The sequence below is a fragment of the Myripristis murdjan genome, chromosome 18 (genome assembly GCF_902150065.1).
Source record: "Myripristis murdjan chromosome 18, fMyrMur1.1, whole genome shotgun sequence".
Taxonomy (NCBI): domain Eukaryota; kingdom Metazoa; phylum Chordata; class Actinopteri; order Holocentriformes; family Holocentridae; genus Myripristis; species Myripristis murdjan.
This window is the reverse complement of record NC_043997.1, coordinates 13033454-13315542: the sequence shown is the minus strand read 5'-3', so window position 1 is coordinate 13315542 and position 282089 is coordinate 13033454. Positions and strand designations below refer to the sequence as shown.

The window sequence follows — 282089 nt, the reverse complement described above, 5'->3', positions numbered from 1 at the left end:
GTTGAATTCAGTTCCGTTTTTACATTCGGTTCATTTCAATTCAGTTTATCAGTTCAGTTCAATTCAACTGAAATCATGTCAACTTCAGCTAAACCCCCTTCAGTTCTGTGTTGTGCAGTCAGGAGCATATCGTTGTGAACAGGGTTTACAATAAACACACATTACCACGTTGTATGCATGCAGATAAGAAGAAGTCAACAGGCAGATGCAACAGTGCAATTACACCTCGTCGGTTTTCATGAAGGCATTTTTCACATTTCGGAGAGGCTGCCTCATTACGTGATCTCATTACAGCGGGGATAACTGTGTCGCTGGCTCTTGCGCTCACATCATTCATATCGCTTAAAATTGTGTTTTATATGACAAGGAGGAATAATGTGACATTGCATATTCACAAAACCATTTTTATCCACAAACACACTGTGTCTGCTAGAGGCACACACACACTCTAAGTATGGATGTGACAAGTGTCTTCAGTTAAAATACATACTCTGTAAAGATGCTTATTTTCTATTTCAATGCTGGTAAGTGTTTCTTCTCCAATCCCTTGACCAGCGATGCTGTCCGTCGTCAATTCAAAATGTCGGTGGTCGGTTTATTTCCACTCTGATTGCTTGATGCACTGATGAATGAATTACACTCAAAATATGAGTGTAGGGATGTCGAACGTCATTCTGTAACCATAACTGTACAAAAGCTTACAAAATTATTGACAGGACATCATGATATGCATATTAATAACATGATATCAATATTTCATTTATAAAATATCATGGTTATCATCACAGTACCACTAACTGCAACATAACATAAAGATAACATAACATTGCATAACAAAAAGTAACGTAATGTAGCAAAATGTAACGTAGTGTAGCATAGCATTACAAAACATAACATCACAGAAAGTTGTATGTTACAGTGTGAAATGACATGACATGATACAATGTAACCTAAGAAGACGTGACACAATGACATGACATAAGGACGGCAGGCACCGTACAGTGGGCGCACACAAAAGAAGGGGTGGAATCGAGCAAAGTCAAAGTAAAGTAAAATACATTTGAGAAGAGTGAAGCACAAGCATCTCATAGCTGAACTTTAATCCAGAATTTGAATAAAATTATCTGGTTATTTTCAGCCCTGGTTCTCCGTGGGGTACCTGATCCGATCCGCCGTACCGAAGCAGCGAGGGGAGACAGACGTCACTATGCAGAGTGCGCAGGGAATCCAGAAGCCACAAGTACAAGTTGGTTTTCCCTCTCTCTTGTCTTCTCCCCGTCTCCCTGCAGCCAAACCACTCTATCTGATACTTCAGCCTCTGTCCAAATGATTCATTCAACCATCCACCCACTAAAGAAACACTGAAACAAAGAGCGAACGCAACATAAAACAGCCTATACTTTTCCAACCGCACGCGAGCAAGCGCGCCGTCACACACACACACAGGGCTAGCACGAACCTGCACACATGCACACACACACACACATAGGCGAGTAAAAGATACATGCACCAAACTTAGAAAGGCACATATTTACTCATCCGCATACATATCAATTGCACACACACACACACACATATACACAAATACACACATGCACAGACGCACCAAATTGCACATGACCATATCCCATCATTCCATCTCCGTCTACACACTTTTCCTGCTCCAGAGCCCAAAGGCAACACCGTTGCTGCCGCCACAGGTCCAGGCCCGGTTCCAAACCTGACCTGAGATGACATCATACCTCTCTCGCCCTCCCCCCTCCCTCCCTCCGCTCTGCACCCATCCCTCTCAAACAAAGGGCTGCGTTCCAACACGAACCATCCAGCCCTCTGCTTAATGACAGGGTAGAGCTAAGTGATGCCAGGGGGGCAGGAGAGCTGGAGGTACTTTGGTCTGGGATGCTGCCCATCCAGGATTCCACACTGAAACATGTGGTTTGTTCTCCCTCTGAATGGAACAGGAGCGGAGCGACGGATGGACGGACGGATGAGGGAGAGGAGGGAGCAGGGAGAGGGAGACCACAAAGTAAGCTCGTAGCCCAAAGGGAGGGATCATTTGTAGCTCAGGTGGGATATTATTCTGCTTTCATCTTGGCGTGGCTTTCTTTTGTGGATGGCATTCAATGGCAGAAGCATACCCCTTGGACAGAATACACGGATGAGGTTTACGCAATGCAACTCAACCTTTTTTTTTTTTTTTTTTGCAAATTTCCTACTGACATCAGTGCATATGGGTGCCATTTAATCCTGCGGTGAGGTTTAGGGTTATGCACATGACAAGACCAATGGTTTATTTTTGACCCTGTGTTGCACACACGACTGACATGAATGGAGTGGAGGAAATAATGAAGTTCATGAGCAACTGCTGAAAAAGAATCTCGGCTTTCAAAGGCTTTTGAAACTATTCAAAAGGACACAGTAATATAAACGCTAGAATCGTGATTCAAATTCCTGCCCTGGGCCCTGCTGTCAGACTTTAAACCTTTACCATGGAACGTTTAGATAACACACACGAAAATAAATTCTCTGTAGGTTCGATGTATAAGTTCACACAATTATGATTAAACCTTTGAACTTCGACTTTCCCTTTAAGTGACATGAAAGTAAAAACAAAAAAAAATCCATGTTGTTTGGCAATATTACATCCATCTTCTGCATCTGCAATACTTCACTGAAGTTACATCACACTAATACACAGAGTGAAATATTCAAACCCACTATTGGCATTGTTGTATGGCTGCAGCATTACATCAAACAGAAAATATCTAGATGTCACATGTATCGCTTTACACACATTTCCCTGTAATTCAGCCGGACATGTTTGGTATCTCCGGAAACCTTTGGGATCTCCACTAGAATTTGAAATAAAGTTCTGTGGGTTTGAGCAAAACTCGGCCGTGCGGCATCGACAAAACCACCGGCGGCTGCAGCAGCAGAGTCGAAGAACTTGAGCCTATCACCCGCTGATACAACTTGGTTGAAAATTTTTTTGCTGAGCCGCTGTCTGTGGTGACATTCCTGACCTTTGGTGACATGTTGTTTCACAGCAAACACACGTCACAATTTCTACTGGGACAGTATAATTACAATTACTTCATAGCTACTTATCTTGTCCGACGATTTCATGATTTTTTTTTTTTTTTCCCTCTGTTTTTCTTTGCACGAGAAGACTGGCGTTCATCTCCCGAGCAGCGTTTACTGCCAGAAGAGGGAGACAAACCACACAGACCTGGAAAGTTCCGCACCGCAGGTTTTAATAATGAGCGAATCTGACAGGCAATGAGGTGAAAGATGCCATTTGCACTAATGCTTTAACTTATGAACAATTTAAAAGGATTAATTGAAACAAGTCAGCTTACGCTTGATAAAGTGTCCAGCAAATCTACTATTCGGAGACTTTATTTTCTTTATTTTTGCCAGCGCCTAAAAGAGTTCCAGCTGCACACAAGACATCATACTCTCACTGGATGACTTACAGCCCCATTAGACTGTCCAACAGGACTTAAAAAAAAAAAAAAAAAAAAGTAAAAAAAAAAAAGAGTTTGTTCCAAGATACAAGAGACAGAGAGACAGAATGGATGAATTCCTAAAGGATTTTCCTCCTTACGAGCTTTAAGAACGTTTTGACCAAAGGATGGTAAATGCATCGAGCAGACAGAAGCCCAGACAGGAACACAGATTACCAGCCTTGCTAATCACCCGGTCGATCCGCTCGTGTCAAATCTGCACATGCACTCAGCGCGGTCCTGGGGCTCGGCTTGATATTGGCCACATGTGAGCCCGCCTGCCTGGTGCTGCTGTAAACCTGTCATTGTTCTGGGTCAGCTCCCTGAGGATGTCCTTAAAACCCACCACACACACACACACACACACACACACACTATACAGCAGGATTCCTCCTCCTCCTCCTCCTCCTCCGTGGTGGGGAGCAGGCCAAGAGCGGACAGCCTGTGTTCCGTCAAGGCGTCCAAAATTCCATGACTTTCCCAGAATTCCCAGCCGGAGCCAAGTCATATATTCTGTTGTCATCCGCAAAAAGGCTCTAATGAAAACCCACGAGGAACACAGAGGCAGAGCGCGCCCCGTGCACCCACACACACCATTTATACTACAGTGAAAATATACACCGAAATGTGACTCATCACGCGCCACCGTGAAAGCTACGCGTCCATTAGAGCCGTTTCATTCTATGCAGCTGGTGGCATGCAATAGGATATAGGTTTGACTTATTGAATTAGGCCGCTCTGCGCGTTAAACCACTAATAACAGGATACAGTTCATCTAGCTCCGTGAAAATAGGGGAATATTTCGAGTGTTTTCAACGTCGTGAGCGGTGCTACGCCGGGTCCAACTTAAACAAGACACTCGGCAAGACACATTAGATCATAATATTATACATTTTTTATTCCCCTCCGTTGCGTTACGTGCTGTTAAAAATCTGTGTTAAATTAAATACGCTCCGTATTGTTCGCTACAAATATAATTTTTAAATGCTGTCTGGGGGTTTCAAACTGTTTGTTTTTATACAGTCCCCGAGACCAAGGGGGAATAAAGCCCCGTGCCAGGAAATATGAATGAAAATTGGCCAAAGGGGCATAAAAGCTGTTTAAAAGAGCTTTCCATGGTTTTTAATGCGAGGGACGGCTTTGATAGGCCACAGACTTATTTTCACAAATGAAAGTGTCAAGTATTAAGGTGCCTTATAAATCACTTCCCCCTTTCTGCTCCCCTCCTTTCTTACCCTTTCGGAGAGGTTTTGAAGAACAGCATGATTGCTTACAGCTCTGGCCCTCTTTGTCAGTATCGCTGCCTAAATCAACACTAACCCCGCTGTTTTAGTGCATATGAAAGTTTTAAGATTATAATGGGACTGTAAAACGGAACTCTGCTATATAATGTGATTGACGGCGGAGCGGTGCACATACTCAGACGGAGATGCCGTAATGGTGTGTGTTTAGGATGGGTAACAGCAATGTTTCAGTCAGGAGGGACGGTGCTGTGAGTGTGAGTGTGCGTCCGTGTGTGTGTGTGTGTGTGCGTGTGATGAACTGTGCTAATCAAACCATTCTGGGTTAAAAACCACTGTGGGTTTTTTCTCGGTCCTCTGGTTCCATAGAATGTGGAACATCATGTCGAAAGAGGAAAGATGGCCTGCTTGAGGTCTGTCCATAACAGAGATTTTCCTCTCCACTGAGAGGAGGAATGATTGAGGCAATTAGTGTTTTTCTTTTCAGCCTTAAACTCCAGCTAATCGCCCAAATATTTCCTCTGCATATCCATATGTGGACGTGAGCCACGTGACAGACTCCTGGCCCTCTCTAAGACACATTTGAGAACTCCCTGTTCACTTCATTCAGAGGTGTTGCTTAATCACATCCATTGGCTGCCTGAGGAGCCTTGAAGAAACAAGGCCCCGTTGAGTTTAGTCATAAACATAACCTTAATGACATTTAAACAGTCTCCCCTCACTGGGCTAAATCTTGCCTCCACTCCATTTACTGAAGAGCTGTAACGACTGAAATTGAGAAAATGGGGGCTGGTTTGAACTTAAAAAAAAAAAAGAGAGAGAGAGAGAGAGAGAGAGAGAGAGAGAGAGAGAGAGAGAAACAAAAGAATAAGAATGTAAGAATAATGTAATTTATCAATGATCAACCATTAACAATTTTAATTATTGCAGCTTTAATGTAGCCTTGTGGGTTATAAACCTCTTATCCGACATCTATATCACCTTATGGCTCCATAGCATATTTCTCTGAGTGCTGAATGGGATTTCACATTAGAGTCTCTGTTGCAGGTTTTCAAAGATAGTCAGCTTTTACCTGTACACATATCTCTCTATCTTTTTTAAAGTCAGTGCAGTTGGCTGCTGCCATGTTGCTAAGGGGCGAACTAAAGCTGAACACGCACAGCGATCTGGAGTCGGTGTTGCCAACTTGGCGACTTGGCGCGTTTTCAGACCCCCTTGGCGACGATAATCCTCAAAAGCAACTGGAGACAAACCAAGCGACTTTCTCTGATCTTTAGGAGAATATCTGTGTTCACTCACTAATTCAATTTAGTGACGACACACAATGGTCCGTTCCACACTTCACGCTCTTACCGCGCCATTGAGAGTCCAGTCTAATGGGAGGAGACCACCATGACTCCCCTTCACCAGTCCCACGGCTCCTGTATGTGTCAATCTCACTGGGATGGCTGCAGTCCAGATGATCACTCACACTGCCAGAGCTGCAGAGGTGTAAATGAATAGCCCATGCACAATATAACACTGATTATAACCAGTTCCAAATGTTGATTTTGTTTGTTCTTTATCCTGTTTTTATGCTATATATATATATATATTTGTTAATCATGCGGTCTGGTATGCAGATTAGATAAATGATAGATAGACTTCTAGCGACTTTTGGGACAGCCAACAGTGATAATCATGTCTAGATGGTAACCCTAGATTTGCGAAACTGTAGCACACCCTTACCTTAACCATAACTCTAAACTTAACCTTAACCTTGACCTTTGCCCCAACCGCGTTCGTGAGAGTTTGAACCTACAATTAAACATGCAGAATTTATTATGTTACTTATGAGAGTTATGTTTATTGTGATTATGTCCCGCGTAGTGTTGTATCGCTTCCTGCCTTCCACATTTCCCATAAGCAACAATTAAGTCTTTAAATCGTGTCTTTGAACGTGAACTCTAGGTTACTGAAACGAGACAGCGCCCGCAGGCTGAAAATAGTTCTTACATGAGTGAGCAATGTCGAGTCCTACCTTGAAACTTGCTTTTCCATTTGTCTGAACGGGTGAGGAAAGGGGATCGTGGGTTATTGTTTAAGGAATATTCCACGACATTTAGGGAAAAACCAACTTGTACTTGTGGCTTCCCACGACAAGGAGGTCTTTCCTGGGAAAAGTCCTCAGGTGCACAGGAAAGGATTCATTTTAGGTTTCTAGTGGTAGTAACAATGGCTCCTTGATGGCCATCTTTGATGAACAAAGGGAACAACACCAGTCACAGAAACTCAAATTCAAGGCAAAAAGATGACTTAGCCTTAACTTAACACGCTGTTTGATTGCCAAGTGACCTCAGGGAAGCGCAGTGCAAAAACACCACAGCAATGACTGCTAAGAAGCAAGCCGAAATCTTGCCAAAATAAAAAAAATAAATAAATAAAAAGAAGAAGAATCTTGCGGATTACCACAATAAAAACTGTTGTTCAAAGTAATTCGAAATTAGATCAGTGCTAGTAGCGAGCTCAGTTGAAGCAAGCTGGGAGGACACACACAGCAGAACACACATGATTACACGCATGTAGACAAGGCTGGGTGGCCCGGTGGTTAGAAAGAGCATCCTGTAACTGAAAGTTCACAAGTTTAATTCCTGCAACAGTCATGAAACGTCCTTGAGCAAGACACCATTCCTCTAACTGCTCATTCATTATGAGTCGCTCTGGATTGGAGCACCAGCCAAACGCCTCAACAAATGGGAAGAAAGCCCACAAAAACTCTCTCTTCCTTCCAGCTCATTAAAAAAAATCGTCTCTATATGAGGCTAAAACCGGGGAGAAAAAGAGAGCGGACGAGCCATCATTGCATCATCCGCTCTTCACCATTGGTCGTCCGAGCACACAGTTTCAATTATGAACTTTACTGACACAAACAAAACAACCCGCCACAGAGCACAACTGCCATGCCTTCACGACCGGGCAGCAGAGATGCAACCTAAAACAAACCATAATTATCTATTTGTGGTCCTGCTTGGGGCAAATTTGAGCAGAACACAAAGGCACACACACGACGCTCGGAGTTCCAGTAAGTTCCACAACCGCAGTTTAGTCTCCGGGGGATACTGGGTTCCTCTCCGCTGAACCTAGATGCTCCTCTTTCTTTCCTGAATGACACACACACACTGGATGTAACACTAGCTCGCTCCGCTCCAGACCACACTGTCACTGGGGCAGTTTGCCTCACTCGCCTGCTGGGAGGCTGGCCGGTGCCTTTTTTCCTAGACATTGCTTCAGACTTATACTATCTGTTTCCACAGCCGTTAGCCTGCTAACCCAAGAATGCGGACAGCACTCCAGTACATTGTTTACAAGGCTAAGGACCGTATTGGAGACGTGAAATGTAGACCCTGCTTAACTGTTTTGTGGAGGAAAACTGATCATCTGTGTGTGTGTGAGAGTTTCTTTCAAAGCAACCGTCTGTAAGATTCTTGTTTTTTGTTGATTTTGGCGAAACCTTTGGTGATAACCAGTCACCGCTTTGGCTTACGCACTTGAAAAAGATATATTACACACTGTAATAATAAAAACACTTTATGTAGATTGTAGCTTCTTGTGTTTCACGAAGCATTTTATAATTATTCCAAGCAAACCACTGTTGTTTCTTCTGTAACAGTGGCATGCACCACCTCCTGCGTAGGAAGGGAAAAAAGGGAATCGGTCATGAACCGGCTTCAGGTTGAGCCACGTGTGTTGGGCTTTAGTATCGATACCGGTGCAGGAGTTCACCTGTTTCACAGTTTTAGGCCACGGTTTTGGTTTGAAAAAAAAAAACAGTGCCGTCTCCGAATTCAGATTCTTTCTTTTTTAATTTAAACATATTGTTCTGTAAAGGCTGTGCAACGTAGCAACGGAGGGCTTTAGTATGCGGCTCATGGAAAAGGCAGTTATTAGGCCGAACATTATCATTAATCAAAAGCAGGATTGAATTTTCTACCAAAGAGGGGTCAGGGGAGGAAAGAGGTGCAGCTCGGGCCAAAATGAATGAGAGGTGATGTTCTCAGTGAGCTGCTGCACAAAGTAGACCTCAAGTATGAAGCTAATGGCAGCTCTTCATTCTGTGGGCAAAATTCTGTTACTTGATATAAATACCATAACATGCAGTGTTATAGACATACCGTGCATTGTTAATAGGAAAAGCAAATACTAAAACTTTTTGAAGGCTGATGGGTCATTGCATCCCGTCATTTTGCACCCGTGGCGTACATGGTGCAGAAGACTTTTGAACCTAAACTCTTAATAACTCGGACATGTAAACACCCAGGCGTCCATCAAATCATACCCAGATGTTAAAAAACATGTTCTTTAAAAGATAAACAAACGACGCTCTGAGTTAAACGGTGCAAAATTGCAGAGATCCTACTTGCCTAAACATATAAACCTCTGGCAGAAGAAAAAATGTGTTCACTAATTTGCATCATGCTCAAAAAAGAAAAACAAAACAAACAAAAAACCTTCACACCTAATAACACTGATGAACCAAGGATGCAGAGTCATGTTTTTTCAGTTTTGGAGAGTAGCAAAAAGGACATTAAAATCTGATATTCCCTTAAATTTCCTCTTCAGTGACTTCAGTGTTGGAAAAAAAAAAAAAAACATTTGTTCCATTTTGTAGGAAAATGTCACAGCATTTCTTCTGTATCTGCTGGTTGCAACGCACCATTGAAGCAACATCATGTTTGTATTGAGAGAAATATTCAAACCCCAGATGCAATTGTTTTATGGCTGCACCATTACATCAAATAGAAAATATCCAGATGTCTTTTCCGGAACATATTTGGCATCTTCGGAAACCTTGGGATCACCACTGTAGAATTAAAAATGAAGTTTTTGTGGGTTTGAGGAAAGCTCAGCCGCGCAGCGATGACAAATTCAACAATGGCACCGACAAGGCAAGAGGTTTACATGATAAAAGCACCAGATTAGGAAATTGTTTTTATTTACCCCAGTCGATTTTCTGACAACGGGCCAGTCAAGGAGGAGCAGAGAAAAACCTCCTACTTTGACTCCCTATCTTCACACATAATTGTTTTTAACCTGAATTTACCCAGTGTGGTGTAGTGAGCACATATGCTCTTTTTCAGCAATGCTTTGCTGCACTGACTCCAGTTTTCTGTCTTCTATTACTGGTGTGTCATGACGGGGCTCCTGGAACTCTTCAAACTTCCTGTTTGTTTGTTTGCCGTCTCGTTATTTTCTGTATCCTCCCCTTCACTTTCTCCACACTTGACATAGTTTGAGCTACAGGGTTTTGCTCATATTTTACATCCCGTCCTGCCCCTTCTCCAAAGGCTCTGTGCTGTTTCTCCAACCCCATGGCCTGTCTGTCAACCCTTGTTCCCATGGCAATTAGTTAGAAAACCTCGGCCAATTATCTGCCTCTGTTGAACACACACGCCTTACAAACCGCTCAGAACGAAGACCTTGCCGCCGCTCTCCCAAACCTCCTCAATAGACGGGAGAGATTTGTGTGATGGGTTAATGGCGGGGTGGTAAAAGTGCGGCGGAGGCGACAATGTCGAGTTCATGTTGGTTTATAGTGGGCTGTGACCTTATTCAAAGCTTTATAATGAAGGGTGTCTATCTACATATCCAGCTCAATGAGACTCGGGCTGCATAAAGAGGAGGCGACAACATAAGACCATTAAAGCATGGTGCAAACTCGAAAGACAGATGTAGGGAGCGACAACGGGGTTTGACACGGAGTTTCAATGGGTCACAGCACAGCAAGGGAGGCCTGGAAGCTGAGGGCCATGCTGCACTACCTGTTGCACACACTGCCAAGCAAAGAAGCAGGGGATTGAGTGTCTTTCTATTCTACTTGTAGGTGACGCGTCCCCTCAAGAATGTGCTTCTCTTCCTCTCCGTTTGCTTCAATTTCCCCTCCGGTTGCTTTCTTCACTCACACAGTCGAGGACTGTCGCTTGAGGAATCTGGAAAACACCAGCGGGGAATGAGAGGAATTTCTGCTTTTCGTTTTTCCCTCAACCACCCCCTCACCCCCTTGCGCTCTTTACTTTGGACGCCTCTGCGCACAGCCAGGCTCTTGAGTTTTCTCTTGTTTCTGAATGCGGCCCAACAATAACAACCTCTCATAAACAATGGGGCTTGGTGATTGGGGGGTTGAGAGGGAGAGTGGCTGTTGCTGGCCTGAGCAGTTGGAGTTTTGCTGGCAAGTCGGCCTCACGAACGATCCTCAAAGTCCGAAAGTACAGGCTGCATTGAGGACTATGAAAGATTTAAGGGCAGCTTTGAAAATGCACCATCTCTGCTGGAACATAAACACATGCTTTAGTTCTTTCTTGCTCTATCATTCCTCCGAAAGGACTTTGGTGGACCAAACTCTGAAAGGGGATGCTGGTCAATGTCAGGAAACCACAAAAGTACAGGGAAAAAATGGCAGTTTTGGAATTCTCTGCTTTTACAGCACCAGTGGACTTGTAAAAAAAAAAAAAAAAAAAAAAAAAAGTCTGGATCACATCGACTGGGATTTCGAACAAGAAGACCATGGAGCTCTGTCCCATATTTTAAGCCTATGGGCAAATCGCTGCCAGAGTCATATGCCATTTCAAAGGCTGACCAAAAGTTAAACTCTGCCTCTGAGAGGCAATTGATAATAAAGAATGATGTGTCCAGGAAAAAACTCTGCCTCCTTTTTTTCCATTTTGGAATATGATACACTAAATTTTTGGACACTTTCCTCATCTGTCAAACAATTTTCATGACCCTCAAACCAAGTGAATCAAAATAAATTGTCAGAAGAGATTGCTTTGAATAGAATGGATAAACGAACCACTGTAATTTTTTTTTAAAAAAATAATCTCCTAAAGGCTACATTCCAGAGGAAGCTTTTGGAAATACAAGGTTTTTCCAAAACATCAAAGATGCACACACAAAGTTTTACTCAGTCCAATGCCTTTTGTGCCAACAGAAAGGTATAGAGTGCCCCCTTGTGGCCACAATAGGAGATGCCGCCCACATCACCAGCTCACAAACAAGTGTTGTACTAAATGTTCAAACTCTGAAGGCACATTTGGACGGAGGGTGAGCTGGGGCAGATACCATATTTTCACAAGGCCTGTGTTTTCAATTACAATTCATAATTTTGTCTCATGTCTGCTCCTCTTTGCATCCCACGCTTTCTGTCTCTCTTTATGACGTCCAATAAAGCAGAAACGGCATGAAAAAAATCCATTTCAAGAGGCCAGCTTTAGTGCTAAGGTTTTAAAATTTTATTCATAGGATAAACAGAACACCATAACAGCAAACAACCAAAACCGCACACATTCTGGAGAGCATTCACTCACACACACACACACACATCAAGCAAATAGGAGTTTTCCACTCATAGCCATCCAGCAGCATCACTTTCTGCAATCGTCTAAGATGTCAGAGGCCATCATTTGCTTGTAGGCTTGTACGGATCTGACCATATCTTCACACCTTTAGCCAAGAAGAAGAGGAAAAAGAGAAGAAACCATGAAAGTACAAAAGAGCAAGAATGAGAGGAGTGTCAAAACTGCCCTGAAACTGTGAACCACACCCATCTGGCTCTTTACGACAGTCACTTACAAACCCTATCTGAGAAAAACAAAAACATTCTTCCATCTTAATTCATTTCCTTCAATTTCCCTCCTATTCTGACGCCACGTTGGTGCACAAAGTGTGACGAGAGCGTCTTACCCACTGGTTGCACGTCTGCTTGGTTGATTCCTGCTCGATTTATCTTCTGGATTTGTTCTAAAAGAAAGGGAGAGAGAGGAGAAAAGCATAGTGAGTGAAAGCTTTTTATGGCCAACATCTGGGTCACAAACCAGATTTTTACATCAGTCTTTGCAGTCCCCTTTGCGGCCCACTGCCAGTGACCCCTAACCAGGGATACGGGAGGAGTTTATCCATCACTTGCACCCTGATTAAATTTCCATATTTGTGCTGGCCACAAGTCAGCTGGGCCTCAGGGGGACGGGGACATGAGTGTGAGAGGACAAACTGCAAAGGCACGGCTCTGTAAATGGATTTCCCTGACATCACTCCATCTATCTGTTTGTCTGTAACTCATCTTTGGAGAGACCTGGTGAAAACCCATGGCTGTCTGCTTGGCTTTATACCTGAATAGCTGCTCTGCTAGTTCAATTTGAGCTTTTTTAAGCATTTATACAACATTAATACATTGTTAGACATTGTTAGAGTAATAATAAATACGGGTTACTTTAAAGTATGTAGCCTGAAACTGGTTAAGTAATTGTCTCTCTTGTCAAATAAATGAGGTTACGTTAAAGAAATACAGCCTAGCGTTAAATACTAATGTTTATGCCTTGTTCGCTATGTTTCATTCTACATATTGAGTTTTATTAATCTGTACGGCACATTATCCAGGTTATAGTTGCTTGAAATTACATTGTAAACACGGGTTGCGTAAGTGAAACTGAAATTAAAAAGCTGTGACTTACTGTACTCCTCTGTGTGTGTGAGCGGGTGGAAGAAAATGGGGTAAAATGCGGCGGCCACGGCTGTGATAAACCCCCCAAATATCAGCGTTATTTTCATGTTTTTGGACATTTTTGGTCTACATTAGCGGACTCGCTTTCACCTCCAGACGAGCAGCCGTGTGTTTGGAAACGTTTCCGGGGGTAAATGTCACCAAACGTGGAAAAATGCAAGTTCAAAATAAGCAGCGTTCAGAGTTGTTGAAAACACTGGGGGCTGTTGAGGAAGCGCCCGGCTAATTATGTCCTCTCTGAGACGCCGTACTGAACTCACAGACAGTCACATGCTACAGCACAACAATAATAAGGAAGTGTGTCCAATTCATATGTTTAAACTCCATGTTCATGTGCGGGGTAAAAATGACAGGATTAGAGTTTTTAGCATTTTTTCTTTGTTGTTTTGGTCTCTCACACGCAACGACAAATGAAAAAAAGCCGATCCAAGCCTTCGTCATTCCCCACAGCCACATGGATGTTGGCTGGGTGTACACTATTCAGGTAACTAGTTTGTTCAACTACTTGGATGTAAGAGGAAGTTTCCATGATCATCTCTCTGACATGATTTTGAAGGTGTTTAACGTGATTAAATCACATATAGAAGCTTCTTATTTGCACCACTTACTTGTAATAGATCTGATACATCCATTAATATTTACTATATAGCATTTACCAAGAATAGGTTGCATTATCTGTTATAGTACTGATGACTGATTTTTGTAGCCCTTGACAAAACCACAGCTATCCCCTGCACTGTTCAAGGTCAGTTTTATTTTGAGCCTGTTTCAGTCTCAAATGGCTTTAGGGGCCCAATTTTAGTAGAAAACTAAACAACACCCCATAACCTGAACCCTGGTAGTGGGCAAGAAAACAAACAAACTTCCAAAAAGTGATGATCAATATGCCATTTCTACAGGAGAGCATGCATGCTTATGCGGCCAACGTGTACAGCAGTGTGACGGAGGAGCTGTCCAAGGCCAAGCAGCGCAGGTTCATCGCCGTGGAGCAGGAGTTCTTCCGGCTGTGGTGGGACACGGTGGCCACGGACCGCCAGAGGAAGCAGGTGAGAACACAGCAACGATAGTAGACTAGATAAAATATACCTACGAAACATTAAAAAACCTTTGCACACCCCTTAAAGAGTCGTAAAAACTAAAATATGCTAAAATATGTCTAGAGAATATCCATAACCTTTCACTTTTGAACCTTTCCATAGACTGTGTGTATAATGAAATGTGTGTTTCTTGTCCCTAGGTGCGGCAGCTGGTGAAAGAGGGTCGACTTGAGTTCATAATCGGGGGCCAGGTGATGCACGATGAGGCTGTGACTGATCTTGATGATGAGATATTGCAAATGACAGGTAGTGAGACACACTTTTTGCCTTGCAGCCATCTCTTTCAGGCATAAGGCGTAGGCTGTAGTAACCCAGAATTTCCCTCCCACTCCCTTTTGTGCCACCTTTGCCCTTGTCCTTGCCCTTGCTCAACCAGAGGGCCATGGTTTCCTCTACGAGACGTTCGGGGTGCGCCCGCAGTTCTCGTGGCACGTGGACCCGTTTGGAGCCTCGGCCACGACGCCTGTCCTCTTTGCTCTGGCGGGATTCAACGCCCACCTCATCTCCCGCATCGACTATGACCTTAAAGACGCCATGCAGAAGAACAAGGTATCAGTTTTGGGACCAGACATAATCTCTTTTGATATTATTTTGATGAAAACGCCCTTTGATCACAGAAAGGAGCTGCCATTATCGTGCACTCAGTATTTCAGTGGTATTTGATAGTAAATAATCTGTGTTTCTGGTGCAGAAATTGCAGTTTGTATGGAGAGGTTCTCCCTCCCTGAAGGAGCAGCAGGAGATTTTCACTCACACGATGGACCAGTTTAGCTACTGCACCCCGTCCCACCTGCCTTTCTCTAACAGGTAGCCTCCTAGTCCAGCAAGCTCTGCTTTATTTCAGCCTTGTATTGGCTCATGCAGCAGTCTTTATTAACATGATGAATCACTATGATATGAATTTTGAGTACTTAGCATTCTACTGAAGAAAGGCAGCCTAATATTATTCTGCACAACCTCTTCAGACTTCAAGAAAATTCAGTTTCACCATAAATAACTCAGACTTTGCCTACCTATCAGTATCAGACAAGAGTGGTTGACGCTTTATAATATTGAAATAAGTGAGCTTTGAGTCAAAGTTATTTAGAAAAAACTGCATTATTGCATAGATAATCTGGATCGTGAACAAAAAGAGAATGTATTGATCTTCTGTCTCAGCTCCGGTTTCTATTGGAATGGAGTTGCCCTGTTCCCCAACCCGCCTAAAGATGGAGTGTACCCCAACATGAGCTTGCCTGTCACTAAGGACACAGTACATAAGTATGCAGAAACCATGGTGGGGAACATCAAGCAGAGGGCAGCGTGGTTCAGGACGAACCACGTGCTCTGGCCATGGGTAAGTCCGTTGAAAACTTCAACCTTTTATTGTACGCCAAATCTTTGAGATTTTCTCCAAGGTGCATAAGTCCTGTTGAAATCAAAGTAGGGCGATTTACATCTATGACTGAATGCCCTTGTTAAGATTATCAAAATGATACTACTGTACAGACTGCAAGATGATTTTTGATGTTTTATGCCACCGCATAGTACCAACCTCTGCTGTTGTTGTATATCAGGGCTGTGACAAACAGTTCTACAACTCATCAGTGCAGTTCAACAACATGGACCCCTTGATGAAGTACATCAACCAGAACAGCAAAGAGTTTGGAGTGACTGTCCAGTATGCCACTCTCAGTGAATACTTTCAGGCCATCCACCAGTCAGATCTTGTCTGGGAGGTTAGAGAGAATGACGATTTTCTACCCTATTCCACTGGTGAGGACCTGCATCCTAACACATAACATGAAGGAGCAATCAATACGCAGATATAAATAACAAATAATATGCAGAACTTGAAAATGGCTCAGTTTTCTTTTTTTCTATCAGTATCATTTCATGCTTCAAAGGTTTATGGTCGGAGCCTGATGTTTTTATAGTACCATATTCAGTAGTTCAAAATTTATAGGGAGGCATGACAGAAATATCTTTCTCCTGAGAAAAATTACTAGGCATAATGAGATGGAGGAAAGAAGAAGACAAAGCCAAAACATTTGTGTTTTAGTACAGTCTGTAATAAACGGGGGAAAAAAAAGAATTATTCCTGTCAACATCATCCACTGTGGCTAATATGTTCTACTTCCCAGAGCCGTACCAGGCATGGACAGGCTTTTATGCCTCAAGAAATGTCCTGAAAGGGGTGGCACGACAGGCCAGCTCTCAGCTGCATGCAGCGGAAACCCTTTTTGCCCGGTACCGGGTCAGCTTCCCTGACGGCCCCGTGGCTAAAGACTGGGCCTTGGACAAACTCCGGGCGCTCCGCTGGGCTGTCTCAGAGGTGATTTGTCAAAATCAAAATACTTGAGCCCTCTGTTGGAAGGGCATTCCTTGAACAGAGGCAAATGCTTTATGTGTCATGGTCAGGTTGATACAGCCAAGGAAAGTAAAGCAGGTTCTATTTTTAATTCAGTAATTTTATGCCTATGATATTTATGTTTTTAATATCTGTCATATATGATGTACTTGACTTTCAAACATGTGTTTAAGATTAATACAAATTGGAGGATTGTAAGGTTCTCAGGGCTGCACTCCACCCAGACAGAACCTTGTAATTCCAAGCTCACTGAATGTTATTTACTGGCGTGTGTTTTTTAGGTCCAGCACCACGATGGCATCACTGGCACCGAGTCTCCCAAGGTGGCAGACATGTACCTCCAACATCTCATCCAGGCCATGATGGGGGTGCAGGAGGTCCTGGCTGCCCTCTTTCTGCTGCCCCATGACCTTGGCATGCCCAGCATCCTTGGCACACACCACCATAGAAAAGGTGGTATCATCTTGTTGGAGGATTTTTGCTTAACATTAATTGGCTAGTAGTAGAAATTATAATGAATGTGCACGAAAGGCTATAAATTAGCTGGTAAGATAATTATTAAGTAAACTTGCCACAGTGTTGGCTTGATCCTAAGGCCACTGCAGGACTTTAACCACGGCTACATCGCATCGGCTGTATCTGGATGAGTCATCAAGGGCTTTGCTCAGATGTTTTGGTCGCCATAATGGAGATCAAATCAAATTAACTGGTCATTAATCTCCTCCCGCAGGTGCTCATGAGGCTTTGGAGCAACATGTCATCGTCTACAACCCTCTAGCATGGAACATCACCACCTTCATCAACGTCACGGTAACCTTCCCCATGGCAACTGTCTTCGATGACGACGGACAGCCTGTTCCTGCACAGGTTGGGTTTTTTTTTTTTTTTCTTTGACTGTGACTTTGAATGCAATGTATTCTCACAGCATCAGTTTTATTTGTCAACAAGGAATTACATAGCTTGAATTCTTGAATTGTAAGAGAGTAATAGAGTTCCTTCTTCAGTAAGAATACTAGATATGAAATATTTTACATTTTGTAATTTTGTTTAACAGTGACGAAGATTTAACAGTGACTTTTGTATTCAGTTATTCAGTCTTATCTTTGTGGTACAATGAGAAACAAGCTTTGTTACTCCTCCAGTAGTTCCTAAATTATTGATTTGATTTCTTTATTCATCAAAAATGTCCGCATTAAATCAAGAGAATATCTCCCTCTGTTCAAAACAGATTCAGAGGTCAGCAGAGTCCAACGTGACCTATGACCTTTTCATCGTTGTGGACCTGGGCGGTCTTCAACATCGGGAGTACCTGATCAAGTTCTCAGAGAAGCCGTGCTCTGGGAAAGCCAAGTGTGGCTCGACCTATGTAGCCGAAGGGGTCGTGTTCGAAAGACGAAATGTCAAGGACTGGTCCAAAACAGGCAGGAGGCTCCTGCCCGTTCTGAATGAATGTTACAAGCTCATGTTTGATCAGGATACCAATCTGCTACACAGCATCACTGACCGGTAAGATTTCAAGATCACCGTTCACTCAAAACTTCCTCTACCACTTCAGCCCATTGAAAGCAACGTGCACCATCCATCTGTTGTCCCTTTGGTCACATCATGATGTTGTGCGATCTTTTTACCTCTTACCTTTTTGTCCTTGGTAGTTTCGAAAAAAGGAGACTGAGGATGAGCCAGGATTTCTGGGAGTACCAGGCTAATGGAGATGCAAAAGCAGGTCCTATCTCAGATAACTACATGTTCACTGCCAACGGTTCAGCCTTGAGGGCCTACAAAGCCGTGGAAATGGAGATCGTCCCCGGCAAGATTGTGTCAGAGATCCGACAGTACTTCTACAGGTAGGAGGAAGCAAGGCATTTGTTTACACTCCTCCATTCTCAGCTTCTAGTTACAATTTTCCGTGCTCCATCTTCTAGAGAAGAGGGCGATGAGGACTACGCTTTCTCGATCACCACCCGTGTCCCAGAGGGCTTCGGGAGCAGACTGCTGTGTCGCAGGCTGGAGCAGTCGTACTCGCTGGGCCCCCTCCTTGTCAACACAGAGGTCGTCCTCAGGACCAACACCACCCTGAAGAACAACAGGACCCTGTACACTGACGACAATGGCTACCAGATGATGAAGAGAACCTACAGGAAGTTCACTAATAACACTTTAGCAAGGGTGAGGCCATGGAAAAATGGATCTCCCGGGATTTTCATCTGCAAGGGATTAAACTCTTAAGTTAGTCTGAAAGGCCCTGCACATAAAGAAAGCCAGCTGTCTGTGCATTAGGCTTGGGCAGATATCCAATAATACCAAATATTGTTATATTTATGGCCACAGAGTATATGATATTTTCTACATTACTGAATACTGCACTTCGTCAATGGACCACTGCCCAAAGTTAGTGGATCATAGCCAGACCAGTGAATGGCTGTGCTAGACAAGTCTTTAGTATAGCACAAAGTTATTTTGATGTCATTATTTTGAAATATAATGGGAGGTTCAGTTCAGTATTGGTATCAATGAGTGCTGTTCTGAAATGCCCTTTTGCGACAAACAATCCATTATCATTAGTTTTTTTCTTAATGTTGAAAATTGCAATATTTTGACAGGATTTTTGTCAGGTGTTATATTTTTGATATTGCTCAAACCAACTGTGCATAAACACAGATACAGGATATATGTGGGAAGACACCGACATGACAGGTTGACTTAAATAGTGCTATATGGTGCCTGTCGTATGAATTTTGCAGAACTACTTCCCCATGATTCGGGCAGCCTACATCGAGGATGACCTCAGCAGATTGGTGCTCCTCAGTGACAGAGCCCACGGCGTGTCCAGCCAGGCCAACGGGCAAGTAGAGGTAGGCAACACACACAGACACACACACACAAAAAAACCCCCACTTTCTTCCAGTCTTGTTTACTCACACACAGAAACATGTGAGCACGTTTTTGTTCGTTTCATCCAGGTGATGCTCCACCGGCGTCTTTGGAACAACCTGCCCTGGAACCTCGGCTACAACCTGACCCTCAACGACAGCTCGGTTGTCCGGCCGACCCTGTGGATGCTGCTCGGCTCTATCGACGCCACCGCCCAGCTCTACCAGAGGGAGGCGGTACAGCTGCAGCACAGACCCGTGGTCATGCCCATAGACCAGCCTCGTGAGTGCTCGCCACAGAGCAGTCATTGTTCGGCAGCATGGCATTAAAAACTGTACTGGTCCACTTTTTAAAGAGTGACACACCTGCCAAACTAACACTGGCAATAATGTAAGAAAAGAGTCACATAAACTTTGTTTTGGATCAGAGCTGTGTGACCTATAGATGCTGAGAAGATCTGAGTAATCTGATACTTTGTTGGTCAGTGGGGACAAATGAGTCCCTGGTTCTTCTCAGCATTCATGTACCCTTTTTCCACCAAGGACAGTGCTGGAGCTGGTGCCAAACTGCAAACCCTTCTGAGCATTTGGACCGCCGGCAGAGGAAATTGGCTTGGCATCCAATTTTGCTGCCACCATAAACTTATGTATAAACTTTCCGGTCTGGAACCAGGGGCGTAGTGACGTAGGAGTCTGTAAGGCATGGTAATGTCTCAGTGTTTACACTAGTTGAGCCACCATATTAAAAAAAAAAAAAAAAAAAAAAACTACCATCAGCAAGAAGGGGTCAGGGGTCCGTCAAAGATACTAACACTTTACTGGCAATACGGAGCATTACAGAAATCCAGGGCAAAATGGAAAGCTCATGAAGGAAATCAAAGGTGTAGGTGGAAATTACAGGTGAGCTTGAGGAAGCCAATGTTGTCCGAAGTACAGACCAAAATAAACTAGCAAACACCTGTATTTGAAATCCTGACATCATCGTTTGGTTCTCAGGACGGTGGAAGCGTAGGCTGGTTCTTAGCGGACCCGAGCTAAACCTCAGCGGCGTGCCAGTGGAAAAGGGTGGTGCTGACCCATGAGAACAGTCGAGAATAGCGTTGGATTTCCTCAGGACACTCCTCTTTTAAAGTTTCAGTTATTTGACCAAGCTCCCCAGGCTGTCGCACACTGAAACCACTGTCTGTCTTTCTGTCTGTGGTCGTTCTAGAGAGGAGCTGGCTAAAGAAGGAGCCCAGGGGAAGTTCTCCTGTGCAGCCGGTGGTCCTGCCCCCCAACCTCCACCTGCTCAGCCTCAGCATCCCGGGATGGAACTACAGCTCCAAACACAGCCTTCACCTCAGCCACTTAGACTCAGGTCAGACACAGTCCTGTCCATCCGCCAGTAGTAGATATACAGCGGCTTGTGTAATTGTTTATAGGAAACCCACAGCAAAAATATGGCCTCCATTTATCTGATTTGATTCCTCATGTCCAGGTAAAGATTTGAGGTCTGAGCCGGACTTTGACCGGGTCCTGCTGAGAATCATGCATCTCTTCGAGGAAGGGGAACACCCTGATCTAGCGAAGCCGGTGACCGTAAACCTGAAGGTAATGCACATGCACACATGATACCATGAATGCACACGCTTATTATTCCCCACATTGGAATGACATCACGCTGAAAGAGGAAGTGCTTGTGTTACCAGAAATTCCGAACGCAATCTCAGTTTCACAAGTTACGCTTTTATTTATAAAATTAAACATGAACTGGTCAGTGCCATTTGTTGTCTTTTTCAATGGTCACTTCCCGTGTTAACAGGAAGCCCTGCGGGGCATAGGGGAAGTGAGAGCGCTGGAGGAGCGTTCTCTCACAGGGACCTGGGACATCGACAGTCTCCAGAGGTGGAAGTGGAAGACTGCAGAGACCAAGGAAACACGTGAGAGAGAGAGAATCACTATGAAAACTGAATTGTCTGCCATTTGTCAAGTCAAGTTAAACCCTTTTGTCCTCTTAAGAGCGACTGATTGTGCAGCTCAAGTGAACATAGAACTCAAACACAAATAGTAGGAGTGTTTCACAACAATACCAAAGACACCGAGACGACGGTCCAGCACATCTGGTGGTGTGCCATCAGTGGTTTTTGACGACAAGAGGACCGAACCAATAAAGACTGATCAATTCCCAGAGTTCCCACTGGCCAGGGAACTTTGAAAAGTCTATCCCAGACAGAGAAAGTCAGGAAATTCAATACATTCTTAGGACAAGCCATGGAATATCATGGATTTTTTTCAGCCTCAATTACAAAAAAAGTCATTCAGTGTAATGTTTGTTTTCCATCATGTTTATGTTATATTTATTTCCCTGGTGGAAGAAAAGGATGATAAACTTTAATAAGATCCTCTGAAGTGGGTCATGGAAATTTCACTTTGTCATCATGGAAAGTCATGGAAATGTCAGGGAATTTTACATTTTACATAGAGTGGGAGCCCTGACTTCTGTTAATGTGGAACTCTAGTTAGATTTTACTGTTTAAGAATATTTTTTAAAGTAAAAGTGAACTGTAATTATTATTTTAACACTATTGATTCATAGTCAACCCTTGGAGTAAAATCACAAAACAAAACAAACCCCCCCCTCTATATAGACTACATGAAAATAATGTTATGATTATGATTGTATATGTGGTAAGAGGACACCCACGGCTGACCTGGCTGTTCATCAGCTCATGTACACGGGGGTTATGAAATTGTTCTGCTAAAGTGAAACACTGCTTTAAGTAACAGATGTACTGATAGCTGTACCCCTCATTTAAAATTATGTTTTTTGTAAGTCTATTTTTTTAATTCCCTCTCAGAGAGTAAACGCTGCTGTCGCTGTGGAGATGAAGCCTTCAATGTGACCGTCTCGCCCAAAGAGATCAAGACCTTCTTCGTTCACTTCAGCCCCGCCAACCTGTAGGCTGCTCTGCTGCCTTCTGTCTTCTGTGAAGATCACCAAACCCTCCATGTGATATGGAGAGGCACTCATGATTTGTGACACTGCTAATGTATGTTTTTGCACTGCAAGATGATTTATTATGAGGCATCACTAAATAAAAAGTGAATTTGTCAGTTTTGTGGACATGTCTGTTTTAAAAAGCATGTGGTCTCCAACAGCCTCTACAACAAACAGAAAATATCTGTATCCCTCTCTCCTTTGCCTTAATGTAAAAAAAAAAAAAAAAAAAAAAAAAACTTTTTTAATTCAAGTTTAATTCAAATGTGTATTAAATCTACATGCTAATGGATAAATTTTGAAGGATGAAATGGATCTTGAGCTCATAGCTGTTTCTCATTTTCATGGACAGACCAACACCAGAGTAAAGTTTGTTTGACACTGGAACAGGAAGGCTTTCTGCAACAAGTTGTGAATGAAACATGTTGATTTTGATAAAGAAAATATATATATTTTGTTAATTCTGAAAGTGTCAGCCAAAAATTCCCTCAGATCTGTCACATCTATCCCCACATTTATAGAACTGATTCTTGCACATTGTCTGTGTTCACATTCAGTTTTCAGGCTAGAAATGTGAATTCATGGCAGGAAACATCACGCTTTCAGTCCATCAGTTTTTGTTTGAGATTGCAAGTCTAACCACTCTGTGTTAGCCATGAAATCCATGAAATCCATTCTGATACACTGTAAAACCTTCTAAAACCCAGAAATATTCTTTTAATCACAAAGTAACAATTACAGAACATACTTTTTTACCTCAGTTTTTAAGAGTAATTTGTACAGCACTGAGGATGGATGTCTGCACAGCAAATGAGCTCGGTCTGGCCACATCAGCATACAGCTGAAACTAGAATGTGTTTTGCCACATTAATAAAAAATTTAAAAGATGAAAGTATTAATCTTCCTAAGTGGAAGGCAAGGATTGTCTAAAAACATATACACTCTGTGGCCACTATCAGGTCCACCTGCACAATCTAATGCAATACAGTCCAACTGTTGTGCCATATTTACTTTTCTGCTGCCTATAATGCTCAGGTTTTCTTTTTGTCACAGTAACAGAGGTGATCATTCAGTTCTATGTTTGGCATTGAGCTCATAGTGCTGCTATTGTACTGGACTGCATTTTATTGAGAGGTGTTTCCAATATTCTGTCACCCCTCATATATATAAATAGGGAGGACAAAAAAATAGAAACACCTCTCAATATAATGTAGTCCAGTACAAGACCTCTGCAAACTACAACCTCAGTAATAAACACAGAATTAAATTTACACATTCACAAAACCAAACCAAACATCATAAACTTTCTTAAAAGGTAAAATTCATGTCAGAGCTGTTGCACTGAACTGCATTAGATCTTGATGTCGATGTTATTACAGTTTTATTGGGGCTTTTTTCTGTTGTTTTGCGTCTTCACTGTCACCTATAACATGATTTCTTCCCAGCTATTTTCCCGATCTTACTGGAGCAGCCGCCCAACACGACAGACAGCAAAAGATGGCTTCACACCACAGCACAGATACAAGAGCGATGATAGGAGGCGTGGCCACTAGGGGGCGGTAGAGAGCCTCTGCAGCGCCTCTGCAGCAACATCAAACCAACTTCACGCCGAGCAAAGCCTCAGCCAGGCAAGACAACACCCGAGGAGAGCAGCCCTGGCTCTGCAGACTGACACCTTTGTCAGTGGCAAAGTGGGATTTGGAGCCTCAACAATCCCTTACGGCCGCAGCAGCTATTTAACAAAAAGGGAAAGAAAAAAAAGAGTCGTAAGAGTAAAGTGGAAAACCGAGGCTTTTCGCGTTCGCACTGTTGCAATAACATGAGCACGTCATGCCCGCCTGTGAAGTAGACGGCGTTGTCTGCAAATTTTGTACAAGATGAGCAGTGTCAGTGTAAGTCCTGAGCAAATCTCTTCATCTCTTTCATCAGCATCTACCTGTTACTCGGAAATCAGACTGTGTGGGGGGGAAAAAATTACTGATGCATGCCTATTGTCATGTTATAATCTCAGAACAACATGCCTCAGGTCTCTACATTGTCCTAATTTTTTTTTTTTTGCATCCCTTGTTTAATTCACAGCATGCATGTTGAATTCATTATCGGTATGGCTGCAAGGATGCTGAGGAGAGGCGTTGCATGTGTTGCTAGGATACTAGACTGGGCGGGGGCTGATGGGTTGTGCAGACATGAGAGCCTTAAGGTGCTGGAGGAATTTGGGTCAGGCCTATAAGGCATTTATCCTACAAGAGGGGCTTATTTTTTTTTAGTGCTGATATCCAGGTTTCATGCCACTCTCATCAATAAATTAGATCTCTCTCTCTCTCTCTCTCTCTCTCTCTCTCTCTCTCTCTCTCAATAGAGGCGAGAGAGGGAGCAAAGGAGGAAGCTGCAGCACTTTCTGACTGACCTGGCTCTGCTGGGATCATTGCAGGTTGGTCCTATGAGCAGACAAATCTGTGTGCATGGAAGCAACAAACACCGAGTCGACGTGGTGAAACTCACCCCTCTCCGCCTCTTGTTTGTTTTGTAGGGTTTTAAATACTTCCAGCCTTGGCTTCGAGGGAAAGAGGAGCTGCTGCTCACTGTCGTTAACGAGGACTTGGTCAGTTGCTTGTGGAGAGAAAAGAAAAATATCATGCATCTAAAAAAAGGTCAAAATTAAATGTTAGGAATATGGTGCTTTGTTTCACTCAGAATGGGATTCGGGATGTAACAATAGGCTTTTTTTTCCAGGCCTATATTGATACCCATCTATCTATGGGTGCAAAAAGGTTAAGATTTTCACACAGGCCTGTCTTCAAGTATTTATTTTAAGCAAAACAGTATGTTAGTGTCATTGTGCTGCTAATTTTACAGTTGTGCATGACCCACTCCTGTTCCAGTGCATTTAGAAAGTATTCAGACCCCCTTCACTTTTTCAGTTTTGTTATGTTGCAGCCTGATGCTACAATCATTTAAATGCATTTTTCTCTCATAAATCTACACTCAGTACCCTATAATGACAAAGTGAAAACAGAATTGTTGAAATTTTTGTAAATTTCCAATTTTGTAAAGATAAAACTGAAATATCACACTGACGTAAGTATTCAGACCCTTTACTCAGCACTTAGTTGAAGCCCCTTTTGCAGCAATTACAGCCTCTAGTCTTTTTGGGTATGATGCAACAAGCTGTGCACACCTGGATTGGGGGATTTTCTGCCATTTTTCTTTTCAAATCCTCTCATGGATGGTGACTGTCAGTGGACAGTCATTTTCAGGTCTCTGCAGAGATGTTGGATAGGGTTCACGTCAGGGCTCTGGCTGGGCCACTCGAGGACATTCACAGAGTTGTCCCTAAGCCACTCCTGTGTTGTCTTGGCTGTGTGCTCAGGGTCATTGTCATGTTGGAAGGTGAACTTTTTGGCCCAGTCTGAGATCTGGCTCGGTTTTTGCTCCGATATGCATTGTCAGCTGTGAGGCCTTCTATAGAGAGGTGTGTACCTTTCCAAATTATGTCCAATCCATTTAATTTACCACAGGTGGACTCTAGTCAAGGTGTAGAAACATCTCAGCAACCATCAAGAGAAATGGGAGGCACCTGAGCTAAATTTCACGTGTTGTTGCAAAGGGTTTGAAATCTTATCTCAGTGTGATATTTCAGTTTCAGTAAAATTCTGTTTTCACTTTGTCATTATAGAGTACTGATTGTAGATTAATGAGAGAAAAAATGAATTTAAACAATTGTAGCATCAGGCTGCAAAATAAAATTCATAAAAGTGAAAAAAGTGAAGGGGATCTGAATACTTTATGAACGCACCCTATATTGCTTTGTAAAGCGGCCAGTACTGAGGGTCTGCTGATATATCCCTACTTTTAATTAGAGAATGACTGAAGTATACCTTAGAGGTATAAAGTGAATATAAAGTGAATATAAAACACTTCAAAACTGCAGCAAAAGGAAATAGACAAACTCCACAGAAACGGTGTCACAGAAAACAATTAGATTTAATGGCTTGCTTTCCATGTAGACATCAAAAATGATTTTGTTGATTATTGATATCTAACCTTATTTACAGACAATTCTTTTGACATAAAGAAGAAGAATATTTTCATCTTTTAAATTTCCTTTTGTCAGTGTGCAAAACACATTAAAGTATGTATGCAAAAATGTATGTTCTGTAATTGTTATTTTTTTAATTTAAAAAACAAAAAACAAAAGCATAAAACAAGAAGTCCACAGATTCTTTTGAGGCCAAACACTATGAGAGAGACTTAGTTTCTGCATGAAGTGTACAAGAAATACAAATTTAATCATCTTCATTGCTGCTTTCACTTCATACTCTGTTTCTCTGTCTATCTTACTCTCTTACTCTCTTTCCTGGTCTGTATGTTTTCTCATGTATTTTCCCCCGTGGTGCATCAACGACTGCAACACTGACCGCCTCACCCTCCCTGTCCCCCACCTCTGCTGCAGGGTTGGCGCTCCCCGGGCTTCGCTGTGTCCAGAGCGTCCTCGTACTCGTCCACCAGCAGCTGTAACAGCAGCGATGTGTCTCCCAGCAGCAGCTCTCCCAGCCTGGCCAGCGGCACCAGCTCTCCTCTGCCTGGGGAGCCACCGGGGCCACGAGGCTCGCATACGCACACACACACCAAGACTGGCAGGTGACACTACTTTGTGTGTGTGTGCATGCATTTCTATGTGTGTGTGTGTGTGTGTGCACTTGGACTCGCACATGCCCACTGAATGCAGTCATTTGTTTATGCACATGATGGTGTTGATCTTAGGAAATGAATGTCTGCATGACATGAAATTACTCATGTTGTAGTTTGAAGGCTTGTTTACACCAAACGTATTAGACCTCTGGAGTTTTTGCACCTTGAGTTTGGTTCCTTTGGCGCAAGTGATGCCGCTCAAACTTGGCCGCGTCCCAAGTAGCCACACCAGGAGCACCTGAAAATGCAAGCTCTTGGTTCTGTCCTCCTGCAGAGCTGTGATGCGGTTTGTTTGGAATGAGAACCAGCCTAACCAGCTACAGGAAACAGCGCCCAAAATGTGGGGGTTTTAAAGGGTATTAGGAGACGCTGAACATAATAAAATCAACTTAGGGCAACTGCAGTCTGGGTTCATGCACATCTGGGCCAAAACTCAGCTACATAGGATTTAAAAGTGGTAGTTTGGTGGTCTGTGTCTCTGACTACATCATCTGATAGAGGACACAAAGCATAGAGCAGGAGCTTGTACATATTAACTTCTGTGGTGCATATGCTTGATTTTAACATGTTTTTGCATTGCACATCTAGTGTATTTTTAGTTAATTGTGCTGAACTATTTATTATTCCGCTCACAAGGCACGCTAACTCATGCTCCAGTGCTGTCATAAACTTATTTTCCTGTTCTTTAATTAGGATAAATCCAGTCCTTCGGTATATAGAATATCAGCCAGAGGGGTGGCTGGAAGCTAGTTGAACTTGTGACCTGAAAATCATAGGTTTGCATACGCTATCCGGCTTCAGAAATCATCACAGAGGAAGCATACAACACATGCTCTCTCCTCTTTTAAACATATGTTGCCGATGGGCCCTTGAGCAAAGCACTGAACAGCTCCCATTTGTGAGTGTGTGCATGTAAGCCTCCCTGTCCCTGTAACAACTCCCCCAGGCCGTTCCTGTAAGTTAAGAATGTGTTCTTGGCAAACTTGCTCGGTTAAATAAGGTTTAAAAAAACACAGGCTAATGACTTACGCTTATACAGAGCAGAAAAATAAACACAGGTACAGGCACGGGGACTGTACGCACATGCAGATATTTGCCGAGTAAAACACACACAACTGGTTGACCGCTTTCTGTGTCTACAGGGGCCCTAGTAGTGAGGAGCATCTCCTCCCAGCATCCCCCAGTGAAAGAGAGATAGCAGTGCCTGTAAGTGCTTTCCAATCCCATTTATCTTAATTTTCTAAGTGGAAAACTGTATCCAACTACCAGCTAACGTTTGCAGTTCACTTTCATTTAAAGTGCCTAACACTAACACACTAATACAGCTGGAGAGCAGGAGTCCAAAGCCTGGCAATGACAATCTTAATGCTAAGGTCTACTCTAAAAAAAAAAAAAAAAAAAAAAGACAACAACCACTGTCCCACTTTCAGCTGCAGACTATTCAAATTTGAAAATAAACTTCCTCATTCGCTTGCATTGCTTTGGCTTTGTCCCCCAACAGGAAGTGAATTGCACTCTGTTTTTATTGGCCGGCTACGCCAAGTACGGCCGTCCCTACGCCTGGATACGTTCCAATCACGAGCGCCTGGTCAATATCGGAGGCACCGATTCGATGGTTAAGGACACGCCCATGAAGCTCAAGTCCATCACAGACTGGCAAACGCAAGGTATGGAAACAATGTGCGGAATCCAAACAGGACACAGTTACTGCTTCACTGAGGTCTTGCCGACAGATTCAGTAATTACACTATTTTCCACGAGCTAAATCCAATGCAGATGTCTCTTGCCTGAATTTACCCTTATTTGAGACTACTGTTGCGTCTGGATTCAGTTTAGCACTCATACAGTGTCAACAAAGGACACACGCTATTCATTTGAGGCACAGGATTTAGTATATTCTGCTTTGGGTCTGCAAAAGAGGATTTAAAAAAAATAAAATGTCATTCTGTTTTGCTCTGGCTTTGTTTCCTCAAAGGAGTCCGTGTGTGGGACATTGTCAGCGAGCTTGTGTGCCTGTGCACCATTCCCTCTCCCTCCAACCCCTTCGCCCTGGACATGCGTTACGTCAAAAACCTTCCCCTGCCTGAGCGCTTCCTCGTCACGGGAGCTCTCCTGAACTTCCTGGAGATGTATGTGGTTTACGGCAACCGAGACGAGCTGCACTATGAAAAAGGTGCGCTATTCAGCTCATTAAATTGTTGTCTTCATGTCACAGACCCCGACTTAGATGCAGCCTATAAACCACAGTATCAGTCAGTGGATGAATGCAAGGTTAATATTATATGAGCCAGCAGGTGATGCTATTGAGCTACAAAGGAATCAGATCTACAGTCTTTGCCTCTGTGCCCCCCTTCCTCTCTCTTGCATTTGAATTGCAGGTTCTTTTATGTGAGTGCCTTTTGATGGTTTTTCAGTGTCCTCTTTGTCATTTCAGTGGTAGAGGAGGTGAAGCCTCTGAGGCGCCTCCATGCCCAGTCGCTGCTGGAGCTACAGAGGCTCAGAGGGAGCACCACACCGAGCAGCGATCCCACAATGCAGCACTCTCCCGGAGCAGAGTGACCCGCCGACGGCCCTCGGCGGCGGACGTCCTCCTGTGCTCTTCATCAACACGACATGGTGTCAGTGCTCTCTTCTCACTTATTAAAAACTGCCAGTCGACAAGATCCGTTACGTAACACAGATTCAAATACGTGTGTGTTGGAGGGACTGCCTGGAATCTGATAAACGGCTGTTATGTGATTGTGATTTTGGTTTGTTTGCATTTTTATGTTGTGTTCCACGGTTTTATAACACTGAATAACATCATTATTGTGCGCATATGTGACATGTTTTGATTTGCGTCAGCACAGCATCTAAAGCAAGTGGCGGTGGGTGGAAGGTAACAGTCACATGTATCGAGACTGCTGAAATGTGAAAACAGTTTGAACTGCCCTGGGAAACGAGTCACATGACTTTGAGATTAAAAATCCCAGGACCTCTCTGAATTTCTTGACCTGCCACCCTAAACCCTTCCGTCTCTTTCTCTTACTCACAAACACACACACACACACTGAGGAATTCTGTTTTCTTCAGGCCAAATATAACCTTTTATAAATGAGTGTCGATTCTTGGAAATGGCCTCATCATGCATCTCATTCGACATGTGCTTTATCCAAGTTGCACAAGACCCCTGGCTTGGTATTTGTCTTCTCAAAAAGCTGTATGAGATATGCAGAATGCAACATGTAGAGACACTTAAAAACACCCATATACACAAGAAAAATGTATAAAAAGTTTATTAATTCATAATACATATTTAAATATGTACACAACGACATAAAACAGTACATGGATAATAAAATAAGTTTTAAAGCAGGCACCTTAACCCTTTGCTGAGAATGGGGGCTTGTGCCATTTGTAGTTTGAGATACATCACGAGTACACGATTTTAAAATGAACTTTAAAAACAAATTAAAAAAAAACCCAGTGACACATCAGTCAAGAAAAGCAGGCACCTTTCCTGTAAAACAAGGTGACAGTCCTAGCTTGGTTTTGGCCAGAAATAGTAAAGCAGCAAGGAGAGGTGGATGGCAGCCTGCGGGTGTACCACTAATCCTTTAGTCTCTCTTTGTAACATTTGTAAACCTCAGACATCATTCGCTATCATGAGACCGTGTTATGCAATGCGGTCACGTATAATGTACTTGAAGAATTGGGGCACTTTCTATAGCGTTGGTAATGTGACCTTGTTAGGGGCTCCGAGACTGGAGCACATGGCAGCATTTATTAGCGAGGTAAAGTGTTAGAGGAAGTGATTTTATGTGTGTGTGTGTGTGTGTGTGTGTGAGTGAGAGGGAGAATACAGGCATGTGTGTGCCGGCACACGCTAATAATCCTAAACATGCAAAGTCCAAGTCAAAAGGGATGAATTGGGGCTTTAAGAAGATTCTAGATCTCAGATTTCCCCCAATCAGAATGCAGGTGCATGGCCGAACATTCCAAACAGAGGCTCCACATGGGAACACAGTGTTCCCAGTGTTCCAGCGCTCACACACACGCACGACATGCCTGAGCGATTTTCCATATAAATGCAAATATTTTATCACTTTGGCCATCACTCAGAGGACTGGTTTTTCACAGGATGCTCCCGTAGCTCCAGTTTATGAGGGAAGATTTAGTCCACCCTGCCAGTTCCATCAGGGTCTGGGTATGAATGACGCAGGGCCTGCCGGGCCTATCGAAAAATTCATGGACGCCGGTGAACTCCTAACACGTAGTAATAAAGATAAAACTCATGATTCAAGATTTTGTATGAACTGTTTAACTGTGATGGAACGTTTGACAAAATATCTAGGAAACTAAAGATGGAAAACAATGAGGTGATTAAGAAAGTGCTCAAAAAGAAGTAACGTTAACACTGCATTCAGCTGCATTTCTGTGCATCGGGAACTAAAGCTGTTCAAGCTCAAACAAAACACAAAGCGATATCTTTGCCTTCGTAAGACATGCCAAAAAGAACACCAGCCATTTTCCGTGAATCTTGAAATATTTGTGAGTTTGGCCAAGACAAGTATCTGGCACGATTTAGGTTAAATTCAAAAACAGCTTTATCCATCTAATTAAAAAAAATGTAGTACACAAGAACAGAAAGGTGCTTACTAGTGCCACAGGGTTTAAAAAAAAAAAAAAAAAAAACTAAAATACGTGACTCTTCATAAATGTCAATTACAATATGCTTTCAAAAACAGCTGTCTCACTGTCTATCCAGTTCTGGCTGTGGCCGGTTAATCATTTTGACAACGGCTGTGGTTCTTGATGGTATCATGGTTGGTTTCCAAGTCACTTGTCTATTTCAAAAGACCGAACTCTTGGTGGCCTGGAGTATTAAGCAGACTCTTCCATGAAAACAGGCCATCCATTATGGCTTTGGAAATGAACCAGTCCCGCCTTCAAACAGTGTGTGCAGCCACTCAAGTCTGCTCATAGCTGTTGACAAGTGAACAATGGCGGCTGTCAACAGCAGCTTGTGCTATCAGCCACATGCATTGTGTGCTACCCTCGCAAAACTCAACAGATAACGTCGCGTCTTTAAAGAATCTCAAGCCCACAGAAGTCAGTGATTACGGAAACGTATGTCCAAACATGGAATCTCGCCCTCCCCCGTTTCATCCGTCTGTCCTTCCCTCTTGTAATCCGTCAGTGCTGTGATCCTTGAGGTTCTCGTCAGGTGTATGCGGTCCCTTGTTTGAAGGGTTGGTGCGGGGGCTCAATTCCAGCTGTCGGAAGCAGATCCTCTTCTGGTGATGGCCCTGAGGGGGCTACGGGACATCGAGCCCCTCTTCTTCCAGCGAACTGGAAAAGCAAGCAAAAACATTGAGTTAAAGGCGTTATCTTGGCTTGTCTCTAAATCACCACTCAAAGGCAGGTGCAAACAAAAAAAAGTGTTTGCTGGAACACAAATGTTAATCATTAACATTTTAACAACTCCCACTGAATTTCCCACCTTACAAGTCTCTCGTTTCTACCCAAGTCAACAATACAGCTACCAGCCTCAGTGGTTGAACTGTATCAACTTGAGCGTCAGTGGTACCTTTGCCCCACAACTCAAAAACTATAATTTGATTTCAATTCAAGCACCTCAGGAGAAGTGAACAGAGGTAAAGAGTGAATGAGGATTAGCTAGATGGTTCTATAACCTGGATTATTCAAGGCTGTCCTGGATCTAGAACCATTTGTCTTCAGCCACATCTACCAAGCTGTCTCACCTTTTCCCAGACTGGCAGGCAGCGTGCAGCTCTTTGCTGTTGAAGGCGAGTTGGTCGACTCCTCTGCCCACTTCCCCTTCATGTCGGGTGGGTTGAGGGTTGCTGATCCGTCTTGCCAGTCACTCAGCGCCCTCTGGAAGGAATGAGCCAGGCAAGCCGTCATGTCTCGTGCCCGCTCTGCCCGGCTGCACCAGAAAACCCGGCACTGCAGCTGCTGCCCGTGATGTTTGCAGATGTACAGAAAGACGTTGGGTCGGTTGGCATCGGCGGCACAGTACGCAATGTCCTGCAGGTATGTCTTGGTGAGCTGCCGACCCGTACTCAGTTCCTTGACCTCAACATACCTCGGGCGCACCACCAGAGCATGATCTTTACTCAGCTTCTTCCCCTTAGCGGCTCCCTCCAGTAAGCGCACGATAGCGTCCTGGGCTTGCTCTCGATCCAGAGAGAAGATTTTCTCTGTGCCCAGGTAGTGGACCTTGAAGAGCGGGTCACCATGGGATAATGACTCGGTGCGGTCGCGGCGGAAGCGGCGACGTAGCGCAGCAGGAGAGTTTTTAAGGGTCTGCATGAGGTGGAAGGTGCTGAGAGACATGGTGTGTCTCAGGCTGGACTTTTGGACGGTTTTGGAGGACGGGCTGGAAGCAGCTGAGGTGCAGTTGAAGATGGCCGATTGGTCCTTTTCAGGCTTTCTCCCACTCTTCCACGTTTCTTCCACAGATGGAGCGTTGCTGCATCCACTGTTCTTATCTGAAACAGAACAGATGAAAGCAACGTCAGCAGATGTATTTCAAACGAGCACAAATATCTGAGCGGGTCTGACGCCTTTCAGCTTTGCTGAAAGTTGAATAAGATAAAATGAAGGGTAAATCTTTTTTTTTTTTTTTTTAACATTAAAAGTACCCATGTTAACCTTGGATATTCAGTAATCCTGTCATGAAATACGTTTGATTTGTGCAATCTAAGGCATTCAAGGCCATGCACCCCAAGTCTCCCTTGAGATGTGCGAGAGTTGCGTCAGCACACTGTGTACCACAGTGAAGAGGAACAAAGGCCACCAAGCAGGCAAATGAGGATCAGTTACAAAAGTGACGCATTCACTGAGAATATTCATTTACCACAGACACCAGCCATTAAATATTTACAGTTAGGCTTGGCTTGTGCTTTGTCTTTACTGAAATGAACTCTTAAATATACAGACATGCAACCATGATACACTGGCAGCATGCCAAAAAAAAAAAAAAATGTTATTAAAAGTTACTAGTTGTGACGAACATGCAAGGGACAGGTCTTTAAACTCAACTCTGTGCCCATGATTACCATAACTAACACAGATGCCACAGTGAACTCAGAAGCAGACATTGCTTTGGACACCAACTTATTCAGGCTGTTTCCCAAAGCCCGACACACAATTCCTCTGCCCTGCCGAGTTGCAATGGAGGTGAGATGCTTTTAGGACGTCCCGCACCATACTGCTATTCATTAGAGGAAAACTGAGAAAAACTCTAAATGCCTAAGACCTTGAGGACCATCTTAAGTCTATGAGAGAGAAAGCCAGGGATATGGTTTAAGTGCATTCCATACATAAAGGCCTGTGTGACCTTGCTAACTACAGTAAGGTCTTATGCAACCACCACATCTGGCCTCCCATTGTCCTTCATCCTACAAAACCAGAGGACTCTCCAACGGTACACCGCCTGCGCCCTATTGTGTTTCACTTTATTTTTTCCCCTTTCTCTTTTCTTTGCCATTCTTTCAACATCCTACGTCCCTCTCAGAAGTGAGCTGGACAGAGAACCGCCGACTGTTCCAAGGTGGTGGCCATTGTTAGTCGAGCCCCCTGCGCAGGAAACAGCTTTGCTCTCTCCGCCAAATATTTCTCCCCAAAACAATGGCATGCTTTGGTGAGTGTGTCACATCACTGACCTGGAGCATAGACTGACCCAGGGCATGCATACATGTTGCATGTGTGGCCTGAACATGCACAAGCACACATATTCACACAGCAGCTTTCACCTGACACTCAACACAACTTTCTCCTAGACAAACACACACACCTAAAGCTCTGCAACCAAAGGCTCCATTACAGGGTTTACTACCATTAGGTACAAGGTCAAGTAATCATCCAACAAACTGGCCTTTTACCTTACCAGACATTTTAACAAGCAGAGAGGCCACATCAGAAGGTATAGAGCCTTTTTAAGTGACCTGAATCAACATGAGTGTGGTTTTCACTGGTGCAAAGAGCAGTTGTTCTGTCAAACCCTGCTTGCAAGAAGGAGCATAGGAATATTAATGCTTAGATATAACTTCAAAGTAGCAAAGCCAGCTGCAAACCTATTGAAACCCATTGGAAATACATATTCTGGAAAAAAAAATGCTGAACAATGGAGAAGCTATTCATTCCAATCTCGATTAAAAAAATGACATTAATGTGACTTTCATGAAATAGCACATAGGCTACTGCACATACCTCATAGACTGGGATTAACACCTTAAAGTATCCATGCTGAGATTAAACATGTATCTTCTATCTACAACCAAGCAGCTTTTGATTCAATGAAATGTCAATTTTTTAAATTGGCTCCCCACTATTTTCTTGTGCCAACATACAAGAGGACTTTTAGCAAATTTAAAAGTTGAGATTTTCTTGAAATCAAGTGCTGCTCAGTGGATCAGCTTTGTGCCGACTTCACCAGCAGTGTTCAGTGATTCATAAAACCCTTTCAGTCCTGTTGTGCGTCATATGTGCTTTCAACAACACGCACGGCAACATTAAATTGACGGATTTCTGAATGGAGCGTTGCGCCGGAGAGTGGCACGCGTCTGCGCTACAGCTCCATGTCTAACACTCACAAATGTCCTTTAAATTTCCTCAGTGGATATCCAGAGAATGCAACGATGAAAGGAATGGATCAAAACTCTTCTGATTTTAAGTTGCCTCTGTTCATTAAGTCCAAATCAGTGATTCTCTAGAACTTGGCAAATCTAAGTTAGTCTTACCTAGCCACAGTTTCATGCAAACGGTGTCCTCTTGCGCCTCACATGAACCGGAGAGCCCAATGATCTTTCCTCGGACAATGGGCAGGTGGAGGTCGACTACCATGCGGGCCGACGGTGCACGCCAAAGCTGCTGATCATCAATAAACACTTGGAAATAAAAATCAGTCAAGCGCGCCGCTGCTCTCTCAGCACAGTTTCTCCTGATGGATAAAAAAAATATATTAAACTCTCCCTCTCCGATGAATGAGAAGTTAAAGTGAAGACTTGAACGCAGCTCTAGCGCTCCCGCTCTGCTCGGCGTGTGTGACTCTCATGGACTGAAGCTCTGTGACTCACCGCGCCGGGAACAACGCTTTTCAACAGCGTGCGCGCGCGTCCGGTGTTGTCGTGGACGCGTATGTGCGTCTGAGAGGTGAGCACGTTGGAGTGAGTAAGATAAGGCCCAGAGGAGTGTGTGTGTGTGTGTGTGTGTGTGTGTGTGTGTGTGAGGGGCGTTAGAAGTAGGACTGATTTACAAGGAAAAGGGGGAATTCATGGTGATGTGGAAATGGATGGAGTGAAGGCCAAACAATAAATTCAACTGAATCACCTTTACAAAACAGTTTAACCGTTTTAGCCTGGCATAACTCCCTTTGGGGCTACTCATATCATAACAATTAACATCAACCTAATGCCAAATATGAAAAATAAGTGTCTCTTTCAAAGCAATGAAAGAGAATTCATTTTTTATTATAATTTTTTTTATTTACCAGGGAAACAATATATTCTAAGTGTGATACCTGTACATTTGCAGTGTCCACCAACACACAGAGACGCACTTAATAAATAAAGATAGTTAATTATTCACCCTTATAGACATACTTTAGATATTAGATATATTTTAGTTTCCCTTACATCAAAAATCCCTTGGGATTTTGTTAAACTGATTGATTGATTGCTGTATATCTTTACCTTAGCATTTATGTTGGAATGTGAAAATGCATGAACTGTATTTGTAAGATCCCCTTTGAGCTGCATCATTCTTTAGCCCCCTGACTTTGTGCTCCTTCGGTTCTGCATTCAATCCCTGAACTCCCCGAACATCTGAAACCCACTACCTCTCATTAGCATCACATTGCGTCACGACCTAATGAGGCTCATTGGAACCGCTCGTTCAGATCTGCTCCAAGTGTTTATTTTGGGGGCATTTGAACAGTGGCAGAGGAAAACCCTAAACGGTACCATGTGTGTATGTGTGTGTGTGTGTGTGGATGGGTGTGCCTGACATGGGGAAACAGTAGGGCCCCTGTTTCTCCTGGGTTTGGCCCAACAGCAGTTATGTTCTGGACGTCACACCCGCCTCAGTACCTAGCAGGACACACTGGAACTATTCTTGGGCACCAATGACATAATGGATCATCTCGGCTGCCCGCCCTCCCTATCTAACTTTTCTTGTCCCACATGCAACATGCAGGCAACGAGAACATCCAAACTATGACGTAAACTGAGGCGTTTCTGCTGCGAGCGATCGAGTAATGTTGCATGACGGGCATTTAGCTGATGCTGCAACAAAGTAGCGCTCAGAGAGCTCCTCGCTCGACTGCCAACTTTACGCACAGCCATTAGTAAAGAGTGCAAGGGTCAAAGCCGCAGCGCCCAGACAGTAGACATAGCAAATATTCGTGCTGCCCTGTGAATATTTATCTACAGCAGAGAAGTGCTAGGTAAAGAAATAGGAGCTCGGATGAAACACGTACACACAGACAGCTATGGGTGATTTATTCTGCATATCTAGGCCAATTTTCTGGCCTGATGGTGTGTGTTTTTATCATAAACGCAGCATAAAAATGTGCAACGGTGTGAAAGCTGCAGCAGCAAACAGCAGGTTTTGGTGTCAGCCCCGCAGAGTTAAAGAGACAGCGCCTTTTCTCAGCAATCACACAGCGGAGACGTTCATCACAGAAGAGGAAGACATACATGTTAGTCTCACAAGACCAGATTCCAGTGAAGCCTAATTGCATGTTTTCTTGTGAGTGAGGGGTGTGGTGACAATCACAGTCACACCTCAGTGTTCTTGTACCAGGTGCTTAGCTGCTCAGTCAAACGGCCCATGCAGCCACCTTTGACCGAAACCAAACGGTTGATACCCGTTCTGGGAATCGTAAGAAATGACTAACTCAAGTAGAGGCAGATGAGACAGGAGGAGCGAAAGTGGGTAAATTCCAGCACTTCATCAAAAAGTAACTCCTGGAATGCACGGAGCATCACGAAGCGACGATACCCAACAGTGTGAGAGTGGAGGGAGTTTTCCTTTAACAGGACAACAGCAGGATTAAGTGTGAAGTAGGGAGGGGAGGGGGAGGGCCATGGGATTTCGGTTATTATGGGAAAGTAGGTGAGAGAACGACATGAAGAGTTTCTTGATGTGTCGAGCTTTCAGTTCATATTTTCAGAGGGAAGTAGCTATGAACCTGAATGAGGTGGCAAGGTCGCACCAACATCGGGGAACCAGGAAATCTCGGAGAAACCTCGACCTGGCAGAACAATAGCAAGGTCAACATTGAGTCTACAGGGTGGTGGCCTCTGTTTTGGTTTCATAATTTAGGCCACAACCTCATGGTCTTAAATAAGAGCAGATGAGTGGACAAGTTGTAACAAAGTGTTTGAAGACACACCACATCACAAATGGGACAAAAATTAGAAATTTCATAAGTGCGCTGAAGCCGTACAAGCCTCCAACCGCTCATGTTACAAGTGTTTTATGACCTGCGGGTTCCCTTTTGTGTTCAAAGTGTTGTAAATTAAATGTCATCTGTATTTTACCGACGAGAATCCAGTGAGAGTTGGCAACCGTGAAAGCGACATTCCAGTTTGCTATCTCCAGCTGCTATTGATGGCGAAAAAAGAACATGTCAGCACAATCTGTTCCTGGCACGAAAACGGATTATAAAACAAACCACTGTCAACTTTTACCATCATTCGATAAGCATCGGAACTATCAGCTATCATTCCTATTGAAATGAATTTGCGTGTCAGATTGAGTGAGGTGATGTGTTTTTTTTGTTTTTTTTTTCAGGAATGAGGAAATAACTTGAAGTAACTGAGCTCAAACTGTTTACCACCAACAAAATGCCATTCCACATACACGCAGACATAAGCGCTCTGTTGGTGTAGAGTTATTATAGATCCCTGTTGTTTTTTTGTTCGGATGATTGGTTGATTCTTTCCTTTCTTTCTCCTTTGTTAAAGGTATCTGCATCATTTAAGCCATAAGAGCACCAAACTTTGCAGATAAGTCAGAAATCTCACCCACAGGCAACAGAGAGCAGAGCACCTGGGCCAGAGAGTGGCCCTAAGATAAGATAAGATATATACATTTCATTACATAACTTCTGAAACTTAAGTGGTGGCAACAAAATTATTCTTTTCCTCATCCAATCACATCCATATTTGTAAAAAAAAAAAAAAAAAAAAAGAAAAAAAAAAAAGTATTGTATATTTACCAAAACATTTTTTAATTGCTCCTCCTTCAATTTCGGTTCAAATTTCATAGAGATCGTACCTGGATCTGACCTGTATCCAAGTGCATTGTGTGTCATCACTAGGGGGCGCTATGAATGTGAAAAGTTAATGTTGCGTAAACTGTATCATGGATTTGTATGAAATTCAATATACATGATCGAGGTTCATGTTTCAGTTGATGCATAATATTTTCTTCTTTTTTTATTAAAGTGTGGCTTGTTGCGACAATTCTTTATATTTCACACTCCAAACTAAAAAAAAAAAAAAACATTAAAATGACACCATAGGTCCTCAAAAGCTGAAATTCAGCACATCCACTGCAGTGTAAGAAAAGTCAACATTTTTCAAAATATGCAATATCAATAAACACCTATATCTCCAGAAGTCCAGTTGGATCGAACTTCATCAAAGTATTTGACAACTGCTGATAGAAATACAATCAGCAGAATGTCGTGTGATTGCTTTTCTGCATTTCATCACCAACATTTTGACGGTGGTAAACGTTTTAAGATTAAACCAACAAAAATACCTGGCACATGCTGTCATTGGCCCAAGATGTAAGAAGGAGGGTGGGAAACGACGCCTTTCTAGTGGTGCATTCAGTATGTCACCTTTTATGGGGATATTAACATCCGAAGTTTGAATCCCCCCCCAATATGGCTGTTTATATAGGTGGCATGTTTTCAACCTTTTCTGAAGGTCATATTAAGCCTGTTGTGCTTGGACCCCATGAATTGTTGTTTGCAGTTATATTAATACTTGATTGATGCGTTTTATCAATCAACATCTCGCCATCCAAATTTGAATGTGTGTCTATGGACATGACAGCATTACCTGAAAGAGTCACCGGTGATACGACATGCCTGTGCAATGCAATGAGACAATCACTGAAGAAAATCCTCATTCACACCATAAATGGGCCTGTCACTCTGGGTGACTTTTTGGCTGCTTCCGCCTCGTCATCTCATTAACCCCATAACCTCATCGCTGTGTGTCACTTGAGCTTTTTTTGTTTTTGTTGTTGACTTGAAAAACACACACCCCCATGTGTTCTTGTGGAAGATTTTCTTGAAAGGGGAAGTTAGCATGGGTCTCAGTGAAGGAAAAACAGGAATGGTAAGTTCAAGATCTTGGTGGATCGCCACTCCCTGTGCCGTTCTCGCATATTTACTGCAGTGGAAAAAAACGTTGGAGGAGGAGTTCTTTGGTTCACCTACAGTACGATAAACACCAGTGTCAATCAGCAGACCATCTCAGCACATGTGTTATATCACAGAAAACAATAATAACTCATCTGGAGATTTTCTCAGTCAGTGGGACACAAACCCCAGGCCTACGTGGGATGGCTGTGAGTTAGGATTGATCATCGGTGACAAATGTGTGACATAACCCCGGTGTCCGAGTCATGACCTCCAGTGTGGTAGCCTGTGAATAATCCAGGATGCACATATTGATCGACGCTCTGCATATCACAAACCAAACACAGCACGCAAACAGGACCTGGTCCAAACACAATATGCAATGCAAAAACTAATTTAGTCTCTTATTCAGTCTTGAAATCTTATCTTACTGTAATCACTGTCAAAAAAAAGAAGAAAAAAAATAAAGAAGAAGAAGTCACCAGTGGGATGAGATAATCTCACATGATTCTGATGCAGTTTCACTTCTTTCAGAAATTTTTTCTTGTGTTGAAACAAGGCAGAAAGAGGCAGGTCAACCCACTAGTATCAAGAAAATGAGACTTATTTGAAGAAAATTCTAGAAATAGGTTGATTTGAATAGGAAACTAATAGGATTATCTTATCCCACTGCCATTTTGTCACTTGTCACAAGATTTTAACACTGAATATGAAACAAAATGACTTGTTGGAGAATTTTTTGCAGTGTGCGCCTTGCAGTCATTTTTTTTTCACTTGATTAAATAGGACATGAGTTACAGAGTGAGTGTTAATCCCACCCCTTATTTGAAAACCTAATTCTGAGCGGTTTCATCCCAGATAAACGACGCAGTGACACTTTCAGAGAAAGCCATCAGATTAACCATCCAAGCACTCCCAGTCAACACCTTACCCAACAAGTACAACAGGCCTCCTGAGTCTCAAGAAATCTCACAAAGGAAAAGGCTCATTTTACTCAGAACAAAAGGGGAGTGAGTAGGCCTGCATTGTGTTCAGTAGCCTAAGAGTTCAGTTTTCCTGTTAATGGGCAAAATTCAAAGGAAACAAAACTAGGGAAGTAACAAGAAAGAGACGGACACAAGCCTCTTAAGCGTGAGCAGTCTTTCCTTGACATGTTTGGGAACGCTTCCTGAATGGGATCAAGTGTGGATGCCAACAGGGATCAATATTCAGGGAAATCTGTACTGCCCATTTCCCACCTCAAGACCTGGTAGCATTTCAGGGGAAATGCCGGCAAGGCTGTGCTGTGAATGAAAACAGTAAAATTTCAGGGAAGGGGGTTTAGACGGGTACGTCAGTCTGACGAAAGATGCTTTGACGTGGAGATAGCGAACCAGTCACGAGGCTCCACCGGCGACACGTTTCAATCAGTAACTTTAGCTGCCGTCGTTTTTGCACAGGGGGTTTCCTAACTCAGTGAAATGACCTGGAAGTGTCTAAGTAGCAGCCATGATAAGAGGTGGTTGAATCCTCTACTGTTAAGGAAAAGTGCTTCAGTACTTCCTCTCCTATCTCCTGTGGCGCAGGATACACTGGACCATCATTACGAAAGGAAAGGAGATAATAGCATCCACCAGTTCCTTACAGCAGCAACATTTACAGGGATGCACCGTTTGGCCATTCACATTTAAAAGTGCTGGTTCTGAAGTGATTATGTGCATAGACTTATAACCATCATAATCCGAATATGAACCATAACTCAGAGGTTTGGCCTTCAAAATGAAGATGATATGTGCAGTAGTAGATATGTGCAGTAGTAGATTTGTAAGCCTAGTACGTTACACCTATCTTGCAGGAATCTAACAATTATTTTCCTACAATCATACCAATTGGGATTCATGATGATAAATATGAGCGGATGGGAGGATGAGCGTAGGCAACGGTTCTTAATGAGACAACCAGCAGCCTGTATTTCTTTTTTATTTCAGTTCCAACCGTGGTAATGAGGTAATATTTTTCACTGTGCTGTCTGCGTTTATGTAGCCCCCACGAAACAACACGGTAAGGAACGCATGGGGTTTTATCTAAGTATCTAAGATGAGCTTTTTGTTGTCCATTTTTGGAACAGCGTCGTTTCATCGCAGCAGACCCACATTAATAATATCAGCCATCGCATACTTACGTTTATTACATATCTGAGAGTAAATGAAGTCAGATTCTCTTTGCACCATGGTTGTCCTTATGAATTCTCCCTCACATCTTTCCTTGACCTCCATTTTCCATCAACGTTAAGGAAAAATGGTTAAGAAAAGATATAGGACGTCATTTTTTTGATGACTCGACCACAGGCTTTGTTAACGGTTGCCTACCCTTACAGGTGATTTGATAACTGCAATACAAGTTCTTTTTTTTTTTTTTGTTTGGTTTTTTTTTGAGAAATAAGGAATAAGGCACCTCCCTCTCAGTCCATGCACAGGAAGAAATTGCCAGGGCAGCTGTCTGGAAATGTCAGAGATGCTGCAATGTACGAGAAAATAACAGGAATTATATGCGAGTGCTTCATACTGAGGCAGAAGAGCCAGAGAGGTAGCGGGAACTCTGTGCGAAGAAGCTAAAGAGTCGAGTCTGCAGGCTTTGACGGCTTGACAGCAGCCATGATATATTGCGTATCCACCCTCCAAAGCCCACTTAATCTCACACACACACCCCGGCTCTTTGGCTGTGCTCCGAGCTTTGATGCCTTGTTACTGTAAGCTCTAAGGGAGAGGCGATTTCCTCAGGATGTTGCTTGCCTACAGTATGTACTCCCTGCTCGTCTGTGTTTGGAGTTCAGCAGCTCCGTGTGCATATTCCATGTCAGGATCCTCGGCTGCTTTTGCAAACTATGGAAATGCAGCGATATGTTGAGCAGTGAGGTGTGATATACAGCCCCCGGGTTGTTTACCGCTCGCTGTAGGTTAACACTGCAGGGTGTTGGCTGGGTAAACACAGGGGAAGAAGCCGGTAATAAATAAGTTCTCGCATTCCTGTTTAAAGGTGAATCATCACCATATACAGTAAATGCATAGGACTAGAAGCAATAAAAATGTCAATGCACAATGTTTCCAGGCACAAATAGCACCCTTTGACTGGAACGCTGGAATGAAACACTCTAAAAGTGAAAACACACCTCACAGTAAGCGTTTAATAAGATTAAACCAAAGACAAATGACTTCACAAAATGAAGGCGCATCTCTGGTTTTATCTCAACTTTTGTTTTCATTTAAGGTGTAAAATCAGGTTTTTATATTGTAAATGGCCTTTCTGGGATAATTCAGGAATAATATTACAGAATGTATGAAATTAAGGGAAAACCAAAGGGGGATTAATAATCCTGGATTTACTGTTTCACAAATCAAATAAGGGACTCACTAAGATTACATGAAGGGAACATTTTAGGTACGATTTTATAGCATCCTGGTATTAGTTCAAACTATTTAAATCCATGCACAAAACACCAATTTTTTTCAGGGTCCAATTAAGAATATTTTAAGGCGTTAAAATAAATGCATCCTGTTTCCTAGTGAAAGGTAAACTATGCAAAATTTGCGGAGGGTTGACTAAAGTGATGACCGTTTAGACTCATTTAACAAAAAATGTGAACTAAACATGAACTCAGTGAACTCGTAGAACAATGAAAATATAATTCACGTGCTTATTAAAGGGTGTTCACCTCGCAATCGACCTGCGTTTTTGCATACTGCACATTTAAATTTAAATTTTTCACGTTAAACAAAGAAGAGGCAGCTGCTCTTCTTCCGGGAGGCTGATAATTATTATGTTTTTTTCCATGTCTCTGCATCAGGCAGTACTAATCGGCGTGCTTAGCTGTGCACAAACATCCAAGACAGGCCTGAAGTTTGCACAGCAGTCACGGGGCTAAAAGGATTACTAACTTTCAAGCAACTCAAAAGTAATCCTTGTTGACAATAGCAACAGGATGATACGCAAGACGCTATTATCTGTAAACATGGCTGACCTCAGGATTGGCTCGCCTTTGGGGCTAAAATCGTGAAAGGTAACCTGTCTGTGCTTGAGTGTCAGCCCGAGGTTAAACAGGGAAGTTGCCGGGTTTATGGAAGTGTCATTCCCTGCCAATGAGAAATATGAGGCCGATAAGCCGAATGTGCAGCCAACACTTCTTTGTTTGGGTTGTGTGTGTGTGTGTGTGTGTGTGTGTGTGCGCTGGGCGATTAATTTACCCCAAATTGACAGCAAAAAGGGATGTTTGCTCATGGCTTACAGACAATGAACCAGGAGAATTTATTGTACCTCTTCCAAGGACATTTCAATGGAATCGGGCCAGTAATAAGACACTTATTGCTTTTCTTTACAGGAAAATGAGGTGGCTATTTATTTTACCTTACCGACAATGTGCCCTCCTGTGTTATTGTTTAGTTTTCTAGTGAATGTCCCTGTCGGCCAGAGTCCCCTTGTGAGCAAGTGGCCGAACCACCTGACCTTTCTGGATCACATGACTCACATGCCTGCCTCAGGGAAGCTCCAAGAGCAGGCAGACTGGGGAAAAAAAAAAAAAAAAAAACATCTGTCAGGCTGACTGGCTGCAACGGTTTTTACACAGAGCGGCTGCTGATGCCCTAATAAGGAATGTTAATGGGGCTGAGTTGGCGGTGAGGAGGAGAGAGAATGACATGGTGTCTGCTCTTTCCCTACATGATGGTTGCATCAGCCCACTGATGAGATAATTTCCTCTTTTTTTTTTGTTGGTGACACCAGGCATATATGTAACTGGGTGATGATGTTTTGGTTTAAGTTTTAAGAAGCACAGGCCAGACGGGAGGAAACGTTTGTCTGGGGAAATTCCCTCACTCATTATTTGTCTCCTTTTTCTTGTATTGCACACAATTGCAAAGGGACATTATGAGCCCCTCAAAGTAAGATGTCCTGTGGTGGGTATGGCTTTTTAATATTTTACAAGCAGAGATTTCAAGCAAGAGAGGCAGAGAGAGAGAGACTGAGAAGGGAAGGCACTCCAGATCCTGTGTGCCATGAGACAAGAGGATCTGTAAAAAATAACTGTGGCCTCCAAGAGTCAAAGACTGAAATTCATTCTCTGTTTCGGTGCCCCGAGTATATTGATACTCATAATAATTCATAAATCCCAATTTGAATCATTATTTCCCAACTTCTGCCTCCTCTCAGGTCCTGAGAAATCCTACATCTTAAGAGAACCGGAAAAATGTAGGCTATGACAATTTCCCAAAAACTTCATTGTTTCCACTCCACTGTATATGTCATTTAATCTCATTGTTTCATTACATCAAATACTAACTGTGCCATTACGATTCATAATATGTCTTTCAATTTCTGCTATCATTTAACTTGTCCTTAAGATGAGTGGAAAACATGGCAATATTTGATAGCAAATGGCATCATGCTAATAAAGCTTATTGAATTGAATTGAATTGACTGGAGAGAGCGAGAGAGTGAGAGAGAGAGAGTTAAATTATGTAACCACCTAGAATAATGAATATAAATGGGACTTTAATAGATTCTGCTGTGACCACTGTGTCCCCTGAGTCCACCTACTCATGATAAGCAGAACAGAGAGCGTCTAGCCGTTTGAATAGCCGCCTTATCACAATGCTTTCCCTGCAGTGGGCTGGGATTTGTCATTCTGTTTTTCTATAAAAATACATTGACATGGTACAGTGGCCCATTATGGCCTGTGCTTGTCCTAAAATGGAATGTAAGGAAGTTGAAGAGGGACATTTTTGTCAGTGACACCTCTCTTGTTTTGACTGTATTTCGGTCGCCTCCATCGCCCCCCTGCTTTAACTTTGTCAGGTATTTAGAGAGTGATAAATGTGGTGATGACTGCATTGTTGTGGAAATGCACCCCAGCTGAGGGACCAATCAGAAACTAGACTAAACAGGAAGAGGCGGTGACTTCCTGTGCGGGCCTGGAGGGCCTCCGATACGTGTCCACAACCCCAGTGTCCTCAAGCAGTTTTCTCAATCACACAGTGAGAGAAAGCACATCTGTAGAAACATGGGAATTCACAACCACAGAAGAAAATTCTTATTTCTCAAGATAACATTGAGCAATTTGAACTTGATGTATGAACTTGAGCAAAGCGAGGGAGCTGTGATTTTTTTGATTGAGTCATCAAGTGATAAAACCATTTCCCCACACTTCTTCTTCTTACAGATGACCAGACATGTGAAAAATGTTGGCAGCACACATTTACGAAACCCCACAACTGTTCATATTATACCTTAGATGTTTTATTGCTTATTTTTATACTCAAGTTATTTGCTTACATTCCACAGTATTTTTTTTCCCCTGCTGAATCCTATTATTTTTGGTGCAGCAAATCCTAATTTCATGATCTACAAAGTTTTATCTTGTCATTTTACATATTTTCTTGTTCATACTTGCTCAGTAAAATAAAGGTTATTAGGGTGTCAAACAAACACAGAGCTGTCAGTGTCAGTCTCCCATTCATTATCAGAGCAGCTCTGGCCCTCATGCTTTGGTTTTACTCGTCTCTGGACTTTCAGATTCACCGCCGAGCACTGAAGTGACGCTAAACCCATTTAAAACATGAATTTTTCCACCGAGATGTGAGAGGTCCTTAAGGTCAATAACTGCAATAAAAGGAGTGTTAGGAGCTTTGTTTTCTACAGTAAAGCATTCCAGCAGGGCTCAGCGGCTTTAGCTCCCCTTGTAGGGTAACGACGCCGTCTGGACGCTGGCAAGACCGAGCAACTGTCCGGCGAAGTGAAAACATCCCACTTGTTTGAACTGAAATAGCTGCAGCTCCTACTAGCCCTGCGACAATGTCAGCAAATGTTTTCATAGCTAACATTGCTGTAAAGCTCACTTGATAAGACCTCAGCCCTCATGTCTCCTGATATAACGTCAGATTGGTGAAATAATCCTGGGTAAAATGGTGACGATCAATCAAACGAAGGCGGGAGGAATAAAAACAGAGGTCGTGTTCTGATTGGATCACACGACTCTTAATGTGCGAAAGAGGCTTTTAATCCCCAGCAACACTGCTCTTTCACTCACAGTGAATCAACCAACAGGCCCCTCTCTCTGCTTCAGATTCTGGCGGTTTCATGATGTTTGCTTACACCCAGTGGTGACAATAAAAAAAAAATCTTTCGATGAGAGGTTGCATGTTTTAGTTTCCTATCCCTTGAAGGGAACGTATTCAATGACCCGAAGGAGCCAGGCATGAGTGTTTACCTTTCTGTTCCAATGCCAGTACAATTAAAACCACAGCATACCAGGTTTTCTTTAACGAAGCACACAGAACTTGGCTGTGGATGTGTTTTCCAAACCGACTTTCCAAACTTGTTCCTCTTTTTTTTTTTTTTTTTCAATTTTAATTTCTTCAGAAGTGTGAATAATGACGGTGTTATGTAACAAGCGGCCTGTTCATTAGAGCTGAAGTGGCATAACCTTGGGGCACGATTTTAGTTTATTTGGAGAAGCTTCATAACGCTGCTGTTATCATTTTTACATGGTACCTGAAAGATTTTCACTTCTTTCCTTTCATTTGGGAAAAATACTACATTATGTTCATGTCGTAATGTAAAAAAAAACAGCCTTTGTATGGGCCTCAAAAGTTTTATTTTCATACCAGAAATGATTTTATAACAGTAGGCCAAAGTGTCACGTTTTACAAACAGTGGCTGTATGAATGTAGCTATCCAGGCCAGAGGGAGGTTTGTCTCTTTGTCTCTTACTCCCACTTGACTTACTAATATTGCTGACAATGTTTCTGTCTCCAGCCGCCTGTGAGTCTTCAAGTGCGTCTGTAAAAGCTGTCAAGGGTCTTTTGCGCGCGTCATCTGCGCTGCCGGAGAGGCTGCTGATGAAAACGGTGGCAAGATCTGCTTCTCGGCTTGCGTCGAATGAAAGGCACCATTAGTCAGTCTTAAAGAGCCACACCAACCTCGCTGGCTGCACACAGGAGCTATTAATAGGCACATAGGTTGCCTTATGTTTCAGGGGAAAAGCAGCCTGTGAAGCCTTCGCAGTCAGCCTAGAAAAATCCCCCTACCCTGTTCATTTCCTCCCCACCCTCCTCTCTGCAGAAGCCCGGTACTGTGATAAATCTCCCACAAATTTATTTTTAGCCCCAGCCAGCAACAGTCTCCTTTTTAGAGTGCCAGAATAACAGTCCTGTGTGACTTGTGTAAAGATTAAACAGATGAAAAAAACAAAAACAAAAGGCACAACTGCAAATATGTCACTCATTAGTGATTTTCGAACACTTGGACCACAGCTAAGAGAGTGTAGGTTAAAATTTGTACACTGACAATTCAGACAGTGCAAATATTTCACGGTTGAATCATTCACTGATCATTGGCGCAAAAACAGCTTTCACACAGATGACTAAAGCAGCTGAGACTTTGTGTAGTCTGGCCTCGCTGAAAATTATTAGCACTTCTCGTAAAGCAAATTACCACGGGGAGAAGATTAACATAATGTCGTTATTCAGCGGCCTTGTGAATAGATAGGATGACGGTCATATGGCTGAGGAGCACTTCAAAGAGCATTGTTGCATCATTAAAAAAAAAATAAAAAGACCTTTGATATAGTGTGACTCCATTACCTTGCGATGACGGCAGCTACTGTTAGGCTATAATTAACTGTATTACACATCTAAGGGAAAGTTATGAGTGGATTGTAAATTTTTTTAAAGGTTTTGTTTTCTGTGAGCCGAGTCCAGCTTCATGATGTGGGTGCCTCGCTGTGTGTTTACATGTGCCACAACACAGTTTGTAGTTAAAACTGATTTTTCAGAGCAGATTTAGTTAGACGATATCTTCAAGGATGGTTAGTCTGGCGTCTTCTGGTGTCAAGTTATGAGCTACATTTTAAGTTAGTGGGCTACAGTTTCTCAAAATTGGCGCTTGTTACATCGATGGGAACACTGGCACCTTAAATGAATGATAGTGATGCCATAGATTTGTGCTCTAGTTTGACAATCAAAGGATCTGACAAATCAAAAAGCGGCCTTTTATTTTAGCATCACATGAGGCTCCATCTGTATGATCCAAGATTTGGGTGTCAGAGTTGGTCAGTGTAATAAGATGCAGCTTGTTTTACTCTTATTCGACTAGATACAGTTCAAGGGGTCAAATCAAAGGAAAAAAAATCTCAACACAGAACAACTTCATATTGTCAGAGTTTAGTGACATTATTCACAAACCAGGTTGACAAAAACACCCATTTAATGAGACATTTTAGCCGACTATCCCTTTAAAATTTGAGCCTGAATAGAGAGATGTTTGCACATTTACCGAACAAAAAGTTGTTAAAAAAAAAAAAGGGATTAAAAGGAGATGTATTCCATATGCCGGTGTTAAATTATGGAACAATGCTAATACAAATTTGTGAATGAGTAACTTTTGGTTGGTTCACTTTTGGTTGTCAAAAAGCGTGAATGATTTTTATTTATCATTATTTTTTTTATTTCTATATATAAGCATTATGCCTCTGCCTGTGCCTTCTCAGTCATTTCTTCATCACATCACAGTCATCACTATCAAATACTTTGTTTACTGTATACTGTCCAGACTGTTTATACTCATTGCATCATAGGTTATATATCATATAATATCATATATATTGGTTATGCTTACTGTATAATGTGTGATGACTGAATCAAAGTACTTCTACAGCCACTAACCTGTAGTCATACGTCCATTCCTTCTTCATAAACTATGTGAATGTGCTTTACAGAGAAGGTTTGACTCGTTAACTGATTGATTGAATGATTATTGTTTGATTGGGAGGTGGATTGGTTTTGACTGTGCTGTGCATCGTGTGTCTCAGCAGCCTCTTTCTCTCCTCCTCTGACTTGGGGACTGGCTGTTATGGCTGTGTGAACTCGTGTGTGTAAATTCATGAGATCATTCTTATTTCTGGCCCTGAGGTTCACAGTTTCTTGACATGCCCACACCGTGCGTCAGCACACGCTATTTTTAGGACATATAATCGTTTGAAGGCTGACGACTTGTGTGAAATTCAGCCGTTTTAATGATTTCAGATACTGAGGGACTTTATTAGAGTATAAAGCTGACATTATTAAAGTTAATGAAATACACCTCCCACCCACCAACCACATACACCCACTCACCCACACACACACACCCGCTCACCCACACACACACACCCGTGCATACACGCACACATGCATGCATGCAAACACACACACACACACACACACACACACACACACACACACACACACACACACACACACACACACACACTCAGGAATCCTCAGTGTGTGTTTTGACGTGGCACAGGGGCATATCACTTGATTACCCTCTACTGGTGAACAAGGAACTGCAACACAGGCTTCCAGCTGTGCTCAGGTGGCATTTTTAGCAGAGCGAGTACAGAGCTCTGGAAAAAGGTTAAAATGTCTCTGGTTGGTGGCGCTCCGGTAGCTCACCTGGTACCGCGGGTACAGCAGTCCATGTTGGAATCCGGCTCAGGTCCATTTCTGCCCGGCATCCCGTCTCTCTCCCCTGCCCGTCCCGTCTCTACTGTCACTATCAAATAAAGCAGAAATGCCAAAAAAGCCTTTTGTTGTCACTGTGTTTTATTACATTATTATTCTGCCTGACAAAACCTGCAGTTCTCTTTCAAGACAGCAGATGGCGCAGTGATCAGGTGTATCCTCACAGAAAGTAATTTATTTCACAGATTTCCAGGCCCACTATTACTATTATCATTACTGCTTATGGTAATTTTTTATAGTTACTATTATCATTAATAATAATATTGATAGTAGCAAAAAAAATATGATTGGACAAAAAAACAAAACAAAACAAACAAAAAAAACTGATACGTAGCCTAAAGTCAGTGGTGTAATACACAAATGTACACTGATTTGTTAGTAAAATACCGCCTCCTTGTGGTGAAAATCAAACATTGCTAGTAGAAGCAGGGCCAGGCAAGCACAGCACAGTGCCCAGTTTAGTTTAGTTCACATTTCCCATTATTTTGCAATGCAGTTTTGTTGTTGTTGTTGTTTGATTTTCCTATTTAAATCATTTAAATCATTTAATCATATCATCATTTTTAAAATACAAACTTGTGGTGTAAAACCTAGCTCCAAACTGTTCCAGCTATTGGATAAATGAATAAATAAATAATTTTCTGAGGAAAATTTGTGTGTGCTTGCATCAGCTTGAGGTAGCTGAAGCTGAATGTAATAGTAGAAGGGTTCAAATACTTGAAGTAGCATGAAATGTAGTAGCAGCAGTTCAAAGTGAGTATTTAAGTGGAATCTAACTAGAGTAAAAAAGTAAAAAACAAACAAACAAAAAAAAAAAACCCTGACTCTTTCAAAAAGGGTCTAATGGAAATAGCATTTTAGAGGAATGAGTTTTTAAAAGACAGACAGAGAGGCAGCAGACAGAGAGGCATCTCTTCAGGGAGTGTGTGTTGTGTGTTTGTGTGCGTGTGTTACATTTTGGGGACCTTTTCCAGTATAAATACCGACCTTTTGGGACCAGCGGCCCCCATCAGGGCTGCTGACACGGGGGGAACTCCAGGTCAGCAGTCCTGGGTCACAGGGGGGCCCCAAGGTGCCCTCAATCCTTTAAATAATCTACTGGGGAGGGGAGTTAAAAGGTAGAGGAGTGATTAGGAGACCTATAGGAAGTTTTCACAGCAGCTGTTTTGAAGTGAAATGGCAGGTAATCACAGGTGTTACTACTGACAATTACGGCTCTGCTGCTCGTGTCAAAATGGCTGCTGTGAAAAAGAATCGAGGGCTCACGAGACATTTCTGTCTCCCTGCCAGGAGTCAGATGCTCCTGACAGAAATGGAGTTTCAATAAGAGCACAGGATCTCTCTCTCTCTCTCTCTCTCTCTCTCACACACACACACACACACGAAATTTCTCTCTTTCCCTGTGCGTGTTTGGTCTACTGGCTTTCCACAACAGCAGCATGTTTTCTAAACTCTCCCAAAAAAGCAACGCGTGTCTTGAATTTTTTCCATCCGTGGTTCCATTTTCACAACAACCACATTTGCTGTTAAAAACCATGAGGCTGGCTGCCGTGGTCAGGTGAGCCGGGTGTGACGGCGGCTCAATGTTAACGAGGTATCCAAACTTACTAAATGCGGTGGGAGCAAAAGTTTCAATACCCAGGGCCACTAAAACTTAAGATTGTGTATATATGTGTGTGTGTGTGTGTGAGAAAGAGAGAGAGAGACTCAGAGGAGGGCGGTGAGAGTCAATACACTACACACAAACCACTATTTGAATAAGCACACAAAGCACCAACTACACACTGGTTGCAGAAATCAAAAACCTCCTCCTCCTCCTCTTACTTCTTCACCTCCTCCTCCTCTTCCTATCCGTCCTCTTCCTCTAGTTCCCAGCCCTCTCACTCTCTTGGCCTCCATTGTTGCCCAAACCAAATGTTTACTTGTGGCCGAGTTATAGCGCTCAAGTTCTGATTTGTAAGTAAACTCATCTTCTGAAAGTGTTCTCACATGTGTCAGTGTGGAGAGGCAACTGGCAAAACAGTGTAGTAACATCAGCAAAAAGTGTGTTATTAAATTACAAAGTGAGTGTACAGCCGAGAGTGTGTGTTCGGTTTGGCACGCTTGGTGAATGCACTGGCTTACAAGTGTTAAAGCTTTCAGACACGGAGCTTCAAGAATCACTTTAGTGTTTGAAAATTCAGAATAGAAACTGTAAATTTGTGCCAATAATCTACTTCTAGGATGCTCTTTTCCTTCACCCCCCGATCCTGATGGTGTCTGCTCAAGCTCAGCACGATTCAGGATATTATGGACTGCTCTCTCACTTTCCATTTGGCCGGTATGGAAAACTTCCACAGACTTGAAATTTGCCCAAGTGAGATAATCCGCAAAAACAAAATACAAAGCCTTAATGTGGTTCTGTCAGAGTTTCTGTTATATGACGCCCAAACTGAGTGTTGCAGTCTGTGCTTCATATTATGCTTTGCTTATTGTCAATCACCTCATCTTAATTCGATTTTGATTTTTTATGCATTTAATTATTCACTTGCAATTAATTTCAACATGCAGCTATGATATATAAAACCTCCTTTGCACAACAGAACTGGCTAAGACAGCAGCATAAAATAGCATTACAGTTACATTATTGCAAAAAGTGTGCTGCAAAATTACAAAGTGAGTGTAAAGCAGAGAGCGTGCACTCAGTGTGGCACACTTGGTAAATGCATTGGCCATGCGTGTTAAAGCTTTCAGAGATGGAGCTTCAGGAGTCACTGTTGGTGTTGAAGCATTCAGAATAAAAAGTGTAATGTGTAGCTTTTTTTTTTTTTTTTTTTTTTTTTTTGGAGATGCGATTCCCGCTGTCATCACCTTCCTAGAGGGGGGCGCTCTCAGCACAGTGATCAGTCCTGAGCCAGGACACACACACACACACACAAACACACTCCCCTTCCTGCTGTTTTCCGGTGGGTCTGTATAGTCTTGCTGTCGCACGCGCTGTGCACATTAAATTCACCAGATATGGATTTCTCCATCCGCGCCGCCAACCTGGATGACTGCAAGGACATCGCACGGATGATCACGGTGAGCCGACACGTCTGCGCGTGCAGCCGTGCACGTGTGCATGACACAAGCATGAGGCATATTTAACAGCTTATTATAGTCATGGACATACGTCACCGATCACTTTGCATCGACGTGGGTTACTGTCATTGTCAGTCTATTGGAATATAATTATTTAATTAATAATGGTGTAATAGTGTTTTACGCAGAAGTGGTATTACATAAGTATCGATATGTAGCCCACCACTATGTTTCATTTTCAAAGCGGATGTGGTTAGAAAATATCAGCCACTACAATTCCCATGTATAAGGTTGAAAATAGTTTTGTGATCATAATCTGGGGAGAAATGGCAAATAATGTGTTGTTCATGTTTTCCTTTAGGAACTGGCTGAATATGAGAAAGTGTCAGACCGTGTCAAAGTCACACAGAAAGGTATGGCAGCCTGGCCCCTGCAACATTTATTTCAGTCATTCGATGAAATTGACTTTTCTTCTACCTTACTTTAAATGTTTCAATGAAATTGCAGGGGAAACTGCAAGAGGGCAGCAACCTGGCAGTTTCAAATTAAACAAATAAACAAACAAAAATGCATTACAGTATCACATTATGTTATTGGTATCAAGGAAAAACCAACAAGAGTGTGAGAGTGAGAATGTTTCTCCCTGTAGAGAACCTAACCCTAAAGACCCGTAAAGCAGTGAGCAGGAATTGGTCCTAAATTTTTTTTTTTTTTTTTTTTTTTTTTTAATAAGGGTTCAAAAGGCAACTCTGCACATATGACACAAGGACAAGGACAAACGGACAAAACACTGGAGAGCTTATCATTTTCTGTACAGAGTGTGCACGCCCTGCTGTTTTTAGACCTTTGACAAATTTTCAGATGTGACACAAGAATTTCATTTTGCAGATGGTGTAACTTCATAATAGCCATCTGAATACCGTTTATAGACAGTATAAAAACCAATTATTATCCATGACAAAGTGTTAAATATATCTGTACTGTCTACGTAATGTTTGTAGAAGTTCTACCAACGATTTCTTAAAAGTTTACAAATTATTTGGTCATCCATAACTAATATTTAATATAGTGTATAAAATTTTACAATGTGTGCAACAATAAACTGTCAATAAACATTTTACAATGTCCATTAGTAATTCTTAGCAACTGCCTAGCAACTCCCTGGCAACCATCTAGAACACCACAGCAACCCCTTACTAGCCACCCTGAACACCCTAGCAACCGCCATACCAGCCCAATACTACTACTCGAAACACCTTAGCAACCACCTATCAGCAAATCCATAGCAACCACTCACAACACTATAGCAACCGCCTAGTAACCACCCAGAACACTATAGCAGCCACCCGGCAACCACCTCAAACACTGCAACAGATACCAAGCAATGCCCTAGCAACCAGCAGGAACATCATAGCAACCACCTAGAAATACCTTAGTAGCTGTCAGGAACACCACAGCAACCGCCTAGCAATACCCTAGTCAACCACCTTGCAATACCCTAGCAACCATCAGGAACATCACAGCAACCACATAGCAACACTACAGCAACCACCTAGCAACACCCTAGTAACCATCAGGAGCACAATAGCAACCACCTAGCAACACCCTAAAAACCACCGTGAACACCCAAGCAGCCACCTTGCAACCCCAGTGCAATTATTTGAAACACCTTAGCAACCACCTAGCAACCACTCTGTATACAATAGCAACCATTTAGCAAACCACTACAAATCAAACACACCACCACCTACAATCGGCCTGGCAAAGGGAATGGCAGTTCAGCACATGGTAACATTTTCATCACTAAAGGCAAGCACATTGGAAGTATTTTTTTTTTTTTTAGAAACTTTAGCCATTTCTAGTGATAATGTGTTACTGTCCTGCTTACGTCTGTGCAGACTTGGAGCAGGATGGCTTCTCCAAGAACCCGTTCTTCCATGGAATCATCGCTGAGGTTCCTGAGCAGCACAGGACCAAAGAAGGTGAAGTAGATCTGTTTCCTAACCTCACTGACTACCACAAACTAGAGAACAACTTTATGTGTGGGTGCTGCTGTTATAGTTTTTTGACTGACAACAAAGCATGGACCTGATTCACAAAATCAGATGTTTAGTGTTTGTTAACGAGGCCTACAACAAGAAAAAAATGATATACTTGCTGTATCGTAACATTTTACAGTAAACATTTTATTGTTTATATTGGGTTAATGTGTCATGAGAATTTACACTTTAACCAAAAGGCAGTAACCAACGATCGAGCCTTTTCCCGTATTTTAAGTCGCTAATTTGAGTAAACCGTAAATATAACCACAATAATAATTGTTCCAAATTGTTTTCTAGATGGAAATACCATAATTTGTCAGGCTAAAACCAGACTCTTTGATCAGAGAGCCACAGCTAGTTGGGAGGTCTGGCTTGCTAGGTTAACTACGGGCCTCAGCTGGGGAGGCAATTATCTCCTTTTTATACTTGTTTGTTTGCTCGTTGAGAAGTTTGTAATTTAGAAACCAGGAGAAGCTGGGAAGAGATGAGACTAATTTTAAGAAAAAAAAATGCAGAAATGCACTCAAGATCCTTCTTAGAAACTGGCTCCTGAATTTTAAATATTGATTCTTCTCTGTTTGATCAGATCAGTAAAATAAAATCACTTTAGAAATTCAGTTACAACATGCGACACCCTCAAAAGAGAGACATCTACCACTGCTAAATAATTGGTAGCACAAAATGAAAACAAATTAATCTATTTTTTAAAAGATGGGCTAGTAAGGTAAGTCATTCATTGGCAGATTGTGAGCAAGTTTACATGCTGGATTGGAGAGATATTGACTGACTAGCTGATTGAATTTCTGTGCACTTTTTCAGGTCATACATACAGTATGGCAGTATGGAAAAGACTGATTATGTAACCCTGTTGCACTCAATAGTCATTCTCCTATCTCTTCTTTACAATTGGTTGGACTAGAAACTAGCAGGTTCAATAGCCCATATTTTTTCAGTTTTATGACCTAAGTGCACAGAGGCCCCTCACTTTGCCCACCACTTACATAACACGGCTGACGCAGCTCTCCACCACCGACCACAGTAATGAGAGCATTAACATTCTCTCTGCTGCCCCGCTCTGCCTTTTTATTCCATGACACAGCCCTTTTTCCATAGTCAACACCACACACTCTCCATGTGCCTCGTATATCTGGCTCTATACTGAGGTGTGTGTGTGTGTGAGTGTTTGTAAGTTGCTTTGAATTGATACCACATGAATCCCCCCCAGTGGGTCAGGCATGAACAAATTTGTTGTAAATAAAATAAAATGAAATAAAATAACAACACAGGCAAAGTTGAGGACATAGAAGCAGATATGGTTACAAAGTCTCCAACAGGGTGAAAGAACACATGTTAAACATGGCAGAAATGTCATAATATTTATGACGGGTCATAATTGGTGCACAGCAGTCATCAAAGCAGAGCAGGATGAGCAAGACTTTACAGATGAAACTAAATGGGGAGAAAGCAACTGACCCACGAAGAATATGTACAGCTAGTGCTACATATATTTACATATACAACTATATATACAGCTACACAGTTTTTACCCAATTTTCCCTCAGGGATTAATAAAGTATTTCTTGTTCTGATTTTGATCCTGATACATAAGGTCTCATCTATCGAGCACTACAGTACAGAAAAATTACTTTTTTTTTTTCAGACTGGAGAGTTTTGACTTTTGACTGCAGCCTTTCTGCTCTGTTGTGGGAAGCGTTATCAAGCAGCCTGCCTGAGTGTCTCATGAAGAGGCTGTTGCCTGCAGCAGAGCCACTGCTGGTTTCACTGGAACTGCTGGGTGCTGAATCAGATTGTATTCTGTGTGAAAGCAACAGCGCCTTAAAGCCAAAGGCCAAATTAAAAAGAACGTGCAGCTGCAACCTCAAAAAAAAGAAAAAAGAAAAAGAAAAAAAAGAAAAAAGAAAGAAAGAAAATAAAGAGAAATCAGATCTGCATTTTTAGATTGAACCTACTCAGCTTTCTTTGATTGCTTGAAAGCTGAGGGCGAATGTAGATGTTTTAATGCAAGAGTGATTTGAAAACTCAGCTGTGATACTTTCATCTACAGAGCTGCTCCTTAAATGAACCTACATTAGCTTTATGGATAGCTTGACTGCATTAGTGCATTAGATGCTGGAATGACAACCGGTCTGCAGTTTGTGAGAACCTGTCAGACTGTATTTAAATGACTGAGCTCGGCCTAATGATGATTGAGTCTGAGAGGTTTTTTGCGGTGGCATGTTTGATAATTACAGCGCTAAATCACAAGACTGTGAAACTGACTCAAGGCATCTGTCTAAAGCTGCATTTCTACAATTCCTTTCCTTTTCAGCAAAGCAAAGTTGTAAAAACAGGTGTGTTCATTGTAACCACCGAGATCAACCCATGAAACTCCAAACTGAGTGTTTGAGAGAATAACATGGAATTAAAGGAGCATTATATAGAAAAACATACATCATATTGTGATATTCTGAAGATACATTAAGTGATTCTTTTGCTGTGTAAGATGTCTCATTAGACTGTGCTGCAAAACAAAAACCTTATATAACAGCTTGCTTAGCATAATATGTTACATTTTTACATTCCATTACGTTGTGCTTTTAGATTGCGTTACACTTCGTTTTTACGTTACATTGTGTTACATTATGTTATGTTTTTACATTACGCTACATCACATAATGTTACATCATGTTACATTACATTATGTCCTTACTCTAAATAACCAAATTATAAATTATAACAAGAAAATTAACTTGTCAGTGATAAATGGCGCTTACAGTTATGCTATGTTACGATACTTTACAATATGGTTATATGTTAGAAAAAGAATCATTAGTATGCCTCATATCCCCCACATTGTGTCTGATCACTACCAGAGCTTCATGTATTGACTGGGCTGTTTTGTTTTTTCTCTTTCAGGCCATACCAAGATAGGCTATGCACTTTACTTCTACACGTACAGCTCATGGAAGGGCAGGGCTGTTTACATGGAGGACTTGTACGTGATGCCCGAGTTCAGAGGTACAGGATTAAAAAAGGATTATCTTTGACTGTGTGTGACAGAGGAGAGCATACACAAACATGGAATGCACTCTAATGCTGTTGTGGTTGCATGGTCAATATATCAAAAAGCAGACTTAAGTTTGATGGGAAAAAAATATATTCAGTACTAATAAACTATGTGTTTGAGCATGAATATCTCTAGTAATGCATGTAATCTGTATTCCAGGGAAAGGGATTGGCAAAGCACTGATGAGCAAAGTAGCACAGGTGGGTCAAGATGATCCAGCAATAGAAAAAATCTTGCTGGAGCCTCATGCTTTTAATGTTTCATGTCTGTCTTTATGCAAAGCGTTTCCTCTTCATGTGTCTTAAGACCTGTTTAACAAATTAAATATGCATAATGGATTTTATGCCTGGGTGTATGCAAATTTGTCACATCCTGTTTCATATTTTATCCTCTTCCCCCTGTTAGTTGGGCCTGGCTGCGGGCTGCAACCAGCTCGACTTCACCGTACTGGAATGGAACAAATCCTCTCTGGATTTCTACTTGAGTCAGGGCTGCTTCGACGTCACGGCCGACCTGGGCTACCACTGTATGCGCTGTGAGGGCGAGGCCCTGCAGCACCTCGCCCAGCCCTAACCCATCACAGGCGCCATGACCTCTTGACCTTGGCAGTCGTGAGGTCAGCCGCCACAAGACAGGGATAGAGCACGACTCAGCGGCCCTGTTCCAAAACTTGACAAAGGGAATCAAAAGTCAGATTTCTCAATCAGCAGGTTATTGATATGCTGGATGCTGTAATTAGCTCACTATTGTCCTCAGTTCCTCATTAGTTTGACATAATAAGAGTTAAGTGATTGGTTTAAATTGGAGGTAAAGCTACAGGTTTACATATTGGAACTGGGCCCAAGCAATACAAATCAATAGATGACAGGTACTGAGACGTGTATGTGTGTTTATTTTTTACCCTGTGACATTTGATTCACAGCACCTTTGACTGGTTTTTCTATTAAAGCGATAGGACACCTCCAGTTCTGGCCTTTTTTATGTTTAATGTGTAATTTGGAAAAGCCAAGAAGGCAGTGAGAAGACGGGTGCAGCTTTTGAGTAAAAGGGAATCGGGATTATAGCAGGGCTAATGCTTCAAAATCTCCACACCACAAACACATCATAATCAAAATAAAGTCATTTCATTCTTGTGATTGACAATGCAAAGGCGGAATTGCACAGAGAAAAAAAAATCCCCCGAAAAACATTACACAGTAAAGTCAGCTACGATGTATATATTTCATTTTATGATTGCCTTGAACATTAAATCACATCTGAAAAAGTTGGGTTTAGGGTGTCCTATCCCTTTAAGTTGCCTGTTTCTTTCACATGGTAAACATATGGCAACAGCAACCAAAGAGTCAATCTCCTGTTCCCTCAACTTCTATATTGTACTGTACAATAGTTGTGAAGCACAAAGTAGTTTTTGCACTGGATTTCTTTCTTTCTTTCTTTTTTTTTTTTAAGGTAGATGTGACTCAGTGGATTTCATTTCTTCTTTCATCTTACATCTGTGATGTGTTACTCGGTGATTTGTTACTCCAACATGAGTGGAGGTAGAACGTAGCCAGTTGGGTTGAAGCTGAAACCCCCGTCCCTGCAGCCTGGGACAAACTCTCAGAAGTGGATTAAGCCTCGAAACAGACAGAAAAGTTCCATCTGGTGGAAACTGGGAGAAAGAAAATAAAGGTAGTCTTAGTCTAGTCAGTGTGAGTGATTTAATTCTGTCTGGAGTCTTGTTGTCTTGTAAAGAGTTCCTTTTTTTGGTGTTTTCTCCAGAGATTGAATGAGAAAAGTATTAACTGTGCGTTAAGGATTATATTTTGTTTTCTCCGATGTCTTTTAAACAAATGAGAGCAACTTTGCCTTGGAAGCGTTGCCGTTTGCACTGAGGTTCATGTAGAAAAATTCACATTAGTCAGGAAATGTATCCTGTTTTTATTTTTTATCATCGGGACATGATATTGTGCAATAATCCGAAATGGCTCATGGAAGCAGAACAATCGTGTGGTGTCTGGTCCAAGTAAATATGAATTCCTGTCATCGTAATGTGACAGAGTACAAGCCCCGAAGGAATGTCCGCCCTTGTCTGCAGCTTCCCCGCAGTCGCATAACCATAAATTATGAAACATTTAACTCTGTCTCCAACATGCTTTCCCCAAGCAAAATTACAATCAAATCAAAATCTTGTGATAATACACTGGCTCTCACCCCAGATTCTAAAATAAACATCTCAGTCCTCAGTCCTGTCAGCCATGACAGTCAGTTCAACCTGAAATCATTGTAATAACTAAAACCAAACTTGTTTAAGCAACTCTACATACAATGTATTAGATAAGATTATGTTAGTAGAACATAAATCAAGCTATTATGTATTTCCAGTGTTTATTTTATTTATTTTTTTAATTATGTGTGTAAACCTGAACACAGTGTACCTATCTAAAGGCTAGCGAAGTGTACCTGTGCCATAGACAAGCATTTAGAGTTAGAGTCTTTGTTATGGCTGTCATTAAAAAGTGATCCAGTGTGTATGAGAGAAATTCATTCAATTCATTTTTCTGTTTCAGTGGTACGATGTTTCCAAAGTCCTCACTGCTGATGTGTCAGTGTGTCGTCAAATGTCTCATGCCGTCGGTGGTGTTTTCCGGATTATTCCTTTGTGACTGGCAGGGGAATGCAAATGGGCTACTCTTAGAAAGCTCTGGTTAGTTTTGTATTCTGTGTCAGATTAGTCAGGTTTTGTCAGTGAAATGGCTGAAAATACAAATTGTCACTTGCTTTCTTAATGAAACAGGGAAATATTTGATATTGTATAGCCGATCTTTGCATACTTTGGTCACATGAATAGAGCCATTTGGAGTTTTGTGTCATTTTTTGTGCCAAACAGCCCGATACATCAAACATCCAGGGTTTCATGCATTTGTATTATATTTGACTTTGATTTAGAGCCCTTAATCTCTATTAGTCCCGACATCAAAGGGCTTTACAGGCCCACAGTTTGAGTGAACAAAATGACACAGTGGCTTCATAAATGTATTTTAGACTTTCCGTTGTTGTCTCCCATTCTTGAAAACTTACTATTTGTTGCACTGTGACTTCACTGTTGACCCTCTCTGTTCACTTGTCATAGATCAGAATGAAAAATTGTGCGACTGCCCATTCTAATAAAGTAATGTGCTAAAAGTGACTCTGTGTATTTTGCCTGTGAGTGAATTTCTCATAAAATTCATACAAGAACAGACTCTTATTCAATTCATGAATGTTATTAAAGAGGAAATGTTTACTTTTCACTGCAAAGTGAGAGATTGGTCGTTTGGAAAAGTGACAGCCGCTTGTTTTAGTTGAATGTTTTAGTTGAATGAAGTTATGCTATTTTTGAAGTATGTTTAAAAAAATAACTTTAGTACTCGGTTGATTAAATAACGTCCTCAGACACCATGTCTTGTGTATTTTAGAGATATTGCATGATGAAGATCAGGTCTGATGACTTTCCAGAAAACACTTGGAAGAGTTTTGTGGTAGATCTCTTCAATTCAACTCCTCTCATTTTGCTCCTGAAGAAATGGAAAGCTTTCACATATTCACATTTTTTGCTCCAAAAATCTCCATGGAGAAACTGATGCGATTATTAGGGGTTTTGATCTGTGTACAGCAACAGGATGCTGGAACAGGTTTAATCAAAAAGGTTAAAGGGAGTTTTACAGCATTTGTGAGGAAATGCTTGTTTAATAATTAATTGTAAAACATTAACTGAGATGATTATAATCTCTGCTTTTTATTTTATTCTCTTCCTGCGCAGAGATGGATCATCGCTACTCTTGCCTGCCATGCACATTTATTGATTTGTATATTACATATATTGTGTGTAGTTAAATTATCTATGTCATTTATGTTTCGTAATATCAGGTGCCAGTCTTGCCCATCATATCCTTGTCTGTATGTGAGGACCACAATGGAAATATGCCTTTGGGTTTTTTCTTTTTTTTCTTTTTTTTTTTTTAATCCTCAGCTATTTTAATTGTAGGTTACGATGTCTTTTACTATTGTCAAATCAGTCAATCCATTCTAGACTCATAGCCATGTGTAGCCTAACATCCACCACATGAGTCTGTGGAGGGTTTATGGCATGGAGTCCCAAACGTTTTCTTAATCATGGACTCCCACACATTTGCACATTGGACCGCTGGAACTACTTTTTTTTTTTTTTTTTTTTTTTTTTTTTTTTTAGCAGAATTTGTTCTTCAAAACTTTTGGAAGATGTTTGGTTGGTGGTTATGATTTAACCCCTTGAACTCCCCTTAAGTTGCTTCAGAGTTAGATTTTTTTTCCCCCAAATTTGCTGCTTCATATAAGTACCATCACACTTACACTGAGTGAGATATTCAAACTCAAGAAGCTGCTGCTCTACGGCTGCAGCATCACATCAAATAGAAAATATCTCGATGTCTTGTGCATCATTATAGACACATTTCCGTGAAATTCAGCAGCACATATTTGGCATCTTTGGAGACACTGAGCGCTCCACTAGAATTTAAAATAAACTTCTGCAGGTTTGAATCAAGCAGCATAATGATAAACCCAGTGATGTGATTGACAGAGCTGAATAGAATTCCATGAAAGCATATGAGTATAACAGAAGGGGACAGAAACCGTGTCCATGATGTATGCTGTGTGCATTATTTGATGCGTGAAATAACAGTGCACTTTGTTGGGGACCCCTTGAACCTCAAGTACCCCTGACAGTCCCCAGACCCCACTTTGGGACGCACCTGTTTATAGTGGAGGACATCAATGGGGTTATGAAAGATAAAGGGGGCTGGTTTAGTCTTTACCCTATACAGGAGAGCCACCGTGTGGTTGCACTAGGAACTATTTAATGCGTGAATGGCATTTATTTTCAGGGCTGCTATTTGATGGAAGTGATTTGAGAAGCAGAGGAAGCCCGGTGCGCCTCATATCCTTTCTTGTGCAAACCCTCGTTGATTTTTACGGCGGATGCACGCTGGGATCAGGGATCAGACTTAACTGATGGCGCATGGAAACTTCGCCTCCAAGCGTGTGTGTGAGTGCACGATCCTGTGTGGTCTGCCAGGCGCTAATAGAGTGACCCCCAGCACGCTGTTAAAGGGAAGACAAGAGAGCTGAGTCAACGAATCAAAAGGAGAAGGATGCAACAGTTGATGTGCGCAGCTTGCACCGTGCACAGTCCTCTTGTATTTGGAGACGGCCTGCTGTCGAGGCACACGCGGAGGATGGTGGCTTTCATCTCTGCAAAGGAGGTATCGGATGTTTTGTCGTTTTAAAAAAAATCCTGCATTAATCCAGTCTCTCAGATAAAGTAAACAAAAATAGGAGTAAGTACAGCTGCCCCTGTGATAGTCAGCGGCTGGTTAGTTGTAGCCTGTCCACTTGCGCGTCTTTACCAAAATGGACTTTTGGACAGAAATGCATTTGGTGGGACTTTACGCCGTGCTGGAATGGAGTTGAAGTTGGAATTTCGGACGGTCTGCCACGGTAAATAGCAGTGCAGTCTGCAGCAACATGCATCGGATTCTGCAGAGGAGACGAGTGCGCAAGCTGCGGGTCGTCTGGGCTTTTCTGGCCCTGGTGGCTCTTTCCCTGGCCGCATGCAGCGCGCTATTTACGGCGTGGACTTGGCGACAGACGCGGGACCTGTCCCAGTCCTTTAAGATCCTGCAGGACCGCCTGGAGCAGGTTTGTACAATATGATATGATATGATATGATATCTAAACCCCCATGCTGCAACACAGCACCCCCCCTTTCCTGAATAGCATGCATTTTCTGTGTCAATATCAACAACGTTATTTACTCCCCTGCGAGTTTTACAGAGCTTGAAAGTGTTTGTTATGCAACTCCTTTGTGGCTGCGGTTACGGGAATCTTCGCGGGGGGTGTATGGAAAAATGCAATTCCACATTTCACCCGCACCCCCCCACCCCCCCTCTTCCTTTTCACCCTTGCACGTTCTTGCCTCTGTATAGCACCACTTCGACTACTTGGCACTTTAATTGCTTACCAATAAGTGCAGTCAAGTTGCGGTAGTGTTGCTTATTTTTGTGTCCACCCCCCCACCCCCTCTTTGCCCCCCCGCCAAGTTTAATTGCTTAGCTGCCAGTGGTGTTCCAATTTTATCCCAATTTACTGGAAACCCTGAGCTTCTTGGCATGTGCGCGCCTTATAACCAACTGACTCTGCACCGAAGCGTTCAGCGTAAAACACAGGCTAGGTGTAATTGCAGCAAGTGTAAGTCATTTGCAACATGCACAGCCACCTTTGATTATTAAGGTTTACATGTATGACTTGACACAGTGAGTGTTTGTAGTCTGCAACCCCATGCAAAGTGTTATTTTTCATTCTTTGCACTTGCAGCAAATGTTGAGCCCATGCACAAGATTGCATCATGAAGCACATTATTTTTCCTGCAAGAAAACAGCAGCCAAAGCAATGGAACTGCTTATCGTTTCAAGTTTGTATTCCTTAGAAATGCAGGGTGCACTCGAGTTAAGATTATGAGACAGGGTCACAGTCACACGAACACACAGGCATGCACTTGCACACAGTTTCTCTGTCATATACACACACAACAACCCCCAGATTGGACACGTGGAGTGTTGATGCTGGAGACTTTCCCAAGGGGCCCCGTTCTGTCCATTTGACCGTTTGCCAGCTCATGATGAGAGCCAGTGAGTGAACGTCTGGAAAGTGAAGAGCAACTCAAGGCCTCCATTTCCACACACAGTAGCTGTATATTTAAACATACCATCCCGAGCCACTTTTCTTCTTATTTCATATAGGCCTCCCCGGGTCGCTCAAGTGGGCCCCCGGCCAAGGATCGGAAACTTTGCTGGCTTGACAAAATTCAGCCGAAAGCTCAGAAAGGGAGTCAAGACATGTGAGGAATGCAAAGCGCTAAAATCACGCATTAGGTGTCGCAACTGATTTCTGAGGAAGTGGTTGACCTATTCTAACCCTAGCATGGCAGCAGGGGCAAGATACTGGAAAAGATGGGTCTGTTTATGTGGCTGCCTGGCTGGAAGGAAGTGTCTGTGGCAGTCTGGGGCCGGTGCCAGTTTAGAGTCATAATAAACTTAATGGTCACTTACTAATAGAGTATTTTATTTGACTTTTTTGCTCTCTCCCTCTCCCTCTCACTATGTTTATGTATCTCTCTCTCTCTCTCTCTCTCTCTCTCTCTCTCTCTCAATAGGTGAATACACAGAGGAAAGCCATTGTTCAGCTCATTTTGGAGAAGAGAGAGCTGCTGGTGGGGCAGAGGGTGAAAAGAGATGGTACTGCATTTGTGTTGTGTGTGTGTGTGTGTGTGTGTGTGTGTGTGTGTGTGTGTGTGTGTGTGTGTGTGTGTGTGTGTTTGGCACATCTGTATGCTCACAATCGCCATGAACTATATCTGCTTGACAGCAAAAGTTGGCTACAGCTGGCTTTCAACATCACTGACATATAGAATGCCTTACTCTTCCCGTCCAAATCATCTCCCATATCACAACAGACATAGTATACTTACCAATTGCACTCTGTTGTTTTTTCGGGAAGAACATTTAACACAATTGCTGGCCAGCCTTGGCCCGCATGCCACTTTGGTCAGGTCTAGCGGCCCGCAGGCACTACCCACTGCTAAAAGTTGACACAGGAAAAAGTAGGCAGCTGGATGGCTGCTTCAGAAATTACAGGCCTGACCAGAGCGGCCTCGAGCCCAGAAAACCAGCTGGCACGGGAGTGAGGCCTTGTTGCACGCTTTAGGGGAATGGAATTGATTTTTTTTTTTTTCCCAGGACACGGCTGACACAGCTATGATTTGTTGTGAAAGTGGTGTTATTTGATGACCTATCATTGCAGTATTTATAGATACTTGCTTGCGTCACCGTCACTGGATTGCTTGATTTTGAGTGCTGCTCATAGATCGGGCCGAGAGCAAAGCCTCATTGAAATCGACGTTTTTATGTTGGGGGTTCAGACGAGGAATGACAGATGTTATCCAAATTTTGCAAAAGGATCAGTTTTGTTGAGTGTGTATGTTTAGTAGCCAAAGAAATTTTGTATTAGCGTCCTCCAGGTATCAGGCAATTGATAGCCGAGTTACTCTTCCAAAACACATTACACAGTGTTCAGAAATGCTGGAATATCAGTGGAAAAACAACAAACAGCTTTCCACAGGTTGTGGAAAGTTGACCGCTTGCAGCAGGACACTGATGTTATGTCCCCCCCCACCCCCCCATTTTGACTGACAGCCTAAGTCCGAAAATCTGTTCTGCCTAAGGGCTTTATGCTCACCCACAGCAAATCCTAAATCTGCTGGGTCACCCACCTGCGAGTTATTTTAGCAGGGACTCAGTATTCCAATATGGGGGGCCCAGCGTCTGGCTGCTCTGCCTCGAAACATAATGTACATATTTCAAAGTTCATCCATACGGTATTGTGGCTATATCTCTGTTTGAAATCGCTCCCTCTAGGCCAGACAGCAAAGCTAAAATAAACCTTTGGTGAAGAAGGAGACCGCTCATTCTTCTACTCTGGCCTTTTGCTGATGGCTTTTATTTATTGTATTTATCTGAGCAGGGGCCATAGCTGTTGCTCCACTCTGTTTTTCCTGACTGGCTCGTTCTTTGCAACTCTTTTGGGTCACAGAACAGCCAAAGACCTCTCTCTGTCTCCTTTTCCGGCACTTCATTTCTCTTTTTCACATTCACTCATTCTCGCGCCGTCTCTCCCTCACTCTTTCGAGGCATCTGATGTTTTCTCATTTGCTTTCTCCCTATCCGTCTCTCTTATGCTTCATCTTTTTCTAACCCCCCCTCCACACTCGGCTCACTCCTCCCTCCCATCTTTCTTCACCCCCCCTCCCCTTTCTCTCACACACCATCTCTTTCTGTCTGCCTCTGTATTCTGTATTTTCTAGATGACTGCGACCAGCTGGCACTAAGATTAGCCCCGGCAGAAAAAAAAAAAAAAAAGTGCACGCGCTGGCTGAAAATAACAGTTTAAGGAAATATATCGAAGCACGTGAAAGGAAATCCTTCTCCATCTGCTAACCACGTTAAAACTGGTCAGGTGGAATCTGAACGGCTGCAAATTAACACTTGGTGTTATGAGAGAGATACAGATGGGAGTGATTGTTGTATTTGAAAAAAAAAAAAAAACACACAGACGTTTTCCTTTGTCATTCAAACTCATAGTCTCTCTTCCTTGTCTGCTTAAGGGGGGACGGTGCGAGGGAGGAATGGAAATGGAAGGAAAATGGCGTCTCATTTTGATAGTAAGTGGCTTGGCAGATCCCCTCATAGCCATCTTATGTAGCATCTGCTGAAGTGGTTTCAATCATATACCCATATACGATTGCAGTCATAAAATCTTAATTGACTTTCCCCTGACTCTGTCTCTCTCTCTCTGACTTTCCACCAGTAACCAAAGTCTCCTCTCAGCAAGGTAAGAGCCATATAAATGGAGGATATTAGTGATTGAAGATGATTTGTGGAACTTGGTCTCAGTCATGTCGTGGCCTGAGTCACGAGTAACTCTGTGTGTGTTTGTGTGTGTGTGTGTGTGTGTCAGTGGGAGAGGGCGGTGTGATAAAGGGCTGGGAAGAAGTGACGTTGAATATGAGTAAAGCGGTGAGGTACAACAAGGAGCAAGGCACCTTCACCGTGGAGAGAGCGGGCGTCTACTTCCTCTACTGCCAGGTACGTTTAGTCGGTTCAGAATAAACAGTCCGTCCAACTTGACCCACTGTCATCTGTACTTTCTCTTTCGTTTGGTTTTGTTTATCACATTCTCTTCCTTCCTTCCCCTCTTGTCCTTCAGTATTCAGCTGGATTCTTCTGTCCTTGGCTGTTAAAAACTTCAATTTCAATTCTCAGCCCATTCACCACAACTCACACCATCCTCATTCTCTTCATCCCTACCTATATATATGTATCCACTTTGGAAAATCAATCCATCAGTATCTGCAAGATATGATGCATGTATTCTGTGAAGGAGTTGACATTTTTTCCGCCAAAGGCCAAATTAACCACGTATGCTTTGTAAAGTAGCCTTTTTTTTTCTTCTTTTTTTTTTTATATCACTATTTTTCAAAATGCTGGACATCTAGGTTGAGGGGGGGAAAAAAACCCAACTTCAAGGTCAGCAATCAGTATTTTTAAGATAAAAGGATCCAGTCTGCCAAAGTGTCATTTTGTCAAATGAAGGCCATAGCAACCGAGGGTCCTTCAAAAGTAGCACATGTTGTTTTAATTGGTTGATTTCCAGAATGGCTTCGGTTCAACTTTGGGAAAAACAATTAGCCGAAGCCTGAAAAATACAAAGGATCCAGTATTTAAAAGTTCAGGTTCCTCGCTATTTTTAAAGCTGCACTAAGCACTTTCACACCGTTGGCAGCTCTTTATGGCACTAAGAAGAAATGACCCTTGGAAAATTGTGAACTTCGGTAACCCAGAATTCCTGTAAATCCATGGACAGATAGGAAGTGGCAGTCAGCGCCACAAGGACACACTGCACATTGGTCGTTTGAAGCGTCCCCACAGGAGGTCCGGTGAAATTCACCTCAGAGTTCCTTGATTTTCACCATAATCTGTATCATGGAGTGGTATTTCCACACATTTTCTGGTTTGAACTTCCATTCATGTGCAAAAGAAAATGGGACTTTTTGCAAGGAAGTTGATCTGAGCACCAATTCGAGATTGTTAATCATATTTTTTTTATTTAGAATTAACAACTATATCTACATTGTTCATAAATACAGTCTGTGACCCTTCCTTTTTAAGTCACAGATTTTCCAAATAGAAGATCTGCTGGTCACGGATGCCAGAAAACACTTTATATTTGGCGGTCTGTTCCTTCCATCAACGCCTCAAAATTGAAAAGGCTTTCGAGCTGAAGCTGTGATCCTTTTCGCCTGCAGCCGCTGAGGACAATAGGTGCTTTTGTGGATGCTGGCGTCTGACGCTCTCTACCTGTCAGTGTGTCAGTAAACTGCACAAAAAACACACTGATGTTTACTGGTTTGCGCCCAAGGACACCAGTGAGATGAAAGAGGCTGAGGATCTCACATTGATGAGGGGAGCGTTTGGGAAAATAGTTTGTATTGTAGTCTTAAATTTCATTTCATCACTTCCTGCGAGCAGAACACCGTCCAAACCAATCACCGGATTTCAATTTTACTAAAGTGCACGGGGCTTATGTTTGGCCCCAGTTTGGCGGGATGGGATGCTCTTCTGTGTTGCAGCTTTTGTAATTTACTCTGATACAACAGACATGTCTTTATATAAAGGTAATGCCTGGTGCAGGTTTAAAAAGTACCATAGTTTTTACACAATGTAAGAGTACATGTCATGTTTTTCTGAGAGATTGATATGCTAGTTTCAGGATGAGAGTCCTACGATACAATACAATATCATACCATAAAATACGATTAGAATATAATACGATACATTATCCAATTATAGTATGATGTGGATTTGATATGATACAATACAGTCTGATTCTAATATGATGAAACACGATATGAAACGATGTGATATGATACACTTTATTGCCCCCTTAGGGAAACTTGCCTTGGATGCAATGCTGCGTAGGCACAAAAGAACTGACACGAGGTGAGAAAACAAGCGCAGGCACATAAGAAATACTTTGTTCCCTGTCCATGTCCCCAGGTGTTGTTCAGCGAGCAGCAGTCCCAGTATGTGAAGCTGGATGTGGTGGCCCATTGCGGGCAGAAGATTCAGAAGCTGCAGTGCATGGAGGGCTACGGGACAACCCCCGCGGCGGGGCCTCACCCCTTCCATTTCCTCAAGCCCTGCCAGGTGTCCGGCCTCCTGCGGCTGGACAAAGGCACGGAGCTGCAGGCCATAACGGGCCCCTCCTTCAGACTCCACGCCCTGGGCACCTCCTCCGCCTCGCCACACGTCTTCAGCATCTTTAAAGTGAACTGAAACTCCACTGAGAGTCGGCTGCATGAGTCGGGCGTCCTCTGATCCCATCTGATCTTGTAGTGGTTGGAACCTTGGAGGATGTTTAGAGCGCACGCCAGCTCAGAGCTGACTTGTTTTTTTTTGTAGCAATGACCCGTTTCTTTTTCTATATTGTTGCCATAAATGCGATACAGCAGTCATTATATGCTGTCTGGGCATCTCATCGCGTGGCAGCCTCCGCCTGAAGACAGCAAAGACGTAGATTTTTTTGTAGACAACTCTTAGTTTTGTTGAAGTTGTAAGTGGAATGTGCTCTGGATCAGCAGTGCTGCTTTGGAATGCAACACAGACTTTGGAGTAAAACCAAGACCCGTAGTGGACCTTGATGAATGTCAGCCAAGCGAACAGATGTGAGGGAAGCTGGTCTCTAGACAAGGCCGTCGTTTATGAAAACATACTTGGATGTTCAATTTAACCTTCGTATCATTTTATAAATTGTGCTTACACTCGCTTTATAAGAATAACTACGACTGACTAAAGCTGTGCATGCACCTTCCACTTTCATTTCACCAGTGCCTCGGGAGTTTGAGAGCACGTCAACAAGCATCAGATCACTATAAGCAGCCTAGATGAATTGTCATCCATTTCATGATTATTACAATGCAGCATACTATTTGTGTGAAATACCGATCAATGAATCTAATTCTCTTTGGTTATAGATTTTTATAACTTTACCATACAGTGTGCTATGTGTGTGAAATGCGGCAGTCCTTTTTCACAATATACTGTGTATATACATATTTTAGACATGCACACATCAGGACTCAGGAGCTGGCACAGAGATGAGAACGTTTGCATGTCGGCTCGAGGTTTTGAACAACAACCCGGATGTGAATTTCTACTCATTTCTTAGATCACATTTGATCATAAGACCTTTCTATGAACAAGGCCTCACATGTTTAAACTACTTGGCTTTACTTTTGAAAAGTAGATGTAAGTAATGCAAGTTGAGCATGCAGCTTTAAAACTAGTGCCTCCTTTTCTACTACCTTTTCTACCTTTGATAGCTTTTCTGGCAACACAGTAACTACCGTTTCAAAGCCATGTATAAATTAGGAGATATTCATATTAGGAGATATTCATAGATGAGTACCAGGGAGGTTTTTCCACACATCCAAAGCGATGGAGCGAGATTTACATTTCACACATTGATATAAATTGCCAAAATAATTCTGTACTGAAGTAGTGCTTAAGCATGAGCCTTGTGCAGGATTTTCTGATTCTATGAATTATGAATTATCATGAAAATCTCCTTTCAATGTAATGGACCTATAGTACAAATCATTTGGTGATACACCAATGATTTAGCCAACAATAATGCTGTTAATGTGAAAAAGTAACAACTGGGGAATACACACAGTGTGTTTTCCTCGCCCTACAACAGAAAGAGAAGTGATGGAGGTGTTGACACAGAGTGCACCCATGGGTGTGGGTGGTCACCCTGCCATTTATTGTCAATGGAGCTGGTACAGATTACTCATCTTGATGTTTCATCATGGATTAACGTTTCGGTCATTTGGTTTGTGACTAAAGGGAAGCGTCAGAGAAACAGCGTGATGTGAATCATTAAATCAAGGATCACTTCCACATGTTGAGTTCTTATGAAGAATAATTATGGTTTCACTGTCCTCCCATGTTTGTCTGTCAGCTTGTGCCACTATGTAACCACCATAAATCGTGTCAAAGGTCATTTTTTTTATTTTTTTTATTTTGTCAAAGTCTCTCAAGACTGCAACTCACCCAAGGCTACAGTTGGTAGGAATCTTATTTCTGAGGTAAATCCTAGCGTTTCACATGGTTATAATAAAGATAACTCTTTAGTGTGTAAGTATATCACAGCTTCACATTGGGACAGGGACATATATATATATATATATATATATATATATATATATATGGAAAGTCGTTGCCTGTAGTCCAATCATTCATTCTTCTCTAACCCACAGAGAATAAATGTTGTTTAAAGTGCCGCTCTTTTGTCAACCTAGAACATTCAATAGCTACTTTTGATATATTTTAAACTCCTTTAATTTGCTCTAACTGTGTGTTCTCAATCATTTTGTAAGAGTAAAAGTCACTTGTTTTCAAATGATGGCTATCTGATTTTGGAAGTCAACCTCTTGTTTTTGTATGCTGTAATTATAAAGCCTCCTCTCATTCCATTCTCTCATATGCTGCTGCTTTCTGTAATATTCCTCGGTCCTATACAAACAGTGTGTATTTCTAGCAGCTGGTCTCAGCACTCCTACTCTTGTTTATAAGTAGTTTTTGTGGATGGACCACATTGGTTTCTTCTCGGCACTTTACTGCAGTAAATGTAGTGTTTTAATGGGAGCCAAACATTCATGTTTCATTTGAGGCTTGCAAATGGAAAATGTGGGATTGAATTGTAGACATTATATCCTGTTTGATTTCCTAATCATTTTCCTCTTCCTTTTTGTGTCTCGCTCATCCCCCCGTGTACCTCATATTTCCCTGTCAGCACCATGACACACACACACACACACACACACACACACATACATGCATACATGCCAACATACACGCACACAAGCTACCCTTTGCCCAGACACACATATAAGCAACTCTAAGCCTTACTGCGTCCCGACACGCATGCAGTCACACACACACACACACACACACACACACACACACACAAGAAACCCTTTGCCTTACTAAACCGCCCCTCAACACACACACATAGACAGGCAGCCATCTAAATTTTCACTTCCTGAATCTGAACCTGAACCGCATAGCTGAAAGCCTTTGAGGAAAAACATGCCTAGCAATCCCCCCCCCCCCCCCCCCCCCCCCCCCCCCCACACACACACACACACACACACACACACCCTGAGTCTTACACACACACTTCCCTCCCTTGATTCCTATTTTTCTAAATGTCAAGTTTATTACCACCCCAGAAAAAACCCTCCTTATTCCGCACAAAGAGGCCTGTCTGTGAAGAAGTCATGTGAAGAAGCTGTTTGTAAGATGATGATGTATGCAATGCCTGGAGTTTTCCTTAACTGACTCTTCATAAATGTTAAATAAACCGTCTTGGGTTTCTTTTGTTATTAATAGTTTTTCCAAAGAAAACAATGACTCTCCAACCAAAGACAAGAATAACTGGTGTGTCTCCATACATGGACCAGTGTTTAGTCAAGGTGTGCAGCCGCTGATGACTGAATACCTGGCAGATCAAGACGTAACATCAAATTATGATGATACAAAAGATAAAAATGTAATAACACTTGTAAACGTAGGAAGCTGATGGATAGGGTAATAAAGTCCCATTATGACATTAACTCACAATTATTACCTCATAATGGATGTAGCATGTTTGGAAATGACTATGTCAAAAATGTCAAATGTAATAATCCCAGTTCATTGTTCTCATATTTAGTTATTGCATCACAGTGGGAAACACTATTATTACATCATCGGCTAAACATTTTCCAGCTCTTGTGATGTAATAAATCACCACTTAATGTGATTTATAACATTATCAGGATTAATATTTATAATTTATTATATTTTTTAGGAGTTATTACACCATTAGTCAGCATTACATCATCAGTTCAAAATGTTAAACCTCTAATAATGTAATGTAATAAATCATGTGATTTTACTACATCAGCAATTTATAGCATTGACAAATTTAATAATTTATTGTTATAAAATACCGTAATATGTATTGAATGAATAGTTGCCTCTGAGAAATATATTTTCCACTAAATCTAATAATCTAAAGACTGAAAATTCAATTATTAAGGAATGTATTTCTTTATTAGACCTACATGAACAGGTGTTATTACTCATTTTGACAATTTTTACATTATCGGTTAAATCAGTGGCAAGGTGTCCTTGAACACACACATCAGCTAACCGGCTAAAACATTCATCTGATATTAATGTGTTAACCTTGGCAGAGAGAAGCATTCAGCAGAAACAATCAGCTTTTTAATCTAGAGGGATGGAGGTGCTCAATGGAAGAGCGCTTAAAGGGAGGTGGAGTGAGGTCAGACTTCTCTACTTTTCATGAAGCTGCAGGTTAGCACCGGGCCACTGGTAAATAATGAAGAATGTCCCGTTTTTCTTCTCTGGTGTCAATTTGGTCTTAATAAAGTGAGCTGAGCAAGCTCTGCAGCATGACTCTTCACCTTCAGTCATCATGAATCACCAGCCATGTGTGTCATCGGACTCAGAGATCCTCTGCTTCTCAAGGACTGTGTGTATGCGCGTGTGTGTGTGTGTGTGTGTGTGTGTGAGTGGGAGGGAGAGGTGTGATGAGGCCTGGGAAGAGGAGAATTTGAATCACTGCACGGCTCCCACAGCCTCCCACGAACATTTGCCGGGTTCAGAAGAGCACAGTGATCACAAAAACCAGCAACATTAAGCCACTAAAGAATATACTGTTTATATCTATCTATATCTATATCTATATCTATAGATAATACTTTCCTGCTGCCTATAATGCTCAGGTTTTCTGTTTGTCACAGTAATAGAGGTGTTCATTCAGTTCTATGTTTGGCGTTGAGCTCATATAATGGTGCTGTTGTACTGGACTGCATTTTATTGAGAGGTGTTTCCACTATTCTGTCCCCCTCATTGTATATAAATAAGAGAGGACAAAAAAGTAGAAACACCTCTCAGTATAATGTAGTTCAGTACAAGACCTTTGTCAACTACAACCTCAATAATTAACATATAATTAACTTTACACATTCTCCACAATGTCAACACAAACTGAACATTATAAACTTAAAAGGTAGAATTTATGGGGGAGCTGTTGCACTGAACTGCATGAGATTGTACAGGTGGAGCTGATAAAGTGGACACTGAGTATATACTAGATATAGATATAGATATATGTACTGTGTGGGAAAATGGCTCATCTTTAAATTCAAGCTTTAATGCTTCTCTTTACATTCATCACCCATGACTTCACCGCCACTTGACTTTTTTCTTGAGCAATGCTCATGAATCTACTGCAGTAAAACCACCCCATCTTCTATTCTCTGTGACTATTTATGCATGTATTCATCTGGTTTATTGGCTCATTTAGCAGCTATAATGCATTATTAATATATTTTCCCACGGTGTTTTGGCTTGAGGTGATAACAGAGCATACTGTGACTGATTTAGTGTTGATTTAAAAAAAAAAAAAATGTCTTTGAAATGTAGAGCCACAAATGTACATAATATAATAATATAACTGATTGTGTTTAATGTGTGATATTGCATTCATTATAAAAAAGCACAATAATTCAATTAATAATCCTATAGATGCAATTACTTACTTTAAAAAAATCCACACATTTCTATTTTCATTTCATTCAATTTTATTACAAACAAAAAAAAAAGAAAAAAAAAAAGAAAAAATAAAATAAAGAGATGCGTCATCATTGACATGTTTTCACTGCCACTCATCGTTTGATTGGCACCACTACATACACAGTGACACACGATACCCAGAAATAAACACAAAATTCTGGGGAAGAAAAAAAAAAAAAGAGGACAAAGTAAAAGTGGAAAAAAAAAAACAAAAACATAAGTGCTTGTTTTAGTAACATTTTAGCTAAGGGGTTGCAAAACTCTCGTATGAAACATAATCTGCAAAATGGACTGTCTTCTTGGTAGATGAGCGTAAAATGTCCAGGATTTATGGAATAAATGAACTCCTAGCTATCGTTTTTATGTTTGTTTGTTTGTTTTTTTTAAAAGAAAAATGCTCAGCCCTAAACTTAAAGTGGATTAATCTGACTAGCATTTACAGGTTGACATCAGGTTCTTAATTGTTTTATGACTTTACATTTGTTCAGCTATGTTTATTAAGGCGTATTTTAATGATAAAGGTTATAAAATGGACTCAATTCTACTGCTGACCTCTGACTTTCCAGACGATAATTACGTATTTTACTGGGATTAGATAGTATGCATTTTCAAGTTGCTCATAAAAGCATTTAGGGTTACATATGGCCTATTTACTATATATGTATATGTCATTTGCAAGCCCCAAATCTAAAATGTAAGCAAGAAAGTTGATGAGTTGTTTTCTCGTGTTATATCTACTTCTGAAGTTAGCTCAACTTCTTCGTTTGTTTTCTCTCGTAATCATAGGAAACATGGCAAAGAGGTGCACCGTGTGTCGCACGTGCGGCATCGTTTTTCATAGTTTCTGTTAAAAAAATGTCTCTTTTGGTAGAAGCTCTTTCTCAAATAGTAACAGCGAGGACAATTAGCAACATCAACGACAACAATACTCATAATCATAGTCGCGAGAGTAAAAACACAAGAGAGAGAGAGAGAGAACGAGAGAGAGAGAGAAAGAGAGAGAGAGAGAGAACACGTATGAGCTGTTTAAATATGCAAAGTATATCACAGAAGTCGTAGAAAGAAATAGAAACTTGGAGGAGGGAAAAAAACTGGAAAAACAGGAAAAAAGACTTGATTGGAAAAGGAGAGCGAGAGAGAGGGTGGGGGGAGGGATATCAAGTGGAGTGTTTCGGGGTGATCGATAGGCTTTAATAATAACACTGACTTGCTTATGAAAGGTTACAAACATTCATGGGAGGTTTTCCGAGAAATAGCGCCGCTGTTTTCCCGGGAACGCACGTCGTGTCGCGCCGCTCGGCTCGGCTCGGCCTCCCCAAAAAATACCTCAAAGCTCTGTACATAAACTATAACCAGCCGCTTCCGTCGCCATCGGGTGGGGGTGGAGGTGGAGGAGAGGGGGACGGGGAAGGGGCAACTACCTCATCGTGGCGGGACGAGCCCCGAATGCGCTTGGTTTCCTGCGTTGTACCATCGAAACACCAAAGGAAAGGGGCGGGAAAGCTTGAGCTGCGCTTGGAGCGTCCGCCTCCGGGTTTCAGCCTCTCGGAGGAAGAGCGTTAAAACGACCGCCGGCACGGCTTCATACCAAGAGTTTGTGTTTTCTTTCTTTCTTTCTTTCTTTCTTTCTTTCTTTCCGTGAGGACAGCATTATCGTGATCAGAGCATGCTTCAGAGGATGGACTGGAGATGGGGAGTGGCGGTGTCGAGTGGAAAACGGGTTTAACGCAGCTTCACATGCAGCTTCCTGTCGGGATCTGGGGCACTGGGGGCGGGGCGGAACAGCGGATGGGGCAAAAATGACTAAGTCATGGTCTTTAAAAGGGTCTAGAGTTGAGGTTCTGCGAGCATTTTGTGTGTGTGTGTATGTGTGTGTGTGTGTGTGTGTGTGTGCGTGTGTATGCCTGCATGTGTGAGGTTAGAAGCATTGCTAGAAGAGGAGGCCTGTGTGAGTAGGCCATTCATGAGGTGTATAGTGGTTTGAGGCAGATGAGAGAAGATTACAAGAAGTTATGCGACAATATGAACTGTGTGTGTGTGTGTGTGTGTGTGTGTGTGTGTTAATGTGCATGTGTGTGTGAGACTGTAAGTTTTGAGGAGTACCAGTCAGCAGAGCAATATTTCAGAGGAATTATTTTAGAGGGAAGGTCTAGCAGTGACATCTACAGCTGTGCGTGCGTGCGTGCGTGCGTGCGTGCATGTATGTGTGTGTGCGTGTGTGTGTGCATCAATTGGAGCGACTACAATCACTAATAGGTAAATAGACAAACTCTCAGTCAGTCAATTACAGTTTTAATACTGGATTCGGGATGAAATGATGCGGTTTAAGAGCATTTTCAGGTTCTGTACAGTGAGAAAGGTAAGAACGCGCTTTTCAGTGAACGGGTTTCTCTGCGTGTGTGTGTGTGTCTGTGTGTGTGTCTGTGTGTGCGCTAGTGTGTGTGTGAGTTTAGTCGTCGATGCAGATGACCTCTCCGCTGCGCTGCTCTCGCCGGCTCAGGAGCAGCTCGGCCTCCCGCTCCTTCTTGACAGACATGGGCGGCCCGTTGAGCACTGCAGGGGGGGGGAGAGAGAGAGAGACACACAGCAGAGTTTGGGTCAGTCCGACGTCACGAGACTGGAAAGAGGAACTCCGATTTCCCCTGAGGCAGCTACAAAGTCGGAAGAAACACTTTCTACAACTGTGTCACGTACAAATTCTGTATCTGCTGGCTGCTTCACACATCACACTTACACCGAGGGGAATACCCAAACCCAAGATCCCACTGTCACAGCAAACAGAAAATACCCCGTGCATCATTTTATACACATTTCCCTGCAATGCTGATATTTTTAAAAGCAAAGACCTACTTAATTAGCCTGGCTTTTAATTGAATTTGTTATATATTTATATATTTATTCAAGTATGTTAGCCTGTTTGCCCTCTTGGTCCATCCTTTTATTTTCATATCCTCTCTTTTAGTAATTTTTTTTTTTTTTTTTGCACTCTTAAGCATGCATTAACTTTTAATGTCCTGTTTGCACTTTGTATGTGCAGTTTTTTATTCATTTGGTTTGATTATTTTCTCCTTTTTCATACCGTGTTCATTTTATTCCCACTTTTATTTTGCTATTTTGAGTTTTATCTATTTGTTATTGGTTTTAATCCTGCCTTTGGTGTTTCCTCATTGCCAATTGACAAGATTTATGATAGCGTTTCCTCAGGATATGTTTATATTGTTTTACTGAGCAGCACATTGTGTTACATGTATTTGTATGAAAAATGCTATATAAATAAAGTCTCATTGATTGATTGATTGCTTTCAGCAGGGCATCTCTGGAAACCTTGGGATGCCACTAGAATTTAAAATACAATTCTGTGTGCACCCAGACATCCACATGCAAATTAAATAATTGTCCTTTGATTAAATGTCTTTATGTTTCCAAATGAGCACGTTTTAGGTAAAGATGTCCATGTGTAAAACCTGAAGCACACCGACTGAGTTAAAGGTGCCACATGTGGCATTTTAACATCAATAAATCATGACCACATGGTGATGAGTCATTAGTGCGGCAGTCATTACCGTAAACAAAACAAGACCACAGCCTCTGCTGTCGTCTAGACGGCAGTTTACACTGTGAGCCACGTGGCCGCAATTCACGGGAAAACTGCTGCACTTTTACAGCACAAAACAGGAAGAGGGCGCTGTTCTTCCGGTGCGAATGGAGCCTCAGTTTGCAGAGGGGTGGGGGGCAAGGAGCATCTTCTTCGGTGGAAATTATAAAAGAAAGTTTTAACTGCATTTTGGGTGCAAATTCAGGAGGTTCATCTCGCTATACAGCATGGAGACCCAGCTGTACATGGATAACATGGTAAGGAACATTTTTCTATCTTTCATAAATATCTAGACTTTGCTCATCCTGTGTGAATGTGCCGCATGAAACACAGATGTGTGTGCGTGTGTGTGGGGGTCATTTCTGAATCACATCCAGGTCCCGTGCAAACCGGGCTTCAGTCTGACCAGCAGACAAAAAAAATTAATTTGATACTGATGTGAGCAGGGAAAAGTCAGCAAATTTCGGCATCTTAGAGATTATGGAATCAGCAAATATTTGGAATTTGTACTTGGTAAGTGACATGATTCAACGATGAATCATTAGAATCAAAATCGAATCATTTTCTGTCAATCTATTAATCATTTCAGCTCTAGATGCTACCAATCACCTCAACCATGCTCTCATAACTCACAGCAATTACACCAAAGTCTCACAACTGATTTGACAATGATATATATTAGAATTATTTAAAAAAAAAAAAAAAAATCAGGAAAAAAACACATGATTTTTTTCCATTGTCTTGAATTTACTAACAAATCCATACAGGCCTCTGCTACCAAGTACTTCAATAACCTTTTTAATGAGCAAACTTGCATAATACAGTACATTACAGAATATCAATATCATATCATATTACATATACCATGTTTACAAGAATGATAAAACCCCCAGAATGCATAACTGTTGACTTGGAGGAAGTGGGGCTGGCGATGAGTATAAACACACTCACACTCACACACGCACACACTCACACACACTCAAACACCACAGCATGGTCAGACACAGACTCAGGGTTTACACAAATTCAGACACAGACACATAAACATACACACACACACACACACAGGCACACACACACAAACACGAACCTCTTTCTACGAAGCTATATTAAGGATTGGTCCTTCCCACATTTGTGTGTTATCATGAAGTTACTCAGGGGAGTGAAACTACGAGGGCAGCGCTCCTTCCAAAAACAAAGCCAGGAATAGCCGGAGACGAACAGCGCGCTTCTCTCACTCGCGCCCCGGAGAAAGATAAACTGTCATAATACCCCCGTGTAGATCAAAGCTGTGATAAGCAGCGTGGAGCGGGATTGAGGGGGGTAACGGGTGGCTTCCACTGCTCCAAGTCTGTGTGTGTGTGTGTGTGTGTGTGTGTGTGTGTGTGTGGAGAGCCAGAGAAGGGGGACCACTTATGGGAAAACTTATGGCATCTGGCCAGTGGAGGCCAAAACAGGGGATGGGGAAAGAAAGAGAAAGAAGAGAGAGAGAGAGAGAGAGAGAGAGAGAGAGGGAGACAGTAAGAGTTGGGGGGGACGGACCCAATCTGATAAGACACAGCACAAATAGAGTCGGTGAAAGAGTCGGAGAAATTTGGGGTGACGGCAAAATGAGAGAGAGAGAGAGAGAGAGAGAGAGAGAGAGAGAGAGAGAGAGAGAGAGAGAGAGAGAGAGAGAGACAGGAGGAATGAGGACACAGCACTCCCGAATGAAAAAAAAAATGGGAAAAAGGCATATAAGGTAAAGGAGCTGTGAAGATAAAATGGAAGGAGGAATGCAATCAAGCGCTCGTATTACAAGCTGATAAGTGCCTCGTTCTGTGATCTCCAAAACCATACACTTCACTCAAATTTAACACCCCCCCCCCCCCCACACACACACACACACACCGCTCGTTCTCTCCTCTGCTTCTGCAATACTTCACCTCTCCCCACCCTCCACTCCTCCTCCTCCTCCTCCTCCTCCTCTCCTGTTGCATGCACCCCGCTCCGCCTGCAGCTTTCATAGTAGCAGCGGCTATAAGAAGGAATTTCATGCAAAGTCCCGTCACGGCTCCTGACAGAAAAGCCGGTGAAAAGTCGCTGGCAGCTCTCCGCGCATTCCAGCCGTCGGAGGAAACCGGCTGACTTTGTGTGTTTTCGCAGCGCGATAAACTCTTGGCGGCTCGCGAAAACGCTCGGGTCCGTGACCGAGAGCTGTTTGTTTTCACCATTTATCAAAATCCAACATATACGGTCCCGCTTTATTTGGACTGTAAATACGCAACTTAATTTCCACTTACTGTTACAACCGAGTGTTTGCTTGACTTCAGATCAACCTGTCCAACGTAAACACTCCACTTCAGCATCAGTATCCCATCAGCTGACTTTGTATCAGCGTTATGTGGATACAACGTTGCGACAAAGCTGAATATCAACATGGGATGTTTCTTAATTAAAGGTGCATTATGTGTAATTGCCGAGGGTTGACTGAAGCGAGGACAGCTTAGCCTCAAATGACGACAAAATATGGAACAAGCAAGTAACTTTACGGTTGAATCTTCATGGTTCACTTCAGAGAGTTTCGAGTGACTGCAGGTCTGGTGTTGCTCAATTCAACTGTGATTTCTCGGTTGAAACACGCTAAAGATTACGTTGCTGACATAATCAAGTTATACATGACAGAACGGATGATAAAATAGCACCTTGGTTAAAAAAATCTATCTTACAAAGATGGCATGTCTTCTCAATATCACTCGACATTGTAGTTTTTAACCTCCTGAGACAAGACAAGATCAGTATGTTGGCATGGCAACGCATCAGTGTGGACATGAAATGACTTTTAGGTCCAAGCAGATACTGCGGTCTCTGGTGATTGGCTGGGGAAAACTGAATCCCCCTCGCCATGGAAACCGATTAGACTGGAGGCAGAGTGTCGGACTGAAGATGGAAACGGTGAGTTGACAGTTCAGTCTTGATTTCAAGAAAAAAAAAAAAAAAAAAAAAACTACATGCTTGTTAGTGATGTGTGACTCGCTTTAGCAACTCGTCCACCCACAGCCATACACTTGTGATAGTTTCAGTGAAACACACACCTGCACCTGCATGAACCTGTTGAGCTCATTTATCAGAGGCCATTCCTCTGCATGGTGCTTTATACTGTTTTTATTCTAATCTATTCAGCGTGCAACATGTCTGCCATTATTTATGACTTAGTTTTGCTGTCCCATAACCACCCAAAGCTGCTGTTTACCCACTGGACCTGGAGGTCACAGGCTCCTCTCTGTCAGCTGAGGCTACACAGTCTCACTTCAACTGATCCTTGGCAATTTTGCACTTTTAAAAATATTTATTTTAGAAAAATCAAAATTGGGTAACTAGTCTGAGGATTCAGTTTTAAGTGGGCATGAGGGTCTGGGGGAATTTAGAAAACCGAACAGTGAATATTCATTTTTTTTTTGCTCTGTAGGTGCATAAATTTTTAAGTGTGCATGGTGGGATGGAATCGCAAAAGAGCACACAAATATCAACAAATGTGTGCTATAAATACACAGTGTGAGAAAGTGAATGAGAGACGGTTTCAGCGCCAACTTGTGGCCAAAGTGTACGTTTCTATGAGGTCCACATAACGAGCGTTGAAGAGATTTTTACCATCTGCAGCAGGACCGGGCAGACCTCAAGTGCCCACACAATCCGACAACCAGCATAGCCGGCGAACATCTTTATGAGACAGAGCAACAACTGCATCCAAGATACAAAACCAACTAAACAAAAAAACGCCCTGCTCCAGTTAGTGAAAGTCAAAATATGATTGGCAAGCTGCGGCCTTAATGTGAGAGTAGCCGCTTCCAAACCACGTCTTCAACGACAAAACAAGCCTGGATGTTTTTTGCGTGAGTCAAACAATACCAAAATTTCACTGCTTGGAAGACCCGAGGAAAAGTCTTGTTTACATACGAATCAAAGTTTGAATTTTATGGCTGTAACCGGAGAGTGTATATGAGGAGACGGCTGCATGAGAGGTTAATGCAGCAGCAGTGCATAAAACCTACAACCAGGATCGGCTGCACACGCTGACCGACGAGAAGCACCACTCCATCCTGCAGAGGAATGCCATCCCATCTGGGTTAAAGTTGTTTGGACGGGGATTCGTTTTCCAGCAGGACAACGACCTTAAACCTCCACCGAGGCCGTGCCAGGCCTATCAGCGGTCCAAGGAAGAGCGAGGAGTGCTGACTCGCATGGCTCTCCTTCCACAGTCACCGGACCTGAACCCCACTCAGCGCCTTTCGGTGCAGCCAAAAAAAAAAAAAAAAAAAAAAAAAAAAAAGGTGAGATACACTAGAACATCACGAGACTCTCGGTGGGACGCCCCGGAAGGAAACTGAAGACATTCGGATTCTCAAATTCTGCAAAAACTTGAGGAATCGATGCCAAACAGACTGCAGGCGGTGAGTTCAGCAAACGATGGACACCAAATATTGAGAAAATTTGGCTTTCCGTCAACACTAACAAAACTTTATTTTTTTTAACTTACTAGAAAAAAATGTAATCTTACTTGAGGAATATAATTTTAGTTTTTTATAGATGATGAAACATTTAGTTGCCACTTTTGGCACCTGCTGTATATATCTATGAGATGTATTACAAGTTTGAAATCGATGTATCCTTCTAGTGTAACCTATGAGGAAGTATGGGTGATGGATTATGAATCTGAAATGTGAAAAAATAAGACAAAGGCAATGAAAACTATTTGAGACCAAAGTGTTGGCCCGTGTCTCTCCTATTGTAGGCCCTGTCTATTATTTAGACGTAGTGCAAGCCGCCATCTTGGCAAGTAATGTAGAATTTTTTTTTTTTTTTTTTTGGCTGCTGCACTGATCACAACAGCTCTGAGCGAGTGTATTTAGGCAAAAAACATTTCTGTTGGTGAAAGCCTCACATGTCCAAAATGCAAAAAAAAAAAAAAAAATACTGAGCGACATCCATTTGTGACTTTATCCACTTGGATTTTGGGAGAATTTCATAAGTGTCGTGCAATTTTCTCAACTCACAGGGGACCACGAAATCTTTCAAGAAAATCACCAAAACAAGAGTTAAGAGGTTTTGCCATAAAGTGATTTGCATGACTGTCCATGCAAGTAAAAGTGTGAGCATATGCACCACAGATGCTAAGTCGAAGTGTGTGTTTGAGTGTGTGTGTGTGTGTGTGTGCAGATAACCTTGAATGCACTCTACTGTTGCATGTTTGGTGAATTCATCAGGACGTGTAAGTTGATTCACGAGCCGTGTTGTGTTGCTGCATGAAACGGCAGTGCTACCACACTTAGTGTATACACATGTACACGAGATCACATTTACACACACATCGACACACACACACACACACACACACACAAGCCCTACACACTCATACACTGTCATTGCAGGCCGCGCAACTTCCCCACATTCCCTCCCTTTACATATATCAAACTTAAAGGGAAATAGCACTGCATTTCAGCTTGGAGACACAACTCGTGTGTCCTAGAAAAGCTCGGATTGTATTTGAGCGGATCATTCCAGAAACAAGGCAGAGGAGTGTCTCCGGCCTCCTTTTCTGGAATGTCACACTGATGTACAGCTCCGCTTCGAAAGCGCTGGAAAAACCATGACAGTATCCAGAGTGTTTTATTTTCTGGGGATCAGGGAACATTTTCCAGCTTGGAACCCCCTAGCGCTGCCATAATATAAAGCTGAAGTAAGAACATTAAATTTCAGAAGAAGAGGAAAAAGAAAAAAAAAAAAAAAAAAAAAAAACACACACACATCGAACGAGGCTTCAAAGTGAGCCTTCCACTTTCAGCACATCGGTGTGACATGACAAACGGCAGTTTTTGCTTCGCGAGCTTTGAGGAAGAGGAGCCTCGAGCGCTCATAAATACTGATTTTGCTATAATCGGTCATAAAAGCAGCACATGTAAATTCTTCAGTGGAGTGATATTCCCCTTTAAGTGACCCCCACAAAAAGGTGCTACAGTGAATATGCTTCGTAGTACAGTACATATCTCAACGTTAGCCCATCACATCAGCCGTTCTCACTGCTACTGATTGGTTAAGTTGAACAAAGGCAGCGTAGAACAAAAAAAAAAAAAAACAGCCCTGGTTTTCTAGAATTATGCTTCATTACACTTTGGAATGCCAGGGCAAAAGAGTCCATGGGAAGTAATATTTATATCAGACAAGCCTTTTCTTTTTCTTTCTTTCTTTCTTTCTTTCCTCTCAGCTGAAGGGAGACAATCCAAGATCGTCCCCCTTTCAGCTCGAGTTTGGACTTCAGCTGCTTGTGCTGAGCAGATAAATTAAAGTCTTTGCAGGTTTTTCAGGTTGTGTGTGAGGTCCAGAGTGTGTGTGTGTGTGTGTGTGAGGGAGAGAGAAAGAGGGAGAGCAGCAGAGAAGGAGGAGAAGGAGGAGGAGGAGGAGGAGGAGAAGGAGGAGGAGGAGCGGAGGGCTGTGGAGGAATGAGGGAGTACAGGGTCGGAGCAAGGCGACAGGCTTGTTCAGCCGGCGGGCAGATAAAGAATTGATCCGAGGGGAAATCTTTTTCGGAGACAGAAAAAGAATGTCAAGAAATTTGTCTGATGGGTAAAAGCGGGAATGAGAAGGAAAAAAAAAAATCCTCCTTCTTTGCATTTTCCTCTTTGTCAAGCCTCATATCTGAATTCTTGAAAACGTTTCCCCTTGATTGCATTAACATACTCTCTTTTCCCTCTGCTCTCCCCTGCTCTCTCTCTCTCTCTCTCAGGCCACATCCAGCCAACATCTTTCCCTCAGTAAGTCAGATTTTTGGGCCTTTTTCAGTAGCGCTCTCTCTGCTTCTCTTTGTGCTCAAGTATTTGTTTGCGCCGGGGAGGTCATCCCTCTTTTTTCTCTCTCTCTCTCTCTCTCCCTCTCTGTCCTTCCAACTCTGTCTCATTTTCTCCCCACGCATCATTAGTGTTTGATCTAAGAACTCGGGCTTTTCACCTCTCCCTCCTTTTCTTGGACCCCCCCCCGCCAACTCACTCCGGTTGATTGCTTGTTTTCATTTATGGATCAAAGTGCCGCCACCCCGCTTCGCTTTTCAAGCCTCTCCTCTCCTCCTCTCCTCTCCTCCTTCAATCCGTCCGACAAGCTTCGCCTCTACAAACGATGCCGCTCCTGCCTGCTCGGATTATGTCTCTCAGTGTCTCTCTGTCTTCTTCACATTCCAGCAGTATCTGTTTTCCGCAGAGTCCGACGTGTCCTGGGTGCTTCTCTCGCCTCGCTTCCCCCTCAGACATTCGTGTTTTTGTCGAAAACATCTTTTCCGTTCCCTTTGGCTTCGGTCTTGTCTGCTTCAGTCTCCAATCTTTCAATTGTTTTTGCATTCCAACCCTGTGTATGTTTTATTCAGCTGGTTTGTCCTCTCTCCCCTTCTTCGTTTTCCCCATCTGTCCATCCATCTCTGCTCCCCCCTCAGGGTTTCTTCGGTCGACCGTTGCGCGGCAGGTTCTCCACCGTGTTGCTGAGGCGGTACTTGACGATGATGCTGTGCACCGTGGACTTGGGCATCCTCAGCTCCTGCCCGATGGCCCCCTCTGACTTCCCGTCCTTCCACAGGTCCACCACACGCTGCCGCTGCATCACATCGTGCTCCTTGGTCTTCTGGCAGACCCCAGCAGCGGTAGGCCCTCCTGCAGCTCCCCCAGCAGCTCCCCCGGTGGCCCCAGCAGCGGCAGCGGCTTCTGTGGGGGCAGACAAGCGGCAGACTGTAGTGGAGACTCGGGGAGGGAGCAGGATAATGTGATACTTTACTGGTCCCCGTAGGGAATTCTCTTTTTGTTTGCCTCCCTCCTCCACAGGGAGGGTCAGAGTGGAGGGTCAGCTGCAGAGCAGCGCCTCTGGAGCTGGTAAGGGTTCAGTGTCCTGCTCAAAGACACTTCAGCAGGGTGGGTGCTTGCCGACATGGGGGGGTTGAACCCTCTGCGTACTCCGGTTGAAGGCCGATCTCCCTATTCACTACGCTCCTACAGGAGGAAATAGTGTCTATCATGTGGGACTCCTTTTAGTGCTGATGCTCCTTCTATGTGTAGCTCTACAGTGAAGAGGCTTCATCGGGACGGCACTTCAGAAACTGGTTTCCCTCAATGAGTCAATGTCAAGATATCACCTCTGGATATGTGTTGACTCTGTACACCGACATGTAACTGAAATATTATCGAAATCACAAAATGGCAAAGTGCAATATCCAAACTGTGTGAGCTGTAATTTTTTGATAAAGGTAAAATGTGTGACAGAATATTATAAATGAAGTCCTGTGGTGCTACAGAGATGCTCTGGCATACAGATGTTATTCTCCAGACATAAGAAGCATGTTTGTGTGGCACAGACCCCATACAGCAAAAATCACATCATCAAAATTTTAATACTTTTCTCATGAAAATGAAAATGATAATGCATCAACTAGTGTTCAAACAACAAAAACGAGGACATATCCCATCTAGATACTCAGATGCTGGACAGTTAATAACAATGAAAAGATGTAAAGTAATTTTTAATTCAGTGTGCAGACTCCCACTACTGGTAACGCAGTAGCAATATCTGTCAAACTGCTACATGATTTTTTTTTTTTAGTCATTCATTCCTACCCCAGTGGTTAAAAAAATCTTTGTTTGAACATCTAATGTATCACTCTGTCCAAGTTCATAGAGTGCAGCTTTAAGTATCTGTAGTTCAAAAGTGCCATGGCAGGCTTGTGTATTTTTGGACATGTTTTGTGTACTCAGAAGTGGGGGAGAGATGGGAGCTTGTCTCAGGAGAGGCCGTTTGATGGAGAGAGGCGAGGAGGTCACAAAATCAGAGGATCTTGTTGTTTTAACTCTGCCCATTTCTCTCTCCCTCTCTCTCTCCCTCCCCTTCGCTCCCTGGCGGAGTCTAAAAAGGTCAGCAGCCACTGCGACCCCAATCAAGACCACAAATGTGGCCCCATTTGCTGAATAGCCGTGCCCTGCCAGAGTTCAGTGTGTTCAGACTGCCTTTCGCTCAGCTGTGCTCGCAGCTCACCGCAGCGCAGCGAGGCCCCCACAACACCCACGGCGCAACACAACTTGCGCGCAAACTATTTCTGAACGCGAGCGCTCAGCCCAGCCCTCGGCCAGTTCACAAGTCGCAACACGACGTTTACACAACCGAGCTCCTCTGCGGTCTCTGTCCCTCTCAAAATACCTTGGTACAAAGTCCTCTGGTCCGAATGTTTTCTTGGCATGGCCAGATACAGACAGACTCGGCATAATGACATTTTCAGGCAAAGGCCCGAGCTCCCTAAAATGCAATGCCTTTGACAGATGTTTCGGTTTACAATTACATAAATCAAGATGTACTAAGTACGAGGCAGATGCAAGACTGAGAGAGCTGGGTGTTGTGGTTTTCAGAGCAATACCAGTGGGGAATATCAGGTTTTACCAGTTATCTCTGCCACATCTCTGCTATCTAAACGTCTCCGAACAGGAATACACATGCAGAGTGGAGAGTGTGTCTGGTGAACATATGCTGTTACCAAACTAATTATGAGAAAATAAATTCACAAACTGCCAGTGAGCTCTGACAGATTGCAGACTAGGAGAGTCGGACAGCGGGCCAAAACAAAATGGATGGATTCGAAGATTTTAATTAAAAAGCGCTTAACTTAATAAGTAATGAATGCTACAATAGGACTTCACCAGGGAAAATAAACACGCTCAAAAAAAGAAAATACCCATCCGACGGTTTTTGATAGCGCTCCAGACTGAGCCTTATTGTTGCACAATGTGTCATTACTGCTGAGCAGAGTATTGAGGTTTTGAGGTTAGACATGTTAAGAGATGAAAATGCCTTAATATAGCCCTATGGCACATTTTATGTTTGATTTTTGGTAATGTCTATTTCAGGTGTCTTACTGGCAGCCACATCAGAAAGTCTGCTGCAGATGTTTTTTTCAGATATCAGCTCCTCTCTGGGTTTTTGAGGGTTTCACAACTAGGCTGCTTAAGGAGCTTAGGTGTGTATTCTTTACTATATTAAGTCCTTAAAAACAGGGCTACTTCATAAGCTGATAGAGTCCCCTGGTGCACATATGAAAGTTGAACTTTAAGGGTTAAATTTCAAAGCACTCAGCGCTGTAATTCTGTCACCGCGCCAAAGAGCCTCTCTCTCTCTCACACACACACTATTTTGACTACAATGCATAGAAATTCTCCTGAAATATCCCCCTGATTCTGAGAGTCAGCACTCCCTCTGATAAAGCCCAAACAATCTTTTATTTTCTTGGCTGAATGTTTCCATGACAAAATGACCATATAAAGAAGGAGCTCCTCGGAGGAGATCTTTAAATGGGAACAAAATTTGGACTGGTTTTGTCCATCATCAGCACAAGTTGCCAAAGCAATCAAGCCCCAAGATTTCTAAATCGTCAGCTTGCCATGCTTGATAAAGATCAAACCCACTCGTGCGCTGTCCAGTGGGTTACCCAGAACACAGTAAACTAATAATAGTTGTTGCCTATCCATCTACAAATTGAAATATTTGCTATATTTCACTGAAAGCACTTTCTCATAGTGGCACATGCACCTCATTCTGCCTCTCTCTCTCTCTCTCTCGCTCTCTCAAACACACACACACACACAAAATTTGTTTTTCATGTCCTCACTGCACCTCACTTTGCATTCGCTGATTGCTCGCTGATAGCAGACTAGAAAAACATTTCAACCAAAATACTCTGGCCGGCCTTCCGTCCATGTTTTTTTTTTTTTTTTTTTTTTTTTTTCGGAGAGGCTGTCACTGTGAGTTGGCGCCTCGCACACTGACCTGATATGAAGGATCCGGGGGGCATCTGACTGTAGTTGGCCCCTCCCATGTGCAGGGCGCTCGGGGGGGCGGGGGTGAAGGGGGCGCCGTAGTTCTGAGGGGTGGCGTAGGGTCCCGGCGGGATGGGCTGCACGGGAGGGGGGGGAGAGAGTTGGAACGTTTGGTTGTTGTTGATTTTTTTTTTGCTCACCAGCGAGAAGACGGGATTATTATTGAAGGATTTTCATCTGAAATGTGATATTTAACCCCTCGAACTCTTACATCTCTCCCTCAGTGGCTTCATCATTATGTGAATTATTCAAATCCAAGAGGCCTTTGTTTTATGGCTGCAGCGTTACATCAAATAGAAAATATCTACATGTCCTGAGCATCATTTTTTTTTTTTTTTTTTTTTACATATTTCTCTGTCATTCAGCCGGACATGTTTGGTGTCTTTGGAAACCTTGGCATCTCCTCTACAATTTAAAAAAAAGGTTCTGTGGGTTTGAACAAAGCATGGATTGGTTATAATGAACACACTGATGGCATTGGCAGAGACGAAGAGGTTAAAATACTTAATGTAAATCAAATAAATTACAAATTAGGTTTGATTTATATAAGCCGAGTACATGTCAGCTGGCTAAGCAGTTGCAGGGAGCAAATGCACAGGTGGGTGACAAGATAATGGGAAATGTATTTACGTTGGCTTGCATCCATCCATTATTTTTCCACTGAGTGCAGCTAGCTCGAGCAGGTTTCAGCTTGTGAGCCTGGCAGTGTGTGTGTCTATGTGTGTGTGTGTGTGTGGTGTTTAAAACAGCCTGCTAACCGGGGGTGTGTGCGTCTCGGTGCCCTTGCTGGCCAGTCGGCTGAGGATGCTCCTCTCGGACATCTGCAGGCGGGCGGCGATGGGCGGCACTCGGGACAGCGTGGCCGGTAGCCGGGTCACGTCGGCCTTCATGTCGCTCAGCAGCTCCTCCAGCTGGTTCAACACTGACAGCACAACGACAACAAACACACACAACAACAGCAGCAACAACAACACTCGTTAGCCTTCGATGGACACGGGACATCCTCCGTCGCATAAAATTTCTCGGCTTTTCCCGTCTCAACTCAACTGCGACTATTAATAAGATTCTGATACTTTCATTGATTCATGCTAATAATTCTGACCTCATAGCCCTGCAGGGATCTTAAAACTTTCACTTTCACTATGAAATCCCCGAGTAAAAGTCATAGCAGGGTGGTCAGATTACCCAGGTACCATCACTTCATTCAACGCTCGGGGTCGATAAGTGCAAGAAGCAGTTTTGCCTGCGTGCATTTATTAACACTGAGAGCATGGGAAAAAAAGCCTCGACGCCGGGCTGACACAGGATCGGCGAGGTGGTTCATCTTGCGAGCTTGACTGCTCGTGAACTTCAATGGAAGTTTACTAAAAAAAAAAAAAAAAAGTTAAAAACGTCCTTCCAAGGTTAAATATTGTTGTGGCTCATGGTGAAAGTTGTACGACTGTGTACCGTGACTGTTGGAGTTGTAGATCTCTCTTTTCTTTGAAGCCGTATGAAAGCTTTATGAAATGGGCCCTAAATCGTCTCGGCTATGACCAACACTGATTTACCAATAATCTGTCAGCAAACATAAATCTTCCTTTTTTTATGGATTTTTCTTTCCCCCCCCCTTTGCTTAAAACGCAACTCTCACTCAGTTCTCACACTTAATTACTGTTTTTCCACCTTTGTATCCTGGCTTTTTATGTTCCTCATCACATCCCTGCATCCAATTAGTCACTGGTAGCTTTTCAAATTGCTGAAAATGTTTACGAGCGCTCGTTAAGTGCAAACGCGCACAAGTACAAGACAAGTACAGGATTGCACCGAGCGAGTTATCCTTTCGAAATAACAATATAAACACGGACAGACTTGCCAGGGAGCAAGTGAGGGAATGTTTGGAGCTATCACTGAACACGGTGTAAGCTTATCTGCGCGGCTTTGTGAAAAAAAAATCAACTCCTGGCACGGCGATGCGGTCTGTGCTGCAGGAAAGCCTCGGCTCGCACAAGACGTGTGAAGATGTCTATCTCTCTCTGCCTTTCTGCATGATAACGTCTTTGTGCTTCTATCAGTCTGCCAATCTCTCTCTCTCTCTCTTTTTCTGGCACAGTGTGTTTGTCTCTCTTTCACACAACCAACACACATACACGGCAGGCGTACCACAACTCGAAAAAGTGCAAATCAAAACACCAAAAATATTTCCGGAACACACTAAAGTGCCGTTTCCAAGTGCGGCTGATTATTTACCGATAAAGAAACAGACGAGGGATTAGACATGGATTATTGTTGCACGCATCGCCCCGCCAAAAAACCTGCCCACCCTCGACCCGTCCCTCACCCTTGTGCAGGACGGCGTTGGCCGGCTTGTTGCCCGCGAGCGACTCCTTGCTGAGGTGCTGGTGCGACTCGGCCAGGCACTCCACCTCGGCGAAGCGGGCGTTGAGCGCCATGGCCGGGTGGCTGGGGTCCTGCGTCATGTTCAGGTAGGCGGCCCGCCGCAGCTGCTCCTCTATCACCAGCGCCTGCTCCAACAGCTGCAGGGCACAGAGGGGGGGGCAACGTGAAGTCACCACCACTGACTTTACACTGACACTGCCGTAAGAGAGTAGATTTTGGATATCATAACACGGTGATACGGCAAAAGTGATGTCTCTTCCTGGTTTTAAAGGCTGCATTACAGTAAAGGGAGGCAATTTTCTGAACCTAATAGACTGTTGTTCTGTTATTTGCCTCTACTGTCTTGGTCATGACATCCACATCACTAATGGCTGTTTATCAAAAATCTCTATCTTATGAAAGCGCCAACAGTCCCTACATATTTGTTACAATATCAACATCAAGGTATTCGGTCAAATTCAAATTCAAGGGGTAGGATCCTATAAGTTTTTAACTTCTTCCTACTCCCTTTTGAACATATGCTGGCCAGGTAGGAAATAGCATTGAATTTATTTATTTTTTTTTTTGTACTTTTCTTCTGTTGCCCTGTTGTTGCATTGTCTGTTGTCCTTTATACAACATGTTCAAAATAATAAAAAAAAAAAATAATAATTGTGATAGTTGATTTAGTCCCTTTTGCCCTGCCCTAAATGGCAGCGAGATCCAAGTCTGGAAAAAATCAACACCGAGAAATCATGCAAAGTACGTCAATGAACTGAAAACTGGATGTTCATTTTTACAACCCCCCCTCAGGTCTGTGATCACTTTAAAAAAAAAAAGCTATTTACATCGTCCAGCTTTCTCCGGATGGAGTGATTGCTTGCTTGCTGCTGTTTAGATACAGTTTACATTTTGCTCTTAACTTCAGATGCCTCATTTCTTCTAGACAGTAAAGTGGCTATAACTTAAACCACAATTTCATTTGGACGAACTGAGCAAATCTAAATTAGGGAGGATGGGATGGGTTCGTTTCTATTTCAGCCTCATTTTGTGATTTACATTGATGAAACAGGTGTATTTTTACATGAAAGAATAAAAAAAAAGCCTTCCATGAAAGCACAAGGGGAAAAAAAAGAGTGAATGATGAAGGAGAGGAATATAATTAAATGATTAAATGAACTTCAAAGTCACAAATCAAGGCTTGCGCTCGGTTTTCTAGCCTTTCTCACATCCCCCCCCTCCTCTCGTTACAGTGCGTCTGAGAGCTGCCTCAATCAGGTCATTCTCTGCTCTATCACTCGGCCATTAGCTTCGATTATTCTGTTTCTGCTGTTTCTTAGCAATGGATCAGTGTCTGGGTTGGCACGGCAACGGCAACACAGGCATTCCTCACCGACCCGAGCTTTAAACACTGATTAAAACGAGTGTGTGTGAGTGTGACAAGCATCTCGGAGAAGGGGCACACCGTGATAGACGTCTTGCAAAAGAGGCTGCCAGGATTATAATACTGAGGGAAATTCAAGTGGAGGTATTCCTGTATTATGGTGCTGTTTTGGTGCCGTTACATGACACATATCGTATTTATTTAACAAGAGCGATAATGAAAAAGGCGAGAGGGGGAGAAAGGGAGAGATAAATGAGGATGTTGAGGGCAGGATCTGAAACATGTGAGCCTGTCAAAAACAGGATGAGTGCCATTTCAGAAGTGCAGCGGTCAGCAATACCATCCAGCCAATATGTGGGTCTTGGGGCATCTGTCATCCAACCATCATATAGGTCAGGTGATCCGAGACACAGAAAAGCTATGACATGGGATTAATTGTCTGTGCGGAGGCTCGTGTAAGGTTAAAAAATGTCAAATATATCTAAATTTATCTGGCTGTTAAAGGAATACTCCAACGTTTTGGGCAAAACACCCTATTTCCAGATTAAGACGAGGCGTCGAATACCATTTTCACCGCTGCATGTCCAGTGATTCAGTTTCAATGGGTAGAATTTCATGTTAGCTTAGCATTAAGACTTGAAGTCTATAGGAGTCATTAGCCTAGCATCAAAGTGAAAAAACAAACCTTGCAGCAACTACAAAGTTGTTTTATTTAGGCAGTGTATCATGTGTTTTGAAATATACATCTTGGAATTAAAAAAAAAAAAAAAAAAAAGGAAGTTAGAAGGTGGGACTTTAAACACTGAATACATTTACTCGCTCGTTGCACCGTTGAAGGTACAAAAAGATCCACCACAACTTAACTTCTTGTGAAATTACTTTTTTTTTCTTTGTTTTGTTTTTTTTTTAATTCCAAAATGTGTATTTCAAATACACATGATACACTGTGTAAACAAGACAGCTGCAGAGTTGCTGTTGGGGTTTATTTTTTTCACTTTGACGGAACTTGGCTAATGACTCCCATAGGCTTCAAGTGTTTATGCTAAGCTAACATGAAATGCTAACCACAGGAACCAAACCACTGGACGTACAGAGGTGAAAATGGTATCGAACATCTTGTCTCAGTTTGGGTAAGTCAGAAAAAGGGTATTTTGCCCAAAACATTGGAGTACTCCTTTAAAGTGAAGGTAACATCCGGTCCTACCTTGAAGCGTCGGGCCAGGAACTTATTCTTCATCTCCAGGAAGTTGCCCTTGTTCGCCTGCGACTTGAAAGGCTCGTTGACGATGGCGAACTGCGGGTCGTTCTGGATGTCCTGCCACCGCGCGTAGCCATGACTGCCACAGGGGTCAAGGGTCATGTCACACTTTGGTAAAGGACCTGGATCTACAGGATGAGACAGCTTCTCAACTCTGGTCCAGAATAAAGTTACAGCGAAGCTACGCGGGGCGGGGCTCGTCACATGCAGCGTTAACTGTGGTGAAGCTTCAACCCCTGAACGTCTCCTTGAACTTGCAATTGTTTTATGGCTGCAGCATTACATCAAATAGAAAATATCCAAATGTCTTGTGCATCATTTTATAGACATTTCCCTGCAATTCAACAGGATATACTTGGTTTCTTTGGAAATCTTGGGATCTCCACTAGAATTTAAATTAAAATAAAGCATCATGCATTTGTAATGATGAACCAACAAATTGGACTGGCACAGTTGAAGCGACTGACCTAAAAGATGTGAACAACTTAAGCATCAACCATCAAGAATTTCCCAGTTTGCAATCAGTAAAGCATATCTATCTATCTATCTATCTATCTATCTATCTATCTATCTACAGAATATACTTTAGCCAAACATTAATTTTTAACCAAATTTGGGTTAATAATTTGAATAGCATCCTTTGAATGCTTGGAAAAAAAGTGCTTGGTCATATTAAAATGCAAAATTGCTAGGGGTTACCATTTTGGAAACAGGTTTATGAGAGCTTTTAAAACAAGATAGCTTACTTTTATTTCAGTCAGCTAAGCAGAACCTTGGCATGAGTTCGCAAAACACTGAAAACATGACTTTCATGTGAGTATCACATAATTACAGCTCTAATTCAAATAATAGAGGGAGGAAAATGAACCAAATGACCCACTACATCAGCTTCCAGTAGACACAGTTTACTGTTTACTGAGGCCGGGCTGACTTGTTGACTTATTACACTGGGACTCGGCAGCCGAGAGAAAAATAAACACAGTGGGGTCATCGCCCGGGCAACTGCTGTCAAGGATACAGCACGATTCCCGCCAGCAGCCAGAAGTCATGTCGACGGTGCCAGATCTCGTTCATCTTTCCTGAGGAGATGGCAGCCCGCTCCTCATTCTGCCAAAGAGTGTGGAGCTCTGTGGGACGAAGCCAGCAACAAGGTGAAAATAACGTCGGCCTCAAAGCGTTTAGCTAATGGTAGAATAACAGCGAAGAAAGCAGGCCGCTCGGCCACGGGCTACTGAACAAAGTAAAGATAAGGTTGATGTTTTGTTTTTTTGGAAAAGAAAAAAAAAAAAAAAAAAACTTCCTGATCTAAAAATAGAAGTGTCTGCGATAGACATGATATTACATTTGGGAGTACATTTTATCTTTTATGAGCTGGAATGCAAATTGCTGCTTTAAGTGCAAAATATAATTGAGTGTGCAATGATGAGCTGGAATGCAAAATGCTGCTCCAAGTACAAAAAATTGGGTGTTGAAATGATTTATATTGCAGAGAATAATGCATACGCTTGCAAATATCACAATTTCAATATTACTGGATATTGGCCCTGGTATACTCAACATAATTATTGATTACTTGATTACTAATGCAATAATACACAACAAAAACTCAAAATCTTACCAAGATTATTTGTCTTATTTCAAGTCAAAAATGTCTTATTCCTAGTCAAAATATCTCATTACACTTAAAATAAGACATGATCACCTCAGAAGTAACTTGTTTTTAGACAATTGTCTCTTGTTTCAAGTGAAAATTTGCTTGTTTCATTGGCAAAATTTGTTTCTTGTTTCTAGCCAATTTTCACTTATTTCAAGTGAATTTTCACTTTTTCCACTGGCAAATTTTGCCAATGAAACAAGCAAATTTTCACTTGTTTCAAGTAAATTTTCACTTGAAACAAGTGAAAATTGTCTAAAAACAATTTACTTCTGAGGCGATCATGTCTTATTTTAAGTGTAATGAGATATTTGGACTAGAAATAAGACATTTTTGACTTGAAATAAGACAAATAATCTTGGTATGATTTTGCGTTTTTGCAGTGTAGCCCTTTGTAAGTGGTGAAATAGTGAGCAGGAAGGTATTTTCACCGGTGAAGCCTCCATCGGCGATGTTGAACATGAAGCGCGGCCGCTCGACAGGCGGCCTCCCGTTGCCCTTGGGCATCTCCTCCTTAGCTGCTTTGACCTCTTTCACGCCATCTTTTTCACCTTTGACCTCCTCTGTGAGAGAGAGGGAAACCAAGCAAAGCAAAGATAAGCACCACATCTCCACGAGGCTATTATTTCCGCAGGTGAAATGCAGGAGGAACAGAGACGTACCCTTCTTCACGTCAGTCACCTCGGGCTTGTCCTTGGCTTCGGGTGTTTCTGTTGGCGCAGGCGTCTCCTCTCGCTTCTCCTTCTCCTTCTCCTTCTCTTCTCCCGCCTTCTCTGCATCTGCAACGAGAAGCACGGCTCTCAATGGCGAGGGCTTCTCTCAAGATCATTCCACACACATGCATTTAATTTCATAAATCGCTGCTGTATATATACATAAAGAGATATAAGCAGGTGGAGCCGGGGAGGAGATGGGTTAAAGTTTGCAATATGTTTTTTTTTTTTTTTTTTTTTTTTTTTTTTTAGTTTTGTTTTTTTTACCTGGTTTCTCATCTTTGACCTGAGGAACTTGTTTCGTTGGTTGTTTGGTCTCCTCTTTGCTCTCCTCCTGGACTTTCTTGTCCTCGGCCGTGGCAGGTGGAGCGTCAGGTGCGTCCTTCTTCTCCTCCTCTTTCTGCTCGCTCTCTCCCTTGTTTTCGGGCTTTCGGCCGGGGGACGTGTCTTGCGCCGTCTCTTTTGTCGCGGAGGAAGGCTGGGGATGGCAGCGGAGTGTATTATCAGAGAGGGAACCGGAACTGGTTTCACTGCTGGAAACCTCCTGTCTTCAAAATCTTGACATTTCAGGACTAGACAGGACTAGGACTAGGATTTTTTTTTAGCCAAATATAAGGGGTGCACAATTTCTTCAACACACAGGGAAGCAATCAGTGCCAGTGGGATGTGATAATCCCACAGTTTCCAATCCGATCTGCTTTATTTTGCATTGATTCAATGTATTTACACTTGTTCCTAGAAAAAAATCCTGAAACAAGTGAAGCCGCATTAGAAACAAGTGGGATTATCTCATCGCACTGTCAGATTTTTTCACCTGTTTTAGATTTTGCAACTAAATAAAAGTCTAAATGGAGGATAAATAAAAGAGACTGATTGGCAGCTTTGGTCTGTGGAACATAACCATATTTTCTTGCTTAACGTCTGGAGAAAAAAAGCGAAGTTGGTGTCTGAGAGCCATGTCCCACCTCTTCAGGGTCTCCGGCCTTGCTGCTCTCCACCTCTTTTCCCTCATCCTTCTCTTTCTCCTTCTCTTTCTCTCTCTCCGACGGAGCCTCTCCCTCCTCCTTCTCCTTCTCCTCCTCCTTCTCTCCCTCTTTCCCGTTCTTTTCTAGCTTCTCTGCAGGAGCGGGGGTCGCTGTGCGCGCACACACACACACACACACAAACACAAACACGCACATACAAAGCTGTAGATCACACCCAGCTCTAAATGCGGTGCTGTTTACGTATAGCGCCCCCTGTTAGATCTGGAAAGGTGTGTGTGTGTGTGTTACCTGGCTTGGAGGTGCAAGGCGTGTTGTTGCAGCTGGCATCAGGGGTGGGCGTGGCCGTCTTGATGACAGGTGAGGAGGCTCTAGACGAGGATTTGTCCACGCCGACCTCAGGCTTGAGCTCTGGAAGGCTCCACCGCCCGTTGATGTGCTCAAACTCCTGGATCTGAACACATACCGCACAAAATAAACAGCTCGCACACACACACACACACACATTCACTCTCTTAATTCAACCCTATTTAATTTCACCCTCATGTGCCCCGTTGGCCTGGCAGCTCATCACACATTCCCCTCGGCACAGGCAGTACATCAGGGTGTCTGCGAGTTTCAACAAGCAGATTTAAGACTCTAAGATGATAGGATAAAATGTAAGACCCATTTCAGCACATAAATAATCTGGAGAACCTGAAGCCAATCAGAATGTCAGGGTGAAGCTGCTGTTAGAATGCAGAGCAGGAAGAAAGCAACGTTGTAACACCTCTGAAACTACATCGAAGGCTTAAAGGTGATGTGTATTCTGTGCAGTTTACATTTGGATACTATACTGCAAAAACTCAAAATCTTACCAGAATATTTGTCTTATTTCAAGTCAAAATGTCTTATTTCTAGTTGAAATATCTCATTACACTTAAAATAAGACATTAAGACATGATCACCTCAGAAATTACTTGTTTTTAGACAATTCTCACAACAACAAGTGAAAATTTGCTTGTTTCAAGTGAAAATTGTCTAAAAACAAGTTATTTCTTAGGTGATCATGTCTTATTTTAAGTGTAATGAGATTTTTGACTAGAAATAAGACATTTTGACTTGAAATGAGACAAATATTCTGGTAAGATTTTGAGTTTTTGCAGTGTATCATCATTCATTTCATCAATGCATTAATTATAAAGTCTAGCTGCAACAATCTGCTGAAACAAACAAAATTAGTAACTCCAGCTATGGCCTGAATTGAAATGAAACACTTGATATGAAATTGATTTGTTCAAATTCTGCTGGATTTTGGTCATTTGTTGTAAATTATGCATTATTTTTGCATAACATTTCAAACCTTTCAAAATAAAAGTGATAATAAGTGAATCATGAATTGAACTGAATCGCCAAAAACCCATACTCTTACAGACACACTGATGTCCCTATTGTGCCACTTAAATTTGTTTTCCTCCTCAGTCTTTGGGTTGATCTAGATTAGCCAAACACCCTCTGGCCTGACCTTCTTCTTGACGAGAGACATGACCCCGATGCGGGTGAGGACCGGCTGGCGGCACAGGCCCTCCCTCGGCACGCCGTCGGCAAACGTCTCGGACCCGTCGGCGACCGGCTCACACAGGTGACGCATGAAGAGGGAGACGTACGCTCTGGACCAGGGGAGACGGAGACGCGGTTAACGACAGAGAGATGGTGCTTCGAGTCGGTAAATTTTTGTCCTCGTGTTTCACTCACTTGAACTCCTTCTCTGTTTTGCCCCTGAGGTCTCTGACCAGCCACTGACAGGAGAAAGCGTCCTGGGACGGCATTCCCCAGCGCATCACGGCGTTCAGGAAAGCCTTCCTCTGGCGTGTGTTGAAGCCCAGCACCTATTCACCCGGTGGACATGACAGTATATTGCGGATTTTATCGCGGATATCCCCACATGAAACTGACACTATGTGCAGAGGAAATAGTACTCATCTCTTAAAAATATATCTGTGTGTTGTCAATGTGGAAAACCCTGGTTAGTCAAAATGTCAGAGAATGAGAAAACTCTTGAGATCCTTCAAGGCCTTCAGCTCACTTCCTATTGACAGCCCTGCATTTCTTGCATAGCCAAGGGCCTTTTTTGAGAAGGTAAAACTGTCTAATAAAGTTAGAATAAACTCTGAATCCTAGCTTGAACAATGCAGGCCATTATAACCGTGACTGCCATTATCAAGATGATAAATGATCTTGGATCTGACGGAGTTATTGGAGCTAGATTTAATATTCAAGCTTTTCTGCCATCTCCGGTCAAAGATTGTTAGAAAAATACCCACGGGTGCAAGTTCACATTAAAACAAAGCTAAGAGATTCCAGTAAAATCAAGGTTTTAAAAAAAAAAAAAAAACAGCCTAAAATGAAAACAGAGCTGGTACCAAAAGAGATGTACAGACCTCAAGGTTGCCTCCGACTCTGGCCAGAAGAGGAGGCAACGGTTTATCCTTCTCATTCCTCAGCTGGCGGCGGGACTGCCTTCGACCTACAGACACACATGAGAGGAGGCAAAAGGGAAGGATGGCAACGAGGCAAAGTTGATAGGCAGGGAGCCACAAAGGACATTTTGGGGAGGGAAGCAGTCAATAATAATGAGAAATAATAATCCATATGTTTAAAGAATATAGCTTCATACAGGACTTCTAACCTTGAGTGAGTTAAACTGAGAAAAACAAGCATACTAAGGAGAAATCTACACTATCAAATCCTCTGTGTACAGACCTTAGTCAACCAAGAATCGAAAAACTTTCAAATGCTTGGAACATTTACTTTTGACTCTCTCAAGTATGAAATGGAGGGCGGCTTGCATTTTTGGCACCGCTGCGATTTGCTCGGTGCCAGGCGAGATCAGCCCCTGCCAGATTACTGGAGCAACTGAACCCATTTCAAACTGTAATTCAGCGCAGATTTGTGCATGTACTCGCGCTGCAGCAGACATCTCCCACCGTTCGTGAGGAGCTCCGTTCTCCGTGCCTCTCCCGTATCGCTCCTTACCTTCTGGCCTCTCGTCAAAGTCCTCATCCTCCTCCTCGGAGCCCACTGAATACTCGGACTGGTTATCTGAAATATCAGCATGCCACTCTGAAACAGCACATGGTGGAGTGGTCCGTCAATAGGCCAGGCCCATTCACTTCCACTGTGACAGCAACAGCTCAAGCACAAACCAGACTACCTCATAGACACACTATATCAAAAAATAATAATAAAAATGTAACTGTATAATACCAAAGGAACAAGTATTTGGGTTTAGTTATAGCCCTATAAGTGTAATATGTTACTTGCGTCCTTTATTCGAGAGAAAAAGTGAAAGAAAAATGGTTGAAATTAATATCACAACACTAAAAATGATTTTTTGAACAATATTTATAGACATCACAATACTCAAGTAGGAAAAATCCATTGTTAATTAGTCTAAGTAATGTTCCCTCCCCCCAAAAATGCATTGACTATAAAGTCTGCCGATTCAACTCCATCAATCTGCATCAATCAATAAACAGAATTAATCGTTCTGGTTTTGGCCTGAACTGATATGAAATGCCTGATATGAAATCGACTGGATTTTGTTCATTTGTTGTAAATGATATAATTCATGTGCATCTCATCATATTAAATGGTAACGTCGGGTTGAGACAAATAAAACTGTAATATACTTGTGGATGTTTCATGCCTGCTTTTGTCAGTAAATGACTTTAGACAGAAGAATTATGTGCCAACATTCCCCAAATAACAATGTGATTCTAATGAGAGACAATAAACAATAAATTTGCATTACTACCCAAACCCTAAATGAAAGGCTCCATTTTTAAACCTTTGCTCTCATTTCCCAATAGAGGATTAAGCTCCTCTTATTCCATTGACTTACAGTGGAACTGCCATTGTCTTTATACTAAGGTAAGACAGTTCAGATGTCTTTTTGCTGTTGCCGCTTGAACTTTTCAGACTGGGTTCAAAGAGTAAACCCAGCCCCTACCTTGGTCCTCCTGCGCTGCATCGTTGTAGTTGACAGGCTTGCGGTTCCTCTTCCCTTTGCCCAGCTTGCTGGCCAGATCCTCCTGCTGCTGCTCGTAGTGATGCCGCAGCAGCTTCTCCCAGTAGTCCGGGTCCACGTTCTCCTCCTGTTTGATGATCTCCCGCTCTATCTCCTCTATCTAAAGCAACAGGTAAACACGGGATATGGATTTCAGATGGCGCTGATCGAAGACGCGTGTTTCCCTCCACATCACACACACACGCACATGTGCATTTTTTCACGGAGGCCAGAGCGCAGGTCAAACGCAGCCTGCGCACCCTGCGGATAAGGATGTGTAAACCGTTCGAGACCTGGGTATCATCACTCCTCATCTGTCTGTCTCTCTTTTGAACTTTCACGTTGAGCTACAAAAACACATTACAGCATGATCCAACTTAATCTGCAATGAATTTATGTTGCCACATAAAGTATTTCCAGATTTCTGTGCAAGAAGGGCCTTGGCGCGGATGGGTTTCGACGGAGCTGAGTGGTTGCAGTTATCGGCTGCGGCGCTACAGCGTACACCTCCGCTCACGGATGAAGCGTTCTTGCTGCAAAAATGTTAGTTTGCACCTGAATAATCAGTGTACAGTCGAATGCATGCAACAGCTGCATCGCAATGAAAGGTATCTGTGAGAGAACGATGCACATCTGAAAGGAATGAAATTCAGAAAGATATCAACACGTCCAGATTCTTGTTAACTTGCACTTTCGTTTCTCAAAGTATCCTCAAAGATAATCAATAGTTTGAATTTCTGAAGCAGACTCATATTAGATAGTGGGCCGCATTAATTCAAAAAACATCTAATGTGGGCCAGATTATTTTTTGCTGATGTCAATATGACACATGGATATTTTGGACTACTTTCTGATTTAACAGACTCCATGTCAACCTTTCGCTTTTTTGATAACATGCGCAGCTACTAGCCTGCTGGTTTCTCCTTTAATTATGGCCAATTCTACTTTATTTAAATTACTAAATTACTATCATATTTTAGCATTAATCATTAATTAGTCAATTTATCATGGAAACCTTATTTTGCTATTTTTGCTTTGATTTGAAAATTGGGTCCCTCTGACACCTCTGATGCACAGTAAGTCCTGTGGTCTGATAACTGCATGTTTGAGTAATCTTGTGTTATGACGGTAATATTTGAGACATTTTTGTCAAAGCAGATCCGTTGTCCTCCTCGGTTCCCACCTGTCCTTCATCTCCATCGACACCCTCCTCCCGCTTGTCTCGTTTTCCTCCACAAACACGCCCCTCCTCCACCTCCCTCTCTCTTCCTCTCTGTTTCTCACCTTATCCTCCTCTCGGACCATGTACTGGGCCACTTTGAAGGAGCTGAGGTACTCGTTCATGTTCTGAACGTCCGTGTCGTCCGTGGCGTCTTGGCTTCGGTCCAGCAGCCTCTCGATGGCGGTGCTGTCGTAGTGGATCACGCTGCCCTCGTCCTCGCCTTTATCGCCCGCTGGACACTTCATACCTGCCACACACGACGGAGGTGAAATGAGAACGCCTGTGTCCTCCTCTGCCAGGACAATTTATCCAAGAAAAAAATCCCACTGCAACTCAAATAAGCCTTTTCCCCACATTTTCCTGTCAAGCAATTTAAAAAAAAAAAACATGATAAATAACAGCAATGAAAGCGAAGTGTCTCCTCCTGTCAAACTTGTCCAAATGAAAGGATATCACCTTCAGTATGTTTGGCAAAAGTAATTCATCCAGACACAGATGCCTGCCAAATCTTCCCGCCTGGCGTCAACTCCTCCCCAATTCCATGCGAAGACGCCGTTTCCAGTGAATTTGAGCCACCGGACCGCGCCGGGTCATTTTTCAAAAGCTTCATTTCAACGTCTCACCTTCCCCTTCGTCCTTGAACAGCTCCTCCGTTCCAAACTTGAGGATGTCGTCCAGCTCCTGCTTGGTCATGGAGCCGGCCTTGGACCCCAGGCCGGGCCGGACCACCAGGTGGGTCAGCATCATCTTCCTCTTGGCCACCTGGGTGATGCGCTCCTCCACGCTCGCGCGGGTCACGAAGCGGTAGATCATCACCTTGTTGGCCTGCCCGATACGATGAGCACGGCTGAACGCCTGCGAGGAGAGAACAAAAGGAGGCGGGAGAACGTTAAAAAGTGAATAAAAGAGCAATGGAAAGTGTTTTTTTGGAATAATTTATTTTAGAATTTTGACGAATAAGCAAAAAAAATACAACTTATTCCAACTAAAAACTCAATAGTACAACACTAAGATAGCTGAAAACAAGGAGGTGAAAGAATAACAATGGATAAAATAAATGAAATATGCTAAAATATGCTCAAGCTAGGACATCATTTATTACAATACTGGGGAGATGTTGTTTCAGGCCGGGGGACCCACTTCCTCAGTAGTAGTGAATATTGCCATATTTGTCAAGATGTGCAAATCACCTAAGCCCAGTTCAGACCTACCAGAGAGATATTTTACAGCGTACCAATAAACTATGAACACTTAACTATTTTTCTTTTTGTTCAACCATGGAAATTTCATGTATTAATTTGACATTTTCGGTTGTTTTTCACTGTCAGCTCGTGCAGCTTCTACCCGTGATTAACTGCCTGGAGAGGTGCTTTACATGTTTCCAAAGGAATTATGATGCAGCGGCGATAAACACAATAAATACAATAAACACAAATGACAACAAAAGCAAAAGTGCTATAATGAACCCCATGCATTATCATCCAACCTTGTGACATGTCAACATATGACGCAGTGGATACACAGCTTCCCTCCCACTATACCAAGCCCCAAATTCTGTGTAAATGCCTTTGTACCTTTCCTCTGTTTATTCCTTGTTTTTTTCTTTGCCATTATTATTATTTTTTTTTTCTGTACTTTTAATTGTTGCTCTGAGTGTGATGTATTGTACTCGCAGCTGAGGTACTGGAGTCCACGACAAATTTCCCCTGGGACAATAAAGTCATTTCTGATTTCTGATTCTGATTTCTGATTATGTGTGTATTTAGTCTGGTTTGATAGGATAAAGGATAGGCTAAAATAAGCCTTTGGCGTCCACCTATTCCTGTTTCGGCCTTTCATTTGTTATTAATTATGCATGTATATTTATTTTAGTTGATAGTCAAATTTCACTTAATGTGCTAGTATGGACTCTGTATTCCTGTTGCTATTTTTGGCCGAAACAAACTTCAAACTTCAAACTTCAAACTTCAAACTTCAAACCCGAGCCACCAGCTGCACCAGTACCTGGATGTCGTTGTGAGGGTTCCAGTCGGAGTCAAAGATGATGACGGTGTCGGCGGTGGCCAAGTTGATCCCGAGACCTCCCGCTCTGGTGGAGAGCAAGAAACAGAACTGACAAGCCCCAGGAGCTGAAACAAGAGAGAGAAGAGGAGGGAGGGAGGGGGGGCGAGAGTGTGAAGAATCAGGCAAACAGATCCCACTATTGTCAGTAACCACACAACACATACATACAGTGGAAATACGATAGCATAATATACAGTATCCATGGGGGTTGGTAGAGTTGCTGACCAGTACTTTCTGCCAACCATTCTCCATATCCACCTATTCAGTGTCACAAGGTGCTGGAGCCTATCCCAGCATGCACTGGACCCAAAAATTACATCGTCAGCTGCTGAAATTCACTTTCCTTAAACTTAGATACCAGTTTCACTTCCTGTCTTCATCCTCCATCTCCTCGTCTTATCAGTAGCTCTGCTGGAGACCCTAACCCAGACTCTCACCAGATATTTCAGCCACAAAAAAAGCTAGAAAACCTCATGATCATCACAATAACTAACATTTCTACTGTCAAAGTATGACTTTATTGTTTTTGCGTCGGCTGTAACAGAATAGGAGGTGTTGAGGTTGAAGCAGTGACCCGTCAGTGTGGCTGCAGTTCCTCCTGGTCACCAACAGAGGCTGATAAACGTCATAGATGACTTAAAGGAGCAGTTCACCCAACATCTAACGCATACCCCTAACTGCGTTACATGCACCCAGATAGTTTCTGTGTGATCGGGAGAGATTTCCAGTCTGAGTCCCTTCACCTAAATACAGCGGAGCTGGATGGCTTTTGTGTCGTGAGGCTCAAACTGTCAAAAACGAGCGTGTGAAAAACACAAAAGCAACAGCTCTTTCCAAAAATAATGATATAGAAACCTGGCATAATCCACGGCCCTCGAGGGCAGAGAGTTTTGCTGTGAAGTATTTCCTGCCAAAAAAACACTGGCAAACTGCGTGTATCCGAGGGGGTTTGTACTCCTTCCAAGCAGATGGCTGCAGCAGAGATACAGCTGATAAGACACAGTGAACTCTTCCTTAGGAGATGGGCAAGATTGTGGCAGACAGAAGCCTCACCAAAACACATAAAAACCAGATACATGGAGTATTTTGGATGAACTGTTCCTTTAAAGACCACACATCATCTGTCTTACCATTGAAGCGGTCGATGGCCTCCTGTCTTAGCGCTCCTGTGATGCCTCCATCGATTCTCTCATATTTATAGCCTTCATAGTCCAGGAAGTCTTCTAACAAGTCCAGCATTTTAGTCATCTGCACACACAGAGGGAGAGAGAGAGATGTTTTCATGGTTTATGTTGTTGGTGTTTGCACAGTGTGTATGCGAGTGTGTGTGTGTGTGTGTGTGTGTGTGTACCTGTGAGAAGACCAGTACTCGGTGTCCCTGCTCCTTCAGTTTCCTCAGCATCTTCTGCAACAGCGTCAGTTTCCCAGAAGCCTTAGTGAGGCCGGCCCCCTCGTAAGCGCCACTGGGCGTTTTGGGGGCTTCCTACACACACACACACACACACACACACACACAAACACACACACACGCACGCACAAAATCGCCACAAGTTACATACACAAATAAGCCAAAAGAAAACATCAGACTTGAAAAATCAGAGTTGTTGTAAGAATAAATGTTTTATTGACTGCACTGATAATACATTTTAATATTTAATAATTATACATAAATACCTAATACCTAATCCACTGATATAACAAATGCGTTTTCACCATCTCTGTGTGCACAAATGTAATACAAGTGCATTACCTAAAATCACCACAAGGTGTCACTATTCTGTAATTAAGGAGCAATTCAAGGCCACTGAGGTAATCATTGCAAGTCTTGATGATGATGTAGGATTGACTTTAATATTATTATTATTATTATTTTTTTTTTTTTTTTATGGCCCTTAATTATTTCACCCGTCAGGTATGCTGATTTTACACTGCGTGTGTGTGTTGTTGTGTGATGTTGTTACCATGGAGGCGACGGGGAAGAGGTAGGGGTGGTTGCAGCACTTCTTCAGGTCCATCATGATGTTGAGCAGGGACACCTGGTTGCCTCCACCTTTTGAATTGAGCGCCTCAAAGTTCTTGGTCAGGATCAGCTTGTAGTATTTCCTGATTGAAACATAAAAACAAAAAAAAATTCCATATAATGACTTATTTTTCTCTGTCCCACTCAAGGACAAACTTCTTTCTTATCTATATACTATATTCTCAACACTATCCAGGGCAGGGCTGTGTCCAATCATAGGTCAACATTATCAATTTATGTTGGTAAAATAATTCATAATTAATATCTTCAATCATCAAATAATCATTAATAATCAATGTCAGTTGTTATATAATAATAAATAATACATAAAATCATAAGTAATGATGCATTTTAATAGACTGCCAGTGAGATGACTCTAATGATCAGGAGGTTTTATGCATTCATGGTGGACGTTCTGCGCTTGACTTGTTGATTCCCATTCTTTTTAATTATTATGGTCCTACGCATGTGAATCTGTCCATATATATGAAATAAAATAATAAAGTTCTTCCTCCAGATCCTTCTCCATCTCCTTCAACAGTCAGCATTTGCCGTCTACCCATATTTATCCAGAGATGGTTTACTCAGCCCGCGTCTTCGTTTTTAGCAACCCCCTCCTACACCGGGATAAAATTCACACAGTCACACCTGGGAAGTGCCAAAGTTCACCTTCGCAGCTTCAGTTGTTCCCCAAACCGGTGCGTTCATTTGAAACACCAGGCATGAGGCATCTTCTGTATAACCTGCGGCTCCACACACGCTCCACACACACACACACACACACACGCTCCCAGAGGTCTCACTTCTGCATGGGGCTCAGCTCCACTCTGACGATGAGCTCGGTCTTGGCGGGCATGTTCTTGAACACGTCGGCCTTCAGCCTCCGCAGCATGTGAGGCCCCAGCAGGTCGTGGAGCTTCTTGATCTGGTCCTCCTTGGAGATGTCGGCGAACTCCTCCAGGAAGCCTTCAAGGTTACTACGCAGAGAGAGAGAGAAGTGGGGGGGAGGTTGGGAAGCAGAGAGAGACGGTGTTGAGTAATGGCGGGAGAGAGGAGGTGGATAAAGGGGATGAAGTTAAACTCAGGACGAGGGAGGCATTTGAGGAGATAAGGAGTAAAATTTGTCTTTGGCTGATAAAGTCAACCGGGGTCGCCTGTCTGTCACGCTGGCTTGTTAATTTTCTGTGACATTTGAAAGCCTCGTTGATGCTGAGTTTCTGTTGCGAAATACAAGCTGGACCTCTTGGCATTTATCAGTGAGCCGACTGGCGATGAGAATCACATAAACTCAACCGTTGTCTTTAGTCCATATTTTTTTTTATCAGTTGACCCACGGCAGTTCTAGTTATGGCAGCTTTAAACAGCACTGGAAAAAAAAAAAAAAGAGTGCGGTGAGATATTACAATAAAATATTTAACTATTTTGGGCAGCAGAAGTGATTCTTGACATACCAACATTTCTTTTAACTCCTGCCCTTTCTTAGTTACCGTTGCTATGTCGGACAAACTCTGAAAACAGATGCTACCACAGATGCTGCATGTGTGACTCCCCGACAACCTTTTTTTTTTTTTTTCCCCAATTTCAAACACTCCAGCAAAAGCCAAACTCCAGTACTCTCAGTACACAGTCAGACCAGTTTCAGATGGTCTGCTGCAGCATTTAAATACCACCTGGAGGCAGACACTAAGCAGGGATTGGTGGATCACTATGTCAGTGATTATCCTGCAGTGATTTTTAGTTTACCAGCCATTGCCAGGTGAGTCACAAACATAATTCAAATGCAGCTATTTGTAAACAAGTGCATATCTGTGTGTGTGTATGTGTGTGTGTGTGAGAGAGAGAGTATGCCTACTTGAAGCGGTTGGGGGTGAGGAAGTTGAGCAGGTGAAACAGCTCCTCCAGGTTGTTCTGCAGAGGCGTTCCCGTCAGCAGCAGCTTGTGGTCAATCTTGTAGTCGTTCAGACGCCTGAAGAACTGAGAAAAACCGAGAAAAACGACAGATTTTAGACAGTTCCATACCTTTGCGTTATTATTATTAACACACAAATACACACACTGCCGGGCTTGTTACCTTGGACTGGTTGTTCTTGAGGCGGTGAGCTTCGTCCACCACCAGGCAGGCCCATTCTATGGACTTGAGCGACGTCTGGTCGATGGTCACCAGCTCATAGGAGGTGAGCAGCACATGGAACTTGATCGGAGCCTCTCTCTGAAGGAAACACAAATTATTATTCATATTCAGATTACCAAAGCTTGACAGTTTCAGCAGCCTGGGCATTTGTGTTTAAAAGTAATGCAGGCATCGGCAAGGACCTGATGATACAATTCAATACATAGGTCACAATACCATTTGTATCAAAATACACTGTAATACTATACAATATTGACCAGAAAAGCATAAATAGAGCTTAAAATACAACCTATTGCATAACCCGGGGAGCCTAAAAATATACCGTACCTATGTGCTGTCTCATTGCTCTGACAAAACTGCACAGTAATACATTAATATGAAAAATAAATGGGCTGGCAAGTACAATCTTGTGTGAATAGGGTTGCTTTGATTATTATGAAGATGACTGCCAGCCAGAAAGACTATAAAAAAGCATTTTCGCATTGAACATCTGAATTTGATTTGATTGAGGAAATTCTGAGTCAGATACAGCCCTGTAAGAAACTAGAGTCAATACTGTGTTAATAATACTGCAAAATTCAGCTGCGTCAATTGTTTTCGAATGGCTCTTGTGTTTAAAAGGGCACTCTGATTATGTTATGTTATGCTATGTTATTTTATGAGTTCACTAACAGCAGAACATGTGTCATAGAAGAGGATTATGGGTGGCAGTTGTGTTAATATTATCCTGCCTCCCTGCTTCTCCTCACACAGCAAAAATGCTTAGGGGTATGCAAAAATACTGCAACTGCAAACAAAAGTTTTGCAAGAGCATGTAAAAGTTTTGCGGGAACATGCAGAGGGCTTGCAGAAGCTTTGAAAAACAGCTCAAAAGCGTTCTGCTCCTTTTCCCCCATGTCCCCTCAGGGCTTCTGTAGAAAGGTGATGATAACACAGATCTGTTTTCTTCATCCCCCCACAACCTTCCTGCTCCCTCCCCCCTTCTCCCGTTTTCAAACTTCATTTACAAACTTTGTCCCATTATCATATTTTCTTATCGTCCTCATTCCGCTGCCACCCTCTCCTCCTCCTCCTCCTCCTCCTCCTCCTCCTCACCCGCAGTTTGAAGGCCTTCTTCCCTCCCTTGACGGCGGTGTCATCGAAGGAGAACTCATTCTCTCGGATGATGGCTCGGCTGTCCTTGTCCCCCGTGTACGTCACCACATAGAAGTCCGGCGCCCACATCTCAAACTCCCTCTCCCAGTTGATGATGGTGGAGAGCGGGGCGCTGACCAGGAACGGGCCCTTGGTGTGGCCCTGCAGGACAGAGGGAGGTGAGACCACGCTGCGTTTCAGTGCCTCGGCCTTCACAAACGCGCGGAGGGAGACTAACGGACAAAAAGCCGTCCCAAATTACCTCTTTGAACAGGGAGTAGAGGAAGACGATGGTCTGGATGGTCTTGCCCAGGCCCATTTCGTCTGCCAGGATGGTGTCGGTGCCTTGCGCCCAGGAAAACCGCAGCCAGTTGAGACCCTCGAGCTGGTAAAGGTGCAGCGTGCCGCCTGTCGAGGTGACAAAGTCTGGCTGCTCCTCGTACTTTATTGTCGGCTGGGATGGCAAAAGGAGAGACGTCAACAACACGACAGGGACAAAATTCAACTGTACTACATTTATCTGTCTGTACTAGTATTAATCCTAGTAGTATTAGTAGGCTGTGTGTAGTGCTGGTTGTGACAACAGTAATAGTTCTTTCTTTATTGTGATAAATACACACAACAGGCAATGATTAAAAAAGAAAAAGAAAAAACATAAAAGGCGGCAAACCGTATTGCCCACAAAACAAATCACTTTATTTGTTATCAATAGTGCTATGAAATATATGCACTTCAAAGCAAAAAATACTGCCTGAGGAGGAGAGCCAGGCCTTGCAATGTATTGCAACTTAGTAACTGCTACATCCAGTCTGTTTGTCCTTTTTTTTTGTTGCTGTTGTTGAAGTGCTTGTACTTTATAGCACGGTTGATAGCATATAAAATCGCTTCTTTTGTGCATTATCCAGTTTCCCACCTTTTTCTGTTTTATGCACTCTGACCCCTCGGGAACCGATTATTACCGTTGCCTTTTTATGTACGTTTTAATTGCCGATATTTTCGTGTTCTTTGCGCATTTGCTTTAGTCTCTTCAGAGTAATCATGTTGGCTCAAAAGCGCAGGACACTTCAGAATGATAGTTGGTTTTATTGGCCAAGTGAGTCGGCACATGCAATATATAGCGTCTCTCCTGCAGCGCACAGCAGGAGCTTGCAAAAAATTAATAATAATAATAAAAATAGGGGTCTTTTCGGTGCAGTGTGCGCATAGCTGTCTGAGAAATGCACACGCTCGGCGGCTACAAATCAAACATGACAACGCTGATGGTGAAGTTAATGGTATCTCACATCAGTGACCGGCGAGCCAGGCGCTTCCTCCTCCTCCTCCCCCTCCTGGCTCCTGCTCCTGATCTTCCTGGGTTTGTCTGGGTCTTCCTTCATCACCTCGTCCCTGTCAGACAGCAGCACATTCATCACTCCGTCAGTCAATCTGTCCTTGTCACTCAGTCAATCCGCTAATCAGTCAAGCAAGAACATACACGAGCAAGTAATAAATCTGTCAGTCTGTTGTCCATTCTGCCATTCCTCTATATGAAATTCAACACACGTCTAGAGTCAGGCCCATCACCACACACCTATTAGAGGGAGAATTTACACAATGTTTCGCCAATAGCATTTAAAGATACTGCACTAATCCGTTTTCCCCAGAAGTGCCTCGAGCAAAATCTCTAATCCAACTAAAATCATTTACATTATATCTTTTAGTATTTTTTTGAAAAGGAAAAGCTGCTATGATCACCTACGATCAAATTTAGACTTTTCCATAATAACGTCAAGAGTTATCGAGGCCACTTTGATGTCATACCTGTGTCTCCAGTAGCCGGCCTTGTAAATAGCAAAGTCCGGGATGTCCAGGTCGTCTCTCTCCCAGGTACACTGGTCGTAGGTCAGATCTCTCCACTTCACCAGGTAGTGGTACATGCCCTTCTTGTCAATGCTGGCAGTAACACACATATCACACATGTAGGTAACATGCAACAGACAGTTTATGGAAGCACAGAGTGATCGTGTTACTTTTTTAAATTTGGAAGCAGGCTGTTTCACGTGTTATTAGTCTGTTCAAATTCAAAACACGTAAAAAAAAAAAAAAATCATGTAAAGTAAAAATCCTTCCTGCATCTTGTTTTGCTTTGTCTAACTGAGATTGGCTTACTGGACGCTGCATTATAAAGCAGTGACTGACTGTACAATTTGTAAGTGGGAAACACAAAAGCACTCTAATGAGTTACTATTAATACATAACCACTTCTTAATGCTGTTATTAATGATTTCAAATGCATGCAGCATGTCTGAGCTTTGTTCAAACCCACAGATCTTTCCGAAGAAGTGAGATGCATCCGGCTAAATTAAAGGGAAATGTGTATAAAATAAGGTACAAGACATGTGGATATATATTTATTTGAAATAATGCTGCAGCCATAAAACCATGGCATTGCTGGTTTGAATATTTCGCTCAGTATAAGTGTGATATAGCTTAGATGTAGTGTTGCAAGCAGTAGATAAAACACGTGTCTTATACAACATGTATAAGACACTGTTGCACAATATGGAGAAATATGTTTTCTGTAACTCTGAAGCTACTAAGGGGAAATTTGAGGGAAAATCAGAATTCAAGGGGATAATTTAAGTGATGAAGTAGCTGCTACTTTTAAGAAGAACTTCCCAAATCTCTGCACACTGACACCACCACACACACACACGGAGCACACAAATCAAAATATGCACATGGATGTAACCGTGCATGAACACACACACATTCACAGACACAGCGGCCTCACCTGTGGTTGATGATGCGGTGGATCATCATCCACTCGGGCTTGATGCCATATTTGTAGTACTTGTCTTCCAGGATGGCGAACTGGGGATCCTTGGCCCTCCTCTTCTCGCTCTTCCCCCCTCCGGTGTCGTCCTCCCCCCCGGAGCCGTAGTCCAGGCTGGGAGGCTCGTCCATGTCCGTCTTCCTCTGGTAGTTTCGGAACATCACCGAGTGGAAGATCTCCAGCTGGACGGACAGAAAAATTAGAGATTTTCTACAAGTTAATGGATGGATGCAGGATCTACTATGATTTTGATTATCGATTAATCATTTTAATAATTTATCAAGCAAATACACCAAACAGCTGCTAGTTACAGCCTCAAAAATTTCATATCATTTCAAAATGAATGCTTAGGTTTTGTTTTTTTTTGGCTGCTGGTCAGACTCAGAAAGTCATTTTAAAATATTGCTTTTGGCTCTGGTAACTTGTAATGGGCATTTGCCATTATTTCAAACATTTCATAGGCAAAATGACTGGTCCATTATTTGAAAAAATAAACAATAGATTATGCATTCACCTGTGTTTTAAACTATGATTTATAGTGCTCTTCAGTGACCCTTTTGGGCTGCATTCAGACAGAATCAGGCAATCCGGCGACCTGCCACTGTTTTGTGCAGAGGTGCGGTCGTGTCACTAGATGTCTGCCTTATGTGATTGGCCACCGCAGTGTGATGTCAGGTTGAGTTCTCGCAAAAAGATTAATTTGGTTCAACTTATTGCCGGAGAGCGACAGCATTTTTGGCTGAACCCTCTAAACACACTACCCCCATTCAAAATCAATTTGGAAACACCTGGATTGCCTGGTTCGGTGTGAATTGAGCCTTAACTTTCCTATAGACCTTTAACACTGTGATATTGTTCCCTCCATGACATCTTTGACGTAACATCTGATGGTTACAGAACAATTCCAAACTCAAACCAATGACAGCAGAGGACGGATAGAGTTTACTTGACCAGGAATGCAGCTGATAGTGAGTTGGCCAACGAGAACAAACAACAGGCCCCAAGATTGATTGCAAGAACTACACATCGCATCCAAAAAAGTGCGATGTTCTGTCGTGCAATCACCTGGGAAAATTACCACCCGTGATCTCAACTGACGGTGTGACATCAAGCGCACGGTTCACCTCAAGCTATAAGAGTACGTTCTGTTGTTGTGTTTGTGGGAGTAACTTTGCCCACAAGGACACAGGCACGGTCGACTTCTCGCATTTGACAGTCACCTCGCCGCCCGGCTGCGCTCTCTCACCTGCAGCTCGGTGATCCATGTGCAGTGCCAGTACGACTGCGCGGTCAGCTTGACAAAGAACTCTCTCTCTGCCCTGCCCTTCATGGGCGGCGGCAGCGGGGCGTCGGGTGGGGCATCGGGAGCAGGAGGCACGGGAATGGGAGTCGGGGGCTCGCCCCATCGCCAGTGGAGGATCTTCTGGACGCGTCCTTTGATTGGCGGACACTGGAGAAGAGATGAGATCATTATTAATCATGGCAACCCAGAGCAAAACACAGTTTATTTGTATTTGTGATTAGATATGGTGAGTTTTCTTATCCAAATAGAGAAATATTAAGAATATTTCCTCATTTTAGTAGGAAAATGCATCATTGCGGAACAATGCATGAACCAGGAATGGGCAACTCTGATGGTCATATGATTAGTCTGCAAAAATGAAATCTGTGGTGGTGACCAGGCTCCCAAATACCCTCGCAAACTTGTGACTGCATTGTGCTTTTACAGCAGGTGTGAAAGATTACAGTCCTCCACATATCTCACACTTGATATTAAAAGATCTGTGATGTTCTTGAAGGTTCCCAGAAAGAGCATATTCAGAGTTTGGTGTGAACGGGGTGCCTGTGACATTTTGGCTGGAAAGGAGTTTTATATGTCACGGAAAACTCCCCATCCTTCACCCTGGCAAGCAAAATGTCACATTTGTAATCATAAACAAATTAAAAAAGGAGGAAATCCAAAACACTCCAAAATCCTAAATTAAATTTGGTGCAAAAAGGGCGCAACTCCACCTCACAGTTTATAGTAAGACATCAAATATCTGACACTTTCTGCAAAAGTATGACTAGTTCTGTGTGTTGCTTTTGTTCCCTTACGTCCCTTTCACTCTAAATCCTTGCTAAGTTTTGGTGAGAACAAGCAACTTAGGAGCGATAACAAGGGGTAAGGTTGATCCTAAATAAACATAAGGAGCTGATTTTATGACTGTATGGACTTACGATTTCTTACTGAACAGCCCGAGTCCCAAATGTATGTATGTTATGCAATGGTCTGCTGTCTCGCTCCGTTATATATCAGTGATAGACCGTAAGTGAGTCATAGCTTGTTATTTATAGGCCAGCAATCAGCACAACTTAACAAAACAGAACAAAAACATCAAGTACACAGGATCTGATGAAACAATCCTTAGTTCTACTAAACTAGGCTGAGAGAGAGAGAGGACGTGCAGCCCTGAGTTGGATATAAATAGCGATGAAATAAAACAGAATAGAGCAGAACAATAACTAACCGTGCATCGCGGACACAGCCACTCTCCGTTGGGGATCTCTGGCAGGGGCGGGTTGAGACAGTGGATGTGGTAGGAGGAGGTGCAGGTGTCGCAGCACAACAGCTCCCCTCCGTCCTTACACACCCGGCAGAACTCCATGTGGTCGTCGTCCTCCTCCTCCACCCCCGCCGGGACCCCGACTCCCACGTCGGACATCACTCTCTCCTCGCACTCCTCCTCGAAATCATCAAAGTCCTCGTCCTTCGCCTCCCACTGGATTCCCTCCTTTTCCTGTGAATCATTTGACAGTTAAGATCAGGAGGCCCCAGCAGCGAAACCGGGCTTTTGTGTAAACCTGACCGCCAAAGTCAAAGCTGTGATTTTTTATGCACTGCAGTCATGACGGGGAGACGCAGATAACAGGAGGAGGAGGATATTAGTGAAACTATTTAATCCTAAAGGCAATTAGGACACCAACTGTTTTAGGGAGTACCACTCCATATCATGTTCTGAAAGTTTGAACCACAGAATGAGGATACTACTTGCAATAATTACTAATAAACACAATAATAGCCCAATCAGAATAAAAATGCCTCATATAAGCACCTCAATCAGAGGAGACTGGCCTGATCTGGGCCAATTAGAAGGAATTTTCGGTTGTATTGAAAAAGGTGGTGTAAAACCTTTGCTAATCTGTTCAACAGGAAAATAATAGTGCCTGATAAGCATGTAAACAATTATTGTATGATTGTTTCTCTCCGGTTGGAATAAATATATTCTTTCTGTGCATGTCTGGGTGTGGTTCACACAACTTGGTCTTGTAAAGTTCAAATCTTTTAAGGATTGTTGAACACCTCTGTGGTTGAGTTTGAAAAGATGAACCAAGCCGGGATCCACCAAAGCATCGACCAAATCAAAAACCACAGGGAAATGTGTGAAGGCTGCCTGTTAAAGTCAAACAGCCAAAGTGCTTCCAACGCAGCCACTTTTCATTTTCACAGTCTGATGGACGACCTGATGGGAGAGCGACCCCTGGCGAACACGACTTAGCTTATGTCATATTTATATTTCCAGCAGATTAGATGCTTGCCAGCAGGTGGAACCACTTCGCTCTTGCCAAAAAAAAGTTCTGATAAATGCTTCAGGGCATGTAAACACACGCCTTATCGCATCACTTTATTTAGCGTCCATGTAAACAGTTACGCTGGAATCTCTAATCAGAATGATTTCAGTGGGGTTGAAGAAATATCATCCATGTTTCTGCATCTGATGTCTGCCCTCTACATCGGCTTGCTGAAAAGCAGTATTTGCAGGTATTTGCAGTTACTTTAACGTTTTATTTTAGAAATGTTATGTAGCAGACAGGTGGGATTTAACACACAACAATGCAAAGAGTGTCGTAAAGTTTCGACCGTGTATAACATCAGTGTTGTTTACATTTCTGTGACTGTGACCGGCCTAATCTGAGCCGCCTGGATTACCCAACTCTGTTCGAGTCGGGGGGTTTTCAGGTGATGTAACGCGCTGCCTGGGGTCCATACTGGAGGTCCACGGCTCTTGGGAAACAGTGGCTGTGAACGGCTGATTGTGTTTCTGAACATGTGACTTAGTCCTCTCAAAAGAACCAAATCGGCGTCTGTGCTGTTTTCAAGAGAGAAATCTGCCCTAAAGTGGTTTCAAAGTTACAAAAAAAATTCTATATTATAATTATTATTCTCTCATTATACAGTTATGCTTCACTAAAGCTACATCACACTTAAACTGAGTGAAATATTCCAATCAAAGCCGTGATTGTTTTCTCGGTTGCAGCACTGCATCAAATAGAAAATATCGAGGTTAATATGATGATATGGCATAAGTTTTGTCTCTCACTGGTTTTAAAGGCTACATTACAGTAGAAGGATGCAATTTTTTTTAAGTGTATTAGACTGTTTTATGATTTGCCTCAACCTGCCTGGCCATCATATCCACATTACTGATGACTGTCTATCTTTTGTGTAAATACCTTATGACAACACTGATAGTCACCCCTGCAATATCATCACAATATCGACAATATCGAGATTCAGTATTCTTGATGTTTTATTTTGTCCATATCAATAATAGGAGCTACCTCTCACATTTTAACCCTATAAAGCCTGAACTATGAAAGAATTGGCAGAAAATTCTAATTTTTTGAAATTGAACCCTTTATTTAGTCCTATAACAAAATATATATGTAAAAAAAAAAAATCAAAAAATATGTTATTACACGACCTTTCTGGTGTATGATATATGATATGTGCTTGAAGTGCCAATGGTATGGTCCAGGTTGAAAAGGGGAAGTGTTCAAGGGTATACAACAGTATTTTGGTCAAGTATTGATTAAACTGAAAACGAAAAACAGAATTGAAAATGTGTATCATATAAGATACAAATGGGTTTATCGGGTTAACTTTCAAATTAGTAGGATTTGTAAATCAGATTGCTGGGTAAAGTCAGATGCCAGCGGTTTTAATTGGGTGAACTGGGATGACTCCTCCACAGAGTTTCAGACTAGAGAACAGAGATAAAGACAAGCCAGTTTACTGTCGTTTTAATTTAAATTTTCATACAAACCTACCTTCCCATACCACTAATTTTCTCTGATTGGATTAGTCAATGGATGTACACCCACACCAACACTTTTTCCACATATCTCTCTTTTTCTAGCCATGTTGTTATAGGCCTATATTTAGCTGTTATTTGTGCACAGCCAGTTCTCCACTGGACCCTCACTGATGGCAGTGGTTGCTTGGAGATGTGTGACGCACATGCAAAGCCTCTATTTGAACTGCTGCTGAAACAAATCGGCTGCTTTTTCAGCCACATTCGCTGAACTGCGCTCGTCACTTGGAGATGAGTGAGTGAGGAAACAAAGCAAAATCATGCACGCCAGCCGCAAACGCAGGCCGCTGTGGCTTTACTCACGCAGTGCGGGCAGCTCCACTTGCCCTCGGGGGCCTTGTCCAGCTCCGGCTCCAGGCAGACGAGGTGATAGGCTCTGGGACAAGTGTCACACAGGATGATTTCACCGCCCTGCTGGCACACCTCGCAGTAGTCCTGATGGTCCGTCTCGTAGCCGTCCGCGTCCTCCTCACCGGGGACTGCAGGTTTTGGGGCGACAAAGACGATATACAGACAGGAAATACAAATTAGTAAATCAACGACAGACACACTTAACAGAGACTGAAACTGAAATTAAAACATGGAATAAAAGTTCAATGGGCAAGACTGGTGTGTAAAACTAATTGCCTGAATTTATACAAAATCTTTTCACGATTCTTAAAAAATATACGTCATTGTGTGTGGCAGAACAAGCACTAAATGTGATGAACAAAGTCAGATACATGGGTCACATCATCAGGAATGATCTATGTGATGATGACAGTGTCCAGCGCCAGTGTTGCAAACTGTTTGCACAAGCCAACACGCTGGCACACAAAACCAAAATACAGTCTGCTGTCCTCCACTCAATACAGCCCCACTTGCGATGCAATTATCATGAAGCAAAAATGAAGGAGGTGGCATTTAATGACGCTTTCAGGATCTTACTCAAGCTCAGGTCACATGTTGGAGAGCAGTGACGTTCCCACCTTTCACGCTGTGTTGAGGATTTTGATGTATAAATCTGCGTGCCGATTGATCGATTCAAAAAACGTCTCTCTTTGAATCCTCGCCTTGTGGAGACTTGTGGTGGGCACGGCTATGTTTATTCTTCAATTTTGGTTTGCATGATTGCTTTTCGTTTCTTTCACTTTCTCTGTTTTTGCTTCTCACAGGGGGGTGAGCTTTTGTTGCTGTATTGTTTATTTTGGCAGTTCATCAAAAAATGTGACTGCTAAGAAAAAAAATGCAATTAAAATAGCCTTAACTGAGCCAATACAAAGTGACACAAGGTATTTATCTTGTTCTTATCCTGGAAAAATTGGAGCAAACGTGTCTGTGTGTTTTAATCACTGTGAACTATGAACTGCAATGTTTATATAAAGAGTTAAAGTCAAATTGAATATATACATAATCTTGTGATTATCCAATAAATTGCAACTTTTTTGTCAGTGTTTTTTTATTCTGTTGCCTAATTTATTTCGCATTTCAGAAGAAAAACCCTGGTCTTCTATTACTGCATGTGCTAATTAAGAAAAATAAAAGTTTGGCTAAAAGTGCTGAATCACATCACTAATTCGCATTGTGGTTTACAAACTAGAATTGAACTGATTATTCCAAAAACAGAGAAATTGTTTTTACATCAAATTGCCAGCTAGTGAATCATGAATCAAACTAAACCGATGCGGAGCCAAACATTCACACCCTTAAAAACACACCCGCCTTATCAGCCTGAGGCACAAAGTGAGGCCTCATTTTCCTTCATTCAGAGCCAGTTGTTTGATTGGCTCAAATGAAATTCTCACATCGGCACGTCGGGCGTTTCTCTGCCCACAGGAACAGGCGAACTGATGAATAGAAAAACAGCAGCAAACAGCACTCCAAGCAGACTTTTGTTTCTCTCGGCCCCTTTTAGTTTTTCAGAATAAAGCGGGCGGTGTGAGCAGGCTGCATGTTTAAGTTCAAATCCTCCAAACGGTTCCCTCTCGCTGCTGTGCGGAGCCGCTAACAAGCAAAGTTGCAAAGTGTAGCTTTCAAATCGCTCAAAAAAAAAAAAAATCAAGCAGAGATCACGACGCTATCATGTCTTCATTATCTGAAACAGAACAGCGGTGGCTTGCCAAGGCACTTAAACATCCAATCTAAAATCCAAAATGTTAAGCTGACGTGGACACAAGAGCCTTCACATGCAAAACGCTGGAGTATATATGTATAATTTTGTTGAAATACCACATGGCAGGTCGAGTTTACTCTTCTTCTTCTTCTTGGCGGGCCGCCCCCGCTTGTTCTTCTTGGCGCGGCCAGAGCTGTCCGAGCGGACCGAGGAGCTGTGCACGCTGGAGTCCTCCTGCTCAGACTCGTCCTCGTCCACATCCTCACTCTGGAGGAAGACGAGAAAAGTGGTGAGGAGGAGATGGAAAGAGAGATGAAGAAGTAAAAAAGCAAAAAAAAAGAGTGACTAAGGTGACAAAAAGTGGCGCCAGCACTTCCAGTAGATTTAACAAACTTGCACCCATCCTCTCCTCTTTAACTGATCCATCCATCCATCCATTAGGCCTGGAAATTTAATACTGCAATATTCTCCTGTACAAATGGTTGGAGGCAGGCAGATCTGTTTTCACTGGTTCTAGGATGTCAATGTCTTGTAATGATGGCTGACGAACACTTTTGATATTTCATGATTCTGTCATTTATTTCCTATTTTCATTGTAACTTGTTATATGTTCTTGGATGTCCGCAAGGCTGTTTTCTGTGTTGCTGCTCAATCTCATTGAGCCTTTCTTGGGTAAATAAAGGTTACATTTTTAAAAAATCAAATCGAAAAACATTGCGAAATTCAGTATTATAAGCCCCCCAAACACAACTTTAACACAACTTTTCAAAAAGTCTGTTGATTTTATTCTGAATTCTTCCACTAACATGTAGATGAGTTGCACAGCCATCAGAACTGTCACTTTTATAATCACAATAACTTGGTGCATCTTCAGCTGTTATATGGACTGTAAGTGGCCACTAAGCTACAGTGGCAAGAATTTAACCAACTGTTATAAATCAAACAGCAGTTAAACAAAATGATGTTAAACAAGTAGCATGAAACAAAACAAATGTTAAATCAAATATGATAATACAAGAGACATTGCAAAAGGATGCAAATATTGCAATATTATCAGATACTGGCCCAAGCCGACCATCCATCCATCCAACCATCCATCCATCCATCCTCTGTTTCCGGTGCTAAACACTCTGCTGATACTCACTGAGCAGCTCTTCTTCCTCTTGGTGCCTAAGGCCCCCAGTTTGATTCGAATGGGTGCCATTTTTTTAGCCTTGGCTACACCTGCAGTCTTTTTCTTGTCTGGCACACGAGGACTTTTACTGCGCTTCTTATAGCCCGGGCCTGGACAGACAGTCAAAGAGTACAGGGAATATTTGAGAAGGCAGAAGAGGAATAAACACAAACGAAGCGGCGATGAGTACATTAGCAGAGGGGGACAAGCGGGAAATAATATCTTTTTGATAAACAGTCCACTAAGTGCATGTCTTATTAAGATGTAGACAGCAATACAAGCTACCAGCAGCTTTTCACAAGACATTTGCATGCGCCTAAAGATAATGAGGTTGTTATATCATCTGCCTCTGAAGCTGAATACAGCCCCGGTGGCCCAGGGTCAATTCCCACTAGAAACTTTTTTCCCATCTCTCAGCGATTTAACACTCATTATTATAATGTCTCAATAAAAACATCTTTTGGAGACAGAGCAGCACACTTCACTGCCACATCATTTTACACAGTTTCTCCTCTGTTAAAAGTGACAGAAAATTTACAGAAGAAAGGGGATAAAAGGCAAAATGTCGAGAGCTGAGCTTTAACAAATAATATTGCAGATATTACAGGTGTAATGCAAGCAACGGCTGTTTGTTTCTTCATAAATCCTCCTTTCCAGCTCTTAATTTGGATGAACTGGATACTGGTTTTACCATCCAGGTGAGCTAAACCAAGTTCTCCACGTCTGTTAAAACCACAACATCAACCGTTCAGAAAAATACAAGGAACCATCCGCTGACCTTTGCCCTCCTTGGTCTTGGCCTTGCGGAGTGGTGGCGGCTGAGGCGGCGGCTCAGGGGAGGCGGTCGCCGCGGAGACCTGCTCGGCGACAGCGATGGCGGCGGCAGCTGCGGCCGCTGCTACAGCAGCAGCATTGCCCTTGAAGGGGTTGTTGGAGCTGAACTCCCTCCACTTGGCCCCCAAGATGGTCATCATCTTCGACATGGGGATCTTGGGGTTCTTCTTAGCTATCATAGGCCTGGGAGAGGAAGGTTTGGGTAGTTTTGAGTTGTTTTGGAAAGAGGAAAAATATGAAACAAACTTTGATTCCATGAATAAAAGCCATTTTCCGAAAAATGCTCTAAATTCAAATGTCCAAGGTTATAGAAATCTAAATTTTAAAATGTGATTTAGTTTGAGTCATTCAATTTAGTGTATTTTGACTCTAACCACAAACTCCGATAGACTTCATGAAACAATTATTCAAATCTTTCCAGGCCAGTCTGCACAATTTGAACTGTCACCCCCACTAGAAACCCTCCAATTAGCCGGTTTGGCTCATTTCAATTACAGGACATCCTGCTGTCAGCCAATTACAGTCCAGTACCCCGCACCATATGAACAGAACAGGAGGACCAGTACCTCATAAATTGGCTGAAGGCTTTGTAGTTGGTGAGTTCCCTGTAGTCTTCCTCTGTGAAGGTATGATCAACATCCTCCAGACCCCACTCCTGCGCCAGCTGGGCCGACGTCTTCTGCTCTATCGGTTGCTGAGAAAAAAAAAACAGTCACACCAATAAATTCGTGGACCAAACAGGACCAAGCTTGTCAAAAACACCTTTATGTCTTGACGCTGCGCTCCTTTTCACGGACAAAGATGGCGTTCATTTTGTTGTTTACCTTTGTTGTTTCTTCCTGACTGCTGTCTCTGTCGCCGTCGTCTTTTTTCTTCTTCTTGGTTTTCTTCTCTTTCCTTTCCTTGTGTTTCTTCTTCTTCTTTTTCTCGCCAGATCCATAGTCGCTGGCGGCGCTGTCCGAGTTCTCGCCATAGTCTCTTTCTCTGTCCGTGTCTCTCTCTACATCACTGTCCTGATGGGGGGGAGAAAGAGGAGGACAGAAGTGGTGAAGTGAGAGAGAGAGTAAGTGGCAAAATAACCAAGAGAGAATAATATCCTGTAGTTCTCAAAGTGAAGTGTTTAAATCAAGAGTCCTGTGGCGTTAGAAACTTACAATCTTCTTGCGTTTTTTTGCTTTGACAGGTTTCCCCTCTTTCTCTTTGTCTTTCTTCTTTGTCTCCTTCTTCTTCTTGGGCCGTCCTTTCTTCCTGCCCGGGCTCTCCCTGTCCGATGCCTCTCCCCTGTCGTCTGCGAAGGGGGGTGAAGAGGTTAAAGAACAAGAGAAAGAAAGACATCTATCAGAATGTGATGAACACTAATCTACTCTACTCCACTTCACAACACCCAGCTAATCCCCCCCCTGAACACAATTACCCACAACAAAAGCGTTGTGATAGTCACGGTGGCATCAGTGACCTCTGCCCTTGACTGAATTGTGACACATGCCAAATTAGTTCCAGTTAGTCATTGTGTTGTAAGGAGATTTGACAGCTGGCGTTGCTTCAACACAAAGCACAGGAATAATTGGTTTATGGAAACGTGCCTATATGGACCAGCGCCTTCGGAAAGACCACCAAACCAGGGTCTTTTATTGTGAAACATTTCCACAGGTCAAGGTTATGTGCGTGGTGACACAATGACAAATGCACTGTTTATTTTTTGCAAGCTTATTTTAGGTATTCTCGGCACTGCAGAAACATGGGTATGCCTTGATGTGTCAAAGTAAATAATGAAGAGATGTTTTCATCGGCTGCCTACCATATCAAGTCAGAAAAACAAATAGTTTAAGAGCTCCGTCTGTCTTTTACCATACAAGACTGTGGCCGCAGGCTGTGCACATGCCCAGAATTTGAACCTTAATCTGAGAATGTGCATGGCTAAAATCCAAGATTATCTTTCCTTTCATGGAACAAACAATGTGAGAATATTAGCCTAGTTATTCCCCAAGGTGCCTGAGCATTATCGCAACCCCCGCTAACTCACTGGGAAAAGCAGTTTAACCTGGAACCTGACCTGAGCTGGAGCAGAAACAGAGACAGACACACACACAGAGAGAGAGAGGAGAGATGGAGAGATGGAGAGAGAGAGAGAGAGAGAGAGAGAGAGAGAGAGAGGCTGCAGCTTCAGACAGAATGCAGTAAAGCATTAAAGCATAACCAAAATGAGGGCTGCGGTCGCGGCCATCCAACCCGCCTGTTTGATAGGCTACATTTTGTTGGATTTTATTGTCTGCCTGCCTTTGTTGGTGCGCGCTCCCACCAGCACCCCCCCCTCACACACACTCCCCGCCCCCCCCTCACACACACACTCCCTCCTCCTCCTCCTCCTCCTCTTCCCTGCCCGCCCGCGTATCCGTGCAACGTGCAGCCGATTGAGAGACGCCGGGGGCGGCAGCAGCACACACTCAGGTCTCGGTGATTCAGAGGCCGCCAGCGGGATGGTGTGATGAACTGGAACGACTTCCTCCCGCCCTTTAACTTCTACACTGGGACCCCGACCACCGCCGTGCCCGCTGCCAGAGGTCGTGGGGGGGTTAGGGTCCACCACGGGAAGCCTCACACTGGCCCCTTAATTGATTCGTCTGGCGTGGCGGGTGGCCGTGGAGCCCAGCTAATTAAGTAAACGCTAATGAAAAGTCGCCGTAATAAAACCCTGTAATATTCCTGCAGGAACTTCAACTGTTTTTTTTTTTTTTTTTTTTTAATTTTTACTTTGGAGTTTATAGCGTGCTTCGTGGTGTTTAATCCCCCTGTAGAATCTCAAACACTGCCTTCTAGTTTGATTGTCATATTTAAAATTCATCCAGGAATATTACACATCCTGCGTGTTTTGAATAGACTGGCCCCGTAAATAAATGCAGGGCTCATCCTACTACAAGCGGCTTTCGCAGCAACCAAAAACTAACACTTTGATGTCCCCCCTCTCTCGCCACCGTGGCGAGGTTAATTCAGCTGTTACACTTTGTGCATCTTTGACTTGCACCGCGACACCGGAGCATGACTTCACGCTCGCAGAAACTTCCAGAATGTCATATTATTGCCTCGCACTGATTAGTCCGATCGATTAGTTGTTGCGGGGCGGGTTTTCCGCCGCTGTGGCAGGGCAGTGCAAGGGAGGTAAATAATGCAACCATCCCTCCGTGCCATGGAGTCGTATAGAAAAATGAAGGAGTATTTGTGCTGTTGGGGTAATTAGGTAGCGGCTAAGCTAAAGCTACCAGAGGGGGCTGAAGTGAGGAAAACACTCTCACACCTTCTGTCCCGGGGAAAGTGGGCAGCATGCGGTGTCCTATTTTGAACTGTCACTGACAGCGACCGAGGGGTAGGGGGAAGTTTCTGTCACACTCACACACACACCACAATTTCACACACACTATCATCCCGCTTTCATGTCTGCACAGCAAAACGCATCATCCCTCCAGATGCGATAGAGATATCAAACAGCCCCCGTGGCCAGGAGTCCATGTTTTCTGACGGTCCTGCCGTGAGCTTTTTACCCTTCAGGGCGACCTCATTATCATTCGCCGCCTGAAATCATTTACTCGTCATGCATGTCTAGGAAGCAGTCAAAAGGGGATTAAAACAACCCAGCGGCGTTGACGTGCACCAACTTTGAGCATTGCATGTTGAAGGAACTGGGGTTTGCAGCTACAAACCGCGGTGGCAAGTTTGTGTTAAAGTTGCATTTCAACTCTTTGCTGGTATGTACCCGGGGGGTGAAGCTGGCCGGGTGCAATAAACGAGTGTGCATCAACACTGAAGCAGGTACAGGCACTGATAGTGTTGGCGATTAAAGAATAACAGAGTTGTTAAGTATGTTTGTTTTATATATGCGCGCTCCCGGCTTTCTCCCGTCTCTACTGTGCCTCCAAAAACAAGGCACCGGACCTACAGCAACATATAGCATGACCAAGTGGAGGATGTGCCAGCTTGCCATGCCATGTAGCGTGTGGTCTTTTGAAAAAATTTGCGAGTAGTAGCCTAAGTATGTTTCTATTTTGTACGCGCGCCCCCGAGTCCACCGCTAGTCTCCACACAACACACCGGACCGAGAGGAACATATTACCAGATGGGGTATGAGCTGTGGGATGAGGCTACTTCCAGCAAAAGCCTTTCCCCCCACCGAAAAAAATGTTTATGAGTTAAGTGTGTTTTTATTTTGTATGCGCGCTCCCGACCTCTCCGCCAGTCTCTACTGTACCTGGCGCGGCTGGTGTTGCAGTTTCCCGAGGCGCCGCCGGCGAGTTTATGTCGCTTGCGTTCTCGTCTAGGTCTCCGTCGTCCTCTTCTTCATCAAAATCTCCTCCCTCGGAATTAACCACCATGCCCTCGTCTTCCTCACAGGACCGGAGAGGAGAGGACATTATATTCCTGTCATTGGCTCCGTCCTTGTATTCAAAAAAGCGTATTCTTCCCCGAATATATGATATTTATTTAATATTCAAATCGGCACAGAAAAAAGTGGGGGGCGTTTTGGAATATTTTACACTAGGCAGAGCAACAAAGATGGCCGCCCTCTTATATTTATTTTTTAACAACCCCCCCAATAAGAAAAAATCCCCTTACATAAAAAATGGCTGACTATATTATTTCAGAACGCACCCCCCTCCTCCTTTCTCTATCTCTCTCCCTCTCTCTTTCTCCCTCCGCTCGCCCCCTCCCTCCCTAAAAACGTACACATTGTTGCAAGAAAAAAGGGGTGTGTGGCTGCATGTAAGTTACATTGTTACTTGTTTGTTTCTTTCTCTGCTTTGTTCCCCCCCCCCCCCCTCCCCAACCTCCCCTCCTTCACCACAACCGGATCAGTCACGAATCCGACAGACTTGCCTGGTGTCACTGTCACTTGCAAGATCACACGCAACAACTCTCGCTTTCTGCATTGCAGAGCCCGACACAAATCTATCAAATATGGCCACCTTATATTCTCCGGAGCCCCCACCGTTGTATAAAAAATAATTTTGGAGCAGGAGGGTTGTGTGTGTGTGTGTGTGTGTGTGTGTGTGTGTGTGTGTGTGTGTGTGTGTGTGTGTGTGTGTCTGAGTGCTGGGGAGGGATTGAGAGAGGGGGGTTGGGAAAATCTGCCGCAGCCATGCCCAGACTTACATCAGATTGTATTGCTTAAAAATTAACTACTTGTGGTGGGGATAAAAACAATTCAGAATATGCAAACTACATTTTCCCCGTCAGAGATTATGATATTAAACAGCTGGCAGGGAATAATCCATCTCCAAAACACAGGGTGAAAAAAAGAGAAACCTTTTTTTTGGACACCTAAGTGTGCAAGAAGCCACTCACAAGCAACAGCCTGTGTCAACTGGATGGCAGTAAGGCCATGGGAATCCCTAGACCCCAGTCAACCCTCGGTGGCTTGCTCAGGGCACTTTTGTTTTGACAAAAGGAATTTTGATTTGCCTTCCACATTCAAACCTCACGAAGAAATGGGGAGGGGGGGGTCAGACAGAGAAATTGTAGCACTGCCGGGCATAATATGAAAAAAACGAGCTCCACTGCTGCATCTTAATCAGTTTTTTGGGGGGGAAATGCATAGAAACACAAACCTAAGAGCTGCTGTTGAGAGCTATATGTAGGTTAACATTATATTAACAACTCTAAAGGCCTTGATTTGATTGCGTTGATTCAATTTTATTGAATTTAGTCACTGTTAAAATTGCGAGATGCTTTTAGGAAGCAAAATAAAGCAGGCAAATGAGCAGCAGCACTCCAAAAATGCTTCAACGGAATAAGGCACATTAATCAAAATGCAAAAGTGATACGGCTCATAACCGTTTAACATATTCTGTGCAGTGCTGTTCACATGTATAACACTTAAGAGTCAAATTAAAGCCTGTTATTGGAAGAGCACTGACAGGATCTCTGGTTAACTCGCTGTAAATGTCAGTCAGCATTCCTGCTCTAAAACATCTTACACATTTATCACTATCGGGGCGAGAGCAGGGGGGGTCAGAACTCAGTCAGGTCGTCGTTGAAGTAGAGGCAGATGGACGGGGTGAAGAGGTCACGGTCCATGCGGCACCTGTAAAACTCCTCGTCCTCGTCCGGCATGCCGTTTTCACTCAGCGTCTTGCTCATGTCCAGGAGGGCTCCGTCATGCTTCCAGGTGTAGCTGGATGCATGCGAGTTGTAGCGCAGGTACCGCTGCAGGATCTCAGCCAGCGTCTCCTCTGTGCACACCTGAACAAAATAAGAGGTGGCAAATGAGCTCTGGAAATGTCAAATCTCTAATGTGAATTTCTCAAGCAGGAAGTCAGCAAGGGGGAATCTTCTGTCAAAAGGGAGATGCAAATGCTCCACGTGGGAATTTGGACACTGAATTTGTGGGCATAGTCACATATTTTCTTTAAAGGTTTTATGTGTAGGTGCAATATAATCTATTTTATTTTAGGTATAGATAATAGTTTTTATTGAAGTCAAGGCATGTTTTACTCCAGTATTGGCAAACAATACAGATGCAACCTATTTTTTTTGCACAATGAGTATGTAAATTTCATGCCTTACCATGTCAGTGAGTGTATAAAGAGCACTTTCAATCAAGTATTTGATTTCAAATTGAAATTGGGCAGCTTTAAAGATCCCAAGCAGTGGTATTTGTGCAGGTCTTTATTGTATTTTTGCATTAGACAGGAAATACTGTACATAAGTGACAAGCATGTGACAGAAGGTGAGATTTGGGGTTAAACTTGTAACATCATGAGCTCACAGCACCTCGCCCTGCAGGCAGAATGGTGTGTAAAGTGTGATCCCCCCCTCCTCTTGTATTGTGTCTATATATGGCACTCTGTCAACTGAAGCTGTAACCCTGATAAATCGATGGCATGTACACAAGCATTTCAATTATGACTCCTCTTCTGTGTGCACTCGACTGCTGCAACAGGTGCTTGAACCACTCCAGCTTGGCTTCCTGCACCCGCAGATGAGAAGAAAGGAATTTAGTTAGAGCCTGATCCACTGGGCACACTTGCCAAGAAAGACAGAGAGGGCAGTGGAAGACAGAGGGGGAGGAGATGCGTGTGTGTGTGAGAGAGAAGTGTGTTTGTGTGCATGTTTGCCAGTGAATTTTGCATGTGTGCACTTGTGTAGTGGAAGTGTGTGATTGGAGCCCCCCCACTGAGCCCCTGGCCACTGAGGAGACTGTTGTTGCCAGATATGGTGGCTGGCGGGACAGACCCATGTCTTCTCACTCCACTGGAGAAAAGTGTTTGTATATGTGTGTGTGTGTGTGTGTGTGTGTGTGTTCACCCTCACCCACAGCAGCAGCATGTGTATTTCTAGCTGCCACTATGCACGTGCGATTGCATATGTCTCCCTGTGTGACAACAAAACCCCAGCCAGGGCTCCCTCGTGCGCCACAGGCCCTGACACACTGCACTACTGTGCTGCTCGCTCCCCCCCGTGTCCGTTTGGCAGGGACTCATGTTGAGGATGAGAGGGGAAAGCGCCTCCCCTGGGTGCATGCTAGCTAACCCAGATTTTATGCAGTGTGACACGCAGAGGAAGACACCAGCACCTGTGCTCCATTCAGAGCTGCGCTGTCTCCATAGTGGCAACCCAGTGAGCAGATAATGGCTAAACACCATTCATGCAGCCAGGGCTTGTGAGGGGGAAAGTTGGTGTGGTTTCACACTCATCTGCACAGTGTGTGTTTTTTCTTTTTTTATGCATAGCTCTGGTCAACCCTTTTCCCTTCTATTGACATTTTACACAACCAAACTAAAATGTTTTAAATATGAAATATGCTCATGTCTGTTGTGCCTTTTTCAAGTCAGTGGGCTCCAGTTGTGGTTTTCTCCTCTCTTAGCAGCTTAGTGCCTCTGAATGGGTTGCATCAGCCTTTAATTTGCTTCAAAATGATCTCCTCTGCTCTTAGCAAGTCCCAATTTCTGGATAAAAATCCACAGCCTTGGTAATAATATGTCTACCGCCTAAATTTCTCTTCCAGTCAAACAGAGCACACACACACACTTTAACAGTGCCATTTGTGTTCACAGTGCTAAGAGATGATCCCTTGGGAACCCTTCAGAAAACACACACCCAAGGTCACAGAAAGACAGTGGGATGATTCCTGTTGAGCAGAAATGAACTGCGCCTGCCAACAGTATTCTCTAGAGATGGCTATTTGTGCTTTCACAAGATATTTACACACCAGATTTTTGACAAACAATCATCACTAATGCGGATATGATGACCAAACACATAGAGGCGGAAAATGAAACAGCTGGGACAGTTCAGGAAGTTGAGAAAATTGCATCTCTTTAGTGTAATGCAGCCTTTTAAACCAGGAAAAAACGACACTTATGCCATATTATAATATCCAGAATCACAGATGATATCAAGTCTCAAATCTTGATAACAACACGGCTGCTGCCAGTATCTCTGGGTTGGAGGATCTGGTCATATGAACATGTAATATACAAATCATCTGCACATCTGATGTCATCAGGTCATCTACCACATTATTCATAGCTAATGCATGCGTACAGAAAACATATTAATAGTGTCAGCCCAGTGCAAATGCTAGTAAATTGTGCATTCATGTGCAAGAGAGAAACTTGAGTGTTGCTCTCAGTTCCTAATATGCAGTTCATGGACATAAAATGCAGTAAAATCAGCCACTTATACACACATAAGGAGAGGGGAGAAAAAAATCAGGTATTTAACAGAAAAAGAAAATGTGAGTCATTTTTGAGTTTTTTGTTGCACATAGATGTCTATCCTCAAATTTTCACTAGCTCACCTCCAGCTTCTGCTCCTGCACTGTCAGGGTGTTGATGATGCGGATCCACCTGCTTTTAGCCGTCAGCAGCCCCACCTCGTACGTCGCGTCCTTCCACCAGGGCCGGCCGAAGTCGTTGGCCCAGGTGGTGCTGGGGCAGTTGGGGGGCACATGCACGAAGCGGCCCCTCGGGGTGTAGTACTTGACACAGTTAGTCATCGGGTCAACATGGGTCAGGATCTGAGGAACAGGGACTCCATGAATAAATAGGGAACAAAGCTGAAAATGACTGACTGATGAAAATTGTTGTTTCGCCAAATTGTACATTATTATGTTTTAGGTACTTTATGCATATGATGTGGGTTAATACTTTAATGTTTGTCAGAACTGTTAATGTTTTTAAATGACGATTCATCTCTGAACCTTCATTTATCTCATAGGCTGTTGCTCACTGCACTTGGAGCTGCAAAGAAAAAAAAAAAAAAGATGGTTGCTACTAGGTGGCTCACTTTCTTTCTGTGGCACCATTTTATGACTGACATTTTGGTTTTGGAGCTCCTAAAATCAAAAGGTGGCAAGGTAAATGTTACTTTTGTCCTTTTAATTTGTGCAAACCATGCAAAGGGGCTGCCAAGTGGGGTCCTGACAGGGAAACATGTATTGTTTAGTTTTTTTTTGTGCCTCTGGGTATTCCTTCTACTTACTTTTATGCTTTGTTTTTGTCAGTCTAATAAATCTGTCTCTGCTCTATGTTTTCTATTATTAGCAGTATTATTTTTGATGTATGTTTCTCCCTCTCTCAGGAAAGAATGTGCAGTTAAATAAAAACTTGGTCAAAAAAAGTGAAATGAGTCATGCTTTTTGGCTCGCCGGGCTCTTACTCACATCTTTAGTTTTAGGGTCAAACCAGTGGCTGATGTCCTTTCCTGCACACTCGATGATGGGCTGCAGAAGAACATCACCTGAGACACAAAAAGCTTGTTTAATCCAAAATCAAGGACTAAGAATAAATAAACCCGGTGCTGTCCATGTGCCCAGCTGCTGCTCACCTTTGAACTGCTCCATCAGAGGGCTCAGGTCCCACACCTTCCCCAGGAACGACACCCACAGGTCACAAGCGGTGTTGTGGGCAGACACCTCGGTGGCTGTGAAGTATTTTGGCCTCGACATATTTTAAATCGAACCACTGTAGGTTCTGTAGAAAAACACAAAACAGCTGTAATGCATTTTTAAAACATTTTAAAATCATCCAGATTCACCGTGTTGCTGCGTTTGTCATGTTAACCAGCCCTTCCATCAACAGTTTGGCTTTGTTACTGTGGCAACCAGGACGGCGGCCGCTGGGGTCCAAAAGACAGATAACCTTGGGAAGAAAGTTCAGTTCCGCTCAAACTATGTAATGTGTTTTCTTAAATAATTTATTGTGCATGTTTTGGTAAATATAATTTATTTATTATTATTATTTTTTTTAACTTTATCATAATAATGTGAGTTTCCGGTTTAGCCGGTCCGACAGAGAAATTCCTCCGCAGCCAAATGGAAGTGTAGGAGAAGGAATGGCAGCAACAATGATTGAGGAAAACGGTCCGTCGTCGCATGTATGTGTTAGTTTGCTTTCCTCTAACATCGCCGTTTTTTAACTAAGTCGTATACGTTATCTGACGTGTCATGTGGGTGAGGAAAAAGTAAGGCTAATTGGTAACTTCCAGCTAATTTCCTTAGCAGGACTTGTGTTGAGACGTTAGCAAGCGGCTAACGCGTTAGCTGTTTACAACTGTTGTGTGTGTGTCTCTGTTTAAACTGACAGGATTAGCCGCTGCCTCCCTCAGACATTAGCTTTCTGTTTAGTGCTTGGGTTATAATTTGTCTTAGAGCATTAGATAACTTTCCTGGCAGACGGCTAAGTTTCCCTCTCATTACACCTGACCTGATATTATTTTCACCTGTCTATTAATAACCCCCAGACGTTTCATGTGAAAAGGTCAGGCACAAACAGCCAGACGAGGGAACATATTTTTCTAATTTGGTCTTACATCAGTGATTGAAGTTGTAGGGCTGCCATATCGACCATATCGACACAATTTCATACCTCGATATTTATGCCTAATATCTTGATAGTGATACGATATAAGGTATGACTATGGTTTTACATTTATTTCAGATTTTAAGGGTAGCAACAGTGGAAATTGAGCATTCTTAATAATAACAATTAGATGTAAAAAATACAGTTACTTCACCACAAAACAGACCAATCACTGTCTCAGGCTAACCCTAACCCTAAATTTGATATCATCTGTCATCTATCATTGCTTTTTTAGATGTTAATGTTGCACTTGTTTATATGTAGATAACAATATGATAACAGTGTATTGTTGAGCTGTATAATAAGTTGTTATGTCTCTGTCCACCTGCAGGAACAGCCTGAACTGTCGTCATCGTCCCAAGCCAGGCAGAAGCTGGAGGGGCTGCTGAACAAGAACATGAGGATCCGGATGACGGACGGGCGGACGCTGGTGGGACTCTTCCTCTGCACGGACCGAGACTGCAACGTCATCCTGGGCTCAGCTCAGGAGTTCCTCAAATCCACAGGTAGGTCCTAGACTGGAGTGTTGCATGAACATGTTGTCCAAAGACCCAGCTGCGAGGAAGAGCATCCAGGTACAAGAGACCATCATTCAAAAGTCTGAAGTGAAAAAGGCACCAGTTCCCATTAATTAGGACATGAAGAAGTTGTCTTATTGCTACAAACCTGAGCTGCAGCCTTTTCACAAGATTTTCAGCGTTTTGGAAAACAACCTTTTGTGTTTTTCCTAGAATTTGCTTGATTAATTTGTATCTGTAGTTAAAATCCCAGAGCTGACATAATGCAAGTCCACAAAAAGAGTACCATACAGCATTCAGCCTGCTTCTCTTGTCATGCGCTGTTTTCTAACACTGAATGACAAAGAGCAAGGAAATTCAACACAATCACCCTGGCATGGATGTTTAGTAAAAAGCCTTCATAAAAATATTTTCTATGCTGTTTCAGTAATATCATATATATATATATATATATATATATATATATATATATATCATATAGAAGAGTAAAAAGACCTACAAAGTGCTCCATTTTTGACAGTTGAATCATGTTTTGCCTTGCCAGTTGAACTCTTCTAATCATAGTCGTGAGTAAAATTAAAACTGGCAACCCTAATCCACCTATAGGAGAGTATTCATCAGGGATGTTTAGTGAAGACAAATGAATTACAAAAGGTATCTATGGACTTCATGATTAGTTTGAATTTTCAAACAAAGCTATTTTCAGTGCGAGCTGTAATAAATAGATGCATCAGAAAGGGTAAAATAGGGTTAACGCCTGAAGATCAAGCTACTTGCATAGTTATTTTACCAGATACAGGGAAAATGCATGAAACTTGTTTTTCTCGTCATTGATATTGGTAGTGCATTGTTATTGATAGTGGATCTTCATGGTTCCCACGGGTCACTGAATATGTGTAAAGTTATGAAATTTTGAAATGTAATTTGTGTCAGGGAATTTAATAAATTTTTGGGACAAGTCATGGAATATGGTGGAATTTCGCCGGCTTCAATTTAGAGAGCTAGTTAGGTACCAAGCATAATAATTGTATTGTGTTCTCATTATGTTCATTTCCCCCTCAGAATAAAACAATAATAAACTTAAAGACCTCTGAATCTAAGATGTGTTTAAAAAAATGTGGTAAAGGAAAAAACATGCAACACTTACATAGGTTTTGAAAATTCATCATTTTAGTCACAGCGACTCATGGAAATGTCAGGGAATTTTACATTTGACATTGAGTGGAAATGCGAATGCAATGTGTTATAGACCCAGATAATAAATGACTTGTTGTAAAATTGTTTTTTAGCCAACACAACAAACAGAAAGTAGAAGCATTGCCTTGGATTTGTTGGTGAGGTCACGTGACAGTAGAAGTTTCGGTATGAGTAATGAGGCACACGGGTCTCGAATCAGGTCCCAGATTGCAAGATATGATACAAGTGAGCTGCGTTTCCCGAAACCGTTTATTTGCTGAGTTCATGTTTGTGACTCTAATCTCATAGACAAAGAGGATCTTTGTGGTAAGGTGCTTCTGGGAAACCGGGCCGAGCGCACAGTCTTGTAACCTGGCGTCCACTGCAAACTGAGTGTCAGCTGCTCACATTGTTGTCAGATCTCTATCAGTGAACAAACACCGTATCACTCCTGTGTGCACGTGGGTGACTTTGACCATGTCCTCATCTTTTCCAGACATGTTCTCCCAAGGGGAACCCAGAGTGCTGGGCCTGGCCATGATCCCCGGTCACCACGTGGTGTCCATCGAGGTCGAGGCAGACAGTCTGGATGACACACAGGGCTTCGGAGCGAGCCACTGACATCGCCCGCCCCGCCTGGAGGATTACCTCGCAGCGTGACTTGACTACCGCAAGGCTGGTTCAAAGGCTGCGGCCGAGCCCGAGGCAGAACGGACATCTTGAACGGCGGGGATTTAGTCAGTCACCCAGCGTCCGAAGATGAAGAGCTCCTGCGCCGGTGCTCTGGGTGCAGCAATCTTTTACGCTTGAAGACGTGATCATTTGCAGTGATGACTGGACAATGCAGCATGTGTGTTAATGTCTGTGTGTGTGTCTCGGTGTGTTGAAATGTGTGTAACAGAGGCGTACTGTAGTTTGCGTGGCAATTGTGTTTCAGTGCTAAGTGTCTGTTTCATAAGGTTTTGAAATAAATCACTGTATTTGAAGCTTTGTGTTTAACTATCACTGTCAAATAAGAACAACATTGAGGGTAAATTGCAATTCTTGCTTATGTTTAGGCTCATTTTTAGCTTTTGTATATAGGAAAATGCATGTAGCATGTTGATCAAGAAGGATGGTTGTGTAGTAAGGAGGAAGGTCGTCCTTGAACTTAAAGGGAATCATCTGCCCTGCTGAAGTGCCCTTGAGCAAGACACTAAATCCCTGCTCGGGGCGCTGCTTTGGATCTGACCCCGTTTCCAAGTTGTATGCTTGAGCAAATATGAAGGAATTAGGACAAAATGGGCTTATTTCAGCATTTTAATACACGTTCGAGCATGTCAGCTGACTCAGTTTGGCAACATAAAAACCGACGCAACTAAAAACCAGAAAACCCTTTAAAAAAAAAAAAAAGAAGGAGAAGAAACCGAGGAATAAACCCGTCCCAGGCAGTCGATTTAAATACAAAGGATTTGTCACATTCATTTCAGTCAAGCAGTGACTCGGATTCAAAGCATTTAGTTACTTTGCTTGAAATGTGGTGGAACTTAAACATAGCTCTGCCATTACTGACAAAATAATTTAATTTGTAGTCAAACAGTGAGCAATCCTCTTATACAAAAAAAAAAGTTTTTGCTCATACTGTAGTTCTGCATGTCTTGCATGGCGGCGACACTGGAGCCTCACTTACAAAGCTGCACTTGGATTTCAACTTTATCTTGATCAGATTTCAAATTGTTCCTTGGCATAATCTGTTCACCTGACTGATATTTTGCAAACACATGAATCTTGTACCTCAGGAATTGTAGGTTCATATTTAGTTTCATTAGCCTTAACTATTTAACCAGTGAGGCTTTGTTTTTATATGTTAAGTTGAATGGTTTAAATACTGATTCCAGTAAATTAGCCCATGTTTACATTCTGCATGACTATATCAACATGCACCCTGACAAAAACAACAATATGGTGCAGCTTTTTATTCCGTTTCAGCATGGGTGGCCCACACTCAAAGGTGTGTGGTCGACACAGTTAATGTGGCAACAGCGCCCCCTAACAGTCATGACCACATGTAGAAGCCCAGTATTCAAATGTGACATGGACTTCTGCCTGTGTGCATTTCATCAATGTGATTTGTTCATGAGAGCTTTCTACAGATGAGGCTCCAGGCTTGCCACTAAAGTGACTCTTGTTTTTTTCAAAGAATCCTTGCCAAAAAAAAAAAAAACTTTGGAAACACTATCATCAACATTTCTGGAGTGGAACAGAAGTGGAGTGGTTATTAAAAAAAAAGAGGAGAAAAGTGCAAGTTCTCAAAGACATGCTTTGAAATAACTGAAAAGGGAAAGAAAACAATACTACAACTCTGACTAATCAAGTTCCTATTGTTGTTCAGAAAAAATGAAAATTCAAGTCAAGCCACGTCTTCCAAAAGAGTTACACTCAGTTGCAGTTGAAATAGCCTATTGAAAATGAAATATTTGTAAACAAAATAGGATTTAAGTCTGCATACTCACATCCACATCTGATTCCAAATCGACAGCCAGCTCACTAAATGTTTCAGAAAATAAACAGGTCTCTCAAAACTGGAGGCCAGGGAACCAAGAGCAATTTGTCGCAATCAAATACGAGCGTGGCTACAGCAACTTGAGATTCATTGAATTTCAAAATGTTTACACCGACACTGATTCTGTAGTGCTAAAAGGTTCTGGTACCAGAAAATGGGCACATTTCACAAGAAAATCATGTGGACCTCCTGGCAGCCTCACAGAGTCTCTCTTACTTCATGTCGCTGCAGAGGTTCAGGGAAGTGTCTCTAGATGTCATCCAGCACTGAGAGAGCTTTACATGTTGACAGATGCAGAGCGAGCACGGGAAACATGTAACTTCCTCTTTAGGATTCCCGCTTTGAAGAATACTGCGAGCAGAAACCAAACTGACAGCACACCGACTATCATCCTATATCATTTCAAACCAAAGAGCAAAAAGAGCTACTGCATTGATAAGGAGTCCCTTCCTTGGTAAAGGCTCAAAGAATGGCACAAAGAAAGATAGAAAGAAGTAGCAAGACCAGATCCCCGCCCTCCTAAAAAAAAAAAAAAAAAAAGAAAAAGAAAAAGAAAGAAAAAAAGAAAATGCACCATAATGGCTGCTTTCAACCACCACCGTGCCGTTTTGAAAGACTGAAGCATTGATGCACGACTTCGTTTTGCAGTCTTTAACCACAGCGACAAATGAATTCAACAATGACCGTTGTAAGTTCCATTGTTTTTGTGTTAAAAAAAAAAAGTCAGTTTTTCCCCTCTGTATAGCTCAAGCCCTGGCTATACAGACACTGAAAGTCAAATCATCAAGGTTAAAATAACCTACAGAATTCATACACATCCAAGCTGAAGCACAAGCTCTGAGGAGACAGCCGAGTTTCCTCCACAGAAGTCCCACTAGCTTCCCCTCCAGTGAACATACGGTGCCCCGTCCGATGAAGTCCCCGTGCCCCTTGTGTTCAAGTCCTCCTCTCTAGTTGTAGTGGAACTTGAAGTGGAAGTTCCCTCCTGACTCAAAGGGGTTGAAGTGAAACGGCCAGCCGTGGCCGCCCTGTCCGCCTCCACCCTGCTGGTTCTCCGGGTCCAGAGGATCCTCACCCGCGTCAAACTTCTGCCTCATTTCTGCAGCGATAAGACAAAGAACATAAGAGTTACACTACTGCCGTGATGCGAGAATTTCAAAGTGGGTGACAATGCACAGACATTTTTGCACGACATGTATGGCTTTCTGCAGACATGTTAATGTAAATACGGTATTCATCTGCATATCACATATACAGCTATAAATTCACATATCTGCTTTCTTCGGTTACGATATCCTGTATCTCAGACTTATATTAGGTAGTGGGCCACATTTGTTTAAATCAGGCCTCACCAGGGCTGGATTATATTTTGTGGACACACTCTCTGGTTTATTACTTTAAAATCATTCTATTAGGAGCCTTCCAATCAATGAAAAATTGTGTGTTGGCTCATGAAAATAACACAAAATGTAAAGAGAAATGCAACAAATATACAGAAGACAGGTTTGCCATTTACCTCCCAGAAGAAAATACTGCTCTTTCCATCTTTCATGAAAAATTCTTCATTGCATGACAAACGTCTTTTTTTTTTTTTTTTTTTTTTTGCAGAGCAATGGTCAGTGCTTCAACTAGCCTGGTGGTTTTTCCAATACTATGCCGGATGATTTACTTAATTTATCCTTTTATAGTGGAAATCTCTTATTTTGCGTATTACACATACATTACTCACAAAAAGTTAGGAATATTCGGCTTTCGGGTGAAATTTCAGGATGAACCTAAAATGCATTATAACCTTTACAGGTGAACTTAATGTGACCTTCTGTAAACTTTTGAATGCACATGTCCAACTGTTCAGTGTTTCAGTACTTTTTGCACAAGTTGCTGTTCTCTAACAAGGAGCTTAACGGCAAAATTCACATCAGGTGTTTGATGCTCCAGCTCATCGAGGTCGTATCATTAGGGAACGGCTGCTGGAGACTGGGGTACCTCAAATGGAGTGGCCTGCACTTTCTCCAGACCTGAATCCCATAGAAAACCTATGGGATCAGCTGAGTCGCCGTGTAGAGGCTCGGAGCTCTGTACCCCAGAACCTCAATGTCCTGAGGGCCGCCCTTCAAGAAGAGTGGGATGCCATGCCTCAGCAGACAATAAGTCGACTTGTGAACAGCATGAGACGTCGTTGTCAAGCTGTAATTGATGCTCAAGGGCACATGACAAGTTATTGAGACATTGACATTTTTTGTTGTGGTATATCCACCACTGTTGTTGGCTTCTGTTTCAAGAAATTGTTTGAGATGAGGAAATCACCAGTGCATGCTTCTACTTAAATGCCCTACTTTCATGATATAATATCACTGTAGCGTGAACATTTTCCATTTTCCATAAATTTCACCCAAAAGCCAAATATCCCTAACTTTTTGTGAGTAGTGTAGTTGATAATAGTTGAATTCAAGTATTTCAAATGGGAAAAAATGATTTAATATGTTGAACATCTTGGGGGCGGGATGAGATGTGGCTGGATGGACCGTGTCTCTGATATCTGTGGTCTAGTGGTTGGAGAGACTTGTCCATGCATCCATCAAGAGTGTTGAACCCTCCTTGAGCAAAATGCTTTCAAAACTCACTTTGCCACTCTCCACCCATTTCAATTTCAAGTCTCTCCCGACGCCCCCCAACCCACATATTTGCAATTCCAGCTGCATGAAGATGAAAGACTCTGAGCGAGCAACTGGTGATGCAAGACATTTTGTTTTGCAGCCAAGAAAATAAATCACACAGGACCGAAACCCTCCCTGCTCACTCAGTGTTAAATCACTCTTGTTAAAAAAAGGGGTCGGCAGAATTCCTGAAATATAAATGCGATCCAGACCTGGGTCGGTGAGGACCTCTTTGGCTGAGGCGATGTCGATAAACTTCTTTTCCGCCTCCTTCTTCTCAGCCTCGGACTGGAAATTGTCGGGGTGCCACTGCTGCGCCAGCTTCCTGTACGCCTTGATGATCTCCTGTTTACTGGCGCTCCTGAGAGAACAATACAGGTCGGTGCGAGTAAATGGGGGTGTTCTGGTCCATAAAGTGGTCAAGTCCCGTGAGCGCACTCTCAGTGTGTGTGCGTGTGCCCAAGTCGTATATCTAATTCTCAACTAGTCATATTGAATCTGCAGGATGAAGGGGAGTGGGTGAGGGTGTAATAGTGGAAATAAACCTTCTGGGCCTGACTGGGAGTTCAGTGTCAAACCTAACATTATTACTTCCGTGATAGCCGAAGAATTTCATTTATTCCATGCCAGGAAATGTTTGCCTTTTGTCGCGCAGACCTACTAGGGCGTAATTGTGGAGAGGTTACCTGTTGACACCGAGGATCTTATAGTAGTCCCTCTTGCGAGAGATTTTAAGCAGCTTCTGTGCCCGTTCCAGCCCTTCTCTAATCTCATTGCTGTCGCTGTCAAACTCTCTCGCTTCTTGGTAGTCCTCCACCGCTGTAGGGGGAAAAGTACAAGAGATTACATAACTTTAAAAAAATTAAAATCAAAGTCTTATAACTAAGCAATGACAATTCACCCCTTAGATTAGGTTTCTGGCCTCTTAGCGATGATATATTATTGATTATAGGGGTTTTGGGGAAATTGTGGTGATCATAAGCCATTTTTCTGCCTCCTCTTTCCTATTTCTTTGCTTTTGTTTATGGTAAGTGGCTGAAAAACAAAATAGTGTATGAATGAGGTGATCACAGACATGGTAGTGACTGCACTGCCTCATCTCCTCCTGTCTAAATAGGGTTTAAGACAACTTTAGGTCGGTGTTTTCCAACAGGGCGAGCAGTATCACCTTTCTCGTAGTCCTGATTGAGGATGAAAGCCTCGGCTCGGTCTCGGAGGACGTTGACGTTGCGGGGGTCTCTCTGGTGAGCCTCTGAACACACGTCGATCGCATCGTGAGCCCTCTTGATCTAAAATGAGCGAGACAGGGGGACGAGAAGGCATGGGAGCAAAACAAAGACTTTAATATCGGCTTGCACAATACCCATTAGCCCTGTGTAGCACTACTAACCGAAAACTACATTTTTTCTTCCTCACACTACCCTTCATGGCAGAAAAAACTGTTAATTACCTAGTCAGTAAATTCAGAAACATATATGAGCAGTAATTCACTCAATCAATTTCCTATCCCTCGTGCAGATTTTGCTATCTCAAACTGTGGATATAGAGCCAGTTTGAAATCAAAGTGTCTCACCTTGACGAGGCAGTGGCAGATCCTCTCCTTGGCCAGGTTGGTGTAGAACGGGACATTAGGCTCCGTCTTCATGGCCGATTCGTACTTCTCTATGGCCTCCTGATACCTGATTGCAGAAAGTCAAAACGCAGCAAGTGATTGTAGCTTATCTGCAAGATGCTGTGTCATTTAGAGATGATTCTTGTTTATAACACTTTGAGAAAAAAGTTTACAAAATTAGTTTGCGGGTCTGCCATTGTTTAATTGCACTTCTGCTTTATTAAGTCACTGCAGAGCAAACAGCCACAGAAGGCAACAACAAACTTCCACCTCTGGGGCTGCATCTCACAAGTTATGTCATAAGAAATTTAAATGAACACATTTTTAACTTTAAAATACAGTTATATTGAGACCATAAAGACCATAATTTATGAGGGAAAATGCACTAAAACAGAAACAGAAGCCCCAGACGATGCAGATGTACCGACCTCTCCTCCTGAATGAGCTCCTCCGCAGCGTCCAGTTGCTTGCTGAGCTTCTTCACCTGCTTGTAGTGGCTGAAACACTCCTTGTCATCCTGGTCGAGCTTCAGACACTCTCGGATGTGACTTCACACAGATAAGACGGTTGGGAGGAGGGAGGAATGGAGAAGGAAGGGAGAGAGGGAGGGAAGCACATGCAGGCTTGTTAGTAACAACCGTCCCGGCATGAAGCATCACCAACTCAACAAGGTGAAATGAGTGCGTAGTTCCAACACTGCTCTGAGGATGAAAATCGACTTAATTTGCATGACTTAGGGGTAGTTTGTTTATCCCAGTCGCCCGGCTCACTTGAGTGATTCGTGGTGTTCGCCGAGGCTGTAGTGCAGCATGCTGAGCTTCAGGAAGGCAGCGCGGTTGTCGTTGCGTAGCCTTGTGGTCGGCGTGAGGTCCTGGATGGCCTTCTGCGGGTCTCCCAGCCGGATGTAACATTCGGCACGGAGCTCCCGCGACTCAGGGTCCCAGGGCGAGATCTGGAGAACAATGAGCTTCCTTATTAACCTCTTCAACCCTGTCAGTCCCATCGTCATTACAAATGCACGCTGCACAGCCGAGCTTTGTTCAAACCCACAGAATTTCACTCTGAATTCTGATGGAGACCCCAGGTTACACCTGAGCAATATGGACAGAATCAAACATCACAATATTTTTGAGCAAATACGTCACCATTGATATTTTATACTATATAATACTGTGCTTCCATAAGATATTTATATACAAGATTTTTTAATAACAATCATTAGTAATTTGGATGTTATGAGCAAGCAGCTGGACAAAAAATAATAAAACAGCTAGAACAGTATGATGAGTTCAGAAACCTGCATCCTTTCACTGTAATGCAGCATTTAAAACCAGGAAAAGGCAGCATTTATGCCATATCATGATATTACGATATCCACGACTGTATCAATATAATAAAAATATATTGCCCAGTTGCAAGATTTACAGAAATACCAAATAGGTGGTTCTGAATTACAGGGAAATGTGTATAAAATCCTGCAATGATAAAACAATGGCATTTTGGGTATTAATATTTCACTCAATAGAAGTGTGATGTAGCTCAAATGAGACACTGCAACCAGCAGATACAGAATAAAGATGTGACACTGTTGTACAACATGGCAAAAAAAATCTAACTTTCAACCTACTCAAGAGGAAATTTAAGGGAAACTCAGAGTTAATGCATGACCGTGATGACTAAGTCTCACTTCCATAATTAACATCAATACAGAACAGAGTTGGGTCCTATTACCCGGTTCTGTTTTGGAACTAGCTTCGAGTTGGCAAAAGGCCGAGGCTGTACCAATCCTCTTATCCAATCCTCCCACACCCCTGATCACGTCACGCAGCTGCATTGTCAGTCAACACTTCCTGGTGTGTTGACTGACAACACGCCTTATTGACACAAGCCTTTGAAAGTGCAGCCACAGCAAAGTTAATGAGCGTTGTGCATGTTACTGAAACTTCAAGTTTACTTATAGCCTTAAGTACAATGGGTGCCAGTCGAATCAAATGAAATCAAATATTCCTTTTTCCCTGATAAATTATGTGACGAGGTAAGAAACAGATTCAGATTGACGCTAATTTGAAACCAAACTGTTCTCTTGGTAAAAGCAAAGCTGAGCTTCCACACTCAGTAAGAGCAGACGGCAGCAGCTGGCATGTACCTCAATGACTCGGTCCAGCACGGTGATGGTGGTGCTGTAGTCCCCCCGGTGGTGCGCGGCGTGAGCCTCCTCCTGCAGCTCCTCCAGCTCGTTCGCCTTCATCAGCTGGTCCTGCGCCTCCTCCTGGTCCGGGGAGCGCTGCAGCTGAAAACGGGAGAGGAGCATCTTCCTTTAACAGCATGTGTTAGTCATATTTACAGTCTGTGTTTGATGGGGCTGGATTATTTATTGTAAGATGCACGGGCAGTGAAAACCGATGATCACCATGCTTCACCAGTCTCCACCACACAGTCATACAAATGGTCCATTATAAAAGCAAGCAGTAGACCAAGGAGAGGAGTGCTGGACAGAAGTCATGACTGTTGGACGTAAGCGGGTAGCATGGTATCAAACTCACCACGGCTTCAAAGTCCTCCCTCGCCTCTTGAGTGTTGCCCTGCTTTAAGAGGATATTCCCTCTCTGCAACCTGGCCTGGAAATGGAAGGAAAATGGTGAGATGGAATGGGAGACGGAGGTGGAACAAGAGAAGGAGAGAGAGCCCAGAGGGACAAGACCGATCATCAAACGGACAAAACATAAGGAAGTAGAATACAGCATCGCGTGCCAAACCAACGTTGTGTGGTTCATGTTGACTTACAGCGAGGAAGTCGGGCTTGAGCTGGATGGCTCTGGTCAGGTCGGGCAGCGCGGACTTGGACTTCCCCATGGCCAGGAACACAGCGGCCCTCTTGTAATAGGTCAGATAATTTTTGGAGTCCCCCTCTAGAAAACATCAAAGTGTACAGTAAGACATATAAAGTTCAAACCACCAGTGTCCGTATGTTAACTTGCATATTGTCAGATTCATTGGCTGCAAATATGAGAATGAATCTGTGTTGGACAAGCAGGCTTTAGAGACGGCAAAGAATGAGATATGCATGAGAGAAAAGAGAGCAAAAATAAATACCAGCTGTTAAATGAATCACTAAACATTTCCCCTATTTCCTCCACTTTATACACTGCAGAGAGTGAAGCATACAAGAAAGATGTCTGCAGTACGTGCGAGAGAGAGAACGACACGTCAGAGCAGCAGCGCATTGTGAAAGCATCGAGCAATGGCAATAGTGTGTGTGTGTGTGTGTGTGTGTGTAACCTTACCCACAGCAGAGTGGTAGTGGGACAGGGCTTCGGCCAGCTGACCAGCTGCCAAAAGTTTGCGGCCCATCTCCAAGTGGTGCTCCGTCTCCACATGGGTCGCCCCTAAGACACCTGTAATATAAACCGTGGCTTGAGCCTCTGCTGGAAATACATCACTGACAAACACCATCTTGTAGCTCAGACTGCCTTTGCAAACTGGCATTATGCTGTTTGTATTCAAATTTAATGTTACATTTTAGAGATATGTGGGAAAGAACAACAACTTGCAGTGAGTGCAACTTTATAATGATCAGAAAAGCCCAGCTATAGATCAAGAAACTACAATCTACCAGCAGAAAAAGGAGTAAGTACGAGAGTCGTGGTGCCCTGACAACATTCCTGAAATTGGACATGTAGCAGAGAAGTTCCTGGAAAACAAAGTAAAACCTAAGAAGAGAGGTAGGACTTTTTGTTTTGTTTTGTTTTTTGGTAACAGAAATCAGAGTGAGACGAAGACGGCAACAGTTGTAGAATTTGTGAGATGCTAGATTTTTGAAGTTACTAATCTGTTATAATAATGCCTTCACTAATTGCCATAATACTGACGCCCATCCTGCTCCAGTCTCCAGCAGCGATACAAACTCAAACACCTTTTTCAGTTCATGTAGATTTTTAAAATCAATAAATAGCCGGCACATCGACATCCAATTCCACCAGCACTTTGGTGAAAAAGACTTAAACCCTGTTAAGTGTCATTTGATGCCACCGAACAGGGCTGGGAGAATACACCTCCCTCCTGATTTGATACTATCACAATACTCCGGTGTTGATTCGATATGCACTGCAACTCTTAAGTACTGTGATTCGATATTGTTTTTTAAAATTTATATCCTCTAGTTTGTGGGCGTGAAGTTTCACGAGGCTCTAATTCATTCATTATATACAGTGATATCAAGCTCCAAAAATGATCTCACTACAATGAAATGTTCACAATGCAGGCTTACATCACCACACATGAATGAAATGTGGCTCATTGAATCCACAAGAGTCTCAGCTTTCCAGTCAAACCCAATTCATGCACCTCCAACACTCTTTAGGCCCCAGTCTGTACAAATACATTTCACAACAGGCCAAAATGACACATCTGTGCCCCCCAAACTGCATGGGACTGGCATGAGGTGGGCATGTCTGCAAAGGGGAGACCTGTGTGTGCCCATAGAGCGCATTTTCAATCAGACACCTTGAGGTCAAAGGAGCCCTTTAAACATGGCCATGCCCGTTTTCCCCACTCACTTTGGAGCAATGTTTTGCCACCTTAGCGGCTACCTTGCATTATCTTTACTAAAAAATTGATTCATCATGCTAATTTAGTCATTCATAATCACAGTGCACGTGTGAACAGGTGTTAAAACCCCTCGCAAAGCAGCCACACGGCTCACAGTGTTTCATTTATAGGAGCTTTTGCCTTGTTTACGTTCAGGACAAAATGTTTAGCTCGGTGTTTCAACCCCCAGGACGATGTTAAAGTACATTTCCGGGTTCCGGCAGTTTAGGTGTGTGTTTAAAAGCTTTTTGGCCGTGTGTTCATGTTGGAGGTTGGGAGTAAATTGCCCCAGGCTGGTCTTACCATCCAGCTGGACGTCCAGGATGACACACAGCAGCGACAGGCAGAACAGGACACCGCTGACTCCTTTCCGCCGACTCGGTTCCTCCATCGCCGAAATAAAGTCAAACTCGCGCCGCGGTGTCGGCAAAAATCACGTTTCCGATATCGCTGTCGTGAAAACAAAGATGTGTGTCATGAAAGCAGCGGTATTCCTCATTAACCTGTCATCGCTGCCGCTTGCTAAATCTCTGTGGATGTGATGTGGAGCTAAGGAGGGGGTCTATTTATGGTCCGAGTGTTAAAAAAGTCCGTGCGGAAACGTGAAACGCCGCTGAGAAGTTCTCCTGGAAACACAGTGGAAGTTTTGCAGCGCAGTTTTTTTGTTGGTCAACGCGGAGTCACCGGGCTTCGGTTCAGTTTAAAACACCGCTAAATGCAGAATGATGATGATGATGATGGTGGCGGGGCGGAAACTCAGCAGCTGAGCGGCGCACACCCGGTGAACTAAACTTGTGTGAGCGGCGTTTCGTCCCTCCTCCCGCTCTGGCCTACATTTCTGTGATTGGTCCGCACGGCGCACATCCGCGTTCGCCTAGAAACGTGGGCTGCTCTGATTGGAGGAACTATTTTAACTCACAAAAAAACGTGACACTCCCAGATGATGTTCCTGCATGGGCCGGGATGACATTTCCTAAAAACAGACACCCAGCCTGTGCGTCTGATTGTATCTTACATACCAGGCGCTTTCAAAATAGACAGGCCTATATTTTTGTATACAAATATAATAATCTGTCGCTGTATTATTCAACATTTTACTTTTTTCAGGAACAACTATTATTACTGAATGTTGAATTATGTTATAGAAATGACTAAATAAGTTTTTAAAAATAGCTGCATTATATAGTTTTGGTCATTATTGCTATTTTTGTACACCTACTCTTGAAACTTGTATTGTATTTATGTGCTGTCACATGTGTTTTGGATTACATAAACCTTCACTTAAAAAACTTATTATTATTATTATTATTATGTATTTAGCACAATACTACATAACAGAAGAGGATCTCTGTTGCCATGTGACCATAGTCCTAAATTGTTAGATAAAACGTCTTTGAAAACATCCTCAGTTTTTGTAGCCAATTTAAATTATATAAAACTGCTGAAAAACCATGAGTCACCTTATTATTGCAGTTTCTCTTGTAATATGAATTAATGCATGCAAATATTTTCACCACCCTATCTGCCTTGTACCTCTCCTCATTGTTTTTAAGAAGGCTATTCAACAAAAACAAAAAAATATACATGCATAATTCCAGGATTATCCCCTGGTGAGAACATGAAAACAAGCCGAGATGTGTAGCACAGTATGTTTAATTGTGTACAATTGTATTTACAAAAAAGAAAAAAAAAAAAAACTTTATGAAAACATAATAACTAAGCCTCCACCCTGGTATCCAGGAGCTATTTATAAAACTATACAAAAGAATTCAACAATAACACACGCACACACACACACTCAAAAATTTGAATCAGTTTGACCTTCCCCTCTTAGCAGATCATCATGTGAATTGATTTCTTGAAAAATAAGAGATTGCCAACATATTTTGTGCCAACATCATTTGGTAAACATAAATATAATAACAGCAAGCACTTGTTTGTGCAAATTATGAATCCAATGCCAAGAGCCGCTGAATGTACACAATATTAAAAAGACATTTTCCTGATATTGATTCATGAGTACACCACATGGACAAGGTAAGAGGTTCTAACATTTTGTACAGTCGGTGTTTATCTACCTTATTCCGATTAGCTCGTTTATACAGAATCCACGTTTGGGGATGTGATTATATACAGTGGCGTCATGTTACCTCTATCAGTGCATGCATCATGGGCCCTCAGCCCTGCCCACCTCAGTCACAAGTGTAAAAACATGTTAATGGCATTCAGGAAAACCCCAACGCATTAATGCCTCCACACTTTGCTTTTGTAAGAAATTCAAGGCTCCGTGTTTGTTTGTTTTTTTCTTTTGCATCCCTTCTCAAACGTAGGCGTTTCGGCCGTAAGTGCTGGCAGCCACACTTCTCGAAGGTGCGTGAGAATATGCAGTTCCTCTGGCCTGGTAATTCATAGGGCTGCAGCAGAGGAGGAGCACAACAAGAAAAGATCATTATTATTAAACAAAAATATTGGTGGCACATATCATATATTGGTGGCACGTATCATTTACTTGCACTCTTACATAGCCTGATGATATAACACTCCAACATCAGCTCAAAAGTCTATTTTAAAGCAAATGACTTGATCTAAATCCTTCAAAACAAGTATTTTCAGTATAAATCCCTGGTTGATTGTCACTGTGTTAACTAACATATGGAGGCATTGAAAGTTATGCTTCCTCAGGCTGTTTCCTCTCAAGCAAAACTGATTTGAAGTTGAGATTTTGTACAAAATCACAACATTTTAGTGCATCACTAAACACTAATGGAGTAAAAATGAAGGTTAAAGATAAAAAAATGGGATGCTTTCTTTAAAATGTAGTGTTTTAAACCCATATTATAACACTGAAATGCTTAAATATCTCCAAACTCTCCTGCAGCTGCTGAGAAACACACCTCACCTCTGTGCAAAAGAGTGCAATGTGATTCTGCACCATGTATTGCATTAGGGCATTGAGCGATTTTCATGTTATAATGAACTCACTATTTTTCTTCCGTGCCCATTTTGCAGGAGCAAGTGAGACAGGATCCTCCAGCGATGGCCAGAACAGCAGAGCACCAGCCGATGTAGAGGCCCTCTCCTATCTCGAACCTGCGACACACAGCAGAGGGCAGTCAAGTGACGCGCCTGCATGCCGTCAGCCTTAACAGGCCTTTAGCTCCTCATGTTGCGGCCCCTCCTTCCCAACTTACTTTGTTCCAGGGTAGAAAGGGTCAAAGAAATCCTGGGTGATGTTGAAGGCGTACCAGGACACAGAGATCATCGTGCACAGGCCTTTTGATAAAAAGAGAACAAACAATGGCCTTTAAATCATTCAAATGCAGAGGGGAAGTTGTCAAATAGTCCCACAGAGGCCATGAAGGTCCCAGAGAAAAATACAAGAACAGTTTTATACAATTATGTTCAGATGCCTATTAAATTCTACTGTATTTACCTACTGAACGCTCTAAATAAACAGGATAGTGTGAATCGAATGCATTTGAAATCTCTCTGTTACCTTGAAGTATGAAAAGGACCCCCCCAGTGCCGGCAATCCTCCCTTTAAGAACATAGTTTTCCCCTCCAGCCTTGGAGCACTGCATCCCCACCAGCGCCGCCACCAGTCCAAAGGTACCGAAAACTATCGAGGCGATCATCAAGGCACGGGATGCCTGGATGTACCCTGGACACAGCATGGAAATAAACAAAATAATACAGCCGGTAACTAAATGTCTACCCTACAAAAAAGGCCAGAAGAAGGATGCTGACGGCACAAAAAGAACTTGTCAGATGTTACAGGGCCAAAAAAAATGGTGACATGAGCCTTTAACGGGTGCTGTATGTTGCATGTTCATGTTGTCCCCGTGAAAAGGAGCATAAGAAAGTAACAGTTGTTTTTCAACTTAGATGACTGAAAATAAACTGATGGGATGATTGATGTGTGGATCAAAAAGTAGAGAAAGACTTCAGTTTTCAGCTGTTATTCAAAATCTTATATTATCCCCTATTTATTGTATTTTATCATTATCATATTGGTGATTTATTTAGTTATTATGGGATTATTATGGGATCTACATACCATTCAAGGCGAGCAGAGAGGGGAACTCCCTGCAGTTGTGCACACCAGTTGAATCGGTGGCACAGGACATCCATAAGTTCTCATAGATGGTGGAGGTGGTGATGACGTTCCCGTCCACCGTGGAGGTCTTCCAGTAGCGGTTCGGCAGGGCTATCCCCACCATCACCCAGCCCAAAAAGCCCAGCAGCAAAGCCACCACTTCCACAATAGGATCCATGATCCTCCTCGGCCCTGGAATCAGCCTCTCTGAATGAAAAAATCCTTTGTGCCAGCTCTCTCGCTCTCTCTTTTAATAATTCAATAAAAACGTGGTGTGAAAAGCCCAATATGTGTGATTCACGTCTGATTTGGAAGTCGGTGAGTGTCTGAGTGTGTGTTGCCCGGTTTGCCTATGAGATGTGTTCAGTTGAACAGATATGTTAAATGATTTATATCAGTTGCTGCTCTCTCCACCCCCTCAGACACACAGACACACACACACACACACACACACACTCTCTCTCTATCTTCCTTTTGCATTTTACACCCCTGAAACTGAACAGGTGTTTATCGTTTCACTGAGAGTCCAATGGTCATCTGTTGCACTTAATCACACCGAAATGTGTGTGTTGGCTGTATGTGCATTCAACGTATATGTAATAACTGACATATCACTCCCTTTCAAAACAAATATGATCAAAGTGATTAACAGGTTTAATAAATTGGAACATTTTCACAACCTAATCTCAGTTCCTACATCAAAGCACTTGTTTAATTATTCTGAGATGGCACTTTTTTCAGTTTCATGGAAAATTTTGACCCTAAAATATCATGTGTTGCCACAGCACGACACACAGCGCCTTATGACTGTGAAAGTTTGGCCAGAGGTGCTTTGTTAGGTTTATTGTTTTGGTTATGAATATCTCAAGGCCACATGACGCAAGGTCACAATCATCTGCTTTTATTAATGTCAGTGCAACCTTCTGCCCGCATTTCTCAATGTGTAACAGATGACTGGAATAAACTGATGTTGGATGATTGATGTGTGGGTCAAAAAGTAGGAAAATTGTATGGTCGTAAATTGTTTGCCAGACATTTATTTTTAGTTATCTAAAATCTTATGTTACCACTTTTTTTATGGAACAAATTGCCAGAGGAGCTACAACTCGAGACAATGGTGACTTTCAAATCTAATATAAGATCTACCTGTTTACCATTGCTTTTAATTAATTCTTTTGAATTAAATTTGCTTGTTTGTTTCACTGCTTTTATTGTTTTAATCAATTGTTTCTTGTGCTTTTCCCTGTGTACTCTGTAAAGCACTTTGGGTTGCCTTTGGGTATGAAATGCACAATATAAATACATTTTCCTTGCCTTGTGTTAATTGCCCAGCATTTGATAATATTAGTTGTGCATGTGGATTAATTGCAAAGACCAAAAGTCACAGGTAAGAGTGAACAGCAAGTGCCAATAAGGAGTGGCCGAGTTACCCAGTTCATCTTTCCTGTTTGCACTCTTAATAATCTCCCTGATACCTGGGTCATCAGCGCAGACAGAACTAGGACACAGAGTCAACCAAACTGACATATTATTGGGGTAATACTTAACCTGCATTTTAGACAAAGCCTTCGAAAAACTGGGGTTAGGAGATATGGAAATGAGCAAAGTCGTTTGTGCAAAAGGTCAGCAGGATCCGGATGCACACAATGCACGGGGAAAATGAAACCTGATGCAGGTTGATCATTAATTTTCTGTAAGGAAGTGAGATGTGGATTTTGTCTAGGTTTTTTTCCAGATCAATAGCGGTGACGCATCAATAATTGTAGGGCTTCATCTGAAATGAGGTATCGACCATTTGAGAAAAAAAAAAAAAGTAAATAAACTATGTAAAGTCCTCTTGAAAATGAGTGCATTTGCATTAAAATGGTTTCTTTGTATTGAAGAATTGCATATTTCAAGTCTTGGTTTCACACAACAAATCATATTTTAGAGCTACTGAATGAGTTTGCTGTTTTATTTGAATCAATAAATAGACATGAACTTCACTATTCTACCCAGGGACAAAGAGAGGCAAGCAGTTGTATTTTGAAATCATATTAAAAACCAAGATAGTGGGGGGCTATAACTGGTGTCATCCTTTTCTTTGTTCCTCTGCTCACAAATTAAAGGATAAACAAATTATCCCCGAGTAAAAACAAAAACTGACCACATGTGGCAGTCAAATTATATCAAAAATGGGATTCTTCATGTTCATGAAGTGTGTAAATATGGAGGGACTCATAAAGAGGCTGCATCTGACACTGATACACTGGATGCTTGTCAATCAACTGTCTACTTCTTAAAAAAGGAAAAACCACACTGTGCTATTTTTGAATGTCTTCAGTTCGGATTAGATTGTGTGTCCTAACGTTGGAAATAAAGACTGAACAAAACCATACAAGATCTCGTGATTTGACCAATAAAATTGCTCCACCTAAACTGGCTTGGAGATTAATGCTTTATGTGAATATTAAATCAAGATTATAGACACTGGCACAGCACCTGAGTGACTTTTCAGAGATGTGCGTAGATTGCCGGCTCATTCTGATGTTAAACTTTTTCCTCCTCAACAGAATAAAAGTGGCCTACGATCAGAAACGCTCACTGAATATTAACAAGGTTAATATTTAAGGTGGTATTGTGAGAGCGAACTGTCCCTTAAACACTTGTTTATTAAGAGAAAGGGGAGAAATCTAACCCAGAGACGGACATAATCTTAATGGCCTGCCTCGTCTGTTACATCTCCACCTGAGAAATGGATTCTGCCCCATCATAAACGTCTCATTTTATGGCCGAGCTGTTTGCCAAAGTGTATTTTTACCGCTGGCCTGCCCGCAGAACGGCTTGCTGGTCTGCTCGTGTTATCAAACGCTAATGTCCTGCTGGCTTTGTCTGCAAAAACAAAACTTTTATGTGATTCTGTGAGGTGACACATGACCACCTCTATGACTTGTCTTCATGTGCGCTCCAGGAATACCTCATGAGCATGTGGGGTGGGGGTGGGGGGGCGTGCACGTGCGATGAGGACAGCCACACAGCATGTGTAGTACAGATAGACACTTTTTAATGAGATGATACACGTTCTGGTCAGATGAGGTCAAACCCTCTGGGTGTGGAGCCTGATGTCTATTTGTACCTGCTCGTTTGAATGCAATATGAAGATCTGTTTCTTAAATTAGAAAACATATGGAAAATTCTCACATTTACTTAAGTGTGAGGAGTTTTTAGGCCACTTTGAAAAATATTTGGATGGAATTTATGCCTAGAGATGTGTAGATGTGTTACAACTGCTTAAAAAAGGGAAAAAAGGAGAGAAAATTGCCTCTCTGAATCCCTGTTTTTCTTTTTTTAGCATCTCAATTCTCCTGAGGCCCTGGATTTACGGCTCATCCCACAAGTGAACATGGTATTCTGTGATATTTTAAATACAATTTTTTAGGATCTGCTAAAGTAATATCATGTTTTATGAAAATATGTTCAATAAAAATAAAGGAGTGTCACGTGTAATTCAAAACATGAATTGGCTTTGAGAGAATTTAGACTCATTTGCAGTATTTTTAAAATAATCTTTAATTGCCCCGTTAGGACACACCCAGTCCTAATGCTGTTATTTCTTACTGAATTGTTGTCTTTACATCTGTAGCCAATCAAAACCCAGGCGCCTGATGAAAGCATGGGTGGATATTTATGATTTGATTACACGAACAAGCAGGCTATAAGGCTAACAGGCTCTTTGTGTCCAAACAGACGTCCTGCCAACACGTGGGTGTGATCGAGACAAAGAGGGAATATTGGTGATCTTAATTAAAAATGAATAAAAATGATATGTCAATAAAAACCTCACATCTCTGTGAATATCTGCCGCCCCACAGTGCCACTGGCTGCAGCCTTACCAGCTTTAACGTGGATTACACAACATTAGTGAGTAATAGGATGTAATTTAACCAATACACCGTGTTCCCAAACATTTTGCCGCGGCTTGTGGCAGCAGTGAATGAACATTGGCCCTTGTCACTAAAACTCACTGAAGCTGATCTGAATTATACCAGCTTTGATGAATCATCTTGTTAATGTGTCTTTTTATTGTGCAATGGATGAGTGCAAAAATAAATAAATATCCAGGCTTGGTCATAAAATAAAAGCCGGAATTTATCCAACTAATTCTGTTCTCTTAAAAAAACATGTGCTTCCTCCATTACAAGTGTCTCATTGGTCTATCACAGAAGAGTAAACAGAGAAATTCACTTATATTCTTTAAGGGAAAAAAATGGTAAAAGTTACTTGTGTTCGCTTTATGGAAAAATGAAGATATGTCTGCAACAAGAGGCTGGGGAAAAGGGCAGTGTTTGAGTGATGAACGGCTGGCTTATGGACATTTTTATTTAAATTTGAATCTCTCCTCTAGGCCTTCTGTCATGTGCATTTCATTGTTGTATTTGTTTTACTTCAAAAATGTTTTGGCAATTCATAAAAAGTGCTTAAAATGAGTTCACTTTCCCCCCACCGTGATCTGTGGTTTCCCTCCCTCGTTCACCCACTTAATCACCTCTTTCACACACCGAGGAGGTTTGTTGTCTTCAGTGATCTGTCCCCGCGGAGTTTCGGTGCTGTCAGGTGAGTTAATAAATAACATCCCAAGAGGCTGATAAGACTCCACGGAGCTGATAGCCAGCGTGAGCTTTCCTGTTGTAAAACCGCGCCACAGGCTTGAATCTCCCCGGGGGTCAAGACATCAGGACCGTTGGGAGGGAATGAAGTAGGGCAGGCACGTTTTTGTTCCAACAGAGAGCAACAACGGCAATAAAGACTCAAACATTAACTGCAACTGTCATTATGATCTGTCACACATGCAGCAACTTAATACGCATCTAATACAGTCGCTATACAGCATGACATATAATGAAAAATTTGTGAGATTGGGTAAGACTGGATCTGTAAACTGGACTTTGCTTGATCAATAAGAGGATCCTTAAGGAAACAACTGATAGAGGCGTCTTATGTGTCAAATCACACCAGGAGTGCCAAGCTCTGTTTGATTTCCTGCTCGTCTCAAACAACTCCAAACACAACACGGCATCAGCATGAGATAAGCGCAATCATTCATTTTCATTCCACGGGTCAATAATAACCGCCTCACAGGAGGGGAGGTCTTTCGTCAGCTCAGGATTATTTTATTCGATGAGGGAAAACAAGTCAAATTAGACACAGCAGTTGTCTAGGATGTAAAGAAAAGCATCTTATGTCACAAAAACGGTTAATTTCCACCGAGTGTGTTGCCTCCGTGGATAAAATGTATGATCTCAACACATGGAAACAAACCAAATCTCCAGGATTAAATGTAATGTCTCTCCGTGCTCACATCATTCACAAAGCTTGTGTACTCCAGAGAAGCAGCTGGGCTTATAATCGCCTATAAGCAGTAAGGGGGGAGTCACAGCTGCCTTAACAACGACCAGATTCTACCACAAACAAAACCACGTTGTGACTTTTTGGCATTGTAAACTATCACACTACACCTGCCCCTACACTAGTAACACTTTCCTTAACTTTGCTTTTCTTCTTCGATGTCAGAAACAACAGGACAGCAGTAATCAAAACAAAATTGCACTTTTGTAAAGAATTTTTTTCTTAGTTTTTTTTTTTACAAAATCCAAGTGCTTTGAAGCCAACTTATGAGGTTTATGCTGACGTGCACCCTACCAAGAAATTACATATAACTGATCTGCATTGTGTCTATTCTAGTTTATTTACATGAATAATGAGAAAGTGCCATGCTATAGTGTATGCTTACACAATTAAGTCGCTTCGTATATGCTGAAAATCGTCACCCTGTTAAAATATGACAACAGGTTAATCACTGGCACTTATCAAACCCTTTGTGTGCTGATATTGTAAATACATTAGATCAAAACTTTAATTATTCCTTACTGATATTATGGGTTATAGCAAAAAAGGGAATTCCTTCAAACTCTCTCCAAAAAGACACCAATCGATTCTTTTCAAAGCTTTTAAGTTGTTATGAAGGGGGGAGGGTTGAGTGTGTCAGTCCTTCTTGGAAATTTTTTGGTCAGCAAAATGAAGACCATCCCACATCCACGTTAGGACTTTGCTACTCCTTTGGACACAGCCAATCCGATGAGGCCCGCTAATCCAGCCACGCCCAGGCCGATTCCCCCGACGATCGCCATGCCGACCAAGCCATCTAGGTGACGACAGGTGAACTTCAGTATTTTGAAATTATTAACTCAAACTGATGTGTTGCAACAGTCAATAATAACTTCCCACCAATGTAATAAACCATAAATGTAACACCAATTTCCATTGTAATAGTCCAGTTAAGGAAATAAATTTCCTACAAATGTAATAAAAAGGTACCTGCAATTACGTACTGCATTTTTCTCAGTTAACGTAGTAATAAAACACTGACTTTCATAGGACTTGCGTACACATCTCTAAATGGATGAAAGTTGCCTACTGCGTTTTGAGTGTTGATTACTTATCAGTTTCAAAACTGGAAATTTCAACCTTTGTGTTAATGTAATTCATCATTTTTTTTGCGTTTCTGTTTTATTTGATAGTGAAAGTAGAGAGAGACAGGAAAGGCATGGGAGAGAGAGGGGACGACATGCAGCCAAGGGCTTGGGCTCGGATTCAAACTCAGGACACTGCGATCAGGACTCAGCCTGAACAAGTGGTATTCACTCTACCAGGTGAGCCACTGGGGCGCCCAAAAATATATTTTTTTTATATATGTTGGTGGGAAGTTAATACATTGACAGCTGCAACACCACGAGTGGAATAACCTGGTCAAATTCTACTAACAAAGCGAAAGGGAATTTATCTGATTAGGCTAAAACTGAAAGTCAAAAGGGTAAAGTGAGTGGTTTGTGTCCAACTCCTCTTTATTACCTTTCTTCAAAGCCTTGTCGATGAGTTTCTCCAGCTCCAAAGCCTGCTTGTTCCCCGGCTCGTTCTTCAGCAGAGTCCGGATGTACTTCAGGGCTTTCTCGTACTCCTGAAGGAAACAGAGGGATGACAAATATTCAACATAAAGAAAAGGAAGAAGAGAAGACGATGTGAAAAGAAAATACTCATATATAAGTGTTAACAGACATAATCAGAGGGCTAAAATTACAAGAAAATTAAATGTGTTTACATTGTACAATGTGATGTTCACACATTAAAATGACTGTGGGAAGTCAGAAAACAAAACATCAAAATGCAGGTAGTCAGAAAAAAAATAGACTGAAAACAATGCAAATAATATCACAGTTTTAAGGTAAGACACTCACTTTCAGTCTGTAGTTGGCCACAGCCAGGTAGAACAAGAAGTCCCGAGAGTCATCCTTTGTTCCTTTCTGAACCAGCTCTGTAAAAACAAGAATGTTGGTTCATGCTGAGAAAATTTAAAACATATAAGGTAATAGTTAGTTAGTTAGATACTTTATTCATCCCGAAGGAAATTCACAGTTTCCAGCAGTATCCACAGAGTACAAGATTAAGTAAATCAAAAATTAAGAATAAGTAAATCAAAAATAAAGAATAAAGATGACCCTCGAGATAATACCTCATCACCATACATTAGAAACTGTCTCATTGTAATCCTTTAAGTTTGAATGTCACTTGTAAGATAGCTTGTTCTTAATTATTCTCTATCAAAAACCCAGGACAAGCATTAATATTCTGTCTTTATGAAATCTGTAGTGATTCCAGCTGCCACTTATTCCAATACACCTGAAACGCCACTGAAAGGGCAAAAAGAAACTATAAAATGTCAGGTATTAGGACTGAGTGATATGACGATGTATATCGTGGGACGAGGGAAAAATGTCTATTGATAGAGATTTTTGTCTATTGTTTCTATCACTGTTGCTGCAAAAACTGTGTCAGAGCAGGAATTTACATCACTGAGTTGGAGCTCACAGTTGTCTTGAATGTACCATTACTACATGTGGGCTTGAGTAAGAAACAAAAATGGAGGAGCGTGACACAGAATGAAACCCCCGGTGACACTTTGATACAGAACAAGACAAGATGATGAACTTCTTGAAAAAAAGAAGGTGTCTTTAGGATGCGGTTTGGATGAGAAATCTGACATCAACCAGAAAACGATACTTTGCACACTATGCCAAAGACCGGTTCTCATGTCAGGCTCCGACAGAACAAACCTCCTGTACCACTTACAGAAGAGCCATGAGCTGCAGTGCAACAAGAGCCAAAAGATGCAAACTGCATGGAGGGTAAGTGTTGTCAGCAAAAGCAAACCTCAGTTCTATTCAGTGTCATTTCAAAATAAAAAAAGAGAAAAGAGAAAGTGCCTTTTATTTGTATTTAGTTCACAGAATTATCAAAAAGTTGTGATGTGGTTCTTTTTATAAACAGTTTTACAGAGAACATACTAAACTATGAATTATTGCTATAAAGATAAATAATTATCCCTATCATGATAGAATATTTTGTCCATATCATATCAACCCAGTCAGGTATGATACTGGTCTGACCAGGTGGAAAATACATTCAGCCACTATAGTAGGAACAACTACAACAACAAAAAAACTTCATTTACTCTGAGTGCAGATCCATGTATGTTGTGTTTGAAGTCTCTCAGGTGGACAGTGGTCAATTTAAAAGTAATAACACTTAGGCTATGCGTGGACTCACCTTCCAGCAGTGATATTCCCTTCTTGATGTCATTTGAGTATTTACTCCTGATCAGACACCAGGCGTATTCAAACTTGGTTTCTTTGGAAACGGCGCCCTTCCCCAATTCAGCATTGTACTTCTTCTCAAATTTCTGTTACAGAGAAGAGAAAAATGCTCATTTGTATGTTTTTTTTAAAAAAGCAGAGTTTCCTCTACATTCACTAAAATGTAGTTCACATGTAAACAGGAAATTAACAAATGCATTAAAATGAAAATCTCCCTCAGTTTTCTTCATTAAGCACAGGCAAACATCGACCCAGTGTGAAGATGGGGATCTTAAAGACAAAATGAAGTGTCCAAATATAAGTTTTAGTACCACAAGTTGCACAAGAAACAAAACTAGGACTGACAGCGATGGATATGGATCACTAGAGATCACCTCCTGCCACCACTGCTACAAAACAGTGTGAGGAAAAACTATTCACTGTAACAAATATTACACATTAAGTCAACAGCTTGGGAGCATGTTTCCATCACAGAGACTATCTGGGAGAGGCATCAACCCTCCTGTTACTTTCAAATTTACCAACATTTTTTTCCCCAATTGGGATCAATTTTACCCCAACAATTTAGACCTCCAGAAAATGACTATAATAATTGTTGCGCAAGTTTATGGGTCAGGTACTTTATGTCTTTTTGATTAACAACATCGCCTTTTAAATAAAACATAACTTGCCCCCACTCACGTCCTCTTATACATCAAAGTTTTAAGCCGAATCATGTTTTTCAGTCACATGTCACATTATCTATCAGTGGTTCTCACAATACTACAGGTGAGGCTATGTTTGGTCTGGGTCTTAAAGCAGAGGGAAGTTCTTTGAAGATTATAATTTGCATGTTATAGTTCCTCAGTGTCCAAAACACCTAAAACTGTGTGTAAAATGTTGAAAATTCTTTTATTTTAAACAGAAAAAAAGGCTTAACTCCAATGAAACACATATGGGAACAAAACACTGAAACATTTCATCATGTTAATTTTGTTTACCCACCTGTCCCCATTAAATTTGGAAATATGGAGCAAAAAAATAGGATTATCTGACATTAGGTGACCTGCGTGTTGGCAGGTGTTGCACTAGTATGACTCATGGTCGGCTGACTCTCGACACAGCGTTTTCCACATCAGTCTACCGCCTTACTGTAAATATAACTGACACATTAACAGTTTTAAATATCACAAAACACACTTTTGTTAGCATGAGTTACACTGGGACTACTTTGTTTACAGCAGCCTCAAGTGAGCCGAAGGTGACGTCCGAGCGACAGCGTCAGTTAGCAACCGTTAGCCAAACACTATCTCCGACACGTCGCGTTTCACGATAATTTCAGCATTTGTCGGGCTCAGACTTTCATCTGAGACCCTCACGGTGATGTTACTCGGTGGTAGGTGTAGCCTTAAGGCAAAAATGGTAGGTTTAATCTTGTGGAAACTTACTAAAAGATCTTCAGGGGCTACCACATCGCTCACGACAGCCTCCATGTTTCCGGAAACACAGAACGGAACCGCCCACCTTTGTGTGGTCACGTGACACTGTTGGTTCGCGGTTGAGTCAGCTGTAGTTCTCTGCAGCTGTACTACTGCGAATATTACTACTACTGCAAATACTACTAGTTCTGTTACTGCGAATACTACTACTACTACTACTACTGCAAATACTACTAGTTCTGTAACTGCGAATACTACTACTACTACTGCAAATACTTCTAGTTCTGCTACTGTGAATACTACTACTACTGCAAATACTACTAGTTCTGCTACTGTGAATACTACTACTACTACTACAGCAAATACTACTACTTCTGCTACTGTGAATACTGTTACTACTACTGCAAATACTACTAGTTCTGCTTCTGCGAATACTACTAGTACTACTGCAAATACTACTAGTTGTGTTACTGCGAATACTACTAGTACTACTTCAAATACTACTAGTTCTTTAACTGCGAATACTACTACTGCAAATACTACTAGTTCTGTTACTGCGAATACTACTACTGCAAATGCTACTAGTATTGTTACTGCGAATACTACTACTGCAAATGCTACTAGTACTGCTACTACTACTGCAAATACTACTAGTACTGCTACTACTACTGCAAATACTACTAGTATTGCTACTACTACTGCAACTACTACTACTACTACTACTACTACTGATGATGATGATGATGATAAGCGTTGCATGAAGCTGTTCTTCAAGGGAGGGTTTTATGATTGATGTGCATGTTATGTGCTTTTTTCTACTGGCTCTTGTGATTATCTATTTCTATCTGTATTTTTATTTTTTTTTATTTATCACTTGTATCTGTGCACTGTATATTTCTGTCGATGATGGTTGTCATTTTTGTGGTGTTTGCATGGTTGCATTTTAATTCAGTTTTCCTATTTTTAATTTTTTGTAAGGTTATTAATGCATTTGAGGCACACTGAACACACGATGGAGGAAATGTGTTGTATAAATTAACACAGTTTGATTTGGATTGAACAATAAGAAGAAGAAGAAGAAGAAGAAGAACAACAGCAAATAGTGTCACATGCATCTGGAAGTAGTGATTTTTATTCAGCTTGGTGCGATATTGAATTTTAGTCCTGTATCTAATACAATATTACATGTATGACTGTAGTGAGATAAGGAGTTTCCAGTCTCCACATGCAAAACTACTAACTTAACTTACAAATGATCACTGGAATAAGTTTAAACAAGGAAAAAAAGAACCCCCCCCCCCCCACTCCCCCCCCCCACCCCCCACCCCGTCCACACACACACACACACACACACACACACACAAAAAAAAAAACAATGCCAAAGAAATAATACTGTGTCTCCATCAGTGCTGTGTAAGGTGGCCTGGAGTGAAAGCCAGAGGCAGCAGTTCACTGAGGGAGGTTTCTTTGTAAGATCCATCCGGCTTGGTCAGGTACACCGTCCAATCAGATGCAAACTGGTGAGAGAAAACAATAAACAATGAAATCCAAGACATACAACTTATGTAGAATCATTCATTCCGAAATTATCCTGGATCTCATTTTCTTTCAACAAACAGCCTACAATGATCAGTCAATCTTTATTGTCCCAACAAGGGAAACTAAATTTGCAGCCAGAAATTCACAATTACATGTGCACTACACACCCACCATAAACAAATGAAACCATGCAACAGGGTGGGACTGTGAAACTCCAGCCAAAAACATGATTTAAAAGTGACTTCATTGGAGCATTGCATCCTATTGAACAATGCAACCCTATGAGGAGGCTGTAATGTTTCACAATGGTGCGTTATATCACAGAGGCATTAAACTTTAACAGGCCTGCAGTGGCTACTAGTATACACAGATACTCATAAAATGCCCAGTTACTGCTGTCTGTGGCTTTATGTACTGTATCTTTTGCTGACGTGTGGATACTGATTGTGATCATCTTTAGTGGCACACCGAGTCTCACCTCCATGAGAACCTGTCGACAGGCTCCACACGGCCCGACAAAACGGTCTTTGATATCACTACGGACAGAAGAAAGGATGAGAGAAGAGAGATGTAGAGGAATATATAGTATGACCTCTTCCCTTAAATGTAGCTTCAAAGATGTAAATGACATAGATTTGCATGTCATATTGTGTCACGCTGGTTGCAACACTCCACTGAAGCTACATCACACTTGCACGGTGTTATATAATCAAACCCAAGATGCCGTTGCTTTATGGCTGCACAAATACATCAAATAGTAAATATCCAGATGTCCTGTGGATCATTTTATACACATGACACATTCGGTATCTTCGCAAACCTTGGCATCTCCACTAGAATTTACATTACAGCTCTGTGGGTTTGAATAAAGCTAATCTCAGGGAATTGCAGCAGACATAAGACTTACTTTTATGGACTGGAAGTCAATAACTCTCAAGGGGTGCGTCTCCATTGCACTACAGAAAATAATTTGCTTTTTTAAGACTGACTCTCATGATACGCTCGTGGTAATTTGGGAGTCTACAAAGTTAGAAAAACTTTTTTTTTGTCTTTCAATATTTTATGACCATGTCTGCTGGTTGCAACGCCTCCCTGGAGCTACATCACATTTATACTGAGTGGAATATTCAAGCCCAAGATGCCATTGTCTTCTGTCTGCAGCATTACATCAAATAGGGAATATTTAAATGTCTTGTGCATCATTTTATACACATTTTCTTGTAATATAGCAGGACTTATTGGCTGTCTTAGGGAAGATTGGGATCTCTAGAATTGAATTTAAAGTGATTCAGGTTTGAACACAGCAGTATGCGTTTGTAATGAGGTTAAATGGCACATGTGGTGTCTCACCATGTGACAGCGATGGCTCTGAAGTGCCTGTGTCCCTCGGCCACGGCCCTCTGGACGGCCGTCCGCTCAGCACACACCGTCAGGCCGTAGGAGGCGTTTTCCACATTACAACCTGGAGCACAAAAACACTCAGGACACTTGCAGGCTGCTAAACCAAAGGCTGAGGGTTGCAGATAAGAAAACTTGTTAGAGTGTTACCTGTAATTATAGTGCCATCTGCTGTTAATACTGCAGCACCGACAGGAAATCGGCTGTAAGGGCAATAGGCCATATCTCTGGCCTGCAGGCACTGGGAGACCATCTCTTTGATTTTATCCTGGTCTGTGCGTCAAATAAACCAGGAGAATGCAACAAAACAAAAATATTAAGCATATCGAATCATATCTTGTGTCAAAATTACACTGTACATCTGATAATAAGAAAGAGAGAGAGGGATTGGACTTGCCTGTCATTGCGGGTGAAAAATCTCGCTTGTTTTGGTAGCTACTTCTCTCGGATCAGAGTTCATTTGTGTGTTACTGTTGCCAGGCTTGTTAGCGGCTCCCTCTCGGCTGAAAGGAGCAAGAGCAGCGTGACTGTGGGAGGTATTTATCCCAGTCTCATGTTTACTTTCCTGTCATTGGTGGTTTGCAACAGGAGGTCATCGACCCGTATTGCCCAAACTGCACAGGCATGCAGCAGGGATTGCCTAAAAAATCCAGTTAATCTATACTTTAACCAGCAAATACACACTCAGGGTGGTTGCATCTATTAGCATTAAAGCCTCCCAAAGCTTAAATGTGTTTAGAGACTCACTTTTATTAAGAAATCTGGGAAAAACATTGATAAAAAGGTGTTACATAAAATAAGAACAAATAATGTTGTAGACTTTACACTGAAAACAGGTTATTACTACAACCTAGAATATGATAACATCACCATTTAACTCAATTTTTGAATACCACAGTAATAATTATTTTAGGAATATTTACAGTGATTTTTTTCATTGACGTTATGTCATAAACGTCACTATGATATGTTGGTTTTGCAGAGGGCAGGAAAATAGGTATCTTCACCCGTCCCGTCTGTGTCTTATACGTTCCTGTAGAAGTCTCTCTCTGCTGCTGCTGGAGGTTCTTGTAGCAAAACACAGCAGAGCAGTCCTTGGCAGAACTTGGCCAGCAGGAAGGCGAATTTCATACTTTCCCAAATTGCATTCCAGAAGGCAAAAGTGTACAGGGTCTTGTTACAGTATAGGCCATCAGCAGCGGTGGGGTCGTAGTTGGGCTGATAGACGGAGAAGATCCACACATCACCTAAAAGAAAGGGAAATCAACATGTAATACATAGAAACTTTTCACAGCAGCCATTTTGACATGAAATAGCAGGGTAAACACAGGAGTTATTAATGACATTAATAATGGTTCAGCTCCATTTTGGTGTAACAAAGCCAGGGCACTGATATTGTGCATACTGGCTCGATGGAATGGCTGCGTTTTATTGTCATTATATAGAATATAACGAAATTACAAGGTGCTGCTCCATTGTGCTTGATACAACAAAGTAACAACATTGAAGACAGACAACATATACACAGCAATAAATAAAACAGTGCTAAAAAGATATTTAAAATAGATAGATAGATAGATAGATAGATAGATAGATAGATAGATAGATAGATAGATAGATAAAACCAGCAGTCAGTAGTCATTAATTACACGTGATATGTATATGGCACAGATATTGATATTGCACATATTATTGTTTGTTCAGTGTTCTTATAGATCAGGGAAAGAAACTGTTTTTGAACCTTAATGAACTTCAACCTTAATGTCATCAGTAACACCTGTGTTTACCCTGCTATTTCATGCCAAAATGACTGCTGCCAGTGTATTTGTGCAATATGCAGTTTCCCGCAGGACTGAACAAATTTGGGCCAACTAAAAATGAATGAACAAATGCACAGGTACCAATCCCAATAAGATAAATCTTGAGATAATAATCTTGTTTAATGTCCAACAAGTTCTACATTTTTTTTACATTTCCATATTTTGGTATGAAAATGCTAATTAATAAAACAAACTAGCAAATAAACACAAACTGAAATTGGTGTAAAGCCTTACATCTATTGCACTCTACCATTAGATGTCAGTCTTTAAACATTTGAGTTTGCTGTGTGGTCTGTCCTTGCTGCAGTAGCCACTTGAGCTGAAATTTAAATGAGGACCATTTAGACTCAGCAGTCCAAAATGTGGAATAAGACAGTCATTTTTTAGTGACTCGGCCCAACAACAATGTAAACTCAGCTATTAAATTACAGGCTCACTCCATGAATTTATTAACTGAGTCTAAATGATCCTCACTGAAATTGTCCCTTGGCAATTTTGATTATTGCAGCTGTTTTTCTGCAAGACATGGCGTCTCGCTGATATTTTCATGTGTTTTCTCTCAACCCTTTCCCTCGGCTGCTAGCTCCCTCACCAGCCACCATGAGGTAGATCCAACACAGGGACATGAAACACTTCAGTGAGTTCTGCAGGCAGCTGGGGGTGGCTGGGCGTGGCTGAGACCTATCACAGGGAAAGATGAACCACCTCGATGCTGTCAGGGTTATCAAAGCCAACCCCAACAGGTAGTTGGGGATTTTCGGCTGCTGAGGGCAGTCGGTCCTGTACACAACACCTGAGGAGGGGCGACAGATGCACATGACTCACGTTGAGCTGAGAAACAGACGAGGATTCTCAAAGAGACTTGTATTTGATGAAACTCATACTAACCAAAGATGACTCGGGCAAGTGTCAGAGCAGCCAGCTCAATTGTGGCTGCAACTAGAGAAGTAAGAAAAAAAAAAGTTTGGATAACCAAGAACCTCCACAGACAAAAAATAATAATCACGGATGTCAAAGGATCTTTGTAGATGGCAAAATAAATTTTTAATTAGACTATGTCTCAAAAATAGATCTTACAGGAATAGGCTTTTAAGGAACTTGTTTCCCTATTTCAGCTCTAAAATTTTTATTGCATGACTCTGACTTAAATTTATCATTGTTTATGCTTTGTAATTTTTTTTTTTTTTTTTTTAAACTAAACTCTACAGCAGACAATGATCATAGCAGTGTATGTGCTCACCTGTTAGTCTTGGATGTGTGGGCTGCCCGGGGTCCAGTTTAATCGTCCATGCCACACCCAGTGTTATTGCCACCGGGTGGCCTGTAGAGGGGGCTAGAGAGCACACTTCTGCTATTAATTGGGAGATTTGGTCACAAGGTCTCCTAACTATAGACTCATCATATTGGTGTGTTACTAATCAAAACGTTAAGCTCATCCAGGAGAAATTTCTAGTTGCTATTTATAATTTCTGAAACTGTAGATTTTATATCATTAAATTAGCCTTCAAATTTACACTGAGGCTGTGAGCTTTGTAAGGTAATGAAACTGTAATTGCTACTGACATTATTTTGATTGTTATTTTAGACTTAATAGGTTGAATTATTCTTACCGTTACTTTTTACTCAGTTATTATTGACTTTGGGAATGTGGTTTGGCAGTACTGTACTGTGTACTATCATACCAGCAAAGCCAAACAAAGGCCACAAAGAGAGCTTTAAGAATTGTTTTTTCATGGTGCACACACACATTTTCTCAGAAAATATAGCCTGTCTACTTGTATTTTTCTTTACATTTAAGCATCGCTCACATTTGAGTGAGCTGGTCAGGTTTCAGTCTGGACACGTTGATAGTAGAGAGGAGAAGATTGAGAAATTTGAAATACCACGTCATATAGGATTCATATTCAAACTAAAGGTGATTCAAAGGTGATTCAGATGTAAGGTTTGGTAATTGTGATTGTTAATATGAATGCAATATCAACTATGCTATCATCATTATTTGTTTGCCATTCTCAGAGCAAAAGTGAAACTAAGATGACAGCCGTATTCTTTGCACTCATTGCTACACAGAGTTTATCATAACTTTATTTTTCACTGTAAAATGATAGAGAACATTAACATTAACATTAGATGGGTTAAATAAAGTGTCACAACACACAGAATTAGGAAATACTCATACCAGATGATGCAATTCAGTACAAAGACACTGCACACACACCATAAAACCATTAAAACACAGTACAGATCAGTAATTCCACAAATATATACCACAAATATTTTCAATAATAAAAAGATGATACGTGCCTGTCATTGCAGCTGGAAATGGCTGCTCTCCCTGATGACTCTTCTAATATGATACAGAAAGTAATACACCAACATGGAATTATGGGGACGTACAGGAACCACTGGGGATTTTTAAAAGTTGAGATTGTATGAGAAAGACTGAGACTGTGTGTGTGTGTGTGTGTGTGTTTAGGTACGGGTGCTGGCACTCAACAGGATGAACCACTTCTTACATAATGCCTTTCAGCCGGATGCCATCTCACGGTAAACACCTTAACCAAATCAAATCAGAGATACAAAGTCATACAAACCACACTAGAGTCTCATTGTACAGATTATTATTATTCATTCATTTTGTTGAACAACTCCAGGATAGAGTCCTAAAGAAGCACATTTCTTTTCTTTAAGTGTAATGGAGACCCACATCTTGAGTTGTAATCCATAAAAGCAAAATCTTATGTCTGCTGCAAAACCTCGAGCTGAGCATCATTTAAACCCACAGAAATTTAATGTAAATTCTAGTGGAGATGCCTAGTGGAGGTTCCTAAAGATACCAAATTCATCCTGCTGAATTACAGGGAAATGTGTATAAAACGATGCACCAGACATCCAGATATTTTATATTTGATGCACTGGTGCTGCCATAAAACAATGAATGAGAGTTTGACTGTATTGCTCAATCTAAGTGTGATGTTGCTTCAAAGACGATTTGCAGCCAGCAAATACAGAATACGTATGTGGCCTGGTTGTACAATATAGATCACATTTTCTCTAACTGTAAAGCAACTTTAGGGGAAAAATCAGTGTTCAAGGGGTTAAACAGCTCCAGGGAAGGTCCCCAAATTACCACAAATTCATAATAACTTTAAAATAAATTACTAAATTCCATATAGCATGGTGAAGACTATGACAGAAACCCATCCCTTGGGAGTTATTGATTTCTTGTCCATAATGGTAAGTCCTCTGTCTGCCAACATGTACAAAAAAAAAAAAAAAAAAAAATCAAATGCAGAGTGGTGTGTAAACAAGCCAAATCAGATATGGCCTCACATTTAATACACTCATAGCAGTGAAAAACTATAAGCAAGCTCACGAGAAATAATTTTCAATTCTGTTTAATTTTCAGGTATCAGAAACTACTTCGATTTATCAGACACACAATTAACATTTCACCCAAATGGCGACTGTGGTGTAGTCTGTACTGCTACCAAAAAGCCCTCGAGGCCACACTTGCTGTATAATTTTGAAAATACAGTGGCGTGTGATCTTCCATTTCTTCCGTTGATTTCTATCTTGAATGGACTTTCTCACAGATGCTGTTAGATTCCAGGATGACTGCACATTGATAACATTCATTTGGTCTGATGACATCAGCAGCCAGACGCTAATAAACCTATGGCCTCGGTACAGAACATAGAACAGCCATAAAAAACTAACATCTATTGATTCCTAATTTTCCTTGGCAAGCTGATTAGGTCTCTCAGTAGAACTTTTGCATTCATTTTTATGGTGTATTTACACTGGATTTAATATTTCAAGTTGTGCACACAGGACCTCCCACTGGTTGGTTTGTGTCCTTTAGAGGAGCTTGCCAATGGTCTTATTAAATCGCAAAGTCATTCCTGTGTAAGCAATAAATGGACCTAAGTGACTAATATCATCATAAATATGTATCAAAGGGCTTAATAGTCAAGATAGACAGGAAGGAGATCTCTGCTTTCTGTGGTCTGGATTGTCCTGTGTTTGAGTTTTTCATCGAGAGAAAGGTGTTTTTTTTTTTTTCTCCATTTTTCTCCAAAATCCAGCGGAGGACACACCGGCCACACACACAGGGGCAGGTGACATCATTAGGTGGCCTTTGGTCCCACTCTGCTGCTGTAGCTGTAATCATCCCTGACTGTGTTTGCCTTTGCTGTGTGGCCCTGCTGAGTGAGAGTGAGCGGACAGTGGCGAGCTTGTCTCTTGTCACTACAGGACTTGGCTCCTTTTTTAAATTATTATTTTATTCATTTTTTTTTAGTTTTAGTTTTAGCTGCTGTGTTTTGCCATTTTCTAACACCAGATTCACTCTTAGTGTTGCAAAAGGGAAAGGCTCAGAGAAAAGGAGGAGAGAAAAGAGAAGTCTTTAAAAAAGAGGCAGGCAAGAAGAAAAGAGAAAGATAAAAGCATGTGCTGCACGGGGAAGTGCGCCCGCCTGGTGGGTCTGATCCTGCTGCCCTTGGCCTTCGTCTGTATGATCGCCAACCTGCTGCTGTTCTTCCCCAATGGAGAGAGTCTGGAAAACAACCAGATCTCCCTGCAGGTCTGGCTCATGGGGGGCCTCATCGGAGGAGGCCTGTTTGTGAGTACTACATCATGCTGGCTTTACACTTATATTTTTGTCTTCTTTTCCACTATTCCATTCTCTTCTATTTAATGTTCTCTTTTGTTTAACTGTAATGCACCTTTCACTGAATTTGATTGCATAAAATACACTATATAAATGAAGTTGAAATTACCTGAATGACCGACAATTTAAAGGAGCGGGTTTCATCGCTTGCTTTTATGACTTGTACCTATTTTTTCTCTTTTGTTATTGGTAAAACACATCTTTTTTTCTTATTTCATTCATTTTTTTAAAAATTTATTTTCATTAGTTACCTACTGAGAGATTGGCTTTCAGTTATGTGGAATGACATTTTACTTGCAGAGGCATCTTTTGGAGCGCTGGATGTTGGTCATAAGAATCATACACATTTCTTATAATCTGACACTGAACAAACCAGGCTTAACATTAATCTGCTGATCTCTACAGTAATCTAAGAACATCAGTGTACAATACAATGTTTAGCACTGATCCACACTTAAATTTTGAAAAGCATGAAACATGAGGTGACTTTGTGTCCAGGCCTTTCATACTAGTTTGCAATTTATGAGTCTGATATCGGCTGCTGATAATAAGTGCAAGTTATTATCGATCATGGGAGGATCCTGTATACACCGTCTCTATTTGCAAGTCAGATTTTACAGAATTGATTTGCCAGAACCCAGTAATGTACACTAAAATAATTCCTGTACTTCCTTAATGATACACTGGGAAAAGAAACCTGACCTGGATAGTTTTTGAATGTCACCTTCAATTTCCAGGCTTGTGAGGCAGAACAGTGACTAATATCTAATTCATAATCAAATGGTCTTGTTCAGACCTTTGAAGCTTGCGTCTTTATCTTTAGGTTGTGTCTTTATCACGGCTGTACCATCATTTGAGTAATGCTGAAACTGCATCTGTGGGCAATCCCTTTTTATTGAACTCCTGACATTTCAGATGTCACTGGCCGCCGGAGCAAGAGACTAAAAGTGGCTTCAGGATTCACAAATATTGGTTTAGGAGATAAGAGATCACATGCACAGACAAAAACAGAATAATGCGGTGCCACATCGTAACTGGTTTTGAGCCTGTATTGAAATAATTTAGAGTTGAATGGAGTCAGCAGTGTAAGCCTCCCCATACGTCACTCTGTAGCTGTTGCTTGATTAAAAAAAAAAAAAAAAAAAAGATGCAGCTGTTTTTGAAACTTTGCAGATGCTGTGCCCCAGCTGTTCAGCCATCAGGGCAGGGGGCAAGGGTTGCTGCGGAAAAGGTTGCTGTGGTAACCGTTGTCGGGTGAGTAGAACCGTTTAATAGATTTACACAGGAGCTGCATGCAAATAAGGTAATGATAGGTAATAAAAGTTAAGTAGCAGGAATGATTAACTACGAGTAACACACCTACATCAGGTGTAATGAGTCATTCATTGCATCAACGCATAGATTATAAATTTTGCATTTGAATTGATCTGCCTCTAGAATGATTCACTCTGAATTTTGTCTGAATCAAACCATTAACATTTTTTTTTTAAACCTAACACTATGAATTGCAACTTTGTCATTTTTAAAAAATTTTTTTAAAAATAAACAGTTCTTTTCAGAATAAAATAGTAGTTTTACATTGTTTTGCGCATGTTTAGTGGATCTCAAATTTTACCAAAAAAGTGCTGAGTAAAATAGTTGACTTGAAATGGGGTTTTACAAAGTTAAACCTAACTGAATCCCTCCAACAAAACAGAATGAAAAAATCATGACACTGAATTACCAACCAGTGAATCATGAATTGAACTGAAGTCAAAATCTGCCATGATGAAATCTAATTTTCTAATACTGAATCAATAGTCCATTGGAATCTAACCAATTTAAATACACCTATGAAGGTCTGGCTGAGTCCTGGTGATGACATCGCCAGTAACAAAGGACAAATGAACAAATCTATCCAGCGTGTGTGTGTATGTGTGTGTGTGTGTGTGTGTGTGTGTTTGTTTGTGTGTCCGTCTCTCCACCAGATGCTGAACTCTGTGTTCTCCTCTGCGTTCGGCCTGGTCGGAGCCATCTACTGCACCAGCGTGGCCTCGGCGGGCCTGGCTATAGGACCCAAGTGTCAGGTGGCCAGCAAAGAATGGGAGTACCCCTTTGAAAAGATGTGAGTGTCTGTCCCATCGCTCAGCTACTGACTGAGGGCTTCATACAGACCCACTCCTCACACACAGAGGAACTCCCTGCTTCATACATCCTTTTTATACTTTTACTGCACTAAATTTGTGCTTTTTACTAAACTACGTGTATCTGGAGGCTTTGCAGAACAGCTTTCACATGCAAAACATCAAAACTGAGCAGGTAGACCTACTACATTAAAATGCTTCTTACAGATTAATGCATCAATAATTTAACTCTACATCAATATTTTTAGTTAAATAAAGTTTTGAATGAAGGACTTTTACTTTGAATGCAGTATTTAGTATTGCTGTGGGTGACTCCACATGCACTTGACCCAAAGAAGGACCGCAGCACAGGGATTCACCCTGACTCATGAAAACACAGCCCTGTCAAAACTTTAGCCTTTGTACTCCAATAATAAAGCATTTTGCCATTTTCTAGGCTTTTATCTGATGTTTTTTTTTTGTCCCATTTATGCATAAGATGTCATAACCTCTTACACAAAATACAAGCACCAACACGCATAAACACATATCTTGCGCCTTATATTCCCTCCCATTTGTGTGTATAAAAGCTCTTCTTTGTTGTGTACAGTATGCTGTGCACGTGTCCTTATTTTCCCTTTGTATCTCAATGTAACATTCTCATTTGTTTGTTTTACTTATCTTTGTTAGAGGTGCAGCAAAGTATTGGCAAGCATGGTTTGGTTTTAGATAACCAAAACAAAATGAAAAAAAAAAAAAAAAAAAAAGTAGTTCTGTTAACATCCAGTAGATGGCAGACCACACCAGCACTTTTTTTCCCCCTTTTCATTTTGCAGTCTCAGCTGGAAGGGCGTCATATGATTAAGAAGCCTTGGAATGCAAAGTCATTCAAAGTTTTGCTTTCTATTTACAAACTCTGCCCAGACTGAGAATTAAGTGATATTTTGTTCATTTCTGAGGGGAACTTATTTTTGCTGGCCTCCACAGCAAGGTCAGAGGTCAAGGGTCAGCCACTGAGCAGGGTCACTGAGGTTGGTTTGGTTTCAGCAGGGTGGATACTTGAACCTGGGTCTTCCAGTTGATGGGCAAAGTCATTTAGTCTCATATTCAGTGTTAAAAAAAAAATGTTTTTCTTAAAATAGTTAAACTTGTTTCCAGTGGAGTTTCCCCCAGTTTCAGGAATTTTTCCAGGGAGCAAATATAAATGTTAAAACCAGGCAGAATAAGGCAGATCTGTTCACTCACTGATATAAAGAAAATGACACTTTTGATTGAAAAAAATGTGGACACAAGTTTAAGTCCCTTGTTCAAAGAAAAATGTGATTTTAACACAGAATATGAGACTAAATTTCTTGCTAAAATGGATAGTTTAATTAATTTATTTATTTATTTTTCATTGTGGTATGTATGCCATCCCTGTGAGCCACACTGTAACCCTGCTAACTAAGAGCCAAACTGACTAATGCTGCAGGTATGAAGTTACTGGCATCTTCCAGGTTTATTTCATGCTTAGGCGTGTAGGATTTCATGCTTCTGTCAGGAAGATTGAGACTTGAAGAGAGAAACATGTTGATGAATATGAGCATATTGTTCATGTTTAACTACGGTTGTCTGATATTGACGCGCTTCATTATTGACAGTTTTTATGGCATTGACACCGTTTTTTATTGACAGCTTTTATAACGGCAGGTTAAATGATACCAGTGTTTTTAGGGAAACAAGCTTGACAGTCGCGTGGTGTAATTCTGACAATAATTCTGACTCAACTAGTCCTTCCTCTTGCAACCCCTTTATTTCCTCCTTTTCAATGTGCATTGCTCAACTATATTGCTCTACTTTTTCTGTCCTTACAAAAACATGTGGACAGTGCACAGTCCTGTTGCAAAGTGACAGAATAAAATTCCTAAATATTACCATCTTGGGAAAAAAAAAAAAAAACATCTTCCAATATCATTATAGAGGATCCACTCCGCTGACTTATAATCTGATTTGTGTTTGTGAGCAACAAATTTAAGTATAAATGCTATCCTACTTAATTAACCCTTTGAACTCTGATTACTGTATCCCTTGAATTTCTCCTTAAATGTCTACAGAAAATAGATTTTTTTTGTCAATACTGTATGACCATGTCTGCAACACATCACTGAAGCTACATCACACTTATATTGAGTGAAATATTCAAATAAATGTGCACCATTACATCAAATAGAAAATATCTGGATGTCTTGTGCATCATTTTATAAACATGTCCCTGTAATTCAGCAGGGCTTATTTGGTTAAACACAATATAATTTGGTTTAATTTTGCATAATCAAACATTTTGCAAGAGTAAATGTCACTCTCTTTCAAAAACAGGAATGCAATGGTGGTATTTTCCAATGAAACTTTTCATATTATATTTCCTGCAGGAGCTTATTTACCTCCTTACTGACACACTTTGCCACCACAGTTTATTTCCCTGTATCCTGAGCCCAGCCAGCCTCAGTTATTCTCATGTATGTGTGATGTTGCTGCTCCCAGGGAGAACAGCAGCTACCTGGCAGACAAGACCCTGTGGGATCTGTGTGTGTTCCCTGAGAACGTGGTGTTGTGGCACATCGTGCTGTTCGCCATGCTACTGTGCGCGGGTCTGCTGCAGCTCGTCCTCTGTGGCATCCAGGTCGTCAACGGCTGCCTGGGCTGCATCTGCGGGGACTGCCGCGACAACAAGGAGGTAGGTGCAAACGGGAAACTCCCTCCTGCCTCCCAAAAGTAAACTCCTCTAACATTTGAAGAAGGGGTTTTGTTTCCTTATACAGGCCCATGCATGTTCTTGGTTTGGAATTGTTTTTCTTAAACTCACTGAGGAGAGAAGGTTTCAATCCAAATGATAAAAAGGGGAAATCATTCAAATTAAGGAGATAGGAGATTTTCAAACAACTTCATCAAATTGAACCAAAGCAAACTGAGCCATCCTGGACAGACTGCTGGCTGCAGGCCACCTTACTGCTCTTGATCAATATTAGCTTCATGTATAATCTTATAGAAGTTTTCCTTTGTTGTGTTTTGATGTTTTAATTGTATCTTTGAGGTCTGCCAGGCCTGTCAGAAAAGGCTCACAGTCACCAGCGCTGCAATTAGTGCTGCTTCTGCTTTGATGTGTGCGAACAGGGAAGCTAATAGACTGTAATGGGATTGTCCGAAAGTGAGTTGCATCAGGAAACAAGAAAACAGTTTCCATTGGCAAGGAGAGCTGCACTCATTTGAAGAGGGGACATCTTCTCCCAGTCCAGTCAGTAACTGTGAAAGTGATGTCATGTCTGAGGTTGTTTTCTACACAATAAATGTAAGATTGGATTTATGCAACCATTACACTAAAAAAAAAAAAAAAAAAAATCCACTTGTTTCCCTTCTGATTGGCTTGTGTCCAGGCTTTTGTTGAATCAGGTGTCATTTTCGATATTAATGGGCTGATCGGCCTTCTTCCTCATTCTTTCAACAAATTTATACTTGCTCTAAGAAAAAAAAATCCTGAAACGAGTGAAACTACACTGGAAACAAGTGGGATTTTTTTAATTCTTTTTTTTTTTTTTTTTTTTTGCAGTTATTACTAGTTCATCAACAGACAACAGGATGAACATTTACCAGTCACTCCTCGTGCACAATGACTTGACTCATTACAGGTGGCATATATGGCAGCCTGGCGAGTTAAATGAGTACATAGATCCTAACAGCGGAAATATTTTAAGTTAAATAAAAAAGGCTTGAAGGTTAAACTCAGATGTAGCGCATGGGTGAACATACAGGGAGGGCGAGTCACATCGGTTTGGTACACAATCACCGTCCATTTGCGCACTCATTTATCCATTCAAACACACACACACACATTCTATATTCACTTAGAAACATGGGGACATTAATCATTAATATGCTGTCAGGTGATCTGATGGACTCAGCAGTTACAGGTTTGCAAGCAGAGCTGAAACCACACATTTTGTGTGTACCTGCAATTGCAATTACAAGAACAAAAAGGTGCAACATTGCTAAACAAATGCACACAAACACACTTATATTGTATAGTACAGTGTAGTATATATACATATAGTGTGTCAAAGCAGCTCGGTAATGTACAGCAACAGCCTACACATTAACAAGATGCCCGTATTTATTAACAGCTCTTCCTGCAGTCGCCTGAAAGGTCTTCTCCTGTGAGAAACACGAAATAAACACAAGACTTCTGTCCCCTTTGCAGGATGAAGGCGGTTTGTGAGAGTGAAGAGGATGCCTGTGTCATAACGCAAGCCCAGAACCACCAGGACAAATTTCACCAAGCCATTTGTAAAGTTTATACTTTTTCCACATCAATGCAGCGACATGAGTCCTCTTGTCTGACTAATTGTTATCTAAGTGTAATTCTGATAGTTTTACACTGTTTGGTTGGTGCAGTAATTTGTCGTTTGTGATATTATCGCCTGACTCACTCTGTTTGTATGATTTTTTTTTTTATAAGACATGGTTTCAGAGGTAGAAATGAGTCATTCTTGTATTGAAGCTTTCAGCCACTGACAGATCTGGATTGACAGGTAAATGCCCTCAGGTTTTACACTGAAGTTTGTTTTTCATATCCAACTCACTCACAGCTTGCCTGACATAATCTGCACTGTCCTCATGTTGTTAAAAACATAATTTAGCGTTTTTGGAAATCGTGTTCTTTGCATTTGAAATCACCAGTGACGTTCAATGTGAAAGGTGTAGGATTCTTATGTTTTGTTTTGTTTTTTGTTTTTTTTCCTCTTCAGTTGTGTGGCCCTTTTCACTTCTGGCATGTCTCCACACACGTTACCACTTGTCATCTCACTTCACCACTCACTATGCAAATAAACACACACCCCAAGATACATTTCAACGCCTGGTGTGAACAGGGCCTCTGGTGATCAGTCACTTTTATAACTTATTTTTCTGACCAATGCTTTTGCACAATCTTTGATATTTTCTGGACGCCTTGACGATAAATAAAACTATTTTGGATGCGAGCTGTGTCGCTGCTGTCTGTCGAGTCGCCTCCCCCGCATCCATGGTGTACATTAATCACAGACCTGTAGCTCCTGAGCTTATTGTTTCACTCAGTAACTTTCTGATTATCCGGTTGAAGAGCTTCCACAGTGTTAAGCAAAAGTGGACATCTCCCTTTCAGTCAGTCTCTAACCAGACAGCCAGATCTAACAGGATTGTTGTGCCTCAGGACAGGGTCAAAGGCCAAAAGGCCCCCCTGTGGACGCTGCGATCACTGCGACTTCATTCACAGTACTGTATGAACCCTTGACGGCTGCCTTAGTGTTAAGCAAAGGTCCAGGTTAAGCCCATAATCTTTAGTTGGCGTGGAGCGGCTTCGTGGTAATTGTTACCTAACTTTCAAGTTAAACACCTGATGCAGAGCTGCAGTCATGTAAATATAGACTCTGGCTTCCGAGAGAGCAACAAGCCCCAAGTGCTTTGCAGCGGGACAGATAACACGCACCACGGTCACACCGAGGGGGCTTAGAGGCTTCATCCACTGGCCTGGTTGTCTAAAAAAGTCCCTCAGAAGAGAAACGACTCACTTATCCAGACACTGACTTTCACAGAATTGTTTAAAGGAACAGTTCACTCCAAAATGACATGTTAGGCATGACCTATTTTTTCCAGCTGTAACACCTCTGACCTTCGAAGGGCCACTAAATGCACAGAGACATTGCTGATAAGCCTTCCTCCAGATATTCTGAGATGTTTGTTTTGTGATCCGATGGACTTCAGTGAAGCTCCAGCTGATACGGGGCCAAGCAGGTTATGACTGAACTTTCATTTTGCGGCAAACTGTTCCTTTAACCTCTGGTGGACGGGCACATTCACAATAGCCAGTGTCACAAAATATGTCCAGTTTTGTACTTGTGCAGTATTCCCATGGCTCAGAAGTGGAACACACTGCATATATTAACACACAAGATCTAGTTAGTCCACATTTTATTTCATTTCATTTTATTTCTTTTTATATATCTCTGCTTTCTCAATTTTCATCTCTTCTTTGTATATTTTGGTGCCTTTTACTTTCTCATCTCCTATGCATTGCATTTTACAGTATGAAATGTTCTACATAAATAAATTTTGATATTGTACATAATTCAGCTGCCCTGGAGGTTAAGGAGTAAGGAGACTGGTGTACATTTGGAGATCATGTTGTGAGAATAAAGTTCATGCGCTCAGCTTGGTGAATCAGTGTCAGGGATTTATAGCGGTGTTTTTGGAAGGAATCGGCTGCTACTCCTACTTGTAAACCAATGATCTGCTTGCAAGAGCTTCCTGAAAATTATTTTCAAATAGCCCAGAAGGTCACCAGCGAGGGAGCAGTGTCTTTAAAGTTTGAGGTGGCGTGGTTGTGGAAAGGCCTGTGACCAACACTGCTCTTATCTTAGCAAACTGATTGGCCCGTCTCATGTAGTCCTCTTACGTAACACACAGGAGAAAGTGAGGAAGGAGGATAAGCGAGGAGAATTTGGACTAATAGTAATGGAACAAAGGAAGGAAGACGGGAAGGGGCCCCAGTCCTGGCTATTTCTTATGCAAATCATAGCCATGTTGAAAGAACGCCAAGAGGCAAAGAAAGCGTTGTTTAATGGTGGGATGGACAAATACCGATGGAAGTGCGCACACATGCACTGCACAGTACAAAAACACATTTTAAAAAGTCATTCAGGCCCATATTAAGCCTTAAAATCTTGTTTTTCTCCAAGAGAAGTGAAAAAAATCTGACATCGGGGTGAGATAATTCAACTTCTTTGCAATGCAGCTTGGCTTGTTCCAGGGTTTGTTTTTTCCCAGGAACATGCATAAATAGGTTGAAACGAGGCAGAACAAGGCAGATCAGCCTCACTTGCGTCAAGAAAATGACACTTGATTTCGGTAAATTCAACAAATGAGTTGATTTGCATTGGAACACCAGTGAGATTATCTCATCCTGTTGGCAGATTTATAAAAGAAAAACAAGAAGAAAAGCAAGATTGTGACACTGAATGAGAATGAGTGACTGTGCTTTTTTGCAGTGGGGGGGGTGAGAATGTGAAAAACAAAAAGAGACGGGTTGCTGGGAAATAGGCAGAGGAGGAGCGAAAGAGAGGAACGATGGAGAGAAAAGAAAACAGGTCATAGAGAGTGGCGGTCAGAGTGGGCGGGAGGGAGCCGGGCAACAGCCATTCGAGTGCAAAGCCAAGTGTTGTGTTAGATCTGCCTGGTGCACCCATTTAGACCCTGTGGTGAGGCCATTATTTGGACGTGCACCCCTCTCTCAAAAACAAGCCCTCTCCCTCCTTGCATCCGGCCCTGACCGTCAGCAGCGGCAACACGCAGGCCATCCAAAATAGAAAGTGCAGCAACAAAAAGAGAAGAAGTCGGACGGCTCAGGAGGTTTACAACGGTCGCAAAACGGCAGCGAGCGACGACAAAGACGCGTCACCCCCTGAGCTGACCTGCTGCACGTTCTCCCGGTGATGTGCAGGAGAGGAATGTGTCAAAAATGCTTTCAGCGGTGACTCCACTGAACTTTTGGTCATGCTCTACTTTCATTTCCCTCGTGCTGAAGTCCTCAGCACAACAACCACAGATTGAATCGCACTATTACTGGAGGACAGAGATGGACTGATTTTTTAATATAGACATCTGATATCTTCCTGCCTATAACAGCATGTAACGATCCAAGCAGCAACATTTTTTCCAGACAGGCCTGACTTTTAAGTCAGTCAGTGATAATTAAGTCATGCAAAGAAAAAGACCACAGTATTTTGTTCTGTAGTTAATCTGAGTTGTGTTAATGACATGCCCCTAGAAGATATGGCCAAAAATAATATGAAATAGTAGTAATATTGCTTTTTAAAGGCTAATATTGGCCAGTACCAACAGTCTGCTGTTGTATCGGCCCACCTCTAGCCCGACGAAACTCTCATTTCTGACACACCTTTTGGATAACACTGTTCACCACCCAGTAATTAAGCCAACCACACAGGGAATGACCCATGACAAACCACAGAGTCGACAGAGAAAAACATTCAGCTGAGTCAACAGGCCTGCTGCTCACAAGCCGTTCCTCCACAGCTCGGCGAGGACAGCGCACAGTGGACGTACGGCATGTCCACAATGTACCCCGTCTGACCCGACAAGCTGCCAAGAGTGATTTCTGATCAGCCTTGTGAATCAGATCCTTCTCTCCTGATACTGTGCATTCGAAAACATATATATTTGCCGGTCTATAGGAGTTGGTGCAGGATGATGACTGTTTTTTTTTTTGTCAGCTCTTGAATTGTGTCAAACTTTGTTGTAACTGGTGATGGTTGTGAGTGGGAGAGTGAGGGAAGGGCTCTGACAGAAATGAACCCAGGATATGGGATTGGCAGATGAAAGACATTTTCATCAAAACAAGCCACAGAAGAGGAAAAGCACAAACAGCCTCATTAGGTTGCTGAGATGGGCTCTTAAAGGACAAGTTCACCATTTTGGAGCCTAGGCCCTATTTACAGATTATCTGGCATCCCAGTATCCCTTCATTATGCCTGATCACCCTCGTTATATCTGTGGAGAATATGTTCAATGTTGAGGGTAAGTTGGAAAAGAGTACAAATTTTTATCATGCCTTTTCATTCTTGTTTGACCCTTTGAAATCTGTATGCTCAAAAAAATGACAGAGCATCATTTCACCAGTCGAAGTGCTGCAGGCTCCTGCTCGACTACAACAGCGGCCAAGGGGGCAATCATAACTGGATTTGACAAACCAAAATAAAGTTACTTTTCTGAAAGGGGAGGCACAGTGTATACTCTTATCGATCTCAGGATGTTCTCCTGAAACAGGTATTGCAAACCAAGCATTTTCTTTATAGTTACGGCTTGGACAGTCGTGTTCTTTTGGGAATGCATCCTGGCTGCAGAGTCTGGCTGCCGCTCGGACGTTTGCAGTTTGAAAGTTGGTGCTTGGTTTGTGAACTAAAACCGTTCTGTGAGCAGTTCTGTTGATGTAATGATCAGCTTGCGGACTTGTTTTCAGGAGCACTTTCTGAGAGTGTACACCAAGCTTCCTGTTTAGGAAAAGCAACATTATCTTTGTCTTTCAAACCCATTTGTAATTCCCACTTGACTGCAGTTGTAGCCAAGCGGGAGCCTGCAGCACAGAGATCAGGCTCTATACTGCAGCGACCAGTGAAAATGATGCTCTCTCTATGTCTGACGATGACGCCAGATAATCTGTAAATAGGACCTAGATTACAAAATAGCAAACTCGCTCTAATGCAAACCATTGCCATTTCAAAACTCAGACAACAACATGAAGACTGAGCTGCTGTCATCTCCAAAACAAAAACTGGCCTGGTGGGCTGCAGAGCCTTAAATCACCTGTCACCTGCTGCTTTCAGCCAATCAGCGATGGCCTCTGGGATTGTAACCACTTTGACGCAGGTGTTACCAATCACTCCTCATCTGGATTTACCGAGACAAAGAAAAAACTCTCCCTCTTTAAAAGTAACGTGGCATCATATTCAGTGTTAAAATCTTGTATTTCTGAAAGTGAGTGAAAAAAAAATGCGTTTTTTTCAACCCTATTTATACTGAAACACGTGGCACTGTATGGGAAATGAGTGAGATTATCTCATCCCAATGGCATTTTTTGTCATTCACTTGAGGAAAAGCAAGATTTTTACACTGAATATGAGACGAAAGGATTTGTTAAGATGTTTTTTTTCTAGTGTATGTAACTTCTCCCAGGACATTAACATGTAATTCCTCACAGGTCATAATCAAAATATACAGTACATATTGCGAATCTTAATAAACATAAAAAAGGAACATATTCCATATATTGTAAATGATTATAACAATTTTACAAAAGTTACCCACACAGACCATATTAATTATTAAAGGGGTAATCCACTCTTTTCTCTTGAAAGGGGTTTAACTTCCCCTTGCAGACAACCTGACTAAACACAGCTAAACAAACATTTCTCAAACATCCCAAGTTTGTGATTTCAGAGATGCAAATCACACAAGCAAGAAGAACATGCACCTTCTCACATGGACTCAGATCAGGGGATTCCCATTTACTGGGAACTTGCATGCTGGGAGTTGGGGAGGTGCTGCAGGCTCGAGCTCCAGTACAACTTGAACTCTTTCTGCTGATGACTGCATCGAGATGCTGACTGTACCATATCACCTCAACACGAGACATTCTACAAATGTTTACTAGAGTGTGATTCACTCGGGCCAGACACTGCCAACAGACATCACATCATTTTTTTTTTTTTTTTTTTCAAACCGCCTCTTAACAGGATTGTGCACATGGCCAGAGACAGACAAAGCGGTTCCAGGACTGGAGTGAAGCGGCCAGCCTCCATAACCCTGCAGGGAGCCACAGGGTTTAAGTCCTGTCAAACGAACCATGCAAGCTCGCAAAGTCAAGTGACTGAAAACAACATTCTCAACGGCAACATGGTTGTCAGTCCAAATGAAGTGCTTTGATTTTTTTTGAGTGATTTTTAAAGCCTTGTTATTTCAGAAACAGCATGGAAAGCTTTGACCGAAGAGGAATTCGAGCAGCAAAGTTTTCTTTGTCAGGCATTATCAGCTGATTGGCATGACAAATAGGATGACACCTTTAATTAGTCCTCTTCCTTCATCGCTTCCTCTTTGAACTTATAGAATAAATTCAGAGGCTGCAAAGCAAAATGTGCTCGGCAGAGGGAGGAGCAGGGTGACACGTCCTCTGGGTGCTGGAACCGGCCATGGGTGACTTTAGCCAGTCTGTCCCGGGCCGGCAGTGCGGACTCGAGCCAACATCAACAAGACCACAGCCTGGGTGTGGGAACATCTTGAGGCCCGGGGGAGGAGGGGTGGGCAGAGGAAGGGAAAACAGGGAGTGGGTGGTGGCAGTAAACACCGGGCAAAGAATGGACAAAAGAGGCCCGGACTGGTCTGATCCTGACTCAACTTGATTTCATTCAGATTAGATTTTAATTGGCCTCAGGTTTTGATTGTGCGTCATCTTTGAAATATTGTTTATTTCTGGGTGATTATAATGAGGCAGCAGATACAGGCTGGTTCAAAGCCTGTGTTAGCAGGCCTTCAGCACTGTATCTTCATCAGATTTGCACTGAAAAAAAATCTCCATCTTTCAATAAAAAAAAAAAGGAAAAGAACCTGCCAGTTGGATGCGATAATCCCACTTCTTCTTATTGCTAAATAACTCTTCAATCAAGTGTCATTTTTTATCCTGGAGGGCTGCTTTGTGTTCTTCTGCCTTGTTTCAACATATTTGTACTCCCAGAATAATTCCTGCTACTTAGTGGGATTTTTGCATCCCAATGGCAGATTTTTTTTTAACTTGTTTTGATAAAAAATAAGATTAATAATGACTTGCAGTGAAGGTGGATATAACAAGCCTGCACACTGACTCCTGTAGAAGTAGCTGGCAAAAAGGCTATTTCCCCACTGGCATCAATAATTTATTATGTTATTATTTTCAACAGCATGGAGCAACTCTGTCAACCATGTTAGCCTGGATTTCGATGCCATTAGATGGGAGTGAACCTACACATATACTGAAAAAGAAATTTCCATCTTAACACGTTATTTGCTATAATGCAGCTTTTAAAACCAGGGGGAAACATTTATTACTGCATTACATAATTCCACAAAATATCTCGCTCATAGCACAATATCAAAACATCCTTGATACATAAAATTGGAGGATAGTAACCATAGATACGGTAGCTCACCAGGGGAGCATTTGCTGGTCACTTTGAGGGTTTGATTGGCAGCAGGTGAGCACCAATTAGGCCAATAAAGTCACTTTTTACTGGCAATTAAGCAACATGACTTAACATAACTCTTGATTAACATATTAATATAAAGCTAAATGACTTTGCAAAACAATAACGACAACAAAAATGCAGCTGATCCAGTGAGAGGGCAGTGCTGCACAGGAATGAACTGGGTTGCCATGGAGACACCTGACCTCCAGTAAGAGGAATTTTCCGGTTGCAATCCAGACAAAAGAAGGACTGAACTTGTAGAGTACATATGTCTTCATTTAAACTCTCAGAATCATTGAGGACAAAACTCTCATTCACAATAATTTTTTTTTTAGAAAACTACAAGAGAAAAAGAAGAACAATCAATTAAAAGTAGCATCAAAATCAAAAACATCTCACAGAAGCATTTGTGGTTTTTTTGTGTTTGCCAAAACTTGTTTAACTAGTATGTCATGGCCTTTTTTTCTTTTTTCTTTTTTTCTTTCTTTCTTTCTTTCTTTCTTTCTTTCTTTCTTTCTTTTTTTTTTTTGCAGTGTACAGTGACACACCCTTTGAAAACATATGATTTATTGAGCCACATGTCACACAAGGTGCTGTCATTGTGACTCCCTCTGTACAACCCACCTCTCTCTCTCTCTCTCTCTCTCTCTCTCTTTCTATTTCTCGCTCTCTCTCACTTTCTATTTCTCTCTCCGCCCTTGCCTCACATTCACAGCATTGCTATTCTTGTCTCTCGGCCAGTGGAACAGTGGCACCGAGGGTCTAAATAAATAACCAGCGGGGCAAAGATTCACATGGGATGAGGTCAGTATGAATGACAAGGTCGGTTTCCACTCGCCGTCCAACTGGTCCACAGGTTCGAAAGTGTCTGCTCTGGTTATTGATATCGGAGGTGGGTCACACAGGCTCCCAGGCAGCCGCTGTGTTGCCTCATGATCATATTAGGGCCACCGCCACCAGACCAGCCAGTGACACTTGTCACCTTACAAGGAGAGGAACAAGAGTGCTGGAGAGAGAGGAGCGAGGCAGCACAGCAGAGGGGCCACTCCACTCTGATATGGCATAAGAAAAGAGCTGTTGCTTCATCCTCTTTGAAAATTATGACTCTGCTCTCTGAAAACCGCATAATTATCTACCTGTGTCTTTTATGAAATGGCGAAACAGAAGATTAAATTGACCCCAAAGAAAAAAGAGAGCCAAGACACTACGAAGTGGGTTAAAACGCCTTCGTTCCATTTGACTAGTCATTACAAAAGGTTTAAATCGGTGCCAAAAAAAGTAGCAGAGCAGGTTAAACTGAAAGACTAGTAAGACTTTGATGTTGATTTTTTTTCCCCTGTCATATGCCAGGACATGCTGCATATCAATAGACTTGATACAATCAATGCAAAACCATGACGGTGTACAATTCTTACGCATCTAGTGACTAAAATGTGCCACTCTGCTGTTAATCATCCACACAGAGTATATTTAAACTTAGACCGTCTGTCCCACTAAACCAAGGCCGTCCTTCAGCCACATCCACAGGTGTGAATGTACAGGTGTGTGTGTGTGTGTGTGTGTGTGTGTGAAGATGGGCCTGTTTAAAGCTGCTGCAAAATGTGCAACAGGTTAAGTTAAAACCTTTCAACAACGGATGTGTTAACACTCGTTCAAGGTCGGTCTCAGCCTCGGCTTCGGTGTGAACTGCTCTCTTTAATCATGGGCTCTAAATACCAAACCACACAAATTATTCTTACCTTTTCACTGAAACATTATCAGCATTGTTCAGACATGGCAGAAGGAAACAGAAAGAGAAAGAAAGACAGCACTTCACTCCATTTCCCCACATGCTCTTGAAAGGTAATTACAATAAGAGAAGAGGATGAAATATGACCACCCATGAAATATGTGTCACACAAAACCCAAATCCAGGCACTTGAATGGATTTGAGCAATAGAAAGGCTTTATTAGAGGGGCTAGAATATTAAAAAACCCACCTGCACATATTGAGAACTCTGCCTTCCTTTTCACTAATATTTACTTGGAAACATCACTTACAGGAGGAAATATTACTCAATACAGTTTGCCCAATCCTATCTGATTTCTTAAAGGACTATGAGACTAAACCATAAAATATAATTTGTGTAATATTATGACTTAATGATATGCCACATGATAGATAACTTATCCTTGACCCGCATCCTGGTCTGATAACTATTGCAACTTTAAATGTGCACCCATATTTGATTAAAGTACACTGAACTAAATGGACATTCCCATGGATATCCCGCATGAAAAATAATCAGCCTAGATGTAGCTAAGACCTTTTGCTGTATGCAGTCCAGGAGCAGCTTTAAAAATGTGCCTGCTGTTCCTCAGACTGTTTCCTGGGCTACTGCTGACCAGCACTCAGACTCTCTCCAAGAACTCATCTGGGTAAATTTCCACGAGGCCAAATCCCTGAGCCCAGTCAGACGCCCTGAATAAGCCTCGGGCCCGGCCAAGAAAGCACGGCAGAGCTAATAAACAGCAATAAACCATCCGATGGGTCGATCACACACACACACACACACACACACACACACACACACACACACACGCACACATATACAATTGCAAGCCAAGTTCACCATGCCACATATCCATTAGCTCGTTACACCATTAAAGGTAATGGAGAAATCACTCAGACAGGCATTTAAGAGGTTGGTAAGCTCTGTGAAAAAAGTCTCATTTAGTCTCATGTTCAGCCTTCAAATCTTGTTTTTCTTAAAACAAGGGCAAAAACGTGCCAGGTGCAAAGGGATAATCCCACTTTTTTCTGTGATTTTTTGTTTTTTGGGAACAAGTAAAAAATATGCTGAGACAGAGCAAAATGTGGAACAAGTGGGATTATCTCATCCCACTGGCATGTTTTTTTTTTTATCACCTTCTTTGAGGGAAAACAAGATTTTAACAGTGAATGTGAGATTAAAACCCTTGTTAAGATTGTTTTTTTGCAGTGTGATGTCCCCTTTTGCCGTGTTTGCAGATACTGTTACAATAGTGTTTAAAGACTCGGTGACAAAGACCATCTCCTGTTTCTGTTCCTTCTGGGTAAGACATGTTTATACTGCACAGCTCCGCCAATGGAAGACATAATCCACGATGTAACAGGATACACGCATCACTGCTGGCATGTGAAAACCTCCTAACTTGGAGGTTTTCATGACCTAACTTTACTTGAGGGATTTCATGCTCCTCTCTCGGTGGACAAAAGTCTTTGAACCTGTGTTCCTATGAAACCCAATCCAATGCTAATCAAATTGCTCCCAGAATTTTATGGAATCAAGTGTCATTTTCTTGATCCTAGTGGTCTTATTCAGCCTTGTTTCAGCAGATTTATACTTGTTCCTAGAAATATTCCTTAAACAAGTGAATCTGCTTTGGAAACAAGTGGGATTTTCTCATCACAGTTGCAGTTTTTTCATGTGTTTGAAGAAAAATAAGATTTTAAGACTCCACATGGTACTAAATGACTTGTTTCTGTAAAGTGCATACTTTTTGCAGAGCACTATCCAGTGAACCATAATCCAAGATGGGCATTTGGAATTTAAATGAATGTTATTCTGCTGAATCACTGAAAACACCAGATTATCCTGACTACACTGTATATATTTAGGTGTGTTTCAGCTTTGATCCGGGTGATGTTTTCGAGTTGATGCAGTCGTCGTGCGCCTCAGTATAAACCTGCAACAGCCCGGTGTGTGTTAACAGGTAGCTCTGTCCTCAGCGCTGATAACAGACCTGAGGGGAAAACAAACTCCGCAGGCAGGCAGCAAGCCGCCCAGTGTGACTTATCCGTGATGGTCGGGTGGATGCTGGTGATAGGGGTGCAGAACAGATGGCCAGATCTCCGTTCCTTGAAAGCATTTTTTACTCGTGCCAAAAGGCAGTTTATACTGTATTTTCACCTCTATAAGTTAATACGTCTGTAAGCAGAATATCTCAAAAACCTTCCATGAAATTTGTGGACTGAGAAACCTTGAGCCAAAGAGCAATTCATTAAATTTTTGTGGCGATCCAGATCTGGAATTTCCACCATAAGATGATCAGCATTTTTAGCCATAACCATGAAACTGATGGAGATTTGATTGATTGGGTACATATATTTATAGGGTCAGGAATTCTATTTAAATCAAATTATAAGTGATGGGAGTGCGTTTGGGTGTGAGCAAGTCGGAGAATTATTCATTGTTGGTGGGTGGTTTGTCTTCTTGGAGTGGCCTCTGGTCGTTAAAACGGTCCAAACAAAGACAAAGAGAGACAGACAGGAAGTGAGAGGGAGGGAAAATAAAGAGCAAGGCAGATAGAGAGATGCACAGCGAAAGACAATGAGAGCAAGACACACCTCTGTCCCATCACCGCTGCATGTCTGTAACTACTGCTTAGTTAATTCTTAGCAGATTTTAACCCAGCTCAGACTGCAAGTACCTCACTCTAACATAGATAGTTTGGGATTTTCTACACAGATTATACCACCTCTCACACTTCTCCTTCATTCACTGTTTATGCAAAACAGTCTAAAAAATATGAAATGAGCTCAAACTCTGAAATGCGGCTTATGCATTATGGACATTAACTGGACATGATAAACTATAATAATTATGAAAGAAAGAGAAAGGAATACATGATTTTATTGAGAAAAAGAGGGTGATTTCGATGCTAAAATTAAAGTTGGGGGGTTTAATCCTGCTGTTGGCACACATCCATCCTGCTGAAGTGTCCTTGAGCAAGACGTCAAACCCCTACCAACTCCATGGAAGCTGTCCTGACACTGACTTTGACCTCTGACCTTGAATCAGGCAGGGGGAAAGCAAATTACCCAACAAGGTTAAAAAAAGGAGTCAAAATGAAAGTTAAGTATGAGCAATGAGGCGAATGTGAGTGATGTGTTTCAGCTCTGCAGCCAAAGAGTTGGACTGATTCCTGAATGAGATAAAAATTGGAACAGTCATTCCTTTTTTTAAATAATTACATTACTACTTAAGTGATTACCCTGTCTTATCACAGGTTAAGAGGTCAAAACACCTCCGATTCATGATTTTGGTCAAACTATGGTAGGACACATGACTTCCCCCTGCTTGATTTGCTCTTGTCTGTCTGTCATCTCTCTCTGCAAATGAATAGGGAAGCCTTGCAGGAGGAGGTGTGTGTGATTTGGAGGGAGGTGGGGTGGCAGCCAAGCGAGAGAGAGGGAGAGTTGCAGAGACAGAAAGGGAGGGAGGGAGAGATTGAGAGAGAGAGAGGGAAAGAGGGCGGGCGTGTCTAGTGACCACGCTCCAGGGATTAGCTATTTAAAGTTCAGCACGTCGCTGCGCGCCAGAGAAACCTTCCCGTTTCGCCGTTCAGGACGTACCAGGACACGCACTTCAGCTCCAAAAGCCAGATCCTGCATGGCCCTGTAGCAGGAGATGCGAATGGTTCAGCTCCAGTAGCCGTGCGCTGCGACTGGCACCTTATCAAGACGGTGGCACATTTATTTTCCCGTTACCGCTCCTCATCTTCACCAACTTCCCTCCGCCAGGTATGTGATCCCATTTAATTCACCAAAAACTTCAACCTGTTTGTTTTATATAATAAGACGGTCGCTGTTGGCTTATTAAACGCTACTTTGATAGCAGCATTGAATCGTCACCGACTGTTGAGCCAAGATAGTACCAAGAGCTGGGCTTGGCAGATAAGAAAAATTATATACTTGACATGTAAACTATTGCCAACTTATCTCTCAAACTGTATGAGGGTTGTTTATTTGGCTGCAGGGAGGGGGTGTGTCGGTGGGAGGGTTCCCGAGGCTGTGGATCATAAGCCTGTCTGTGCTAAGACTTTCTATTTTTTTTTTTTTTTTTACTGTTGCTAAAAACCACTTGTCAAACTTTATTCTGCACGCACGACCAGCCCGCCTATTGTTTTTGTTAATTGCGCATCGGGCTGTGAAGTTGCCATTAAGCGGGTTGCGCTGATTAACTCTGACAGTGTGCGCAGTTTCTCTGAAAAAAAAAAAAGTGATCGTTTTTAATACATTTAGCCTACTAAATAAAAAGCTCCAACAGTGAATAATCCAGCACTGTTGGGGACATGAAGCGTCCTGTCAGGCCATTATTTTGCAGGAGGATGTAAACAAGCATGTCTTTGGTTATTGTTTACATGACAGACACAGAGGAGAGACATGGATGAGGTGGCGCGTACCGTGTAAGCAGTAACTGAAAGCCTAGATTAGCCTGTCTGGCACATCTTTCCATTCAAGTCTCCGCCGTGCACGAGCACAGTGGCCTCCGGCTCGCGGGCACGCGCTTTTTCCATTCTCAAGGAGACAGCTACAGCATGCCATGAAAACATCAAACTGATGGTGACTGATACACACATCAATTTTTTACCATTTTAGATGATATTATGCAGTTCCCTTGGAAATAACCTGTAAATCAGCTCAATTAATAACCAGCTATCAATCAGACAATAAAAGACAGAACATCAGTGTAATTACATGTCATTTGGTGTGTTGGCACTCCATAGCAATATTTTCAAACATTTCAAACATTTTAGACTCAGTGTGAAGGTGAATCAAAGAGGATTGTACTATTAATGGACACACACACACACACACACACACACACACACACACTTAATGAGTGTGTGCGTCATCCACCCTAGCCAGGACTGTGCCAGGCCTTGTGTTTAGAGGCAGCCTCAGCAGACAAGCCCCAAGTCCAAGATTTTGCTGGGTTTTTTTTTTCCCCCACAATGCTCAGGGGGATTGTGATTGTAAAGGACAATTCCGTGGAAATATGACACTATGAGGATGTGGGAACGGCGTTATCGTGTTACTATAAACAATATGTGTAATGTTGAACACACAACACAGGAGCAGAGGAGGTGAGAGGGGGACATGAGGGACGGATGTCGTGAGGTGGCGTGATGAGAGTAGACTTTGGTGAATTTAGTGTAAATACATGCGGAATGTGTGATAATCAGGCTTGGAAAACATACAGACACACATTTAAGTAGCTTACCTTACCAATGCGCAGCTCCACATTTTCCCTTGCATAAACTTACACACACACATGCACAAACATGCACTCCGAATAATCAAAAGCGGTGACATGTGATGCATCAGAGCCCGTGAGCCATACTCAACAGTGTTTTCCTAGAAGGGTTGCGCAATTTGTGGCTCCATCTACTTAAATCAGTGAAACCGCATTACACAGGGCTGCACGTCCCTCACATCGGCCTCTGCTGCTTACAGAAAAAAGGGCTAGTCACAAGTTCAGAGGAACCCCGCCCCCTCCTCCACACACACACACACACACATGCACACACACACACACATCACCTCCTTTTCATTTAAATTTTACCTTCCACCTTTCATGCTCCCCTTGCCTCCCCCTCCTCTCAGTGGCCAAGGTGGATTCTGTGCTTCGGAGTGGTTTGTGTGTGCATTTGTGTGTAAGTGTGTGTGTGTGTGTGTGCCTCTGTTGCCTGCCTTGTTTTTCTCCTCCAAGTTCCCTCGGCTGCTGTGTGCTGCCAGACCCCCACAGCCAATAATGTGCCAGGCCCAAAATTCCACACCACTGACCAGAGCCTTAATATTTTGAGTGTGGTGTGTGTGTGTGTGTGTGTCTGTGTACTACATGTACATGTGTAATTGCTTTGCACGCATGTGTTTGTGCAAGACGGGGGCCAAAAGTGCCTGCTTGACTCTGTCATGGAGTTATTAACACACAAAGAATTTATAATTGCAGCGCAAATGGGTTGTAAGGAAAGTAGTGAAAGGGAACATGGACATTCTGTACCGTCCGTCACCCAGCTGATTTGTTCTTTCCTGGACACCCTGCCCTCTTTCCCCTTCTCTCTCTCTCTGTTGTTATTCGCTGCCCAAACACCAAAAAAAATCGCCATATTTCTTTTTTCACTCAATAAAATGACTCACTTGTTCTTTCCTTCCCCCTTTTCTTGCTTTCTCCTTCGCTGAGCCGGGCTATACTGTGGGCTTTCATCTGACACATTTAAATTGGCCCTAACCATAATGGATTCACTGTGGGATAGGATTTCAGAGCTGAGCTGAGCGAAAGAGAGATGAAAGGGGAAGTGAGAGGAAGACAGTGGGGGGAGGAAAGGAATGAAGAGAGCATATTGGGTAAAGTGTGAATTTGTCAGAAAGAAACTTATGATGGAGCAGATGGGAGGAAGCGAGGCAGATAGAGGAAGAAAGGGATTGAATTGAAGCGAGACAGAGAGGGGAGTTTGCTCTCTGTGGTGCTGGTATCAAGTTGACACAAGCCTCTGCATTAACTTGAGCATAAGGTGTTAACATAGCTGTGTGTGTGTGTGTGTGTGTGCGTGCAAGCTGTCACACCATTATGAAATTGCCTCATTGTGTCAAGTGGTAGAAGAAGTGCAGACTGCCAGAGGTAAACAGTGACAGATAACATAGTCAGCGGGCGTTTTTTGTAAGCACTGCACCGCTGCCATGCTGCAACCACAACACCCTTTGACATCCAAATAATTCCTCGTGTAAGTAATTAACAAGGCCGTTCAGTGCATTAACACACAAGTACATATCCCATCTGATGACAGGGGGTGGGGATTAGGTGGGAGGCATGGGGCTAATCTCAGACGCCACACATCATTGTTGCCTTGTCATGCCGCGACTTATCACCTCTGGTCCCAAAGTGACCCGAGAGGTATTTTAGGCCTTACATGATGGAAGATCTCATGGGGCTTTATAGCGCGGGATGCCATTGTTACCCTGGGTGGTGGTGGGGGGGGGGGGTGGTGGGGTGATTGCATTGTTCAGTAGGCTATTTCTGTCGCTGCTCATGTAAAGGTTAGACTTAAATGTACAGAGATTTTGTGCCTCTCGGATAAAAGGCGCGATCATTGTGCTACAAATGCAGTGGAAACTGTGGAGATTCATCACCTCACGCTGCTCCATTTCGCTTGACCTATTTGTTAACCTGATTACACTGAGATAAATACATTTTTTTTTTTTTTTTTTTTTGCTCTAAGCACTGACACGGGACCCCGATCTTATTATCCAAAAAGCAGCAGCAAAACAGGCAATCCTTACGAAAGCTAAGGAGTGTGAGTGACAGGTTGTTGAATGAGCCAGATTCTCCAGTAATGATTAAACCGCACACAGGTGTTAGACAAGGCCGTCGTGCTTCTGACAGAGCAGATCTGGACTTAAATCTGTGACGGGACAAGACTGAGAGGCGCTCTATTATTTTAACAGAATTCGAAGCAGCCACTGTTCCTGCCCTCAAACCAGAAACTCGCCCAGCCTGCCTCACTCTGCGTGCTGCATGAAAAGCAAAATAGTTGGCGTGTTTGCAGCAGAAAAAGTCGCTGAGAAAGAAAAACCCTGAAATAAAGTTTTACAGCAGCACCATAGCACAGCACTCGGGGAGAAACAAGATGATAGGTTTTATCTGCCAGTGCTTGTTAGTCATAACGTACATAGATCGGGTGACCTCTGTGTAATCCACATTCGGGTGTGTGTGTGCATGCACAGCCTCATGGTGTGCATGTGAGTGTGTCAGAAGGGAGCTTATCAATTCCTCCCTCTCTTTAGCCCATTGACGTTCATTCTAGGATTAGACAGCACCGAGGCCGGTGAGGGAGTGACCGGCTGATTGGTCGACGGCACAGTGTGATTCAGTGATATTGTCAGGTTAGATTAGTCTATCATATCATTGGAGGACTGCGCGGTAATTGCATTAGCCTGTGACCCTGTGAGGGGACAAGGAGCCGACAGCGGGCCCAGACACCCAGACATGTCAGGCTGATAAGGCGGGCAGGGCGAAGTGCGACGAGTGACCACACACAGGGCCAACACAGAGACCTTTTTTTTTTTTTTTTTTTTTTTTTTTTTTTTTTCCCTAAATCTGGATTGTTTGTTTTTTTGGCCATGCTTTACCTCTGCTTTCAGTCTTATTGTGGGCCATTACAGAGAAGTCAGAATGTGTTTCCATCAATTATGTATCACCTTACTTATCACCCTTTCTCTCTTTTTCTCCCTCTCTCTCTCTCTCTCAAGACTCCTCGGCCATGGGTGTCAAAATGCTCCAGTGTTTCCCTTTCTACAGGCGCTGTAAAGAGCGATGCAAGGGCAGACAGTGCCCCCCAGCGGCAGGTGAGACAAACTGCAGTCTTTGCAACGTCTGAGAAAAAAAGATGTTAAACAAAACACAACACTGCCTGATGGAGTTATGAATTTATGAAGTTTTTTATTGTATAAATTTGACTGACTGATCATTAGAGGAGTGATGGAGAAGCTGCACACTTGTAACACATTTATATATATATTTTTAAATTCATTTGTTGTATACATATTTATATATTTACAATAGCCAAAATAAAACAAAAGCAAAACATTTGAACAAAATATTAAATTCCAAAATGATTCAAATAGTCGAGATAGCTTTTGTTAACTGGTAGAAAACAAAGTAGAGCTGAAACACTCACAACAACCATAATATATAACATTATATTGCTTTGCTATTTGCCCACTTATTTTTATTTTCTCCATTTTTCCCTGCTCCATCTGCAGATTTGGGGGGATTTTGAGTTTTTTTTTTTTCTTGTCCACTATGAGGATTAAGTCAGGGAGTGCCAAGTGTTTGCTGTAAACTTATGGGCCTGTAAAGCCCTTTGAGACTGTAAACAGTGATTTTTTTTGGGCTCTTAAATAAACTTAAACTTGAACTTGAAAAGTAATATTTAGCTACAGTGAAGGTTGCAGCACTTCATCAAAGCTACATCACACTTACATGGTGTAAAATATTCAAATCCAAGATATCGGTCTTTTACAGCAGCACCGCTACATCACATAGAAAATATCTAGATGTCTTGCACATCTTTTTATACACATCTCCCTGTAACTCAGCACGATGTGTTTGGTCTCTCCGCAAAGCTTGAAATCTCCAGCAGATTTTAAAATAAAGTTCTGTGTGTTTGGACAAAGCACGGCAACACAGCGTACATTTGTAAAGATGAATCCACCAAGGGGCTGGCGGGGTTGAAAAGGTTTTAATAAGGAAGGAGAGAAAAAATAAGTAAGGGTAGATAGTTAAAATCCAAACACTAGAGGGAAGGCGTATCAACAAGAAGAAAGGGGTATCAACAAGATTTAAAAAATTAATTGACCAACATTACTTGGCGTGTAATAATTTTAATCACCGTTGATTATTCGCCGTAATTTTAATCCCCTTTTCCTCCAGCAGGTCCCACAGAGGAGATGAAGCCTCGCCTGTGCTCCACAACATCCTGGGGCAGCGACAGTGAGGGGGCGGGCAGCCTGAGCCGGGGCTCCCAGATCTACTTCTCCACCAAGGCCAGGCTCTCGTTTAGACACCAGCTGGACAGCAACATCAACGCGGTGGACGCCACGTACTGAAGAGACGCTGAACTGGAGGGCCAAGAATCCAGTATTCAAGGTTTTAGACAAAACCCAACCAGCTGGAGCCTGGTGGACAATCTTGGACATCACCTCCCCTAGTCTCTGGGTTATTTAGATGAGCTCGTCATTAGCTGTGTACAACTACCCAAATCGCATTTTAACCTTGTTGTCTTCCTCCTCGCCGACCCAACGAAGACGTCTCACCCTTGAGCCGCTGCTCAGCTTCAGGCAGGGGAAGACGGGGAAACAGAACGGACAGACAGACTTTGTTTTCGATCTGGACGCGTTAAAACGACCCCTCGAAGCGTCGGAGTGAGACCAAACAGGGCAGACTCGCTGCTCGGGAGGACCTGAGGCTGCCGGCGAGAGAGAGAAGACAAACCGGAGACTTGTTTACAGCGTCATTACCAACAAGTGCATTATTTTTGTTTTTCTTTTTGGATGTTTCATTTTTTCTATTGTCCTTGTTACTTGTTTTTTGGACTACTTTTATGGAAAAAAAAAACCCATGGAAGTAGGAAGTTACTGATTTCAACATGGCCCACGTGACAAAATTATATGTTAGATGTTAATTGACAGCAACGTGAATGAACTGGACATCGACACAGTGAAACAGCACCAAACAGAAAAAAAGCTTGGGCAGTATTCCACAAGGCAGGGTTAGTAATGTGTATTATTGGCAATTATCAGTATGGATGACTGATTTATGTCATTAGACCCAACATTCAAATTCAAAATCACTACGACCAAGATGTCACAGACCTTTTCCATTGTTTTCTCGCCCACTTTCTAATCCTGCTTTGTGGAAAACCATTAGAAACCATTAGAAAGTCTCATTAATCACACTGTTACAGACAAAACCACAAAAGGCCTATGTTGTGAACACATTATTTACAATAAGTGCAGGCCATGTGTAAGGATGTTCAGCTGTCTTTGCCTGTATTTAGGGTCGTTTTTGGGAGAGTATGTAGTAAACTGAGCAGTGCAGCAAATATACATTTCCATTAGATTTTGTAATCTGTTCTATGGCTTCACCTCATTTTGGCTAAACTGGCTATTTTTTTTTCTTTCATATTGTGAATTAACAGTTCTTCTGATTGTGTTTTATATTATGAAATTGTATTTACTTTTTAACAAAAACCACAAGTGTGGATTTCGAAGACGGACATGGTTTGGTGGTGAATGTGAGGAGTGATCCCAGATGACTGTGAAAGAACTTGTGAAATTGGAAACGGCAATGTTTTATCTTTTGATACAAAACTAATTATTCAACGATTCAAATCCACCATTTGACAAAAGACCAATGCGTTTACTAACAAAGTAATAAACAAAAAAAAATTGTACGTTAAAAATGTCTCCTGTGATTTTTACGGTCTCAACATGGAGGAGTGCACAGGCTTGTTGAAAACGTAAACTAAGAACACATTCTTTCTTCAAATCATTTTATTTCATTAAGACACAGGCAATGTATCTTGTTAGCAGTATTTATTTAAAAAAAATTTATTTACTGGTATAAAAAACAAAGAAGAAAAAAACGGTCTTTGTCCATCACCGGACCGGGCAAGTCTCTTGGGTTGCCGTGGCAACACAGTCCCCCAACCCCGAGATCACTGCATGCTCTTGGGTTTGGAGATGACGCCGTCCGGGTAGCGCTTCTTGAACCGAGCCACGACGTCGGGATCCAGGAGGTGGATGCCGTCGAGCTGGTTTCCAAGAGTCACCCTGGAGAAGAGACACAACGACAAAGTGACGGGGCGACGAAACGGGATGATCGGTGTATATGAAATAAATTTTTTTTTAAAAAAGAGCCATTCCCGGTTAACACGCAAACATTTACCAGTTGGGCTGGACGTTGTGGGGTCGACCGAAGAGCTCGATCTTCCTGGTGCCGGGCGACAGTCTCTCTATCATGCCGTAGATCTCATCTGGTTTGTGGCTGGTGGAGCGCACCTGGGAGAGAGAGCGACAGTGTGTCACATGACATGAAGACAAGCCTTTAATATGTATGAGAGAGGGTTTTTTTTTTTAAGTGTTTTATTTAGGCATGATAAGCATGACATCATCATCAAAACACTTAGGGGATACACTATATACATTAACATACCAGAGGAAAAACCAGGGGAAACAGGAGATTGAGACATAATGAGAGATAATAATAGAAAAACAAAAAAACAAAAACAACAAACAAACAGAGAACAAAACAAAGACAGAAACAGGAGACATTGCCAGAAATGTACATAACTAATAAATAAAAATACAATTTGTTTTCATGGCTTTTATTGTTGTTGCATATTGGTGAATTTCTTGGGTAAAATGTTCCAGGCTGGGTATTTACCTCAGCCACGATGACATCACAGTCCAGCCCTCTGTTGAATCCCTGGGGGTTTCCTTTCACCCCCACCTGAAGAGAAAACACACACACACACACACACACACACACACACACACACACACACATTACATGGATATTAGGGGTGTAAGTCAGATTCTATTTGATTCACAGTTTCATGCCGATGCTTGAGTTTAAGGATGATTTCTGTGTTGTTGTTGGAACGATTCAATTTCAGTTCTTCAGCCAAAATTCAAGTCACCGATTCAATTCAGCACTTTTAGTCCACCTTTTATTTCCATTACATAAACATGTTTAGTAATGTAAGAACATATTCAAGCTTATGAAACTTGGAAAAAGTAATACAAGTGAATTATTCATGATTACACTAAAACTTGCAATTAAATAGAATTCCACCATTTGGTCTTAAAAAATTGTCAATTCAAAGCATTTCATATCAACTCAGGCCGAGTCAGAGCAATTCAGTCTATTTAATTCTTTTAGCTGATTGATCATTGCATCATTTATACGGTGCACTGAAGACCCCATGAAATGGACTGTTACTTTCTTGATTTGATGTATTTCCTGTTGAAACAGGATGTTTGGGCGGGACATCCTGCAGGGAAGGATCGCTCACAAGTGCAAACCAACAGGATCTCAGTTTGGGAGAGAAATGCAATTTTATTTGAAGGGACGAGGTGGATGAGAGAGGATGTTTGAAGATTTGCTAAGGTGTACTTGGTTGAAATGTTAATGTACACCCACTAGTGCAGGATGATGTTCTGTTTTACAGGAAGTAGAGGTCATGTGAGGTCAATTCATGGGGAGTTTAATGCAGTTTATGAACTGTTACACTGCTGATGGCCACTTGAAGGTTTAGGTGTTTAGCTGACACTCTGAATCAAGGGCGATTTTAGCCAGTAGGGGCTCTGTAGTGAGCAAAAATGACACATGGCTAGGGCGGCCTCTCTCGCCAAATCCATGCAAACCAACATAAACCAAGGACAGACAGGCTCACCAGACAGTGCTCCTTTCCATGGTTGAGCCAATGGCCCGTCCTGCCGGTTCGGATGATTCTCTGGAGCTGGTTGGTTTTCACCCAAATGATCTCATCGACTCGATCATAGCTGAGAGAGGAAGAGAAGACACAAAGAAAAACGAGAAAATCTGTCACACTGAGATGAGATATGAGATCAAATCTGAGCATGCAAAGAAAGTCAGAGATTTACCCCCAGAGACTGAGACACTCTCGGCCCAACTCCATGGCCCTGTGAGGAGGACAAGTCGACAACTGATGAGCGTGAATGAACAAAACGCTTTCAGTGGATGTAAATGCGAGCGCAAGAATCTTAATAAACAATTTCCTCACTCATTTGGTTTATGAGGGAATGACTGTGGAGTAACTGCATGCATATAATGTTATTAAAGACTTGCTTTCCTAACCTACGCCAGGCCAGCTCACGACAGATAAATCACTAAACACCGGGTTTACATGACTACACACAGAGCTGAACACAAATTAACTGATCAATTGACTGCAGTTTATTTTTTATTCTTTTAATCGTAACATTGATTTGGCCCATAAGTAATAGTCCAAATTAGAGCTGCACGATACGACAAAATTTCATATCACGGAATTTATGCGAAACGTTATGGAATTTATGGAAATTTTAAGTGCAGCAAAAGTGAAAAATTGTCATTCTTCAAAATAAAAGCATATTAATACCAACTGGATATAGAAAATGCAGTAACGTCACAAAATATGTTTTTGATCAGAACAGACCAATCACTGTGTTAGGCTAACCCTAAATTTGATTTTGTCTGTATTGTTGCCTTTTGAGATATTAATATTGTGCATGTTCATATCTAGATAATGATATGATGACGACATATCGTTCAGCCCTGGTTCAAAACACATAACTCTTTGAACCATGCTATATCAGGTTGATAGGCAGATTATTTTTTTTTATTATTATTATTTTTTCTCCTCGTTGTGATTACCTGAGTGTTGGTGAGACTCTGACTCTGAAGGATGCTTATCAAAAAATGATGTATCCTTTCTGTGATGCAATAAAATATTTGTTTCCTAACAAAATGTAAGGTAAAGAGATTCCAGTATGTTCTAGTGCCATTTTAAGAGTATTAAACATATTTTGATGATTATCGGGATAATCTAGTAAATTGCAGTTTTGGCCAGGATGATCGTGACACGTTTGTTTCATATCATCCCACCCCTATGTGAGACTCTTTGATTCATGTTCATAACTTGTTCATATTTTAGTTAGCATGTTTTTGAGACTCATTTTGTGAGTGTAATACACACGACTGGGTTGAAGAAGCCCCACCCGCCTGCCTTTGCCACTAACGAGGGTGTACCAAGATTTCTGATTCTATGGGAAAACCACTGCCCTCTCTTCCTGTTGGGATTGAACTTCATGTTGTTTGGACCAGACCACATTCCCCACACTGCTCATATTGTTCCACTCACCTGCCAGTGACCCAGAGGAACAGGAAGCCGTCGTCCTGGAGGATGGGGATGTTGAGTTTCCTCATCTCGTCGTCAGTCAGCGTGCCGTAGGGCAGCTCCATGTGGATGTCCCAGGGCGGGTCGGCCATCACCACCGCAAACTTCCCCAAGATGGACACGTCCAGGTAGCGGATGTCACAGCAGATCCACTGCAAGTTAAAATACAAACGCGGTAAATTCTATAACCCGTCCCAAAATAATGAACACACGAAGAGAGCAGGAATCTCAAGTACTCTCCGTCACCTGTGAGGGGAACAGCTTGCCCACGTTGCTGTCTGCGTCGCCTTGATGCAGGCCGAGATCTGTGGCCCCGGCCTGGGGCCCCAGGAGGACCCCCTCCATCTCTGGCAGGCTGTCGATCTCATAGTGCACGTATTTACACGTGTCCATGTGGAAACACGTGTTGAGGAAGGAGCAGTCGCCAAGGCTCTCGTCTGTGTGCTTGTTGATGATGCGCCTGAGTGGGAAAAGACACCATAAAGACAGAAATATAATGTCTGCATCTCTTTTAGTATAATTTAAAGTAACCTTTAGTAAGAACTCCAGACCAATTTTGCATCATACACCTGTAATTTTGCAGATTTGCAGGATTTATTACTAAACAAGGACTCAAAATGAATTTGAGGGCAGCTGTCAGACAAAAGATAAACTAAAAAGAGGACACACAAACACGCCGCTTCCCCCTCAAAAAATGCAAATACCCTTTGAGCCAAACAGCAACAAAACACGGGATGTTTCAAACTTTCATCAAAGTCGGACCAGCAGTGTACGCAGGAATGGGCTTTCAAAGTTTGACATTTGCGCATCATCCCTCCAAGTTTCATCAAAATATAACCAGTGGTGTCTGAGATATCACATCTGAGTTAAAGATTTTGATGTTTAGTCACAGCGCCCCTTTTTAGGCAAATCAGTGAAATTTGCTCCATGTTTTAGTGCAGTGGGATGAAGCAGAACCTGTCAAAATTTAGTCAAATCAACAGATGGACAGCGACTGACCGGAAGTGTAACTTGGTGCAGGGCTGCGGCGTGTCCCCCGAGCGCACACACTCCTCTTTGGTCCCGTGATCGCAGAACTCCTGGACCTGCGCCCGGCCGCGGGAACGGAACTTTTCCACGATGGATTGCTCCTTGGCCGTGCTGGTGTTGAGCAGCTCCAAGATCTCCCTGCTCACCTGCAAACGACAACATTTGCAAGGATTACACCCCCGTAATGCACGCCGCCTCTGCACGAAAAAGGTTGGAAACCGAACCAAACTCCTACTTTCTTGCTCTGCTGCTCCTTGGTGGACTGCTGGTTCAGGAGACTCTCGATCTCCATGTCCAAGTGAGACGACTGGCTCTTGCTGGTCCTGCCCTTCTTATCCGCCCCGCTCCCCGACGCCCCCGACTTCCAATCGGACGGCCCCGCCAGCTGTGAGGAGGAAGCCGGCGCCAGAGAGATGGAGGAGGTGTGCGGCGGAGAGGGAGAGCTCTGAAGAGACGGAGCGGAGCCTGGCGCTCTTTTGTGGTGGCTTTGGTCCTCTGCTTTCCTCTTGACTCCAGTCCTCTGAGCTCCAGCCCCAGGCCCGATCATAGCCCATAGTTTTGTGTGGTCCACCGCTACGACGAGCGTGGAGGAGGGAGCGGAGGAGGAGGAAGTCGTAGAAGAGGCCAAGGTGGGCTGTCGAACCTCGATCAGCTCCTGGGCGGAGAACTTCAGCAGGAGACTCTGGATGCAGCCATGAGAGACGGCTGCTTCCGACTGCAAGCAACAATCAAGAGACAAGGAGGAGGAACTTTAAAACATGGAATAATTAAGCAAATCGTATGATTCGCCACAAAACAGCTTCACCTCCGCATGAAAACGACCAGGACTCACACTGTTGAGTTCGTCTGTGATGGCAAGAGAGTCCGTCGGTAGAGAGAGACTCAGATCTGACAGGTATCCCAGCAGCCTCTTCTCCAGCTCGGGGTCCGGGGGCTTCTCCGTCTCCTCCTGAGCCGGGAACTGGAGCGACGGAGCTGGACTGTCACTCCGGGCTGTGGCTCCCTCAGCACTGCCTCCCACCTCTGACCAAACAGGGACATTACAGGTAAGAGACAAACCTAAAACACACTTAAGTAATCTCTGAAAATAAATAAATAAATAAATAAAAATAAAATAAATAAAAATCTGAATATGGGAGAAAATGAAAATACTTTTCCATGATCTCAAGGTCTTGGTTAGTGAAATTCAAGCGCTCAAAACTGGCATAATTTCAGGTAACACACGGAATCGCTCAAAATTAGGCAGTTTTTTTTTTTTTTTTTTTGTACACAAGCTTGTTTAATCAAGACATTATGGAGAAATCATCAACAAATATCCATCACAGGGAATTTCTTGGGATGTGAAGTGTTGATCCAAGCTCAGAGAGAGAGAGAGAGAGGGTCCAGAGCTGAGTCACACTCATAAACACTGTAGATGTGATGTTGTGATTAAGAAGAAAAGGGGACAAAAAATCAAAGTCGTGCATTAATTTCATTAGTTTTCAAAAACGTGCAAGGCCTCGTTTTATTTTGCTCAAGTTGACTAGTTTCTAAATCATTGCAAATATTTTTTTATGGAGCCAGTATTACAAAATCTGCACAGAGGAGGAGCCAGTGGAGTGTTTTGTTGTGGTTCCGGTACATGGATGACTGGATCATGTGATAATAATACACCAAATCACAGCTAAACCTAACAAAAAAAACTTCTCCACTGTGTTTCTTTGGGGGCTAAAACCTCCGTGTCGTGTTTATCCCACTGAAGGTCCACATCCACTCCCTCACCCGCGGCCAGCTGCGCCGGGTCCTTGCGCCGCCGCTGCAGCCTCTCCCGCAGCGAGTCCAGCTGCTTCTTGTGCGCCTGGATGTTGCTCCACGTGTCCGACATGTCGAGCTGGAATCAACATCGATACAAACACAAAAAAATAAAACAAGCCTGACTGGACAGCAGCTACACCCAAAACTTCAATACAGTCCGCCTTGCAAGGAGCATTGAATATATGGTGCACAGCCAAAGAGAATCGGCGGAACTGATATCGTAAATAAAACGTTCCGACTAAATGCTGTTTGAATCAGCGGCTCTGGTGGATGATATACGGTTATTAGATAAGTTATAGCTAATATTGAAAACTGTGTTAATATGGACTAAGACATTCTCATCGATTCTAAATTTGAAGAGGAATTTCGTTCAACAACGACGGCGGGCATATTTGGAGGACGGACTTTTCCAGTTTCCGTTAACAGGGCTATTACTGAATAGTAACAAAACGGCTCTGTTTCCTCTATATTGCGGCTATCACCGGTGCATTCGGGTTCTCCTATGACAAAAAAATGACTGCTTCATCTGAGCACAAGGATATCAGGGTGTTGAACTCCATATTTATTTGGTAATTTGCTCCGTTTGGTTGCTCCCAGCGCGGTCAGTGCTGGCGCCGTCTCGCCGTGCCGCAGCTCCTAACGTCAAGTACAGGAAAGATGGCGGAAGTCGAGAGGAATGAGGAGCCTGCCAAAGACAAAGATGAACTGCAGAGTCTAAAGGTATTTCCTCCTGATAATATGAAGAATATCTCAAACGTTTTTGGTGTTTGGGGTCTCATAGTCGTGTTGGTGTCTCCTGAAGTCAGTGGCTTCCTCCGCCTGTTAGCAGTTGGCTCGCTAGCCATCTCCAAGACCAGTCGTTACTATAACAACTGGTTGTCATGTTACTAGGCAGCACGGTCATGTCTGCTTTCACTACACTTGCAGAGACGGAGACTATCATGACGATAAATGCATTTTGTGTTTGTTTTGTGCATAAATAACATGTTTTCTTTCATTCGGCACTAATAAGTTGCCCGAGGGATTAAATTTTAATATGCCTGTCTGGCTCGCATCCATGCAGCTTCTTGCTGAGTCACGTCAGTTTGCCTTGAGGCTAAATGCACAAAGCATGGGGCACATGGTGGTCCTGGTTTTACAGCAACTCAGTATTGCACTATAGGAAGATCTACCTTTAGAGATGATTGTAGATGTAACTGAAGCCACCTGCTTTTACTCTTATTTTTGCATGTGTGTCTGTGCCACTTTTTGTTAAAATATCTTGTCCCTCTCCCCACGCCCTTTCTCCCACGTCCCACCTAGGAGCTTGTGGATGAACTGTATAATTTTAGAGACTGCTATTTTGAGACTCACAGTGTGGAGGATGCAGGAAGGAAACAAGGTGATGTTGCAAAGGAGATGGAGAAGACACTGCAGAAGGTGGAGGAGATTGAAGGTAAGCCATGATGGGGAGGTGGTTACATTTATTTCGACAATAGAGCTGTGGTCTTTTTCTTGTGTAATTTAGCAGCCACACCCAGTGTATTCACTTCAGCATATAAACCCCTCGCTGTGCTTGTACCTGTCCTGCAGAGCGCTTCAAACACAAAGCAGAGTTTCTGCTGCAGAAGGGCAGGTGTCTGAACATCGCTCCGGGGTTCAGTGCTGTAGCTGAGGAGTGCCTCTCCCGGGCTGTGAAGTTGGAGCCCGTCCTGGTTGAGGGCTGGAACACTCTGGGGGAGCAGTACTGGAAAAAAGGAGACCTGATGGCTGCAAAGAACTGCTTTACTGGAGCCTTGCAGCAGGTAGATCGAGGAGACAAAGAGGGGGGCGTGGATCTTCCCTCAGCGAAGTTGTCTCCCACATCAGTTTTTCCCTATTCAGTCTTCAGCTTTCCACAGGAAAACAATATAATCTGAGTATCACCTGCTAAAAATTTGGAAATACAAATGAAGTATTCTGCAGTATTCTTCGATCAAAAGCAGTTAAAATGTTAATTTTCTTGAAATGCAGGCAGAGCAGAATACTTAACTCTTTTAGAGCCAACTAAAGCTCAGCTTTTACTGTTCTCATTTGGAACCAGTTTATTGCAATAATGCAATAAACACGACAGCTAAAGTGAAATAAGATATGTCAGTTAACAAATTTTACTCAAAAATAAAAAATAATAGTGAAATAAACAGCACATCATTTGTTACAAGTTGCAACCTACTTGGTTCTCACATTCACACATTCGCATTCACATTTGGCATGTGACACTTTTATCCAAAGCGATGTACATATGAGAGAACAAGCAAAGATCAATTCAGTAGAGAACAGTGACATCAAGTGCCCGAAAGCTCAGGTCCAAAGGATGCAGGTGCTACAAGGCAGTGCAAGGAGGGAATATATAGAGTGCATAAAGTGCATGGAGGAAGGAGAAAAACATAGAGGCAGATTTTTTTCCAGTCCATTACGTGAGCATGTGTTCCCCAAGAGCCAAGTAGTAGCCAATTGAAAATCTTGCAGACTCAGTTTCAGACTGCTTTTTTCTTTCCCTCTTTCTTGTATTGACTTCACTTACTCTCTATCTTAACATCATATTGACATCTCTGTCTTAATGCCTCCATTCTGCAGAGTAAGAATAAAGTGTCCCTGCGCAACCTGTCTATGGTATTGAGGCAGCTGCCAGCAGGGGACAATGATACGCACACCAAGTGGGTGCTGGAGAGTGTGGATTTGGCCCGGCAAGCTGTACAGCTGGATGTCACGGACGGGAACTCCTGGTGTGAGTATGTGAGGGTGTGCTCCTAAACAAACAGAGGGCTGTAAGACATTATTGTGATGTGGGGCTGGACGGTGCTTGTTTATTTGCAGAGGTGGCATGGAGAGTATGATACCAATTCATATGTTTATTTTTTTCTTAACAGACATCCTGGGTAATGCCTACGTATCTTTGTTTTTCACTTGTGGACAGAATCCACAGATGTCCCAGCAAGCTCTCAATGCCTATGCACAGTCTGTGAGTACACATACAACAAACAGCCGACATGTTTCCAGAGATACAATTAGTCAGTTTTAACTGGATAATATTTTGCACTTATTTTCCCTTTCTGTAGGAGAAAGTGGACAGAGCGGCCTCGTGTTACCCGGAGCTGCATTTCAACCGATCCACTCTGTTCCAGTATGAGGAGATGTTCACCTGTGCGCTCGGCGGCTACAGCCGAGCTGCAGCTCTTGACCCCCAGTGGGAGGAGCCTCTGGAAAGAGAGAAGCAGCTGCTGGAATATCTGGGGAAAGTCACAGAACTCATACAGAACAAGGTAGGACAGGAATTGTTTACAGGCAGCAGGGTGGCCTAGTGCTGTAATGTTGACTTACAGGGTGCACAACAATGTTGTCTTATTTGAGTTTAATTGGATATTTCAAGGGCTGTCCAGGAAAGCAAACTGCTGCCTCATTACTTTGCAGCATGTGGACGACAGAAAATGTTATATGGAGATTTATGCTTTTTTTTTTTTTCCTACCAGAAGGTGGCAGCAAAGTCCTGTTCTGGTTTGTGTTGTGCTCCATCACATTTGTATGTCCCTGTCTTCAGGGGAAGGTGAAGGCACGTCGTTTACGGACGATGCTGTCTAGCCTCAACACGTCGGCCCTAGGTCCCTGCTCCTCTCCTCAGTTCCGCTCGCCTACAGGCCGGGTGGGCAGCCTGGAGCCTCGAACCCTGTCCTCTCTCTCTCAAGGACACAATGCAGGGGTGGCTGCCTTGGGCAAGGTGGTGTTCAGCCTGGCCTCCGAAGGCCGCATGGCCTTGTAAGTGCAGTTTGTTGCATCACTGATAGTCTTTTCAGTCACACACATTTTCTTCAGTCTTGCCATAATAGGTACTGACAAACATGTATTTATGTCATCATGGTAGACTGCTAAGTTTTATGTTTATTTTCCTTTTGCCAGTACATTCGGTATGGTGGACAGTGAAGAGACATGCATGGTGGTAATGGTGTACAACACAGCAGACAGCTGGGGCGTCCTTATAGGAGACACTGTAGTCATTCCTGAACCTCACCTCAAACGCCAAAGCATAACACATAAGGACCAGGTCAGTATCTACTTTAAAAAGTAAAAAGCTCACAAATTACATCACGCGTGTCACATTCCTGCTAATTTGTCAGCTAAGTTTGCATATAACATGCATACAAAATGTTCAATGCAATTAGCCAATTTTCAGTGTTCCTATCCTTCTTCATGCCCTGCCCCCACATCTTGTTTCAGCAGGAAATGTGCCAAATTCCAAAAGAAATATCCTCAAATTTCAACTTCATAATAATTAAAGAATCCAAAAAACAACCTTTTACCATTTTTAATTCTGCTTAAGTGCCAGTGCCAAACACAGACAAGTTCCCCTTTAATGACAAGTGCCTTGTGAAGACAAAACAGTCTAAAATTCAAAATGACAGGATTGTTGAGGTTTAGCTCAGCGTCATGTCATTCTGTTTCCCTCATTGTCTGCGTTTCTCTTCTCCAACAGTCTTTTGACTTCAGGAGTATACGAGTGGACTCCCCTCTGCTTCTCATTGTCAATGGCAAGAGACAAAACATCCAGAGTCAGATTGCTGCTTCAGTCAGCTACAAGTCACAGAGTGAATGAATGGAGCAAGAAAAGAGGGGACAGAACTGGGGCCGGGAATCTTAATGTCTGAGAACCAGTGAGTGTGAAGATCCCAAAGTGTGTGCCTGTTTTTTTTGTTTTTTTTTGTGTGTGATTTTTGTAAATAGAAGCCAACCATTATGTTACATTTAGGCAAACACTTTGTTTATATTTATAAATATTTCCCTTTTGTATTCCAATGTTGTGGAAGGGAGAGGAAGACATTTTGTAAAAGAATAACAAAACCTTGACTGTGATGACATTGTCAAACTATGACTTCATTATAATGTTTAAAAAAAAAAAAAAAATCTGTAATGCTTGGAGCGTATTCATTTTGTGACGTCTTAATGAAGCGGTTTTCAAAATGGGGTTTGGGGACCACTAGTGGTTTCTGACAGAGTTCCAGGGGTCATCAACAAGATGTAGAATAGTTTAATTTCACTATTTTTTTTCATTCAGTTATCCACTAGCAGAACGGTGAAAAGTTCTGCTAAAAGATCTGCTGCTTTCTTAAAATCTCAATTGAGTGTAAAAACAATATAGTAGGCACAGTGTTGTGCAGAATATAGAAAAGTCACGGCTATGGTCTCATGCTGCAGTTTCATCATCCAGTGTCGTAACGCAGTGGCTCCCATTCTGAGGTCAAAGGACATGGATGGCTATTTTGGTCGGAGGTTTCACCACCATGTCTCTGGGTATAACTCATTAAATTGTAACCTTTATTATCCAGGGCAGTTTGGCTGAGCACACATGCTCTTTCTCAGCAACGCCCTGCTGCACACTCACACAGTTGTACACATTCACACCTGGGAGCTGCCCAGTACAACCACAGTCTTCACTGGTGGCCACTGGAGCAGCTCCTCTGGAGCAGCTGGAGGTTACGTGCCTTGCTCAAGGCACATCAGCACTCACATTTTGCTGTTGTTTGGGGGATTGAGCCAGCAGGAAACTACATATAATGTCCCAACCCAGATTACCCAGACTGCAGAGAAGTTGCTTCTACTGTCCATCTCAACAACCTCTACATAACTATTAAAGGGCTAACAAAATAACCCAGATTGTTGAAAATCAAGCAAAAATCAACCATTTGTACAATTTTCAAACCTTATATAGGCCTACATGACAAGCCAACTATCTTTACCTATCTTTATCCTTACCTTGTTTGAATCAGCATGTCTTTATAGTTGAGTCCAGGTTAATGTTTATATCCAATGAGACAGTATGAAATGTAATGTAAAACTGATATAATAATGTAAAATGTAAAACTGATATAATAATAACTCATTACTGTTTTCTCTGTATATCAAACCAATGAAGATGTGAGATACAGAATTGATAAATAATTGATGTTTATTATATAAAGTGTTGCCTGGCGCAGAGATTGCAGCTGAGTAATGGTTATAAGAGAAAAGGATCTCGATATTTTGGACAAGATGAGAAACGCGCATCATTTTTTCTCCTTCAAGACTGGAGTCAATGGGGGTGATATCTGAATATAAGGCAATCACGCATGGATAAAAACAGGCATTTGCTCTGTACTGCAGTTGAGTAAAAACGGCAGGTTCTAAATAACTTGTAACTCACACACACACTCAAATAGCTGAGGTATTTGAGTAATAATACACTGTTAAGGTGTTTTAGTGCAATATGACCATTTTATTGTCTAACTTTATATAATACTACAGAAAATCAGATTCAAATAAATTACAAAACATAACACTGCACCATTAAATATATGAATCTGATATAAGTGTCACAGTTGGATGAAAACCTCAATCTAATTTGTATTAACTTAAAAGAATATATGGCCCTGTATGGGCTGAGAAAGTACTGTGACACTTGGGCTGATGAAACCGTTTCAAATCCAATGGATAAACTGGAAAAACACATTGACATTAAACTAACAACAAGGCTGTTATTAGTTCTCGAAAAGCTGGCATTTTGCAGATAAATTTTTCAGCTGATGACAGCGATTTGTGCTACACTTAGTATCAAATCCTAGCAGCCTAAACCAGCTCTGCTTATCTCAGTGCTTCTTGATGGAGGGCCGGCCTTTGTCTCTGCCAGGAGAGCTCAGCTGGAAGAAGGTCATGGCTCCTTCCGGCTCCAGGCAGGAGAAGAATCGTCTGTCCCCATCAGGGCCCACGGACACGAACTGAGGGCTTTCCCGGGGAGACACCTGCCGGGCCACTCCTGGGTGACAAACAGGAGGTTGATGGATGTCTTTCATTGTGAACACATCAAATTCCCTTACATAGACAATCAGCTCATTACTCCCTGTGTCTTTTCCTGATGACCACGTCTTCTCGACAGAATCCCTGCTGCTGTGAGCCTCTTTGTTCAATTTAACATTATCCTTACTGTGCTTCCTTCCTCTTGTCTGTCTTTGTCAACTCATTAGCCTAACAACTGATTTTTTGGAAAAGGTGCTGATTCAGTTCTTCAGCAGGGCCATACACAATATTTGTCTCTCTTTCTCATCTGGCCTGAATGAGGCAGACATTTCACTTAATATAAAAGATTTATATTATCATTCTGAGCTTCTGCTTTCACAATTATTAGATAACAGCAAAATTACACATTAAAAAGCTTGGCCCAGGACACAGAATTAAATAATATCACCTACCTCTGGTTTTCCTTATTTGTAACAGCTTTTAAATGTGGTTTTTGAAACATCAGATTGAGTCTTTCACACAAATTACTGAGTATCCATCATCTATCAATCAGTTCAGTTAGACTACAAAGACATCAAATTAAATCCACAGTGTCTCTCTTACTTACCAGTGTTGAAGTCATGGTGTCCAGGCTGCAGAGCTGCGTCTCTGTCCCCCACACCCACCACCATGTTTCGTAGCCTCAGAGAGTCATACAGCCCCTGTAGTTTCTGGTACTGCCTGTTCCTCTCCATCAGCCTCTCGGACACCTCACTGTACTTCCTCTTATACTCCTCCATCACCTAAGCAGACAGAAACTAAGGCATTAAGAGTTTCACCAGATACTTTTGAAGCCCAAATACTTTTCAAAATAAAAAAGATTTATTGAGCACAAGTTGGCTGCCTGCCAAAGTGGCCAGTAGTGAACCTGACTGACTCAACAGCTGCAATACAAATCTACCAGCATCTGGCTTGTGTCTGGTGTTGATGTCAAACAGCAGACAACAAGTCCTGTTGATTTCCTGTGCTCCCCTAGCCTCTGTTGAGTCTAGTGCAGTCATCGCACTTCAAGTCCTTGGGTCTCTCAGGAGCTAACCAGACAAGTAAAGGATGACTAATTCTAACTTTTGTTTTATTCTTTATCTCAATAACCTGCCATATGTCTTGTAAACCACTGTCTAAATTCTTACTTATCACTGATACAAGAAACTTTGACAACTTTCAATGTCTGTGTCACACTGCTACTCTAACACTATTTTGTCATTTAAGGTCAGGAAAAGACTGATACAGGCCTGTGTCTGACAACAAAAACCCTGCCACTTTAATCCATAGGACCTCTGCATAATCTTATCAGAAGTGTAACAAATATGGCAACGGTATTTCCCAGGAGGTCAGAGGGCTATCTGAAGCTATTGTCACTTAAGACGGTGACTGATAAACAGCTTACGGGCTCATTTCAAATATGCGACCTATGATTTTGCAGCTCTGAGTTGCAGTTGTAGTTTACCTTCTTCAGCGAAGAAATCTCTCCCCTCATGGTGGTGAGTTCCAGCTCTCTGCTCTGGTTCTGCTGGGTCAAAACCTTCTCCATGTGCTTCACCTGCGCCTCGGCCCGGGACAGACTGTACTCCTGATACATTCGCTCCTGGTGGATCTGCACACATATGGACCAACATGTTGGTTTTTGACAAGAGCCAATGATGTTTTAGAGGACAATATCTGCATCTTTCTCTCACACACCTTTTTGTAGGAGTCTCTCTTGTTTCTGACTTCAATTTAAGTTCTATTCCATTCTTTTAATTAGGTAAATTCATCACTTGTTTTAACAATTCACTGTTGACTTACAGAAAGACAGACTGATACAGATGCAGAAGTACACATTTTACCTGATAGCTCCAGAAGGCCAGGGCACGGGAAGTAATATCCAGAACTATGTCTGGCCGAAGACCGGCCAACACCATGGCCTTATACTCCTCGGATGGCGACAACTCTGTCCTTACAATGTCCAGCTTCCCAGAGAGTGCAGAGGAGCATGCTGGGCAGATGGCAGGGGAGCGGCTGAACTCACCGGACCCGTGCTGATCACAGAAAGCATGTGAGCAGGCGGTAACCCAGGCAAAGCCACACAACTTGGCCCGACACTTTGGGAAGTTACACAGGAGAGTGTCGTCACAGAGAGACATGGCCATGGCTGCGAAAAGTACAGAGGCAGTTTACTAACAGGCTGCACTCATGGTGACAGAAGATTTACCAATATGGAAAAAATACACTTTGTGCTGTCAAGTAATGTAATAAACATGTGAGATTAAACAAAGCACCCCCCAACAAACAAACAAACAAACAAAAAATCACAAATAAGTCCAAGAATATGTGGTTTCCAGTGTAAAGGTTTTGTTCTCTTTTCTTTATCACAGGTTAGAATGCAAACAGACTTCAAAAGAGGCTACCTAACAAGCAAATATGGTATTGCCAGTGACCTGTAATTCACAAAAATCATATACTAATTTAATTTTATTACCAGCTCCAGAAAAATTCTGTAAAGCCTTGCTGCTATTGGGCATTTGGCTAGCAATGTCGAGAAATGTAAAAGCTCTTCCATTTAACTCAAGTCACATGTCATAAACCTAACATCTCTACTTCATGGGGTTGGATGTTAGGCTACATTTTGCTGGCTACCATTAAAAACCAGAAAATACCTTAGGTTGGTTGTGTAACTCACTTTTTAACATTTTTTTTTAACTGCTATAATTTAATACTGGCATTAGCACGCTAACTAAGCAAGCTAACCCAACGTTTGCAAGTCAAGTCATTAGCTCAAACTAAAACTTCTCCTCAACAAGACGTTTTTAAACATTTGTCAGCCTGAACAACCGACATAACACTACAGTTTTCTGTTAATTTACATAAAATTTACCTAAACAATTTCCTAATAAAACCAAATTGTGGTAAACTCCTTACTATGTGTGGCTCTTAACGGAGAAAGTCAACTCAACGGCTAAATCCATGCTGCAATCTGATTGGCTGGTTCGTTGCTACCATAGAATTCTATCATCCTCTGATTGAAACAACAACAATAATAGTGTGAGTGTGTGTGTGTGTGTGTGTGTGTGTGTGTGTGTGTGTGTGTAGAATATAATATATTATAGTACTATTACTATACTATATATTATACTATATTATACTATTATACTATATAGTACTATTATAGTACTAGTACATTTCAAACAGTCTGCAAGTAGGCTTTTATTTGTGTAAGCTATATGTGTAAGTTTATTTCTAAGTTTATTTTAGTCACTTCATATTGATTTCAAACTAATGACACATGTAGGCTACAAATACAATCAGTCAATCAATCTTTATTTATATAGTGTCAAATCACAACAGAACTTATCTCATGACGCTTTACAGGATATTTTGAAGCAGCCTTCATCTCTCTCTCTCTCTCTCTCTCTCTCTCTCTCTCACACACACACACACACACACACACACACACACACACTTAACATAATTTATAAAGCCTATATGTTAAACTTTTCCATAAGATTGAGTGTGCAAGAAAAACATGATAAACAGGTTTTGATGTTAGAGGTGAGGTGATGAAGAGGAGGTAAGACACATGGAAATGAAACGAACTAATTCCAGGTGATGCTCACTAATGAGCTTCAGTGAAGTTAAGATAGTTTACCGGGCCAGCCTGCACGCTGCAAACCTTGGAGCAATGCAATGGCAGTTATTTCTTCCCCCAAATCAAATAATGCACCCGTTTTCTTACACGGGGCTTTGGATGGACATATAATGTGAGACACCTACTTAAATATGGTCTTTCCCCCCTCTCTCTCCCTCTTTTCTCTCTTTTATCCATTTCTCCACGTGGTACAGGAGTGAAGGCGGGGGGTGAAAGAGGGGCATTGTGCTGTGCAGCAGTGGATCCGGGGGTTCATAGTGAGAGAGGGGAGATGCTCACTCAACTGTGTCCAGCACGCCATTGTCGCAGATTCCCATCTATTCTCTGCCTTTTAAATAGAGCTCCAGTGTAAGATGCTTTTTTGGAGGGGGGGTGGAGGGGACGGGAGGTGGGGTGCGGTGGAGGGGTACACTCGGTGATAATACATGAAATACATGCATGCATGTGGAACGGCTGTGTGGCCTCACACACAACAGACTCTCACTGATAATTAGCCCTATGGAAATCAAAGGGTGGGGAGGGAAAAAAAAGAAAAAGAAAAACATATCCAGTCTTTATCTGGCACCACGAGAACTCTGTCTGGGAGAGAGATTTTTTGACTCTTGGTGGCGTTAACTGCGTTATGTGGCCGGGCGATTATTGCCATGATTTCATTATCCACTTTGTTCAGGATTAGACATGGGGTGCAACAGGCCTGTATTGGATTGGGATGGGTGGGGTAGAGTTGGGGTGGTGGTGGTAGTGGTGGTGGGGTGGTGGGGGGGTCCATAACTAATCAGATATCACCTGTTGGATGAGTCACCTGTCGGATTTATTATTTTAGACTCAGTCCCACATGTTATGACACCTTAATTTGTCTGATGAGTGGTGGATCTTTTTTTTTTTTTTTTTTTTTTTGGAGTAGAATAAAGATTAAAGCATAGCTCTTTGGAAAAAGTCCAGTCTCCCATTCTATCTTGTGGCTTAAGTTGTTTTTAGGCACCCCAACTGGTCTGACATCTCATTGTCATGTTTTATTGAAAGTTTATAGCTGCTGCGTGAGTGTGTAAAGAAAAATAAAGCTGAGGAGAGAGAGAAAGGAGAGAACCAGAGAGGCTGTGTGTTACACGCCATTGAAATGCAAATATCATTGAAGAACAAGGAGTGGTTCTGTGTGTGTGTGTGTGTGTGTGTGTGTGTGTGTGTGTGTGTGTGTGTGTGTGTGTGTGTGTGTGTTCTCTCTGTAGGCTATGTGCATGCAGCGGGGAAGCAGTTTAGAGGAGGGGCGCAAATTGGACAAGTTTGGGGGAGAAGAGACTTTAGAAAACAGCCACACGCATTCAGTGCAGCTCAATATGACACGGTGCAGACCCGCGGATTTCCCATACTTGTAACCTCTTTTTTCCCCCATTTTCTTCCATGAGAGAACATCATCTCAACATTGAAAACAGAGTACATGCGTTATTAGAAAAGTCATCTTTCCCCTACCTTACGGGCTTTGCGCGACTTTTGAATTTTGGATGGTTGGATGGTTGCAGGAGCGCGGCCAAGTGCGCAAAAGAAAAAACGTGCCTACTGCCATTTAATCGACTGATGCCCCCCTCTCTTTCTGTTTCGCCGTGAATCATGTCACGCCGGAAGCAGAAGCGACCCCAGCAGCTCGTTAACGCGGATCCGGGGGGCACAAGGCTGCTGTCTCACGGTGAGCAAACATCTCTATGTGTCTTTATTGGTTTAATTCAGTATGATCAGGTGAATACAGCGGACAACAGGTTTGCAACACCTAATGATGCGCAACACTGGATGTGGTTATGAAATGTAGCCTTCTGTTTTAGTTTGTAAATCAGTTCACAGACTTTACAAAAGTGATTTTTTTCAGCTAAGACGTACAGGTTGTTGACTGTTTTTGTGTGTGTGGCTTCCATTTGTTCTCTATAATTGGAAAAAAGGTGTTTTTTTTTATTTGATTGTGCATGTCTACATTCCAACTTGTACCAACACACCTGACTGAATAGACTAGAAAGTTTGAGGTCTAAGTTTGTCAACTAAAGAAACCCCTCCTGCTTAGTCACTCACTGTAATGAGCCCCACTAAGCGGAGGCCTTAGGCACTTTGGTCGGGGCCAATAAACTTGTCCCTGTGAAGTGAATAGAGTAGGATTAACTAACATACATCTGTGGCCATTTTCCTGCGCTGTTTGTCCTGTAGGAAACCAACAGGCCGCTCAGTGCTGACTGCTGGAGGTCTTTGATTAGTATAGAGCACTCTCTTATTTGTTAACAATAAGGTGCATGGGTGGGGGGAAGGGAAGGGAGTGTTTTTGGTAAAGATTAATCTTCCACCCTTCCATTCTCTTCTTCTTTTGCTCTCCCTCCATGCTTCTCTCCCTTATGTTCCCCTCTTCCCTCATTTTCCACCCTCTCAATACTTCCCTCCCCCTTTCTCTCTCCCTCTTTCTTGCCCCAGTCCTATTGACTGTATACTCCTACACAGTTGGGGGTTCAGATGGATATAAAAAAAGAGAGATTGAGAGGGGGGAGAGAATGCGCTCGCACTTCAACTGGGTAGCAATAAGCTGGCATTAGCATCAAGTTGCTTGCACCTTAGATTCTCCACAGGTAGACTGCCACATAGGGAAGTGGAAGTTTAGATGCGGACTTATTTGTGCATTCCTCGCAGGTTCAGATTTTTTTTTTTTTTTTAAAGTAGCAAGAAGGGAATTTCGGTGAGGTACAGTCATTCATTCCATCACTATGTCTCTCCAGGAGGGAATAGTTAGTTTGTCTGTCCATTGTTGCAACCCTCCCCCCTTCTTTTTCTTTTTACTCTTTCTCACTCTATGCTCAAGATTCTGAAAGAATTTGACCCCTGAGCAGCAGAGGTCAGATCAGTTGACCAATCAGAGTGTCCGGACAGTGCCCAGAACCCTTAGCGTGGCCTGACCCTTGACCTCCACCGTGACGTAAGGGGGGAAGGGTGAATAGGGAGATGAAAGACGTAACTGCTGGAAGTAGGGGGTGGGTTAAGAGGGGTTATGGGTTGTCTTGGTGATGTCCATTGTCCTCTAAAATGTGTTGTCATAGCAGCAAGGTGGTCTGTAAGCTTTTTTGTGCGTGCAAGACGTTTGAGGAGTTTTGCTCCGGAGAACACAGATTGAGACAAGACAGTACAAAAGCTCATAGACTGTGGAGTTTCTTCATTTGTTTATTTGCTTGTTCAAGGCCATTTCCGAGTAGGCATTTCTTTTGAAGTTGCAATGCAATCTTTTGGTATGCGTACACATTTCCAAAGATAAACAATAGCCAGAGTCAATGAAGCAAATACGCTCTTTAATCGAAGCAGAATGTTTTACATAATTTACATACCTGAACACCCAGGTTGATATTGTCAGTCGGATATTGCATAATAATTCTCCTGCATTGAAATACAGTGTTCATTTGGATGAATAATTTTGCATGAAGGTCTTAATCTCTCTCTTTTTTTCTGTCAATCATCAGATGACCACCTAGGTGTGAAGTCACCATCCATGTCTCTTGGCTCAGAGATTACCTCATCAGGGTCCTCCTCCTCATCCCCCACTTCCCTCCAAGACTGCCAGCCGCCTCTGGCCCCTCGCCCATCCCCCGGTGGGCTCCACGCGCCCTCCTTACCCAGCGAGAGCTCGCCTCCTCCCCACTGGCCCAGCCACATCGCCCCCTTCACCACTTCCCTCCCTAACACCCACTCTTCCCTTTCTCCAGACTTTCCTCACCCCTCGCTGTCCTCCCAGACTCACTCACCTCCTCCCCTTGGTCAAACCTCAGGCTCACACACCCTTTCCCACCAAGGCAACTCTCACTCCACCATGACCTCTCCACAGATGGGCAGCTCTGCTACCACCACTACCTCCTCCTCCTCTTCCTCCTCCTCCTCATCTCAGTGTGTGCCACCTCAGCGTGACAGCTCCAGTCCAGGTCAGCAGCAGTCCTCCAGCTCCCCAGGACAGCAGGGACAGATCCAGGTACCTCAAACCCTGGCAGTTCTCCTGGAGGAGTTGAGGGTTTTGCAGCAGAGGCAAATCCACCAGATGCAGATGACAGAGGAGATCTGCAGGCATGTTTTGCGGCTTGGAGGGGCTGTTTTTGGCCAAGATAATAACCCACAGGCCAGTGGTGTGGAGAGCCACCAGAAGTCCACTGGAGCAGGATCTTCCTCGCCAACACACCCTTCCCCTGCCACCACAGCAACTTCAGCCTCAACGCTCTTGACTGGCCTTCCATCCTCCCTATTCCCCCAGCCATCTGGGTCCAAATCCAGCATTTCACACAGTAACGGAAGCAGAGTCCCTCCCTCCTCTGCCTCCTCCTCTTCTTCCTCGGCTATTTCATCCAGTATCAGCTCCTCTGTTGCTTCCCTGCATCCCATCTCCTTGTCACTGGGCCTACCACCACGCTACCTCCACGAAAAATCCTCCAACACCTCCCCATTTGGTCACAGCAATGGCATCAGTTTCCCTACTCCTCCCCTTCCTACCTCCAGCCATTCCCAGGACCTCCAACCCAGCTCCTCCCTGGGCTCTGCCTCTGCATCGGGCCGCCCTCAACATGCCTGCCGATTTTGTGGCAAGGTTCTGAGCAGTGATTCATCTCTCCAGATCCACCTGAGGTCACATACAGGTGAAAGGCCCTACCAGTGTCCTGTCTGCCTCAGCCGTTTCACAACTCGAGGGAACCTTAAAGCCCATTTCCTGCGGCACAGAGAGCAGAACCCTGAGCTGTCCCTGTCCCTGCTGCCCCCAGCGCTGTCGGAGCAGAGCCAGCCCGGCTCAGCCCTGGGTGCCACCCAGAGAAGGAGGAAACGGCGTGCTGAGGATGATGAGCCGTTTAACGCGGTGAAAGGCAGCATTCCTGGGATGACAGAAAACGTGGCTTTGGGATTCCTGTCTGGCGCATCAGCTCGCCCCTCCCCTTCGTCCTTACCTCTTCCTCCCTCTGTGGACATGGCGCTGCTGTCCACAGCCCATTCACTCCTACAGCTGAACCGAGCCTCAGCCGCAGTTGCAGCCAGCGCATCGAGCACTGCATTGCCATCTTCGTCTTCATCTGCTTCTTCCTCCTCATCCATGGGCAGCCAGTATAAACCAGCAAAGCAGCAGCGTTTCGATGAAAACACACCCCCTCACTCTGCCCTGCATGCAAGCTCCCCGTACTCCCAACTAGCCCACCTCCCGAAGATTCTCTTCCCTGGCGGTACCAGCCCTCACCACCTCGCACTTCTCAGGCCCCCAACTCATCCATCAACCTCCCACCTCACTTCACATCAGCTTCCCTTCCCCTTCCCACCTTTCCCTAAACCGTCAACCTCCTCCCCCTCCTCTTCCTCTCCTGCCCCTTCTACCCAGACTTCAGACACCTCCAAGCTACAACGGCTGGTACAAAAGCTTGAAAAACAGCCTCAGGGCGGGACCTCTTCCTCATCCTCCTCTTCTCCCTCCACCTCCTCACAAACCGATGCTTCTGCCAATGGGGAAACACACGGTCATGACCTGAGCACCACCTCCAGCGCCTATCGCAGGGAAATGTTGGCTGCTCTTGGCCTCAGCCCCAGTGCCAGTGCTGGGGGGCTGGTAAGCAGCCAGGGCACCTCTGGTTCCACCTCTACAACCACCACCACTGCCTCTTCTCTGCCCAGCACCCTGGCAGCTAATCAGTGTGGGGTGTGTCTGCGTGTCCTCAGTTGCCCTAGAGCCCTGCGTTTGCACCAGGCCACACATCTGGGAGAGCGTCCTTTCCCTTGTAAGCTGTGTGGTCGTTCCTTCTCCACCAAGGGCAGCCTCAGGGCCCACCTGGCCACTCACCGCGCTCGTCCACCCAATGCTCGTGCCCAGAACTCCTGCCCACTCTGCCCGCGAAAGTTCACAAATGCCTTGGTTCTTCAGCACCACATCCGTCTACATTTGGGAGGGCAAATACCACCTGATGAGGACATGCCTCCTGAAGATGGCACTGAAATGGAGCATGCCAGCCTGGCTGATGGGAATAATGACTCCTTTGGCTCCCCATCCAAACCCCAACTCCTCCCACTGGCCTTAACAATGGGCAGCAGCTCCAAATCTACAATCAGTGTCCTTGACTCAGGGTCCACTTCTAAGCAATCCACAGCTGCTGATCCGATCTCTGTGAAGACGGAGGAATCTGAGGCCTCCACACCCAGTATTAGCCCACCTCTGACCCATAATCCCCCCACAGCGGGAGCCGGGGACCCCCTGCGTCTGGGAGACACCGCCCTCGCCAATGATAGCCCCATGAACGACTCCATGTGCTCTGAGGAGGAGACCAACGCTGACCTGAGGAGCAGCAGCCCTTACAAAGCACCAGCAGCCAGTTCTCACTCAGCTGTAGCCAATGGGGAAACAGCGGATGAGGACACACCTCTTTCCCTCTGCGTTTCCAAACCTGGGGTGGAGAGTGATATGATAAAGAGTGGGGTTAGCAATGACACCTCACCGTCTACAGACACTCCAGTGTGCTCCAGTGATAAATTGACCCCAAGTCCTGAATCCACCCCAAAATCCCCAGCTGTCAATCCCTTACCTGCCCTCACCCCTCCTGCCAGTCCCAGTGCCATCCCCGAAGCAGAGGAGGCTTCTGCCAGCAAACCACAGGAGCCCGAGAAGGACAAGGCTGCCCCAAGTAAAGGGCAGAGTGAGACCACCACACCCGGAGACGCTTTACCGATGCTGGATCCAGAACCACAAAAGGAGACGCCCACAGGGGAAGGTGACGGCAAGCCAGAAAAGCTTTCAGAGGACTTAGAACCCTCTCACCCAACACCAGCACTGCACACCCAGCCTCCTCGCCCTGATAAACCCTACAGCTGCTCCCAGTGCGGAAAGGCATACGCCAGCCGGAGTGGACTGAAGGTAAATTCATGTAACGGGAATTGTTTAATAGTATTAACAATGTAATCCAAAGATCAGTGTTACAATATTTTAATGTGAGGCGCAGATTTTCTCACACTGGACTCAGCCGTAAATGTGTTGATCGTTAACCAAGATGATTGTGTTACGTCTTCCATCAACAGGGACACATGAAAATGCACCCTGGAGCAGTGACCAGCGGCGCCTCCAAGGTTCAAACCAATGACAGTGACATTACGGAGGATCGCAGCTCGCATTCAGGCAATAAAGGCCCAGAAGAACAGGATGAAAAGCAGGGATTGGCTAAATCCCCTGACAAAGGTGACAGCCTAGATCCTCTACCAATCAGTGTTGGTTCTGGTGTGGAAGCTGACAAGCAGGTGGACACTGCTGTGTAGAGAGTTAGTATGATTGGCTGAATTGGCCTCACTCAGTTTTTTAAAGGGTCCTGACAAGGGAATGTATTTTTTTTAATAGAATGAAATTTGTTTTCTAGAGTCATTAATTCTAATTCATGTGTACTTTTTATTAGTCGGATAGGTCTAGATTGTTTATATGATAGTCTAAAGTGCAACATAATTGTGAAAGTAGTACTTGAGTCAGCTTAGCTATGTATTTTTTTATTTCAAAGATCACAGTGAGGCCTTATGTTTTACATTTACACAGAATTGTCATGATGAGACTTAAGGAGCACACAATGAAATTATGTACATGGGCATGTGTGTGTTTTTTTGGGTGGCAAATATTTCAGCACAGATATCAGACAACCAGTATAAGCTGTAAGAACATATTGTTAAATTTGAATAAGAAAGTTTCAAGATTTTTACAAAATGAATTCCATACCAAAACAGGCCAAACTTGTAGTGGCCGACCTCTGTAAATATGAACTGCAGTTACACCTCTTTACTTTTTTTCCTTTCTTTTTAATTTTTATTTTTTATGTGATGCTGCTGAATGCATGTTTCTGATGTGCTGAGTTGCACTGTGAGTTGCACTGTGTCCTCTGCTGCCCAAACATCTATACCGAAACAAATGCAAAATGATGATAATGATGTTGACGATGCTGATTAAAGTAATGGTGATGATGATGGTGACGATGACGATGATTGTGTTACATTAACAGTCGTTCTGTGAACAATCCTGGTACTTAAAGCCGCCAACGTTGCTAGCAGCTAATGACCTTATGTCAATGATTGTAACTGGTTTTCCTGTAGTTGACGTTCTGCACAGTGTCGTATTGGACACTCTTGCAGAACCAACAAGGGTGAGCCCCGTCCGTTAAAAAAAAAAAAAAAAAAAGAAAAAAAATCCCCACCTTGTGCATCTATCTCTCTCATTCCTCCTCGCTCCTCTCCTCTCTCAAAGCACTTGAGAGTTCAGTTTTCTGCCCCCACAGAAATCGTCTGCACTCACTGCATTCCTACTTAGCTCGTTTTAGTTCTCGTATGCTGTTGCTTTACCACTTGTAAACTCTTTTTTTTTGTAGTCGCGAGACAAAATATTTTTCCCATGCTTCCCATGTGATGTGTAAAAGATAAATAAAACAATGGCGATGTGAAGAGGAGACCTGTTTGTTGCTTGCCTGTGTGGTTTGTGGGGTGGGTCTGTATTTTAGTCTGGGTTCAGTTAAGCCTGAATCTCACTGAATTCCTATATCTGTTTAAGTATTCTGTTTGCATGACTCTTATTCTCTGTGTGCCTGCATGTACTCTGTTGGTTAGTTTTCTGTTGTTTGTTCCAACGCTCAGTGTGTCTGGATCGGGGGTCTTTTGTCTGGGGCGCTGGGCTAGCTGTCTGCTAATTCTGCCTTTTTTGCCTCCAATTTCTTTTCATATGTTTCAGTTCCTCGGTTCTGTGTGTGTGTGCGTGTATGACTGTGTGAAAGGGATAATCAGCCTGTATGAGTGTGATTGAGGGTGCAGCTGTAGAGGCCGCCACCTCCCTCCCTCCCCTCCCCTCTCTGTGTCATACTCTCTTTCATACTCACTCTCTTTCATTTTCTCTTTCATTTCTCTCCCTCACTCTTTCTGCCCCCACCTCCCCTCCCTGTGTAATGGGCTGACACACAGGAAGCTCTAATCCTCACACAATGCCACCCCTCTTCCCCCCAGAGTGACTGGGAGCGGGACAGGGGGCAACAGGGACCAACCTGGCCCAGCTGTCCCCAAAATGGCCGCCTCTAATCCCTCCAGTTAGCCTACAGGGGCTCCGAAACCATGACAACCGGTAACCAAGGAGAAGAATTCACAGGGCAGAGAGTGGGACAAAGGGAGTGAAAGGAGCCATGTGTGAGAAGTTTGTCCACATGCGTCCGTGAGCGACAAGGGACGTGTCTCAATCAAAAAAAAACAGAGAGAGAGAGAGTGAGAGAGAAATTATCTGTGTGTGATGTAAGTCACACTGTCGTGGCAGCAGAGGAAGAAACGGGGGAGGTGCACGCAAAAAGTCACCAGGTGTGATGGAGAAGGTTGCCCTTGATCACATAACTTTTAATGGCACCTTGATCAGCCATCTATTGACACTAATTAGCCTTCTGTACTCTCCTGCAAGGCAAAAGAGCAACCACATGAGTAATGCAGCAAAGAGACAACATTAAAATGTGTCCCCTGTCCCAGTAATCATCTCAAGCTTTTACAGAAGAAACAGGAATGTGATGTGCCGACATGAGGGTTAAACCAGTGGCACTTTTAAAATATATATAAAAAAGTAGTTACTAACCTTTGATTTTGTAGTTGACATGCGATCAATCAACTGAGCAAGGAGGAGAGACGATTTACAAAGTGTTAATGGTGCTCTTGGTGCCTCTTTAATCAGATTCAGGCAGTCATTTGTATTGTGTATTCTACATTGTCTCTTAATTAATTAGAGCTTGATAATCAAACGTGTCATTCAACTGCATGTCATCCAAAACAAAGAGGTGGCATCTTGAATTAACATTCAGTAAACACAAACATGTCTATCAGAGATGCTCAAGCTTTTTTTTTTTCTTTCTTTTTTTTAATGTCAATGAAACACAAGCAGAAATGCATTGGAATCCCTATTTGCTAATGAAATAATAAAAAGAAGACATGACAGTAGATTTTTTACAACTACAAAAAATTGACAACAAAACTATGCATTGTGGGTATATTATATCATATCATAGGGCATAAAAAAACATGTGGTATAATATGAACGCTTTTAACTCGAGTCCCAAAGACAGACTATAAGCCCTTATAGGAGATTTTATACAGTGAATTTTAATTCCAGCACAGTAACATGAAGCCTATTGGGCTCCAGTTTCCATCAGGTTTTTTTTTTTTTTTTTTTTTTTTTTTTTTTAAATCCACAAGAGGGGGCCATGCTCCACATTTTCCTCACTCACCATCCAGGCAAATTAATTTGACTGTTGAATATCTCAACAACCGTTTCAATCCCGTAGGGACGCCAACATTTTCTTACATTAGACACATTTTCACGTTATGAGAGCAGATTAAATTGCTATCCAATAGGCCCTATAGAATTTTACCACCTTAAACAGATTCCTAAGTGTGGATTAGGACAACTTTTCAGAATAACACGTGACTGATCAAGGAATTATAATAGCCTACTAACCTGTACGGTTTTCTCAGTAGTGTATAATTTAATTATACCTTGAGGGAAATCACTATAATGTTATTTTAGGGTTTTATTTTGGTCTTATGTTTGTTTTTAGTAACTAGCACCTTAAGTCTATGGTGTCTTTTTCACATTTTATTATCAGTTACCGTACAGTGGCATCATAGTCTTATAATAATAATAATTGTCTTAAAATGGAGAGTTTTGATGTGCTTATCACAGTAAAATCTATTAGGGTTACATAGTTACTTGCGTATAGGGAAATCCTACTATTTGCCTAAGCTATTTCGCCCACAATGAGTCTTTCAAAAAGTGATTAATGGGCCGGCTGATGGAGCAGACTCCAATTTCATGGCGAAACCGACTGTCAGCACATGCGATATAAGACAATTAAAGCCCCGCACCACTCCCACTGGCCAGCCCCTCTCTGTCTCCTTGGCAGCGGCGTGAGAAAGCAGAAGTAAATCAGCTGATCAGCCTCCGGTGAAGTTCAGACTCCAGCGGTGGGTGCGCAGAGAGCAAAGTCAAGCCAAAGGTAGCGACTTAAAAGCAGGAGGAGGGAGGAACAAGTGCGACTCGGAGGGTTAGATGACCCCAAAAGCAGAGCGGAGAGAGGGAGGACAATGCCAGCGCTGACTGGCGAGGAGAGGTGAATCACAGATTTGCAGGCAGACCAGCCCACTGCTGTGCGTCAAGAGGAGACCCCCCGGAGGTGCGTCAAGCGGAGCTGAAGCGCGTCTGGAGAAGGTGAGACCCCTCAAAACACCTGCATGCACCTCTCAGTGTACTCCTACTACATCTTCTCAACGTGGTTTTATTCCTTCCTTGCCCGTTTACAACATATGGCCCAGTCAAATCATTATTCATTAACCTGGAGTGGCATTTCTACTGTACCTGGCTGCCTGAGGCCTAAACCTGCTCTTTCCAGCCGTGCGTCCTAATCTGGTATGTGGTTCCCTTTCAGCTGATACCTTTGTAATAGTGTCTTGATGATGTATAGAAATTATATTATGTTGCTGTTATGTGGCTGGTAGTGCAACAGTGCAGGCGAGGCAGCATCTTTGGTTTCCATGGAGAGTTGAAACTGAGATTAAGTCCAGGTATTATTTCCAGTTTCCAGTTATCCACGTGGAGTGAAGTAGTAAAAGGTCTGAGTCAGTTTGCCTAGAGAGACAGAGGCAGTGTTGCTACTGTAGGAGCAGACTAAACTGCAACCAGGCGATGAGCTGGGAAAAAATATATATGCATTCTCTATTTGAGCAAGTCATCTTGTCTCATATTCAATGTTGAAATTTTGTTTTTCTTCAAACAAGTGACAAGTTTGAGGATTTTTTTTCTACGAACAAATATACCTAAGTTGAAAAAAAGGCAGAATAAGGCATTAGGATAATAAAAAAAATGACACTTTATTCAAGAAAACTATGGAAACAAGTTGATTAGCATTAGAAACAAGTGGGATTATCTCATCCCCTTGGTAGATTTTTTTTTTTTACTTGTTTCAAGAAAAAAATATAAACACTGAATATGTGGCTAAATCACTTATTAAGATGGAGATGTTTTTGAAGTATTGATATCCTTTGACTCATTCAATTTCAGTCATTACTGGTAATAAGAGGTGGCTTTGAATTATTGATAGTTAATCTAGATAAATAATTTCCCCAGCCGTATTTACACCTATTTAGACTGGATTTCAGGATCCAGGATGTAACCTTGAGTAACTCTGCAGGACAACTTATCAGCCGGTTTTGGACCTTGCACTCTGTCTCTTCCGAGAGCCTCGCCTTTCAGTGTCTCTGCCGCTCTTGATCACATGCAGACGCTCAATCAATCGTCCCTCTCCTCTGCAGTCACTCCTTCGTGAACTCACGTGCCGATGCAAGGTCTCTGAACTTCTCACTCCTTTCCCCTCTCCTCCCACGCTTCGCCCTGTCTGATCTGCATTCAGCTCCTTCCTCCATGTCCTTATGTCCTGGCTAAATCTCCAGTAAATTATATTTTATACACTGATTTCACAGTCTCCTTTAATTTGGTGACTCTTGTTTTTCTCTCTCCTTCACTGAGTCTCTATCTATATCTCACCCTTTGTATTGCCTGTTCTTTTTCATCAATCCTCTATCTTGGGATCAATTTGTACATCTATACACCTCACTGTTGTTTCTATCTTTGCTAGTCTGTTTGAAGACGATGTCTCACTCAGGTCTGTTTTCCCACAGTCTGACTCACTGCTCTGGGCTGTTTGATCAGGCACTGGAGAAGAATTGTCTGACCTGTTTTGTAATTTAAGTGAATATCAACTTTGCTCGTTGGCAGGTTTTAATTTCTTTTTCTTTTTCTTTTTTTTTTGTTGAGTGGAAGACAGGGACATGATTTATGTTGTCTTGTCCTTCAGATCCTGTATACTACTAATTAAATCTTGCACAGTTAATCATGGGTATGTGTGTGTGTGTGTGTGTGTGCAGATCACAGTGAAATGGAGCATACACTAAAAAAAAAAAAAAAAAAGTCGCACATTCAGTCTTAGTACCATGCTTTTCCCCAAACAAGTGAAAAAATCTGACAATGGGGTCAGATAATCCCACTTGTTTCCCATGTAGTTTCATTTGCTTCAGGATGTTTCTGGGAACAAGTAAGTCAGAACAAGGCAGGTCGGCCAGGTACCATCAAGAAAATGTCACTCAATTCAAGGAAAATTTGGAAATAAGACGTCAAAAATTGGAAACAAGTGGTATTATCACATCCCCAGGCAGGGTTTTTTTTCTTTAAAGAAAAACTACATTTTAGGACTGAATGTGAGATGAAATGACCTGCTGAGAGGAGTGTATCTTTTGCAGTGTATTAATGCAGGGTGATTATAGACAGACCAATTGAAACCTGTTTGTTGAGGATATCATGCAATGAAGTGTCTGAATGCACTGCCAATATGAATCAGTCTCATCAACATGTTGAGGACAATGACCTTTGGAAGACATGTGACTGTTCACTATGCTGACGCCAATTATATCTGTGTGTGTGTGTGTGTGTGTGTATGGATGGGTGGCTATAACTCAAAATTTCTGTGAGTCTCAGTCAGTAATTCTCACTTAGCTCGACTTGCGGTTACTAATGAAGAGTGTTTTCAGGCATGCGGCGTGTTTGCTTGTGTCCCTCGCTCTGTCAATACACTCAACCTTAAAAGGCCATTTGCTGTGCTGCCTAATGGCTCTCAAACTGCTCTCAAAACCAATAGTGAGCACGCCGTGCATCACTGTGTGTTTGTGTGTGTGTGTGTGTGTGCCTGTGTGTGTTTTTGTATGTGTGTTTGCTCCCACATAAACATCTGCGACATGCAAATACTACTTTTGGCCACGACTGAAAGACCAACATCAGCCAGACTGGGAATTGTTTCACTGCTCATTAAATAACTCAGTTGCTATACGTATGCACGCTCTGGCAGATTAGTTGCTGTGGTAACAGCCTCACTGATAAGACCTTTTATGTTGCCTCCACAGATGTCACCAGATGGTCCATAGCTGGGGAAAAGTTGTGTCTTCTGGTTCAGGTCAAACAGGAAAACTCTCCATCAGCAGCTGAACTCTCATCCAACAAACAACTCGTCACAAATCCCTGATCTCCCCCTTTAATCAACCGCCAGGCCACAACCATGGCGTCCTACAGCCCCGCCCCCACGCAAGAGGCGACCAATGGTGGCCCTCCATCTGTGAAATCCGACAAAGACTCAGAGGAATCCATGAAGCTGAAGAAGGAGATCTCCCTGCTGAACGGGGTGTGTCTGATCGTGGGGAACATGATCGGCTCAGGAATCTTCGTCTCCCCCAAGGGCGTCCTGATCCACAGCGCCTCCTACGGCCTGTCGCTGGTAGTGTGGACCGTCGGGGGGATCTTCTCCGTGTTCGGGGCCCTGTGCTACGCCGAGCTGGGGACCACCATCACCAAGTCTGGGGCCTCCTACGCCTACATCCTGGAGGCCTTCGGGGGCTTCCTGGCCTTCATCCGCCTGTGGACGTCGCTGCTGATCATAGAGCCGACCAGCCAGGCCGTCATAGCCATCACCTTCTCCAACTACATGGTCCAGCCCATCTTCCCCACCTGTATAGCTCCTTACCTGGCCAACAGGCTGCTGGCTGCTGCGTGCATATGTAAGTACAGAGAAAGAGCCATACCTGCTCAAGAGGGTGAAATTCACCTCATGTATTCACTCACAAGAAAATCTGATTCTAATTTGACCAACACACATTTTCAAATTTATCTAACTGGTTCTGAAAAGTTTCAAAAACCAAAGAGTGTCAGAATTTTCTCAAGACCTCTGTAACTGTTCAACCAATATTTGACCCCAATTGGGCTTCCACCATCTAGTCCAGTAATTTTAGGCCCAATTTGGGGTCAACCTAGGACAAATTGCAATCTGAAAATAAAATTTTGAACCCATTTCACCTGCGTTTTTTGGTATTATATGGTCATATATAGGTGATTTTCAAAGCTTTCCACCAATGGGATTCCTTGGGACTTTTTTTCCCTCACTCAGGACAAACTGAGGATACAAAACCAGATGAGTTTGCTTCTCTTGCAATTTGTCCTAGGTTTTTTCATAAAATGACTGGACTAATCAGGGATTTCCAAGTTAAAACATGAAAATCATCAATACTGCAGTTTGAGGTTTTGAAGTGTCAGTGACAACATGCATGTGGCTATAATGTGTGTTTGTGAGGAATCAGTGTGAATGTGATATTAAGTATGAAGATCATCACTGGAAAAAAAAATCCAACTTAACTAGTCATTTCATCTTCTTTTCAAAAGCTTGTTTTTCTTCAGTCAGGTGAAAAAAAAATCCCACTTGTTTCCAATGTGGTTTCATTTGTATAAAAAAAATATGTTCTAATAAGGCCGATCAACCCGCTCCACTGGTATTCAGAAGATGACTCCTGATTTGAGAAAATTCGAGTTGATTAGCATGTGAGACATGTGGGGTATTGGCACATTTTGTCACCTGTTTGAGAAAAAAATAGGTTTTAAGACTCAATATCAGACTAAACGACTTAAGAGTGATATTTTTAGATAGATCGATGAATCGATGTGGTCAGTTTTCCGTGTGAGAAAGAGGCGGCACGTGAGCTGGGGGGTGCGGACTTAAGTGTCTGAGTAAAAAAGAGAGAAGTGAAAATCAATGACGCTGTGGCCACAGTCAGCAGGTCAGCAGCAGAAGAACAGACTGAATTGGTATGAAAGAGGAACTGGGCGAAGGCAGGAGTCAGACTTGTGCACATTTCCTGCTCCAAGGAGGGAGAAGTAGGGAAAGATGCCATTTCCCTCAAGCTCTAGGCAAGTGATTTTCAAAAGGCCTGCATGGTGTCGGCTTGAGTCACGGCTTTTTTTTCTTTTAAAACGTGGAGCTAACCTTTGTACATGGATGGAGCCCAGATTGCTGAGGTAACTAAAAAGAGCATAGCTGACAAATGGTCTTAATCAAAGTAATAAGACGGGCATAACAAATTTGCCAAAACGGCACACCGAGGCAACCGAGCACAAACTCTGGAGCAGAGCAGTGAAATACCAGCACTCAGGCAACCAGACACTGAGACAAGAAGCTGGAGGCACGCTGCTTGTTCAAAGAGCCTCTACTTCAAAGAAAATCACAGATAAGCCCTGACATTAAGGCTAAAAAAAAAAAAAAACCCCACTGTGCTAGTTAATAATAAATATTACTAATTCAGGGAGCCACCCACCCACAGCTACCTAAAAGACATGTGCGCGGGAGTACACACACACACATATGCACACACAGACACAGTCCTTACACAGATAAGCAGTGATCTGAGGAGGACTGACTGCTGATAGCTGTGAGGTAAAGTCCTCACTGCAGGGAGACTCTGACCCGAGGGGCTGACTGACAGCTCAGCATAGCAGCAAAGCCCTCACAACTTTCAAGACAGGACCCAAACTAAACACAGCTTCTGCAAGCAGGGTTTCCCCAAAGAAAACACATTGTCTTCACTGTTTGCCTTTTCATTTATCAGATATTGGGATCATATTGTACTCCCTGTTAAAGTAAAAAAAAAAAAAACATCGGGAAAAAAAAACCCCAAAAAGTGTTTCCTTGTTATGGACACTGCTTGTTAGGGATCGTCACTGACTGCAGACAGAAAAAAAGAGTGCACTACTGTGTTTAAGCCATTGGGGGCAGTGATAAGCGCTTGCTAAACAGTAGAATATATGACATTAGGCTATTACTATCATGGCTACATGGTCCAGTCTTTATTATGAAGACAGAATTGTAAGCTGACATGAAATTGATAAAAAAAAAAAAAAAAGATTTCCACTTGTATTGAGGATTTGTAATGGACATATTTTTTATCTTAAATAGTCCTAGATTTCATTCATCTAGGCACACGGTCAGTGTACAGTAAAAAAATTATAATTTAGAGAGCTGATTTTATGGGAAAGTTCCATCGACTGCGGCTCATTTGACTTCAGCTCAGTTTCATTGCTCTACGTCGGCCCCTGGAGTTGGCCTCAGATGATCCTGTAGGAGTAATATCTCCCTGTATAGACAAGCTCTTAGGCCACTGGTGCAGTTTGCTGGATCTCGCTGTGTTTTCTGTCCAAGAGGGCATCACATTTGATAATTAGCCACCATCCGGCAAAATAAAAAACATGCTCCTCTTGTGTTTCTGTCGGTGATCCCATTGGCATTTGACAGTTTTGTCATAAGGGACCCCTAGGGCTAAGTTCGTTCCCAGGTTTTCACCTCCTCACAGAGCAGGAAGCCTGGAAGAAGGTCCCCGATCGTTGTGGAAGAAGGAAGGGAGATAATGAGACTCCCCCGACCTCGCTCTGCTCACATTGGTCTGTCTGGATTTGAACATTAAAGTGCAACCGGTTAATTGTTCCAGTGATTTGCACAAGCCTCTTCGTGTGACTGAATGTTGTCGCCAAGAGCTCCATGTTTTTCCCAAGCGTTTTTCTCCTTCATATCTTCTCGTGGGAAATGTTTCCTATCAGGCGGGTGGAAATCGTAACCAAAAAAATTCTCTCTGTCTAGCAAAAACAGATGTCCTAGAAGATAGGTCGGCTTTGCCAAGAGTCCTTAAGAGTCCTAAGAGCGCTGAAACTGTTTCGCCGCAGTTTTGCACTACACAGTTAAAGATTCCTTAAGACTCTTCAAGACTATCCAAATGGAGTCAAAGAGTAGAAATCCTAGGGAAGTCGCCTGTTGTGTCCCTTGTTTTGGTGTCTTACCCAGTGTTCACGTGTTATTGGATAGACATACATCGGAAAAATAAACTTCTTTCATCATCCCACCATTCCTCCAAATCCACATTATCTTTCTCAGATTGCCCATGTTTGTTTATAGTTTGATTTTCTGACAAAGCAGCACGTTGAATGTAACAGTCCCTGATATTGGATCTCCCAAGTGACGCGTGAGCACACTGTCTGCTGTCGGAGAAAGAATGAGGATGCGGCGTCCTTGCACTGAAGATCCGCAGAAGCCAAAAACATGATTCCCCCTCAACATCTGGACCACATTTGAGGTCTGCTTCAAGCCTCCTCACCTCCCACCCTTCTAACCTTTCACTATCAACACGCCGCGCCTCTACTTCTGTGTGGCGAGCTCCTCTCCTCCATCGCTCATCTCCACTTCCTGCGGAGAGCCGACTTGTTTTGATCCTCTTCCTGTTGACGTTAAAGGGAAAACGATAATGTTGTGATTCTCGACGGAAAGCTCGCCCTGCGGTGGGAGTCCGTGTTGTGGTGGTCAGCGTGGAGGAGGGGGCGCTGATGTCACCCCGTTTGGGTCTCCTCTTTAAATGTCTGGGTGACGTGGAGGTTCGTGGGAGGTGATAAGTGTGTGTTGCACCACAAGTATACACTATCAAAGCGGGTACACATACCTTAAGTGGTGATATGGACTTGCATTTGATATGAAGCTAACACTACTGGAGATAAAATAGAACCACTCAGCTTGTTTGCAGGCTGGTTTATTTAACTTAATCAGCACTGACACAACTTGTAAAGTCATGAATCATCACAGAAGGGAACGATTTTACACCATGGAAAGAGAAATGACTGACATTGTTATGGAATTATGAAATATCAGCGAGTATTGTGTCTTTATGGTGCCTCCTGTGCGCACAGTAACCCACTGGGAGGATGATTCAGAGTGAGGCGGCATCCTGTGTGAGTTACTATCTCCACATTTATGAACACACGCTGATAAGAGGCCACACACTCAGATAAGTTACACAGTAAAACATAAAAAAACATGTTTTCTCAAGACCATCATTGCTGCTTACTGGAAGAAGGGCGATAACAAGGAGCAGATTACCTTGAACACTGGAAAAAAAAAAACCCATTTAGGCTCATATTCAGTGTGAAAATCTTGTTGTTGTTTTTTTTTTTCAAACAAGTGGAAAAATCTACCACTTTGAGCAGATAATCTCACTTGTTTGTGATGCTAACCAGCTATTTCCTAAATCAAATGTCATTTTCTTGATACTAGTGGGCTGATCTGCTACATTCTTCATTGTTTCAACATTTTAAAATCCAGGACCAAGTGAAACTTCATTGGAAACAAGTGCCACTGGCAGATTTTTTCACTTGTTTGAAGAAAAATGAGATTTGTAATAATGAATATAAGGCCAAATGACTTCCTAGTATCTTTTTTGGTTTGTTTTTGTCTTTTTTGCAGTGTATACTGTCAGTGTGTCAGTAGAGTGGAATACTGACCTTGGCAGCAGCCATGAAATCAGCACCGACTTTCTTTACGACCTTCCTTTACACTTTTATATTTTCTCTTACTTCCACTACCTACCTGTGTCCTTGTGTGTGTGTGTGTGTGTGTGTGTGTGCTTGTATGTGCTGCACTCAGCTGTTTCCCTGTCTGAAAAACAACAGGCCAGTCTGCTTGAGTCAGCAGCACCATTTCCTTAAACCAGGCCGACTCTCACACGGAAACATGCTGGCACACACTCACACCAAGCAACTGTCACCATCGAGACTGTAGCAACAGGGAGAGATTTTTTAAAAGAATGAATGAGTGGCTGGACTTTGGTGTGAGTGTGTGTGTACGTACAAGTGTGTAGAGTATGCATGCATGTAAGATCTGTATTACAGAGTACAAATGATCTGACTGTGGTTCTCCCTCAGGCCTGCTGACCTTTGTAAACTGTGCCTACGTGAAATGGGGCACCAGGGTCCAGGACTTCTTCACCTACGCCAAGGTCATCGCTCTCATCGCCGTCATCATCACCGGCCTGGTGAAGATTGGACAAGGTACTGACCTTCTCTGAGCGCTGGCTCTGTCCGTCTTCTTTAACCCCACCCCTCGCCAGCATCTCAGCCACCTAAAGACAGACTGCAGTTTCAAAGGTTATGGTGTTATGATGTGGTGAAGAACGATGAATCCTCATTTCTCAGAAGAATAGAACTTAGAAATGCCACAGGAGTTCAGGACAGCTCCTTTAACCCGTCATAACCCAAAATATAAGGCCATTTTGCCCCATTGTGCATGTTCATGTGCATATTTGACATCAAAACATTAGATTAAAGACAGGCATTAAAAACTGTTACATTATTTCTCTTGGTTATTAGTCTGGGCATGAACCTGAGGGGTTTTATCCTTCCTCAGCCTCATCCTCAACATAAATAAATAAATAAATAAATAAATAAGTAAATAAAGTGACTAAAGTAACTATGAACTAACTAACTATTAATATTGTATAACTAACTAACTAATTACTGAACTATTTTTTCATCATTAACTTCAGTGTTGAGTTGGCAGTATGACACAGTGGTATCATCAGCGTTCAAATTTGACATCTAAACAGTTCAATACTGAACACAAACCAAAGTTTCTTTTCATATCAGGGTCCCTGTAGGATAAAATTACTTTAAAATGGGGGTTCACGGCTTAATAAAAGTCAACTTGGGGGTGTAGAGCATGAAAAGTTTGACACCAGTAGCACAGACAATAATCCTCTATTAAACCTTGATCCTCTGCACTGAAGAGGCTTTCAACCATTTCATTTCTTTGCTGTAGGTTTTTTGGAGGCTCGTACGTTTTCCCTTCTCTGAAATAATTTTGCTGCAGCATTACCTGCCTGTTTCTGTGTTGGCGTTTCTCAGGTCACACTCAGAACTTCGACGGCTTGTTTGACGGCTCCTCCAGGGACCCCGGGGACATCGCCTTGGCCCTGTACTCCGCTCTGTTCTCCTACTCCGGCTGGGACACCCTCAACTTTGTCACGGAGGAGATCAAGAACCCGGAGAGGTGAGGAGAACGGCACCTGTAGCAGAACTGTGGATTATACTCTAAAGAGAGATTCAGTTTATTCCCATTCTAATGGCTAATATGTCCCAGAGATTATTAATACATCCGTTAAGTCAGCAGTTCACATGCGTTTTGGTAGAACATTTACATGGCCTCCAACTTATGGACGTTTATGAATGATTAACCTCCGCTTTGATGCAGGAGATATTTCTGTTAACAGTGATAAATAGTGAGAGCTTGGAGTGGCATCCTCAAAACTTATATCTGATTTCAAAGGTCAACTCCTCCTGATTTTGTGGGAGAAGGTGCACATGTTGGAAAATTTAACATTTCTGCCACTTTCTCAAACCTGTACAATCTATAAACCGTGCCCATTGTTAATATTATACCGTATTACGTTGGCTATAATTTCCTGTATTTCCCACTTCCCTTGTATTATCTGTCCAAAGTGTTGTAAGACAGAGAAGGTGGACATTTCTATGAACAATTAGGAGTTTGATATAACAGAGGGTCAAATAGCAAAAATTCCTGGTGGTTGCCAATACTGCAGTGATTTCATCAGTCCTTGCCGCTCTGTCTTTTTGAATTGTCAATCAATAAGAAAGTAAAGTGTTCACTCCTGAACAATATAGACCCAGAGAATAAACAGTGGAGGGGAAAAAGGAAAGGATTGGCCTGAGATAAGACCTGAATTGGATTATTTGTCGTGTTTTTTTCGGGAAAGTCCATTGACAGTGTGTGAGTGTGTGTGTTTTTTAGCCCTTTGCTTTCATTCTCACAGCCAAAAGCTGATCAAATGAAGCAAGACTAGACATGTGATTGGATCACAAGCTTCTCCCTGAGTTCTCAGGCAGATTAGGTGACAAACACCCCCCCACCTTATCCCCATCCTCTTCCTCATCCCTCCGCTCCACCCTCGCCGGCGGGGTCAGCTCTTGACCCGGAGGCTCCTGGGGAACCGAGAGTCTGAGACCGACACTGAACTCGTCTCCTCTGCTTCCCCCTGCTGTTTTTTTGTGTGAACTACAGGAACCTGCCGCTGGCCATCGCTATTTCCATGCCCATCGTGACTGTGATCTACATCCTGACCAACGTGGCCTACTACACCATCCTGCCCATCCCTGCAATCTTGGACAGTGATGCTGTGGCCGTGGTAAGGGCTTCTTTCTTATCCCCTGTAAATCATCTGTACCTCCTAATTCAGTGGTTCTCAACCTTTTTCAATTCTCTACCTCCTTTTTCAGCCAAGTACCCCCCGACCAGTACAAAAAAATGTTTAACAAAAAGCCATCATAAAGAGGCACAATCCAGCTCCACCAGTGTCTCAAACAACAACCTGATACTGGGGATATTTTGTTGGCTCTGTTTTTTTTTTTCTTTTTCATTTCTTTCTTGTTTTCAGCTGTATCGCTGCTATGTTTCAGCCACACATCCTTTTCTTGGATTTTTTTTGTCTAACTTGCTGGTCATAGTGAGCAAACAGCCTCACTTGACGACCATGGCAGTAGATTTAAACCACAAACACACACATTTCACGCCACTGCAAAATCTGGAGGGAATACTGAATATAAAATGTGGTTTATCAAACTTACATTCACATTTTGTAATTGAACTCATGATAGCATAGGCCATTTATTTTAGAAATTATGCATGACTGATGTTTTTTAATTTTCACATTTTTAAAAAATCTCACATACCCCCTGCAGCACTCCACGCCTGGAGGGATGCATACCCCCATTTCAGAACCAATGTCTTAATTTACTCATGCCATCAACTTCCAATCAGGCACAAATACAAACCCTTGCATTTTGTGCATTTTAATAACAAGAGCATTGCAGAATATACTATCAATTAGAGATGCACAATGCTGCTGATACCCAATATGCCGATATTTTCCAACTCTGTGTGTCAGCGCCGTGCCTGCGGTGTAAAAAAAAAAAAAAAAAACAGCCTGAGCCTCACAGTTCATCTCCCTCTCCCCCAGACATTTGCTGATCAGGTGTTTGGTGTGATGAACTGGACGATTCCTCTGGCTGTGGCTCTGTCCTGCTTCGGAGGACTCAACGCCTCCATCCTGGCCTCCTCCAGGTGGGTAACGCAAACACATCAGGACTGACTCATTTTCTCTCAGAAGTCTCTTAATTCAGAAAAACAGCATGGGACTGATTCATCTGTCTTACATAATTAGGAGACTGAATATTTGGTTTAACAGGGATTCAATTCACGATCCACTATTTGTCGTAAGAACATTTTATGTTTTTTGGAATGGTTCAATCTGAGTGTGTAAACTGCGATTCAAGTCAAACATCTTATTCAGTGCTTTTAGCCAGAATTTTATATCCATTGATAAAAAAAAAAAACATGCAGAAATTGATCCTTTTTTATTCTGAAATATGAAAAGATTACTTTAACATTTATACCACAAAAATGTATAATTGTAAACTTGCAACTTCCCAGTTTTCTGTTAGATCACAGGTCTTTGAATAAATAGATTTAAAACATTTCATTTTGATTTGATTTATTTCTTTCAGCTGATCCATGCAGTTTAGTCTGCAGGATTTATAATTGTTGCTATGAACGGATCATTATCCCCCTTCTCATAACCATACTGCTAAATGATGCTGATAACTGTGTTTCATTCTCCAAAGGCTCTTCTTCGTGGGCTCCAGAGAAGGCCACCTGCCCGACTTCCTGTGCATGATCCACGTCTACCGCTACACCCCCGTCCCCGCTCTGCTCTTCAATGTGAGTCATCCTGCTCATATTCAGACACAAATTCTCTTTATCTTTTGCCTCTTACTTCATTTTGACTCTGAAAGGCTCTACTCCTCCAGGCCGGTGTTAGTGTACACTCATGAAAAGCTGCATTGTGACTGTGTGTGTGTCCGCTGCTCGTCTCCGCAGGGCGTCATGGCGCTGATCTACCTCTGTGTGGAAGACATCTTCAAGCTGATCAACTACTACAGCTTCAGCTACTGGTTCTTTGTGGGCCTGTCCATCCTGGGGCAGCTGTATCTGCGCTGGAAGCAGCCCGACAGAGAAAGACCGCTCAAGGTAACACAAGGCTCACAGACCTTCAGTTTGGTTTTGTGCAGATGCTGCTGGAGTGTGAGCTTGAAATTATGAGGCTTAATCTGTGTTCAAAATGTACAGCACTGATACATGACCTTTTCTGTACCCTCATAGAGGGTTTATGGATGTTTTATTGTTAGGTTTTAAACACCTTAAACTCATTAACAAACAATTATAAACATGTTCTAACACTCTTTTCATATGTCGATGCAGGCTCACTATTTAGCAATATCAAGTTCATACTGCATTTATTCTGTTAAATCTCTTCTTGCTGGTTGCTCAGCTTACTTTGCTTGCCAAATAGTGAGCCCGCATCGTTGTATGAAAATTGTTATAATTTGTTTATAATTGTTTGTGATTTATAGTGGTCACAATACACTTAATAACCTAATTATAAAGGATTTTTAAATCCTTTATCAGGGTCGTTTTATCACTTTTCCCATCCTCATGATTCTAAAACCACGTTACTTCACTAATTTAATGTTGTGACTGATTAAGCTGTTTCCTTGTCTTGTTCTTGATGTATCTTAATCAGAAGAGATGTGATCAGCCCTCCCTCACCTCTTCTCTCTGTCCTCCCCCCTCTGCAGCTCAGTCTGTTCTTCCCCATCATCTTCTGCTTGCTCACCGTCTTCCTGGTGGTGGTGCCGCTCTACAGCGACACCATCAACTCCCTGATTGGCATCGGCATCGCCCTGTCAGGAGTGCCCGTCTACTTCCTCTGCTGCTACACTCCGGCCAGCAAGAGGCCCCTGTGGATACAGAGTTTCATTGGTAAGTGGCATTTAATATTAATATGAATCATGCTGGAGGAAACAGAGGAATTGAAGTCAGGGTTTACCTGAGATTATTTTTCAGACCTGGTGCTGTGCAATAACAAGTGACTAAGCTGGCACAGCACACAAGATGGCACATTAGTGTGGTTTGTTTCAGTCGAAGGACACGGGCACACTGCACGTTTGCATTCAAATTTTGTTCACTCTGTATATTCAAAAAGAAAACTGCAACGCAGGAAATTGCACCTGCAGAAAAACATTGTACGTCGCTTTACAGCAGGGAATTTGGACGACAGGAGGCGCACTAATGGAAATCTTGGAGGCTTTCAAAATATTGTAATTTTTGCGAAATTTACACAATTTTTATAGTGTATAGTATTACAATTATTAATTTGTTTGGCTGTAGCATGAGTGAATTTGTTTGTAATACTAGTTTGTTCCTCAGCTGTGCACCATTTGAATTCAACATTGAAAAACATTACTGTAGCTGGATCCAGGCTATTTTAAAAAATGGTATGCCACTCCAGGCCTAACCTCCACACCCCAAACCTTCATTTAAACCGCCATCCTCATTTGGAGTGATTTTGCCCCATAAAGAGCTATCTGTGAAAATAAATTTTTCAAGTATTATATTGTTCAGATATCATTGTCCCACTTGAAGCCCCTCAAGGCCCCCCTGAGGGTCCTGGAGCCCACTTTGGAACCCACAGCCTTAACATCCTAACCGCTGCTAACCTCCTCCTCTTCTCTTACCCCTCCAGCCAAATCGGGCCTGCTCATCCAGAAGGTGTGCTACTCTGTTCTGACTGAAATGGACGACAAGGAAGAGTAGAGACATTCGGTCCCGACATCCTGCTGAAGCCTGATGACGCACAAAACGGAGAGGCTCAACCTGAACTCATCCCGACCGGCCGCTAAACACAAGGCCTCGATGCACAGACTCTGGACTTGAGCTGTACTGGACAAAAAACAAAACAAAACCAAAAACAATAAAGAACCGGATGGACTCTGACTTGTCAATCATGATTAAATGTGTGACGGCGCCGGGAGTTTCGATGGCCAAAAACGACATTCCAGTTGCCTTTGACTTCAGAGAGAACATTTCCTTCACTCCTGAGGACTCAACACACATTTTCTGTCATAAAACTGTGTAAAATATTGTTTAAAGACATGCCAAGAGTGTGGAATTACACATATGCTGGGAAATAACTTTGTGATTTAACTTGAAAGGGCGAATTATGACTGTGGTTAAATTGCTCAAGTGGAGAGGAGATCATCTTTGAAACTGCAAGCACTGGTGACAATGCAAAATACCCTTGGTATCATTATTATTATTATTGTTATTGTTATTATTGTTTGGCAGGAGGAAAAACTAGTAATAGGAGAATATGTACCACATTCCATATTTATACATCTAGAATGTAAATGTTCATTAATATCTGTCCCGTTGCCTTTGTACTGTCGTAGCTGCAAGGTCTAGCAAAGTAAAGGGCTATTTTTACACAAATTAATTTGATTTCCCCTCAGTGCCTCTCTCGAACATAGCCTCTTGACATGTAAAGCAGTTTATGACAGCTGAGTACAAAGACAGTAAATAGTAAAAGGCTATTATGTATTTATAATAAAATGACTTGTGGACACCCATGGCTAATTTCTTTGAATTTTTGGCCAGTTGATAAATGGTAATAAAATTTCTGAACACATATCTCATGACGAGATAAACACCAGAACAGTCATTATGAGGCAGATTTTGCTCTTTAATTAGAATAATACATACATACATGATCATATTTAACCACAACCACTTCCCACATCGCCCCGTCTTCCACTTCCTCTGTCCATAAATATGTACACATTAGTTAATGATGATATCAAGCACTTGGTTGTATCTATCCAATGGTCTCCTTCCAGGGCCTCGCCTTGCCGCTGGCTGGCTTGTCTTTGGCTGATGCTGCAGCCAAGGGTGGGCCTGTCTGTTGCAGAGGATTGTGGGTAAACGTCTGCCTCAGTGGACCTGGAGGGGGGGAAAAGAGGAGAGGACATTAGCTGCAGTTCTGGTTGTAAGGGGATGCATGTCCCACAGAGTTTAATGTAAGCCCATTCACCGCTGTGCATGAGCATGTGTGAGAGGACTCAAGTGCATGTGAGAATTACTCAAACAGCTCCATCAAGCTGTCAGGATGTGCAAAAACAATCAAACAACACCAGTGGAGTCTCAGTGTCTGACTCTGCCCTCAAGCACCACAGACCTCGTCCAGCATCACCGACATGTTCAGTGCGAGGGCCACAGAGCTGCAGACACACTGATGCTCCTGTCTCATGTAGAAGCCCAGATTATCTAGTTTCAGACTGAAACTAGTATAGAGATTGCATGTGTTATATGCAACGTTTTGTTGAGGATAAAAAAGTGCAATAGAAATACAATTACACTAGCTATATGTTCTTTTGGGAACATCATGCACGCTTGATTTATTTACATTTTGAGTCCTTTGTTATGTTTGTGTCCCCTACAATGTCTGACCTTGACTATACTGACTTGTATCTGTGCAAAGTTTGTCATGAGAGGTGGAGGTGTCTGTGCACACCCCTAAAAGCTGAGATTCAGACGCACCCCAACCAGCAAGATTTGGTACGTAACAACTCCACAGCAATCCCGTCAACTAACAGCAGCTGGTTGCGTTTTGTTTTCAAAAACAACAACAACAACAAGGCCAACTCAAACCGGCTACTTCACGCGGCGTCAGTATCAGTGTAACTAAGAGGTTCGGAGAATTTTTTTCCCTCCAAGATTAGGTTATTAAATACACCACAATTTTCATGAGTGTCACTGGCGATACTTTGACATCCTGGAACAACAACAGAGCTCTGGTTGCAGCACGTGACGATAACTGCAATACCGCAGTCATATGATGCTTAATGTAACAAATAGAAGAAATTACTACTAATCTTTATAATTTTAGTTTTTTTATGTAATGGATTTTGTTGTAATATGTATTAATTTCACCAAAATCCCTCATTTGTTCTGTTCTTGATATTGGGAGTACTGTATTAAGTGGTGATTTAGCGCCCTCTACTGACCGTGAGCAGACATGCAGCTTCATTCCTCGTCTCTCGTCAGTCTGCGCTGGATTTGACTGAGGGGGGTAGGTATTCAGGGCAGCGCGATCATAAAGTTTGAATTTTAAATTTTAATGTTGGTTTGAGTGCACACACAGAAGGTTATTAATGCATAATAGTGTTACTGTAGATGGCTTGTGTAGTTCTGTTGTGCATTTTGCCAGTCAAAGTGAGTTTTGAGAATTAAAAAAAACTAGCTTAAACCCATTTTTTGTAACCGTTATGTGGCTGGTTTTCGCCGTTTCATCTAGTGGGATACATGCTTATGCTTTTCCTTTTTTTCAAGTTAGGCGTGTCGAAAGCCCGTGAAAGAGTTTTGCCCTATTTTTGGACTCATTCAAACAGGTATGTTTATGCTGTACTCCCAGTATCTCGTTCAGTAAATGTATTTTTCACTTGTGGTTTATTGTTTTAGTGATTGTGTTTGAGGATAGATTCCGTGGCAGCCACTGTATTGTATTGGCGCCGGTAAGAATGTTTCATCAACAGTGAGGTGTTTGTTTTTTTTTTGTTTTGATAGATAGACGGATGGATTTGCTTTGTTGATCTCAAACTGGGTAATTATTTTATGCTTTATAAGTTAAAAATGTTAACAATGTAAGTAAATGTCACAAAATTAGAGACACAAATTAGTGACATTTGTTTATTATTCTATTTTATTTGAATAAGTCTCAAGTTTAAAGTCAGTCTGCACTGGATTTGACTGAGAGAGGCGTGTTGAAAGCCCATGAAAGAGTTTTGCTGTATTGTTGGATTCATTCAAACAGGAATAAACCTGGGTTCGACAAATGATGCCAGTGCCCAGTGTCTGATTAACCACTAGAACACAATGCAGAGTGGTTGGGACCTGTAGTCTGTTCCAGTTACATTAACATGGGGCTGAGCTCATTATTGTCATCACTGCAATTTTTTATGGGCTATTTTTCAGAGTGACAAATTTTATAACTCCAGAACAGACCTTTTGCAGCGAGGTCCAGATGGTTTTTGATTCTCCTTTCCCGCTCTTCCAGCTGCTGGGCGAGCTGAGCGTTCTTCCAACCTGGGAAAGATGATAAAAAGTACTAACACAGACAGAAAATTTGTTTTCTTTCATGTATAGCTCCTCTTGCAATACTAAAACATACTCAGTTATTTACGTTTAAGGAATATCTGGATCAGATATGACACATTATCAGGTAATTTTCGCCATCCATCATTCTATTTTTAAAAACTCTCCACCCTTCAGGCACTCTGTGAATCAAATCCCACCAAGTCGGATCCAACTGGATTTGCTTTTAGAAGACCAACCTTTCTTCATGCTCTCGATGAAGCCATCGTTTTGGGGCAGGGCGGACGCCGGGTGGCTGATCCTCTCCGGGATCTTCAGCTTATCTCTGATCAAGGGGTGTCTGAGCAAGGCCACCTGGCCCAGGGAGAAGCAGTTGGAGGTCAGCCAGTAGGTGAAGACCGCCTGGAGGGTCGGTGGAGGAGAGAGAGTTGAGAGTTAGACCAACAACTGTGTGTACAGTGCTGCTGCAAAAGATGACTTTCATTTTCATTATCAGTTAATTTATCAACCAGTTTTTGATTAATTGCTTGTTTCATCTGTAAAATGTTGAAAATGACAGATGCCGATCACAAGTTGGCAGAGGCCAAAGGGATATTTTAAAATTGTGTACTTAGTCTGAGCAACAGCCAAAAAAAAAATAAAATAAAATAAATCTGAAGCATTTTGGAAGAACATAAAACATGTAAAACCAAGCAAAACTCAGAGATTTGCAGGTTCTTTATGTTTTATATTTGGTGGTAGAATGTTCGATAAGTTCAAATCAGAACAAGGAAAAAAAATAAACATGAGACAGACTGACCGTGGGGAAGTTGATAGTGAGGGGGAGGATGATGAAGGGCATGATCCTGAACACCGTCTTCATGGCTCGGAGGTTGGGGTTGTCCACGCCGGATTCTGCCCCCAACTAGAAAAGAAATGGGGGGAAAAAGGCGGCGCTCATTAAGATGAAGCACACTTACATCTGACAAAATTTATACAAGATACAGATATTTAAGATATACTTAAATTTTACACAAAACAAAGAAATCATTCAGGTGGCAAAGGTAAAGTTGCCTTAAGGTCGCTTCATGGTACAATCGCAATGAGCGTACATCTCCAATCTACCTCATGGACACTCAGACTTATATGACGTTGAGCCCGAGTTCAGCGGTTCTCAACCTTTGTGACATGTGACACCTGAAAATGAAGCTGTTCCTTCTAGTCTGAACAATTATAATGTAATGCAATTTGATGTGTGATGTTTAGTTTTATTTACCTTACTTTTACTGGTCTTTAACATGTTATTTAGACTTTTTACTGTGTTTGTGTGTCTTGTTATATATTTTTGTTTTGTCGTGTGTGGATTAAGGATTAAGATAATACACAACCCCTGTGTCACTGGCACAATAGTTTAAAAAATATGACTGTCCCTTCTCAGGTTGCTTAATTTGGTTAATTATTTGTGGGGATTTATAAAAGCCAAAAACAAAGAAAGACAGAAAGCTACAACTGGAGAGAATACCTTAAAAAAAACAGACATGAAAGTAAATTTGAGGTGTGGAAATACATTTTTTCCTCTATCATGAACTAGCCTACCTCATGACCCCTCAAAATTATCTCGTGATGCCCTGGAGAGTCCTGACCCACAGGTTGAGATGAGGACATTAACTAGCAGGGACAGGGGTTAATCACTTTGTAAAATAAATCTCTATTTCCAGTGGACAGATTTTGGTTATTTGTTTCACTGGGCCATGAAAATGAGTCCAGCAGTGAAGGTGAGGAAGAGGAGGCAGCTGCTGAATGAATCTGCAGCATCAGATGATCAGATCAGGCAGGCATTTGTTTTGAAAAGGTCAATAAAAGCTGGCTCACCTCCAGGATGAAGAACATGGTTCCAGTGACGGCCAGAGGCAGGATGTAGAACGGGTCTGCTGCTGTCAGGTCTGGGAACCAGAGTGCGCCCCCTGTCTGCAGGCTGGGCACGGGCAGGTAGGCCATCTTCCTCAGCGCGATGAAGAACGAGATGAACACTGGGGCCTGGGAAAACAGACCGAACAGTAAGATTTCAGAATCAGAAATGCTTTATTGATTCCTGAGGGGAAACTGGGTGGAAAATTTTTGGATGGGAAAAATCAGTCCGGCTGTGTTTACATGTTTTTGCCCTTATTAAAAAAAAATGTTTACATGGCTGATAAAGACGACTACTCAACTAATATTCCCATTTACATGCAGATACTGGTGCAAAAGAAAACAGATACAGAAACAAAGACAACTGAATGAATTTTTCTTTTATCAGTTTCATATATGCAGTGTTTTGGACCTGCTTGGGAATTCAAAACTCAAGGAGGAACATAAAATACCAAAGCACTGTTTTTTATAGTAAACACACATTTCTATAAGGCAGCTTTATTTCTCAAAAGGGGAAAATGTACAAAGTGATGCACTGACCTGCACCAGAGGCACCAGAAAGCCACGGAGAGGATTGACATCGTGCTTCTTCTGGAACAGGTTCAGCTCAGAGTAGGCCTTAGCAACTACAACACAGAGAGACAAACTGATGACACCCGCTTTAAAAAAAAAAAAAAAAAAAAATTTTGTGACTGCAAAGACAAATTAGGTGCACATGGGAGACAGAGGAGTTACATTCAAATTTGTTTCCGCTCTGTTTGGCCTCATTCATCCTGGTGGTGAGCTTGGTCATCTCAGGCAGCACGTTGTTCAGCTTGGCCGCCTCCCTCTGGCCCTTCACGATGACCGGAAACACGGCCAAACGAGCCAGAACTGTCCCTGTGTGAGGGCAAAGGAGTCACAAAAACAGTAAGAAATGCATGTTTCTCTTGGAATGACCTTCAAAAAGGAAAAGTCCACCATCATGCTTTAATATTGTTGTTATTTGTTGATTTATGTGGTTGTGTTGATCTGTGCTCACCTGCAACGATGGCACCCCACCACGGCAGACCCAGATCCACATGAATGAACTCCAGCAGGTTCTGGATCAGCCCGACTGGAGTGTGGTTGGCCAGTCCCAGCTCCGCCAAGCTGGAATCTGTAACCGCAGCCTGCAGGACCTCCGCAGCAGCCGGTGGAGCCTCAGCCGCCTGCTCTACAACTGGCGGCATTACGACAGGGGCGGGGTCAGCGGACACGAGGGCGGGAGAGGACTCCAAGCCCGGAGGAGGAGCGGAGGCGCCCACCTCTGGAGCTGCCGTTTCAACTGGAATCTGGAAAAATGAACACAAAACGGCTTTGACTGGCTGTGCGATGATCAGGGTGGGTGTGCAGCATCAGTACAACATGGCATCACTGCTAAGTTCAACCAAGGTGCATCTACAGACAGTCTATATAAGGAGCTGTGCCACCTACAAGGATATGTGAGGCCACCAGCAGGGGGAGATGTAGAGGACTAAAACAGAGCAAAACTGCCAAATAAACAGCTGTTTTGGGACCTAAAATCAGCTCTGTAAAGTATAACAATTTTTCAATCAACATTGGTGAAGAAAGCCAGATGGTGGTTAAGAGACACACATTTCTATGTACTTAGATAAATGTCATCTGGGACCATTTTTGGAAGAAGTTTTTTTCCCCTCTGGTTATGCCACCTGCCAACACCACATAGTCTCAGCACTAGTGGAAATCTGAGCAATGAGGCTTATAATTGCATCAGCATTATAAACACTAGGCAGTGTAACAATGACAGTAACAGCCCAGTTACTTGTAAATATTTGGAATCAGATGTAGTGATAATTTTTATAGCGTTTAGCCCCACTGACAGGCATGTATTCTCGGTTTAATCTGTGCTGTTCACTGCCCCTGATGGCCAAAAGACTATACTGCTCTCTTTTTTCTGTACAGTACAAACCTATTATCTTCACTTGCTCTGAAATGGTGTTTTTGTGCACACAGCGAGGCCTAAACAGTGTTGAAGTTGCATAAAATGAGTTTGACTGGAAAGCTGAGACTCTTGTGGATTCAGTGTGCCACATTTGATCCCTGTGTGATGATGTTAGCCCCCATAGTCGCTATTTAATTGTTGTGAGACCATTTTTTGAAACTTGACACTGTATAAAATGACCATTTGTGACCTTTAAGATAATCAGAGCCTCATGAAACTTGACATAAAAAAAAACTAGAGGATAATTTACAAAACAACAAAGCCAATAACCTATAATATCAAATCACAATACATTACTGAATTGGGAGACAAGCATGTCTTCCCAGCCCTGTGGTTCACTGAAGCAGCATGAAGACAAGCAGCCCCCCTCACCTGTGAGCTGCTGTGCCTGACAGCCACGGCGCTGACCAACAGGAGCCGGTCACTGTGTCTGTGTCCCAGGACGGCCCTGCTGGCAGGACCCCTGCCCTCCAGCACTGTGTGGAGATGGGACCTCTGAGGTAACCTCTGTTTGAGACAGACAGACAACACATGAGGACGGTGCACACTTCATATAGGACACTGTAACATGTTTACAAGCAGGGCTGAGCAAAACAATGACACCGCTATCTGTATAGGAGTCTACTTCTACCAGTTTTTTAAAAGCACTGTTAGATAATTGATGCTGTGATGGACGCTGTCACCGCCTGTTAGCCAGCTTCACTAACTCCTTATGTTGACACACTCGCTCATGCTGAGCCACTAGCAAAGTGTAGAACAATCAGTCAGTTAAAATAAAGCATTCCGTTGGTGTTTTAGGTATTAATTTGTGATTCTGACGTGTTAAAACGTGCGGGTTGTGTGTGTTAGGTAAGCTGCGCTGTCAAAGTCACAGGAGGCATGCACGTCGCGGTGAGCAGGCTAGGCTAGCCGGCTAACTAGCCAGCCGGGGAAAGACGCAGATCTCTGCTTTCTAATCAACGCAAGGATTAATTGTAACCAAAACTGAGGACTTAACCTACGTGGCTCCATGTCTCTGGAAGTGGACGGCTGCCCCTGCTCGGCTTTCCAGTCTGTCTTAGGAAACATCTTGCCAGGCAACTCGGAGTCACCCCGCTCCTGATGGCAGCCATGTTTCGCTCTGGTGACTTAACTGCTGCTACGGAAAGCGCCCGCGGACAAACACCTTGGCTCTCGCAGTGCGCATGTCCCATCACAGCGCGCTCCCAAGCATCTTGTGAAGAAGGTAAATAACTGTGATTATTTTTTCCCCACTAGATATACCCTGCCAAAAACCGTATGAGAACCTAAAAATCAGATATTGAAGGTAATATTTATTTTTTAATAATATAGCCTGTATTTACATTATATCTAGTGTACTTGATAGAATTTGCTATAGGTTATTATTTCCACTTGAACTAAAATCTGCATTTGTCGTTGATCATATACATTAAGATATTTCTTTTGGCTACAAGAATGTCTGGTCTGGTTTTATTGATTCCAGTTGGACATATGGAAACACATTTTATGTACAACAATACTACCTTTTATGTACAACAATACTACTTATCATCATTTTGATCCAAAGGCACACACATTGTAATGGTTGGTACATGCCACATGCTGTTTATTGTTCATGTATAACACTGGAACACTGTAAAGACCAAACAAGGCTGGTGTATTTGATCAGATTAAGTGAACATCATTTACAAAAACAAAAAGTAATAACATCAAAACTTATACTTTTTTCCTTGTAGAAAAAAGCACAATATATATCTATACACACATTTCCACAAGTGCAATCAGGTTACATTATAATTTTGCAAATACTGTTTTTTTTTACTGTTATAATTTAACACAATTTAGAGAAGCTTTGCTGTTCAAAGTTTACAAAAACAGCACAGTGGTTTTTGTTTGGAATAAAATAAGAAAAGCATGAGTTGACACAGTCGTCTTGGCTGAGCAAAGAAAAAAAAAAAGAAGTGCCACCCATCAAAATTCAAACCTCATAAACATAAAACAAAGAAAAACTAAAGTGTCGGTAAACTAAAGATTCCAGGCAACACTGTGGCAATGATCAATAAAAATAAAATAAAAGAATCTTGTGGACGACCACTATGATGTTATTTTGTGAAGGATTAATGTGTTTTCCTAGACTGTGTATTTTCATTAATATATTCATTTACAGTACAGGCCAAAAGTTTGGACACACCTTCTCATTCAATGCGTTATCTTTATTCTCATGACTATTTACATTGTAGATTCTCACTGAAGGCATCAAAACTATGAATGAACACATGTGGAGTTATGTACTTAACAAAAGAAGGTGAAATAAGTGAAAACATGTTTTATATTCTAGTTTCTTCAAAATAGCCACCCTTTGCTCTGATTACTGCTTTGCACACTCTTGGCATTCTCTCGATGAGCTTCAAGAGGTAGTCACCTGAAATGGTTTTCACTTCACAGGTGGGCCTTATCAGGGTTAATTAGTGGAATTTCTTGCTTTATCAATGGGGTTGGGACCATCAGTTGTGTTGTGCAGAAGTCAGGTTACTACACAGCTGACAGCCCTCTCTCCCCAGATTCTGGGTTCCAGATATAATGGGAGTCAATGCGGAAGAGAACTGGCACTCCTGCCTCGTTAAGTGTCAGCGTTTAAAAAGTTGAAGCTACTTTGCTTTTGTTTTTACATTTTTCAAAGCACAACTAGTTTTCCTACTACTTTACCTGAATTTGTGCATGTGGAGTGAAAATTGTGGCTGGGGGAGCGAGTAAAAGACCAAAGTTTTACCCGATTTTTCAGGGCTGCTTCACTCTAGCTGTGACGTCACTCACTCAGGCTGACGCCATTCGTGTGTATTGCGTCCTGAATTCCGAATTCAAACTGGAATTGCGGAATAACGCAAAGTCGGAGCGCCTTGAAAATTGAAACGCCTTCCGCTCCACAAGACGCACGTTTTTCGTATTTGGTGCGTGGACGCAGGCCATTCATTGCGGATGGCCGAAAATTTCCGTAAAATCGGAATTTTGAGAATTCCGTGAGTCGGATTCCTTATAAAAGTAATAGCACACTATTCCCGATCGGGCCGCACATTTTCCCAATTCATTGCGTGGGGCTAAACCGAAAGCTGCGCGAAAAAAACGGGGGAAATAAAGAAAGAAAGAAAGAAAGAAAGAAATAGTAGGAATAACGTAAGTGTGCAAACTGCCAGCTTGCCCACTAATTACGGCCTTCTCACCTGACTCGCTCAGCTTTAAATCGTGAACTGCACTGGGTAACGCTTTTGGCTCATGCTCTCTGTTTATATTCTCTTCCTCCCTGGCCATGCCATCATTTTGTGCGTTTGTAGAGTGCGTTTGTGAGGTTTCTGCCAGATCCCTCTCGGTTCTTAGACTCTGCCTCTTGCTTGTCCTCTGAACACAGCCGTGCATTTTCCCTTCTTCCTCTTCAATCACAAACTTACAATTCCCTCTTGCAGCATCCCTGTATTGCTCTGTGTATTCTTTACCAGGAGAAAATTTATTTCTGTGATCATCACCCAGAGGGGGCTATTGTCTCATCTGTCCTCCATCACCCACACCAAGGTGCTCTGTCTCATTACTGCCGCCTGCTTCTCCACGACCACAGTCCTCTCCCTGTGCTTCACCTGGCTTTATCCACACCTCTCTGTTTTGAACATTTTCATCATCTCCCATCTGTCCCTGCTCACATCTTTCAAGATCCATCATTTTCTGGCCTTGTTTCTCCACGCTAATACCTTTAAGACCATCCTGTTTGGTACACAGCTCAGTTATATCCTCTATGTCCCCCTGATCTTTATGTGTAACGTCACCCACACCTTCATTGTCCCGATAAGCTACATCAGAGCTTTGTATCAATTTGTTTTCTTGCCTTTGACCATTATTTTCCTCTGCCTCATGTTCACGTCTTTCTGCTATGGCAGCCTCTGCAGTGTCATTATCCTTTTCTGTTGCCTCATTGCTCTTATTTCTCTTTCTGCGCTGTGGAGGGTCAGTGACCTCTGACTTTTGCTCCTCAACTTGTGGTTTGTTCTATCTAACATCATCTAGTCCTCCACTGCCATTAGATCCTGTATCAAACCGTTCCTCGAGTGTAGACAAGCAATATTTATAAATTGGCGTTTCTGATTTTTGCTTTAGAGCAGGGGTCACCAACTATATTTGTCAGAGGGCCAGAATTTTACCGGACAGTCACCTTGGGGGCCGGACCCTCAAATAAAAATTAAATAAAAATCAAATTTTGGCATAACATTATTATTTGATGTTTATTGTTTATATTTTTTTCCCATTTCATTACAAAACTGAAGGCATTTTTAGCCTTTATGAGTCAGGCTCCTATCACTTATACCACAGGCAACCACGAGGAGTGATAGAGATATTTTGCCTCAACTCAGTTAAGTCAACTTTATTTATAGAGCACTTGAAAAACAAACACCACCGAAGTGAAAGGAAAAGGCCTCTTAACACAGGTAAAATGGCACTCTCAAAGGCCATGAAACGAAAAGTTGATGTGGAAAACAGATCCTTTAATGATGACTGAACTGAAAAGTAGCCTACGCATTTATCATGCCAGCCTTCCGAAATGCGTCACCTGTATGCCTCATTTGCAACGAAACTGTTGCTGGTGCAAAAGAATATAGGCTAATATGCGCCGTCACCACAACACTAAACATAGAAATTTCAAGGATTCATATCCTGAGCATTCAGAGGCCCGTCAGAGAAAAATCGCCACATTGAAATCTGCCTACTCCCGTGCAAGTGGCATTATTTCTCGAACTTTAACTGATCAAGAGAGAGTAACGTGTACATCTCTGCAGGTGGGAGAAAGCAACGTAACAGACAAGATGAAGACATTCATCACACAATTAAAAGACAACTTCTCTGCTAGATTCGATGACTTTTTCATTTCCAGGGATGTCATTGGATTTGTGCGTGACCCATTCACCATCAGCCCAAGCGGAGAATTCTCCACAAACGTGGTGAAAATGATGCCGTTGGACGAGGCGGCCATTCAGAGCGAGCTGGCTGAAGTCCAGGCCGCAGGCGACATGAAGGCTGCTCTCCGTGGTGCTGAAAGCCTGAGCGCATTTTGGGTGTCTTGTCCCAAGGACTATGGCACACTGAAGACGCTGGCTGTGTGTGTGCTCACCATGTTCGGTTCAACCTACACCTGCGAGGCTGCGTTCTCCAAGATGAACTCGATAAAAACACACGAGAGGAACCGACTGTCAAACCAGTCTTTGGAGGACTGTTTGCGCATAAGTCTGACAGCGGCCAAGCCTGATGTGAAAAAGTTGATGTCAGAGGGGAAATGTAACTTCAGTCATTAAGCAGTGTGAGTAGCCCATTTCAGCCTTGTGATTTGAAATCGCTATAGCCCACTTAACGTTTTATTTGATGTGCGAACATTATTTGTGACCTGTTTTGTACCAGGTTAGTATTTATTTACCATGCTATTAAATGCCAGTTGGTTTTTCCTCCTTTTTTGTCCTGAGAAGTCTACTAGTTTGAAGCTTGTTGTTGAGACTGAAATAAAAACCAAATGTTAAGTAAGGGCATGAGGAAAAGTTATGTTAAAAAAAAACACTGTGTTATAAAATAAATGGTAAACAGTGCAGCGAGTCTGTCCTCATTTCGGAATGTAGCCTAAATAGAGTAATAAATGGTGGGGATTACTGATAGTTAAGAGTCTCCGTTGTTGCTGTTTTCAGTTGCTTTAATAGTGTGGACCACATGATATTTTCTCTGTGATCCTCACAATTTTGGAATCCAGTCGCGGGCCGGATGAACGGTTCAGCCAGTTTATGATCACTGCTCTACAAGGACGTGAACGGACACCGTCCCCGACCAGCGCCGGTGCGAGGGCCCGTCCAGCGCTGCTTGCAGCTTTAATTCTTCCTAATGTCCTTGTGTATCTCTGTTCTAGGCTACATCATTTAGTTGTCAAAACCTGCTGGGTAGACATATTTTCCACAGCATTCAGTTTGACATGAAACAGCAGGGTAAACATGGATGTTACTAATGACATTAATTAAGTTTCTGTTCCCTTTAAATGCAGCCTACCAGAGCCCTCTCAGTGAGCCAGCATGAACAACAGCAGGACCCCGCCCTGCCTTAACGTCCTCACTAACATCTGTGTTTACCCTGCTGTTGCTCTCGCTGTGAAAAGGACGTGTTTATGTTGACCCTGATGCTGCAGGGGTTCGTTGTGGCAAAGTTCATAAAAGCTTCCTACAGATCTAATCAAAAGTGCAAGTTTTCCTACCCATCAATGGCCTATACTATGGAGGACTAAAAGGGACAGAATGAAATAAATAAATACATCTTTAAATAAATACATCTTTAAATAAATACTTAAAAGTGTCATTAATTAATTAAAATGGGAATTAAATAAATAAATGTGTCATTAAATAAATAAATGTGTCATTAAATAAATAAATGTGTCATTAAATGTGTCATTAATTCATTAAAATACCAGTTCATTTAATGTAAAAACATATATATAATTATTTCATTATTTATTTAATTATTTCATGGACCGGTGCTGCAGTGCTTCATGAATTAATTTTATCTGTCAAACTCACCCATCAAAGTCAGTGGGCGGGACTAACGTGAATCTAGCCCAATCGATTGCTTAGGTCTGAAGCCTGGAAGTCTGCCGGAGCCGGAGGAGTTTTGCTGAGAGCCTCTCCAGTTAAAGTTACTGCTTCTCTGAGTAGTTCTGGGCAACTTCTCGACATTTTGTGGCTGCACCTATCTAGCACGCATCGCGCACCGCAGTAACATTTGCTCCTGCAAATCCCCCATTTGCTTGAACCGAGTAAAGGTTGCGCCACCAAGTGTGTCAGAATATCAAATCAAATCAAATCAAGCTTTATTGTCATCAAGCTACACATACAGCAGTAGTGCACACAAAATGAGATAGAGTTATTCACTTGGGATCCCCGAGTGATGGTAAAGTCAGCAGTTTAAAAGTAACAGCTTTCTGGAGGAAGCTGTTGCTCATTCTAGCGGTTTTGCTTTTCACCGTTTGCCTGATGGAAGCAGCTCAAAGTATTTGTGGAGCGGGGGAAAGGGGTCTCTGGCAATGTTCAGTGCTCTACTCCTGCAGGGATGGGATGTTTCCATGGAGCCATGTCTCCGCAAAAGCAAGCACACAGCAGTCTCTCTCCTGCGGGTGTCTCTTAGCAAGCGTAGCTCGTCCAGCTTGTTGTCGAGGGAGCGAACATTAGAGAGCAAGAGCCACGGTCCTGCTGGTCTGGAGGGGTTAGCCTATAGCCTTTAGCCTGTAGCCTGTAGCCTTTAGCCTGTAGCCTGTAGCCTTTAGCCTGTAGCCTGTAGCCCAGGGGTCACCAATCATGTGCCATGGAGGGCCGAGAGGCTGCAGGTTTTCATTCCAACCAAGACCTCCACCAGGTGATTTCACTGATCACCTCACCTTATATCAGAAAGGAGGAGCTAATCAGTGAAATCACCTGGTGGAGATCTTGGTTGGAAAGAAAACCTGCAGCCTCTCGGCCCTCCATGGCACATGATTGGTGACCCCTGCTGTAGCCTGTAGCCTAGCGTGGATCCCGGCTCTCTTCCCCCTCATTTGTTTACGTTCGCACCGCTTGCGCTCCCTCCTCTCCCTGGTGACAGCCGGTGTAGACGCAGGTAAAATCCCGTGCTGGCGTAGTGTGTCCACATCAAAGCAGAGTGCCTCAGTTCTTGCAGCATGCTTTACCTGATGTTTAGTAAAGTCTCTCGGCTCTAGGTTATGCAACCTGAGCGTCTGGGTTAAGCAAAACAGTTTAAAACTTTCACTCTTGAATATGTTTACTTGCTCTGCATCAATCGATTATCTGAAGTCGATCTGTCTTGGCTTGCTGTGCCGGGTAACCAATCAGGTGTTAGGATCCGCCCACTGACTTTGATGGGTGAGTTTGACAGATAAAATTAATTCATGAAGCACTGCAACACCGGTCCATGAAATAATTAAATAAATAATGAAATAATTATATATATGTTTTTACATTAAATGAACTGGTATTTTAATGAATTAATGACACATTTAATGACACATTTATTTATTTAATGACATATTTATTTATTTAATGACACATTTATTTATTTAATTCCCATTTTAATTAATTAATGACACTTTTAAGTATTTATTTAAAGATGTATTTATTTATTTCATTCTGTCCCTTTTAGTCCTCCATACTATACAGGTAGAAAGAGCGCAGGTAGAAGAGACACCCGACTTTTGGTCCTCCATGGCACTTTATTCGGTTAATATCGTGTAATATTTAACTGGAGTGAAGCGGCAAAAGACATTGTCAGGCATTTTAGGTCATTGCAGTACACAGGGAGACAGATAGCCTATTGTAGGAGTGAAGGAGGAGTAGCCGCTGGAGGAGTGGTGATGTCATCTCTTCTTTCTCTCTCTGTCACAGCTTCACCCTCCAGATACTGTGCGCACCAAGTGGATCACAGAATTGTGTTGAATCTCAAAGGAGGACAGCGGCGCTGAGTCCGGGTTCAGCGTCTTGTTATTGAAGATCAGCGTCAGCCTCTCCGACTCTGCAGAGAGAGAGAGAGAGAGAGAGAGAGAGAGAGAGAGAGAGAGAGAGAGAGATTATTATTTCTCACTGTCTCATTTCTGTGTCACAGCCATGATAAGCCCACAATAGCCTAAAATTTTCAAAATCCTTTGGGAAATCCATTGGGATATCCTGCTTCTACACAAATCAGTTACACTTGGAACTCAAATGCAGTCTTTTTCCTTCTCTAAGAAAATAGTGTTTTCCCTATTTTGTAGCCTAAACGTAGCCTACAGTGTATGGATATTAAACATTCCTCCATAGTTTTACAGAATTTTTAAGGGACAAAAACCCATCAAAAGCTCTCAAACGTCATTTTAGCCATCGCTTAATATGCCCCTTGAAAAGGTCCTTAATTTTTCAGTTAAGTAGGCAGCTTAAGTAAGCAGCTCTCCACGTGCACCGACGGAAAACTACACCTCACAAAACCTCACAAAAACAGTGAACTATTGATTTTCAATGGGGATATTTTGAGCAGCTAAAATGTATTAGTTGGACTTACTTACATAACACTGCCTGCTGTACAAAGCCTACAACAACATTAGGCAGCCTAATTCTTAGCATCTCACTTTTAATTGATTTGCTTTGGTTTTTCGTGGGCTGTTTCACCCGCCGTGTTTACCTGCGCCGCCGGGCACTTTCTCTGCTACTTTCTGCTTGAGCTGCAGCACCGTCATCTTCTGCATCTGCTCCTTGGTGTTGCACAGGTTGGTGGTCACCATCCCGTTGTTGATGCCGTTCACCCGCACCTGGCACATTATCGCAATTTTCCAGCACAAAGAGCCTGTTCACCTCTTGAAAGTCCGAGTCTCTCTAACCCCCAGGAGCAGACGCCCGAGAGTATAGTCAACAAATACTTTCACTTTCATCTAAAAACAAAAAACACCGGGGGTGGGGTGGGGGGTTGTCGGACTGTACGGCCCAGTCTGGAATGTCCCGCGGACTCCCGCGCTGTTGTTGTATTTTCTGTAGGCATTTATTCATCCGGTGTCAAATGACTGAGATGTGTTAAATTGTAGCCTAATGAGTTTCTTCATACGCTATTTACTCCAATACAACTGGCCCCAAAGCAAGATTCAGTGATTCAATGACCTCTCCATCGTTTTACTCTCCTGGTGTCCTGCAGGGGAATGTGCGCACATGAGGATGATGAGGCGACCACACACGCATTGCCACAGGGGCGCCATGGTTTTGTTGATTGCCCCTCTGCACTCGGTTTACATTTTCGTTTTCCTTGCATTAGTTGCAGTACATTAATACACGTTTTGCATTTTCAAAAGAAAATGACTTTGAAATGAAAAAACATTAACATCGGTTTCAGGCAATAAAGACAAAATTTAGGGGATTTATTTACTGAGTAATTTCGTCTTTATTGCCTGAAGAGCCACAGACAGTCCTCATCCACTTAATCAGTTACAAATTTTTAATACTAGGCCTATTAAATTTTCTGCGTCATAATATACCTTTTTAACATTTACTCTGATAGAGGACTGGGGGAAACAGCCAGCGATTTGACGATTTTTAAGATGTTGTGCAAGACGCGCTCTGAATATTTCTGCCGCTCAGATGAATTTGCTGAGCGTTTTTTTTTTTTTTTTTTTTTTTTTTTTTTTATAACAGGGTTAATCCCTCGGAAAGCACCTGATATTCACTCAGGATTGGCTTCTGGCCAGAACAACATTGTCACAACGTTGTCACACATACAGGCTCCTCCTACTTTTAATTTAATTTTATATATTTTTTTAAATAAATACGAGACTATAGCGTAGATAAACAGGACATTGGGGATACATGCGTCCGAAAATCCTTTGGAAAGAAATCTGTTTTCATATTTGCAACAATAAACTGCTCTCCTCCAGATCACCAGAGCGATAAACCCCACTTTTGACCTGTAATTCATGTGACTTCTTGTAACTGGTGGAGAAACTGAAAGCATAAACACAGACAAGGCAGGCCTGTGGTAAAGCTAACATCACCCAGCAGGGAGGCCTAGGCTTCCCACACACCTAATGCAGTGATGCTTAGCCAGGGATAAGGGCTAAAAGTGTGCAAGTTCTCCCACCAACCAACCACTTCACCAGGTAGAAAGTGTGTACAGCGCTGAAATCAGCCTGAAGCCGTTGCTGAGCAGTGTGTGTGTGTGTGTAAGACAGCGAGAGAGAGAGTGTGTGAGAAAGAGAAAAACCCCAGTAGTAATTTTGAATTTTGCTCTTTTAATTGGTTTCACAGTTTTCCCCAACCACTGGTATAATGCGTGGAATAAAATGATTCAGATACAGAGAGAACATGAAAAATCTAACCCTAAGAGGCTTTGGAAGATTTACAGTGTATTTTCTATATTATTGTAGGAAATTTCTTCTACATTCACACACCAGTCAAAGTATGATGACCAGAGGAGTCAATGGTTTATTATCTTTATGATAAACTTCCAATTCTCCAAAGGAATTGCACTTCCACTTAAATGGTTGACTGACACAGATGACTGAAGTGCTTGAAGGCAAAAAAAAAAAAAAAAAAAAAAGAACATTAACCAGTAAAAAAGTTCTTTTCATAAAACTTAGACAAATCAAATAACTAACACACCACTAAACAAAGACACAGCTATAAGAACAACAAATCAGTAAGTCACTTCAATAATGCAGCTGAGATCTGTAGCAGGACATGCAGATCAGCATGTGGCCTGGAGGGTTGAGGCCAACTGCTGCCTCCACCAGGACTGGGAAGGAAGTGGGGTTCTCAACACTGTGCTGTATTTTATTTGAATCAGACAGTAATTAGGGGCCGGGCAGCCTAAGCTTCCAGGACCTTCTTGTATTCGTGAGCTTTCTGTCTTTCTTTCTTTCTTTCTTTCGAGGAAGTCCTACTTCCCATGCGCGAAAAATCACCAAATTTTGCACAAAGGTCCAGTCCCATGCCAGATTTCCTCAGCTGCAAACACAAGCCAATAGTCCTGATGGTGGTGCAACAGCAAGCCTCTAAATTTCAAAACTTTGAAAATTTATAATAAATCAATCATAGGCTATGTGCTACAGCTTTGCGACTTTCATCAATACGTAGCCCCAATTAAGTTGTGTAGGGTTGTTGTCGTTGCTTAGGCGGGGAGTCGAACCTGAGTCTCAGGCAGAGACACTGACCACTGTGTCATTGAAGCTTCTGTGGCTCAAATGAAAAATGAGGCTCTATAAATCAAACAGCATGCACGAGAGAATGAGAGAACTGTTTTTTCCTCAATGACAGTAAGTCCGAGCGGAAATAAAAGGTATCATGAGAAAGATAAGGCTTTGGGCTTTCAAACTGTAGAAAAAATTATTTTCTAACTCCCCAAAATGTATGTGTTTTTGCGAGTTGAAAAAGTGTGTGTTTCTCCTTCTCTCCCCAGATTTTGAGTTCCAGATATAGCTAATGGGAGTCTATGGGGGCTGGTACTCCAGCCTCGATAAGTGTCACCGTTTAAAAAGTTTAAACTTTGCTTTTGTATTTACATTTTCACTACTTTACCACTACCACCACTACTTTACCAGAAAATTTTGCATGTAGAGTGAAAATAGTGGCAATTTTAAAACAAGATTTTTTAGGTGATTTTCCAGGGCTGCTCCACTCTAGCCATCAGGTCTCTCACTCTAGCTCACGCAATACACGGCCAAAGAATGACTGAGCTGTGAGGCTTTGAAAGTGCATGGGTGTTGGCTGGTTCCCTATTATTTTTCAATGAAGATGAAAATCGCAATTTTAAACGTAAATTACGAAAAATCGCAATGCCGGATCAGTTTGAAAATTGTCACACCGCTTCTACTTGATAAGACGCATTTGTATTTGGTGCGTGGACGCAGGTCAAAAGCTCTGTTTCCACTAAATATGGACGTTATATAGACATTCATATCTCAACGTCTATCCTCGACTAGTTCTGGTCGTCTGTCGACGTCCAGAATAGGGCCAGGCTGAACAACATCACTCATGTCATGTTTCAACTAAATATGGACGTTATATAGACGTTCATATTATGGCCTTGACGGACTGACGTGATATCTACTTCTTTTGGACGTCCATGGACGTTGCTTGCTCAGTGGGTATAGTCAATACTTTCACTTTCGTCTAAAAAAAAATAATTAAATAAATAAATAAATAATCGGCTATATAGCCTAATATACAAAGACATGTAAAACAAATAAATAAACAATATTTGCTTAATTATTTATAGCCCATACCATAGCTTATACAAACACACACACACACACACACACACACATAAATCATTATAATGACCATCATCATCATCATCATCATCATTGGCTTTAATGCTTTTAGACTATTACAGTCAACATCGACTGAAAAAGAAAGAGAAATTGTGCCATGTCATTGTGTGTTATGCCCATGTAATTATAGTTATATGCATTATTTCAAATCTAGTTTAATGCTGTTTGATTGTACGTATGATTGTAAGTGTGTTTGTTTTTTATGAGCTGCTAGACACTTGGATTTCCCTTCGGCAGTGAATAAAGTTATATCTATCTATGTGCAGAAAAACAAAATACAAGTGAAAGAATGCATGTGGGTGAAAAACAAACTGCGTAGAGCGAACACTTCCTCATGTCATGTTCCGCTGGCCTTAAAAATATAAATATATATATATAATGTGAAAGTGATGAAGTGGATGTGGACTGCCTGTGTCTAACATCTGTTAACATCTGTTTCAGGCAATAAATACAACATTTAGGGTAGCCTATTTATGTATTGAGTAATTTTGTCTTTATTGCCTGAAGAGCCACAGACAGTCCACACCCACTTCATCAGTTACAAATTTTAAATAGCCTACTTTTAAAATTTCTGCGTCACAATATGCCTTTTTAACATGTACACTGATAGAGGACTTTTTTTCATAACAGGCTTCATCCCTCGGAAACCACCTGATATTCACTCAGGATTTGACTTCTGGCCAGAACAACATTGTTACACACACAGGCTCCTCCTACTGTCCTGTTTGTCTGACTGAAAAAAACAAGATATATGAATCCCTTTGTGTTATTTTTGTTTAATAAATATGAGACTAGGCTATAGCATGGAGAAATGGGGCATTGGGGATACATGCGTCCAACAATCCTTTGGAAAGAAATCTGTTTTCATATTTGCAACAATAAACTGCTCTCCTTCAAATCACCAGAGCTATAAACCCCACTTTTGACCTGTAATTCATGTGACTTCTTGTAATTGGTGGAGAAACTGAAAGCATAAACACAGACGGGGCAGGACTAGATCCGATGACACATCCTCGCCTTTATCAGAGCGACTTGGTTCTCCCGTGCAGAAAATAAGGCAGAAGTTCAGAGGCAGAGAGGCAGTCTGACCGGACCCAGAGACACCACGCTGAGGTTTGTCAACAGACCGGACGATTTAGATCCGCTGCGTAAGAACACTTCTTGTACTTTATTACAAAGTCATGTTTGCTCGTTATAGGTAATGCATGTAAAGTTACTGATAATTGTAACAGCGATGAAACTCCGTTGCCTGTGTGACTGTGGTGTTGTGTTTGATGCGCATCTTGTTCAGCCCCAGAGGAGGGAGACAGGTGCCTCCGAGCGGAGATGTCCTGCGGCCATGCTGTCACCCCGCAGTCTCTCACTGACAATGAGGGCTGCGTCAACCACGACCTTGAAATTCTCAAGAACTGCGAGACCACCACCCTTCCTCAGGTGCAGGGGGTCAAGAATTGCCCCTCCATCCGGGCCTGTCCCACCTGCGGGATGAGAGTGGCGCATGACAGGTCGGGCTGCAAGTACATCATCTGTCCCCGCTGTCAGATTAAGTTCTGCTTTGTGTGTCTGAAGCTCACTCCTGAGTGTCGGAAGACAAGCTCCTATTTCATACCCTGCAGTGATGGTGTGGCTCCCAGACAAACCTCCGTACCTGTATGGCACAGAAAATAAGAGGAGACCACCTTCACACACATCACCCTTAGTGTCTTTTTGTCAGACTCAAATCTTTCCTGTTGAATTTTCTTCTGTTCGTTTCAGTTACTGTTTTCAATGTACTTGCATGATGTGTTGAAAGTTATATACTACTTTTGCATTTACCTCTGATAAAAGTTTAACCTGTTCTTATCTGTACTGAATAAAGTTCACCGTTAAAAGAATGCAGAATGAATATTTGCTGTTTCCATCAGCTGTTTCTGTAGGAGTTGTTTAATTGCTCAAAGACAACTGAATTGATCAATCCATTTTTCTACAATAAAGACGAGAGTATGCCTAGCAATAATTTGGCATCAAAACTACTGGGTAGCCATATTGCAAGGTGTTTATAATGACCGTGGCATTTCCTCAGTGGTTGATCGTTGTGGTAACGCTAACATCACCCAGCAGGGAGGCCTAGGCTTGTACAGCGCTGAAATCAGCCTGAACCTGTTGCTGAGCAGAGTGTGTGCGTAAGACAGAGAGAAAGAGAGTGTGCGTGTGAGAAAGAAAAACCCCAGTAGTAATTTTGAATTTTGTTCTTTTAATTGGCTTCACAGTTTTCCCCAACCACTGGTATAATGCGTGGAATAAAATGATTCAGATACAGAGAGAACATGAAAAATCTAAACCTAAGAGGCTTTGGAAGATTTACAGTGTATTTTCTATATTATTGTAGGAAATTGCTTCTGCATAGGCACACCAGTTAAAGTATGATGACCAGAGGACAGACAGTCAATGGTTTATTATCTTTATGATAAACTTCCAATTCTCCAAAGGAGTTGCACTTCCACTTCCATCCAAATAGTTGACTGACACAGATGACTGAAGTGCTTAAAGACAAAAAAAAAAAAAAAAAAAAAACAGTAAAAAAGTACTCTTCATAAAACTTAGCCAAATCAAATAACTAACACACCACTAAACAAAGACACAGCTATAAGAACAACAAATCTGTAAGTCACTCCAATAATGCAGCTGAGATCTGTAGCAGGACATGCAGATCAGCATGTGGCCTGGAGGGTTGAGGCCAACTGCTGCCTCCACCAGGACTGGGAAGGAAGTGAGGTTCTCAATACTGTGCTGTATTATACACTCCTGATCAAACTTTTAAGACCAGTTGAAAAATTGCAAGAATTTACATTTTGCACTGTTGGATCTTAAGAAGGTTCTAAGTAGAGCTTCAAAATGCAAAAAGAAGAAATGGAAGTGAGACAAAAAAAAAAAAAAAAATGGAGTTAGCAATTTATTGCAAACAACCATTAAACTGAAATAGGCTGTTCATCGGCTGATCAAAAGTTTAAGACCATATCTAAGAAAAAAAAAACAACCCTAAAATAGAAATAAAAATAAAAAAAAAAAAGGACTCGGTAATGAGTAGCTACGCCATTCTTGTTAATCACCTCAAAAATTCGTTTCGGCATGCTTGATACTAGTGTTTCCAGGAGGCTAGTGGGAATGTTGCTCCAAGTGGTGAAGATGGCTTCACGGAGGGCATCCACTGTCTGGAACTGGTGTCCATTTTTGTAAACTTCCCTTGCCATCCAACCCCAAATGTTCTCAGTTGGATTTAGATCAGGGGAACACGCAGGATGGTTCAAAAGAGTGATGTTATTTCTCTGGAAGAAGTCCTTTGTCAGGCGGGCATTGTGAACTGCAGCGTTGTCCTGTTGATAAACCCAGTCATCACCACACAGACGATGGCCTTCAGTCATGAGGGATGCCCCCTGCAACATCTCCACATAGCCAGCTGCCGTTTGACGCCTCTGCACAACCTGAAGCTCCATTGTTCCATTGAAGGAAAAAACCCTCAGATCATGATAGCGCCCCCTCCACTGTGCCGTGTAGAAAACATCTCAGGTGGGATCTCCTTGTCATGCCAGTAACGTTGGAAGCCATCAGGATCGTCAAGGTTAAATTTTTTCTCATCAGAGAATAAAACTGTCTTCCACCTTTCAATGTCACATGTTTGGTGCTCTCGTGCAAACTCCAAACAGGCAATTTGAAGGAGACGAGGCCTTTGAAGACGTTTTTTATTCTTAAAACCCTTCTCTCGCAGATGCCGTTTGATGGTTATGGGACTGCAGTTGGCACCAGTGACAAGCTTAATTTGGGCCGAGGATCGTCCCGTCTTGAGGGACAGCCAATTGGATCCTCCGGCTCAGGGCTGGTGAAATTTTTTTGGGTCTACCACTTGACTTTTTTGTTCCATAACCCTCAGGATCTTTTAAGAAGTTTAAAATGACTGTCTTACTGCATCCAACCTCAGCAGCAATGGCACACTGTGAGGGCCTTGTTGTTGGGCCTTGCTTATGCAGCTCAACAATCCGACCGCGTTCAAAGAGAGAAAGCTTTTTTGCCTTTGCCATCAGGAGGTCATGGCAGTGTGGATACCTGACAGAAAATGACACTGAATCAACATTTTTGCGAAGATTTGAGCTTTTAACTGTAACAGTGCAAAATGTAAATTCTTGCAATTTTTCAACTGGTCTTAAAAGTTTGATCAGGAGTGTATTTGAATCAGACAGTAATTTAATGTGTAATTTGACAAGCATTTGACAATACAATCAGCTGCTGGGTCTCTCCTGAGTTTTGCTCGGGTTATGGGGTAGCCTGCAGTCTGCATTGTTTCATTGGATGAGACAAACGGCACCCAATAATGATGAAGCAGCTCCTGTTGCGTGTATCTCAACCATGTGAATGACTGACTTGTTCAGTACTCCATACCAGGGCAGCCGTTTTGAGTCATCCTCCAGACTCTGTAGACCAGCCATAAATCATCCTCATCCTTCCCTACACACAGAGAGAAAGAGATTTATCAAATCTAATAACCACAAGGTAGCCTAGTGTAACAAAAACATCCGCCATGTTGTAACAATTCTTCAGCATTGCTATCAGCAATCTATCACTTCAGTTTTAAGTTAAATGAATTCATCATTTGTAATCATGTCTCCAGCTCCGTTCGGTTCAGCTGATTGACACTGTGGTGGTCTGCTGTCATTCTGATGCCAACCTTGTCTGTGGAAATATATGGCGCGTTTCCACTAGCACGACACAGCTCGACTCTACTCGGTTTGAGAGCTTTTCCATTACGAGGTAGTACCTGGTAGCAGGTCCCATTTTAGGACCTACTTGGTCGGGGTTCCAAGTGAGCTGAGTCGAGCCGAAAATGTGACGTAAACAGAGTGAAGGCCACTGACTGGACAGGGAGTGATGAGAGCGACTCCTTCACGAAAACCAAACCCGGCATTTTTAAAAGAAAACGGCAACAGCGACCATGTGCATTGATTATCGCTGAAGTTGGCAAAGTTGGAAAATGGCAAGCAAACCGGTACCGTGGTCAAATGAAGAGGTGGAGACTTTTCTGTGCTTGGTGGCGGCTCAAAGAATCCAGAGGGAGCTGGACGGTGGACTGCCTTGCTATGACGATTCCACCCACAGCGAGGTGCTACTCAATTGTAATGGAATATGACCAAAACCGAGGCAAGCCGAGTAGAGCCGAGTAGGTGCTAGTGGAAAAGCGGCAATAGTTTCTCTTCATACACTTCACTCCAGTCTGTACTATAATATTATGACACTGTTATAGTTGTAAAGTTAAAGTCAAGAGGTGACAGCCTGTATATGTTAACTTTAACCCATGGGCTTACTGGGTTTCAAAAACAATTAATACCAATTCAACATTAACACAATAGCCAAGAGTTCTTTTTTCCTTCTCTGGAATGCAGTTTGCAGGAGGAAACACACAACAGCTCTCAATTTGACTATCATGCCACCATTATCAGCCTATTTAGTTTATATGTGGCCTGCACTCTTATGGACCTGGATGCCTCAGCTTACCAAGGCTCCGGGTGATCTTTCTCTTCAGCTGACTAACTGTCATGTTCTGCAACTCCTCCTCGGTGTCGCACAGGTCGATGGTCTGCTTCTCCCCAAAGTTAAACACCGTGATCCGGCACGCTTTACTCATGTTGACACGGCTGGTGTGGCAGAGACAGGCGGAGGCCGAGACCCGCGGGAAAACCTCCAGGTGGTCCCACTAGGAAAAGTTGGACTTTAAAAAGAAACAAACAATTTTAATTTTAGTTACTACCAGTTTATGCCTAACTATAACCTTAACCATATTCTTAACTTAACCTTAAACCCAGCATTGATCCTAACCTCGACCAGTAGGCCAAAATAATTGCTCGCCATCCTAGGAAAAAAAATGTGCTACAGGTGAATAAGGAGAGGGGGTGACCCAGGACATAGTCTATTACACGCAAGATGTTTCACTTTGGGGTTTAGATGAACTTTCAAACGGAATACTTTTGTTTTCTTATTGGGATCAGGGTCATGATCAGGGTGGGTGTGCAGCATCAGTACAACATGGCATCACTGCTAAGTTCAGCCAAGGTGCATCTACAGTCTATGTAAGGAGCTGTGCCACCTACAAGGATATGGGAGTCATAATGTCAGTAATGACTTACGACCTCATGATCTTTGGATATAATTCACTAAGGATGGGAAAACAAAATCGATTCACTTAAGTATTGTAAATCATTTTTGTATAGTTTTTTTTTTTTTTTTTTTTTTTTAAATTACTGAATCGATTTAAAGTAAAGAAACTGCACCAAAGTTAGGCTAAATTTTGGAGCGGGAAAATCTTGTATGACCATTTTCAAAGGGCTCCCTTGACCTCAAGATATCTGAGTGAAAATGAAAAGTCACAGATCTTCCCTTAGCAGACCTCGTATTAATCCCATGCAGTTTGGGGCAAAAAAAAAAAAAAAAAAAAAAAAAAAACATACAGTTCTTTGCATGCAGTACAAATGTATTATTTTCACCTGCTCTGAAATGGTGTATTTGTGCATCCTGGGACCTAAACAGTGTTGAAGTTGCTGAGACTCTTGTGGATTCAATGAGCCACATTTGATTCATGTGTGATGATGTTAGCCCTTATAGCAGCCATTTCATTGTAGTCAGACCATTTTTTTTTAAACTTGACATCACTGAATAGCCTCATGAAACTTTACATCCACAAACTAGAGAATAATTACAAAAACAACAAACCCAATAAACCATAATGTCGAATTGCAGTACATATCAAATCTGCACCTGAGTATCGAGACAGCATTGAATTGGAAGACAAGCATGTCTTCCCAGCCCTGTGGTTCACTGAAGCAGCATGGAGACAAGCAGCCCCCCTCACCTGTGAGCTGCTGTGCCTGACAGCCACGGCGCTGACCAACAGGAGCCGGTCACTGTGTCTGTGTCCCAGGACGGCCCTGCTGGCAGGACCCCTGCCCTCCAGCACTGTTGGCAGCCATGTTTCGCTCTGGTGACTTAACTGCTGCTACGGAAAGCGCCAGCGGACAAACAACGTGAATCTTGGCTTCTTCTTCTTCCTTTTGTTTTATGGCGGTTGGTAAACCACCTTAGTGCATTACTGCCACTTACTGGATCATAACAGTTCCATGTTGCAAACAGTATTCCCCCAACGTGCTCCCTTTCACAGCACTGTCTGCTTTACAACCCAGACCCAACTGTCTGAGTTGATGCAAATCTTGAATCCAAACGAGAATTGACTCCTCTCTCTTTATCAACATACTAGCATCACCTGACATACTTGACTTCTTCTCCCTTCATTTCCTCTTTCTGCCTAACTTATCATTAATCATACAGGCTACACAACATTTTTCTTTATGCTACAAGAATGCCCTGTTTACTTTTTTTTTTGTAGTAAGAAGTGACAATGCATTTTATGTTGCTGATTTTATTTTAACAATGCTAGTATTATTATTACTATTTTGATCCAAAGCACATTGTACTGGCTGGTTCGTGCTGTATATAGTTCACAACACTGGAATATTGGAAAGACCCAATGAGTCTGGCTTATTTGATCAAAGTTCACACTGTAGAAAAAAAAACAAACAAACAAAAAAAAAAAAACACATCAATGATATATGCAAGAATTTCTATCTAGCATTTGATTTAATATTAGCTGGCATATATTAGCTGGTGTGCAATCAGGTTACAGTATACATTTGTTCATTTTCAATAAAGGCACAGATGCAGGCCTATTAATTTTTAGCACAATGCACATTTGAGTTACTTATCACTACATAAAAGTAGTAATACTTAGTTTATCATGTTGTTACAGTTAGAAAATAATTTACATTAAGTTACATTTAGGCACTGTCTATTACTGACTGATGCAATACATCTGTAGGCTTGGCTCTAAACCTCTGGTCTTTTTTTTAAGGAAATACCTGTGATACACATGGGGTGATTAAAGTTGTCTTAGGGTTAGGGTTACAAAAAAAAAAAAAAAAAAAAACAGCATGGTGGATTATTTGAAATGAAACAAAAAGCATCTGCAGTGACAACCACCGTAGCTCAACAGACAAAAAAAGAAGTGGCACGGACAAAAACTCAAACTTCAGCATAAAATTCAAGAAAAAGACATCACAGTACTGTTCACACAGATTCTACGTGATCTCTGGGAAGTGCAGGGGAAAACACTACTGTCCTAGACCAAGACTGTTTATTTTCATCTATTCATAATCTGAAGTACGCTCTGCATTTCTCTTCTGGCCTTTTAGAAACTACAATTATCTTCACTTCTGTTCAGTTGCTTCTTTGCCTTTCCTGGTCTTCTACATGGCACAGTCTCACCCTGCTACCTCTGTCTTTCACCCTGTGCAGCTGTGATTTTACCTTCATGATTTCCACCACCGTGTGCTAAATTTTCCCTTTTGGGCTCTTGGGGTCAGTTTGATTTGTAGTGGTGTTCCTAAAATATTATGGTGTGTCTGCCTTTGGTGCATCTTCTCCTTTTACATTTTCTGCATCATTGCCTTCCTGCATCTTGTCCAAGATAAAGAGTTTTTTTTCTGGATTGTAATGCAATTGTGAGACTTTTCTTCTGTGTGTTCTTGTCTGAATAGCTACACCATCCTGGGTTATTGTTTCTTCTTCCACTATGTAAACGTCATAACGTCTTTGACCGTGCGTCGATTCTGTATGCTCCTGAGCATCCTGTGGTCTCGTCTGTCTCCCGTCATCCACACCTTGCTCCTCTGTCAGTCCACTCCTTCCTGCTTCTCTAAGACCGCAGTCCTCCTTTCCCTGTACTTCACCTGTACTTTGAACATCATCATCTCCTGTCTTTTGCTGCTTATCTCCATTAACATCCATTATTTTCTGGTTCTCTTCACCCTGTTTGTCCACGCCAACATCTTTAACATCATCGGGCCTTGCACACAAGTCAAGGATTTCCTGTCCGCCCTCCTGATCTTCAGGTACTATGTTCTGTCTAACATCACCTACTTCTCCACTGTCCTGAAGCCCTACATCCGAGCTTTTATTATGGGAATCCCCACCCCTGTCTTGGTCATGTTGTATCAAGTTGTTTCCTCGTCTTTGTGTGACACTCTCCACTTCTCCGTCATCTGTCTCTTCTGTACCACGTTCATGTATTCCAGCTGAAACAGATTCAAAAAAATCATTGTCCTTTTCTGCCTCATCACCTCTCTCTCTCTTTATCTTCTTGAAAGGACCACACCATTGCTCACTGGTTTCAGGTTGCGGGCGTTTAGAGAGAGGCTTTTGTCTGATTTCTTGAGCTGAAGTACCTGTGGCAGGCTCTGCAAATGTGAAGCAGAACAGCAACAGAAATTAAATGGAGCCAAGATTTTGAACCATGTCCATCTACTGCGCGCAAATAAGCACAGTGAATGAGTCTGTCAGCTGACTTACTTTTCTTTTTCCTGTACATAAGAAGATAAGCACTGTGGGATCTGTTGGGAAAAAATATGTGAGATAGAAGTTGAGTCATTTTTCATATTCAGCAAAATGTATGGTGAGAATAAAAGACACAAACTGAAACTCACTCTGTGGTGCCATCCTGAAATGGCTGTTCATGCATCTGTCAAAGAAAAGAAGAATGTGGCATAGTTGCATGACAAATTAATGTTTGCACTCTATCACATATGTGTATGTATGTGTTAAACCACTGATGCGTTTGGAGCAATGTTCTACCACATTGGAGTAGAGGTGATTGGTCTTACCGGTGTGACACAGGTGTCATTAAATTTATACCAGCGGTCATCGTCCTGAGACTTGATTGTCGCAGTGTAGTGTCCACCTCTGAGAGTCCCAAAATGGTCCACAACTGCGTATAACTCATACATCTGATTCTGATCAGAGGCATTGGAAAACCCAAAGTCACGACAAGGCAAAAAGTGACACACATCACTGGAATTCAAAATGTGTGAGGAACAGTAAAAAAATCTACCTCTGGTATCTGCAGGGTGGGAGGAACAGTCACAGGACAGCAGATTTTGATATAATCCATGCAATTATAGTCAAACTCAAACCTCTTCAGCAGCAGCGTCAAAACCTCTGGATGTTCTTTCATCTCACATTTCTGGTTGAAACACACAGTAACAGTATGTGCTTTCTTGCCTTTCATTGCTTAACACAGTGAACTATCAGTACAACATCGTTGAGTCTCTTTATGTGAAGCAATCAGAGGCATTTTTGGTTAGAACTTACAATGGTAACATCGGTTTTGGCATCACACTCGTCACAGTACATCTGGTTTTCTCCACTCACAGTTGACGAACTGAAGAACGCCTTAATGCCATCCTCCTGAAAAATGCACCACTTGTCACTTTGTCACTCAAGTTTCACTGTCACATAGCCGAAACATGGTTATGAGGCTGCAATTTTCACTCATATGTTGCATAAACTCCTGCACAAACCTTCTTGTGGCACCAACAGCTAAATAAGTAACAATGACATGCAGGTTTAATGTACATATTTTTGTAACTTTTGGGCTCAGGGCTGTGCACTTTTACATTTTCCTACATTTCCCGTGTAGTTAACTCTCTTCACCCAATATTCCAAGCCCAAACTAGCCATAACTAACCATATGACCTTTCAAAATCATGAGTGCCATGGTCACTAATACACTACTCACAAAAAGTTAGGGATATTCGGCTTTTGGGTGAAATTTCAGGATGAATGTAAAATGCATTATAACCTTTACAGGTGAACTTAATGTGACCTTCTGTAAACTTTTGAATGCACATGTCCAACTGTTCAGTGTTTCAGTACTTTTTGCACAAGTTGCTGTTCTCTAACAAGGAGTTTAATGGCAAAATTCACATCAGGTGTTTGATGCTCCATCTCATCGAGGTCGTATCATTAGGGAACGGCTGCTGGAGACTGGGGTACCTCAAATGGAGTGGCCTGCACTTTCACAGACCTGAATCCCATAGAAAACCTATGGGATCAGCTGAGTCACCGTGTAGAGGCTCGGAGCTCTGTACCCCAGAACCTCAATGTCCTGAGGGCCGCCCTTCAAGAAGAGTGGGATGCCATGCCTCAGCAGACAATAAGTCGACTTGTGAACAGCATGAGACGTCGCTGTCAAGCTGTAATTGATGCTCAAGGGCACATGACAAGTTATTGACACTGGCATTTTTTGTTGTGGTATACCCACCACTGTTGTTGGCTTTTGTTTCAAGAAATTGTTTGAGATGAGGAAATCACTAGTGCATGCTTCTACTTAAATGCCCTACTTTCATGATATAATATCACTGTAGCGTGAACTTTTTATATTTTCCATAAATTTCACCCAAAAGCCAAATATCCCTAACTTTTTGTGAGTAGTGTATATATACAGTACAGGCCAAAAGTTTTGGACACCCCTTCTCATTCAATGCGTTTTCTTTATTTTCATGACTATTTACATTGTAGATTCTCACTGAAGGAATCAAAACTATGAATGAACACGTGGAGTTATGTAATGCAAAGCAGTAATCAGAGCAAAGGGTGGCTATTTTGAAGAAACTTGAATATAAAACATGTTTTCAGTTATTTCACCTTTTTTTGTTAAGTACATAACTCCACATGTGTTCATTCATAGTTTTGATTCCTTCAGTGAGAATCTAGAATGTAAATAGTCATGAAAATAAAGAAAACGCATTGAATGAGAAGGTGTGTCCAAACTTTTGGCCTGTACTGTATATAAAACAAAATATGGGTTTCACATATTGTTTTGGGTGGATCGCCATAAAATTTGGAAGCTGTGATACTGTCTGGCCTCTCACTGAGAAACAGTCGGACAAGTAAAACTCAAATCTGCAAGTGGCATAGAGCCTGCTGCTGCACGCACACACCAATATGTTTTGAATTGCACTTACCACACTATAGTCTTTATAAGTGAAATCCGTCAATGGAAGAGGAAGATTCCAACATGGCCCGTCTTCATCAACGGGTGTCTGACATTGGTGGCAGGTGTTTCTGTGTCTCAGCTGTCCACAGAATATCTCAAGGCACAAAAACAGAGACTGTTAAACATTTGTCGATTATAAACTTACTTTATATACTTACTTTTTATTTTTGTTGAAAAAAAAAAATACTTTAAATATTACCCTTAATTACCATAAATGAATAGTGTGTGCCATTGGTTAGTTTAGGAAAAGCTATGGCGCTGGTCAAAAAGTGGCTAGGTTCATAAACTTCTTTTAAAAAGGTGCAAAAAAGTCTCAACTCACTGTGACCCCCTGACCTTGTGATAAACAATAATAAAAATACAAGATGGTCAGCAAGATCATTTTAAAAATATTAGCAGATCTGAAGAAAATACAGCCAACTGAACTCATGAAAAAGACTAACACCCACAATGCCTTGTATGGTCTTCTAGCATTTGTCAGACCCTGATAACTTTATTTATAAGCCTCCTTGTTTATATTAAAGGACTACCTTCGATGCATCAGGGCTGGTCCGACTCAGAATCTTCTCTAAATACTCAGCAGCATCACGTTGCTCATGCACTGAGGATGGGAGAAGTAAAGAAATAAATTAATGTACGTCTTTCTAGGTTGTTTACATGTATTTGGAGGCAATATAGGCCCCTTGTGCCACATGGGCTATCTTATGTCTCCTACCGTTGTTGATGCCCAGTTCACGTGTGATTCTATTTGTGTAAGCCTTGCGTGTCTTTAATTCATCGAATAAGCGTTGAAGGTGAAAATCAAACTTCTCCACACGGTTGAGATTCTCACAGTTGTGATTCTCACAGCAGAGCCTGCACAAAGTAAATATATACCAGCCATGATGAGCCTGTGCCCTAAATTAAATAAATCCAGCATCATAATAATGAGAAAACACAGTCCACAGTAGAGTAACAGACCTCTCCACAGCCTCTCTGAAATCCTTGGTCATGAACAGCACCTGTAGCACACAGTTCAAGTAGCAGGTTGACCCTTGGTTTTGTAAGCCATGGGGTCCTGCAGAGAGGCGAGCAAGGCAGCAGTGTGAGAGTCAGTGACTGAGTGGGTCTGTGTTAGTGTGGATCATGGACAAGTACAAGTAGTTGTACTTCACTACATTATAAACCATATCCATTACAGAGAGCAGATGATTGGTGACAGATTGTAGAACGTTTCACAATAAAAGCACAGTCGGCAAAGACGAGAAGAGCAATCTGCTTCTACTTTGTTGGTTCTACTTTTTGTCACACACAAATTTCACAGTAAAAGCTGAACTATGAAAGACTGCAGATGGTCGATGCAATAATATCAGCGAGTTGGCCTGACCATGGGAGCCATGTAGACATTTGTCAGTTGAGTCTACAGGGTCCTCACGTCAATCAACCCCGGGCAGTTTAGCGGAATGCACCTTTAAAAGAATCCAGTTTGGCAAAAATCACTCCTGGCGCAGTTACTGTTTTGAAAAAGTACATTTCAAATCAGCTATTTTTTTTTTTTTTTTTTTTACTTTTACTTCAGTATATTTTTAAAGCAGTACTTCAGTAAAGTAGTTGGTAGTAGGCTACTCTCTGCACCGCTGATTACAGCTTACCTGAAGAGGAGGTGAAGCTGGACCACCAGCTCTTCTTTTCCGTGTTTCCTGAATTCATGTCAGTCTGCTTGCAGCCTGACAGCCGAGCCTACTTTTAAAAATATAGTGTGATATCGTTTAGGAGTGAACTGGACTGCAGCAATGTCACTTAGGTCAACACCGACACTGTCCTCTGCCAGATTGCAAGAGATGTGCCGGGTTATACGAAGCATGCATGTTTCCTTCAGCCGCTAGCGAGACACTGGGACAAACACCTTGACAGACAGGCTTTTCTCGCTCCCTACACACTCCCTATCTGAGTTAAAAATACATAAAACATATTAAATTACTTTCTGTTTCGCTTCAACTCACAGCTCCAATGCTGCGTTCTGGGTGGGCGGAAATATTGACATAAAAAACACCGGGAAAATAAACTTTCTATAGGCTAACACGCCGGTGAACTACGGTAGTATGATTGGAAGTTATGTCCAAACTAGATAGTGAAAGACGTTTTCGCTAACATTTTTTTAAATTTTAAAATAGAAAGAAAAGAAAAGAAAAGATATGCCATACGAGTTGGGAGATGGCGGAGCGTTCCCCCTGGTACGTGAAAGCATCATCGATAAACAGCAGCAGCAGGATGAGAAATCGAAAGCTTTATAGTTCGAGGCGCTTTTAATTAAATCAAAAATAATCTTAAAATGCCACCATAAAACCTATTATCCTAAGCTCTGCAATGAACGATATCGTTCTTGCAAGATCAGCCCTTAACCTTGCATCATGTTTCCAATGTTTCCATTTTGTCCCAGTGCTAAATTTCTGGTTTAATACTGGTAATGCTGGTGAGAATGACACAACATGATTCAAAATCAGTTTATAGCCTACATGATGTGAATGGCATCATTACTCTTCCTAATGTCCTCGTGTATCTCTTTTCTAGGCTGCATCATTTAGTTGTCAAAACCTGCTGGGTAGCCGTGTTTTCCACAGCATTGACTTTGACATGAAACAGCACGGTAAACATGGGTGTTACTAATGACATTCATTAAGTTTCTGTTCCCTGTAAGTGCAGCCTACCAGAGGCTTCACAGTGAGTCAGCATGAGCAACACCAGGAACCCACCCTGCCTTAATGTCCTCACTAACACCTGTGTTTACCCTGCTGTCGCTCTTGTTGTTAAAAGGACGTGTTTATGTTGACCCTGATGCTGCAGTGATTCATGGTGGCAAAGTTCATAAAAGCTTCCTACAGATCTAATCAAAAGTGCAAGTTTTCCTACCCACCAATTCAGGGGTGTCGTAGTGGGGGGGGGGGGGGGGGGGGGGGAGTGAGACTGATTACCCAGGGCCACAATGGGGTAAGGGGCCCTCGAAAGGCCTGAAATAAAAAGGTTTGCCTATTGGCCGGCTGATTTCTTTTCATGGGGCACAAAATCCCTGGCAGCGCCCCTGCACCAATGGCCTATACAGGTAGAAAGAGCGCAGGTAGAAGAGACACCCGACTTTTGGCCCTCCATGGCACTTTATTACTTTATTTTGTAAACATCATGAACAATTTAACAGGAGTGGAGAGGCAAAAGACATTAACAGGCATTTTAGGTCATTACAGTACACAGGGAGATAGATATTGTAGGAGGGAAGGGGGAGTAGCAGCTGGAGGAGTGGGGAGTGGTGATGGTATCTCTTCTGTCTTTCTCTGTCACAGCTTCAGTCCCCCAGGTACTCTGATCACCATGTGGATCACAGACTTGTGTTGGATCCCAAACGAGGACAGCAGCGCTGAGTCCTGCTCCAGCATCTTGTCTGTGAAGATCAGCCGCAGAGTCTGCACTGACTCCCCTGCAAAGAGAGAGAGAGACAGAGAGAGAGAGAGAGATTATTATTATTTCTCATTAATTATACCTGGTTTATTACACCGACCTCCACATTATCTCATCTCTGTGTCACAGCCATGATAAGCCCACAATAGCCTAAAAAATTCAAAATCCTTTGGGAAATCCATTGGGATATCAAGCTGCTACACAAATCAGTTACACCTGAAACTCAAATGCAGTCTTTTTCCTTCTCTAAGAAAACAGTATTTTTTCATTGTGTAAAAGTACAGTGTATGGATATTAAACATTCCTCCATTAATGTGTTTTGTGCATAGTTTGTGTGCAGTGTTTAAGGGACAAAAACCCACCAAAAGCTAGGCTACTAAACGTCATTTAAGCAATCGCTTAACATGCCCCTTTAAAATGTCCTTAATTTTTCAGTTATGTAGGCTACATATTATTAGCGACAACATCGTAGCCCACTTTCTGATCACATATCAGCTCTCCACGTGCACCGACGGAAAACTACACTTCACCTCACAAAAACAGTGAACTGTTGATTTTCAATGGGGATATTTCGAGCAACTTAAATGTTGCTCGAAATATCTCTGGACTTACATAACACTGCCTGCTGTACAAAGCCTACAACAACATTACACCAGTTTCCTGTGTCCGTCATGTTTTGAGCGGACTCTGCACATTCTTACAGATCAAATGCAGCCTTTTGGCATCAGGCCTACACTGGGGGCTCCAAGAGCGGCAGCCTAATTCTCAACATCTCACTATTTATTGATTTGCTTTGGTTTTTCGTGGGCTGTTTCACCCGCCGTGTTTACCTGCGCCGCCGGGCAGTTTCTCTGCTACTTTCTCCTTGAGCTGCAGCACCGTCATGCTCTGCATCTGCTCCTCGGTATTGCAGAGGTCGATGGTCATCTTCTCGCCCCTCAGGCCGCACACCGTCACCTGGTAAATCTTCCCCATTTTCCAGCACAAAGAGCCTGTTCACTTCTTGCCGATCCGAGTCTCTCTAACCCCCAGGAGCAGACGCCTGAGACTATAGTCAAGTCAATACTTTCACTTTCGTCTTAAAAAAAAAAAAAAAAGGATCAAATAAATAAATAAATAATCGGCTATACAATATACAAAGACGTATAAAACATATAAATAAACAATATTTGCTTAATTATTTATAACCCATACCATAACCTACACAAACACACACACACACACACACACACACACACACACAAATCATTATAATGACCATCATCATCATCATCATTGGCTTTAATGCTTTTAGACTATTTATGTCCACGTATTTATAGTTTTATGCAATTTAGTTTAATGCTATTTGATTGTACGTATGATTGTAAGTGCGTTTGTTTTTTATGAGCTGCTGGACATTTCCCTTCGGCAGTGAATAAAGTTATATCTATCTATCTATCTATGTGCAGAAAAACAAAATGCAAGTGAAAGAATGCATTTGGGAGAAAAACAAACTGCGTGATAGAGCGAACACTTCCTCAAGTCCTCTTAAATTCCGCTGTCCTTGAAAATATAAATAGCCTATTTATATAATGTGAAAGTGATGAAGTGGATGTGGACTGCCTGTCTAACATCTGTTTACATCTGTTTACATCTGTTTCCGGCAATAAAGACAACATTTAGGGTATCTATGTATTGAGTAATTTTGTCTGAAGAGCCACAGACAGTCCACACCCACTTCATCAGTTACAAATTTTAAATACTTTTAACATTTCTGCGTCACAATATGCCTTTTTAACATTGATAGGGGACTGGGGAGAAACAGCCACCGATTTCACGATTTTTAACATGTTGTGTAAGACGCGTTCTGCATATTTCTGCTGAACAGCTGCCCAGATGAATTTGCTGTGCGTTTTTTTTTTTTTTTTTCCTTCTCCATAACAGGCTTCATCCCTCGGAAACCACCTGATATTCACTCAGGATTTGGCTTCTTTCCAGAACAACATTGTTACACATACAGGCTCCTCCTACTGTCCTGTTTATCTGACTGAAAAAAGCAAGATATATGAATCCCTTTGTGTTATTTTTGTTTAATGAATATGAGACTAGAGCATGGAGAAATGGGGTATTGGGGATACATGCGCCCGAAAATCCTTTGGAAAGAAATCTGTTTTCATATTTGCAACAATAAACTGCTCTCCTTCAGATCGAAAGAGTAATAAACCACACGTTTGACCTGTAATTCATGTGACTTCTTGTAATTGGTGGAGAAACTGAAAGCATAAACACAGACAGGGCAGGACTAGATCCGATGACACATCCTCGACTTTATCGGAACGGCTTGGTTCTTCCGTGCAGAAAATAAGGCAGAAGTTCAGAGGCAGAGAGGCAGTCTGACCGGACCCAAAATGTCTACACAGCAACAGGAGGAAAAACGTTATGACCCCAAAGACACCACGCTGAAATTTGTCAACAGACCGGACGATTTAGATCCGCTGCGTAAGAACACTTCTTGTACTTTATTACAAAGTCATGTTTGCTCGTTATAGGTAATGCATGTAAAGTTATTGATAATTGTAACAGCGATGACTGTTGTGACTGTGGTGTTGTGTTTGATGCGCATCTTGTTCAGCCCCAGAGGAGGGAGACAGGTGCCTCCGAGCGGAGATGTCCTGCGGTCATGCTGTCACCCCGGAGTCTCTCACTGGCTGGTGTCGCAGTTTGCTCGATCAGGTACATTGCTTCCGTCTCGCACTGTTTACCATGCAGCTGTTGCGCAATGCATTTATTATCTGGAAAAAAACAAACAAACAAACAAAACATTTGGTGGAGCTGAACTGTGTCTTTACCTTACTTTTCAGAAATCATAATCATATCATCTTCATCTCTTTAATTCTAGGGGCAGTATAAATTTAAGTGCCCTGCCCTGGAGGCTGACACTTTACAGAAGTGCAATGAAGAGTGGTCTTATCAAGAGGTGCGTAGGCTGGCCGTGCTGACTGCTGAAGAGATGCAGCACTTTGAGGAAAACATGGCCCGCCTGGCTGCTGCAGAGTACTGTGAATTTAAAGCAGTGAGTTTCCTGGTTTTATTTTTATCTTTACAGGCAGAGTTATGCAGCTATGCAATAGTGATCAAACACACTTAACTGTGAATCACTGAGTGCATTACAAGAACTTGAAACTTTCCATTTCTGATTTCTACGAACCTCCTGTCCAACAGTGTCCTGGGTGCAAAACCTATGTGGAGAGAGAGGACCTCACCAACCTAAATGTCGAGTGCACCATCTGTGCTGCAGACAAGGGGCAGGTCTACCAGTTCTGTTGGCAGTGTCTGAAGCCGTGGAAAGGCCGGGCTCCACGCTCTGAGCGCTGTGACAACGAGGGCTGCGTCAACCACGACCTTGAAATTCTCAAGAACTGCAAGACCACCACATTTCCCGAGGTGCAGGATGTCAAGGATTGCCCCTCCATCCGGGCCTGTCCCACCTGCGGGATGAGAGTGGAGCACGACAAGTCGGGCTGCAAGAACATCATCTGTCCCCGCTGTCAGATTGAGTTCTGCTTTGTGTGTCTGAAGCTCACTCCTGAGTGTCTGGAGACAAGCTCCTATTACATACCCTGCAGTGATGGTGTGGCTCCCAGACAAACCTCCATACCCGTATGGCACAGACACTAAGACGACAGCACCTTCACACACATTACCTTTCGTTTCTCGAGTCAGACTCAAATCTTTCCTGTTGAATTTTACTGTGTAATACTCGTTTCAGACTTCGTTTCAGATACTGTTTTCAATGTACTTGCATGATGTGTTGAAAGTTATATACTACTTTTGCATTTACCTTTGCTAAAAGTTTAACCTGTTCTTATCTGTACTGAAGAATAAAGTTCACCGTTAAAAGAATGCAGAATGAGTATTTGCTGTTTCCATCAGCTGTTTCTGTAGGAGTTGTTTAATTGCTCAAAGACAACTGAATTGATCAATCCATTTTTCTACAATAAAGACGGGAGTATGCCTAGCAACCATTTTCAACAGTGTCTGAATGGCATCAAAACTACTGGGTAGCCATGTTGCAGGGTGTTTATACTGACTGTGGCATTTCCTCAGTGTTGGATTGTTGTGGTAACACTAATATCACCCAGCAGGGAGGCCTAGGCTTCCCACACACCTAATGCAGTGATGTTCAGCCAGGGAGAAGGGCTAAAAGTGTGCAAGTTCTCCCACCAACCAACCACTTCACCAGGTAGAAAGTGTGTACAGCGCTGAAATCAGCCTGAAGCCGTCGCTGAGCAGTGTGTGTGTGTGTAAGACAGCGAGAGAGAGAGAGTGTGAGAGAGAGTGTGTGAGAAAGAGAAAAACCCCAGTAGTAATTTTGAATTTTGCTCTTTTAATTGGCTTCACAGTTTTCCCCAACCACTGGTATAATGTGTGGAATAAAATGATTCAGATACAGAGAGAACATGAAAAATCTAACCTTTTGAGGCTTTGGAAGATTTACAGTGTATTTTCTATATTATTGTAGGAAATTTCTTCTGCATAGGCACACCAGTCAAAGTATGATGACCAGAGGAGTGACAGTCAGTGGTTTATTATCTTTATGATAAACTTCCAATTCTCCAAAGGAATTGCACTTCCACTTAAATAGTTGACTGACACAGATGACTGAAGTGCTTAAAGACAAAAAAAAAAAAAAAAAAAAAACATTAACTAGTAAAAAAGTACTCTTCATAAAATTTAGCCAAATCAAATAACTAACACACCACTAAACAAAGACACAGCTATAAGAACAATAAAGTTGTAAGTCTCTCCAATAATGCAGCTGAGATCTGTAGCAGGACATGCAGATCAGCATGTGGCCTGGAGGGTTGAGGCCAACTGCTGCCTCCACCAGGACTGGGAAGGAAGTGGGGTTTTCAACACTGTGCTGTATTATATTTTATTTGAATCAGACAGTAATTTAATGTGGTCCCACTAGAAAAAGTTGGACTTTAAAAAGAAACAAACAAAGAGAGAGAGTTAAAATGTGTTCACTTTAATATAAGAAATCATTAATGACAGCTTTTAGCTGCTGAAAATAGCATTAGGCTCTCTTAATACAAAAAAAAAAAAAAAAAAAAAAAAAAAATCAACATTTCTCAATTCAGTTTATTTATGATTGAGGAGGAAACAAACAAACAAACAAACAAAAAATACCCTATGTGCACACTAATCCTGACCAATTTATGCCTAACTCTAACCTCAACCTAACCCTAACCCCAATCTAAACCCTAACCTTGACTAGTGAGCCAAAATGGCACTCAAGAGACTTTTTTTATCCTAGGGGGAAAAAAGCCCCACGGAGAGGGTAACCAGAAAAGGATTCACATTGTCTATTAGAAGCAAGAAGCGCCACTTGGGGTTTTACTTTGTGAATATTTTTGTTTAAGGACACACAACATGTAAAATGTAGGCTACAACATGTGATGGGGCAAGTGTGAAAAAGGTGCACGAGAAATGAGATAATAATGAAGGGGGAAATAGCAAAATAAAAAATAAGAAAATAAGAAAAAGCCGACTTCAATTTGATATTTAAAAAATCATTTATTAACAATGAAAGCTTTTAGCTGCTGCAAACAGTGTTAGGCTCTCCTGATACAAAAAAAAAAAAAAAAAACTTCACCATTTCTCAATTCAAGTAGTCTATTGTGCACAAAACCTCCTGAAATCCATTTTCCAAATATATCCAAAGAGTGATGAGAATGTGTGTGTGTGTAAGAGAGAGAGAGACCTCACTAGTAATTTTGAATTTTGATACTGCAATTGATTTCACACTTTTTTCCTGACCACTGGTATAATGTATGGAATAAAGTGAAACAGATACAGAGAGAACATGGAAAAGCTAAACTTGCGAGGCTTTGGAAGATTTACAGGCTATTTTCTATGTTGTGCTGTGCTTGAATCAGACGGTAATTTAATTTGTAAATTGAAAAGCATTTGACAATACAGTCAGCTCCTGGGTCTCTCCTGAGTTTTGCTCAGCATATAGGGTAGCCTGCAGTCTGGAAAAGGGGAGACACGCCTGGTTGAGATCTGCACTCTGCTGAGTTTACCCTTCTGCTTGTTTCATAGGATGAGACAGTTGTCGTTCCATGCTCGTAATCCA

The 282089-nt window shown here is 42.4% G+C and overlaps 22 protein-coding genes and 1 long non-coding RNA gene across 32 annotated transcripts; 10 read left to right on the top strand and 13 right to left on the bottom strand.

Moving 5' to 3' along the window:
• Positions 1-11989: 11989 nt before the first annotated feature.
• On the bottom strand, positions 11990-13488 carry smim20 (small integral membrane protein 20). Its single transcript, XM_030076638.1, has 3 exons — positions 13231-13488; positions 12464-12520; positions 11990-12223 (listed from the first exon to the last, which is right to left on the bottom strand). Exons 1-3 carry the CDS (start codon positions 13337-13339, stop codon positions 12180-12182), a joined length of 210 nt encoding a protein of 69 aa, XP_029932498.1. The 5' UTR covers positions 13340-13488; the 3' UTR covers positions 11990-12179.
• A 76-nt stretch (positions 13489-13564) lies between these two features.
• Positions 13565-22694, top strand: man2b2 (mannosidase, alpha, class 2B, member 2). The gene is made up of 19 exons (XM_030076637.1): positions 13565-13764; positions 14180-14326; positions 14518-14623; positions 14754-14926; positions 15069-15184; positions 15536-15713; positions 15934-16132; positions 16501-16691; positions 17009-17180; positions 17458-17594; positions 17956-18233; positions 18380-18571; positions 18650-18893; positions 19469-19579; positions 19688-19880; positions 20808-20954; positions 21075-21187; positions 21399-21516; positions 22435-22694. Exons 1-19 carry the CDS (start codon positions 13606-13608, stop codon positions 22536-22538), a joined length of 3078 nt encoding a protein of 1025 aa, XP_029932497.1. The 5' UTR covers positions 13565-13605; the 3' UTR covers positions 22539-22694.
• A 1512-nt stretch (positions 22695-24206) lies between these two features.
• LOC115376566 (uncharacterized) lies at positions 24207-30333 on the top strand. Its single transcript, XM_030076236.1, has 8 exons — positions 24207-24466; positions 24934-25005; positions 25105-25176; positions 27028-27215; positions 28409-28472; positions 28768-28933; positions 29242-29439; positions 29701-30333. The coding sequence occupies exons 1-8, from the start codon at positions 24452-24454 to the stop codon at positions 29823-29825; spliced, it is 900 nt and encodes a 299-aa protein (XP_029932096.1). The 5' UTR covers positions 24207-24451; the 3' UTR covers positions 29826-30333.
• A 190-nt stretch (positions 30334-30523) lies between these two features.
• On the bottom strand, positions 30524-36325 carry LOC115376948 (low density lipoprotein receptor adapter protein 1). Its single transcript, XM_030076801.1, has 3 exons — positions 36014-36325; positions 33011-33760; positions 30524-32597 (listed from the first exon to the last, which is right to left on the bottom strand). The coding sequence occupies exons 1-3, from the start codon at positions 36114-36116 to the stop codon at positions 32512-32514; spliced, it is 939 nt and encodes a 312-aa protein (XP_029932661.1). The 5' UTR covers positions 36117-36325; the 3' UTR covers positions 30524-32511.
• A 17779-nt stretch (positions 36326-54104) lies between these two features.
• On the top strand, positions 54105-62526 carry sat2a.1 (spermidine/spermine N1-acetyltransferase family member 2a, tandem duplicate 1). Of its 2 annotated transcripts, XM_030076751.1 has the most exons (7): positions 54105-54248; positions 54610-54661; positions 56147-56230; positions 59207-59308; positions 59517-59557; positions 59763-59973; positions 61907-62526. In XM_030076751.1, exons 1-6 carry the CDS (start codon positions 54186-54188, stop codon positions 59928-59930), a joined length of 510 nt encoding a protein of 169 aa, XP_029932611.1. In that variant the 5' UTR covers positions 54105-54185; the 3' UTR covers positions 59931-59973; positions 61907-62526. The 2 variants fall into 2 exon arrangements, with proteins under 2 accessions (XP_029932611.1, XP_029932610.1); XM_030076750.1 differs by having other exon boundaries at positions 59763-62526.
• Positions 62527-64278: 1752 nt separating this feature from the next.
• On the top strand, positions 64279-74465 carry tnfsf12 (TNF superfamily member 12). Of its 2 annotated transcripts, none has more exons than XM_030076103.1 (6): positions 64279-64618; positions 66568-66649; positions 68575-68631; positions 68778-68801; positions 68928-69055; positions 71027-74465. In XM_030076103.1, exons 1-6 carry the CDS (start codon positions 64508-64510, stop codon positions 71303-71305), a joined length of 681 nt encoding a protein of 226 aa, XP_029931963.1. In that variant the 5' UTR covers positions 64279-64507; the 3' UTR covers positions 71306-74465. The 2 variants fall into 2 exon arrangements, with proteins under 2 accessions (XP_029931963.1, XP_029931962.1); XM_030076102.1 differs by having other exon boundaries at positions 64279-65054.
• A 2600-nt stretch (positions 74466-77065) lies between these two features.
• Positions 77066-129176, bottom strand: chd3 (chromodomain helicase DNA binding protein 3). 4 transcript variants are annotated; one of them, XM_030076099.1, is made up of 40 exons: positions 128401-129176; positions 125315-125448; positions 124985-125173; positions 124727-124854; positions 124105-124343; positions 123297-123436; positions 122269-122419; positions 120364-120539; positions 117436-117705; positions 116172-116375; positions 114884-115107; positions 113911-114042; positions 113394-113496; positions 112373-112564; positions 112072-112272; positions 110917-111054; positions 110698-110819; positions 109649-109822; positions 108787-108928; positions 108177-108308; positions 107956-108073; positions 106766-106890; positions 105385-105616; positions 104824-105008; positions 103483-103660; positions 102507-102593; positions 101912-101997; positions 101226-101359; positions 100996-101140; positions 99783-99945; positions 99474-99643; positions 98776-98986; positions 98458-98574; positions 98227-98358; positions 97160-97268; positions 96088-96220; positions 93462-93657; positions 91900-92063; positions 91092-91218; positions 77066-79231 (listed from the first exon to the last, which is right to left on the bottom strand). In XM_030076099.1, the coding sequence occupies exons 1-40, from the start codon at positions 128561-128563 to the stop codon at positions 79128-79130; spliced, it is 6270 nt and encodes a 2089-aa protein (XP_029931959.1). In that variant the 5' UTR covers positions 128564-129176; the 3' UTR covers positions 77066-79127. The 4 variants fall into 4 exon arrangements, with proteins under 4 accessions (XP_029931959.1, XP_029931956.1, XP_029931958.1 ...); XM_030076096.1 differs by lacking the exon at positions 77066-79231 and adding an exon at positions 86730-87994; XM_030076098.1 differs by lacking the exon at positions 77066-79231 and adding an exon at positions 86730-87994 and having other exon boundaries at positions 102507-102572.
• On the bottom strand, positions 122551-148880 carry dnajc3b (DnaJ (Hsp40) homolog, subfamily C, member 3b). Of its 2 annotated transcripts, XR_003929813.1 has the most exons (13): positions 148409-148880; positions 146803-146913; positions 146303-146427; positions 146062-146136; positions 145665-145808; positions 144289-144470; positions 143947-144066; positions 143480-143585; positions 143075-143195; positions 142593-142725; positions 142119-142267; positions 140145-140348; positions 122551-122561 (listed from the first exon to the last, which is right to left on the bottom strand). XR_003929813.1 is itself a non-coding variant. In XM_030076100.1 (12 exons), the coding sequence occupies exons 1-12, from the start codon at positions 148494-148496 to the stop codon at positions 140200-140202; spliced, it is 1503 nt and encodes a 500-aa protein (XP_029931960.1). In that variant the 5' UTR covers positions 148497-148880; the 3' UTR covers positions 137993-140199. The 2 variants fall into 2 exon arrangements, 1 of the variants encoding a protein (XP_029931960.1); XM_030076100.1 differs by lacking the exon at positions 122551-122561 and having other exon boundaries at positions 137993-140348.
• cyb5d1 (cytochrome b5 domain containing 1) lies at positions 129834-134194 on the bottom strand. Its single transcript, XM_030076104.1, has 4 exons — positions 133980-134194; positions 133816-133892; positions 132952-133170; positions 129834-130391 (listed from the first exon to the last, which is right to left on the bottom strand). The coding sequence occupies exons 1-4, from the start codon at positions 134098-134100 to the stop codon at positions 130161-130163; spliced, it is 648 nt and encodes a 215-aa protein (XP_029931964.1). The 5' UTR covers positions 134101-134194; the 3' UTR covers positions 129834-130160.
• Positions 134416-137699, top strand: naa38 (N-alpha-acetyltransferase 38, NatC auxiliary subunit). The gene is made up of 3 exons (XM_030076112.1): positions 134416-134528; positions 135345-135519; positions 137204-137699. The coding sequence occupies exons 1-3, from the start codon at positions 134487-134489 to the stop codon at positions 137326-137328; spliced, it is 342 nt and encodes a 113-aa protein (XP_029931972.1). The 5' UTR covers positions 134416-134486; the 3' UTR covers positions 137329-137699.
• On the bottom strand, positions 140785-169500 carry LOC115376493 (cytidine deaminase). 4 transcript variants are annotated; one of them, XM_030076108.1, is made up of 10 exons: positions 168304-169030; positions 167952-168002; positions 167656-167856; positions 165641-166490; positions 165394-165516; positions 165196-165307; positions 164324-164381; positions 163632-163823; positions 152652-152662; positions 140785-140794 (listed from the first exon to the last, which is right to left on the bottom strand). In XM_030076108.1, exons 4-8 carry the CDS (start codon positions 165645-165647, stop codon positions 163710-163712), a joined length of 414 nt encoding a protein of 137 aa, XP_029931968.1. In that variant the 5' UTR covers positions 165648-166490; positions 167656-167856; positions 167952-168002; positions 168304-169030; the 3' UTR covers positions 140785-140794; positions 152652-152662; positions 163632-163709. The 4 variants fall into 4 exon arrangements, with proteins under 4 accessions (XP_029931968.1, XP_029931967.1, XP_029931966.1 ...); XM_030076107.1 differs by lacking the exons at positions 140785-140794; positions 152652-152662; positions 163632-163823; ... (1 more) ...; positions 165196-165307; positions 165394-165516 and adding an exon at positions 169368-169500 and having other exon boundaries at positions 165660-165746; positions 166251-166490; positions 168304-168396; XM_030076106.1 differs by lacking the exons at positions 140785-140794; positions 152652-152662; positions 163632-163823; ... (1 more) ...; positions 165196-165307; positions 165394-165516 and adding an exon at positions 169368-169500 and having other exon boundaries at positions 165660-166490; positions 168304-168396.
• Positions 150426-152500, bottom strand: cldn15a (claudin 15a). The gene is made up of 5 exons (XM_030076105.1): positions 152163-152500; positions 151602-151766; positions 151297-151378; positions 151088-151195; positions 150426-150519 (listed from the first exon to the last, which is right to left on the bottom strand). The coding sequence occupies exons 1-5, from the start codon at positions 152377-152379 to the stop codon at positions 150426-150428; spliced, it is 666 nt and encodes a 221-aa protein (XP_029931965.1). The 5' UTR covers positions 152380-152500.
• On the bottom strand, positions 157329-162405 carry fis1 (fission, mitochondrial 1). Its single transcript, XM_030076111.1, has 5 exons — positions 162316-162405; positions 160842-160974; positions 159473-159549; positions 159090-159195; positions 157329-158382 (listed from the first exon to the last, which is right to left on the bottom strand). The coding sequence occupies exons 1-5, from the start codon at positions 162358-162360 to the stop codon at positions 158279-158281; spliced, it is 465 nt and encodes a 154-aa protein (XP_029931971.1). The 5' UTR covers positions 162361-162405; the 3' UTR covers positions 157329-158278.
• Positions 169501-171513: 2013 nt separating the features above from the next.
• tm4sf5 (transmembrane 4 L six family member 5) lies at positions 171514-178086 on the top strand. Its single transcript, XM_030076110.1, is given in 5 exon segments — positions 171514-171687; positions 172909-172989; positions 173703-173849; positions 176362-176550; positions 178069-178086. Coding segments are annotated over 5 exon segments (609 nt in total).
• A 20390-nt stretch (positions 178087-198476) lies between these two features.
• mettl3 (methyltransferase like 3) lies at positions 198477-204929 on the bottom strand. The gene is made up of 11 exons (XM_030075800.1): positions 204695-204929; positions 203766-203956; positions 203169-203648; positions 202904-203079; positions 202151-202364; positions 201869-202056; positions 200610-200648; positions 200399-200507; positions 199387-199452; positions 198889-199001; positions 198477-198773 (listed from the first exon to the last, which is right to left on the bottom strand). The coding sequence occupies exons 1-11, from the start codon at positions 204795-204797 to the stop codon at positions 198659-198661; spliced, it is 1794 nt and encodes a 597-aa protein (XP_029931660.1). The 5' UTR covers positions 204798-204929; the 3' UTR covers positions 198477-198658.
• Positions 204930-205049: 120 nt separating this feature from the next.
• On the top strand, positions 205050-209648 carry ttc5 (tetratricopeptide repeat domain 5). Its single transcript, XM_030075801.1, has 9 exons — positions 205050-205447; positions 206030-206162; positions 206300-206511; positions 207323-207473; positions 207616-207707; positions 207805-208008; positions 208284-208498; positions 208640-208784; positions 209214-209648. Exons 1-9 carry the CDS (start codon positions 205385-205387, stop codon positions 209331-209333), a joined length of 1335 nt encoding a protein of 444 aa, XP_029931661.1. The 5' UTR covers positions 205050-205384; the 3' UTR covers positions 209334-209648.
• Positions 209649-211115: 1467 nt separating this feature from the next.
• ccnb1ip1 (cyclin B1 interacting protein 1) lies at positions 211116-214487 on the bottom strand. The gene is made up of 5 exons (XM_030076564.1): positions 214445-214487; positions 213373-213677; positions 212994-213140; positions 212115-212289; positions 211116-211526 (listed from the first exon to the last, which is right to left on the bottom strand). The coding sequence occupies exons 2-5, from the start codon at positions 213673-213675 to the stop codon at positions 211360-211362; spliced, it is 792 nt and encodes a 263-aa protein (XP_029932424.1). The 5' UTR covers positions 213676-213677; positions 214445-214487; the 3' UTR covers positions 211116-211359.
• A 2289-nt stretch (positions 214488-216776) lies between these two features.
• On the top strand, positions 216777-222446 carry si:ch211-212k18.5 (sal-like protein 2). Its single transcript, XM_030075731.1, has 3 exons — positions 216777-216852; positions 218648-222051; positions 222213-222446. Exons 1-3 carry the CDS (start codon positions 216777-216779, stop codon positions 222444-222446), a joined length of 3714 nt encoding a protein of 1237 aa, XP_029931591.1.
• A 3748-nt stretch (positions 222447-226194) lies between these two features.
• On the top strand, positions 226195-241407 carry slc7a7 (solute carrier family 7 member 7). Its single transcript, XM_030076528.1, has 10 exons — positions 226195-226392; positions 229134-229781; positions 234787-234912; positions 235765-235909; positions 236939-237062; positions 237894-237997; positions 238558-238654; positions 238814-238963; positions 239572-239755; positions 240519-241407. Exons 2-10 carry the CDS (start codon positions 229286-229288, stop codon positions 240587-240589), a joined length of 1497 nt encoding a protein of 498 aa, XP_029932388.1. The 5' UTR covers positions 226195-226392; positions 229134-229285; the 3' UTR covers positions 240590-241407.
• An 89-nt stretch (positions 241408-241496) lies between these two features.
• oxa1l (OXA1L mitochondrial inner membrane protein) lies at positions 241497-248946 on the bottom strand. Its single transcript, XM_030076529.1, has 10 exons — positions 248795-248946; positions 248166-248300; positions 246831-247122; positions 246545-246688; positions 246350-246435; positions 245774-245938; positions 244722-244826; positions 244162-244324; positions 243833-243913; positions 241497-241771 (listed from the first exon to the last, which is right to left on the bottom strand). Exons 1-10 carry the CDS (start codon positions 248903-248905, stop codon positions 241647-241649), a joined length of 1407 nt encoding a protein of 468 aa, XP_029932389.1. The 5' UTR covers positions 248906-248946; the 3' UTR covers positions 241497-241646.
• Positions 248947-270194: 21248 nt separating this feature from the next.
• Positions 270195-270882, bottom strand: LOC115376074 (uncharacterized). The gene is made up of 4 exons (XR_003929770.1): positions 270853-270882; positions 270593-270724; positions 270366-270494; positions 270195-270223 (listed from the first exon to the last, which is right to left on the bottom strand). It is a non-coding gene; the product is annotated as an uncharacterized LOC115376074 (long non-coding RNA).
• Positions 270883-272410: 1528 nt separating this feature from the next.
• Positions 272411-274228, bottom strand: LOC115376237 (ubiquitin carboxyl-terminal hydrolase 38). Its single transcript, XM_030075730.1, has 6 exons — positions 274171-274228; positions 273500-273596; positions 273255-273394; positions 273070-273140; positions 272561-272633; positions 272411-272469 (listed from the first exon to the last, which is right to left on the bottom strand). The coding sequence occupies exons 1-6, from the start codon at positions 274226-274228 to the stop codon at positions 272411-272413; spliced, it is 498 nt and encodes a 165-aa protein (XP_029931590.1).
• Positions 274229-278260: 4032 nt separating this feature from the next.
• On the top strand, positions 278261-279833 carry LOC115376072 (putative E3 ubiquitin-protein ligase ARI6). The gene is made up of 4 exons (XM_030075540.1): positions 278261-278446; positions 278580-278680; positions 278847-279020; positions 279170-279833. The coding sequence occupies exons 1-4, from the start codon at positions 278356-278358 to the stop codon at positions 279623-279625; spliced, it is 822 nt and encodes a 273-aa protein (XP_029931400.1). The 5' UTR covers positions 278261-278355; the 3' UTR covers positions 279626-279833.
• The last annotated feature ends 2256 nt before the right edge of the window (positions 279834-282089 follow it).

What these genes read in the sequence shown, in the direction of transcription:
- cyb5d1 (XM_030076104.1), bottom strand. Translation starts at nt 134,100, where the DNA reads ATGTCGAGGCCAAAATACTTCACAGCCACCGAGGTGTCTGCCCACAAC. An exon ending in TCTGATGGAGCAGTTCAAAG is followed by an intron (nt 133,893 to 133,979) that starts GTGAGCAGCAGC and finishes TTTGTGTCTCAG; the next exon opens with GTGATGTTCTTCTGCAGCCC. An exon ending in TTGACCCTAAAACTAAAGAT is followed by an intron (nt 133,171 to 133,815) that starts GTGAGTAAGAGC and finishes CCTGTTCCTCAG; the next exon opens with ATCCTGACCCATGTTGACCC.
- LOC115376237 (XM_030075730.1), bottom strand. Translation starts at nt 274,228, where the DNA reads ATGAATTCAGGAAACACGGAAAAGAAGAGCTGGTGGTCCAGCTTCACC. An exon ending in CAGCTTCACCTCCTCTTCAG is followed by an intron (nt 273,597 to 274,170) that starts GTAAGCTGTAAT and finishes GCCTCTCTGCAG; the next exon opens with GACCCCATGGCTTACAAAAC. An exon ending in TTCAGAGAGGCTGTGGAGAG is followed by an intron (nt 273,395 to 273,499) that starts GTCTGTTACTCT and finishes TACTTTGTGCAG; the next exon opens with GCTCTGCTGTGAGAATCACA.
- LOC115376948 (XM_030076801.1), bottom strand. Translation starts at nt 36,116, where the DNA reads ATGGTAGTCGACCTCCACCTGCCCATTGTCCGAGGAAAGATCATTGGG. An exon ending in TTGCATGAAACTGTGGCTAG is followed by an intron (nt 33,761 to 36,013) that starts GTAAGACTAACT and finishes GTTCTGTTTCAG; the next exon opens with ATAAGAACAGTGGATGCAGC. An exon ending in GCCTGCCAGTCTGGGAAAAG is followed by an intron (nt 32,598 to 33,010) that starts GTGAGACAGCTT and finishes TTGCTTTTCCAG; the next exon opens with TTCGCTGGAAGAAGAGGGGC.
- smim20 (XM_030076638.1), bottom strand. Translation starts at nt 13,339, where the DNA reads ATGTCCAAAAACATGAAAATAACGCTGATATTTGGGGGGTTTATCACA. An exon ending in CACACACACAGAGGAGTACA is followed by an intron (nt 12,521 to 13,230) that starts GTAAGTCACAGC and finishes CCTTTCTTTTAG; the next exon opens with AACAAATCCAGAAGATAAAT. An exon ending in AGCAGACGTGCAACCAGTGG is followed by an intron (nt 12,224 to 12,463) that starts GTAAGACGCTCT and finishes TCTTGGCTAAAG; the next exon opens with GTGTGAAGATATGGTCAGAT.
- ttc5 (XM_030075801.1), top strand. Translation starts at nt 205,385, where the DNA reads ATGGCGGAAGTCGAGAGGAATGAGGAGCCTGCCAAAGACAAAGATGAA. An exon ending in GAAGGTGGAGGAGATTGAAG is followed by an intron (nt 206,163 to 206,299) that starts GTAAGCCATGAT and finishes CCTGTCCTGCAG; the next exon opens with AGCGCTTCAAACACAAAGCA. An exon ending in TCCGAAGGCCGCATGGCCTT is followed by an intron (nt 208,499 to 208,639) that starts GTAAGTGCAGTT and finishes TCCTTTTGCCAG; the next exon opens with TACATTCGGTATGGTGGACA.
- fis1 (XM_030076111.1), bottom strand. Translation starts at nt 162,360, where the DNA reads ATGGAGGCTGTCGTGAGCGATGTGGTAGCCCCTGAAGATCTTTTA. An exon ending in TAGCCCCTGAAGATCTTTTA is followed by an intron (nt 160,975 to 162,315) that starts GTAAGTTTCCAC and finishes TCTCTGTAACAG; the next exon opens with AAATTTGAGAAGAAGTACAA. An exon ending in TGGCCAACTACAGACTGAAA is followed by an intron (nt 159,196 to 159,472) that starts GTGAGTGTCTTA and finishes TGTTTCCTTCAG; the next exon opens with GAGTACGAGAAAGCCCTGAA.
- cldn15a (XM_030076105.1), bottom strand. Translation starts at nt 152,379, where the DNA reads ATGGATCCTATTGTGGAAGTGGTGGCTTTGCTGCTGGGCTTTTTGGGC. An exon ending in GGTCCTTTTCATACTTCAAG is followed by an intron (nt 151,379 to 151,601) that starts GTAACAGAGAGA and finishes TTTTATCAAAAG; the next exon opens with GCCTGTGCACGATGATCTCT. An exon ending in ATGGGCACGGAAGAAAAATA is followed by an intron (nt 150,520 to 151,087) that starts GTGAGTTCATTA and finishes CCTCTGCTGCAG; the next exon opens with CCCTATGAATTACCAGGCCA.
- oxa1l (XM_030076529.1), bottom strand. Translation starts at nt 248,905, where the DNA reads ATGGCTGCCATCAGGAGCGGGGTGACTCCGAGTTGCCTGGCAAGATGT. An exon ending in TCAGGCACAGCAGCTCACAG is followed by an intron (nt 247,123 to 248,165) that starts GTGAGGGGGGCT and finishes TCATTTTTCCAG; the next exon opens with ATTCCAGTTGAAACGGCAGC. An exon ending in GTGGGGTGCCATCGTTGCAG is followed by an intron (nt 246,689 to 246,830) that starts GTGAGCACAGAT and finishes GCCCTCACACAG; the next exon opens with GGACAGTTCTGGCTCGTTTG.
- man2b2 (XM_030076637.1), top strand. Translation starts at nt 13,606, where the DNA reads ATGTTCATGTGCGGGGTAAAAATGACAGGATTAGAGTTTTTAGCATTT. An exon ending in TTTTCTACCCTATTCCACTG is followed by an intron (nt 16,133 to 16,500) that starts GTGAGGACCTGC and finishes TCTACTTCCCAG; the next exon opens with AGCCGTACCAGGCATGGACA. An exon ending in CGGTGACCGTAAACCTGAAG is followed by an intron (nt 21,188 to 21,398) that starts GTAATGCACATG and finishes CCGTGTTAACAG; the next exon opens with GAAGCCCTGCGGGGCATAGG.
- si:ch211-212k18.5 (XM_030075731.1), top strand. Translation starts at nt 216,777, where the DNA reads ATGTCACGCCGGAAGCAGAAGCGACCCCAGCAGCTCGTTAACGCGGAT. An exon ending in CACAAGGCTGCTGTCTCACG is followed by an intron (nt 216,853 to 218,647) that starts GTGAGCAAACAT and finishes GTCAATCATCAG; the next exon opens with ATGACCACCTAGGTGTGAAG. An exon ending in CCAGCCGGAGTGGACTGAAG is followed by an intron (nt 222,052 to 222,212) that starts GTAAATTCATGT and finishes TTCCATCAACAG; the next exon opens with GGACACATGAAAATGCACCC.
- naa38 (XM_030076112.1), top strand. Translation starts at nt 134,487, where the DNA reads ATGGCAGCAACAATGATTGAGGAAAACGGTCCGTCGTCGCAT. An exon ending in AAAACGGTCCGTCGTCGCAT is followed by an intron (nt 134,529 to 135,344) that starts GTATGTGTTAGT and finishes GTCCACCTGCAG; the next exon opens with GAACAGCCTGAACTGTCGTC. An exon ending in GGAGTTCCTCAAATCCACAG is followed by an intron (nt 135,520 to 137,203) that starts GTAGGTCCTAGA and finishes CATCTTTTCCAG; the next exon opens with ACATGTTCTCCCAAGGGGAA.
- LOC115376072 (XM_030075540.1), top strand. Translation starts at nt 278,356, where the DNA reads ATGTCTACACAGCAACAGGAGGAAAAACGTTATGACCCCAAAGACACC. An exon ending in GGACGATTTAGATCCGCTGC is followed by an intron (nt 278,447 to 278,579) that starts GTAAGAACACTT and finishes CATCTTGTTCAG; the next exon opens with CCCCAGAGGAGGGAGACAGG. An exon ending in GTCGCAGTTTGCTCGATCAG is followed by an intron (nt 278,681 to 278,846) that starts GTACATTGCTTC and finishes CTTTAATTCTAG; the next exon opens with GGGCAGTATAAATTTAAGTG.
- LOC115376566 (XM_030076236.1), top strand. An exon ending in ACACACACCAAGACTGGCAG is followed by an intron (nt 27,216 to 28,408) that starts GTGACACTACTT and finishes CTGTGTCTACAG; the next exon opens with GGGCCCTAGTAGTGAGGAGC. An exon ending in CGAGCTGCACTATGAAAAAG is followed by an intron (nt 29,440 to 29,700) that starts GTGCGCTATTCA and finishes TTGTCATTTCAG; the next exon opens with TGGTAGAGGAGGTGAAGCCT.
- mettl3 (XM_030075800.1), bottom strand. Translation starts at nt 204,797, where the DNA reads ATGTCGGACACGTGGAGCAACATCCAGGCGCACAAGAAGCAGCTGGAC. An exon ending in AGGAGCAGCAGAGCAAGAAA is followed by an intron (nt 203,080 to 203,168) that starts GTAGGAGTTTGG and finishes TGTCGTTTGCAG; the next exon opens with GTGAGCAGGGAGATCTTGGA. An exon ending in ATGGAAAGGAGCACTGTCTG is followed by an intron (nt 199,453 to 200,398) that starts GTGAGCCTGTCT and finishes TTTTCTCTTCAG; the next exon opens with GTGGGGGTGAAAGGAAACCC.
- dnajc3b (XM_030076100.1), bottom strand. Translation starts at nt 148,496, where the DNA reads ATGGAGGAACCGAGTCGGCGGAAAGGAGTCAGCGGTGTCCTGTTCTGC. An exon ending in TCTGCCACTGCCTCGTCAAG is followed by an intron (nt 143,196 to 143,479) that starts GTGAGACACTTT and finishes CGCTCATTTTAG; the next exon opens with ATCAAGAGGGCTCACGATGC. An exon ending in CAATCAGGACTACGAGAAAG is followed by an intron (nt 142,726 to 143,074) that starts GTGATACTGCTC and finishes TTCCCCCTACAG; the next exon opens with CGGTGGAGGACTACCAAGAA.
- tnfsf12 (XM_030076102.1), top strand. Translation starts at nt 64,881, where the DNA reads ATGCATCGGATTCTGCAGAGGAGACGAGTGCGCAAGCTGCGGGTCGTC. An exon ending in TGCAGGACCGCCTGGAGCAG is followed by an intron (nt 65,055 to 66,567) that starts GTTTGTACAATA and finishes CTCTCTCAATAG; the next exon opens with GTGAATACACAGAGGAAAGC. An exon ending in TCTACTTCCTCTACTGCCAG is followed by an intron (nt 69,056 to 71,026) that starts GTACGTTTAGTC and finishes CCATGTCCCCAG; the next exon opens with GTGTTGTTCAGCGAGCAGCA.
- ccnb1ip1 (XM_030076564.1), bottom strand. Translation starts at nt 213,675, where the DNA reads ATGGCCATGTCTCTCTGTGACGACACTCTCCTGTGTAACTTCCCAAAG. An exon ending in TGGCCTTCTGGAGCTATCAG is followed by an intron (nt 213,141 to 213,372) that starts GTAAAATGTGTA and finishes ATATGTGTGCAG; the next exon opens with ATCCACCAGGAGCGAATGTA. An exon ending in ACACCATGACTTCAACACTG is followed by an intron (nt 211,527 to 212,114) that starts GTAAGTAAGAGA and finishes TTTGTCACCCAG; the next exon opens with GAGTGGCCCGGCAGGTGTCT.
- sat2a.1 (XM_030076751.1), top strand. Translation starts at nt 54,186, where the DNA reads ATGGATTTCTCCATCCGCGCCGCCAACCTGGATGACTGCAAGGACATC. An exon ending in ACATCGCACGGATGATCACG is followed by an intron (nt 54,249 to 54,609) that starts GTGAGCCGACAC and finishes GTTTTCCTTTAG; the next exon opens with GAACTGGCTGAATATGAGAA. An exon ending in GCAGCACAGGACCAAAGAAG is followed by an intron (nt 56,231 to 59,206) that starts GTGAAGTAGATC and finishes TTTCTCTTTCAG; the next exon opens with GCCATACCAAGATAGGCTAT.
- LOC115376493 (XM_030076106.1), bottom strand. An exon ending in CACACATCCAAGACTAACAG is followed by an intron (nt 168,003 to 168,303) that starts GTGAGCACATAC and finishes TTACTTCTCTAG; the next exon opens with TTGCAGCCACAATTGAGCTG. An exon ending in GATCTACCTCATGGTGGCTG is followed by an intron (nt 166,491 to 167,655) that starts GTGAGGGAGCTA and finishes CCTTTCTTTTAG; the next exon opens with GTGATGTGTGGATCTTCTCC.
- chd3 (XM_030076096.1), bottom strand. Translation starts at nt 128,563, where the DNA reads ATGTCCTCTCCTCTCCGGTCCTGTGAGGAAGACGAGGGCATGGTGGTT. An exon ending in TAAACTCGACCTGCCATGTG is followed by an intron (nt 120,540 to 122,268) that starts GTATTTCAACAA and finishes CAAAACCTGCAG; the next exon opens with TCCCCGGTGAGGAGGACGCG. An exon ending in CACCGCATCATCAACCACAG is followed by an intron (nt 114,043 to 114,883) that starts GTGAGGCCGCTG and finishes TGTTACTGCCAG; the next exon opens with CATTGACAAGAAGGGCATGT.
- slc7a7 (XM_030076528.1), top strand. Translation starts at nt 229,286, where the DNA reads ATGGCGTCCTACAGCCCCGCCCCCACGCAAGAGGCGACCAATGGTGGC. An exon ending in GAGATCAAGAACCCGGAGAG is followed by an intron (nt 235,910 to 236,938) that starts GTGAGGAGAACG and finishes TGTGAACTACAG; the next exon opens with GAACCTGCCGCTGGCCATCG. An exon ending in TCCATCCTGGCCTCCTCCAG is followed by an intron (nt 237,998 to 238,557) that starts GTGGGTAACGCA and finishes CATTCTCCAAAG; the next exon opens with GCTCTTCTTCGTGGGCTCCA.